The sequence below is a fragment of the Pangasianodon hypophthalmus genome, chromosome 7, assembly GCF_027358585.1.
Source record: "Pangasianodon hypophthalmus isolate fPanHyp1 chromosome 7, fPanHyp1.pri, whole genome shotgun sequence".
In the NCBI taxonomy this organism is placed as follows: domain Eukaryota; kingdom Metazoa; phylum Chordata; class Actinopteri; order Siluriformes; family Pangasiidae; genus Pangasianodon; species Pangasianodon hypophthalmus.
In genome coordinates, this window is record NC_069716.1 from 8995677 (window position 1) to 9264008 (window position 268332).

The 268332-nt window shown below is 38.3% G+C and overlaps 3 protein-coding genes and 1 long non-coding RNA gene across 14 annotated transcripts; 2 read left to right on the top strand and 2 right to left on the bottom strand.

The window, feature by feature from the left end:
• Positions 1–20189: 20189 nt before the first annotated feature.
• On the bottom strand, positions 20190–54377 carry LOC113542737 (uncharacterized). 2 transcript variants are annotated; one of them, XR_003404339.3, is made up of 4 exons: positions 47492–54377; positions 41920–42032; positions 22775–22947; positions 20190–20719 (listed from the first exon to the last, which is right to left on the bottom strand). It is a non-coding gene; the product is annotated as an uncharacterized LOC113542737 (long non-coding RNA). The 2 variants fall into 2 exon arrangements; XR_003404340.3 differs by lacking the exon at positions 41920–42032 and having other exon boundaries at positions 47492–54355.
• On the top strand, positions 28094–156916 carry gria3b (glutamate receptor, ionotropic, AMPA 3b). Of its 6 annotated transcripts, none has more exons than XR_004578416.2 (16): positions 28095–28777; positions 29425–29583; positions 66634–66873; positions 103760–103947; positions 114781–114834; positions 115533–115694; positions 116953–117120; positions 117309–117413; positions 119030–119137; positions 121357–121563; positions 125174–125547; positions 132544–132742; positions 145562–145809; positions 146654–146768; positions 150492–150606; positions 152052–152190. XR_004578416.2 is itself a non-coding variant. In XM_026940428.3 (16 exons), exons 1-15 carry the CDS (start codon positions 28696–28698, stop codon positions 152295–152297), a joined length of 2655 nt encoding a protein of 884 aa, XP_026796229.1. In that variant the 5' UTR covers positions 28095–28695; the 3' UTR covers positions 152298–152299; positions 155196–156916. The 6 variants fall into 6 exon arrangements, 5 of the variants coding, with proteins under 5 accessions (XP_026796232.1, XP_026796229.1, XP_034161771.1 ...); XM_026940428.3 differs by lacking the exon at positions 150492–150606 and adding an exon at positions 155196–156916 and having other exon boundaries at positions 152052–152299; XM_026940429.3 differs by lacking the exon at positions 146654–146768 and adding an exon at positions 155196–156916 and having other exon boundaries at positions 28096–28777; positions 152052–152299.
• Positions 156917–163411: 6495 nt separating this feature from the next.
• Positions 163412–243514, bottom strand: thoc2 (THO complex 2). Of its 5 annotated transcripts, none has more exons than XM_026940342.3 (39): positions 243379–243513; positions 240622–240677; positions 237254–237345; positions 233202–233253; positions 231468–231538; positions 230675–230796; positions 222728–222861; positions 222133–222293; positions 218509–218601; positions 217386–217541; positions 215970–216142; positions 214930–215125; positions 212288–212326; positions 211529–211659; positions 209909–210010; positions 204066–204150; positions 202277–202370; positions 201732–201812; positions 200103–200199; positions 199660–199777; positions 198413–198592; positions 193516–193680; positions 192702–192977; positions 191560–191701; positions 190215–190372; positions 189753–189881; positions 189266–189397; positions 186273–186457; positions 184702–184892; positions 182772–182874; positions 181474–181829; positions 179696–179754; positions 178286–178321; positions 170803–170922; positions 170430–170496; positions 170148–170287; positions 167635–167705; positions 167336–167383; positions 163412–164179 (listed from the first exon to the last, which is right to left on the bottom strand). In XM_026940342.3, the coding sequence occupies exons 1-38, from the start codon at positions 243441–243443 to the stop codon at positions 167356–167358; spliced, it is 4656 nt and encodes a 1551-aa protein (XP_026796143.3). In that variant the 5' UTR covers positions 243444–243513; the 3' UTR covers positions 163412–164179; positions 167336–167355. The 5 variants fall into 5 exon arrangements, with proteins under 5 accessions (XP_026796143.3, XP_026796141.3, XP_026796140.3 ...); XM_026940340.3 differs by having other exon boundaries at positions 170803–170925; XM_026940339.3 differs by having other exon boundaries at positions 178286–178351.
• Positions 243515–244577: 1063 nt separating this feature from the next.
• On the top strand, positions 244578–254886 carry magt1 (magnesium transporter 1). Its single transcript, XM_026940789.3, has 11 exons — positions 244578–244692; positions 245795–245961; positions 247361–247530; positions 248843–248960; positions 249290–249430; positions 250496–250636; positions 251002–251091; positions 251198–251261; positions 252117–252191; positions 252354–252444; positions 253810–254886. Exons 1-11 carry the CDS (start codon positions 244593–244595, stop codon positions 253823–253825), a joined length of 1173 nt encoding a protein of 390 aa, XP_026796590.2. The 5' UTR covers positions 244578–244592; the 3' UTR covers positions 253826–254886.
• The last annotated feature ends 13446 nt before the right edge of the window (positions 254887–268332 follow it).

Here is a 268332-nt window from a genome sequence, read left to right on the forward strand (position 1 = left end):
GATGTGTGTGCTGTGCTGAAGCAGCACTGGCAGCTCTATTACATGAGCACATTTATAATCAGTGCTGTTGGCTGCCCAATTCTGCCATGGTAAAGCAAACCTTTGGATTAGTGTGAGCTCAAACCAGACTGCTTTCTATTTACTGCAATTGAAATTGCTTTGCATCACATGCTTGAGCTGTGATCTTTCTGGAGGATACTGAAATCTTCATAGGTGTTTCCTGTTATATGTACGATTACAGTAGATAATGAAATTCATCCAGTCAATCATCAGGTCATCTAAAGAGCAAATTTATTTACATGACTGCATGGTGGGCAAATTCTGTAGTGAATTACATCTGACATAACATCTTATGAAAATACTGTTTTATGGATGTCAGGTGAATCCACAAATACCACATTTACAGTTTCAGTTCAAAATGCTAATTCGTTTCATTTGATACAGAAAATCTTTTTTCCCCTGAATGCAGGTGTGACCGATATGGGGTTGTCAGCATTGCGAACATTCAAGTATTCCTGTGACAATTTAGCTTTTATTCAAGTGCCATCACTGTCATGACAGTGATCAAGCGGTGACTTGGTACATATTAGTAAACATATCTTTTTGCGAGACATATTGCCGGCCTGGTACAAATGTTACATGGATCAGGCCATGTAGTCAGGCCACTGAGCCATTGAGCACTAGTGAATTCTTTCTGTTATAAAAAAAAAACACTTCTCAGCAGCTAGATGTGACTTTCTTTGTCCTCTGTGTCAACATACGGTATATGCTGTTAACAGCATAAAGTTACCTGCCATGTGCTGGTCAATACTTAGAAACACAGTTGACCTAAACCATCTCCTTTTATTTTATTGATAAAATTTTACAGTTTATTTTAGAAGAACCATCTATATCCAACAGTGCCTTGTAATGATACAAACTGGAAATGAAATGGACTTAATTGTGATTTTTTCCATTTGATTTACACAATGTCTAACATTTAAAGGTGCAAATTATTTTTTTTTTTGTGACAGAATGGTTAATTAAACAAAAAAAGCAGACATTTGTTGCTTGCATAAGGATTCACCCTCCTGGGTCAATACTTGGTAGAACCACCTTTGGCTGCAATTACAGCTGCAAGGCTTCTGGGATGTATCTCTATCAGTTTTGACCATCATAATCCTGATCTATTTTTCCAATTCCTCAGGCTCTGTCAGATTGGATGGAAACTATTAGTGAACAGCAATTTTCAAGTCTTGTCACAGATTCTCAATCAGATTGAGATCTGGGCTTCCCCACATCATGATTCTACGACTATTGTACTTCACTTTGAGGATGGTTTTCAGAGTGATGAGCAGTGTTGTCCTATGTGCCAAGGGCAATTTGTAGCAAGGCCAATTTTAGTCTCATAAGATAAGACAACCTTTTCCACAATTGTTGCACCACCACCAATATGACTTTAAGCAAAATAATATGGCTTTTTTCCTCTTCTTCCCACTCAGCCCAGCTTTATGGAATGATATGGTTGCCCTGTATACAGCATCCTTCAACTGAGCTGTGGCTCTCTCCAGCTCCTTCAAAGTTACCATTGATTGCTTCTCTGAATAATGCTCTCATTACCTGCTTAGTGCCAAGGGCAGCCTCCTTTAGGCAGAGTCACCGTTGTGCCATATTCTTTCCATTTTTTAAATAATGGAGTTAATGTTGCTCCATGGGATGTTCAGTATTTGTTTTTTTAATAACCAAACCAAACTGAATTGCACACTGGTTACGTGACTTATCTTATGTGATTCAGATGGCACCTGACTGCACCAGAAATATTTATAGTTATAATTTATATCAATATAATTATATTTTTTTCTTATTTTTTATAACTATAAATTACATTTTTACAAAATTATTTTTATGTAAAAAATGTAATTTTAATTTTGCAATCTATATTGATTAGCCCCCCTCCCCCATCCAACCCCCATGCTTTATTTCACCATGCTTCTCCCAGGTAAACATGACCTGAATGTATATTAATATGCATAATTAATAATAATGTATATTAAAAATGTATATTAATATTATTTTAAAAAATATTATCTGTCCATCTGTGCAACTTAAGCTACCATGGACTGACACTTCAAATTCACAAGAAGTTTTAAAGTGACCAAAGGTTAAAGTTAGTTGCAGGATTGTCTTTGTATCTTTTGTTATGATTTCTTTTGTATAAAATCTAAATTAATTGAACCACATTGCCCTTGTTCATTAGAATTTGCACAAATACATTTTTAACAATTAATCTGATATACTATGTACTGTGTAAGTATTGATCCACATTTAATTAATTAATTGATTGATTCATACATTAATGGATCGTTTTAACTTGAGTGTTTAGTGTTGTGTTTCGCCGCCTCCCTTTTATAATTTTCCTTTTCGCATCTAGGCAGGCTACTTAGCTCAGAGAAAATTAATCTTGCCATATGGCCAAGGGCTTGTTTGTGTAATTTTATTAGCCGCAGACCCAGTTCAGAGGTTATGGCTTGATAGATGCGCATGCTAAATGCAGTTACCATTCTTTTTTTATTACACATTTGTTTAGGAAGAAGGCAGAATGTAGCACTGTAGAATGTCGAAAATGATGTAATGACTTAAGGCAGCAGGGAAATGCTAATGCTACAGTGCCCATCACAATGGGTCTTATTTTTATATTGTAGAAATTTAAGACTTTGAATTTGAATCTAGTAAATAGAGCTTATTTAGCAGAGCTTTTAAAAGACCTGGAATACCTGTGTATCACAGGCTTTTATTATTACATACTAGCATTTATCCACTATTATTCATCTACTTGTGGCTACAATACTATTTGGGTATTTTTTTAATACCTTGTGTATGTGTATGTGCTGTTTGTGTGACTGAGATAGCAACTGGAAGCCGAAGTGAAATTCCTTGTGTTAAGGCATACTTGGCAAATAAAACTGATTCTGATTCTAACTGACGTTTATCTGTTCCTAAAGGCAGTTAGGAGTTTCCTAGAATTCAGGGTGCACAGTGCTCCTCTTGAACCCGGTAACAGCATTTTTTTTTCTTCAGCAGCTCCCATTAGGGGTCGCCATGGTGGATCATTGTTCCGCATATTTGATTTGGCAACCCTCCCCATTTTTTTTTTTAATCCGGGCTTGGGACCGGCTCTGGGATTGCACTGACTTGTGCAACCCCAGTGGCTGTGGTTGGTTCCCTGGCCATGAATCAAACCCAGGCCACAGTGTTGACTGCACTGAGGCCTAACCACTAGTCCTCCAAGGTCCCAACAACATTATCTTCCTCATATCCATATGGCCAATAATAGGGTGCACTTCAACGTCAAAATTTACACTCAAACATGTCAGCGAAAAAAGCCTAAGTGTGTGAGTGTGTGTTTATTTATTCCTTTATTTGTAGCAAATGTCCCCATAAATTTTTAAGCACACTTGGCTTGTGCCCATAATAAAGTTTTTAAAGCTAGATATAAAGCTTCTGTATTTAAGATTGAATTTTGCCGTCTTTGCTAGAAAATGCTAATACAAGTTTTTCACAGAGGGGAATTTCCTAAAGTGGGTTGTGCTTTGCCCTTCTCTTGTGAGTGGCAAATCTTCTTCTTTCCTAGCTTTTTTCCCATGAAGGTGCAGGGTCCACTGTCTTGCATGCCTTCCTCTACTTTGTTTGAGCCACACTGCCATTTTCCAAGCACTTTCCAGATTTCAGCTGGGACATTATTCAAGCCAGTCATTTTCCCATTCTTTATCTTTCTGATAGCTGCTTTGATCTCTTTGGTGGTAATTGGCAGGGTAGGCCCAGGAATGGGTGGCAGTTTTGGTATTGAGTAATGTGGGAATGTGAATGGCAAGTAATACACATAAATGTAGGACTGCATTCCAGACTGCAGTCTTCACAATAAATAGGATGCCACTGGTGTATGACATTCTGTTTGGTATGGTAGTATGCAGTTTGAGACTCTGAGGATATAATTAGCTGCCGCCATTGTTGTTGTGATCTCAGTGTTACAGAAGCATGAGAATAATTTTATTGTGCACATTAGTGTAACTGTCAGTTACTGAGTGCTTTGCTACCATTGGTTGGTTGTGCTTTATTTTGATGCCGCAAAATTCTGTGTTTGTACAGTAAATCGCCGACCTGATTGCCAGTATCTTGAGTGAACTGAACACAGCACAAAGCTGATACAACAGTTAGCCTGCTAATACTAGTTAGATAGCTAAAATAGTCCAGGCCTTGTTGAAAGGAAAGACATCTCTATAGGCCAGTAGAGTGAGTTTACGTTCTCTCTGTGGGCCTCTGTGTGTCTCTCCATGTGGCCAGTGGTAGTGAGCTACAAAGTTTACAAGAGCTGGCTCAAAGGAATACACTCATTACAGTCTTTGTTCTTTATACTATATGATAGCTAGCTATTGTTAGAAGCCTATCTGCATCTAACAGTCCTGGAAATTACCAAAACCTGCAGCCCATGGTCTAGTGCTTACAGTGCACCAATTTCTTTTCAAACAGAACTTATATTTTAGCTGGCTAGCCAACATTAGGTGACTAATTTATTCTGCAGGATACCTGTTCCTATTCACCAGACTTCTAATCCCACACACACACACAGTACCTGATATACAAGCACCCATCATATGCTCTGGACTGTTTAGTTACTCTTTGTTACTCTAAGTTTCACACCAGCTTTATTGCCTGTGATGTCATTAAGCCATGTATTATTGTGTTTGCTTCTCTGGCTCTGACTTTTGCCAAATTTACAAGTCTTGTAACTTTTTTAGTTCATATCAGTTTGGACATCATTTGTCCCTTTGCCTGTTTTCTGATTTTTGATTGCTTTGACAGTCCTTCAGTTTTGTATGGATGCAGCAGGCTATAGTGAGTTTCCACTCAAGCAGTTTCCCATCAGGGGCAGGTTGTAGCTTGCCGACATCCACAACACTTTAGCCGAATTATTTAATCAATTGCTGCTGCTAGGTCCACCTCCAGCAACTTTGCCTACATCAATTATCCAAAAGCCATCCTGTCATCGCTCAGCCTGATAAGTATGAATGAGCCCCAGCAAAGTGCCAAGTTTTTCTATTGCAATGCAATGCAATGCGACATTGGACAATACCTTGCCTATTTGATTTCACTGCTCACAGGGAAGGCTTTAGCCTGGACTGCTGCCATATGGTCTTATGGGGGTGAGGTCACACAGTCTTATGACTATTTCTTAATGCTTTTCCGCAATGTGTTCAATCACCCTTCTAAGGACAAAGAATCCGATAAGTTCCTACTCAAAAAGGGCAAAAGATTGTATGCCATAGAGTTCAGAATGTTGGTGGGAGTGAATGGGGCAAACCAGCCCTCACTGCCAATTTTTGTTAGGGACATTGAAAAGATGTCCTCACAAAGCTGAGGGACAGCCATTCCTCATTGCATTACCTCTATTGGAGACCCAACAACCTGCTCTCACTTCAAGTAAGGAGGATAGTCAAGCCTATGATTGGGCACAATTTGGACAGTCTAACCATGTAATAATGGCAAAAACACGGGGGGGGGATGCTTTTACACTGATCAGTGTCCCAGGGTTATACCACTAATGTGAAATGTGAATTTGAAAATGCTACAGTCTTTCCTACCAAACCATTTTTATTACCAGTAATCTTGCATTGTTCAAACACCAAGTCCACTGTTGTAGTGCTTATCAATACTAGATCTGTAAGAAACTTTAAACTATTATCTGGTTCTGCACTTTCAGCTTAAAACTCAACCACTGGTATCACCCATGCATGTTCAAGCCACTGAAGACAGAAATATAAGAGATGAAAAACTCTCCCATTGCACTCTGCATTTCTGCCTTGATATAAGCATGTTCCACAGTTCAGACCATGGAAGAATACATATCTTATTAACAAGCCACTAAAGGCTATATAAGACCCTCCATGACACCAGCATTCACTGGTTTCTTAACTGTTCAAAAGAAAGGGTGTAGATTTTCATTAAGCATTCACTACAGACAGCTGAACCAAATTATAGTTAAATGTTAATATTTGCCACTGCTCTTGTCAGATCTAGGACAACTGAAATCAGCTCACATATTTACTAAAGTCGACCTCAGAAGTGCCTATATTCTAATTCAAATTAGAGAATGTAATGAAGACTTCAATATCATTTTTTGGACACTATAAATTGTAGGTCATGCTGTATTTGATCAATGTCTTCTCCATGTTCCAAGAATTTATTAATCATATTTTCAGGAATTTGGTTGTAAAATTTGTTATAGGTTTTACTGATGATATTTGGATGGACGCCATGGCTCTAAAAGTGGGGTTTGGGGAGTCCCAGGGGCCATGAAGCAAAGCCAGGGGGTCTGTGATTTTTTTTTTTTTTTTTTTTTAAGTTTTGTTATAGTAGTGGAAAACACAAACCACCTTTATCCAAAGTTACATTTATTATTGCTTTGACTGAGTAATTTTTTTTTTTATTGAGGACTATTTGACCTCAATAACTCAGTATCTGCCAGGTCCATTAATAACGTCAACTTGAACCTAATGCCAAGTTAACATTATTTAATAAAATGTAATAAAACCAGTTTAATAAAAACAAAATTGAATAAAAATGTTTTTCATCAGAGGAAAGGAAGAAAAAGCTCTATGGCTCGAATAAATAGCCAAAATATTATTGTACACATTTAAACAATGTGCTTAATATTTGAAATGTTGGATTGTGTTTGTAAAATAGATCTGTCCTGAGGGGTCCGCAGATTTTACTTTATGGCTGCAAAAAGATTGAGAACCTCTGCTTTAGAGGAATTTTTGGGGTGGAACTAAATTCTTTGGAAAAGGTGTCTGAAAGAGGGATGCTCCACAAACTACTGGACATCATGAACAATGACTCTCGCCCATTACACCGGACATTGGAACAGTACAGAAGCACCTTCAGTGGGAGGCTGAGACCACCAATTTGCTCCACAGAACACCACAGGAAGTCATTCCTCAAAGTTGCTATTCAACTCTACAACATCTCTCATTTCTGTCAGAGTGAGCTGGAGTACTGAATCTGGGCATGGGTGGTTTTGGCTGCAACAGGCATACTGTAATTTGGAGGTTCACTTGTCACTTTTGGACTCAGATACATAACTTTATAACTTTGGAACTAGGATAATAACACTTTTTATTGTATTGTATTGTGTTTTATTCTTTTTTTTTTCTTTTTTTTTTATTTTCTTATATTTATTTACTTTATTATTGACATTTTTATACTTTTATAGTGTAATAAAGTAATGTATAGATCCTGCATAGACTTTATGGATTATACACATGCTGCTGTTTGTAGTTTTTTTTCTGTTTCTGAAAAAAAGCACCATTCTAAAGCATCCTGACCCCTCACTCCGCAAGGTAGTACAAATAGATGCATCAGAGCCAGGCCTGGGAGTTGTGCTTTCCAAACATCTGGGAAGTCCATCTTTATTTTATTCCATAGTCTCTTTTTCACTCTCATCCATTGAAAGAATCGACAACATGAGTAACAGTGAGTTATTAGAACCTGCATACTTATTGACTGTGTCTTATATTCACCTAGTTCACATGTGTTTGCACATTGCTTGACCCTTTGCCCACATTCTCATTTTAATGATTGCCTAGTCTTTCAGGTTTGTTTGGCTGTGTATCACACTATAAACCTGATTTTGCATCCTAACCTGAAGATGTCATGACAATAGCCTAGGATGTGTGGTATTCTTGGTTTGGCAGCTTGGCCGTTATAGAGACAACAACAAATGACAATATCAAGAACACCATCATGACTCCATCTTGAGTAAACAGAGATGTGAGGGTGTGACACAGTGGTCAAGTGAATAAACTAAAGTATCTCTAATACTTTAGAGATTTGGGCAAATGTAACTAATTAAAAATAACATTTTTGTTGTTAAGAATCTACATGGGTACTTTTCACCATGAGTTTAATATTCATCTTCTGCTAGTAGAGCTGTAGAGCAACATAAAGCCTGAGGCCATTTAAGCTAACCCTAGCTAAATATACATTAAATGGCTAATGCGCCTTTGTTTAAATGACTACGCTATGACAGTTTGCCGGCATGGAATTAAATCTATAATTCGCTGTATCAGAAATGAAAAATACATTTTATTATCTGCTCCTTGATCACAAAGAGATGTGATTTTGATTCCCAAGCTATACTCAAATAAATTTGTCAGTGCCAGCCTCTGTTCTAACTATGCCAGTGATTAAAGGGCAAAACTGCTGAATATGCAGATAGAAGCTGCTAGCATGAATTTGCTGACTGAAGAGCTCAATGTGTGCACAGGATTCATAAGTTCCTGAGCAACAGAACTTTCAGTACCACTTTTTCAGAGATGTTTTAAACAATGACATATCAAAAATGCTAGAGTTTGAAAGATGGGTTCTTATTTAAATGTATTTCTACAGTCATAGACGATAGGGACAATGCCACTTGGATGCAGAGTTGCATCACAGTAGCCTAAATACAATGAAAACAACCTGAGATGATTATTAGGAAATCCTAGTCATTAAATGGACCAAAAACTACACCATTTTAATTAGTTCAAAGTTGTAATAACCACTAACAAAACTTGTACTGTTATGTAGGATGTAAAAAAGTAGTATAACTCAAGAATGAGTCAATGCTAATAATGGTGCTGACCAGCCATTTTTATTATCTCTATTATTTATTAATCCACATCAAATCCACAACCTACTATGGCTGTCCTCCATCAGTACTTGCAGTTCTTAATGGATTTAATTTCTGATTTAATGACCCCACAATAACATGACTAGCTAGCTTGTTTACATACTTATTGAGTTTCACAGCTTGCACTCTTAACAAAGATAAGACGATTAACAAATCTTTGGTTGGTTCCACTGTCACTTCCAAATTATGTTGGTGGTTAATTGGATGCCTACAGCTTTCTGGCTGTCTCCTGAAGTCCTAACCAATGGATAAGCTAGCTTGATTGTATCTACTCAGACATCATGGAGAAAAAACTAATGGGCTAATTTTCTTTAGTGCATTTCAATATGTTAACCCTTTAGTGTAAAAAGAAAAGAAAAGAAATATATATTATATAAATAAACAAAATATTTAATATAATAACTAAAGATATAATAACTAAAATATTTCATATTAATTATAAATAAAGTAAATAATTTTATTCATTTATATTTATCCATAACAAAGGAGATTTCATTAAAAAAAAATTGTTTCATGTGTTCTACTTGGTTTACTCAGAACACAGATCTATCCTGGTGCCATGAAGGACTGGAGTGAATATTACAAAAATATTGAAAAAGAACAATGTGTAATGCTAGTTATGTTCTGTAACTGTATTTTATGAACCCTGTATGACCAGCATTTATAACACCTGAATAACACAGTTTGAGCATGCGTGCACACATTCTAAAATATTCCAAGAATGGCATAAATATCATATTCCATAAATACCATATTCCAAATAATCTTGTGGTACAACAATCATTCAAAAGTACCTTCTGGCATAGTACTGGCATAGGTTCTAAAAGTCAAGTTATATGGGGTTCAGTTACATACATTATATGTAACTAGTATTACACCCCTTGTAATTGGCAGTGTATAATCTGCTAATAATGTCATGAAGAATAGAACTGTCCCTAGAACTGCCCTGACAGGTGCTCAGAGATGTCTGCCACACTTCCACCCATGGGGGGGAAGGTAATGATAACCTTGTAAAATCTGTACAAGATGCATGGTGTTGCACCAGCAGCAGCAGTACAGAATTGCTGGAGTGGTACACCTCAGAATAATGCCAATGAGGGAGGAGACTCTTCTTTTTGTCACAGTAGGCACCAGGCATCCAGCCCATTGACAGGCAAAGGTGATGGCATCCACCACACAGTGGGCTAACCTTTGCTTAGATAAAGGAGAATCCTGTGTTTTATCCCTATAACAAATACACGACTGATTTGAGGATAACCAGGATGACGACTGTTGTCCAGTCCAAATGACACAGCAAGACATGCACTGGCCACAGCAAGGAAAATTCTTCAGACTCGTCCTTGCTGAAGATTGCAGGGTATTGATTCCAAAAAATTAGATGACATGATTTTCCAAGCTCACTTAGCTGAGGGGATTGTTAGCAGGAAGGCAATTTTGAAAGACATCTACTTCAATTAAACTTCACACATAGGTAATAATAGGGAGCTTTTAGAGATAACACAAAAGGGAGTTCCCACAATGCCCCCCTAGGGGATGGAGGCAGATGAAGGCACTGCCCCCATTTATTAAAGTCAGCAATAAGCAGGAGGGACATTTACGGCATTTGGCAGACACCCTTATCCAGAGGAACTTATATTTTATTTCATTTATACAACTGCTCAGTTAAGGGTTAAGGGCCATGCTCAAGGGCCCAGCAGTGGCAGCAGCAGGATTTGAACTCATGACCTTCCAATCAGTAGTCCTACATCTTAACCACTGAGCTACCACTGGGGACTCTAGCATGTTGTGGCGTGCTGCAATAGCTGCCACATACACCTTCAAGCTAGAAGACGACTTTTCACCATTCACCACTTCCTGAAGAAAGGTGAAAATCCTGTTCTGGTCCTAGGGACTGTTCGGTTCTGAATGGCCTGCTCCTTGGTGAGAGCTCACAGGAGGCAGTTGTCCAGATACAGCAGTATCTTCATGCCAGTGGCCATCAGAGGTGACAACATAAGCTGGTCTGCACCTTCTGAAAGTCACATTTTTGAATTGGAATGTCTAGATTTTAAAGGCAAACCTTAGCAAAATCTGTGCTCTGAAGCAATGTTAATATTAAAGTAAGCATTGCACTGGTCCACAGATGTAAACCAGTGTGGCTGCATGGCTTGGAAGACCACTGATATCAGATGAAACAATAGGTTCTTCAGGAACCAGTTCATAGCTCTCACATCCAAAATTGGATGGAAACTCAGTGGTTAAAACATTGGACTTCCGATCAGAAGGTCGTGAGTTCAAATCCCAAGCTGCCATTGCTGGGCCCTTGAGAAAGGCCCTTAACTGCTCAGTTGTATAAAATGAGATAAATGTAAGTCGCTCTGGATAAGAGTGTCTGTCAAATGCCATAAATGTAAATGTAACTTTGTTCCAGTCTGAAATGGACATGGCCTTGAACTGCAAAACTCTGGGGCCCAGCACTGGAATTGCAGTTTGTACTCCAGCAATAATGTTATTAACTGATGTAATGTAATGTAATGCCATCCAATCAGCAATGTTCTCAGCTGTAATATGCCCCAAGCTAGCAACGGGGCATATCTGTTTGAGTGAATTAGGCTCCACCTCGATAGAATTGATGTGATGTGGCACGTGGCAGCCAAAATGTTTGTAAATCTCAACATATTTTGCTCATTAAGAGGTTCACATTCAGCTAAGTATCTAACCATCTAACCATCACACCCATGGATACCTATTTCAGAACCATAGGCATTAACACAGAGTTGCTCCCCTCTTAGCTGCTATAACAGCCTCAATTCTGGTATGTGGCCTGTTGGAATTTGTGTCCATTCAGCCAGAAGAGCATTAGTCAGGTCAGACACTGATGTCAAGTCAGAAGGCCCAGTGCGCAGTTAGCATTCCAATTCATCCCAAAGGTGTTCAGTGGGGTTGAGGTCAGGTCTCAGGCTACTCGAGTTCTTCCATACCAGCCTTGGCAAACCATGTCTTTATGGACCTTGCTTTGTGTACAGGGGCATTGTCATGCTGGAACACGGTTGGGCCCTTTAGTTCCAGTGTAGGGAAATCTTAATGCTTAAGTACCCATTGCTTGCCTCAGCAGCAAGAGGGAGTACTGATTATTGTCCACTTTTCACATCTCTATGACTTACGGTTTGGTCTACACAATTTCTTTTAGGGGAGAAAAATAATAAAAAAGGAAAAACGCAAGGAAAAACCTTCAGTGCTTGAATTAAGGAATAGTTAGTTACCAAAAGCTACACTACAAGCTTTGTGTATATGTTGCAAATGCTGCATTAAACAGCACTATGTGACATAGTTGTAATATCTCAGTATTCAGGGTTACTCAGGTGTTCACATACTCCCACTTTTGCATTTGCATACATTTACATACACCATCCCTGGTGGACAGTAGGGGTGAAATAGGACAAACTTATCTACCTGTATAACAAAAGGAGAAAAATGCAATCATCTGCAAATAAATTGCACTCACCCAGGGTGTCCAGCCTGTAACATTTACTATAGGTATCTACAAGAGTTTGCAAGTTGGATCTGATAGTTACAAATTATAAAAACTGGCAAAGTGGTAGAGTATACAAAGTATAAGCTGGCATAGAAGTGCATATACTGTACGGTAGTGTATACTGTATATGAAGTGTAAGGCTAGCATAGAGCTGGACTCAATGGCATCCTTGATCTTTCTTTTTTGGAAGTACTTAGCCATGTTGCCTTGTTTTCTTGTTTCCAGGATCAGTGTACTGTCTCGGTTTGGCCTTAAACTCTCTGTTTATAGAATGTTATTATAGATTTCCATACTGCTGAAACCTGTAAAACCTGTAACCCCTGGTAATGACGCTACACATGAAGGCCCAAATACTCACAGCCAGCCACCTCTGGCTTCCCATTGTTAGAAAGTCAGAGCCTTGTGGCTATGCTGTTTATAGAGGGGCTATTTAAAGATAATTCAGGCATACCTACATATAGTTGTTGACACCAGGCCAACTTGGATCTTAGATCTTAACAGTCTTGGTGCAATGGAGAACTCAAGCCAATTGATCCTAATTGCAGGGGAATCATGTAAAATGCTGCCAGAGTCATAAAAATAAACTTGGCCTATTTATACACAAAGTCTCCATCCATGTGCTTTGAATTGACTTAGAAGAAAATGTTAAATGATTCTGACCTTTCCAGCAAACTATCCATTGAAATGCTATTGAGAGTTCTTGGCATCAGTGCTATTACACTTCTTTCTGAAATTTTAATATTTTACCATCTCATCATGGCCTATACCAGCTGTGTCTTTAAAGCCTAGCCAAAAACAACCCTCACAATAATTAGACCAGAGACCAAAATGACTAAGTGTTCTTATTATAGTGTGCAAAATCTTGCTGTTGGCAGTGATTACATTCAGTCCTGTGAGGGCACTGACCTAGCATTTGTCCCAGCTCCCAACACACCTAAACCAAACGATCAAGAACACTGAATACCTGGTTTGCAGGGAGCTGTAGGCCCACTGTCCTTTAAAGTTTAAAGTTTCCTGCCATCTTCCCTGACTAAAAAAAGGCTCACTGGCTTAATAAAGAATTACTAAAAGCTAGTGGGAGTATGTTAGCATAATCTTTTGCATAATCACCCCCTCTGACTTTCATGTATAATTTCAAATGTGACCAATTTGGCTAAAATGCACCTTCAAGCACAGTCTTACAGTGAAAATGATTTTCAGCATACAATCATCTGACATTTTAATTTAGTGCTAGTCTTGGTATAATCTGCGTCCAGGAAAACTCCATCTCGTTTTCTTGTACAAATCATTTTGATAAAGCAGAAGATAAACTGCTCACCAGAGATACAATAACCTCTCTAATAACATCCCTGATAGTCTCAAATTCAATAAAAGACTTTATAAATGATGTCAATCAGACTTTGTTTTGTGCAGCCTCCTATATTCTCCTGTCGTCTCCACTGCTCCTCCGCGTAGCTGGAAACTGGTCTCATCTGGTCTGCTGTGCTTACTGATTTGCAGTGTTGTTGTTAGTTTTGCACAAGATGGCCTAAATCATGTTTTTTTTTTTCTTTGAGGGCAGAAGGCTTTTTTCACACACACACCATATGTATATGTATATATATATATATATATATATATATATATATATATATATATATATATATATATATATATATATATATATATATATATATATATATATATATATATATAGGGAGAGCAGTAATTTCCTCTGTCAGGTTGAATTAAATCAAACAGATAATATTCAAAGTATTTTTCTTTTAGAGGACACTCTGAAAGATTTAAAAGTCCAAAAGAAAGACTTCCAGTCAGAGGAAACTGGGGGGAAAATCTCAAAAGCTTCCTTCTTAGAAGTGTGTCAATCTCCATGTGATATATTCCTGCATTGAATGGAATTACAATAAATGGTTTAGATTGTTTGTTTTTTGAGGTCTATTTATGAGGTCGATCTTTTGACGCAATCAACAATTTTCTATTTGTGAGGTGGAAAACTCCTCAGACGTCTCTGTGGCTAAATTCTAGAGAACAGACAAAGAAAACACAAATATATTTTACCAAATGATGTGGATTTTTTTTTTTTTTTTTTTTAATTTAGTCTACTTCTGCTTAAGGCTGCCTAAAAACTTACTAGCTTGCTAGCTAAGTGTGATTTCCTATGCAATGAATCTTACTCTTTGATCAAGTTGTTGAATAGCTATATGCCATAGCAAAACACCCATAGTTTGTAATCTGACAGTGATGTCTGATACCATGATGTCTGTGTATCTCCAGAACAGACACAGTCTGTACAGATGGCAGCAGACAAAGTTTTAAATTGTTCAAATGACCTAATAAAAATACAAAGGAAATCTAGACAACAGAACAGAACTCAGTGAATTAATCAGTGATTAGTTCCCCAAAGAGACCAGATAGTTATCAGTGGAGTGAAGAGGCGACAAATGCGGCTCGTGTTTAAATGCTATGAGTGACTTATCTCATGTGATGAAACAGAGACTAATGTGGGTGATGCAGACAATCAGCATGAGAACTTATTATTCTTTAAAAATTGGCAGTAATATTGCTTTTTCATATGTAGATTAGGTTCTAAATTGAGAGGTAGGAGGAGTGTATTTCATTGGGACTTTCATCCCTTTTCACTGTTGTGTTTACCCAGAATTTAAAAAGAATTTAAAACTTTATACTCAATTTTACTGGTGGAGATACACTATATGGCCAAAGGTTTGTGGACACCTGACCATCACACCCATATGTCCTTTGTAATGCTACAGCATACAAAGACTTTCTATACAAGCATACTTCAGTTCATGAAAGCTTAATTTTCAGGACTATGTACAGTAGAAAAAGTCCAAATTTGAACACATGAAGTTATAGTATAATAAAGTTGCTTTGCTAACAATAAAGCAAACTGATCATGAACAGCAAATGAAATGATCTTTCACATAATACTTGGACAGCATGACACATGGGAAGATGGGGAATCAGTAAATTATACTGCAGCATAACATTAGCTATAGGCTACACTGTGCCTTTTATTAAACATGCAGCCTGCCTCGTTCAGCTAAACTACCATTAACGCCACATTAGTAAGTTCAGCATGACCACATTATTTTCTGACATTCTTAATAATTAATGTGCTTTTGATGAACTATGAAAGTTATAGACACTTCAATAGCTCATTCATAATTCAACCAGGAAGTCTTTGTATAGGACATAATGGCTACATGTCTTCTATGCCTGGTAGATTTTCCTGAACGTGGTTCAACTTTACATTGTGTACAGATCAAACTAAATTAAATAGCACAAAATAGACTCTTGTATAATAATAATAAAAATAAAAAAAAAAGAAACCATAGCAAGCAAAATGTGAAGGCTCAAGATAAGACATATACTGGGGCCTATATGGGCATCACCAAAATCCAGTGCATTATTTTTTGATATTTTTCATATTTAATATCTTATATCTTGTTATTATGATTTATAATTCATTATTTCACTGTTATGTCATTATTTTGGTTTTATATCTTGTTATTTTAAAATTAGTTATTCATATAAATTCAATTGAATATCTTGTTATTTTGCAGTTTTTAATCTCGACACATTTATTTTAATTTTAACATATCTGATTATTTAACACCCCACAATCTATCAGTAAAACAATTTTTGAATATTAGCTTATATTATTATTAGTAGTAGTAGTAGTAGTAGTAGTAGTAGTAGTGGTAGTAGTAGTGTTCTAAGCATGGCTTATAATAATAATTCTTATTCCATGATTTCCCTCATAGTGAGTAAGCCAGACATTGCTTTAGTAAGGGTACTATATGATAGTAAATAAAACCTTTTCCCCATAGAGCCTATCTTTCTGTATCTAATTCATCATTTCTATATAAATGTGAACATTATGTGTGATGTGTTTAAAAACTCCATATCACTAGCGCTGGGGTGGTGAAGGGACCTATTTATCTACCCTGGGCTATGCATTAGCTTAATGCGGCACTGTCCATGAGTCAATACATTTATATACAGCAGCACGGCATATATAATAGCATATATAATGTTAGAAAATTATAACATATGAAGATAAGACTATGGAGGATCAATAGTTACTCAACAGACTATCAGTAACTATACAACAGATTCTCAACAAGGTCTCAGAAAAAGATGCAAATGTAATGTCTTGTAAACATACCTAAAGTAGGCTTTTAGGAATATACACATAGATTAGTTAGGGTCTCCTCATTTTTAGTAGTTTTCTACTAAAATAGCTTGTACAGGTAAGCAAGGGCTTTCCATAACACATCTATACGAGACAGTCGTTCCTTCCAAAAATGCAAAATAAATAAATTCACAAAAAACTTCACCCTATTAACAATTATACATGCTTTTGCAAATCTGTTGATGTGGAACATCGACCATGCAGGACCCTGTATAAGTTGTTACTATAAAAAATAGCATATTAATATAAACGTTGCTGTTATTGAAAATTAATCAACACCTTTTGACCAATCATAGTCACACATTCAACAGTGCTGTGGTTTAAAGAAGTATTAAAGAATGCCCAAAGTATAATTTACATACAGTAAGTCAGCCTACTGAAAGCAAGCGACCATGTTGGTGTACTAATAAAAAACAGGATATGCAGTATACAGAGGAACATCAAAATAATGTGATACCCATTCAATAAATTTCACTGCAGCATTTTATTAGTTCAAGGCAGCCTTGCATTAAATATGTAGTTTAAGTCTATTCAATTGAATTACCACCAATATAAGATTAGAGTTCAGCATGACCACATAATTGTCTGACACTCTTAATAATGCATGTGCTTACAATGAAAAATTCATGAGAGTTTGAGATAGACAGTTCTATATTTCATTCATAAATCAACCAAAAAGGTGTAAATATAAGATCTGCATGCTACATATATTTATCTTGACAAACAGGACAATCATCTGTAAATCTGTATAATATTAAGAAAGATAGCAGGCAGATTGTAAAGGATTAAGATGAGACTATGGGAAGCTGTGGGAGGATGGGGGACCTATAAACACTGCAATCTGTACATTGCACAACAGCATATTATTAGTTAGAGGATACACTCAAGAATCATGCTATTAAATGTGCAGTTTGGCCCATGCTCATTCAATCTAACTACCGCTAGTGCAAGATTAGTTCTATATGCAAACACTATCATTTACATGTGCATCAAGGTTGGTGTTAGCTCTTCAATATGTTCATATGGAAGCCTTGAACTGTATGTCATTAGAAAGACAGGATGAATATATTAAGAATTATGATCTAGAAAACAATAGCAACAGAAAATGCTAAATGGCAAAGAAAAAAAAAAAAATACAGTTATTGATGTGAAACTCTACTGAAACATGTAGGCTACATTCATGAGATCCTGCTGGTGTGGGTTTGTACCAGTTTATTTATTTTAAGTGATGCATACTGCCTACATGACACACAGCTTGGCCCAAACATAATCTTTTATACTGTATGCATTTTGTTTAGAATATAGGCATACTAAAGTATATTTTGGATTTTGCATTATATATATTTTTTTATGAATACGTGTAAAACAGTTTATATAAATATAGTATATCTAATTTCCTGTGATTTATATGTTTTAGCGTAAAATTTAATTAACAGTCAGATGATGCTGACAGGGATACTTTACTAATAATACAGGGGCATTTATTGTGCTTGGTTATTGTGGTGTTGTATGAATAGGAATGTCAAATTCAAATAGTCAAAATGACACTGTGATCATTATGGAATTCTGACAATTTAAGTGTTTAACTGAATTAATGCATAATTAGGTGTATATCTATCAGGTGAATTCCACTAAAGCATATCTGGCTTACTTACTATCTGAGAAACTGCACACAGAATATAAATTTTTATTATTATTATTATTAGAAATAAGATAATGTGTCAAAATAAGATAATAACTAGCAATAAGTCAACGTAACAACATTATATCTTGAAATAATGAGTTACTAAGTAAATCAATGATACAATATCTTGAAATAGCAAGATCTTACAGCAAAATACTGACATAATATCTTAAAATAACAAGTTAGTAAGTTGAAATAATGAGATATTAATTCAAAATAATGACATCGCACTTCACAGTTTGCAGTGCAAGCACTTCCGTATGTTCCAGTTACAAACACTGAACTCCCAAAGAAAAAGGTTTATGTTTAGGAAGATCGTAGGATTGACGCATTGCGCTCTAGGAGCTGTTTACTACTCTCTGATGTAATGGCAGCCTCTCAAACATGACATAAGAACTATTGCCTTCAGCTCCAACATTCTGCGCATGGGTTTCCCAAATTGTCCAAATCAAACATGACTCCATAGTAATGATTCTTGCCTGACATCTTTATTTGCAAGCAGCAATTTATTCATGGGTTTGTTTATTCACTCCAAGGCCACTTTGCCAGAAGTCTTTACCATTGAGCTTTCTGGCTAATTGAACAGGACAGCGCTCTCTTATTGGTGTGGTGTCACCCTGGTTGCCATTCTGAGACACCAGAAAGAAACACTTTCAGTACATCATGAAAATCGAAGTAGCTGTTCTGCGATATTAGAGTAAACCTCACTTAATTGTGTTGTTTTTATAAGAGTGACATATTATCACTGAAAATAACTTGACGTGATGATGTAGCTAAATCGGAAATATTGAAAATGATTATAGCTGTACCTTGTGTACTTCATTCTGCTTCGTGAGGGTCTTGGAGGGTAAATATTTTTGTTTCTTATGCATGCAAGAGCCCACTTGACTTGTGCACACTTAATCAACTCCCTGATTTCTTTACTATTTCAAGCAGTCCTCTGTATTATGTATTCAATGTGTGTGTATACATACATTATGTATAGTTCCATTCAAGTTTACATAAAAATCAACAATTTCATTGATTGGCATAGCAGTATGTGCAAAGTTAGTTTATTAGTGACACAAGATTATTCTGTGTGACCATTAAGTCTGGAGGAATGGTGTTTTGTTCAGATTAATCATGCAGGCTTTTGTCTTTGAAAATCAAATTGAAGGTGCAGAGAATATAATTTCCAATTTGCTAAGCAAGGCATTAAGCAGCATGCGGTGGAGTAATGAACAGCAGGAGCCCTTTGGAAGTACACATTTGTTTCCTGGGAGAAAATTCAAGAGTTTTGAGGAATATTCATATCACAGATTTATTGCAGCTGTTGATGGATGCTATACTGTTGTACCTACAGTGGGGTCCAAAAGTCTGAGACCAATACTGAAAATGTATCTATTTTGCATTCTTTTCTAATTTAATACAACAATTTTCATTACAAATTATATTGCTGATGGCAACTTAAGTGAAAAGTAGAATCTTTGAAATATTTACATGAATTTTAGAGTATTTGGTATATCCCCTTTTTTGCTTTAATGGCAGGGTGCATTCGAGCTGGCAAGGACTCCACAGGTTTGTGCAAATCTTATGATCCATTTTAGATCAAATCCATTGGAGTGTCATCTGAACACATGCTTCAATAGAAGAGATTAGGCATGAGGAAAATCTGACCTTAACATAGTCAATATCACAAATTTACTTACATTTAAATAGGGACCTAGAAATAGTACAGAATCTTGAATATTAAACATTCAAGATATTGAAATTTTACTTTGTTTTAAATATTTCAAAAATCTAAAACCTTCTGTTTTTCCAGTTATAAAAGAAAAAGAAAAAAAATCCCAGATTTTCAATGTCATCTCAGACTTTTGGAGCCCACCGTTTTCTGCAATTGCAAGAAGCATTTTTAACTTTTTTTTTTTTCTTTGTTTATTGTTTTTTTGTTTGTTTGTTTTTGTTATTTGCTATTTTGTATTGTTATTTTTAATATGAGCAAAATCAAATAGACAGCTGGGCTGATTATTAATGAGTTTCATAATAGTCCTTGCTTCAAAGGTCCAGATAAGCAATTAACATATCTGAATTGTGACAACAGTTACCTTTTAATGATGAACCATTAAAGAATAGTACATAGCTATAAATAATGCTTTACCACCTTTGACTTGTGCCATCAACTTTGAACAGATGATATACAACAGTTTTGAGTCGAGAATAGTATTTCTTTGTCTAATCATCATTAAACATTGTTTTTGTTGTCAACTTTTCTTTAAACAATGTCATCAGTTCTCTAATCATACTGCAGGCATTAAGTCTGTGAACACTATTGCCTTTCTGACTTAATGCCTTTAGCCTTGTAGCTAGTCTCCAGTCCAATAAGCTGGCTTCAACTAAATAATTTACATAAATGTATGCTATTGGATAAGCCACAAGAGAGGTTTTGCTACAAGAGCAGCACTGCTTCATGCTTAGAAAACTAAAATTAAGCCCTAATCACATTCAGTTCAGTCGTGGTGTGCTCTCAGTGTCGGTCCCAAGCACGGATAAATCTGGGGAAAGTTGCATCAGGAGGGGCATAAAAAGTGTGCCGAGTCAAAAACGCAGACCAACGATCAGCTGAAAGAGGAACAACAACAACATTCAGTTCAGTTGTGGAACTACGACCATATTCTTTCATACAGTAATTAACTATGGGCCATCAGTTAATGCCTTCTGCAATAGATGCTATGATGACACTACGTTTAAGGAAACACATAATAACAGGAACCACACATTGTTTTATTATTTTTTTTTTATATATGTTGCCAAATTCTTAGAAATCAGAAGTTAATGAATAATGCGTTGTATGTATGCTATAGTAAGAACACTAAGAGGTAATTAAAAAATAAACAGGAAAATCATTGGGTAAACAAATGGTCAGGTGCTTTTCTACCATGTGTATCTAGTAAATAAAGATCCGATTTCTGAGCTATTTTCAACTGCAATATGCATTATCTAACAGTAGGACAACACATGGCCTATCAAAATAACATGATAACTCAAAATAGTAACTAGATATTGAGTTATTAATTCAAAATAATGAGATGTTAAACTGAAAGAGAAACTAGTTTTCGTGTTGAAATACCATCTTAAGTTGAAATATACATAATATCTTGAAAGAAATAGGAGAAATTGGAGGTTGAAGAGGAGGAGCTTCTTCCCACAGGCTATTCAGGCCCTCAACCAGTTCAATACCTAGGATTAGAGCTTGGACTTGCTTGCACAACACCCACGGCCCCTACATTCCTGTTAATATACCTGTATTACCCCATATTCATAAATATTTATTATATATGTTGCCAATTTCACTACAACTACCTCAGCATGATGTTGCACAGCATTATATTTCACAAACAACTACACATATCTGCACTTTATTCCAAATATAGTCATACTGTTGCTGCCACCTATCTTTTATATCCCTTATATTGTACTGTATATTTATTCATTTTTCCTTTTCTACTTGTATAAATTCTGGTTTATGTAAATTCTATTTTTATGTCACTGACAGTCGATAAAAGCATTTCACTGCACATTGTACTGTGTATGGTTGTGTGTGTGACCAATAAAATTTGAATTTGCAGTTGACATTGGTATATTATTACTACCTTTTTGCCAGTCTTTTAGATTGTATTGAATCTATACTCCTATTTAGTTACTAAACATCTGATTTCTGAAATATCTTCAGTTACAATACACATTGTATAACACCTGGACCACACAGGACCTGTAGTAACTCTACCTTCTACATTGTCCATTCTTGTAGGTGATAACACAGAACAACAAGCCTGTTGGTATCAGTGATGATTGAAAACGAGAACTCCTTAAATGACATGCTGCCTCAGCTCTCTCATTAGTCATGGCAACCTCTTTTTTTTTTTTTCACCTCAGGAACAATATCCTCCTCAGCAACATCGCATCAGCAGCTGCCTAAAATACATCAATGCAAGTCATGGATGCAGGGGCCTAATCCAAACACACAAGTGGGATCCATGGTGATTGGGCAGACGTGTAATGAAGCTGATCCCATTCGCCCTCGTTTCTGAAAGGCTTCTTCTGCTGCATAATTGATTGCAAAAAGGTGTGAGAAACAGAGTGGCAAGGTGGCAGGCGCTGCTAACTCTTCAGAGACAGTTCCATTAGAAGGACAAATTTGCTGCACATGTGAGCTATGTGATGAATCCAATTGATTTAATTAGGAGGCAAAGTGACTGGACCAACTGTTGCGAAGGAGAAATCTACCTTTGGTGAGAGAAAAAAAGGGAAAACACCATTGTTTTTGCTCAGGGTGCGTGGTGGCACAGGGTTTTACGTAATTATTCTATACGTATGATCAAAACATTTCAAAAAATGAAATATATCATGTTAAGAATTAAAGTTGTTCAAAATGAGAGTTATTGGATCTCAAATCCCACTGCTTCACACACTCTACCCTGCCTCACAATGAGCCTGAGCCTCCATTTTACAATCTTGATAAATCCATTTGCTTTTTATCATTAGCAGTGTGTTGGAGTTAATCTCCTCCAGCGGGAGTTTTTGCTAATCCGGTCATTTGAGGGCAAATGCCTACAGCAATGCTGACCAAAAGAGTTATTCCTGATGGCCCACAGTTGGCAGTGATAAGTTGATTACCCAGAGCTCCTCTCACACCAAAGAGGACTCTTCTGCTCCTCTCTCTCTAGGCCCTGTGTGCAGAAGATATACAAGGACATCTGTGTCAGCCCCTTGGGGCCTAGGGAGAGGTTTGTCAGCCTGTGTGGATGATAACACAGCAGCCACCGTCACACTTCTTCCAAAGAGGTTTTCTGTTCAGAAACCAGATCACATGAGAGGGTTTGTTATGTGGCTGTCAGTGTAGCATGTCAATGCTGCATTTCCCCAACTTTGTCATGAAGCTAGGATGCATTTTATAGCCTATAATCTCACACCAAACTTTCTGTGACTGCAGCTTTCGGCTTCCCAGAAGGAGAATTCAGATGGTTTGAAGGGACAGGTCTTATATGTCATGTTGGAAATATTTCAGTGAATGAATTTAGAGTAGCCATCCTCATTCAAATACTGCGAGTCCTTTCTCTCCTTGGCCAAAACATGGACTTTCAGATTTGAAATGCAGTTCGTGTCGCTATATAATGAGGAATCTCTCGTAATCTTTACCCTTCAGGCTGTTCTGACACTGACGGTCTTTGGCTTGTGGTTCTATCATTAAAAATGAATTTTACATTTCCTGCTATTACATGTGTGAAAGTTTTCATCCTGTCTCAGTATAAAAAGAAACATTCATCTATCAGTAATGCTTTACCATTAATAATAATATTGACTTCATTAGTCAGCATTACCAAACCATGCAATTAATCATTAATGGACTGATCTGACTATGGCACCTTGCCAGGCTGCTAATATTGCACTATTTCATTTGTAGTATTTTACCCTGATGTCCTTGCCCTTGCACAAAATATATGTGCACACTATTTTCATAATAGTATTTTAGCCCTTTCTATATGTAGACATTCTTTTTTAAATGTACTCAACCTAGCTTGATGGGAGACTACACACTGAATCAGGTCATACTTGTAAAATAACAGTAAATATATACATATTTGTATTCATATAATTCATGTAATGTTAACAAAATACACCTGCATTAACTAATGTTTGTTTAATCCATGGCTAAAAATAAATCCACATAAATGAACAAAATGTAATGACAGTGTGTTCCAGAATGCTGATAACTTCCTGAACTCTGATCTCCAGGTATAAATATTGGAACTTGCTTCAGCCTCAATTCTTAATTTTGACAGTTAAAAACCACAAACATTAATTATGGTGTTCATATTGATAATTGTGAGCTGAATTTTACGAAGCGATGGTATGGATGTTGGTTAATACATACATTCATCCATACATTCATCTATTTTCTGTACCACTTATCCTACAGACGGTCACGGGGAGCCTGGAGCCTATCCCAGGGGTCTCAGGGCACAAGGCAGGGGATACCCTGGACGGGTTGCCAACCCATTGTAGGGTACAGTCACACACACTCACACACCCATTCACACACTACGGTCAATTTGGAAATGCCAGTCAGTCTACAACCCATGTCTTTGGACTGGGGCAGGAAACCGGAGTACCTGGAGGAAACCCCCAAAGCACAGGGAGAACATGCAAACTCCGCACACACAGGGCAGAGGTGAGATTCAAATTCCCGACCCTGTAGATGTGAGTCAAACGTGCTAACCACTAAGCCACCATGCCCCTGGTTAATACATACATTTGGTTTATATGGTTTATTATTATTTTTTTTTATCAATTAATACAATGGTTAGTTTGTTAATGTTACTTACTGCATGTTAAGGCTGAAGTAGGTACATGGTTTGTTCCTTAATGTAAAGTATTACTATCAACTGTCTTACAGTTTATAAAAAAAAAAAAAAAAGAATTCCTAGATGTTATAAATGAAATATGAACATATCCTGCAACCAGACAGTAATACAAAACAAATACAAGTAATACAAGTCAAAATTCAAATGGTTTTTCCTGGGCTTCCCAAATGGCAAAATAGAAAAGCATTTGCCATGGTGCTGGGAAATTGGGAGAAAGGGCAGATAGCACTATCCCCTCCATGTGTGTTACACTGCCCTGTGAAGCACCAGAAGCAGCAGTTCTAAGAGATGCGGTTGGCTAGCTTCACATGTCTCAGAGGAAGCATGGGTTAGCTTTCAAACTCCCTGGTTGGTAGCTGTCATATGATATCGGTGGGAATTGGCAGGGGACCAAATTGGGGAGAAAATGGGGGAAAAAATAAAATGGTCACCAGACTATGTTAAGTTGAAAGGGAAAAGATCTGTCAACCTTAGTACAGTACAGTTACATCAGGAAGGTTTAGGAGCCAAATACACAGATCCTCTGAACGTCTTCTGGATCTCTCAAATAATGGAGAAAACCCAAAAGCAGATCAGAGGATACATAAGATGTAAGATAGAAACTGTATGAAACATTTAAAAGGGGAGATGCAAACATTGCTTTCTACTATTAATATTTTAATATACACTATCTGAACATTTTGTTACTTGTAATAATGTCATATTGCTATAAAATGCTTTAAGGTTTGGTTCTAAAAGGTATGCACACGTTTGCACTCAACTGTACATACTTCGATGTTAGAATAAAAGCTGCACAATTTGCAAAATTTGACCAAACATTTGAGATAACGAAGGATGACACTGACACATCTGGGTCATGAGTCATGGGTCTGAGGAGCTTCACCTTTTAATGCAGTCAGGTAAAACATAAATGGCTCCTGTGTAATGCAAAATTGACAATTTTTCAATCATAATCAAATTAAGACATTTTTTAATATCATAAAGCAAATACCATTCTATTTGTTTCCAACAACCGCATTGATTTATGCCTCATCATATACTGGTGTGAACATGCTGTGTGTATAAATGTGGTGGCAAGGCATCAAAAATGAAATTAATATAAGGAACAGTCATGATATTCAAGGCAAGACCGTTTTAATGTTACATGCTTTTATTATTTATACGCTGCATATTGTATCATGGTTGATTTTAAACATTAATCTGGCTAACATTAAATGAATTATAGTGGAGGTATGACTCCATTTTTAAATGTTAGCTGATTCTAAGTTTAAATTCATTAGTAACATTAGTTTTTTAAGAATGTATTCATGTAATGTCTTCACATTGTGGTTTACAATAACTAATATAATGGCATATTTTTATTAGTTAAAATATTAGATAAAACTAAAATATTCATTTGCTGTGCTTTTCTACACATGCTGTCTTCTTACGGATATGCATGCACATCATTCAGACAGCTGTTTTAGCCTTTTGACATTTGACTTCTGATCAATTTCTATAATTAGCACATGATTGGTTGAATTTGTAATAGGATCTTCACCACCATTCCATCATTTAAATCACAATATGTCTTATATAGACCTTCTTTAAGGAGATGTTTATGTAATGTTTATGAAAGAAGACTTCAGTCAGTGTTTGAAGCAAAGCTGTTAAGTATTCTGCCATGGGGAAAGTCTTCAGGGCACAGGACTTTGAGCTTTGTGGTTTCAAAGCTTTGTGACAAACAATTATTTTGTCATTGATGTGAAAAGAGAGAGAAAGGAAAAAAAAAAAGAGAGGCTGTTAAGGGAATGACTGTTTATAGCTACTATAAAGTAAGTGGTAACAGGAACACACTTGTTTTTCAGATGTTCCACTACATTAAATGTCAGTATAATAACTGAATAAAAAGTATGATGTGTCAATCATTAATAAATGCATCCATTTTGTGCATCACTTATCCTACACACAGTTGTAGGGGTGCCAACCTATTGCAGGCACAATCGCACACACATGCTGGAAATGCCAATCAGCCCATAATGCATGTCTTTGGACTGGAGGAGGAGGAAACCAGAGTACCCAGAGCAAACCCCTGAAGCACTGGGAGAACATGCAAACTCCACGCACGCAGGGTGAAGGCAGGATTCGAACCCCCAACCCTGGAGGTGTGAGCCAAACATGCTAACCACTAAATTACTGGGATATAACAGAAATAAAATAGATCATTAGTGGAAACACACCTAGGTATTAAAGGCTTTTTATACATCTCCCCATTGATTATTTTCCTATAACCTCACACCCCATCATTCCTTACTTAATGCATTTGGTCTCGTCACATACAAACCAATTAACACACATGATTGAGTTTAAAAATAGTCAGGGGATGAACACAGAAATCAAATGAAGCTATATACTGCACGCATCACAGGCTTTCTGTAGCTGCTGTATGCTTTTAGTTGTAGTTGTTAAGTTGTAATTGTTTTCCTTGTGTTACTGGAACCCTAATTATATTAATGATCATTTCTTTTATGCAAGCCTATCTGTATCTGCAGTATTATTACTGATCAAAACTCTTTATATATACAGCATTTAACTGCATTGTACAAAATAAATCATAATTAGTCTAGGTATTTATAATGAATTCTAATATCAGTGTGTACTGATCAAATTCCCTGCATTGGGAATTTTAGCCAACAAACCCTGAATAAGAAGAGTGATCCTCGATTGACTACTGCTTTGAGGATTTAGGAACACAAGGTCCTAGCAGGGCACTTACGAATAGATTAAAATTATACATCAGCCATGGTAGCTCATTATTAAGAGCACATTTACTCCTGATCTTTGAACTGCACTCGAGAAGAACCAGCAATGAAAGCTTCTTCTCTCCACAACCTGCACTGGAGCAGAGGTTATTTTATTATCAGTAGCTACAGTCTTCGCTGTAAAGCAATGCAATTAAAAACACAAAAGACACAGGAGTAGTCCTTGATTTGCTCTGGTACAGGTAGTGGTTGGGCTTGAGGTAGATGTTGAGGGAAAAAAAATAATAAATAAGAAATAATATTTAAGATTATTGGTGGGTGAGTGGAGGGAGGGGGGTGTTGTTTTGTGAATGCAGTGAATAAAATGATCTGACGCAAAATTAGAAACAGCAGAATAAACTACCATTGCTGCTAAGCCTCCCCATGTCCTAACTTTAATCGTTCATAACTTTTTATACGAGTTTGCTAGGAATTAGAGTGCGTGAGAACATGGTGCAACTGTGGCTTCTTTCCTCAGCACCATGGACAGCGCCACTGGCATGAAAACCCATTCAAATCACGCATTCACACAGACTTTTAGATTGGGGGCAAAAAAAAAAAAAAAAGGCATCTCAGGGTCATTACAGCACGCAGCTGTGGATGCTTTTGACGCATCACTGTCGCCTTTAACATCACCCTCTTTTTGCTATAGTGATTATTTATTTATGACATATTGTTTGTCCAAAAGCGCACCAATATGGTCCATCTGAACCTGCGTTCCATGGTGGTCAATAAAAGGGGCTTCTTGTTACTGCAGCCACACACACACACACACACACACACACACACACACACACACACACGTTCTGCACAACGCAAGCCACTGATGCAGCTTATACCCCAGGCTGTAATTAACCTGGGTAGGTGTGTTCTCTGAGCATTGTGCTGAAAGCACGTCTTCGTGTTTCCTCGAGGTCGCCATAACGCCGGCTTTTGTGTCATTTTTGTGTGTCATTGATCGGCGGTTCGAGCTTTGCGCGATCCTGTTCATCCGCCTTGCAGTGTGTGAGGCTGCTGTAGACACACAGACACGCACAGAGACGCACAGAGAAGCTCGTCTTCTCCTTTTCTTCTCTCCTTCGTCATTTAATCCACTTCAACCTGAGTGCGTCCGGAGGAGCCCTAGATCCGCAGTAGATCCGCCATCATCTTTACGGAATAAGTCTCCTCATTTGCTCAGTCTCTCTCTCCCCCTCTCTCTGTCTCTCTCTCTTTCACGTACAGACACGGTTATTTCGTTCAGCTTCTCTATGAAGCTATTGCGCGCACTGCAAGCGCGCACTGCTCTGCATTCGCCTGGACGCTTTGGTTGGTTGTGCATGTGATTTCTCTATTTTTGATACTCGGGACTGTTCGTTTTGTTTTTGTTTTTGTTTTAAAAAAAAGGAGAAAAATGGCACGATTGAGTGCGGTTCCTCTTTTCTTCTGGCTTTTGGGCAGATCTCTTGCTGGATTTCCAAACCAGATAAACATAGGTGAGTCCCATAGCTTTGGTTAGATCGTGCGTTGAGCGCTATATCTCAACCATATCGACCGGTTTCTTTCCCACCTAAAAACCATTTCTTAGAGGGAATGCATGGTCTTGTATAGCCCATTTATAATAGATCTTTGTGCGATGCACTTATGAAACTGACCTAAATGTTGCACGACTGATGAAACTCTTGAAAATTGGTTTTTATCTTGGAATAATACCTAAATGCCCTTTAATTATGTGGTCAAGAAATCCAGTCTATACTTATGTCAGATTAAAATTGGGTTTAAATGCTAATAAAGAAATGGCAACAGCACAGAGCACAAATTCTCAGTGATAAATAAACACTATATGTTGCAATTCAACACTTAGATTACTGGATTTAGTGCCTGCATAATAACATTTATACAAGTCCAGTTGAATAGAAATAGGCATTTGCAGAAGGGCAAATTATGAATAAAAGTCTTTGACAGGGCATATGAAAGCTAACATTTTAAACGCTGATCTACTGATGCAAAGCCTTTTGACATGCATTACATGCAGCACTACTGTAGGCAGCTTTAAAGAGTCCATATATCATGTCACTACCCTGTTTTGGTAATGTATTATAGGCATTGCATTGACGTTTACATTTCCGCACCATTCTTTAAGGTGGGCTCTTCATGCGCTCAACGGTGCAAGAACACAGCGCTTTCAGATTTGCTGTGCAGCTCTACAACACCAACCAGAACATGAGCGAGAAGCCCTTCCATCTGAATTACAACGTGGATAACCTGGAGTCCTCCAACAGCTTCTCTGTCACTCATGCCTGTAAGTACTCTGCAGTTTCACAAGGCACAAACAGCAAGGAAATTCTGGTACAAACCACACAACTACAGCTTGATCCCATACAACATTTATAGCTCGTCAGCTCATAGGAGTAATCTTGTAAACAACTTACAAATGAGGTCATATGACATGCTACAACTACTAACTATCTAACCATCTGTAAATCACCATACAGGTTATATCACTTAATCACTGTCATCTATAATAATAAATGACCATAATTTTGATTGGTAACTTATAAATCTCTCACTTGACTTTACTCATAAACAGAATGAAATTGCAACCTGTCAACAGAACAGTGTTCATGTCTATCTGACTGTACCTTTATGAACACTTTATACATATTATTCCACCCTGTTTGGTTATGATGTTTTCATTCACTCTTAGACTGTAGGCAGGCTGAACTGATTTCACATTAGAAAAAGAACAAGAACTGTCCATCAGTGTAAATTTCTTCTGAGGAGCTCTTTTTTCATAAGTAACTGTCCATCTTGAGCAGTAATTACCCTATCGGTCGCTTATTTCCAACTTTTCAGCTTAATACGCTCACCTAACACACTGAACACCTGGGAGGAGAACGCTATTTTGCAACTCAGAGTTGCCTTACTGTGTAATCCCATAAGCCTTGTATAAGCAATCCAATTTCTGGTTGTTGGTAGATTAATGCAAAGCCTACTCACATTCCTATATGCAATTTTTTTTTTGCCTCAGTAGATTTTAGTCTGATATTTATTGGTATGGGAGATTCTTTATTTTGAAGCCAGATATTTGCAGTTAACACTGACCTCCTCTTTCACTTTCATTTGCTTCATCAGTACATACAGTACAAAAGTATAATAATTGCATTAACTAATATTTCCATTTTCTTCTACCTCAAAAATTTTCTCTTGTATTATATGTGTAATACATGACCAGATTTATCATACTCTTCTGATGGTATGGTGATGATATCCCTTTATAACAGTGCTTTTCATTTTCCATACTTGTCCATTCCGATTTGCAAGTGAAAGTATTTTGCAGTAAGAGGATGAATAGTCGTCTGTGGAAGTGTTTTGTGGGCACAGCATTGGTATTTCTGACACAAAATCTCTTTGAATTCAAAACAAGTTCCCTTGGCAACACGGAATAACTGAATCAGTGCCGAGGTTCCTGATAGTTGCTGAAAAGATTACATGCCTGATTATGCAAGCGAGGTTTACAAGGTCTGTTTAGGAGATAATATCAAAATAATTCTCTCGTTTTTAAAAAAATGTCTCTAGTAAAGTAGGATGAAGGATAATCAGTTCCACCATGCAAAACACATTAGATATGCAGTCAAAAATTATTGTATTGTAGTGCTCTTATTAAATAATTATTATGTAAGGGTTAAAACACAATAAGGTGTGCTGTTATTTGGAATATATTCCACAATGGGGTGATGTGATGCTATATGGAACATTCATTAGGGTTAGCACTTATGTTATTGCAGCTATAAAATATAATTCCCTCACTAGCCTCTGTTTTATTCTTTTATTTCTCTCTTGAAGTTATTAAGACAAAAAAACACAGCTTGTGATGTTGATAAAAAAAAAAGGAAAGCACAAACTCCTCTGTCCAGAAAGCTTGACCATATCAAGGAGCATACAATTTCTTTGTAAAATAACACATTTTTAAAAATCTGTTTATTATTAGCCTTAGATTATATGGAGCATCCACCGTACAAGTCCCTGTGAATAAGGTGTTGCTACAGAAATGATAATGCCTTATAACGTGCAGGTTAAATCATTTGAATTACAGCCGAAATGACTGTCAGAGCTGTGGTGTTACAGAAATGAATCAACACCTTCTGATCAATCAGATTCAAGAATTCAACAATGCTATACATTCCCCTCTGAAAGTACTGGAATGGCAAGACCAATTCTTTTGTTTTTGCTATACACTGAAGACATTTGAGTTTGAGATCAAAAGATGAATATAAGACGATAGATCAGAATTTCAGCTTTCATTTCCTGATATGGAAATATCATCTAGATATGTTATATCTAGATGTGTAAAACAACTTAGAATATGGCAGCTTTTGTTTAAACCTAACCATTTGTCAAGTGATAAAAAAAAAATATTGGAACATGTGACTGACCGTTGTTTCTTGTTGTCCAGGTGTTCCCTGCTATATTGATTGTTTAAATAATTAATAGCTCTGAATGTCTATTCTTGGTTTGAGCCCAGGATTTCACCTGTGAAGACTGTATTTCTTGTTAAAAAGGATAAACCAACATGAAGACCAGAGAGCTGTATATGGGAGAAAAGCAAGCCATTTTGAAGCTGACAAAAGAGGGAAAATCAGTCGTCTGAGCCATTGCACATGCTCTGGGAATAGCCAAAACAACAATTTGTAACGTCCTGAAAATGAAAGAAACCACTGGTGTACTAACAACCAGACATCGAACAAGTCAGCCAAGGAAAACAACAGCAGTTGATGACAAACATTGTGAGAGCTGTGAAGAAAAAACCAAAAACAACAGCCAGTAACATCAACAACCTCCACAGGGCAGGGGTGAAGGAACCACAATCCACCTTTTGAAGTGAAATATAGAGGCCACAACACAAGATGCAAAACACTCATCAGCAGTAACAATCAGAAGGCCAGACTGGAATTCACCAAGAAATACAGAAAAAGGCACAAATGTTCTGGAACCAAGATTAACCTCTACCAATGTGATGGAAAGGCCAAAGTGTGGAGAAAAAAAGGATCTCCTCATGATCCAAAACATACAAACTCATCAGTCAAGCATGGTGGAGGTAGTGTCATGGCTTGGGCTTTCATGGCTGCTTCTGGAACGGACTCACTAATCTTTATCGATGATGTAACTCATGATGATGGCAGCGGACACACTGCCAACACAACAAAGGACTTCATCAGGGGGAAAAAGTGGAAGGTGTTAGACTGGCCATGTCGGTCACCAGACCTTAAACCCAATTGAGCATGCATTTTACCTCCTGAAGAGGAAACTAATAGGAGAAACCCTCGAAACAAACAACTGAATGAAGCTGCAGTACAAGCCTGGAAAACCATTACAAAAGAAGAATGCAACAGTTTGTTGATGTCAGTGGGTCCCCGGCTTGATGCAGTTTTTGCAAGTGAGGGATATGCTACCAAATATTAAGTGTTATTTACTTACTGTTCCTATACTTTTGCTCACCTAAAAAATTGGGTGGTCTCGTGTTCATCTTTTGATCTCAAACCCAAATGTCTTCAGTGTATAACAAAAACAAAAGAATTTGCCTTGCTATTCCAACACTTTCGGAGGGGACTGTATATATCTGATGTCCACATACTGGTATAATATAGCAAAAGTACCATGTAGACTTAAATCAACATGATCTTTAAATTATGTTAACTGGCTTCTCCTGGCTTTCTTCTACTTTGAACAAACTTAAGATTTCTGAGATAAGCAGAGCATTAATGAGAACCCCAATGCTTTCTTGTCCAGAGATGTTAATCTGCATTGAAGCACATTCACACACCTCCCTGCAGGTTTATGGGGATCTCTCACTCACTCTGCAGTGTGAGCTCATTACCACATGTATCTCATCTGTGTTTCCTCACTGACAAACTCAGAAAAGAAAAAAAAAAAAAAACATTTTTCTGTCTGTTTCATCTGATAAATGCACAAGGGCTGATGTTGGAGAAGTAGGATCAAAGCAAACATGCCAAAAAGCTCCCAGTGAGCACCGCTTAATGTGGTACTCAGCCTGATAATATTACATATGATAAGGGCCTGAGTAAATAAATAATTTATCATGGTGTGAGATTTCACATGGGCTGAGGAAGCACAGGATTATTGGTTGGAAAGAAGGCTAGATTTTTAGGCTTCTAATTAAATCTTTCAGCAAACTGTCCATGCAGTCTTGTGGGAGAGCTTGCCCCATTTTTTATTCTCTCACTGTTTTGCCTTTTTACAGCTCCATCAAGAACATGTTTTAAAAACTGTCTTCAACATATGAGGCATTTTACAGGCTCTCTGATGACAGCTGAATCTGTCGTTTTTTTGTGTTTTGTATCGTGATAGTACTGGAAGTTGTCAGCAGCATTCATGGTCCTCCTTTGAAATGCATATCAACAGATGTGTCGCTGTCAAAAATGCATCTTCCATCTTTCACTTATTATTTAGCCAAATCACTTTCATGTTTAAGTGCCTAAGTAAAGATCTGAAAAGCAGCTTTGGTGTTGCATGAGTTTGCTGAAGTGCCCCAGCTGTTGGAGCTTTTTTTCAGCTTTTTTAATTTTAAAAAACATGCATTAACTGCCATCATTAGTAGTCTGGAGTATTGCAGCCTATTATACTCCGTAATGACATATACTTTGTGATCTAGATTTTGATGCTGCATTATGTTTTTTTTTTTTATCCAAACTTATTGACTATGACAAGCCTAGCTTGAACCATCATGTATATATACTCAGTTTAAATTTTTCTAAGATGATCATGAACAAAACTCATGTTTTCAAGGTAACCTGGAGTGTCACAATTCACAATTCAGTGAATAATGTGGCATAAATACAGTATGATAGTACATTATAAAAACTTTGGTTTAATAGTACTTGCCTTCAAACACCCAAATGTCTTTGAATCAACACATTACATGACTTACGTTTATGAATAAGAAATAATGTAAATTAAACTTACCATATTTTTTTTCCTCAACATAAAACCCTATTATGTAAAAGTTTGCATTAGACAGATAACCAAACCTCTTTGTGATTGCACTCCATTCTTGAGAATGAGACAAAAAAAAATTAGCTAGCTAACCCAGACTAGCAATAGCAATTAGCTTGCTAGTATGTCTATGAATATTTAAATGGGGAACTTACTAACTCTGTTGACAATGTGTAACACTGCAGTGGCCTCATTTTGATATCAACCTAATGATAACAACAATGATAACAACAACAGCATACATTATTCTGGGGTATTTTAGACCAGCCATGCTTTACATTAAGGTTAGCTTAACTGAGATTATTTAACAAGTGTTAACCTGAACAAACCATGTACTTCAGCATTAATACGCCATAAATAACATTAATAAAGTAACTAGCAGTTGTATTAACTGTTTTTCCAAGTACTAAACCAAAATCCAAATATTCCACACCTGTATTAACAAATGGTCACACCATAAATAAGTAAAATAAGCCCACAATGACCGACATGAACAACAATATAATTAAAAAAAGCAAGTTTCAATATTTACATCTGGAGACGACAATTCATTAGGTTATCAACATGTAGAAACAACGACCATTTAACTTTTGATAATTTATGTGAACTTATTGTAATCATGGACTGAACATTAGTTAATGCTGGTGGACTTTGTTTAAATACCAAAAAACTGTTTATCAAACATCAATTAATACATTACTTTATTATATACATACATACAGTACTTTATTACTATTACTCATAGTTTATCATTGTTGAAATCCATGGTTTGTTCATGTTCTCCAAATGAAGTGTGAAGAAGGAAAAATGTCAAAGATTGGATTGTGCCCAATATGTAACTTGCTATCTAAACATATGGTTAGCTACATGTCATATGTTATGTACATATGGTACAGAAAACAGCTGTAGATATCACTATATTGTACGTATGCTGCTTTGCTCACTCCTGAGAGAGCTATCAAGAAGCTCTCAAACCTAGAACAAGTAATACTCTAAAGTACATTCTCAGTTGCTCTTTAACAGTGACTGTCATTTCCAATTTTCAACCTGATCAGGACAATGTAGCATTTAAGACTTCGCACTGTGTATAACCAACAGCAGGCACAAATCGGACTTGACAAAAGCTTGTCAGAATCTTTACAAAGCCCTGCTCAATTTCAAATTGCTCTTATCCAGGTAGCACAGCTTCACTGTAACTTGGAGATCAGTTCACAAACCAACATGTCGTCTGGGGATTTCAGTGTAAAACCATGCCAGAGAATCAAGCCTCCACTTCATGGAAGTGCTATTTGATGATACTTGAGTGGGGTATCAATGCAGACTTATTTGTTCTTCTAATTTCCCCATTTGTTTTGGGAGCTGTGCCAAATTTCTGCAAATATATGTTTTGAAAATGTAAAGCTAGACTGTGTCAAATTGGTACAGTCTATTTAATTTGAATTTAAAAAATCTGTAATGGCCCTATGCTGTTTTGGAGAGATGTAATGGAATACTGAGCTTTTCTCTGTGTGCACAAGAAATCATGGAGAATTTCTACTGTATGCCATAGTATAAAGAAAACTTTATACTGATAACTTTTACCGAGCGGTGTATTCTCTCCGACGACAGCGCAATTCTCTCACCACATATTCATTTCTCTTTTTTATTTCACATGGGAGGCCAAGTCTTGTTAGGTGAATCTATTTAAAGGATATGATGTTCCACGCTGCGCTTGAGACAGGTCATATGTCTGTCTGGAAGCTTTCATTTATAACAGCACAGAATGGCCCATATTTGCACAGCAGGACATATAAAACAAACCTTCAGTATGAAATTGTTTGTTCCTTCCTTGTCACTGGCTTGTTTGGGGCAACAAGTCATATCACTCTTTTCATGAGTCACAGCCAAAGATATAAGTGATAAAATGATCAAATATTTTCTCAGAGAGCATCCCTGAACCCTGAAATCGATATACTTGGACAAATGAGCAAAGAAGAAACCTGCTTCAGGGACATGACCGCTTCTTGAGAGTGGCATTTTATGATTGTCCGAGATATTGGCTTGTATACTTGAAACGCAAGAGTATTCACGCAAAAGCACCTGGATAAGATAGAAGGTTATTTTTTGCAATTATTTTTGTATGACTAAACTATAGATCTCAATTGTTTGTCAAAATGCTCCTCTAGACTCTGAGCTCATTCATTCTGCTCAATTAATTTCTATAATAAAGTAATACGCCAACTACACTTGATCCATGTTAGGTCCATATAAACTATCAGTATTTGTATCTGTTTATTGCTCAAATACTCATTTCTGTATTTGTATTTGGAGCCTGTAAACCTGAAGTGGGCGTGGCCTCTGAAACAGAGAAGTGTGAGAGACTTTTTTTTTTTTTTTTTTTTTTTTTTTAAATTGTGCTTGCACAATTATTATTTTTGCTTGTACCTGCCTATGAAATTTTCTAACAAGTTTTGTTAGTTCTATTTCCAAAAATATAACAAAAACCAGTAGCCTAATTTAAACCATGTCCCTGACCAGGCAGTTACTAAGGATGAATTGAATGAATGCTGTAAATGCGTCACTGGAAATACACTGCTCACATTCACGTTAATGAATGTGGTCTTTCTTTGTCCTGTTAGATTCATATCTAACCACTCTCCCCACATGAAAACAAAAACCTCCCACTCGTGTGACTTTTTCATTGCTTCCCACAGGATCCTAGCACCAGTGCACACCTTTAGTCTAAACCAGATGCCTTGTGAAAAAACAACAAAAAACAAATAGTGTACCTCCTATTTGTATCTGTTCAGAGCACATTATCTGTTAATTCCCAATAATGCACTTGTATTTGTTCATTATTTTTTTAAACTATGGTGTTTAGCAGATCCATTTTATTGGTCTACAAGTTAGTTTTTGTCACTTGCATATTTGTTGCAAATAGCCCAGTGTTTGATGGATACATTTGGAGAGGTTTTTCGGCAATAGATGCTATTTTGAATGAGCAGTTTTGAGTAATGGCATGCCATGACATCCAACTCAATGTGACAGGAAGAGAGGCACGTGCCTAATGCGGTAGTCATTTTGGCAAGCAAAACAGCTCTGGCTGAAGTTGCTCTCTCTTTTTTAACACTGGCAAAGCAAAACTGCTCAAATCAAAAAGCTGTCTGAGAATATCAGACCGGGCCGGTGAGTTACAGTAATGGAGGAGTGCTTGTATTCCTAAGGTAGCACTATCAGAACTGCCTGGAACAAACTGTGAAATGCCCCTGGGACACAAGGACATCAGCTCCGGCAGAAAGGACTAAAATAAATACTAGATTAAAAACAAAGTCGGCTCACTAAGACTGCCTTTTGTCACAGTACAGTACACAGGCTTATTGTGGCTTTAGTTGAGGCAGTATACCAACATAAAACATCAACTGTGATTCAAGCTGTGAGGCTAATATGTGCAATATGGCACTATCTGAAAGCCAAATCAACACATTAGTGTATGCTTTGTTTAGATTAATTTGCTGCAGAAGTGTGCTTTACAGGCTGAAGTTATGCATGTACATTTCATATTTTTATAAATTCTAATACCTTTGGAAATGCTGTTGGAATGGTCTGCTTTTTTTGCACAACTTGCTCAAAAATGCAGGCTTTTTTATTCTCTGCCAAGTTGTGTACTTTTGCAACCATTTGTTCAGTGGTCCTCGCACTAAACACATCCCTGCATAATTTCTCATTAGTAGTTAGCTAGTCTAGTCTGAAATTCTTCACTAGCCTGTTATTCTATTTAGTCTGATAACACATACCGGGTTTATTTGCTTCCTCACTTTGGGACGTGTTCCTTTGAAGATGATGTAGACACAAAAATGAGACAATGTTGTGGCGTCGCTGTATGTAGGTGTGGCACATACTGTATATTCTCTGTATACTCTGTATGTCTAACCTGGTGAAGAGCAGTGTTTCTGTAGAAAGGGCTGGTGTTAGATTGAATACATTTCCCAGAAGATTACGTGATATCCAATCAAATCAGCAACTCTCATTCCCTTTAAGAACCGAGGGCCTTTATTCAGAGTCGGCAACTGAAGTTCAAAAGTTATGTTAGTGGAAAGTTACGTGTTAGATTACTGCCTTGAAACACAAGCGCTTGCATTTAAACCTGAAAAAATTGGAATAAAGAAGGACTAAAGGAGCATAGCATTTTAATTTTCTTCGCTGTTAAATGTAATATGATGTAACTTGAAAAGTAAATTAAAAAAGACTAATGCTATAATATGTGAATGAAAAGATCTCATGCATAAATAAACATCTAATACAAGCCTACTATGTTGCCAGTATATTGCTGTGTGAATAGTCCTAGCTGTAATTATCACACTAATCACTGGAAATGTAGTTTAACAAATTTGATTTAACAAATTGCAAATTAACAATATGACTTTCTCCCTCTTTATTCAGCAGCTTATAAAACAGCACTTCATCCAGCACACCCTAGCATTTTGGCATGTTTTATATATATATATATATATTACATACATACACACACACATTTTAGAATATTGTATTAATTCACTATTTAGGATTGTCAAATTATTAAAAAAATGTGGTTACTTTGATGTGCTTTCCTGTAAAGAAAATGTGTCCACACTTCCAACTACCTTTATTTCATAACTTTATCTACCAAAAAAAAAAAAAAAATTACAGATAAGCAGGTTCATCGATTAACACTGGAATGAAACTATTAAGTAATTAAGTGTCATATTTATATATTTAATATTGCTCTTGAATGGAATTCCATAGTCTGTGTATATATTTAGAGCCCAAAACATACACTTCAGTGTGATGTATTGTTTTTACATCACACTCTCAGACAGTGATGCTGGACTGTCTAACTGGCCAGAACAATGCACTTAAGTCCTAAGTCAGAATCTGCTAGAGACATGCCTCTGATTCACTTATACTCCACCCTACATAGGTAACTTCTGAATGGTGCTATCCTGTGAGCAGAGGGTCTGCAGTCTGAAACATCTTGTTGATGAGATAGATTAGAGGAGAAGCACCAGACTGGTTTGAGCTGACAGGAAGTCAATAACTCAAATAAGCCCTCTTTACAACCATGGTGAGCAGAAAAGCATCTCAGAATGCACATCATATCTTGATGGATAGGTTACAACAGCAGAAGTCCACATCAGGTTCCACTCATATTAGCCAAGAACAAGATTCTGATGCCATCATGGGCACAGGCTCAGTCAAACTGGACAGCGGAAAACTGGAAAAAGACCAGGTGATTTTTTTTTTCCTAATCTTCACCTGTCCAGTTTGGGTGACTCTGTGCTCGTGATGGCCTCAGATTCCGGTTCATGGCTGACAGGAGTGGAACTTGATGTGATCTACTGCTGTTGTAGCCCATCTACCTCTAGATGTTGATGTTTTGTGCATGCTGAGATGCATTTCTGCTCACTACAGTTGTAGCGAGTGATTATGCGACTTACTATATCCTTCCTGGGAACTTGAACCAATCTGGCCATTTTCCTCTGACCTCCCTTATCAACAAGGCATTTCCACCAACTGTCACTCACTCAATGTTTTTTTGTTTTTCGCACCATTCTGTGTAAACTCTCAAGACTGTTGTGTGAGAAATTCCGAGGAGATCAGCAGTTTCTGAAATACTAAAAACCAGCCCATCTGGTACCAACACCCATGCCATGGTTAAAGTGACAGATCACATTTCTTCTTCACTCTGATGTTTGATGTGAACATTAACTGAAACTCTTGACCTGTATCTTCATGATTTTTTGCATTGTGCTGCTACCACATGATTGCCTGATTAGATAACTGCATAAATGTGCAGGTATATGGGTGTTCCTAATAAAGTGGACAGTGAGTGAATGTTCTCATTTTATAAGTAAAATAATTTAGCCATTTGTATTTAGCTGTAATCTAGTATTTGGGTAAAGTATCTTATTTATGTTGCTGGGATGAGATGACGTTAATAATGAACATCCACAGAACTAGGTTTTACTGAGTCAGAATTTCTTCACTTCACTTGAAGCCACGAAAATTGCATTTGATTGTAGTGTCTTGACAAAGAGAAGGTCTTGAGATGCAGTAATATAAATGCAAGTTTAGATCAAGGTGTATATGAAAATGCCACAGATTTCCCAACATCAGCACAGCAGCATTTATTCTTTTCCATGAATATAGCAAGTAAATTAGTTATGTGCTAGCATTATAACACTAACTTATGAATGCACCTGCATGAAAAAAAAATCTCTTAAAATTTTTTCCCATTATTATCAAAATGTCAAATTTAACACCTTTTCATGAATAGGCAGTGGGTTTGAACTTGCTGAGAAAGCTTTGAAATGGACCTTGAAAATGTTGTTGACTTCAGCAGTTTTCTCCCTTCAGGCAATTTCCAGGCATCTAACGTTATTTCAATTGACATCCTCTCACTGTGTCAAAAAAAAAATCTCTCAAGTATGAAACTGGATAGATATTTGAGATTAACTGTGGGCAACTCTTTCATCTTATAATTACATGTGAATTCAATGCATGAAGATTTATCTACTAGATTGGATCTTGTGCAAAATTTTCCTTCCACTGCTTGTAAAATTGCTTGCTCTCAAATTAAATCAATATACTGAATCACTACATATCAAATTACTCTGCAAAGCTATGCTAGATCCCCTTAGCTAGAAATTTGCTATAAGCTTATATTTTACATTAATCACTTAGTCATAGAAACTGTGATATTGGAAAAGAGGTGGTTCTCCGCCTAAGAGAGCACACGTCTATTCAAGCATAACTGACCACTTTTCTATGTAAGGCTGATTGATTTTCACACTCTATGCCTACTTCTAGTAGTCATCATTTTGAAACAACAACTGTCATATCAATGCATACTGTTCCACATGCTGGTATTTGTGCTGTCCGTTCAGTACAGTCCTTAGCAATGCGGTCAATGTGTGCATTGCTTTATATAGCAGTAAATCAAGGTATCCAATAACATTCACTATTTAGCATTCTAATGCATCACTTATGTATCTAGGATCAAACAGTATTTCAGGTAATGATACTACAGTCCCAGACCTGCCAACATCTATGGTTTAGCTAGAGTATTTATGATTTTTTGACCCCTTGTTACAATGATATGGGAGACCAAACATGAATAAAATTAACCTAGCATAAAAAGACAGACAGGACATGAAAGCCATATGTTTGCTTCTATTATTTTCACTTTGCAATGACTTTAATTCAAGGCTTCCTTCGTTTAAGCCAACAGAAGATAAAAAGGTGGGAACAAACTGTCACGTCATCGCCAGAATCGGCTTCAAACTACAACACCCAACACACGTTCACAGTCACCGTCATTCTAATCACACACTCCTGTAAACAATAACAGTCACAGTATTGAAGGATTTCCATAACCACCATCTCACTGCAAAGTAAATGCTCTGTGTCTTTGTTGCCAGTTGTTACCAAGACTTTGTATTTTGTTATTCTGACACCCTGGTTTTGATCTTGTTTCTGGTTCTCTCGGTTTTTGATTCTTGTTTTGCCTTGTCTGTGCTGATCACCTGACCATTGCCTGGTTTTTGTTACTGAGTTTGTCTTACAATTTGTATTTGTCTGCTAGCTTTTTAAATAAAGCGTTGTTTACCTGCACTTGTGTCCATCCCTGCCGCCTGACACTCACACACTGTACTAATATATATGTTAGTACAGTAGCATGTGATCAGTTAGTCTACATGCTGCCAAGAAGTCTGTCTGGATCTGAGTGGGGGGAAAAATGAAAATCAGTTAACTGTATGCAAAATGGCACACAGAGAGGCAAAAAAAAAAAAAAAAAAAATCATTTGCAATGCACAGGGTGACTGTGCTGTGCACTGGCATTTAATATCTCTCTGTATATATGTATAATCTTTGATTTGTTAAAAGTATTCAATTTGTGTTCCTATTTGGGACAAGTTAGTCGATTTCTTTGCTGTTTTCCTTTACTACCAGTAACAAAAGTGTGAATACCATCTGACATGGTCTAGACTTTTTTAAAGTAAGCTTATACACTGAGCTGGTTATTCATGAATCCAAAACTATCAGTTCAACCAATATGTTTTATGCTGTTATCATTGAACCGTTCCAGCCACCGGCATACGCTGGGGTTTTTTCTGCCTGCTAGGTTCTTCTTATTCTCAAGTCCCAAAACGCTAAACTAATTTAGCATGATGTTAAATACAGTAAATACTAAAACATGCAACATTGTTAATACAAGATACTGTAAAGATGTAAAGACACATTGACTTGTGTGAAATGATTATATTTTTATATTAGAGTTTTGAACATGGCAAAGGCATCCAGAAACTCAGTGTTTGTCAGATGAATAGTTCGTTTTGTTTTTTTCAAATGTCATGCCATGAACTAATCAATAATACTTAGTGCAACTATTACTTGCCTTTCACTCTTCACACATTTACTCGCTTGGATATTTAAACTCAAATCACAGTTCAGCTTTTATTTATTGCTATTTTATAACCCAAAATCCACTCTATTATTCATCATACAGATGTCTTTCGGCCACTGTAAATCAAGAAATTAAGTTCCAGCACTACTTTTGTGCACCTTACCCAATTTAGCAAGTCATATCTCTTTCCACAGCAAACTGAAAATTATACTTTTGAGTCATTTTTCTAAGCCATACAATTAATGGAATTAGTGACCGGCAGCCAGTGTATTTATGTAAATCCCACAGGCAGGATTTCTGCATTTGAAATGATTTTTTTTTTCTCTGTAAGACCAAAAGACTTTGCTACTTTGAAGTGGGTTCTAGTAATAAGGAGGAGAAAAAACAACTCTAATTACTTCTGTTTGGCCCATTATGCCATTCGAGGCCTGAAGTTGCAGGTACATTTAACACAGTAGTTCAAAGCAGCTGAAACATGAAAAGCTCATAGGGACGGCGTTACATTCTTTTTTGATAGCCAAAAGTGAATTAAAAGGCACAAGTGTCCTTCCTCGTTCCTCCGTCTCCCTCCAGCCTGAAGCAACAAAACAGAGCTCCATGCTTCCTTTATTTTTTTTTAATTCTTTTTTTTCTTTGCTATTTATTATTCTGTTAAAAGCAAACTTGCAGTCCTAGGTTCTTTAATCTCACTGCTCTGTCTGCACAAAGTCTCCCATCCTTCATTCTGTCATTAAGCTAATGGCGTGTGTCCCTTCTGCCAAGATTTTACATGTGCCTTCCCCTTTTTTTATTGGCTCCTCCAGGTTCTTAAACACCCAGCCAGCAGATGGTTATTTGGCTGCAGCCGGTTCTGCAGACTGCTGTTTTTACACGGGGAGCAAAAGAACAAAAGACTACAACAAAGATTCTTTTAACTGCCTTGCCTGGACCTTTATATAGGCTTATAACAAGAGACTGTTCATAAGGGAAGCCTGCTGAATGTGCAAAAGTCTGAAGTGAATAGATAGAAACAATGGCCGGATAGGATGGTTAGGTTGCAGAGTATTCTCTTATTCCACTGTGTACTTGAATATGTCCACTCAGCAAATTTATTGACCCTGATTTACACCATGATACTTATTTTACTGGGCTACATAGGATGGTAGATTTGCCTGTAATATTAAAAAAAAAAAAAAAAAAAAAAAAACACATACGTAGCACTCTGAAATCTAGCAAAAAAACGAATAGTTGTTTTTACATACTATGAAAAGAAGACATTTTATAGTAGGGATGTAACCGTATCCAAATTACATTATGCAAAATGAGTACAGATATGAACAGAAGACTCACTGTTTTCTTTCTTTTGGAAAGCTTATCAGAAAGGTTCATAGGGCATATGGTTGAGACTAGAGGAGTGCATCGCAAATAGGAACCCGTGGGACGCAACAAAAAAGTTAATGTGCGGGAGATTTTTACTTGGGCATGAATAAGTGGTCAGACATGAAGCTCATAGGACAAAGAAAGACATATGCATTTACAGCGTTTTTCAGCCTGCTAGGTTTTACTTATTAGTAAGTCTCAAAGCACTAAACTAATTTAGCATACACCGTACTGTCAAGATGTTACATTGACTTGTGTGAAATGATTATATTTAAACAGGATTTCTGCATTTGAAGGTTTTTTCCTGTAAGACCAAAAGACTTTGCTACTTTGAAGTGGGTTCTAGATATAAGGAGAAGAGAAAACAACTCTGTATTTCTGTTTGACCGATTTTGTCATTCGAGGCCTGAAGTTGCAGGTACATTTAATAAAGTAGTTCGAAGCAGCTGAGCCAACATGAAAAGACCACGGGGATGGCGTTACATTCTTTTTTGATAGCCACAAGTGAATTAAAAGACATGCATTTACAGATGCATGTACAGTGTTCAATCATTCATCCTTAGTAACTGCCTGGGCAGGGTTGTAGTAGTTTAAATTAGGCTACTAGTTTGTTTATATTCAGGGAATATTTAGAAAATATTTAGGGTAGGTACAAGCAAAAATAATATAAAAAAAAATCCTGCAAAATGCATTTGCAGGATTTTTAAAAAAAATAAATAAATAAAAAAAAAAGGCCCATTCATATCTCTAGTTGAGATCATTTATGAACTTCAGGAAAGCAGAGGTTCATGAACCTTGGAATTTACAGCCCATGCTGACAGTGCTGGCATTTCTACCTCTGTGTTTCTTCAGTGTTTTCCAGGGTTTCTAGGGACATAGTGGTAGGGTTCATATTTAATTTAAAAAAAAAAAAAAAAAAAAAAAAAAAAAAAAACTTCCATGGACCCTGCAGGTTTAAATCCAAACCCATCTAGAGATACAGATATTTGGAGGACTGAACATTTATGAACATTTTTGATTTAAAAATGGCATCAACAAATCTTTACAGGCCAAAGGTATGAAAGTATAATGAAACAATTACATTCATTTTAAGTATGATAATCTTATGCGATAATTGTATCTATTTTAAATAAAACAAAAACAGGCATCACTAGTGTAACATTAGATTCTACTCTGTGCTTTACAATAGGGTTTCCAGACTCTATTGTAATTCAGTAACCTGGAGAATATCAATCTCCCAATCTCTGGTTTATTGGAAGGCAAGCATATTATTTAAGTGTAAAGGAATGCAATTTAAACCACATTTTTATGTTCTAGTATTAACATACTATTAAATGGACATGTAGAGAAGCCATTGTGTGTGTTTTTGAAATTCCAGGCATGGTAATAAGCTATAATGCCAAGAACCAACTAATAAAAGTTGTTTTTTTTTTCATTTTTTGAATTACCATGTCATAAAACATATGGTTATGATAAAAGTGTGCAGTGAGAAAAATAAAAAATTACTGATAATGCATTAAAACAATAGCACAAAATGTTGTATGGCTGGTATAAAGCCAAGCTTTTTACTTTCCTTTAATTATTTTGCCATCTGTTAAATCCGCTATCATAAGCTACTGCACAGTGTAAATGTTGTTCCTTTGACTGAGGCTTGCGCTCTTCAATAACAATCATTGTAGGAAACTATTGAAGAGAAAAGGATTTGTCAGCTTTGTACCCCTCTCAGTTGTCCACTTATAACACTGGACATGTGGTTTGTGTTACTGTGCTACAAATAGCAAAATAGTTTCGACTGCAAAGTTGATGAGATTAGAGTGGAGAAGTAAAGAGACATTTCTGCCCACAGCTTTCTTAATGCAGTTACAGAATATGTATAAAGGTTTTTTTTTGTTTTTTTGAATGTGCTTGACTGTTCATAGCCCAGAGGGAATATGTTTATCTTGTGTATAGACTGAGTGTTTACTGAATCCTTTCTGGTGGTTGTGATTCATTTACCTGTGGGATGTGTTTTGGAAATGCATCTCAGTCTAACCCTTAGTTTTGCACTGAAGTTAGAACTTCTGTCCACCTCCACTCTATAAGTTAAGCCTTGGGGAAGAGGGAAGATGTTTGAAAAGCCAAAATGAAGCTCTGTCTAAAAAAGGGCATGGATAATAAGAGGCTTTCTTTTTTCATGAATGTTTAATGCAGGAAATGCAAAAGTGATCAGTAACCTAAAAATGTTCTAATAAGTAAAAGAGATTTCATTGGATTTCATGTAAATTACATCATGAGAAACATTGCAAAGTTACCATCATTCCTCATCCTAATCTTAAATGTTCAAACTGGATCTCATGAGAAATTTAAATGCACTGAAACAAATGATGTTGGATTTCATTTTGATTTCATTTGAATTAAGTTTAAAAAAAAAAAAAAAAAAAAGAATGACCTTTTCATAATACTTCATACAAACTTGCAAGTCTGATATGAAGTTGAAATGTTTAACTATTCATACAAATTTTATTTGTATTTTATTCTACACTGCATGTCAATAAAAGAACAAAATATAGGCTATAAACTGAAAAATAGTACTAATTGTACCTTTCCTTGTCACTGGGGTAGTACCACCAAGAGTCTTCAAGAATCTTTTCTACTATAATATGTATCTTTCATCTGGAAATGTAGATACTGTGTTCCTTTAAAAAATGATTTAACAGTAAGATACATAAATGTATGAATTCATTTCTAGATTAAAGCTTTAAAAAGGTACACAATAGGGCTGTAACCAAATACAAATATTATTCAGACAGAACAGATAATGTGTTCTAGGATATAGGAATTTTTTCCCCCCCTCCCTTTTCAAAAAAGCTTGGAAAAGCATGCATGAGGACTAGGATCATGTGCCTAGGAAGGTTTTACATTCATGCAGGCCAGAATGAGCAGTCAGATATTAAGCTTATGGAGCATAGAAAGGCCACATTCATGTGATACCTTCCTTCATCCTTAGTAACTGCCTGGTCATTACAGTTGTTTAAATTAACTAGTTAGTTTATATTTTGGGAAACAGACCCAAGAAAATACTCCTGATTGGTGCAAACAAAACATCTTTGGCTGATGGCCAGGATATCACATGTTCACAACACACTTTGCAGTGTTTAAAGAATATTTTAGGCACCAATTAAAAAAAAACTGGTTTATGCTATGCCCACTTCAGATTTAAATCTGAATACAGATACAGATATGGATATTTGTGTCAGGTGGCAGAGATGGCTGAAGTTGCAGGAAATGCATTATTTTCAAAAAGACAGGCAAACAAATCCACAACTTGAGACAATAGCAAAGTCAAAAACAGACACAAGCTCAGGCAGTCAGAGTTAGAAGGGCAAAAAACCAGAACTTAAATAAATAAATAATATATGAAATCAGACAAACTCACATGAGATACAAGTCTTGATACTTCATGTCGCGTGTGTGTGCATGTATGCGTGTGTGCTTTGTTTGGAGTCTGTATTTACATGTGAGTGATTGAAAACAGGTGAGTGTTATCAGTAGTCAGGAGACCGTGACCGTGATAGTGAGTGTGTGGGTTGGGAAGTGTAGTCCTTGGCGGCCATGTTTGTAGGCTATGATGCTGCTTGGTAAATGGAGTTAACAGATACAGCTAGTGGAATTGTGCTACACCTCTAGTACACTAAATGCACCTATCTAGGTAAAAGATCCATAATAAAGGTGCAAAAGATGTAGCCTTGAAGGTACCACTACACTGAGAAGGAAAGGTACAGTTTAGTACCCCGAGAGTATAGAAGAGCTTACCAGCAAAGCTGTTTCCTAAAAATACCTTAAATAAATACAAGTCCAAGTACATAGTGTATGATTGAGGTTATTATTTTGATCGACAGCCACATTGGTATTTTGAGCATGGCTTGACTCAAAGGCAGAATATCAGACCACTGCAAGATTTTGGCTTAGGCAGTACCATATTGTGTATCTAAATAACAGGCTTTTCACCTTTAGGTTAGTGAAGGCAGGATGGAAGGTATAACAGAAGTAATCAGAATGCATTGATTTTATTGATTTGCCTTGTGAAAAAATGGTAGTATTTTGATTTTGGTAGCTTGATGGTTCTCACAGTGACTGGGAGAGGAAGCAGAAATGTCTTCAGGGCAAACATGTGTGGTTATTGGGTCACGCCATGGCTCAGCTGCTCCAAGGCTACAGATGCAGAGAAGATGAACACCACAATATTCCCACCCCCATCCCCTTCCCCTGCCCACACACACACACACACACACACACTACCACACTGATGTAACACTCCTGCTGCTACACTCCTACAGTATGTGGCCTTGATGCACTGGCTGCTTTGAAACACAGTTTGAAGGTTATTTTATATATATTTAATTTTTTGCATTCTTCATGTTAATGTCTCCAGTGAGAGCAATTTTAAGTGTTGAGCCAAGATGCAGAAAATATACTTTGACTTGGTTTGCTATATAAAAGCAAGTGAAACCAGTGATTTTATACTGTACACAACAGAAACTGTTAATAATACATTTGCACTATTTGATAGCAACTCAGAAGGAGGACATGCTACCCTAAAAATGAGGGCAGGCCAATTTTGCTGCAAATAAATACTATATATGTGAAAAATACAAGGAACTACACAATGTGAAAAGTAACCACCTTTTTTTTAGGATAGCAGCATGTCAAATGACCAAATACTAATCATTTAAACAGTACAGCTACCTCTTTTTAATGCCTAAGCAATGCTAAAAGCATACATTTATGACAATGGATAGTTTCCTAATACTAATGCAATCATTTAGTCCGGTCTAACAAAATGTTTGCATGCATCACGTTAAATAAATAAAATTTTCATTTAACCACTGGTGTAAATTCCTGTGAGGTCTCCACATGGGGTCCACAGAGGGTGTCTGTGAATTGCTAATTATTTAATTTCTCTTGAAACTATATACGGTGAAAAATAAAATGCGATATTAGTCACTAACTGGCTGATATGAATCTGTCACATCCCATTACCCTAAATAAAAAGGTTATTGGTAAGTATTACTAAGCGTTCTACCTTGTTAGCATTTAATAGTAATCAGCTGTAATCTGTTTGTGTGGTGGTTTTATTAAGTCATACATATTCCTGATTAAATCAGAGCCATTTGAAAATGAGCAAAAGGACCTCTAGCTAACCTTCTCTAAGTGGTGGCCATGAAGGAGGGGCTTGAATGGTACAGACACAAGTACATTTAATATGCACATGTTTTTCCAAAGCAAGAGCGTTCAAGGGTAGAGGTAATAGGCTTATACATAAAAGCGAAGAGCAGTGTGACACTTTGAAAAACCTGGAAGAAGAAAAAGAAAACACATAAGAGGAAGCAACAGCATGATTTTTAATTCAGCAACTCTTTCAGCAACAACTTCTTTTATATTCCATATTGAGTGTGCATATTTAGACGTAAAATGAAGCAAAAACAGGAAAATTGTCACAAAACATGAAGCATTAAATGATCAAACAGCAGCATCAGGAAAAGTAATAAAATTCTAATCATCTGGTCTGCTAATAGTGTTATGCCATGTAATACCGTTTGTAATAAACGCCCTGAAGGGTACAGTATAAAAAAATAAATACATTTAAAAAAGTAATATTCTGGTCCAGTAGTGCAGCGGGTTGTGTTGCAGGGTCTCTGGTTCAATCCTAAGCCCAGTTTATTGAGTCTGTGGAGTTTCGCAGGTTTGTGTAGGTTTCCTCTGGGTTCTCTGGCTTCCTCCCACCTCCAAAAAACATGCAGGTGGGTGGATTTTCTACACCAAATTGCCGCTCGGTGTGAATGATTATTGTGTATTGTGCAACTGGTGTTTCCCTGGGACAATTTATTCTAGCCAATCCACCTAATGGCATATTTTGAGAGTTGGGAGAAAACCAGAGAACCTGTAGCAAACCCACAAAGACATGAGGAGAGCATGGGAAACTCCGGACAGACAGTAAGTTGAGCTCAAGATCAAATCCTGAACCCGTGGGGCAACATCGCTACCCACTGCGCCACCATGCTGGCCAAAATCAGTACTGCAGTACTACTATTATTCACTTCCAAGAATGCAAAATCTGCCACTTGTGGTCAAAGTATGCTAATTGTTAGCTGGCTGAAATTGTAATTTTGTCCAAATTAAAATGACTGTACATTTGACTCAAGAACAGGCTTTGATTTTTTTCTTTTTTAATTTTTTCCCACTATTTTTCTCCCTAATTTAGTTTTGGCCAATTCCCACAAATCCCAGCTCACCCCTTTCATACAACACATGCTTCCTTCAAGACATGTGAAACTGCCAACCGCATCTTTTCGGACTGCTGCTCATGCTATGTCACTCGGCCAGCATAACACACTTGGAGGAAGTTGCTCTCTACCCCCTTCTGCATGCATGAGCTCACGGATGCCCACGATTGGCTAGTGTCTCTGGACTGAAAGGGGAGAGAACGTATGCCATCCTTCCCACCCAGCCTTTTTCATTTTTAGAGAAAATGTGTCCTGTTAGTTCTCCTCATTGGACTTTTTGGAATCTATCCCTGTACTCCAAGCCAAAAAAATCTGGATTGTACTGAAGATCTGTTGAGAAATGGAATAGGTTGTAGAACAAACAACTCACTCCTTCAGAAACTGATATAAAATTAATTATTAAACAGAATTTCAGGGTTCTTTAAGAAATGAGAAAACAGTCTGCTGTCAAAGGCCCTATTTGCTTTGCGACGACAGTTCCACAGATGTTGTTTGATAAAACAACAGCTTTCAAAACTGTCTCCAATGCAGTGTTTTTAAGAGCAGCCTTTTCCTCCTCATCCAGCTCAAGTGACGGCACTGGGCATTTTGAGACAAGACAGGATGCTTTGACAGCCTTTTAATGATGCATATTTTCTGTCTGTTCCTTTTTTTCTGCAACAATGTGTTCTAGCATGTTCCCTTTAAATCACAGGCAACAATCTCTAAGTCATAAAATGACTGGAGTCTTTGCTCTTATTGAAGATGCTATCAGTCTGATGATATGAAGAGACAAATAATCCCTGAACATAAATAGAACTCACCCCAAGCACCTCTACAAACCCATATAAACTCATTTAGCCTTGCAACACGCACCTCAGTTCAAAGCAGCAGCTGCTTTATTTCAGATTTAGTGGTGCATGCACGGGGTGTGCTATCGAACAAATGAAAGTGACTCATTATTGACATCTATTCATCAGTAAAGCAGAGCACCTTGGGAAGAGGTAATCTGCTTGCTTTTATTTACGCTTGAACAGTGGCCAAAGAAATCTATTATAAAACTGCTTGGAGAGGAAGTATATGTGTACAGACTACTCATTTTAAGAGGTCCTCTATCACTTCTTTTCCTCTTCTTTTTTCCCTTCGAAGTCATATCCACAAAGCCTTCACAATTTCCTTGATTGGTCTCAATCAACCCCAGTGCCAGACAAGCTGTGATCTTTCCATTTCAAATTGTGGTATACATCTTGATTCAAACATTTTCTGGAACACACCGTGTTTTATTTCTGCTATGATTCCACTAGCGTGTTATTGGCTCTGTCTATTGCCTTCATTGTCCTTCGCAAGGTCAGAACAGTGTCTCGCGGTGCATTTAACAGGCTGGTATTGTTTTCACTACCCTAATCTACTGCAGAACGACCACTCCATTGTTCATGGTCAAGCTTTCTGAGAAGTGTTGTTGATGGGATGTAAAATACCACAAAGGCCTACCAAAGAGCCATAGTGCCCTGGCGTTAACACCTTCCTTTAAATACATTCCTAGTCCTTGTATAGATTCATGTCCATGCTGTAAGTCTGATTGTGAGAACAGCACAAGAGATTTTAATTGTGGCTCCACAGAAATTATTTGAAAGCAAGTGAACATTCCCTCTGCTTAAAACTCCAAAGTATGGATGTTGTTTAAAAACTGTAGACTAGAGTGGAAACGTTTACAATTTATTTGATTAGAATCTCATGAGAATGGAAAGGAAAGGAGAAGACTGGAAAAAGACCAAGTATTGTTTTCCAGTCTTCAACTGTCCAGTCTACGTTTGTTGTAGCCCATCCACATCAAGTGTTTCTGGTTGTAAAGGCAAGTTATTTGAGTTACTGTATACTTCCTGTCAGATTCAATCAGTCTGGCTATTCTTCTCTGATATCTCTCATCAAAAAGGTCTTTCTTCCAGGAGAACTGCTTCTCACTGGGTGTTGTTGTTGTTGTTGTTGTTGTTTTTCACACCATTTTGTGTAAACTCTAGAGACTGTTGCGCATGAAAATCCCAGGAGATCATCCAGTTTTGAAATACTCAAACCAGCCTGACTTTCACCAACAACCATGCCATGGTCAATATCACTGAGATCACATTTTTTTCTCCATTCTGATGTTTGACGTGAACATTAACTGAAGCTCTTGACATGTATCTGCATGATTTTATGCACTGTGCTGAAGTTAGACAATTGTCTGATTTGATAATTGCATGAACAAACAAGCTAGTCATGCAGTGTATTTTTAATTTATTTGGAGCTTTCAGCTCCCCTATACAGCAAGCCAGTGTACCTTTACCTCAGATGCACTGTAATTATAAATGTGTTAGCAGTTTCTTTTGCCTAAAAACAGTTTTGGCCCACAAAAACTCAATATGCTTAGAAGCCTAGCAATAAGGAGCAATCCTGCCATTTTCATGTGTGTACACAGGGGTTGACAAATTCATTATATAGCCCACTGAGCAAGTAAAATGCCAATATACTACCCAGTCCTATGTATTGGTTGCCCGGAAACCTAATTGACAAGGCTAAAATGTTAGGTAACATAACGTATGGTGAGATACTTTGCTAGTTAAGTGCATTAATAGAGACTAAGGGAAACAAATGACTATTTGATAATTATCATCTTTAATTAAATAAAATATTTCTAATGTAGCACTTTTCATTTGTATCCTCAACAATAAGTCAACAAGTTGTTAGTGAACATTTCAGCTATGAGTTGTGGTGTTCTGTCTTCATGTTGCACATAGGTAATGGTCTACTGATTTGTCCACACATGGTTTGTAAGTTTTTGAGTGCGAGAGAAAAAAAAACTTGTCTAACCAAACTGCAAAGTGAAACAAAATTGTAACTGATTTAAGTGGTTTGAAATTAAAGTTAACCACAATGCTGCAAGCTGAAATAACTGGAGGTAGTACAGCACAGTGTGTTAAAGTTGTATTGTCCAAGTAGAGATCATAATTTGCCATTGATCACTGACTGAGTTTCAGATAGACCAGAACAAATGATCAAAATCCACTGCCTAAACATGATACACAAGGAAACAAAAATGTATTTTTTATGAGCTCACAGTGAAATTCAGCATTTTCAGTCTTGCTGCTTATTATCGACTGTCTTTTTTGTATAGCCTATATATCAGCTCTGCCTTTTGTTTCCCTCAACATCCAATTGATTTTCTCCACACCGTTGAATGAATGGATTTGTGAAGCAGTCTAGCTGCTCCAGTCCTTAAGACTTCTGTGAATGTTGCGTATTGTTGAACACGTCTGTCACTGGACATGTGGTTATGAACGCTTGTACAGGTAGCATGCTGTCTGCTCTCTCTCATGTGTGTTCTCGTGCAGTTCCTCTGGAAGTGCTTTGAGCAGTCATCTGTGACAGCTCACACATGGGCATGTACAGCTGCGGGTGGATCCTCTGGGGAGATCCAAGTGGGTGTAGACACGTGACAGTTCACGTGTCTCAAAATATTCTAAAATGTTCTCATCAGGTGACTTTCTCTCTTATATTTTTCTTTTTCATCACTCTAGTTCCTCTGCCATATTGGATTGTTAAACAGCTTGCAAAAAAATAATGGCCAGAGATTTTTGGCTTAATGCCTTAAGGATGCCTGCTTTGCACTGCTTGATTTTTGGATGTGTAATATAAAAATACAACACCAAATAAATAAATTAAAAAAAACAATAGGGATCTGCTGGAAATGTTCTGCTTATGTAAGAATCTGTGGTGTATTTTTTTTAGCTTAGTGGCTTATCTTTGTGCCCTGGCACTGACTTCTGTGGCGTACGAGCTTCAGATTGAAATTATATTTCTCTAATGTCTGGATGGGAACCTAATGTTCCATATAGATTCAAATGTTTATGGTTTAGCTGCAGACATGCTAGTGCCTTTTATTGCATGTGTATTCCCACTGGTAGCCACAAGTGGATTAACCAGAAAGCATCCCTTGGGGACCTTGTGTCTCCTTCCATTACGTACATGACCTAGGTTTTTTTTTTTACTCACATTGTCTATTCTCGCTTTACCTACAGTTCTCTCTCTCTTTTTCTTACTGTGTCAGCTTTTTGCCCACCCCCACCCTCTGTCTTTCCCAATAGCCCACTGGTATTGTTTCTCTGTAGATGTCTACTGTCTCTCTATTGCAAGTTCATGAGAATTTGCTTGGGTTTAGTGGGTATAACTTTTCTTATGACTTCATTCTTACAAAATCTCTCTTGCTTGTTGGATTTCTTATGATTTTTTAATGAGATCAAGTTGCCACAGCAGACCTAGCAGGCTCCATGTTGAGAAATCTGCATTGAGGCATTTACACACATGCAGCTCTGGCAGAGGATGATGCATGGCAGTGACCAAATAAGACAGGAACAGCCCCCCTTGGCTCTGACCAGATGCCCACTGACAACCGTCTAGCTTCACAATTGTGACACATTCAGTTGCGTTTTGGCTCCAAGGGCCATTCCCAGAAGTAGTATCTCCAGTCCAACAGCAGTATGAGACCTAAGAAATGCCAAGCTGCCTTCAGATATACAGGCATCGTGATGAAGAGCTGGCATGCCTTAGTCTGTGATAAAGTAGGCTAGCACTCCCCCGCTCTCCTCCCACATTATACATTCTCGGTGAGGGCTCCTGGAAGATGAAATAGGAAAGTGGATTTCTTGTGATTTAAAAAAAGAGAGAGTGCATGTGTGATAGTGAGAATGTGTGAGAGAGAGAAGCTGAGAGGAGGAGTGTGTTCTTTAAAAAAAAAAAAAAAACTGGCTTCAGGGTTAAAGCACCCACTCTCTCCCACCCATACCCTATTTGGTTGTTCTGAGCAGAAAATATGAGAAACAACCCTCAATACGTTTGAAATTTCACGCCTATAATCAAACAATGCACTTTTTTTCTGACCAGGTATATCTTTTGCTACCAGTTATGAATTCTGGCATATCATTTGATCAGAGCTGCTGTGAATACCTCCATGTACCATCAGCTATCTTAAAATATCTTCCAAAGAGCATATCAGAATCTGGACATATCATTATTATGGAATACACATTTACTCATGGAAATGTAATATTTTCAAGAGGTAATAAAGATGTCGCAATATAACCTTCCTTGGTTCAACACAGACAGCAGCAATTCACTGAAGGCTCACAAGCTTTTCATTTAGGCCAGCTGAAACCCATCCACTCACAAATAGGTTAGCTGAGGTGCTGTGGAGGAGGGTGCAATGGATGGGTACGTGGGTGCTGTGAGCGATCCGGCTCTCCGAATGCAGAATGAGTGAGGGAGGGCGAGAGCATGAGAGAGCGGGGGAAGACTGAGTGGTGTTATTTCTGAGCTTGCCATTGTTTCATTCTACATAGTGCTGAACCCAGCCGAAAAACACACCACCCACGGCTCGCAGCTCTCCCTTTAAAAATGGCCTCTCTCAGACTGCAGCTTGGCTACTCAGAGGAGAATAGACTATTTGAAAATGCCCTCCTTAAATATTCCCTCAAGGTCTTGCTCTGCTAAGGTTCTCTTTTCTCTCCAGCTCATGCTCCGGGGAGTCTGTTGTGATATGCAGAAGTTCACATGCTGGAGTGAAGCCTGCTGCTTTCTGTACATGCCAAAATGTGTATGTTCAAGACTGTGCATGTCCAAGTTATCAAAAAAAGGCCTACTTATGACTGAGTGCTGCCTCTAGATTAATCACTGCAGTATACTTTAAGAAAAATGATATCTCTCTTAAGCATTTTGGTATGCAGCATGCATGACACTGCAGTCAATATTTAATACTTCACAAGATTCAGTAAGAGTGATTTACAGCCAGGGCAGGTATGCAAAAATTTCTTACTTATACAATTACAGTTAAAGGAATAGAATTCAAACATTAATTCAGAGGTGGTGACTAAAGTCTAAAAGTTATTATATGTCATTAGTTATACAAGTAAATCTGCATGCATTTCTACTTTGTCTATTCATCTGCTTAAATTTTTTTGTGCTTCCCTTTTAGATTATGCAAATCACATGTGCGTAGTTCATGCCGCCAAGGTTGCCACGTTTTTCTGAGTAGAAAGCGTCAGAGCCAGGGTTTTTCAATAAGGCCTAGACCACTGCTTTTTCAACACAAGAAAAAGCACAAACAAATCAGGGGAATGCAAGGAGAAAAGAAGGAAATAACTCTTTCTTCTTTGCTGTCAGTGTAACATAAAAGCAAGAGACAATTTAAAAGTGAAAAATAAAATAAGACTAATAGGATGATATATGAATGAGAGGATGGAAAGCATTAAAATAAAATCGAGTAGGCTCCAGTAGGCTATATTACCAATATCTTACTATATGAACAGTCCTAATTGCAATTTTCCCCATTAAACGCTGCAAATTTGGCTTAATTTAATAATATGCCTGCCTTCCACCATCATTATTCATCAGATTATAAAATAGCATTTGATCCAGCACATCCAGCACATCCATTGTTTTTGCATTTAATTTTTTTCTTATATTGCGCACTAACATTTAATTCATGCACATAACCTAATGAAGTCTCAAGATAACAAATCACAATTTCTGGACTACAAGAATCAAGCTGCTTAAAAAATAGATTTAATATTTTTTATAGTAATCTTAAGTAAACTAAACATGTATGCTCCACAAGGTGATGGTTGATGGTTGCTATGGCCACCTATGAAATCTAGGTATAGCTGTATCAGATATAGATAGCTTTCTCCACAGGTGGACTCCTGCTAAGACTTGCAGCGAAGTGGCTGAAATTGCTTATTCCCTGGTTGTTCTAGCGTCAGCACCACAAGAGTAGATGGTGAATGGTGTGTGCTTTGCGCGTAAACACAGGGTGGTTGAAAGCACTGTGGAGCTGGAATATCTACTGAATTAGTTATTTACTATGTCTACATTTCTTTCAACCGTTATTATTCATTATCCACCATTAGTCATGATACTAGTGTTATTTCATCTGTGATTAATTCTGTGATAGAATAGATCCCCTATTTGGATCCTACCTCTTTCACCCGTATAATTGTCGTATTTACTGTATATCTATATACTGACTATGAAAATGCATTGCTGTCACTTGGTTTGAGACACCATTCTTAAATACTTTGGGAATTAACAGAAGTATTACAGCTAAAGACTATAAATACATTGCATATTATTATAATACCTAAGCATAGAAGTACAATTTTACCAAAATTTTACTCTAAGTGGCTTACTAGGATAGACAAGGTCTATACAGTGCTTTAGCTGTTATTGTCGGGGTCGTGAAGGACAACATTTGCTTCAGGATCAGGCTTTTTAATGAGAAAATTTTCACTTAATGTGATAAACATGGGCTTATGTCTTGCCATTTTCTGATGGCTGCCACCTCTTACTTGTTTAGGTTGCTTTCTATTCAGCTCCAGGAACATGCTCAAGCTCTGCACTGCTGATTGGGGATTAGGTGCTCATAGGAGACTTTGTCAACAGCTGTCTGGAAATCCAATTACAGAATTTCATAAGCCGTACATGTATCAAACCCTTTCATAAACCTCAGTGGGGAAAAGAGGTATGAATGTCCTTCAGACATGTTCTTCTGCTGAGAGTATGAAGGAATGTCAGAAATATTTACATGCTCATAGTGCCTCAACTGGATGAATGGTTTCACCCCAAAAGCCTGCCTTGAATTCAGGATAGACCACTGATCCCAGATACTTGTGTTTCCAGTTAGGGAGAATTCCTATTAGAGTCAGTTAAACCAACTGCAGCCACCAAGAACACATGTTTTTCGTGACATACTGAGTGACAAAAAGAGTAGCTAGACAAGAAAATGTTGTAACTTTGCACTCTTGTAGCCAAGAGTGCTCCATGTATTAGATCAAATGCACCACCCTCTAGCTAGTTCTCCCCTATCACACAACAGCTAACAACCTGGGAGGACTAATGCATGCCTTTTCTGAAACACAGGAAGCCAGCTACAACATCTTTTCAGACTGCTGTAAATTTTTTCAATACATTACTTAACAGACGTCTGTGATTGGCTAGTGTTTGTTTGATGGAGAAAGATGAATGCTATCTTTCCAATTAGACAGTATTGCTAATGATGTGCTCTTGGACTCTCAGCCATGGATGGTTATGCGGTCTTTGGGATTCAAATCTCCAGATAACAGGGAGAACACTTGTACCATTAAACCTCTTAGGAGCCTGTGACTTTTCCTAAAATTAAAAAAAAAAAAATTAATTTTACAAAACATCACTGCTTCAATAACATGAAATAGTTTAAGTGAAACAAGTTAAAACAGGGGTAAAGCTATGCAGGAGACCCGTTAGCACCTAATTAGTCTAAATAGACAATCCATATAGATGGCAGCATCCTCTTAAAAATTAAAAATAAATAAATAAATAAACACAAACTATAATCTTATGGTCTAACCATAAGATTCTTGATACATACTGCAACTAGACTGTAATCAAAAATAAACAGCTACAAGGTGACATCATGTTAGCTAGGCCCTGCTGACAACTTCACTAGCACAGATAACTGCCTAGCTACTCAGGAAAAGCTACAGAAATTATTATTTTAATAAACGTATTTTACTCTATTTTAATTAATTTTTTTGAGGTGTGTATTTGGCAAAATCACTGCTGCAGAAAAACTGCAGCAGTGATTTTGCGTGTATTATATTGTTACCAATATTCCTATAAAAATACAGTACAATCTGCCATAACTGTAAAAACGTTACAGGACGAATGCAGTAAATATTAATTACGGTAACTGCCTGGCAGCGCTGCTGTAAATTATTAGTGTAAAATTGCCATTCAATTAAAAACACTGCAGTACATACACACCATAATGTAACTAAAAATATACAGTGCACTGCAATATTCAAGCATCAGTTCACCAGCCCCTTGCCTATTCCACTTTCCACCAACACATTATTATTTAAATCTTCCTCTGTTAGAATACAGCACTTTCTTTCTCCTCTGGCAGGGTGAAGACAGCAGTTAATTGCTTGCCTTTCCTTTTTTTTGTCACAGCGTAAAAACTGCGACACTACCTGTCCTGTTCTGTATCAATTAACTCCATTTTCCTACTGTACCAAACTGAAAGCAGCTTTATCTTCCATTTCCCTGTGAGAAAGCCTTATTCTGCAGAGGCATTAAATTCAAAATTTATCACTAGTGCTGCTCCTTAGACCGTGGCTGAGACTTGAGGTAGTAATTGTTTTGGTAATCATGGAAACCATCTATCAGATAGACTGCTTTTAAATAGAAATGTGTCTCTGCTTTTTTCTTTCATTATCTTTCCCTTTTTAAGATTGTTCAGGTGGCTTATTCAGTGAAAGTCAGCATATTTACCATATATACCTCAGTGAAGTTAGAAGCACTGAGAACATAAAAGATACACTTTAACATCTAATTCACTTTACTTCTAAAATTATTATTGCAATTATTCCTGGTGTTGTCAACAGCAAGCTACAAAGTTGTCACGATAACTGTTGTTTATTGTTTTTAAATTGGCATCCTATCATTTACTGGGTGCCACAGTGGTGCAGCAGATGGCATTGATGCCTAACAGTTCCAGGTTGCCCAGTTCGATCCTGAGCTCAGGTTACTGTCTGTGTAGAGTTTCATATGTTCTCCCCATGTGGGTTCTTGGGTTTCCTCTCACCTCCCAAAAATCTATCAATTGGATTGGTGACTCTAAATTGCCCCTAAATGTGAATAATTGTGTGAATGTGTGTGCATAGTACCCCAAAATGCACTGGAATCCCATCCAGGATGTATTCCTTCCTTGTGTTCCTGGGACTGGATTCAGATGTACCACGACCCTTACCAGAATAAAATGCTTACTGGAGATGAATGAATCATTTTTATCTATGAAAGTCAGTATTTTTAGCTTAAACAAAATAATAACCACATGTCTTATTGTACCTATGTACCTTCCCCTTGTTCAATGCCTGGAAGAGAATCCTGAATTTACCATGCAGCTATGCAGATGCTCAGTTGACTGGCTGCATAGCAAATGACAAAAAGAGGATCTCTGGCACCCTTTTCTCCCACTTAGAATGCAAACCACACGTGACAAAACTTACAGCACAATCCAAATCATAACCAGAGGACAAACCTTTGAACTGCTAAACTGTGCTTTAGCCAGACACTTGACAGCTATGCAACAGGTATGATTAGCCTTGCATTCTGATAAGAACTGAAAGTTCTGCTTGGTGCTGTTTACTGCCTGTAGGCCGCATGATCATGTCACTAGTAAATGCATTATGAGTTCTGGCATTAGTCACCTTTTAGTACTTATAAGTGCCAGTGAAATGTGATGTTTGCTGTAACATTTTGTCCATAGTCCGACAAAGTGTTTCCACAGTTCATCATTTCAACCCCTGTTATTCACCCACACACTTCAGCAAACACAGTGTCCTTATTTTAGCTCCTTAAACTATCCCAGACATAGGCTATATTGAGAAGGCATGCTGCCAATGGAGACAGGTACAGCATGTCTCTAAGAAGATTGAGTGAGAGGCTGTGAGAAATCTGACAGCTGGTTCATTGGTTCACTGACTGCTGTGAGTGCCGGCGTCATGGAGGTGGCATGTCCTTCTAGCAGGGGCTAGGGCGGGGGTCACAGAGGAGATCTGCACAAGAGCTGAGATGTGTGTATCTGTGCTTGGGAGTTCATCTGTAGACTGCTGGACTGGTGTAGTGAGTCAGAACCTATGGGTCAGAGACATGGAATACATTGAACCCCCCCCCCCCGAGCTATCCATTACACAAAGATGTCAGAAAGAGAGTAGTGGATTAATAACAGCTTGGACTGCACTGGGCAAATCATGTGTTTGGCATACGGGACACAGAGAAAAGGATTTGCATTGTAATACAGTAAAACATCAGTTTTCCCCTCTTCTTCCCAATTTGGTCACCTGCCAATTCCCACTATCATATGACAGTTACCATCTGGACAGCATGAAGGCTAACACATGCTTCCTCTGAGATATGTGAAGCCAAAAAACCACATCTTTTCAAACTGCTGCTCATGTTGCATCACAGGGTAGCATAACACATTTGGAACAAAGTGCTGTCTACCGTCTTCCACATACATGAGCTCAAAGATGTCCAAGATTGGCTAGCATCAATGTGATTGACAGAAAGAGACTAATGTTATCACTCCCACCTGGACAACATGGCCAATTTTGCTCCCTTGGCTCCCAGCCACAGACGGCTGTGACATTGTCGAGATTCGAACACTCACATATACTTTTATGTAATAGAAAACAATTCAGAATGGTATTTTAAATAACATTTAATTTGAAATACTATTCAGGTTTGTTTTCCATGTCCTTAACTTCTCACAGGTAAGCATGAAATACGCTAGGAGTTATTTTCCAGTTAGTTATTTCTAGATAGATAGATAGATAGACAGATACAATGAAAACTAGATTTCACTGAAAACTAGATAGATAGATAGATACTAGATTGAATTATGAAGAGTGAGTGCAATCAATACCCATAGTATTAACTTAAACCAATTACATTATGAAATCTCGCCAGGATGTTGGCACTGAAGAAAACTATAACTATAGTATTAAATTAACACAACTGCAACGTGAAACGTGGCTGTTGCAGAATGCTAGCAATCTGGGTTTGATCCTCTTTTCAGGTGAGAGCACAGAGTTCAGTTTTATTCAGGGTTTTGAGATAAATGATCAAATCATGTTGGATGTATGAAAATAAATTGTGTTAATTTAACTCAATTCTATCACACATTTTAATTAAGTAAATTCAGTGAGGTTTTTTTTGCAGTGTAGATAGATAGATAGATAGTTTTATTTTATACTCTAGATATTTATAAACATTTTATTTTCATAGTCATCCAAGTAATATAGCTAAAAGGTTTGAAAATCTTTTAAGCTGGATGACCTGACATTTCAGTTGGACATTATTGAATGAAAGCAATAAAAACACAATATAAATATTTGTTAAATTACATTTCTATGTGACATCTTTTTTTTTTTATTTTGACCTATACAGCATATGTATCTCCACCCAGAGCCACTCAGTGTCATATAATGAGTTTAGTTCAACCCACTGTGTAAAAGAAAATCTATAAACAGGGACAGCTAACTTTCCGCAGAATGTTCTCAGAACATGCCTTGGATGACTTTCAAAGGGTCATATCCGCTGTGTTGAATGGGGGATTGTCAGATTCGTTGCTGACATTTGGAGTAAATGGTTTGAAGCATTTTACATCTTTACATGAGGAGAGCAAATGCCATACTCCAGCCAGCTGCTCTCTTCCTCTACAGACGCACTTATGACTTTGCTCAGACATTGTTTCAGTGCTCCAGAGAAAAAAAATAAATTATTAGTGATGGAATTCAAGAGCGACAGGACATAGGAGATAAACTGAGAGACATGAAGAAGGAGGGCAAGAAAGGAGGGAGATAAGAGACAGGAAAAGCCAGGTAATCAGCCCTGACATTTCCAGCTGCGTGCTCCCTTTGTGGCAGGCCATGTATGATTGTGCAGGCAAGAGACGTCTGCAGTGTATGGACCTGTGATTACGTTCTATCAGGCTGAAAGTCTGTCTATGGGACATGGCTACATCTAATGACCTATCATTTCAACACCATTTGGTTATGCCTTCATTGTAGCTGGTACGCAGGACAAGTGAAAATCATCACAAAAGGAAAAATGTATCAGATCCACTAATTGTTCTTCTTTCTGAAGGAGAAAATTTCTGGACGTATGTTTGTTAAATAGCATCTGTAGTAATTACAATTGATTCACAATTAATAAGCAATCTTTATATTAAAAAAAACAGAGATGGGAGTATCTTCATGATGTATGCATGGTTGTCGCATACAAAAAAAAGGGTGCATGGCCATGCACGTTGTGCTTGATCATTAGTAGGCCACATAACCATAACATGTATGTAGGCTAGACCTGTGCTAGGACCTTACATAAAACCCCTGGAAGCATCATTTCTGCAAGTCTGCAAGTCTCTTTAAACGTCTTCTATATTTTATTCTTCTGCATTAAATACTCAGGCAATACTCGGTTTCATTTTGGTTTTGGCAAGAGATGATATATAAGAGCACTTGCTGGAGTGTCTTTATACTGAATACTTTATACAGTATATTACCTAGGGTTATTTCTACTGGTCATTTTATAGATGGTAAAATATGGTATAATCTTTCCAGACACTTAAAATTCCAGACTCTAAAAATTACTGACATGACAGAATTAGACAGGACTAAAATCCCAGAGATACTCCAGTAATAATTACATTACCCCACCTCCACATGTAAAACACCTCCACAGATAGTCCAGTCCAAAAGATATTTCTGAGATCGACTTTTTCATAAAAACGCTTACACCGTGCCTCATTTATCTTTCAGGAAAGTTGTGTGTAAGTGTAAGCCCAATCTAAAAGTCAAAAAGTTTTTCTGCCAGATTTACAAAAGCAAAAAGAAACTCTTCATACTCATATGCATGTGTTGATTAATGCCAATCATCTGTATATTACCAGGTGCATGCACAGCACAGCACAGCACAGCTGATTTGCATTTAGTGACACACACAAAACTCCATAAAAGGCTAATTTCAAACAGCTGAAATGACGAGCGAAAGGCAAAAACAGACTTCCTCAGAAGTAGAAGTCATTTGACCAATAAAACTATATTTAACAGCATAAAAGTACCTGAAAGGCCAAAATCTGGAGCCAAATTACAGAAAAGGTGAATTAGAATTAAATGAAGTGAAAAGTCTGACATGAAAACAGAGGAAAAAATATGTATCTTCTGTACCCAAGTGATCATGGACACCAAGCACATCACACAGAGAAACCTCTATATTTAATTGTTTTTGGGTTTTGTTTTATTCATAGCAAACTGTCTCGGTAACTCTCGGGCAGAAATCCCTCATGCCCTCTGCGATGCCATGTTAGAAAAGCAGGAAATGAATGTGGCATGTGTCACAGAAAGTGAATGGTCCACAGCACAGTAGGGAGTATAAAACCCATCCTCCTTTTATATAGCAGGAATCTTAATTAAATGACTAGTCTTGTTTGTTTTAAATCATTTATAGATTTATGTTGGCTTGCATTCTTGATTTTTTCATATATAATGCTTCTTATTTCTTTCTAGTTAATGCCATTAGTATGAAACATCGTATTAAGAAAAGTCTCATGAAATTTGTGTATGTTACAAAAATCCACAAGTTATTTAAACAGCAGTGTTAAATGGCTATGCGCAGACAGACTGGCACAAGTGCTTTTATAAGGCACCATTTCTTTTGTTATAACTGAATGATTTGTTTTATTTGTCTTAATTCATGGGTCTGTGTTGCCTTGTGTTCTTTATTTTTTGCTATTCTTTAATTAATGGCAATAATATAAAACAACTAGTTTTAACAAAATGTTCTTGAAGGTATTCCCTGAGTTCCTGACCTGGTGAACTAGCATGAGGTTGTGTTTTTGATCAAAACTCCAAAGCAGTTCCATAAGTCGCTCTGAATAAGGGCATCTGCTAAATGCTGTAAATATAATAAAATAGGCAGTTTAAATTTGACAGTATATTCCATATAAAAAAGTGCAGTAATCCATGCAAATTATATGATTTGAAGTCAGTCAAGTTTTCCTCCTACTCAGGAGCAGGAGTAGAATACAAACTTTTTTCAGAATTTACAGGATTTTTATGAATAGCAAATTACTCATGTAAACGCTTCTACGAACGCTTCATGCATAAATCTGTTAATATCCAGCTTGATAAATAAGGCCCATTGTCATTAAAACCTGAAAGAGTGATTGGTGAAAAGGAAATTGGTGTAAAATAACCCCCTGATCATACACTGTAACTATCTGTGAAACCATGACACCATATCAACAGAATAAACACACATTATTAAAATGTGACTTATTATATCTTATGCAAAATGATGAGCCAAGGGCTTGGACTTTGTAACAAGCCTCTGACTGTTTCTTTTCCCCAATTGACATTTATATCAATCTTCTCCTAATTACACAGAAGAATGGCAGGAAGAGCAAAGAAATTGTTTGGCATGGCCCCCCTCTCAATGGTGACAGCAAACATCCGTGTCTAGTCAGTCTCCAGAGTGGCAATCAAGCAGTATTCCCAGATACAATCTGAACAGGGAGGCATTCGAAAACGAGAAGTGCTAAACCCTGAAGAGCATGTAAGCTTAAGGAAGTGTCCAGATGGTCAGTGGGAAAGGCAGGCTAGTACAAAAAAGGGCTTTCAATCAGAACAGCAAGGCAGCAGGCAAGCAGAGACATATTTATCGGAGTAGCATGCACTTGTTCAAAGGCTAGTCTAATAAGTCCAGAACAGCTGAAGGGAAGGAGTCAGTCGACAATGCTCCTCTTGGGAGAGAGGCTATGCCAGTGCTGGCCCCAATTACGAGTAAACTGAGGTAAAAGCACTGAGGCACTGTCAGAAACGCCTCAAGGAGTGAGCCGCTGCGTGCACACACACAGACACACACACGCGTGTACCCACTGCTCTCAGCCTGTCACTAATGTAGGACTGTTAGCACACACACACAAAGCCAAGTGATATATCAGCATGTATGTGTACACCTCACACTAGGGGTGCAGCAGTCTGTCAGAGGCAGAGCTTCAAAGCTGGAAGTAACAGTGTAGTGGACCTAAGCAAGTCATCACCAACACAGCAGAGCTAACAACATGGCCTCAGAATTGTAGATTCATTAAGATTCACATAAGCTAACGAAGGGTGCATGGTCAAGGTCAGAGTGGGCGTCCTGCTCATCGCTTTTCTTCTCTTTCTTTGACCAGATTGTGTCAGGTCTCTGAAGTTGGCTCAATTTTTGTTAATGGGTTAAGATGTACGGATGAATACATTTCTGAAGTTTAAAATAAATTAGTCAACAAATCATTAAAAATTGGAGTGTCAAATTGGATACCATTTCACAGAGATGTGCATAATTGCATTCATTTGCTTCAAGTGTTTTGGGATGATTAGATACAGTTGATCAGGCAATCATCCAATTCTTGCTATAGGGCAAAAGTCTACCGATGAGTTTTTAGTGCCAGAATTAGTTCTTCCCTCATATCCATGTAATGAGTGAAATTTACAGTGCAGATTAATTCACATGATTTTTAGACCAATGTCATTTGATTCCTATTCCTATGCCATTTGCTCACTTACATTTTATTGTGAGTCTTTCAGATTGCCGAAAGAACTTCTGTGTAAATAGTTTCGGAAATGGTTTTGTCCTTGTTTTTATAACTAGCTAACGCTCTCTGTCTCTTTCTCTCTCTCTCCCTCTCCTCTTGCCCTGATTGCAGTCTGCTCTCAGTTCTCCAGAGGAGTCTACGCCATCTTCGGCTTCTATGACAAGAAGTCCATGAACACGCTGACCTCCTTCTGTGGTGCCCTCCACACCTCCTTCATCACGCCCAGTTATCCAATCGACTCTGATGTCCAGTTCGTCATCCAGATGCGCCCGCCCCTAAAGGGGGCCGTCCTAAGTCTCCTGACCTATTATAGGTGGGAGAAGTTCGTGTACCTCTACGATACAGATAGAGGTAAGTGTTTCTTCTTAAGATCTCTAAGATAATAAGTACAACCACAAAACAGGATGGCATCGTTTGCCTTTTCTGTCACAAACAATACTACTGTGGAACACATTGGAAGGTAGGAGACCAGCTTAACCTAATTGTAGCTGATAATGTAATTACAGAATAATTTAAACCAACACCAAATATTTAGTATTTTGAAATATCAACAAACCATTTTTAGCAAATCCTTTGATGTCCAAAGATGGTTATGTTAGTTGTAATACAGTGGTTTCATTGTGTTTTGCTGCACTGTCACAAGCAATCCAAACACAATTATATGTGCCTATTTACTGTATAATCCCAAAGGTACACTTCATCCTCATTTCCTTAACAAAAAATGTAGGTTCCAACTGAGCCATAAGCCTGAAATTTAGGCACAGAGGCAGTCTAACATGCTACAGTGACTGTTGGAAAGCAATAGCTAGTGACATGAGCTGACATGCACAGCCAAAAACCAGTGATTTTTTTTTTTTTCAACAATAACCTCCTCCACATGTTTCCAGTAGCTGCTCTTAACACTTGCACCACTGTAAGGAGAATTGTTTTACTTGCTACAACACTATTTCAGTTCAATTTTTATCAATTCAATATTTCTAGTATTTCTTGCATGAACAGCTCTTTTGAGCTCATGCTGTAGAATCTCAAACTCTGGCTTGCTCATTAGATATGTCCTTTTTTAAACCATTCCATTGTGTCTTGTTGCATCTCCCAACTTTCATTATTCTTCAGATAATGGATTGTTACCTTAACATTCTCCTGTAAATATTCATAAAACAGTTTTGAATTTGTTGTTCCCTCAATGATTGAGTTGTCCAGGCAGCAAAGCAGCCCCAAACCAACTACAATGTGCTCTGAAATGTGTTATGATTGGGACATGGTTCATAAGAAAATATATTTCTTAAGAAGAGCAGAGTGTCAGTGCCTAGACTTTGTGTGCCTTTTTATAGCACAGTGCCTGACTCCAATTAGCCTTCCGACAAGTTGTTATACTTTTTAAACCTAGACTCTGAATGTATAAATGGTGTATTCGGTATTGAAAAGAATAAGTACTGTTTGTGTGATCAGTTCAGACAATGTGTTTGAGTATGAGTAATGCAATATTATATGCAATTCTGAAGGGTTCACAAACTTTTTCTTACAAGTTAGTGTATGTGGGGCGAGTAAGGAGGCGGTGAGAGTAGGGATAGGCAAGGAAGGGCCTGGGAGAGTCTGGGTAGAGGAAGAAATTCTGGCAAAACCACATAATTTGTACATAAACTTATAAACTCATCATCACTGGACAAAATATACTGTATATATGTGTGTTACCACACATTCATTCATATTCAGGTCAGGGTTGTGATGTAATCTGAGGCTTATCCGAGGAATACTGGGTGAGAGAATTCACCCCAAATGGGATGCAGGTCCATTGCTGGGCACCATGCACACATACACATTCACACATTTATTCACATGTAGGGCCAATCTAGCATAGCCAATCTGCTAATCTGCATTTTTTTGGACAGTGAGAGGAAACCGGAGAACCTGGAGGAAACCCACATGACCACAGGGAGAATATGCAAAATTCCCCACAACTCCGCTCAAAGCTGTGAGGTGGCTCCAGCATCATTTTATAATTTGGATTATAGAAAGGACTTATCCACCATATCTACCTTATTCATGATGGCATATAAAACAGCATCTGTGTAACACATGAAAGCTTTGTATCAGTGAAAACTGAGCGTTGCAAGTGTGTTAGTATATGAACATATTTGGGACTATTAATCCTCTATAGCTATGACTGAACCATAGTTGATCAGAGGAATGTGCTCCTAAAAACATATAAATATGTGCTAAAAAATGTCCATTTGAATGTTTGAATAGAATGACTTTTCACATGGGAGGCAACAAATTGCTCATCACCATTCATTTTAAACCAGCCAGCTGAAGCATCATGTGGAGCGGCAGGCTATATGGCAAGCTAGCTTGACCCCGATAATGCATTGCATGTGTGCATGAGACACCACCATTGAAAAGTTCCACTTTTCTGGTCACAACACATGAATCAACTTGTCACTGGCTATTGCTTCCACTTTAGCTAGCGAACCAAGCTGACACAGGAGTATAAAATGAGCATATGAGATACTGTAGCTAGTTCGCTTACAATGTTTGACTAGTGGCCTTACTACCAATATATATGGCCAAAAGTATGTGGACACCTGACCAATCACAACCATGTGCTTGTTGAACATCCCATTCCAGATTTAGTCCCCTCCATTGACTTTATAGCTCTTCTGGGAAAACTTTTCCCTAGATTTTGGAGTGTGGTTGTGGGAATTTGTTCTCATTCAGCCACACAAGCATTAGTGATGTGAGGCAGACTGAAATGATGACAACCAGGCAGCACTAAAACAAAAGAAAATGAGACACCAGAAAATATGGTCAATACGGTTTGAGCTGGTTATTTGCTCTCAGTGGCAGCCCAGTTTCCTTTGAATTCAAACTCATTAACATTCTTATGATAGCTTGAACCAGTTACCTGCACAGCCGTCTTTAAATGAATATGGTTTCTGACCAACAATACCATGCTGCAGATAAAAATAAATCACCCAGAAGTTTAACTGATGGTGCTATTCCAGACTGTTTTCACATGCAAATGCAGCTGTAGGCTACACAAACCTTATATACATTTTGGATTGTGTCACTGCTCACATTTCAGGATGTCCATTTAATTTTCTGTCAAAAGTGGAGGGAATATTTTCCGTGATCCTCCTCTGAGCTCTCCAACTCCTTATCCTCAGAGCAGAGCATTTCTCTCAGGACGGCATCAGCAAAATGTCAGTATTATTGCAAGCAATTGATTCAACGCAGGTTTTCATTATATTAAATAATGAAAAAGTACATTCCTGCTCAGGTCTGGAACAAAACACTGATTTCAAAGAAATTGTCTGCTTCTATTGACCTGCAAAATGCATCTTCTTCTTAAACAGCAATAAAAAAAAAACCTTTAAAAAAATATTTACTTTTCTCTCATTTTCTTTACTATCCTCACTGGTCACATTTTGTAACCAACCCATCACGTAATGAATATTAATGAACACCGTGCGTCTGCTTATGAATATTCAGGACTAGTCGGCAGTTTCAGTTAAAACAAGCAGGAAGCTGTCCTCTAGAACAGTTTATTAAAAATACACAAACATGATTTTCAGAATAGCATGAGAGATAATGAGACATACTACCTTTAGTATAAGGAACTGTTATCAACAAAGATAACAGCTTGTAATATATTATACATTAAACTATGAAGAAATCGCTGAAATATTTTAATATATAGATTTTTTTGTTAAACACAATACAATAATGAATAAATATGACATTATTGCTTCCATGCTTTTCAATTCATTTCGATTCCGTTCAATTTTATATAGAGCTTTTAACAATAGATATTGTCACAAAGCAGCTTTACAGAGTGAGTTAACAAAAGAGCAAGCCCCAGGTAGCAGTGGCAAGGAAAAACTCCCTGAGAAAACATGAGGAAGGAGGAACCTCCAGCTTAACTAGATTCGAAAGGAACTCTTCCTCTTCTAGGTGACAGTGAGGTTATAAATCTTTACTCTTCTACAATGCTATCAAGTCAAACGTTACTAAGTGTGTTAAAAGAATGTTCAGTGTGTGTATATTGAGAATAGGAGTCCCGGGATAATCAGAGAAAAGTCTTTTTGATTATAGCAGCAGTTATTACAGTAGGTACAAACCTCTAGCCTATATTGTACTGATTTTAGTTTAAGTAAATCCAACCAGAGACTATTAACATATCAATACATAATGCAATGCTTCAAATGTTTACACGACTACATGTGTATTATATAGAAGGAAGCACCTTCCATTAGCATTCAGGGGAACAAAACTCTCTGTAATGCCTTCTGTCTGGAAGCACCTGCCAATACAGCATGATGTTTGTTTTCCTCATCACTCAGAGGTCTTGAACTCTTCCTAGCCCTTGAGAGACCTGGCCAGCACTTCTCCTGTCTCACTGGACAGCAGAGAGAGCAGTACAGACAACTCAGACTTCATAACATCTGCGCTGTCTTGCTGTGTCAACATTGCAGTCTGTGTAGTAGCTCAACCATGGCACGCTGTTTAACCAGTCCTTCGCCCATGAAGGAAAACACCATCATTCTTCCTTCAAATTAAGCAATTGATTAAACTCGAGTGCTTTGGGTTGAAAAACATGGCCTTTGTGTCACTGTTCTCCCTCATAGAGAGTGAGTTTAAATCAAAGGCGCACATGTGGCAGGTCCCATAACCGTTTGGAATGCACTAGCACAACTGTGGGAAGCTGTTCACATTAGCATTAAAGCACGCTGGCACAATAGTACCATTTGGCACAGTTGTGTCAGGGAATTATAATCGATTGGATTAAAACACATCCAGTCCAAGCTTACTACAAGTGATTTGTGATTTGTGTTTAACCCCTTAAACTCCCAGGATTTAACATTCCTCACTCCTGTAACCATGTACTATTCCTTAGAGTTTTATTGTAGCTCCTGAATAATTCATAGCAGTTACACAGTACCACAGATAAAACACAAACGTCAGCATGAAATGCACAATTTTTGTCTCAGCAATGTAACATGCGGCTACTTGGCAAGATGCCACCACAACATATTTTCTTCTTCTATCCATCTTTGACTATAAAGTGGGATGTGATCCCATCATGCTTGAAAGGCATCACTTCCTCCTGGTGATCTTTGGGCAATTTATTTAATCTTCAAACTCTTGCAGATCTTTTTCCTGGTCCTTTATGCAGTTTCCCTTCAGTGATTAACTGACATAACCTACTTTTCTGGGGTGTCATTTAGTCATACAACTTCCTGCAGTGAGCAGCCAAATAAATATTTCTTGTCTATGTGAGGAAAAGCAGAATATAAAGAACATCCATTTGAAATGTATGCAACCCTATTTTCTGCATGAGCCCAAGTCACGCTTATTGATGACATAAGCAGAATGAAGTCCTTCTTTAATTGCATCTGACATGGAGAGCACATGTTATCACACATTCTGTTACAGAATTTGGGATTTGGATTATCTTGTACAGTGTGGCAAATAGTAATCTTTAGATGCACAGAAATCGCACAGTGTAAAACTGGCTTAACACAGTATGTATGATATTTGAAGGTGCAAAATATTTTTTATGACATAACTTAATTTAACCATTAAATTAAATTAAACAAAAAAGAAGACATTTGTTGGTTGTATTAGTCCCTCCATAACTGATTACTTATGCAATCACAACATTTTTACACTTTTGATTTGTAAAAATAAAAAAATATGAATATTATTGTGCAGATTCATAATATAATCCCAAGTAACTACATTTCAGTTCAGGTTGTAATATTAGGGCCTTTCACACCGCTTTAGTTCCAGAACTAAATTTACAGTACTAAAGTACTGGGCGATTTTGTGCGAACGATTTCCCAGTAAAGTTTAAAGTGTTGCATTCGCACCGACAGTGGGCACTAGGAAGTGACGTAAGCCGGTCGACAGCGACGTCATTTGTGCTCGGCGTTCAACAACGGAAACAAAGAAGAACAACGGAAACAACCGGAGAATGGAGGACGCTGTGATCGGAGCTGTGTTTTTGTTGTGTCTTGCGTCCATCTATCGCTGTTCTCCATACTTGCGAAATAAGTTGACACTACAGTATGTTTACACTGCGTTTTAAATCATGGCAGATGAGGGCGTTTTCGTACGCGTTTGGCCAATCAACGTCTACTTACGTCACGGATAGTACCAGTTGTGCTGGTTAGACCCTGCTCCGGAGTAGGAGCTAATTTGGTTCTCAAAAAAGGTAGTTAGTTCAGGTACTATGAGAAGGTTCCCACGGTGCGAAAGGCCCTATGAAATGTTAAAAAAATTCAAATAGGGTATGCAAGGCACTGTATTACACTATGTTTTCAGATTTGGACATTTAGCACTCTTCTCCAAGTGTTTTGTAAGTGATGCGACCACCTTTATGTGCCGTGTAGGATGTGTTGTGTCTGATTTGACATTGCTTTGCCATGGGTTTGTGGGTTAAGATTAGGTTTAGTACCAGTGGCAAATGCACCACTGCTGCTGAGAAATATCTGTCAGGACGGGTGGGAAGGGTACAGATGACTCACGCAGCTTTAACTGCAAAACTTGAAAACACCTTCAAGCATCACTTTGATATGATTACTGCATATCTCTTCTTTTTTCACCAGCACTCTATCTTGCAACAACAGATGGAAATGCTGTTGTGAATATTTGTGCAGGAATGTCACAGCTCACTGTCTTCTGAAATAACACATTTGCATCATATGATGACTAAGAATGTTTAAGGACTTTTTTAATGATAATACAAGTCTGGAAATATATTTGATTATAACATAGAAAGGAGTTTCTTAAGTCAAACTTTTCCCAGCCAGGGACCTCATCCAGTTAAAATAAACACGGACCTCCTAATGAAACATGGACACTCTATAGGCTATCAACCATTTTTTTTTCTTTCAATTGGGTCGCCCAGAATGTGGTTGCTGATGCTTAATAGATCAACTATAGACATCCAGAGTCAGCCAGTCATCCTGTCACAATTTCAAATTCAGTTCATGTGGACTCATTGATACATTTGATGACACTCATGAAAAGTAGCTGAACATCGACATAAAGTGTTCTCCAAAAATCATATGTGTAGTACCAGATAAAGATAAGTCCTTTCATAACATAGATGTGAATTCTGCCATTGGACTGTTGGCCATATAAATTCTCATAAACACATTAGACTAATCATCTCAATGGGCATTTATTGGTACAATTTCACACATGCTTAGCCAAGTAGGGGTCTAAAATTGTTTGCGTATACTTGAATATCCACTTTCAACATGAAATGCCAGCATTAAACTGTATAATTTAGCAAGGCAGACTTGTCTACTGCATTAATAAAAGTTTCGGCACAGACTATGTGACTGAATAAACATAATGATCTGCTATATCTCTGTCAACTCTCAGTGCAGTTCACAGAGAAGAAAGTGAGCTAAAATGAGGTTTCATTAAAAAGCAAGAGTCATATGAACTGTGTCTCATTCTTATTTTGCTCCACAGCTCATATTCCTAAATAAGTAACATAGAAAATAATGATTTGTTGAGGAATGAACAGCATAGTCTCATAGAAAAAGGGTCACACTCTTGTCTTTAAAGTCCTGAAATGGCTTGAGAGTTCAACTCAATTCAATTTTATCTGCATTGCGCTTTTAACAGTGGACACTGTTATAAAGCAGCTTTACAGAGTTGTGATTTGATATATAGCTATACAGTATGTTGACATTTGTTTTCCTTGAAACAGGAAGTCAGAGTGACGGCATGTTGAAGTGCATGACTGTTTTACACACCAGCCAATAGCTTTTAAGATATGCCACAACCCTGCCGAAACGTTACAACAGCTTAGTGAATTAGCCAACTATGGAGAACAACGAACAGTTTAATTTCCAAAATTTTATTCTCAACCAAGTCGGACAATAGAACAGTGCACAGACACACACAGCTAAAAACACACCAAAGAACCATGTTTGCTGTTAACAAACTGCTACTATAGAGCAAGACACTAGTCTTCAACACAAGATTAGTACAGGATGGCCCATAAAAATCTAAATTTTAACCATTTTCTTATACATCCCCAAAAAAATCTATTTATTTCAAGATATACACTTGTATTGGTGTCCAAAACACTAAGATAAATACAAAAAGTGCTGAAACCCAAATTTTGATTTCAGCAACACTTTAAATACCACCAAAAAGATGAAACTAAGCTCACTGTATATGAAAAAGTAAATGTATTTCTTACATATCAGTGTTCAAATAACGTAGTGGAGATGTGGATGTGGTTAAATTGCGCTGGTGTAGAAGGTGACCTACAACACAACGTAGTGAAAGTTTCATACATTGAAGTTTGAGACACACTGTGTGCTTGTGATAGAATATTGTCACTGTGTAGACAGTGTTGCAAATAAATTGTATATAAATGTTTTTTCTATGAGATTTGTTTGGGTATTGAACAAAAATGTAAATGCAAATTTGCCCTTTTGACTACTCTGTATTGCAGCTTTACAGACCCTTAGTTCTTCTGCATTCAGTCCAGGTGTTGATAATGCAGTATATTACTAAGTATTCTGAAGGGGTTTCAGAACATCAGGAGCTCAGGTGGAAAAGAGAGGCTATTAATGTTGTGAAGAACCTGTGTTCAGTTGGCTCAGAGCTCCGCTGTGACCTCTCTTTCAGCTCACGAGGGTTCTTTGAGATAATGTGTGGCTCATTAGATTAGACAAAGGTGGGAGACTGTACCATCACTGCATGTAATTTAGAGCTGCGTTGGCTGGGTTTCATGTAGAGCCTTCACTCAAAGGTCACCTCTGTCAGCACAGCCTCTTTTAAAAACCCTTGAAAAAAATGCATTTATTATCATATAATATGCATGGAATTACATTTCAATTACATACAGGCATTGTGATGTGTAATGTGTTGTGATTAATTTTGATGAAAGGGATGTACAGTGTGTAAGCAATGACAATTGTAATGACAACTGAATGATGTATTCATGCAGTAGTAAGAAGACTATAGCTTAGCATAGCAACAGTGCAGGAGCTCACACATAAGGAATAAATCATGACAAGGTGTGATGTTATGGGAAAATAATCCACCCCAGTGGTGTGATGTGGCATAATGCAATGATATAGGGGATTATTCTCCTTTTTGTAACAATGTCTCAAAGTGTTTTATTCCTCTTATACCACAGCAACTTGCCAATGATTGCAATTTTTTCTATGGTGCACATGCCACATAATTTAAATGCAATAATGAGAAAATGTGCTGTTATGTAACTAAGAAAATGATAAAAGTTTTCAAGTAGGAGATGTTTATTTAAGATTTATGGAATGGTAAATTATGTTTTTTAACCATTTATAGTTACCATTTTATGTTATGGAATGTCCACAAGACATGTTGTCACTTACATTAAGGCAGCTAGAATGACACCTAAGACTTGCATAAATCTTAAATAAACATCTCCTACTTAAAAACCTTTAGCATTTTCTTAGTTAAATATCAACACATTTTCTTATTATTACATTTAGATTATGTGGCATGTGCACCATAGAAGTCCCTGAGAATGAACTGTTACTAAAGAAATGCTAAGTGCATTAATATAAACCTGTGATTTAAGTTACAGCCAGAACGACTTTCAGAGCCTTGCTGTTACAGAAAATGAATCCACATCTTCTGATTTGAGAACAGCACTGTGGTATAAATTTTCATAATACATCCTTTACTAAGCACCATACCCATCCAGTACTATTTCCCCCATAGCCAAAAATGCAAGGTAATTCCTATTAGAGCCAGAGCTGTGGCCTTGGGAGAGGATTAAAAGCAGTCATTGATGCACTCCAGTTGACATCTTGTCACTCTGGAAAGTCAAATCATCACCTGTTTCAAAGTGATTACTCTGTCGTGGGACTGGGACCAACGTAACTGGACCAGGCCTCTGAAGGCTTACAACAGTTTGAAGTCTATAAAGTAGCACTATCACTTTAGATAAAAAGAGTTGTTAAATGTCACTGTCTCATCGGCTGGTATTAACTACGTGTCCCTGTGTACCTGTATGTGGAAAGGGTTTTAGGCAGAGGTGCACTTTTAAAAGCAGCTTACTCATTGTAAAGTTTTTCCATAAATTTCCATAAACATATATTTATAGATGGTTCGGGTTGGTACTAGGTATGTAAGGAATAATCAGTTTATAGATACCGTTAACACTGTGGAATGTCTGTGAAGCTTGCTTACATTATAACAGTTATAAACAGTTGTTCTCTCACCAGCCTATTTTATTTCTCTTGAAACTAATAAAAAAATGGAGTATGTTATGTTATAGAAAAAAAAACGTAACACAAGAAGTCCTCTGCCCTGAAGACTTTGCCTCTGTGAGAAAACTGACGGACCATTACCATTAGAAAGCGCTGACACTGGAGGCTCCTTCCATAAATGTTAAATAAATGTCTCCTTACAGAGAATTTTATCATGGCAAATATGCATTTTTCTTTCTTAAATAGCAAGATTTTTCATCAGGTTATTATTATTATTATTATTATTATTATTATTATTATTATTATTATTATTATTATTACAGTATATTCTTACATGGAGCATGGCACTATTGTCTGAGCTCCTGTTATAGAAAATTAGTCACCAATCTTTTGACCAATCAGATTCAAGAATTTGACAGCCCTGTGGTACAAATCGTTATACCAGGAAATCTAGCATCTCACTTGTAACCATTGTTATACTTTTGAGAGGAGGCCAGTGTGAATAATAGAAATAGAGTCAGGTTTTTGAATATTCCAGCATCTTAGCAACTTTTAACATACTGAAGAGAGCTCAGTATTCAAGCTGCAAGTGTGAAAACTGCAAAAAAAAACTCTTTTTAAAAAGATTTCTCAGTAAGAACCCATTGGCCATCTGCATTAATTTGGTCCCTTGCAATGTTTGAAACTAAATTACATCACTGCAGTCCATACTGATGAACCAGGTGTGCCGTTTACTGACGACTGAGTCCTTGGGAGAAATGTTCCAGTCACATTCAGCTTTTACTTACAAAACACTTTTAACAACACTATTGTAAATATTAAATGTAAATGTATATACACTTAAAAATATTCTTATGCTTTCCCACATAAAGACAATGCAGAATGGATTTTCAAAATAAGGAGTTGAAGGAGTTACATTCTTTATGTTCTTCATGCCAAATAATAATAATAATAATAATAATAATAATAATAAATACAATTTGCATTTACAAATGCTAAAAAATAAATTATGAAGTACATGTATACAAATCCAACACATTGTTTTAAAAGTTCTGTTACAGTAGTCAAGGCACTTTCTACAGTGGTCACCTTCCTTTCATATATAGTGACGAGGGTTTTTGTTTGTTTGTTTGTTTGTTTAACCACATCTTAATTAGGCTATTCATTACTCATGCAAAGCAAAGAGGTTTTTTATTAAGTAACAACTTTCTATCCAGAAAAGTTCTGGATTGTTAGTTAGTATGTAATGTATAAAGGGTAGAATATTATTACATAATATCAGCATTAGCTTCATTTTTTACTAATATAAGCAAACAACTAAATGCCAGGAATACACTTACTTTAATTGCATTATAAAAAAAAAAGGTTTTACGAGCAAACACATCTCTTTTGAAGAGTGCTCCAATCCCGATTTTACTTACGTGTCTCACTAAGAGACAAAACAGCATTATTTTATTTGAATATCTAATTGGTCTCTATGGAAACTTAATGCTTTATCACCGGCGTCATTTTTCACAGCTGTTACCTCTTTCTTTCGACTCTTCCCTTTGCTCTAAATCATAGATTTTGCACTCATTCCTCATGCTTTCCTCTATCAGGAGGCCAAAGTAATACATCTGTTTCCTGTTTCTGCTTGGAACTCGTTTAAAAGGAATCACAAAGAAATGTAATATTTATGAATCACAGAGAAATGTAACATTTACATAAACATGATTTATGTAATACCCTCTGCTTTGCATTAGGAAGTAAGCTTGTAAGTAAGGACAAAAACTAGAACAATTACCGGCACCCATCACCAGGAAATATAGCAGCAAAGCCGTTGCCGAATATGTGCGCTGCAGTATACTATACCTGTGTATCACAATATGTCAGAAAAACAGTGACTTTGCATGTCACACAGGTTGTGAGTTGACAGGATTCATCTGCATTTGCTGCATTTGTACTGATACAGGAGCCTGTGCATGATATCAACCCATGTCCTCACACACACACACACACACATACATGCCATTCAATAATATAAAAAAAAATAGAAATCTTGGTCAGGGTCAAGGAGAAGTGGACAGTAACCTGAGCTCAGGATCGAACCCACTGCACCACTGTAAGAAATTAATTAACTAAAAAATAAAGAAAATAAATAAATAAATAAATGTTCCATTGAAAAAAAGCAGCTGCAATGAAGTGAATTCAGGAACAGTTATGCGTAAATCCCAATTCTGCTCCAATAGTGGATATAATCAGGCAATGAGACACATCTGGCTTCTGTGAGCGGCAGCAATATTAGTAAAATGAAAAATTCTGTGTATCTGTTATTTGTGAAATACAAATTATATGTAATGTAATGTAATAAAAGCATGTATTTGCTATTGCAAACTCTAACAAACTTTCTTTGTGCAGGTCCATATTCCATATTCAGTACAAATAGTACAAGTCCTTGGCTCAGTTTTGCTTCATGGGTCAGTTTAGCAAATTGTTCCCCACAACCCAAAACACACAGCATGTTTGTGTCACTTCCTGCATGTGGGTCGATTCTAGGTGGAATTGTTTTCTCACTGCAAACGAATAACGCTACAGCTCGACTGGAAGTAAACCAACACCACCTCATTTAGACACCCTTGGCCTGGTTGTATTGGTCCACAACCAATGTGATTGCTGTGTAATCACCTGCCAAAACGAGACTTGCCAAAGAAGAAACACACCAGCGTATGTGAAAGTACCCTAAAACTGTAAGTGCAAAACAGAAGCTCCTACATATGATGTTATAGTTGTTTGACTGTAAAACCAAGCGTGAGCTAGTTCCTAAAAGTGTTCTCTGTTTCTATGGACCAGCACTTGCTAAGACATTGCATCAACCTGATCTGATGAGAAATTTGTATTCCTACAAGTTAGACTGATGTGGTTGGTTTTAGTTCAACTTCATTTGTATGAAATGAAGTGAAGTGAAGTGACTTGTGGCCAAGTATGGTGACCCATATTCAGAATTTGTGCTCTGCATTTAACCCATCCAAGTGCACACACACAGTAGTGAACACACACACCGTGAACACACACCCGGAGCAGTGGGCAGCGTTTTTTTTGCTGCGACGCCCGGGGACCAGTTGGGGGTATGATAAAACAATGAAAAAACAAGTGCTGGCCCCGCCCCACTCCTAATCTGTTCATACTATTTAATTTATGGAAATTGGTCTGAATTGGTAGGTGCGTGTTGGTGTATACAGTATGTATGCTTAGTTGAACTTGTCAGTTCAGACATTAAACATACACTATATGGCCAAAAGTTTGTGCACTCCTGACCATCACACCCATATGTCCTTGCTGAACATCCTTTTCCAGATTTAGTTCTCCTCTGCTATAATAATAAGCTCCACTCTTCTGGGAAGGCTTTCCAGTAGATTTTAGAGCATGGCTGTGGGATTTGTGTTCATTCAGCTACAAGAGCATTAGTGACGTCAGGCACTGATGTGTGGTGAGGAGGTCTGGGATGCAGTCAGCATTCCAGTTCATCCCAAAGGTGTTCAGGCACTCGAGTTCTTCCACTCCAAACTTAAGACACCATGTCTTCATGGATGTCGCTTTGTGCACAGGGGCATTGTAGTGGCGGAACATGTTCGGACTCCTTAGTTCCAGTGAAGGGAGATTGTAATGTTACAGCATACAAAGACAACTGTGTGCTTAAAACTTTGAGGCAACAGTTTGGGGAAGACCCATATATGGGTGTGATGGTCAGGTGTCCACATACTTTTGCCCATATAGTGTATAAACTCATGAGAAGTTGAAGACAGATAAGATTATAAGTTAGGTACAAGTTTTATTTTAGCTTTTAACTTTACTTTAACTTAGCTTCTAACTTTAACTTTATTTCGATGATATTAAATCATCTCATTTGAAACAACTCTTATAAGATTAGGTTGATGTGAGTGACAGAGATAGGATCAAGCTGCTCAAATATTCAGTGTATCTTCAGTATATTCAGAAGGACTTAGAACTCAAACTGTGTGCAATTAGAACTGCAGGGAATAGTTTTATAACTTTATGAGATTTCTCAGGAAGAACCCACATACCACCTGCACTAATTTGGTCTCCTGTAACGTTCCACACTAAATTACAGCACTGCAGACTTTACCGATGAAGCAGGTGTGCTGTTTACTGAAGCTCCATCACATGCCTTTGCATCAATGATACCTCCAGTAGCACTAGTTCATTTTAATAATTATTATACTTTAAAAATTCTGATAATTCATTCAGTGGCAAAAAAATGTGAGGGGCAAAGGAGACATACTTCTGCACAATTTGTGTAGAATTCTATTTAATTGGTAACAATGTGTCCTAATTACACCTAAGACTGATGCAAGTAATAATCTTTACAATTTTTACTACACTTCCTACTGGAAAAGTTACAACCTGATCTTATTAGAAATTTGTCCAGATTGGATAATGCAACATGATGTGAATGGATTTTGTTTTAATATCATACTGTAAAACACACACATACATATTAGACACACAGGTAGAATGCTAAGACAAAAGGTTTAATGAAACGCAGAGTCATAAATAAAAGATAAAGCTAGACTAGAAGGGCAAAAGACAAGCTTATAGTAAGGATGCAATGAATTTAGTGATTAGAAAGTTTAAATAATCCATTGTTAAGGCAGTTCAGGAGATGGAGCTTTCTGGCAAGCTGCCTGAGGCAAATCTGTGACTAATGCAAATAAAGTTGTAAGGAGAAGCTTGAACACTAACCTTGCTCATAACCGTAACCTTCACACCTTTTTATACATCTTGAATGAAACTGAGAATTGCTCCAAATTGGCAATTGAGACCGTGAGACTAAAAAAGTACGTACATGCTATGAGATCACTAGGCAATGCTATGAAGACTAATATTACACTTAGTATGCAACTGTTGAACTGTAAAGTAGAAGTCAATTTATAAATTCCACCGAGGGGGTTTAAATGACTCGCCTTTGCCAAAATATGCTCATTACAATGCTTACCAAGAGGGTTTTGCTCTTTATACAATTATGATGTCTGACCTTTTGTTATATTTTTGACCTCGTAGAATATGAAGAATCTATTTAAGATAGCAAAAAAATCTCTCCAAGTCAAACAAAGGCAAAAAGAATATTTTAATTATAGGGGCAACATGGCTGATCCTTCTGCTGTCCTTTATTTCATTATCTTCTAGGGATGTAACAAAATACAAATACATTATTTGTATTGAACAGATAAAGTGTTCTAAAGGGATACAAATACAGATATGAAGTGCACATTTTATTTTTAAGAAAGCTTGCCAGGAAGCTCTTAGGTGTGTATTGGGGCTGGGATCACGCTACAAAAAAAAAATGCAGTCAGATATTAGCAAAAAAAAAGTTAATTAATGTGAACTGCCTGGTAAGGGATGCAAAATTTGGTTTAAATTAGGCTAATAGTTAGTTTACATTTTGGGAAATTGAACCAACTAACTTCATTAGAAAATATTGTGAGAAGTTACAAAAATAAGAACCCCATGTGAAGGATTAAAAAAATAGTGCTGAGCACATCTATCATATAACATGAGGCTGAGGAAGTGTAAGAGCCAGATTTCACAGACCACGCTGACAGGGTTAAGGCCACGCCCACTTCAGGCTTAAATCAAAATATATATATACCGATACAGATAAGAATATTTGGAGTACTAAAGAAATACAGATACATGTAGTGGCATTGTGTTACACCCCTAGTACCTTCAATTGAAACCTGTCTCCCTTTATTTAAAATAATAATAATAATAATAATAATAATAATAATAATAATAATAATTCTCCCTGTCTATTTTATTCACAAGAACTTCTTTGAACCCATTACAAAGATTAAGCTTGGAAAACATCTGTAGTTTAGAAAAGAATTGTGTCCTTTTATATTCCCTACCTTATCTTTCGACATAAATTGACCATTTATCTGGAATTGGAGTGGCAGAAAAAGTCTGTTTCTTGTCCATTTGCCTTTTCCACTCAGTCAATGGAGTTGATTAATTATCACGCCATCACTTTGGTTATGTTCTTGCACTGGGTTCATATAAATAGCTTTTAAGCCAGCACTTTCCTGCCCACTTGAAAAAGCAGCCGCTTGCTCAGGATGGATCTGCATGATAAAAGACTGCATATTGGTACATTTGTGTTTTTATACCTACATCACAGAAAGTCTCGGAGTATTTATAAGAGTAAATTCCAGTCAGGGTCGAGGGCTCATACAGGAAATCTCCATCTGACAGACATTAAAGGCAGATGCCATCTTGTTTTAACAGCTAATATAGCATGAAGAGGACAGTGGAGAGAGGAGATTGTAGGAGGAGTACTTAAGATTAAGCCTTATCTTAATCAGAACCAGAACTTCTACAATGGTGTCCTTTAAGGTCAGTGATTACACTATCAGGGGCAATCTAATCATTTAGACATTAGATGCTCTCAGAAAACATTTTGCTTCAAGATCCTTAGGGTCCAATGTCTGTACATGAGGAGCACAAAGCTGATTCGATACGGCTGCAATATTCCTTACCTTAATGCAGGATTTATTAAAGCTGCAACTAATCAAGCTGCCTACTAAATGCGCTCTGCATATTGCACGATGGAAATAACCATAGAGCCGTCATAAAACTCAGGGCTAAAGAGGAAATGCAAGTTCAGTAACGATGAGATAAATGCGTTCTTATTAAATAAAGACTCTCATGTCAGAACAAGTAAACATTATGGAGACCATTAATATGCCAAGTATGCAAACAGATTCCAAATTGGTTTTATCCTAAAGGTAAAATCGCTGTATACAGAGTAAGTGACTTCATATAACAGTGAAATTAAACTGTATTTAATTTGAAGTCAGCTATGGCTCCTGTAACATTTAGAAAATTGGCAATGTCACAAATATCAAATATCTATGTATTTGTTCAATGTGAGGAAATGTGCTATGATCAAGGTTCCCATAATTGCATGGGCAAACTCTATTAAAAACAGTTTTCCCAAATAATTATTTTACCAAGGTGGTAAAATGGTCTTGTATTAATACATATTTTGTCATAAATGAGAAATATCTATAAGAATTAAAAAGAATTAAACACACCTGGCAACACTGGCTACATTGCTTTAAGAAACACATATAGCACTATTTTACACCTGGCTTTGGGAGGTGCACAAATCACACGCAAAACTGGCCACTGCTAATTAACTAAGTTTAATCCATTAAACCTTGTACGTCCAATTTCTCCCATTTTCCTTTTAACTTAACTTTATGTGATCCTCCTTCAAATGTATATGGATGTGTGTTGCCTTGCTCACCGTTTTTAAATAACAGGCAGGGTTTCTCATGCAGAATGCAGCTTAATTGTGCTGAAAATTTGCAAACAGCTTACTGCATCAGGTCCTTTGTCTTTGTTTTTACGATGGTTAGCTTGTCCACAGCTTAGATTTAGCCTGGTGATGAATATATTTTTCATGTTTATGCAGACAAATAAAAAGAGAGAAGTAGTGGGAGAAAGAAGTGAGATAGATTCTGCCCTTTGCAAGGCGCTGGTCAGCTTTGGGCAGATAATTGCCAGGCTTGTGCAGCAGAGACGGATGATTACGGGGTTTATTGTCTCTCCCAGGCACAATCAACCTTACCTCTTGTCCCTGATTCAGCATTTGCACCACCACATGATTTATGGGGATCTTTCCCTCTCTTTCTCTTCCTCTCTCTCTCTTTCTCTCTCTCTCTCTGTCTCTTTCTTTCTTGCTTGCTTTTGCTGTCACTCCATTGCCTGCAATCTTTCTCTCATTCACTCCCTTTCTATCTCCCTCTTGCAGACCCAGACTCTATCAAGCGCCAACTATTTTGCACCATTCTTTCTCTCTCGCTCACGCTTTACACCCCCCCCGCCACAAAAAAGCACAGCAGCACACCCACAGTTAAGTAGAAAAAGAGTGAGTGAGAGAGAGAGAGAGAGAGAGAGAGAGATTAAAGAACAAATATAAAAAAGCAGCAGTGCGGTCTACCCATCTTGATGGACCTGAAAGCACTTTTGTCTTCAATTGACATTTCTGACCAGCAATTTGAGGAAGGCATTGCAAGTGCCATTCTCAGGGTGAATCCCCAGAACCTCTGTCCTTTTAGGTCCATGATGGCATTTTAAGTCCAAGAGAAATTCGGGCTATCTCATCAGTAAGTGCACTCAGGAACAAGAAGGGGGTGATAGCAAATTAAGACTGCTCTTTGTTCCCAATTGGCCTCCTTCTCCCACCATCACTGCTCTGAGTACAATGCGAGCATGAACAGTGATCCATAAATAAACCATCCTGCGCTCTCCACTGAAAACACTTTCAATCCAAATCTCTAAGGAAGCAGATCATTCAGATCATTCTGCAACAGTCCGAGCTGTGAAGACAGCCCATCTGCAATTCTACTTAGCTACACATTTTCATATTGCTTGTAAATCTGCAGTTCATCTTCACCATCACAGATCCAGCCAAATGAAAAATTCAGTAATGCAGCACCAGGGCTCCGCGGCTGCTCAAGTACTTGCGAGATCTGCAGCCCGCAACAGTGCTCTTCCACCGTAATGACAACAATCCATTACTAAATGCGGGGGATGATGTGCAATGCTGCACGCTAATCTCCATAATGCACGCACGCAGACCCGATGAGTGCCGCCTCCGCTGTTGATAACAGACCCATTGGATGAAAAAACAAATTCATCTTTTTCGATTCACGGCGACTGAGGGGAAAATAATAATATTTCATTGGCTCATACAAAATGGAGTATTCTGCCCAATTAGCCGTTAAACAAATGGCCTACATGTGTGGGGACATCAACAGAGAGACATCTCGATAAACAGATTCGCCCTCTGATATCCTCTGAACTGTTATCAATGTTAGTGCAGCTGTAATATTTGCATAAGAGAATCTATTCTACTCTCCCTTGCATGGTGAATGGACATAATGTGTTTTTTTTTTTTTATTGAGTTCATTCAGGCTGAAATATTGCTACTCAAATTGACAGTGCCTTTATTTCTTACTTTTTATTCCAGATTCCTAGAACCTATCTGCTATGATGTGTACTCAGTTAAGGCCAAAAAAATTCTGTGTGTTTGCACAGCAAAGATATTGCTCTGTTTGTGATGTGTGCCATCTTAAATCCTGCAAAATCCTTCCTTTATCAACTAAAAGCTTTCCATTAGAGTAGATAAAACAGCCAAGACTTTTCCTTCTGATGTAGAAGTTTCTTTTCTGCTGTGGTGTATGGATGATTAAAAATTATGTCTTCCAAGCAATAATATTGCCTGGAAGACAATGGATTTTTCTGAAAAGGTCCTGGAAAGCATAGACACAACAGTATTCCAAGCTCTCCACATGATACAGTAATGTTGAAGCCGTCACATAGGTCACATAGACCTAATAGACAATATTGTAGGTATGATATCCACAGTACAATGAAGAATTGCATTTCAGTGTTGCTGCTATGGGAGCACTGGAGAAGTCAACTGAGTATCTCCTGTTTGTTAAGGTTCATAATATGCATCCAACCCCATAACAAACATTTTGTTCAGAACACTGGATCTTACAAAAATACATGACATAACACAAATATAACACCATAAATAGTCAGTGAAAAAAGACTTTCCTAGCTTGCTACTTATCGAGCACATGGTCACTTAACTTACAGTCTCCTCCCAATTTTCTCTGCTTATCTATGGCAGCACGGGGTTGAATTCTGTAAGTGAAAGGCCAACAAGTTTCAGAAACAGGAACAAGTCCTCCCTTGATTTTTCAACCCTATCACTTTTTCTTACTTCTTTGAAAAATGACAACAAAGTCACCTGCCTTTTTTCGTCACACCCATGATGCGTGAGCAAGTGTGACTGATAATGCTTATATACTATGATTTCTAGCTATCGAATGATCATCATGGAAATGAGCCGAGTGCACTTTTGGAAGAAAGGTGACACGTAGAGAATAATCGTTCATTGAAATGATTTTTTTTATTATTATTACTTTACCTAATTTATTTTTATTAAATGAAAAAAGGTGACAGATCCAGGTAAATAAATCAGAGGGGAGTTGAATCCTGTTCCGGCATGATCCGGTACAAATTAAGTACTGACTAGTGCTATCACAACTACTGCAAACTGATGCACAAGAGATGCACTATGCAATTTCCCCACTGCGGGACAAATAAAGGAATATCTTACTCTTACTCTTACTCTTAAAAAGGCATCTGAGTGAAGTTTTTTTTTTTTTTTAACACAGCAGGATACTTGCCCTTGATGCTGTCTTTTCCCCCTGCCTCCACATGGCCTAACAGGTGCAACGGTCTATACCATACTTCATATCTGCACTGTATATGAATAATTATTACACACTTCTTTAAGTGTCCTTCACACGCCTTGGCCACCTGTGTACATTTCCAACAAAGTAAAATCAATGATAGGACATATTATCATGATAAGATGGCTGAGCATTCTTCTTTCCCTTCCCATAGGGGAAAACATCAGTAAAAGCTGCTAATCTCCCCACTATAAGCCCTGTGCTCGCTTCTTAACTTGCTTATCTTAATGTAAAGATGTCAAGTAACTGTCAGGTCCATTGGGTATGTCTTACATTCTCTTTTATGGATTGATTTAAAAAAAAACTGTCGTAGGCTAGATATTACACTTATAGATTTTCTTCTTCAGTTAGCGTGCATATCCTTGTCATTTAATGCTTGATTTGCCACTAAGGTGCTAGGATTAGCATTATCAAACATCAAATGTGTTCACAGCAAGCAGAACTGCATTCTCCGTTTGCATGTACTTTGACAGCTCTTCATGCATGTAAGATGAATTATTCCTGAAATGTTCTAATGCTCCATTTGAATGAACTCGGAAGTGGGAACTCAGAATTACATCATTTTTGACCTCTGTGCATTTGAGCTATAAAGTGTGGGGGGAAAAAAAACACGGAAGCCTTCATGTTCGCCTTTTGTTAGCAACAAGAAAGCCACTGTAAACTGTGTGCTGGATATTTTCCTTCTCAAAACAGTGAACTGTACACTCAGTGTTACGCTTTTAACAAATGAATATGTCTGTATGATGACTGATCTATACCAAATACTACTATATAGAGCATAACTCATTTAACATCAGTTGCTGAACTTGTGGTTGAGGAGACCAAGATTCTGAGTTGAGTGGGCATTTTCTTGGGGGTCCCAATGCCACCCTAGCATGAAGCATGGCCACCACTCTGGCCACCCCACTAAGACATCCATCCATCCATTTTCCATACTGCTTATCCTACACAAGGTCTTGGGGAGCCTGAAGCCTATCCCAGTGAACTCTGGGCACAAGGAGGGGGACACCCTGGATGTGGTGCCAACCCATCACAGGACACCATCATACACACACTCACTATGGACAATTTGGAAATGCCAGTCAGCCTAAAACACATGTCTTAGGATGGGGAGAGGAGACCAGAGTACTCAGAGGAAACCCCCCAAAGCACATGGAGGACATGCAAGCTCCACGCACACAGGGCAAAGGCGAGATTCAACCCCCCAACCCCGGAGGGGCGAGGCAACAGTCCTAACCTCTAAGCTACCATGCTTATTATTATCGGTTGTAATAGTAATAGTATTAGTAGTCAATTTGCTTCCCAGTGAGACAGACAGAGGAGCCACATTATGTCATTTTCCATGGATAAGGATTAGTATTTTGCCCCACCCTAGATAAATTACACTCACTTTATATAACCTGGTCACCCCTTTGTAAAAGGTCTGGCTAAGTCCCTGCCTACAACAGCGTAGAGTTCGGTGTAGCGTCCACAACCACAAACACCTCTACATGAACCTCATAGAAAAATGGATATTTCACGACATTCACTGAGGTAAGCCAGGCCATTTTGAAGCCTTTTAAATGTAATTTCATGTTCTGCACAGTGCAGTCAAACAAAATTAATTAAAGGACACAATGCCATAGTGACAAGCATTTGCACTTCAAATGGAAACCTCAGCAGTTAAGGGAGGCTCTGTCAAGGCTGTATTGCCTGCCCTCCCATTTGCTGATGAATCTGAAAGGGTTGCTCTAATGATAGGGCACTGGCTCTGTATTAATCCCTGATAATTCACAATAACGAGCACATTTTGCAGCCGGCTGGTTAACAAGGCGGGGGACTGTAGCCTGGCACAGTTGGCAGGGCCTGATGGCATGTGCGCCAAGTCTCCTGTGAATGAGGCAATTAGATGACCACACTTGCTTAGATCATGTCTTTGGTCATAAGACAACCTTTGTACTCATGACATCTATAAAACTGATTGTTGTAAAATTGGTTTTCGGGAGAGACATCCTGATTCACGTAATTGGCACATTTACATTTCTGCATTCTACATTATGGGTGTAGGTTAGTCTTGAAAGTTGGTAGGGACAAATGAAAACGGAGGCTAAGATTTCCAACACGTAATTTTTCATATCTGCTCACAAAAACAGGCAGGTGAGATAGCTAGTCAGTTAGTTATGCTAGCTAGAAAGAATAATGCTAATTTACATTAGTTAATGCTAGCCATATGCCATAGCTATATTATTTGAACTTAATTTGAGTCACACATTTCAAGTCAATGCATAACATTATGCATCATCACTTCTTCATCATCATTATGCACTCTAGTCAATTACTTGATTTATTTAATGGTTAAGAGCAAGAGACATACTTAATTGGAGATTGTAACAAATCGCATTATGACAACAAAGAACAAGTTTGCCTAGAATGCTTGGGAATATGATATCATGGCACAGTGTCTAATAGGTAATATGCTATTATAGTAGGGTTGGTCAGTCATCTAGGCAGATAGTAGACGTGTTTTCATACAAACTGAGTTTGAGTACTAAGTGTTCGAGTCATTATTGTTGTGTTATAAACTGCCACAGCAGCACCCATGAATGCAATGGTTTAAAAAAAGTACGATAGAGTGTAAAAATTAGAAAAGCAAAGATTTAAAATATACACTATTTTGGTATTTTCCACCTTTCAGTGGATAGTACTGGATAATACAGAGGTCTGTCACTCTTCTCAAAAAAAAAAAAATAAATAACAATAAATTTAAGATATGACCAGAAATTGTCTTTTTTTATTATTATTTTACTGTTTTATTAACAGGAAATGTCACGTGTACAGTTCTGAAGTGTAATGAACATTTATATGCTTATTTAACACTTAAATATATGCTATATTTTTAAAGATATCTGCTTATTATGATTGTGGATAACACAGGTAAAACTTTATTAAACTTTAATAAAGTCATTCTGGAGAACATTGGGGACATTGTAACTTTAGCTGCATAATTTGGGTGAAATGAGTGTGTTATCACATTTGGTTTCTGGTAGATCTGTAGGTCCTGTAATCCTTCATTTCCAAACTGTATATGGGCTTAGACTGAATTTTGAAATTGTTCAGAAGAATAGGCACTCAAGCCAGACACCAGATATGAAAAGATGTCTGGAAATGTAAGCGGAGTAAGCATATGCAGAGCATTACTCAACTCTGTTTGGGAGTTCGTATGAATCCGCTTTGTAAATATGACTAATTTTATCCATATGTCGTTGCTTGGCATCCCTCTGGAGTTCGTCACAATACAATCCCTTCTCATTTGATTTCACTTTTAAGCATGGCAAGTCCTACAAACCACAATAAACAGCAATCATATTCATCTCCTTCAGCATGAAGAACTAACTCAACCAAAATGGCAGAACAAGCCCTTGATCCCATTGATCCCCAGACCTAATGGGAGTCAGTTCACATCCAGTTAACATTACAGTTAGCTAACGTAAAAGTAGGTGCATAGACATAATACCAATAGCTAGAAATTATCCTTACTAATAACTAGCTAGGATAATGTCTTCTGATGAGGGAAACACAAGACAAAGCATAAAAATGATGCTCTGTTTGATAGCAATAATTTTTATTGCATATTATAGGACTACATGACTAATATAAATGGTTTACTATATAACATCAGCACATTTAAGTGTTGGTAATTGGCTTAATTTAGAGATTCACCAAACTCTCAGGTTTAGTAGGCTATTAAACCTACTTACAAGATTAAACCTTTTTATAAGATACGCTGTTATTCAGATAGAGCTACACCCTGTTTTAACTATTTAATACCACATCTTAAGAAAATGATGAATGAATTCTAGTTTTGTTGGTGCCTGCTTGGTGAAGAAACATCTTTCTTCTGAGAGGAACTCATGAAAATATTTTTGGAACATTTGGAAGATCCCCATGAGAAAATATGTACTACAGTACTATTACAGTACATTTAGTAACAGATTGAAAAACCCTTATAAAGATAGTAATACTTAAGTGTGTGAGTGTGCGTGCTTAGGGTCTTCCCTGCAGTATGATTCCTGGATTTGTCTGTGTTCCAACGCAAAACTAGCCAATACCTCAGTACATGCATCTGTCAAGTGTTTGCAGGTTATGTGAGTGTGCCAGCATGGTTAATGCTCCATTTCACTGGCCTTCTGCACTACTTCCTCTCAGCTTGCAGCCCACTGTGGAGACACTGAGTCCCCTCAGTAAAACTATAAATATTGCCCTCATTCATCCTGGCTGTGACTATGCATGAAGAAACTGCAACCAAATTCATCTCCGATGTATTCCTGATTTCTGCAGTACGTCTTAGTCGAAATGAATTTCAAGCAAACAGCCACAATGTCCTTGTCCATAGCGCTTGTTCCACGTCTGAACATGCTTTATCAGCTGTGGATGTCTGCCACCTCAAAAAAAACATCAATGGTCTATCAATGGAATATCAATGGTCATCTGTAGACTTTTTACACAAATGTCTCCAGTGCTCAAGCTTCCAGTTCCATGATCGCTAAAATATGCATGAAGTGAAAAAATTCAGAGCACATGAGAAAAAACACAGACAGGCCAACAACATAGGGAAGGCTTTTAAAACTCCAGCAGTGGTACCCTATAAACAGATTATCAAATGCTTGCAGTTTGGAGGTACTGCGTTCATTTGATACACTCAGCCCTAAATCCCCTTTGAGTTACACTGAAGTACCTATGTATTTTTCCTCTCCACATTTGCAGAGGTGTAAAAATGCACTAGGAGCTTACTGGAGTGTATGCATGTGCCTTTTGTCAAAAGCATGTCGAGATTCATCTAGCAGTAACCACACAATGAAAACAAGAATCGCCTCTTAGCCTCTCCTGCTAAGTGAACCCGGAAAAAGGCCATTTTACTCACCTACTCGCTGTAGGCTCTGGCAACCATGAAATTGTAGCTGAGAGCATTATTCTTCTTCATCCACAGCAAACCCCCCCCCCCACCCCCCCCACTGGAAACAAGACAAAATACCTAGCCTTATTTCGAGCAGCTAGCAAAGGAAACTGGCATTTAATATTGTACAGCTTGTACACTATATACACAAACAGATGTTAGAAATAGTTCCAGGAATGATTCCAGTTTACCTATCCATCAAATGCCTTATTAGTGTCTTATTAGTATCAAACATGCAACAAACTAATGCCTTATTAGTATCAAACATGCAACAAACATATGTGCATTTAAGCAGTTTAAATATTCATCTGAATTAGTATTTGTCATTGCTACAGCTTACTACTTACCACAGTGTCATTTTACTCGCCTTGGATACCTTTAATATATTGCAGTTTCAGTTAACCCTTTCATGCATATTGAAAACATATCCATAGATATCTTTTAAACATATCCACATATCCTTTCGTGTTTATTTAAAACATATCCATAAATGGTTTTTCTTACTTAAAATTGCATACCATATGAATTTAGACTTTTTCTAAATATCACTTGGATTAAAAAGTAAATGAATAAAAAGAAAAAAAGTTAAAAAAAAAAAAAAAAAAGGATAAAATATTTCCAAATATTTACAAACAAAATTGTTAAAATTGTTCTTTTTCTCCCCAATTCCACCCCACTTACTCTTGTCTATTAGCTACCAATCAGGGAGGGCGAAGGCTAGCACGTGCTTCCTGCAAGACACGTGAAGCTAACCTCCATTTGTTTTCAAACTGCTGCTCATGCTGCATCACAGGGCAGCGTAACGCACTCAGAGGAAAGTGCTATCTACCCTCTTCCGCATACATGAGCTCACAGACGCCTACAATTGGCTAGTTTCAGTGTGAAGAACATTGGAGAGAGAGTAAAGGCATCCCTCACACCCAGAGAGCACGGCCAGTGTTGGTCTCTTGACTCCCAGCCACGGAGGGCTGTGGTGTTGTCGGGATTCAAACTTGTGGTATAGAAAGTTTTGTAAAGATATACAGCAGAGACATGCTGCATTGAGATGACAAATACTCTAGAGAGCAACAGCAATCAGTATAATGATTTATGTTAAATTACACAAATTATCTCAAGTCATTTGTCTGTAAAAGTGGATGCTAAGTATAAAAAGCTGAGAGCAGATGGTCCTGGTTTGTTCAGGACGTGGTCAAAAATGAGTAAATGAGTAAAATGAGTAAATGAGTAAAAGTATTTTTAGCTAACATGCAACATTTCTGTCTCCAACTCCTTTATGTATCAACTCAGTATCTGGCCCAACTAATGAGTCTGTATGAGAATATTAGACTAACACAACTGCAGAAAAACAAATCTTAATCAGAATGAGATAGCTGTTCCTGTTGGTTTGTGATGCCAGGTGTTCTTCGGCATATAATATTCAGTATATAATTGGTAAACATATGTAGCAAATGACATGAACACTACAGCAGTGTCATTCTTGTTAAATTGCCTGTACTGTGGTAACCATGATAAATTTGTTCAGTTCAGAATGAATGTTAATCTTTTATCTTTAATTTCTACCCCGAGATTCCTTTGCTATTCACCTTGTGAGAATTATAGCTATCACAAAATAAAACTCTTAGACTATTCGCATTCAGATTTCCTTTGTCATAGTTTTATGTTTGATTCTGCGAAGGTTTCGAACAAATTCTGAGGTAGATAAGATATTCAGAGGAAAGGTATGTAAGATATCCAATATCCTTTTTTACCACAGTGAGAAGAAAATCTATATTTTCAGTTCAGTTTATGACTCACTTGGCTGATGTAACGGATAATTGCATCGTGTCCACGAGTGTAGGCTGTGTTTCTGCGGAGGTGTGCTTTACACCGAACATCCATGCAGGTGCTTGCGTGTGTGTTTGTGTGTATATGTGTGTGTGTGTGTGTGTAGCCACAGGCCGCAGCAGTGTGGGCCGTTGAAATGAAAGGCAGCAGCGAGGGACCCTCCATCCTGATGGATACATGCGTTTTTAAAGATATGCTTTATGCACTGCTCCGCTTTCCCAGCTTCATGCGTCAGCTGTCTGAGTGATTAGGACTGTGCTTGGCTTGAGATCATTTTAATTAGTGGGAAAATGCTACATCAAAGGCTCAGAACTGTTTTTTTTTTCCCCCACCGCCCTCTCTGCAATTCAGAGAACACACTCAGCAAAGTTCCAACATGATTGCTTTCTCATTTTTTTTCTTTATAGAGGCAACAATGGACAGGAGGAGAGACAGGTGAAATCTGAAATTAGTGATTCAGATACCTAGCCCTTGACAACACCAACCTCTCTTCCTGGTTTAGAAGCTTTAGTATGTTGAGCTTCTAGACACACAGCATCAGTGATGTACTCAGCAAGTACAAGCAGCACGGAGACAAATATTCATCAGATATTAAGCAGGTGTATCTTTTGCCTTTGCTGGAAGACAATGAAGATAAATTATCAAAGAAGATCTACTCATTACGTTCATTCTAATAAAAAAAGCACTTTTTTAATCACTCTTTTTTTGGGATATTAAACGATGAAGAATTTAGCACTAGCTTAAAGGCAGTGGTGGCCTGTTTTCCTATTTCTCCCGTTTGAGCTTGATTATGGGCTGTGACTCTGTGGCACTTTTATTTGGATGCGTGCGGTCAGAAATTGTGTGTGCTCTTATCTACCTTATCAAGTCGAAAAGGATCTCAGGCGGATTTTCAGGAACTTTCTATTTCGTGGTAACCCAGGGCTCTGAGAAAGTCCTGTGCCATAATCTCCTGTGCCGGGCGCCGGATCCTTATCTCGATGGACTCTATTCAGTTTCAGTACAGATTCATGAACAGGCTGTTGATTTCACACAGTGGCTCCCTCATTCGAACATTAAGCAGAGAGAGGAAAGGCAATTACAAAGGACCCACTTTCATCTTTCTTCGTTTCCACTCTATCTTTCAATAATTTCTTTCTAAACTCATTGTTTAGATCTAGACACTACATTTTGTACAGTGAAATTTAAAAGAATTAATTTGATAAATAGCAAACTACTCAATTTACTAAAAAATACTTTTACACAACAATACATTTACAGAAATTTAGATGCACTTTCTCTTGGAGCTGGGATTTATTCTTCCATTATCTTCTCTTGTATATTTAGCCAGTTGCAGAATAAGACAGTGGATAAGGAGGCTAATTAAGTGAGTGTTAGAGCTGCTTCAGTGGTGGTGAAGTTGTCAAGGCATAGATCAGAGTGTATGTACCGACCTGAGGAAAACGGACAATTTACTCCCCTTGACTGGTGTGTTTAAATAAAGCCAGCCTCACAGAGACAGGAATAGGGCAGAGAAGAGCCATGACAAGCCATACCAGCTCAGGTCTTTTAATGAGCAGCCTGAGAGAAGCATCAGCAGAAGGAAAGGAGATTAGATACAAGTAAATTCAATTATGGCTGAGCCGCCATGGGTGACACTTCAAACTTCATCCTGTTAAGATCCGGTTCAGAGCGACGAGGCTAGAGCTAATACTGTGTGCTTCCAGCAGCCTGCACCATTTACACGGTGGGATCGTTGACTGTTCCGTAAAAAGGAATGTTCTTTAGAATAATCTAGATTTTTGCATTAGGAAATAGCATTTACTGGGGTAATGAGGCAATACCAGCATTTTTTTTTTCTAACACCATATTGGAATATTCATATTGCAGCATTGGCAAGGAGGACGTTTTACCAGGAGAACAACTCATATTTACGACACATGCACAGGCTTAGTGGTTAGCCACAGAATTAAAATAGCCAGCGAAAGTGGCGGGGGTACAAAAATGCACCATCATTAAACAGCACTTTCACGGGCAGCCACGGGAGCTCATGGGTATGCAAATGAGCACCCGCTTTACCACAGCACAGCAAAACTACAATATTTTCAAATAGCTTAGGTTTGGCATTACTTCTGCCAGGGATGTAACTGAATATGAATACATTCAGAATGGACAGAAAATGTGTTCTAAACAGATACATATATAGAATAGAATAGAATAGAATAGAATTCCTTTTATTGTCATTTGTGCACAGTACAATGAAATTCCGGTGTGGCAATTCAGTAGTTCTTGTTGTGCAGAAAAAAGATAAATACAGTAGAATAGTTTCATAAAAAATAATTGTCATTATTGTATTGTAATTATAATAATAAGAAAATATAAGAAGGGAAAAAATCACACACGCACACACACACACACACACACACACACACACATATACGTATATACATATGCATGCACACAGTCACATACACACTTATTGCACAGTTATTGCACTGTGTTAATTTATTGCACATGAAGTTATTGCACTGGTAAAGTATACTGCACATGTAATTTCATACTGGTTGATGTATTGCACATGTAGTTGTCCTGGACAGTGATTAAAAATGGCAGTAGAAGGTTGACTATTTGTTAGTAAATGTATCTGTAGTAACTGCTTGGTCAAGGTCACAGTGGTTTAAATTAGGCTAGTATTTTTTTTATATATTTTGGGAAATAGAACCAACTCAAGTTGCTAGAAAATATCACAGTGCAAACAAAAATAATAACTGTGTGATTAAAAAACTGACCTGTGCACAAATATGAACTCAAGTGATGTAGCTGAGGTTGAGGAACTGTCAGAGCCAGAATTCACAGAACACGCTTACAATGCTAGCATTTCTAGTTCTAGTTTGTTTGTTTTTTTTCAGCATTTTCCAATGTTTCTGTGGGCATAGTCGTAGATTTCATATTTAATTAAAAAAAAGTTTTTAAAAACCTTTCGATTTAGGCCATTCTTACTTAAAAAAAAGCCAAATGCAGATATAGATATTTGGACCAATAGATAGATAAACATACAACCCTAATTTCTACTAAACAAAGATATGAGAAATCTAATTGTGTCTTTTCTTCACTCAAATTTAAGCTGTACATATATGTGTATGCTTTTATCTTTTTATCTGCCTTGATAAAAAAATAGATTGTACAGCTCAACTAAATTAATGCAGTTCACCTAAAGGCTGTTCTTCTAATATACTGTATACTATGGGTATTACCGTAAATTTAGTTTGGTGAATGAACATTTTTGCTGTCTTGCTTTGTCTTGTCTGTTCATATTGATGTGGAAAGGTGAGCTTATGAATCGACAGCACTGGCCTGTGGGAAGCCAGCACATCCACATCATACAGAGAGACATGATGCCAAGTACACTGCTGGCACACTCCAAACTATATTTACAACATTACAGCCGAGAAAGCTTGGATTGGCACGTCATGAGCAATGTAAACAACAAACAAATGAATAGCGCTCTGTGTTTAGATAGCCTCCTAGCTGACCTACAGATGAAAGGAAGAGGACAGTAGCTCTGCTACACTTCTTTATCTCCAAAGCTGTCAACACAGCTGCTGGAGCATCAAAGATGATAATGCAGTCTCCCATCAACTCTTGGGGTAAGGGGGGGGAAGGGATTGCATAGTGTGTGGATATGTGTGTGTGGGGATTAAGTAATGTTGACCCACTCATGCAGGCATGTGCCAGCCAGTAAGGTGGAGGGAGGGTGGGTGGATGGGGGTTTAAGAACGACAGAGTTCAGGCCGTGACTGCATTAACAAGCAGCCAACTCCAGTGACTCCGCCACACTCGGCAGCTTTACGGCATTTTAAAAAGTGCCTGACTCAAAGGAATGATGAGCTCTCAGGAGTGTAATCAGAAACAGCCTCCATCGTCTCGCAGCATCGCCCCAGCATGGGGAATTTATAGATCCCGATAAGGAAATCTTGTCGTCGTCTCCTGAATTTATGTGGCCCAACGCATTACATTCACCGCACTGTCGCACAGCTCAAGCTTGCATACTTAAAGTGGTGATTGCAGATGGCAGGGTTTGAGAGAGAGGTCTTCCAGCAATGTTAGACCTAGTATGGAGTAACTAAGTACATAGATACACTCAGTAACCACTTTATTAGGAACACTTGCTCATTCATGCAATTATTCTATTAGCCAATCATGTGGCAGAAGTGCAATGCATAAACTCAGATACTGCTGCTGTAGCCCATCTGCCTTAATTCTCCTAATAAAGTGGCCAATGAGTGTATATTTTGATCATACCTTGGTTGGTCTCTGGCTCAAGAGCAGAAGTCTTTAATAAATCACTATTCACAAGGACTTAATAGTTTGGGAAATTTACAGTAACAAATTATAGTTGTAGTTCAAGCTTCAAAATTAATTAGTTTTCTCATTTCTTAGTGAGCACAAAAAAATAGACCGTTATGTATTTCAGCACATCTGCTCAGTCCTGCCCAGGTTGAAGCAAAAGAGCATGTCTGAGTTTCCTTTATAGATGTTTAATGTCAGGGTTTTATATCTGGGTGAAAACTTTTCTGCTGACTTGGGAGAAGTGAGCACAAAGCCCATCCATTCCACTGTATATTTACTTCAAGCCAGATTTCATCTCTTAATTTCCATAAAAATGTGTATTCAGAAGGGGACTGAATCTTTTTAAGAATCTTAAATGAATTCCGTTGTTCCCATTCATATTGGCCTTGTAGCGCTGTGCTGAGATTGTGCTGGTATTAATCGACTGTTTCAAAATGAAAAGCCTGATTTGATGATAATCACAAGAATGTGGGTTGCGTCCCAAACACGTGGCCTTCTCACATACAGCTCAGGCCTAGCTGAAGATGAGATGTGCAGAGAAATGAAGGCATGTTTTATATGCTGATTCACTGCTTAGCTTTTAGCTAAAATTGAGGTGAATGCTGCCTCACTGCCACCAGAAACATTTGAATGTCACCCTGATTCATTTAATGGTGCATCAGAGCATATTAGCCTATGTGCCTAATTTGTTCCGAGAGACGAATTCGTTCTGACAAGCATGTCTGCTCTTGTCTGTGAGGCATGGTTCAAGTTCAAGGGCTGAAGATTCAGTTGCTGATAGAGGATATATACAATATCATTGACTGGGGCAATAGCCATATGAGCACATATCCATATTTCAGCATATTTCTTGCCATGGTTCATTAAACCAAATTCAAATCTAAATTCAAATCTTGCTAAAAGTCTTCATAGTCAAATACATCTTCAGAATTTTTTTATTTTTTTTTTAATTGCAAAATACACTCACCTTCCACTTTATTAGGAACACCTGTACATCCACACATTCATGCAGTTGTCTGTCTAATCAGCCAATCATGTGGCAGCAGCGCAATTCAAAAAAAAAAAAAAATCATGCAGATACAGGTCAAAAGCATAGGTTAATGTTCATATCAAACATCAGAATGAAGAAGAAATGTGATCTCTGTGACTTTAACCATGGCATGGGTGTTGGTACCAGCTGATCTCCTGGGATTTTCGCATACAACAGTCTCTAGAGTTTCCACAGAATGGTGCAAAAAACAAAAAGCACTGATTGAGTGACAGTTTTTTGGGTGGAAACACCTTGCTGGTAAGATGAAAATGGCCAGATTGGTTCAAGCTGCCAGGAAGGACATAGTAACTCAAATAATCAACCTGAGCAGAGGAGCATCTCAGAATGCACAACACATCAAACCTTGAGGTGGATGAGCTACAACAGCAAAAAACCACATTGGGTTCCACTGCTGCCAGCCAAGAACAGAAATCTGAGTCTATCATGGGCACAGACTCACCCAAACTGGACAGTTGAAGATTAGAAAAAAAATCGCCTGGTTTTTCCCATGATAGCCTCAGATTCTTGTTCTTGGCTGACAAGAGTGGAACCTTATGTGACCTTTTGCTGTTGTAGCCCATACAACTCAAGGTTTGATGTGTTGTGCATTCTGAGATGCTTTTTCTGCTCACCATGGTTGTAAAGGGTGATTATTGGATTTACTACAGATTTCCTGTCAGCTCAAACCAGTCTGGTCATTCTTCTCTGATCTCTCATCAACAAGGCGTTTCAGGCTACAGACCCTCCGATCACAGGATGTTTTTTGTTCTTCATACCATTCTGTGTAAACTCTACTGTTGTGTGTTGTGTGTGAAATTCCAAGGAGATCAGCAGTATATGACATACTCAAACCACCCCATCTGGTACCAACACCTATGCCACGGTTAAAGTCACAGAGATCATACTTTTTCCCCATTCTCATGCTTAGAGTGAACAAAAACTGAAGCTCTTGACCTGCGTCTGCATGATTTTTTGCATTGTGCTGCTGCCATGTGATTGGCTGATTAGATAACTGCATAAATGTGCAGGTGTTCCTAATAAAGTGGATGGTGATTGTATATCTCTTTGTAGCATTCAGTAAATTTTCTTCAAAAGTAGACTCTTCAGGACAGAGGTCTTTGTGCTTTCTGGTCTTTCGGTAACATGACAAGCTGCATGTATTTGTCTTATTAACTTTAAGAGACAGAAAAAAAGAGAGGCTGGTGAGGAAACAACTGTATACAGCTGCTTTAACCTAAAAAGTAACTGTAAATGGTTAAAAGGTATGATGTGGCATTCATTAATAAATTAAAAATTTTAATTATTGGAAAATGTATGTGTTATGCAAGGAAAAAGACATTCTGGAACGTGCTCATATAGGAAACTAATACACACATATGCATGGTGTGATATGGCCTGAGTCGAGTTTTATTCCTTATATGAGATATTTGAGTGAAAATTTGGAAAAGATATACCTAATACCTAACCATTATACTTGCGGCTCAATAGTCATTAGATTTTCTAATTTAGATATGAAAGAATTAAGATATTAGCAAATTAGCAAATGGTATGTGATATTGATGGAAAAGGAAATGGTGTGAGAAGATTCCATTTATATTGGTTTTCTCTTGTGACTGTTTTTTAGCTCAACTGCAGTACCGAATTATGATCAAGTCATGATATTATGCAAGTGAATGTATGATTCTTGCGATCTTTCACACATTTGGTTTTCATGTTTCCCGATGAGCTGGGAGTGCATGACGCACCCTTTCTTTCAGTCCCATTTTGCTTCAGTTTTGTGGATGGCTGGCATATGGGGCATTTGTTCTGTCTGGTTGGCGAGCTTTTCTTTCGAAAGGTCATTTCGCAGAGTGTGAAGCTATGTTGTGATAGCTCCACGCTGCGCTTCAGACAGCAAGGACTGAGCTGCAAGGGACTAAGCAGAAACCCAGAGGAAAGAGAAGTCCATGCTTTCAGAATAAAGAACTTGCAGACAAGACACTTTGCTTTGTCATTGACATGTCCTTTCAGCCTGGTTGCCATTCAGACTGCATTGAATTATTTTGCATAATCCCTTATTGACCGGTGCGGGATGTGTACTTGTAGTAATCATCAACAAAAATCAGCACTCCAATTCCATCTGTATTTGGGAGGCATGGACAGCAAAGCTTGATCTTTTTGATGTGAAAAATAGCCCAGTTGTACTGTATGTAAGGCACATGCACAGATAAACCCCAAGAAAGTTTTGAGTTCCCTACATTTCGCTCTTGGACTGTGTAAGTGCCCTCTTTCACTACGTGTATTATCACTGATTTTGTATGGCCTCAGGATGACTCATAGAGCAAAACCTAAAATCCTGCAATTTTGTTCTTGCCTTCATGTGCCCCCTCATCCATTTATCATCCAATTATCTCAGCGTTACCCTGGAAAAATTAATCCAATTAAATTAATAAATCCAAATTGACAAGTAGCTGTTAACAGTGGGCTGGTTAACATTACCCCCTTTGTCATACTGGATAATTTAGCCAGTAAAGACCTTTATGCAATGTCTGAAGCATTGTAGTTAAAGTTATAGTTGTAGCTAGATTTTTTTCTGCAGATTCTGGTTGGTTACAGGATCTTAATCCAGTAGCCAGGGCAGTGTCATATTGATCATTTTATTTAGACACTAATTGAGGTGTGAAAGATAGAAGACTGATATTGTAGTATTATTCTGTGCATTGGGAAATAAGATGCAAATAAGGACACTTTTGTTATAATAACATAATATACCTCAGTGATAGGCTAAATGAATAGCCAAATGGGCTATGTCTCATCTTATCGGATCAGTTTTTTCAGCCTAATGTACAGATGCAAAATTGTAATTTTGAAGGTCTATGTAAATTGATGCTAAAGTGAAGGAGATACAGTTTGCATGGACATGAACAGATCTGTATGCCTTGAAATATGTCACAAATCCCCACTCTCATTCAGCGAGACCTAGTGTTGTGAGCACTGCTTTTACTTGTTTAGTTCTCAATGTGCTTTTTTGTTTTGGTCCCGACTCCGCCCCCTGCTGCCATTGGTCTTTTTTACTGATTGTATACACCCATTCTTTTTGCAACTAATTTGCATTATTATAATCCTCTGTGTGTCTGTCCTACGCGAAGTCTTGTCGATTGTATCTTGCATTTCTGAGACTTGTTTCCCATGTTCCAGGTTCCTAGTTGATATTTCCGTCTTCCATGTTTAGACCCTTGTCTGTATTACTGTTTATGATTATGGATAATTTTATAATGACCCTGGCTGCCTGTGATTTGACTCACGCTATGCACTATGACTGTGATTGTTGGAATACCTTTCATAAAAAAATATGCTGAGTTTCTGCACTTACATCCTGCCTTCACTAACCACATCTTTTGTAATACCTAATCTAGTATGACTGACTTGGACTGAAAGAAAAAAAAGAAAGCTCACTGTACAGCCAAACCCATGATTTTATTATTACAATAATATGTTTCAGTTGACAGACCCATGTTATGGACAAATTGTCTAATTTGGAATTGTGGTGTGGTAAAATAGGGGCAGTGGAAGTTGTGCAGGGACTGGGGACATGTGGTGTGGGTTGGGGGTGATTCCAGGGCACAATCGCACACACACTCGTTCACTCACTACAAATTATTTAGAGATGCCAATCAGCCTACAACACATGTCTTTGGACTGGGGGGAGGAACCCGGAGTACTTAGAGGAAACCCCCAAAGCACGGGGACAACAAGCAAACTCCACACACACACAGGGCTGGAGTCAAACCCCCAACCCTGGAGGTGTGAGGCAAATTTGCTAACCACTAAGTCACCATATCCCCATGACGGGACCATTATATGTTGATGGAAAACAAGCTCATAGCATGTATATGTTCTAGCAATCTATTAGATACAGTCTATTGCTTTAAGAAAAATCCAGTCTATGGTTAATTAGCATTACTGCCGCTCACACTGATTCTTCCTGTCGTTCGGCTTGCACATTGGAAAAGTGTAAATCCTTTACAAGTAGCTGACACCAAACTAGGCTATTTATTCGTGCCAATTTATCACCCCACTATTCATTGTGGAATAAATCAGTTGAAAGGATGTAATTTTGGTACCCTGGAGCAAGTAGCTCAGTTAAACCAGTACCTTTATCATCTGGGTTATGTATGAAAATGTTCTCAATATTCCTATAATGTATTTTTTTTTCCCTGACATGAAAGGATGCTTTTGTCTTTGCCCATCTTTGATCTGACCCTATGTCCTATGACAGGAGATGCCACCGGAATCAAAATGAATTTAGTGTAAAAGTCTTTGTGCTCTACACCTAAGTCACAATTTATACAGACTTTCTCATTTAGCTCCAGTACATGTCACAACCTTTCAAATATCTCCATTTGCCATTCTTTTTGATATGTACTTTATGTCAAAGAGCAACCTTCCACATTGCGATGTGTCTAATATCCAGGCATTCTGTTTTTAATAAACAAAATGTCAATGTTGCATTTTACATGGTTCCACAGTTACACTGTAAAGGGCACAGGCTCTAACACAATACTGCTTTCATCCCAAGGATTCTCCATACTCCAAGCCATAATGGAGGCAGCAGTGGCAAACAACTGGCAGGTGACAGCTCGATCAGTGGGGAGTGTGACAGACCCACAGGAGTACAGGCGCATCCTCGAGGAAATGGACAGAAGGCAGGAGAAGCGCTATCTCATTGACTGTGAAGTGGACAGGATCAACGTCATCTTAGAGCAGGTAAAATCTCTCATTCATTTTTCCAATAATCTGAATGAATTGGCGGGTTAATAGCACCAAGCCCCTCTTCCAGCCTACATTCTTTAATGCTGAAGGTGGCTGCAAAAGTCATTCCCATCCCAGCATGTTAATCTCCAAGTAATCTCCAAATCCATCCTGCCACCACTTCAACCATGTCAATTTCACTGGAAAAGAAAGTGAGGAGTGGAGATCAGCTCGCCAGGAACACAATTAAGATGAGTAGATTTGGGGGACATTTTGTGCAGATCCCAATTCCACAATGTACTTTCTTTTTATATCTGGTTGTAGGAAGCAATCGACTTCTGAATTTGTTTCTGTTCACTAGATCATTGTTTTACGTCCATTAGCTGCTTATGTTACTTAATAATAGTCACATTGTTTTTATACACATCCTATGAACCTCCTATGAATGAATATCTGACAGCTTTAAGTACTTATTAAATAAGTGTCATTGATAGGGATGTAACTAAATATGTAAATGTTATTCTGAATGAACAGACAGGTGGTGCACTATATGTTTTTTTTTTGTAATTCTTTTATTAAAGCTTGGCAGAAAGGTTCACATGGAACTTGCTTGACACTAAAGGTGTGTATCAGGACTGGGATCCCGAGCAAGTGGTCAGATTGTGTCAGATCAAGCAAGCGGTCAACTTGTGGGACAAACAAAGACCATCATTATTTACAGCATTCATTCTTTCATCCTGAGGATCTACCTAGTCAGGGTTGTGATGGTTTAAATTAAGGATACTAGTTTGTTTATATTTTGAGTGGAAAAAAACAACTATAATCATTATAAAATAGTGCGGGCAGGTCCAAACAAAAAGTATTTTAAAGGTTTTTAAAAACAGTCATATGCATATCTTTAGTTGAGTCCAATTATGAACTCGAGAGATGTAGCTGAAGCTGAAGAACTGAACAGAGCCAGAATTCACAGGCCATGCTAACAGTGCTAGCATTTGTCGCATTTTCTTTTTCTTTTTTTCCCAGTGTTTCTGGGTGCAGAGAGTGGTAGGTTTCATATTTTAGGCCACGCCCACTTCAGGTTTAAATCCAAGTAGAGATACACGTACGGATATTTGGAGCAGTAAACAGATACAGACACAGATACAGACTGTGGCATTGCTTTACACCCTAGTGTGTAATGATTGTTTTGTAAATCTCTACAAACCAGAATGGAAATTTTCAAAAGTGGCTTCTTTTTAGTTTTACTAGAAAGAGGGATCTCATAAGCTTAAAGTGAGGAAAACAGAAAATCGTCTGTTTGAAAATATTTCATTTGTCACAGTAGCTGGTATCTTTTTTTTAAAAAAAAAAAATTGGGTTCAACTTTAAATGTGCTATCATTCAGCATTAATATATTCAAGTGCTTTAAAATTCCAAAGTTTTTCCATGATTATAACAAAAGACAGTTTTACACTCAGTCCCTTCCTAAGATTGCATTTCTAAAATATTTCAGCAGATTAATTCAAGAGATAGACTGGAGGAAGGAGAGAAGAATTAGGGGAAATTAGAGCAGGAAGTCCCAGTTATTGGCCTGCAGGGCAGACAGTACTCTTTATTCCTCCCACTTCAGCATACTTTAACTAAATTGAATGTAATAGGACTAATCTCCTCACACTGCAGAGCTCAGAGAAGCTTCCGGACTTTGGTTCAGTGAATGACAGTAGGATGGAACTGCAGAGTCAGGATCAGAAATGGGCAGCCACAGACTCCATCAGCGTATGACGCCCTGCTGCTGTGAGTGAGAGTAGAGATAAGCCACATTGAAAGGAGGAGAGTCACTTTTTATTGCCAGCCAGTGAAGTATGCCCGCTCTCTTTTATGGTTTTTAAGCAAAGCTACCGAGGTGGAGGTGCCTGGGGTCTCCAGAGGCTCATGTTTGCTCAAGAGGACAGCTAGGTCCGGGGCCTATCTGTCTCAATCAGGTTGTGTGGGAAAGCATAGCCAATGTGCGGATGATATGGCTGCTTGTAGGGTGTTCTATTTAGATGGTGTGATATGATGTGATATGGAGCAGGCTATATTATGTTGTCTGTGGAAACAACATTTGCCTTTTGATATTGCCCCAGCATGTAAAATTGAAAGATCCCTAAGACCTCAATCTGGAAAAATGCCCTGTTGCCAAAATGATGTACTACTCCCTATTCCCTACAAAAGGTAACACATATTACAGATATTCTGTACACTCTAGGGCAGGGGTTCTCAGACTTGTTACAGTCAGGGAGCCCTTTTCCCCCCATTTTTTCCCCTAATTTGGTCACTTGCCAATTCACACCCACCAGCCAGCTCTCACCTATCATACAACAGCTACCAACTAGGGAGGGTGAGGGCTAACACATTCTTCTTCCAAGACATGTGAAGCCAGCCAACAGTACCTTTTTTTGAACTGCTGCTAATGCTGTGTCACACAGCAGCATAACACACACAGAGGAAAATGCTATCTACCCCCTTCCACATACATGAGCTCACAGACACCAACAATTAGTTAGGTTAGTTTCCTGTGATCCTGTAAGTACAGGGGAGAGAGCGTATACCATTCCTCCCAAATCACAGAAATCCTTTTACAAGCAAACTATTCAAAAGGCACATTATTTAGATGTCTACGCATTTATTTTTTTTTTGGCTGTTCATTGCCTTATCCTACCCATAAAACCCACTTTTATTAAAATTCTAGTTGACGTTATAACATAATTTCTTTGATAGTGGTGTGATTTCCATGACTGTAAAATAAATAAATAAATTTTACTTAAATAAATAAGTAAAATAATTTTTTTTTTTTTAATTAAATCATGACTATGTTTTACAGACCAGACCACATTTTAAGAATCATGGCTCTAGTGTACTTCTTTAGGCCACTAACCCACTAAGCCATTGCATTTTCTACAGTATGCCCTGAGGCATGGCTATACAGAATAGAATGCCAATTCTGATATACAGATGGTCTCTCAATTACAAATCTATAAATATTCACATTCATATAGGATCAGGGTCAATAGTTGTTTTTTTTTCCATTCATATAAATTGCTCTTTACTACTATTATTTGTTCCAATTTCATACATTTTGAGTGATCTCACTGGCATGGCTATGTGTCACATACAGTATCCTGAGGGTGCATGTGTCTTGAATCTATCACTTGCCTAGGCTGGGATGGTGGGCCCTCACTGGTTTTGATGCAGAAGTCCGCTTACAGGCAACAGCCTGCTCAGCTCCTCTCTGAAAAATGAATCCCTGTGAATGAATGGCATCTGGGTCAGGCCCAAGGCTTGCAAGCTGTTCAAAGTCTGCAATGGAGTTTGTAGTGCCAGACAGATAGATTGAGTACACCAGACAATAGACCAAAGCAAGAAAACAGCAGTGAAACCTGCTCCAGGAAATCCTCCCAACATTCGCCACACACAGCGGAGTACAAGGGGGTCGTTTTGACTTAGTTTCTCTGAGAAGAAGGCGCTCTAGATGGGCGAGATGGATGCTTTTGATTTTCTGCTGCCACAACAACGGTGAAATTCATGATATGCATCCTCAGTTGTGGATTAGAGGGCCCTCATTTCCACACTTACAGCTGCTTGTCATTTGTCGTATGGACAAGGACTCAGAGAGGAAGAGCAGATAAGAGACTGTCAAACAGACCCTGCCTACAGACTCTACTTTGAGTGTTCTCCCTCTGAGATTTCTTTCAGCAGTAGTGATTTAGTCTCAGGTGTTGTGAGGTTGACTTTTAAGTATTTTTGGCAATAATATCTCAAAGATTAAAAAAAAAACTTTATATTATACTATATATTGAGTACCATCTAATAAACATTGAGAAAGGACCAAATGGTGGTCTGCAGTCTAAAAATGCCATATCCAGGAATAGCTTCTCTGTTTTATGCATGAATCTGTCATACTACATATACTGTATTCAGTTTGTGTCTAGAAATTTCTGCGGTTTCTTGCAGTAATAGGTAAAATGGCTGCATTGAGCAATCTTTTTCTTTCTCTGTAGTTGGTGTTGCAGCAGAACAAGATTAAAACGTGAAACCTTTAGGACAGAATTTATCAAATAAGAAGTTAGTACACTGAAGGAGTATCTTGAAGTTAGAAGTGGGAAACAAGAAAAATGACTAAATTTACTCAATCCATAAATTAAAGAACGTTTCATGAATTATTTGCTACTAGTTATCCAGTGGCTTTTTGTTTGTTTCTTTCTTTCTTTCTTTTTTCATTTAAATGTCACCTATAAAATTAATCTCATTACAAATTCATTTTAGTTATATCAATAATCTTGCTGCTGTGGCTTTTTAACCATTCAGATGAGCTTTTTTTTCATAAATGATTTTGTATTCATTTAGTCTTATGTTGGTTGCAGGATTATTGTACCACTTCGGAATGAATTAGCGAATTCATTTAGCAGAAACACTGATTAGATTTGAGAAAAGGTTTTCTGAACTCATACCTTCTGGTATTTGATTGCAGAGAAAAAAAAAACTCCACCAGACCCGGCTTCAGAAATGTCTTTGAATTATCATAAAATCTAAGCTCTCACTTTTTTCATTGTGTTTAAAGTTGTCAGTCAAGATTAATTTCAGCCAAAGCTCAATGAATGTAACCCCTTGAAAAAAGGCATTTAATAAAAGAGTCCCAGCCGTGCACAAAGGAATGTGTTGAACATTCAAAGCTCCAGATTACTTTGATTTGACTTCTAACATGCACATTAATTGATTGCTGTCTTCCCCTGCTACATTTTTTGTCTGCAAAGACAGCAAAGTCTTTCTTGCAGTGAAATCAAAGGAGCAACTGATCCCACCTCAGCACATTGACACTAGCATGCAAAACTGGGCCAACCCAAAGAGGCCAGGAATAGTAGTGGGCTGGTTCCCTTTGATTTGAAGCAAGCCCAAGAAGGCTGAGGTCTTAAAAGCTTTGCTACAGTCTGTAGCTCAAGGGACCATTTAATGTCTCAGCTCAAAGGACTTAGTAGTATGAAAGGGTTAAGCTATGGACATCCAAAACACTCCCATTGCTTCCATTCAGTTTCAAAGAGTATGTGTTCTATCTAGTCTGCTTAGCATTTTAGCACTGGGTCTTGAGTTGAATACCAAAATGAACGAATGATGGACCAAAAAGGTTTGACACAGCCATCACCAGTGGGAATGAATGAAATGCCACATCGCTTTAATGTCTCAGAGAGGTGATGTTTAGAACCTAACGCCCTTTCTTGCAGAGCCATAGTTGGGGAATTGTGGGTGAACAAACAGCGCAGGATTATTATATCCCTTCGTTTTTAATCAGATTTTTACACTCTGATCACACTCTGAGCATAGGGATATTGAGGTGACAGCTTGTACAGTACAGGAGGTTTTACTGCAGGAGAAGAAAAACAAGGATATGTCTGCTTTCATGAGAGGTCATTTTTCCTCTATTATTATCATCTTTTTTCATTTTCAGTGGAACCTTCAAGCTATTTTATGGCAGCATATAACAAGATTGCCATCACTGGTTCTACTACTGTCTGGCAACTACTGAAAATGCATAAGCATGTCTCAATTATTATCAGTTATCAATATAACTATACAGATCATGCATTGATTTTATTTATTATATTTCCTCATCACCCCTGGAATTGTATTCCTGGCTATGCCACTGCTTTCTTGGTTTTAATGAGCCCAAAGTGTGCCAAGAAAGCATTCCCCACACCATTACACCAACTTCATCAGCCTGGACTGTTGACACAAGGAAGGTTGGGTCCATGGATTCATGCTGTTGGCACCAAATTCTGACCCTACCATCTGTGTTACTTAGCAGAAATCGAGATTCATCAGACCAGACTACGTTTTTCCAGTCTTCAACTGTCCACTTTTAGTAAGACTGTGCCCACTCCGGCTTCAGCTTTCTGTTCTTGAGTGACAGAAGTGGAACCCAACATGGTCTTTTGCCGTTGTAACCTATTCACCTCAAGGTTCGATGTGTTGTCGACATGTTTATTGCACCATTCTGAGTAAACTATAGAGACTGTTATGCATTAAAACTCCAGGAGATCAGCAGTTATAGAAATACTAAACCAGCCAGTCTGGCACCAACAATCATGCCATGGTCAAAGTTACTGAGATCACATTTTTTCACCATTCTGATGGTTGATATCAACATTACCTGAAGCTTTTGACCCGTATCTGCATGATTTTTGTATTGCACTCCTGCCCCACGATAGGCTGATTATATGATTGCATGAATGAGTAGGTATATAGGTGTTCCTAATAAAGTTCTCTGTGAGTATATATATATATATATAAACGTCATTGTGTATACAACCATCAGAATGAGTGATCTCTGTGACTTTGATCATGGCTTGATTGTTGGTGCAAGAACGGCTGGTTTGAATATTTCATAATCTGCTGATCTCCTGGGAGCAGAGGCAGCAGAAGACCACACTGGGTTGCACTCCTGTCAGCCAAGAACAGGAATCTGAGGCTATCATTGTCACAGACTCACCGAAACTGGACAGTTAAAGATCAGGGGAAAAAATCAACCAGTCTTTTTCCAGTCTTCAGCTGTCCTGTTTCAGTGAATCTGTGCTCATGATGGACTCAGATTCTTGTTCTTGTCTGATAGGCGTGGAACTGATGTGGTCTTCTACTGTTGTAGCCCATCCACCTCAAGGTTTGATGTGTTGTGCATGGTGAGATGCTTTTCTGCTTACCACGGTTGTAAAGAGTGCTTATTTGTATTACTGTAGACTTCCTGTTAGCTTAAACCAGTCTGGTCATTCTCTCTGATCTCTCTCTCATCAACAAGGTGTTTCAGCTTGCAGACCCTCTGCTCATAGGATGTTTTTTGTTTTTCACACCATTCTGTGTAAACTCTAGAGACTGTTGTGTGCAAAAATCCCAGGAGATCAGTAGTTTCTGAAGTACTCAAAGCTGCGTATTTGCTACCAACAACCATGCCACGGTTTTCTATATAGGATATATATATATATATATATATATATATATATATATATATATATATGTATATATATATATATATATATATATATATATATACATATATATATATATATATATATAGGATAGGTATAGCTCTTCATCCAAGTTAATTACAAAGCATCCTCCAGAAAACACTCATCCTATTTGTCTCTTGGCATAGAAGCATGCTTTATTGTGGAGAAAATAAATTAGTCTTCTAGCAGAGTTTTGTAGATAGTAATTTTGTCCCCCCCCAAAGTGATTTATGGAAAAGGTTTATTGATTAGTTACGCCCCGCAGCAACTGTTACATCAGGAAGAACTGATGATGCATAAGATGTCGGACATATGAGATCAGATTGAAAAAGTAATCCAGAGACTTGTACGGAAATGGTGGGAGTAGACTCATTTTGGGATTCCTCAGTTTGCCTCCTAGGGCTGTATGGTGTTCAGGTTGTACCTGACATTTTCCCTAACCAAGAAAATCAAATGACATCTCTTCATCTCAGCTATGAACCCATTTTTGCCCATGGGTCTGGGACAACAGAATACATCAGATGGACGTTTCATGCAGAAGGATGTTTCATGCAGAAACACCACAAGCCCAGCAATACCCTTTAAATAGTGTACTTTAAAAAGGATGCCTATTTGCGTTTTGGATTTTCTCTCTCACTGAAAGGTTGATTTTCTGTGTTAAACTGCAAACATCCAGTCTCTCAGTATAAAAGGGCAATCACATAAGCCACAGTAGTGTGGTCATGCATACTGATTATCATTCGCCCATGCCTAATTTTGAGTCTAATTTTGTCTCAACCAATCTATGGCCTTTGCAGACAACTTCAGATATCTAATGCAGGTCTAGCATTTATGCTGAGCAGCATTTTAGTTAAAGGTCAGGCACAAGCTGACATGACCAAGCAGTTCTGAGCCTTGACTTTTATTGAATGTCCACAGTAAATGTATTGCTTTGCCTTTTATTCCACAACCCCTTGCATTATTCTCTCTTTTTGGGCCTTGAGAGTAGACTTGAGCTTTGGGAGAGCACAAGGTCATACAAGCCCGTCTTTGCCCATCACAGGGTAGTGAAACTTCTTTCAAGGACAAAAAAGCCCACTTCCTGCCTCAGGGGAACAAAAGAGAGATGGAGCAGGAGGTGGGATCAATGTGTGGCACGGAGGCAGTGAAAAAGAAGATTATAGTCACAGTGAAAGTGGCATTTACTGCATTTTAACTGTAACCACTCCTCTAATCCAGTCTCCTAAATGCCTCTCAAGGGTGCTCCTACTGGAATAATCCCACCTCAAACCATCATTTTTATTTATTAGCAGGATTCCAGTACCACTATGAAATATTACCCAGGCTTGCGCCTCTAAGCTCTTTGAGATTCCGAAGACACCTAAAGGGGTGGTGCTGGAGACCAGAAAGACAAAAGACCTCTCAAGGTTAGTGGATAGACTAAAGCACAGATTGGAATGCAGAGGCTACAGCTCAGCTTGATATGGCTTCCAGCCTTGCATTTGGAAAGGCAAATTAATTAGCTTGTATGTGCACTGCTTTTTTTTTTGCAGAAGTGCTGCAATCGGCAAGAGGTGAGGCCAGGTTCAGGCCTCTGGAAGGAGCAATGTCATTAAGCTCTTGCTGTGTCTGAACTAAAGTTGTAGAGTGTTCCTGCTGGTTCACAGGTTGTGAGGCGGTGTTCTGCAGCCAGCTCCTACTCAGGTGCATGAGGACCCGCAGCATGATCAGTGTGTGGGAGAGGCCTGATACAGTCACTGGCTCCAGCCACCTTTCCCGGAGCCAAAAGTAAAGGCCATCATGTTGAACAATGTTTATCGCTCTCACTCAGTGGCACAGTGACTTGAGATCTTCATCTGAGATACTGCAGCTGTAACTTTGGCCATCTATGATTACGGCAGCAAAAGGATGAGTTGTCTGAGAGTCTGAGATGTGTAATTGGATCCATTGCACTTTTTTAATGTACTTTTCCTCTGCACAGCCCTGATACAACTAATGAAGCATTACGTAATTATTTCATGAGCTGATGCTTCGTGTGTTAGATTAGGGAAAACACAAACGTACAGTGCAGAAACTACTTGTCTAATTTATTTTTGATCTCACCCAATTTTCTGCACATGTTATGAACAAGGGATAGTTGTTAGATATCTGTAATGTCTTCTGAGTGTGACAGGATTCATATGTGATCACGAAGTCCCGTTTTTCTACTCTGCATTATGCCATTATCAATGACTCCTTTTTTCAACACGCTGTCATCTTTCTCTTGTCTCACCCGGTCCTTGTACCATCACTCTCTGCACTATTTCCCCTCCAGACTTTCTGTGCCTCTCTTTCTCTCCCCTGGCACGACTTGAACTTGCTGTCACAGTCAGAATGGACTGACCTACTTGAGCAACCAGATAAGATCAGATTAGTGGAAGCAAAGCTCTGCTATCTCATGTGCCATTCCCTTCAGGCAGTGAACAGTCCACTGCATCAGCAAAGGAGCCAGGCAAATGTGTTGATTTGTACTTATTTCAAGCAAAATCATGCAATATGATGATCAAGAAGTATTTAGCATTTCACAAAGTTTCTAATTCGTATTAAACAGGGTTACACTGACAATTAGTAAAGAAATACATTATAGTATATACTTCTGTATTTTTATTCCATTCAGTTTTGTATATTTATTACAGATTACAACATTTTAGTTTATTGCATTTTATTTAAGGAATATTCCAATGTTTTTAACAAGCTAGTCTCCATTTATCACATTATAATTGTCACATATATTTATTTAGCACAGTCAAGAATTTCAGCAAATAATGAAAAATCCATTTATTTGAAACTTACTCATAATGGAAGGTTAATGGCAGTTCTTTCACTGTTTAATGAATTCTGTTAATAAGAAATTAATAAGATAGAAAAGGCAGATTGTTATGATACAAAAAAAAGCAAAAAGAATTTCCTCTATCAGAAAAAATTAACAGTTTTATCTCTGACTGTTATAAAGCACTGACACTGGAGACTGCTGTTATAGAAAATTAATCTACACCATCCGACCAATCTGAATTGCCCATTCAACATATAATATAAATCTAAAATATGTAAATATAAAAAAATATAAAATATGTATACAATTTATCCTTATGGAGATGGGGCAACCTTTCAGAAGATACTGTATTTGTGGTTACTGTGCTAAAAGGAGACGTGTAAACGTAGACTTTTTGCCTGATTGTGCACGAATACTGCAGACTCTTAGAGAAAGCATAAGTAGTACGAATAATTTTTCATTAACTGCAGCAAAGCATTAAAAACTACATAGAAAAACAGCTTTGGTAAGACATTCTTTTATCTAGTCTCCTAAAAGCTGTTACTTGCAATTTTGAATTTGCATTATATGGTGGCATATATTAAACATTATTGACTTCCATATAAGTGAGTTTTGAGTAAATGAGTTTTCTGTTCTTTTCCCAGTACAGAGAAATTGTTGGAATTTTTGTCTGTGGTAATTACACATAGAGGCATTAGACAGACAATAGGTTTCACTGATGTTCTTCATGCATTGAAGCATAAATTGAAGGTTACACCTAAATGCAGGACATAACCATTCCTGGCTATATTTCGTACACAGAAAAGCACACACTGAAGATAAAACTAGTCTTTTTATTCGCAGCGTGACAACACCTCAGGCAGCCCTCCCAGAGTGAAGAGACATCCATCAGCATTTAGCTCCTTTGTCACCTCGCAGGAGGCCGCCACTGTGTTTAAGACGGTCTGCTATGCAAACGGCACTGAGAGAGCTTAACACAGCGCCTTGTATCTGCCTGATGGCTCTTACATGGATGGCTAACCATTATTGATTCTCCTCCCTCAGGTCGTGACCCTGGGCAAGAACAGCCGAGGCTACCATTACATCCTGGCCAATCTGGTGAGTCTCTCCCACAAGCTTTTCCCCCCCGGGAACGTAAAAAAGCATACGTCAGTCAGGAAGAGATATGTAGGAAGAACAGTAACATAGCCTGCACTGGGTAGGTGTAACTCTATAACTCTGGAATAAATTTATGGCTATGTGCACGATATGTACCCTTCAGTGTAGTGCCTTTGTAGCTGTTATCTTACCACACTTTGAATAAAGACACTGTGTCATTCACACCCATGAGCCATGAATCCACTGTTCTACTGAGAACTGGCTTTCCATGACAAGAAGTCCCTATGTGATTAGCCTGTTGTCAACAACGTGACATTTGATGAAGTAAGAAACAGCACAGTTGTCAAAAACATCACAGCATTTTAGCTCTGGGCAAGGCTGTGGAGCGCAAAAAAATCTCCCAGTGGTAAGTAGATAGATAGATAGATAGATAGATAGATAGAGAAATAAATGTTTGTTTAACTCTATATAATATAGTTATTTATTTGATTGTTATATAGTATATATATTTTTCTATATTATGTATTTGTTTGGTTGGTTATTTTTGTTTATATATTACATATTTAGAATAGTGCCAATGGTAGGTATTTGCATGCAAATTGTTTAATTGCTTAGTTTTACATACTTTAGCCACACAATTTTAAATTAAGTTCTCTCTCAGTTTCTCTCGTTCTTCATCACTTTCTTCCTCTTTTCAGGGATTCTCCAATGTGAGCCTGGACAAGGTGTATGTCGGCGGCGCAAACATAAGTGGCTTTCAAATAATCAATCCTGAAAACCCTGTCGTGCAGCAGTTCCTTCAGCGCTGGGATCGGTTAGATGAAAGAGAATTCCCAGAGGCGAGAAACACACCTCTGAAGGTAAGCCTTTCATGTCGTACACTAGAAAAAGCATCATTATGTCTTATCGGCAGCCTTCTGTTTTCTCATTTCTGTCTCTGTTCCCTTCTTCCTTTCGCTTCTCTCTTCTTCAGTAGCCATCGCTACTGCTGACTTCTCTTTCCTCCTGCCTTCTCCTCTTTCTTGTATCCTTTTCCTCATCTGCTTTCCCACCCCCTCACAGCAGTCAATTTATTGATGTCCAGTCCAAAGCTGGGTTAGGACCGGAGGTTCAATTTACATCTAATTAAACAAAAATCAGCAAAGAGATAGCTTTAAAGTGGTACTTCAGTGAGTCATGCAGGTGTGGGCTGAAATCAAATAGCCAAACAGGTCAGAGAAAGTTCTAGAGCAGGATTTTGCATGAAATGCTTAAAAGTAATAATCTATTATTTATGTATAATAGCAGATGTATAGTAATATTTATGTATAATAAATGTGGACCTCATCTGTGGGTCTCAACTCTGCAATGCAACTCACGTTGACACTTTCTTAAATTACTTCCAAGAATCTCTATGTAAGCTTTCTGGATGTAATAGAAAACAAAAACTATTGCTCACTGCAAATTAGTAGATGTCAGTGTGTTCCAAGCTTGTTCGGTGAGATGCAGCGTAATTACAGGTGTCACCTCACAACAACAATAGGACTGAAATACTGTTCCACACAATGCTAAACATTTTACACTTCACTGTAATTAGAACCCAATTTAGAGCCGATTCCACAAGGAGAAACAATGCACTTTTGTAAATATGAATAGAACAGCATGACATGAATCTTCTTTCTGTTTAATGTCAGACCAAGTTATGATTATATGTGGTGATGCATTGCAATTATCCTCTATAGAACAGTGTAAGCTAGACGCATGTACGTACATAGGAGTTGCTGGTTTTATCCTTGAACATACTGTTGTTCTTGCTTAATATGAAAGGTTTGTGGAGTGTTAACTGAGCTCAGTTCCAGCCCTAGAGGGTTCATTTTACAGCTACATAGTTTTCTGCACACAGTGCTAATATGGCTAAATGAATACACCTGATTTAACTCACAAAGGGCTTGATAATGAGTCCTTGAGTTGCACCAGGTGCTTAAGAACAAAGAAAGCATTAATTTGTGCAGTGTACAAGTTCCCAGAGAACATGACAAAAGGGAGGATGTAGTCCAGGTTGTCCCAAGGAGTCAGCATGGGGACTAGTGGACAGAGATGAAGGTAGTGCAGTACTCATCTCATGGTCTCTCTGTGCAGTACACCTCTGCATTGTCCTACGATGCCATCCTGGTGATAGCCGAGGCGTTCCGGTACCTGCGGCGCCAGCGCGTGGATGTCTCAAGGCGGGGCAGCGCTGGAGATTGCCTGGCCAATCCAGCAGTTCCCTGGAGTCAAGGCATCGACATCGAGAGGGCTCTCAAAATGGTAGGAAAATTCACCCTGCAGCTCAGCTCTGACTTTCTTGAACTCAAAATGAACCGTTCAAGCATTCCTACTCACCGTGCTGCTGTAAATGACTCTATTGCAATGCACTGCCACCTTCCATTTGGCCTTAGAGGCTTGGAGTGCTGCCCATTATTTCATCAGGTTTCATCCTTACTTTTCCTTGGCAGGTCCAAGTGCAAGGGATGACTGGCAATATCCAGTTTGACAGTTTCGGCCGCAGATCAAACTACACTATCGACGTTTATGAGATGAAAGCAGGCGGGCCAAGAAGGGTATGCAAACAAATTGAATTCTTTCTAGATATCATAAAAGCAGAGTGGAGAAAGTTTGCAAATATGTGTTCTTTAAATATGTCTCTCTCCTTTTTTGAAGTAGACTGTAGATATCACTCAGATAGAATGCAATCTTAAAGGCCAGGTTATAAAGTGATCATAAAGTGATGGCTCTCTTTGATTATATATTTGAAATGGGTTTGGATGTAGCTTGTTTAATACATTGAAAGTAAGAATGTATCAAAATTAAAGAAAACGTAAAAAAAAATTTCTCAGCGAATGACAACGTGTCATAAATGTTTGATTAAAATCTCAGTGTGGCTGCTGCTATAAGGCTCCTCTATAAGACAGAGAAAAAACATCTTTATTACGTCAAGCTCACCTTTAAATACGTTTCTGTTTATGTGATCCCATTTTCTGCACAAGCCCAGATCACACTGACTTATGATGTAAGCAAAATGTAGTAATCGTCTTACTCACAGATCTATCGTTAGCAGCTCTTCATTGTAGTTTGTGACAGAATTCAGCCACTACAGTTTTACTGGAATCATTTCGTACTGTACAGTATGATCTTAAATTTAAGTATTAATAGTAATATTAATATTAATAATCTTAAAATTAAATAATAATCTTAAAAGCGTATGGTAATCACACAGTGTAAAACCACTTAAACACAGAATGTCTCAGAATGGATGTCTATAAAAAAGAACTTTATGCTTTATATATCAACTTACATGCATCATGTATCTAGTAGTAGTTTATCTCTTTAGAAATATGAAATATCAGTTTGATACTGACAGTTGCAAAATGAGAAATGAGGAAAGATCACTAAAGCTGACTAAAGCTTTGCTTCAGTTAGCATAGCAATTGAAGTCTAAATGTGAGCATGCTGCGAGTATCTGAATGGTAGGAACAATCTAGTGGTTTATGGGACACTGTATGTCCTTGCACTTTATATAATAGGGCTCAATTTCTCCCATTTCAGTGGCTCTTCCTCTTCCTCATTACAGCCTGATGCAATGCTAACACTAGTGCTCCTTTACTAAGCAGCTAACACTATTGATAGCAGTCGAGGTCTTGTGCTACAGTTCAGCATTTAGAAACGCTTGTTTAGCATGGCTTAAAAACTCTGGATTGCTAAGGGAAGCAAACCAATGCTTTATTTGAGTGACTTCATCTATTAATCTGAGGTTAAACAAGGTGCACTTCATGCCACCGAAATAACATTTAAGCAGCACCCTCCTCATATTTGCTTGTTCTCTTTTTCTGACTGCTCAGCTGATTTGTGTATGTGCAATTCTGAGAGCGGCCCAATGCATGTATAGTAAGCATTCACCATATTTAAAAGCTGTCTGCCAAACCCACTCCTACTTCCACTTCCATTTAACAGGAGGGAATAGCAGCTCAGGCACCTAATGCCATTTTAATGAACACAGTCTTATGAGAGAACGTCTTTATAGCTTTATACATCTCCAGCAGCCTCTTTAGCTTCTTGTCTGTATATGAAATAATTATTTTAAAGGAAGGGGAAAAAAAGACCGTGGGCTGAGGAAAGCATTAATGTTCTTAAAATGGCTGTCGTTTTGATAATAACAAAAATGTTTTCCCTTTTGCAGATCGGGTACTGGAACGAGTTTGAGCGCTTTGTAAATATAATGGATCAGCCATACAGCAACGATTCGTCCTCAGTGGAAAACCGAACAATTGTGGTCACTACTATTATGGTACACGTTCCACAATGTTTTAAATGTGTCACATATTCTGCCACTCAGGGTCATGGTGTAGACTCACAGATTGATACATTCTGTCCTGGGCGGCTAGAAGTATATTTCTTTTGCGTTGCTTTCCATCCACTCACTACACGTTGAAACAGTCGAGGGGCGAAAAAACACAATGAGTGTTTCAACTGTATCCGTGTGGGTGACAAAGCATTTTGATTTTCCATATTCCAGTGGCCTGTCATAGCAGTGACATCACAATAACGGCATTTGGTACAATGGTAATGTTTTTTTTTTTGTTTACGTTTCCATCATCAAACTTGACATACAGTGCATACGTAAGTAAGACCTGTCTCCACTCATCAAGTAAATGGTCATGACACACAGAATCACCAGCCAGCGAAATGACAGCAATGATTCAAAGGGTTCAATGGTTTGTCTGAGACAAAGTAAAATAAACAGGGAGGACAGGGCTAATCGTCAGGCTAGCCTTTCGTTTTCCATTTTACACGGACCGTGAGATTGCACTGCTACTGAAAATTCATTTCACCTTCTCCTATCGTCAAGACTCCTTGATTACCAAGTTGAATCTGATTAATGCTTCTAAAGCAAGCACAGAACCACTCTCTAGAACAAAACATTAGGTGTAATCATGTTGTCTCTCAACTACAATCGTGTATAATGACTTTTGCATGAAACAATAAACAGCCTGACTTGTTCTGATCGTCACCAGATCCATACTGACTAGCTTGGAATGGGGAGTGTCCCGGAAAAGACGAGGTGAAAGGATGTATTCAGCATAAAGCAAACAAACCATTGCTACCCCACTGGCAACCAAATTGTCTCTGACTCTAATAGGGAAGCTCTCTGTGTGTGTGAAGCCCTATGGTTTGGTAATGATGTGCTAAAAAAAAAAAAAAAAAAAAGCAAGCTGCTGCTGCTGTGCCTTTAATGGAAAGACAAGAGAGACAAGAAGAAATGCTTGTGCGGTTTTTAGTATTGGTGTGGCCAGGTATTTGAATTTTTTTAATCCTAACGATGTATTTATCTACTAGTATGTATGCTCGTGTTCTTCACTGTTTATTGCTGGGATGATATGTCTTTGCCACACAATGGTGCAACATGCTTGAAGCAGATTTGTCTGTCTCCAGTCACTGCCATTTACTTTATGAAAAGGAAATCACCTCTCAAGACCCTGACCACCAACCCTATCTCTCACCACTTACCTTACGTTCACACTAGCAATCAAGCTAACTGTATTAGCTACATACACTCACCAGAGGCACAAACAATCCCTGCTACTTCCATCCAAGCTTTATTTTTTTGGGGGGGGTTGTCTCACATTTATTGAGAGGTTATATATGACAGAAAAAAAGATGATATAAGAGAATGATTATAAGAGTTCTTCCATTTTTGCATTTTCAAACAGTAAATGGGAACTAATTGCAGGTAGGAACTAAACGTTGTGAGTGGGGAACTGAAAAAATGTGGGACAAGACACACCATAGAATTGGTCAAGGATTCATTTGTGCTAATGGGTCTTACCTAATTAGCATAAAATTGAGAAAATCTCAATCCAAATGTTTTTTGTTGCACTGTTGATGAAATCGTGGTTATCTGTCACACATGTACATATAGAATGAACATGTCGTACATGTACACAGAAAATGAACATGTCACCTGTCACCTGTTGCTTTGTTGCTTGTTAGTGTGAACATGGGGTTAGATAATGCAACTCAGCCCCCACTCTATAGTTCAAACTCCATCACAGAGGGAGTGTGTGGGTCAGTGTATGTTTGTGCCATCGTTCACCATCCATCTTCACGACCATATTGTTAGTAGGGGCTGGGTGCATTAGCAAAGGGGTCTTCGTCAAGATCACATGACTCCATATTTGCTCTCTCTGTCTCATCCATCCTGTTCTTGATGTCATGCTGTTTGAATTTTGTACAGGTGTTTGTGTGTGTGTGTGTCTGAGGTAAAGCGTGATCTAGAAAGAGAATGGAGATCTAGAAAGTGAAAATGAGTGTATGACAGTGTATGTGTGTGTGTGTGAGAGAGCGAGAGAGAGAGAGAGAGAGAGAGGAAGAGAGAGAAGGAGAGTGAGCAGGTCTGTATATGATTACCTTGCACGCCCTTGCATGCTCTTGACTGTTCAGCTGTCATTCGGCTCTGGTGACTCCCGCGCACAGGTGACAATAAACCAGCGTGTGTTTGATTAACAGGAAGCGCCATATGTGATGTACAAGAAAAACCATATGCATCTGGAAGGCAATGACAAGTATGAAGGCTACTGTGTCGATTTAGCTTCCGAGATAGCCAAACACGTTGGGATTAAGTACAGACTATCTATAGTCATGGACGGCAAGTATGGCGCCCGCGACCCAGAGACCAAAACATGGAACGGGATGGTGGGTGAACTAGTATATGGGGTGAGTACCAGTTCATTCTTACCACCTCACCTCTGTCCACTAATTCATTCTTCTTCCTTAGCATATCAGAAGTGATTGTGTATGTACAAGTTTTGAAGACTTCAGTGGGAACTGGGAAAGGAGGTGTGCACAGCCATTGGCAAGGGAAGGGGCTGAGAGATTTCAAAACAGCACTGTGGAAGAGAGGTGGTCTCATTAATCTTTATAGAAATATAGTTACTCTAATAACATTATGGTATTTGATCTGAAAAATCATTTATATTCAAGAAGTATCAAGATTTGACCTTATAAAATATACTTCTTCTTATTTCTCCACTCTCTGTTGTTGTTGTTGTTATTATTATTATTATTATTATTATTATTATTATTTTCTAGCTTTTTTTAACTAGCTGGGTTTTGCAGCCAGATTATTAATAGGATGCTATATTTAACTATTTCTAATCAAACCTAGGCAAACCCTAACATCGTCCTAGCTGCATCATTGCTAAATTTATTATGACCACTCTTATGACAACAAACAGTTTCACACATTGTACAATATTACACTACATGGCTAAAAGTTTGTGGACACCCGACCATCACTCCCATATGTGCTTGTTGAACAACGCATTCCAGATTTAGTCCCCCTTCGCTGTTATAATAACCTCCACTCTTCTGGGAAGGCTTTTCACTTGACTTCTTCCACACCAACCTTGGCACATTGTGCGCAGGAGCATTGTCATGCTGGAGCAGGCTCGGGTCCCTTAGTTCCAGTGAAGGATAATTGTAAGGCTACAGCATACAAAGACATTCTACACAATTGTGTGCTTCCAACTTTGAAGCCACAATTTGGGGAGGAACCTCATATGGGTGTGATGGTCAATTGTCCCCAAACGTTTGGCCATATAGTGTGTGTAGCTTGTGTTTTATAGTCACGGTTATTCATAACCATGTGCTGTAAACTTTTCTAGCCCATATAAATTTACTGTTGCAGCCAAGCTGTGCCTGACCTCCAGTCAGTTTACACAAGTTTTATACAGTTTCACGTGTTTTGTGCAGCTGAATATAAACATTTACACCATCGTAAAGGAGCTTGATTCATTTTGAGGGGTTGTGCCAATGAAGCTAGAGAATGAATTCCTCTAGTGATTTTTTTTCCAGTGTGTAGTTAACAAAAATTAAAAACAGGTCATTATCACTCAGAAAGTTGGATTTTTCTGATTTCTTGAGTTGCAGTTCTGCAACATCAATATGACTATAATTATAGGGAAGAGTGACAACAGCTTTTTAAGCAGACTTTCAGGAGTTCCTAAGAAAAGAAATGATTCTTTCAAAACAACATTCATTTGTTCTTTATAAGTTGTAATGTATTAATATTGTCTAATATGCAATACATAAACTACAATGGCATATAATCAAATAATAAAAATTGTGCTGCAAAAGTTAAGTTAAGACTCACCATGAAAAAAATTAGTTCCAATCATAGTTTTCACAATGACCATTAAAAAATGTTTCAATAAAAACAGAAGAAGATACAGGTACTGTTGCCAGTTAGTATGTTGTCATTACACACCACAATAGCATCCATTTATCTCTCTAAGGGGCGGATAAAGCCGGTTCAAAACCGGCAGTGAAATTGTGTTTCGTGGTCTGCTGCCTCACAGCGTGCTGCCCACTGATTCATCTCAGCATCACTACATCAGAAAGCCACTTTCACTGCTTGTACCAGGGCAAGCATCCACTTTTGCATTTGTCAAAGTGCTCCCGTGCTGTAAATGCAGGCAAAGCCAGTGAAATCATACCCAATTCTTCTAGCCTACACTGAACACGGAGGGGCCGTATATAAAATGCATGAGGGTTGGGTTACCTCATCTGTTCAATTTCCTAACTATCAGCCAAAGAAATTGCCTGGTTTTGATGTGCTGTGGGTTGAAATTACACTCAAAATGAGAAAAAAGTCCACTCTTGGTAGGAGAAGAAGAAAAATATTCCCTTTTAGTCTGGTCTAGAATACCTGTTGTGCTACATCAGCCTGGACAGTTAGGACTAATACTGGCATGACTTTTTGACCAGCATATTTATTTTATTCTCCTTGAATTTTAAAGGTCACCCTCATACGTTGGTCTGTACAGTTTTTTTTGTTGTTGTTGTTGCTGTTGCTCAGTATTGATTGTCATGCTGAGATCTGCATCAGTCTGAATTGGTTATTACATGGCATAATGATGTGTGGCTTTAATGACAGGGTGTTTTTTACTTTCTATTTGCTCAGGTTTGTATTTTCTTTATCTTCAGTTCAATTGTATTATGAACAATGAAGTGTAATACAATAATAATGTCATCCACAAATCGATAGTTTGTACCAGAAGCTGTTATTTGATGAGTTAAACACTCTGGCTTATTTCCTACTTTTACAGAGCTGCCAGGTAAATCTAGCATGATTAAGCATTATTATTAGTAGTAGTAGTAGTATTTAAATAATAAATAAAGAATAAATAAATAAATAAATAACAGAAACTGTCAACAGAAAACTGTCATTAATCATCTGATATCTTTCATTTCACTCTTCATCACTTTCCACTCCAACTTCCACTCAGATCTTACAAAACCTGCAATTTATATGATCACCATTTCGATAACACACATGTGTTCGGTGCATATTTCACCCTGGATTTAGAAAAGACGATCATGTCTAATTATTTATCCATAGTGCAGGAGGAAGAGATCCAAGGCGTGTTTCTGCCTTACCGATAAATCACTTCTGGTAGACACTTAATTAGCTATTTATATGCAAATTATTCTATGATTTATTGAGACAGTACGCCAGTGTTCCACTCACTACTGACTGCGAGATAAAAGGAAATGAATATTTGCAGGGAGCTTTTATACTCACCAGTCACCTGCAAAGTTTCCATGACCTTATCCTGCCTTATTGCATAACTAATAGCTTCCTGGCGGGGGAGAGATCTGAGATCTGGGATCTCTTGCTGACCTTACATTCGAATGCCCTCGAGAGACAAAGCTGAAGCTGCTACAGATTCTGCTTGTCACATCTCAAGCCCACAGTTCCCAGAGCAGCAGTTGGTGACGCATGAGGAGGACGGAAAGTGTTAGGCAAAAGATTTGCACTCTCCTTTAGGCCTGATGGAGTGGAGGTCAGCATAAGGCTTAAGCCATTGAATTGCTTGTGAATGCTCAGCTGACTTTTCTGCACTGTGCAGTCAAAACCGTTATGCTTTGCATATCATTTTTAGATGCTCTGAGGCAGTAGATGTCCTCTTTTTTTTTGAGAAGCAGCTCTTTTTTTTAACAGGAGCCTTATTATAAGTTCTGCAGTGTTAGGGAACTGTACCCAAGGGCAAAGGCAAAGCATTTATTTAAAATCTATTTCTTACTTTTTTTTTTTTTTTCAATTTGCCCACATACAAGAGGATGTGACAATACCCATCGTTAAGCAACACTCATTTGGGTGATGAGCTTACCGAAGGGGCAAAGACTACCAAATACTAAACCAGTGACTGATTTATAGCATCTTATTTAAGTAGGCCATTTGTTAACTTCAGGATGTTGCAAATCTATTGACCAGAAAAGCAGGACACTAACAAGTCCACCGCATGTCCCTTTTTTTTCCCAGAGAGCCGACATAGCCGTCGCACCACTGACTATAACACTGGTTCGAGAAGAAGTGATTGATTTTTCTAAGCCCTTCATGAGCTTGGGCATTTCTATTATGATCAAGAAACCTCAGAAGTCCAAGCCAGGCGTGTTCTCCTTCCTGGACCCACTGGCGTACGAGATCTGGATGTGCATTGTGTTCGCCTACATCGGCGTGAGTGTGGTGCTGTTCCTCGTGAGCCGCTTCAGTCCGTACGAGTGGCATCTGGACGAGACAGATGAAGCCAAAGACCCCCAGACTCCTCCCGACCCGCCTAATGACTTTGGGATTTTTAACAGCCTGTGGTTCTCTCTGGGGGCATTCATGCAGCAGGGCTGTGATATCTCACCAAGGTTGGTGGCCTCATCACTATTCCACTCTCATCGTTTTAGCAATGTACAGTCATAAAAAAAAAGCCATCCTTCATCCCACTGTGGGTCTGAATGTTCAGTTTAAGGGTCTGTGCATTCGATGTTTGTAAAAGCTGTTTGGAATAGTTTAGGAAATGGGAGCGTTGAGTAATTGCAATCCAGTTTTAGAAGTTTTGCAATGATTTCTTAAATGATTGCGGTATCTGTGATAATGAGATCCATGCTCAAAGGATATACTGAAAGCACAAGCTTTGTTTGTTTCCTATTAAACATTTTTGTTTACTCTGATGTAAATATCAAGTGCTTTTTAAAGATTAAAGAACTCATCAGAAGCATAGGCTGTAGATAGGCTGTAGATAGTCTGTAGATAGTCAATAGATAGATCAATCCAGCCTTCCACTGATCCAGACATTTATCATGTTAGCGTCTTGTTCAAGAGGACAATGGATTAACAAAAGCAAATTGCAATAATCTCAGAAGATGAAAACAGTTCTTCAAGCATGTTCATATTCGCTTTTGGTGTGTTCCTACTGTTATACTGCAAATAATATTGTATTTTACAGCAGTGGGGCAAATTTGATTAGTAAAATGCCAAAGCAGCCCACCTTCAAATACATACGGTAACACTTTAAGGTTTGGTAGTAAACTATATATATACATACATATATATACATATGTGTGTGTGTGTGTGTGTAAAACAATTGTTACATATATATTATATTAAGAGGCTTATATTAAGAGGCTGGTGAGGGAACAACTGTTTATAGATATTATAATATAAGTGATGACTAACTTGTTTCTTAGATATTTCACAACACTAAAATTATGACGTGTTATTCTTTAATAAATAAATAAATGTAACTTTTGACATATTGCAGTGATACAAGAGGAATAAATAAATAAAGACGTGCTGTTATTGTCATTGATTACTGTCCTATAACAGCACACGTCACGCTTTATTCTGTACTTATTAAACATTAAACAAAGTTCCTTTATTGATAAATTATAAATAAAAATATTTTTGTATTAGGAAATGTTTTCATCTGATACCTAAATATAAATATATTATAAAAAAATACTATCTAGTGATATCAATAAATTATACTGTATAAGTAGATATATAAAATGCATTTTAAACATTTATAGAATAACTATTTAATTATCTATCATTTATTTATTTATCGTTTGACTATGTAAATGACATAATTTGCTTTTAAATAGTTTATTACTGAACCTTAAATTTAAATATTACCATGCATACATCATTTGTGAATTGGTTTATAGCATATTGATAAAAGTTTTCATACATAACAATATTTTACATCATAGACATCACAATAATATTTTGACATTCTTGATAGACTTGACATTAGCTTTTGTTTCAGTCTTGTTTATAATCAGTTTTTTTTTAGTTAATCTCATCTTTATCCTTTTTTCAGCAATGTTAATGTTGGTCTCTGCAGTACTTTGCAAGCACCTGAAATGGTTTCAAGCTGTTCCTAAATACAGCAGCAGGAAGCTGATTAATTAGGACTCCATCATGCTGCAGTCTGTCACAGATCATTTTGCACATCTCCAAATATTTCTCCTGTGGAGCTTGTCAAAGCTTTAGTCAAATAACAGAACGGAGTGCAAACAAATGGGTTTAGAACAAAAATGCAAAAACAAATCTAATCCTATTAAAACAACGTTAACATCGTTTAATGAGGAGGAAAACACTTTTAATGAAGAGATTTTAATAGTTGGAATCAGCTAGACTCTTTTTGGCTCGTAGGGGTTGCTGTAGTCATGAGATGCTTTGTAGTTTTCATGACAGATCATTTTTCGTCACGGCTAAGCGGATTATTCTGGGTGATTTAATACATTATTCATCAATTGATTGCCATGGACAATTTTTCATGGCTTAAACTTAGTTTATATTGACTGAAAAGTACTGGTGAGTTTAAATGTAATTTAGTGTAAAGTGATTACATTTGTATTTTCAATACCTTGCGTGTTCATTGTAATGCTTCCTCTCTAGTTGCAGACAATCTGCCACCAAATCCAATACCATAAAAGAATCAAATCAGCATTAAGATACATTAAATATTGACATCACATATCAAATAGCATATTAGGAGATTAAGATAATAATGAACATATTTCTGCTAAGCATCTGAGTTCACGTTATTTCCTCTAGTCTGAAGGAACTAAAGTGTTATTTTTTTGCCGCTGATGCATACATGTTGAGGATAATCCGGTACATTGATGACGCAGCAACACTATTCTCTTCTCTACTCTATTGTCAATACCACCGAAGACCAAGTAATTACATTGCATCAGTCCATAAACTCCTGCAGTGCTGTGTGACATTTATGTGTTTCACAAGAGTACAAGACTGACGGGAAACTGCAATCAAGGCTAGCAAACAGCCATCAAGTGTATCTAAATTTCAACATAAACAGGTCCTGTTTGCCTAGGGTGGGAGAGAGAAAAGAAATTGCACCTCATATATTTTGCTGCAATAAACTGCAGATTTAGTTGCTACGCTTACTGGAAATGCTTAATCAGTATGAGCTGTTTAATAAATTACTTTGGGGATCCCTCAAGCAATAGAAGCCCAGATTAAAACTACACTTTGACCCTTGGGCATAATGCTGAAATTTAGATGCTCTAAGCTGAGCAAAGCCTCTTATTTCTTCCAAATGAATAAAATTCACCAGAAACACCACCATTAGAAGTATGAAATGTGTGAAATCATTTACAGTCCCCTCCAAAAGTATTGGAACAGCAAGGCCAATTCTTTTGTTTTTGCTATACACTGAAGACATTTGGGTTCAAGATGAAAAGAAGAATATGAGAAGACAGAACAGAATTTAAGCTTTCCTGAAATTTACATCTAGATGTGTTAAACAGCTTAGAGGTTGACATCTTTTGTTTGAACGCACACATTTTTCAAGTGATCAAAAATATTGGAACAAATATTGGACTGACGGCTGTTCCTTGTTGCCCCGGTGTGCCCTGTTATATTGATTGTTTAAACAATTAATAGCTCTGAATGTCTATTCTTGGTTTGGACCCTGGTTTTTCACCTGTGAGAACTGAATTTGTTGTTAAAAAGGATAAACCAACATGAAGACCAGAAAGCTGCCTATGGGAAAAAAGCAAGCCATTATGAAGCTGAGAAAACTAACAACCAGACATGGAACAGGTAGGCCAAGGAAAACAACAGCAGTTGATGACAAACATTGTGAGAGCTGTGAAGAAAACCCAAAAACAACAGTGACATCACCAACAACCTCCACAGGGCAAGGGTGAAGGTATCACAATCCACCATTCGAATTAGACTTAGATATAGAGGCCATACCACAAGATGCAAACAACTCATCAGCAGTAAGAATCGGAAGGCCAGATTGGAATTGATAAATAAATACAGAGATGAGCCACAAATGTTTTGGAACCAACAGTAACCTCTAGGGCAGGACAAAGTGTGGAGAAAGAATCTGCTCATGACCCAAAACATACGAGCTCATCAGTCAAGCACAGTGGAGTTAGTGTCAAGGCTTGGGCTTGCATGGCTGCTTCTGGAACAGACTCACTAATTTTTATTGATGATGTAACTCATGATGGTAGCAGCAGAATGAATTCAGAAACATTCTGTCTGCCAATTTACAGAGAAATGCATCTAGTCTAATTGGGATGAACATCATGCAGCAAGACAATGACCCATATTTTATTGTTATTTACTTTATTTCACTTTAAGACTATCTGTTCCTATATTTTTGCTCACCTAAAAATTGGGTGGTCATGTCTAAGTTCTTTAACACATCTAGATGTAAATATCAGGAAATGAAAGCTGAAAGCTGAAACAAAAGAACTGACCTTGCCATTCCCATACTTGGATAAGTGGATATTTTCACATACTGCAGCCTATTCAGGGAATATATGACACAGTCAGTGAAACCCTTATTCTTTTTCTACAATGTAAAAAGCAATGCTTTGGTTTTCACTGTGTTATCATTAAGGAAAAAGTATTTATTACAATTACTTGTTGATGTTTGACCATTTTTGGTGAGGATGATTTCTCTTGAATAATCATATCTGCATTTTAGCTCAGTGAATAGATCACTTTATTATACAAGCTGATGTAATTATAGAGCAATCATAACATCTAGCTGGTTATCAAACTGGCACAAAGGTAAAAATCTATATAATTGTTTGTCATATTAAGAAAGTATCCTGTAGCTTTATTGCTATAGAAATTTTACTAAAATCAGTTGTTACTGGCATCATTTCCCAGAGTAAGACTAAATTGGTTACCTTCTTTTTTAGAAGCCAATGTTGCTAGTAAACACAAATTGGTATTAATAGTTATGTAGATTTAGAAAAATTTCCTTTAGATGCTGCATCTCCTTTAAATATTTCCAGTAACTCAACCAGAGCAATTTAAAAGTTCAGTGGCAGCTCATCCATAGGTACAGGTAGAGCAGAGTCTCACCACATATATAAGCTGTTCATCAAATATTATTCTTTATAAAGTCCTCATTCATAAATCCATACAATTTATTTTCCATTTTGAGTGACCAACAATTATTATTTTATTTTATTTTTTTAATTTGCTATTTTACAGGCATAAACCAATGTTCCATTCATTTGCTCACCTGTCTAGATGTTGCACAATCTTGGAGCAGCATGTTCACTGTCCCATTTAGCTCCATAGAGCTATTATTTCACCTAGAGGTCAAAAAATGGGAACTGCAACAAGCACAGGAAGATGCCCACTGGGACAGGAATCACACTGCCCCATGCTCGCTCTAGAACATTTTCAGTGAAGGAGGAGCAGCAGACAGGATGATTAATGACAAGGTTGCCAAATTGGGCTAGTTAAAAAATAAAATAAAATCTTGCAGTTGACAAGATCTTAGATTAATAAACTAAATTTAATCTAATACATTTCTGCAAACAAATGTAAAATGTAACTGCAGACAGTGAGTCTATGATATACAGGACCGTTTCTATTGTAAAATTTATTGCAAAGACTGGGAGAGGAAAAGGAGGTTATGGAGGGGAAAGTGTCTGTATATCAGAAATGCATGTGCACCATGGTGACCTTTTTTCCCACACAAAGGCTGTGAAAAAGAAGAAAAATATGTCTCTCTTTTCCAATGCCTGAATTTTTTGGGTTAGTTTCAAGTCTTGTGTGGTTTTTGAGATGTAGTTGGGGTGCATTTTTTTGTGAAACCTAGCAAGCACACCTGCTGTTTCAAACACAATTCAACAAACTAACATCTAAAACTGTCAAAATAAGCTGCTAGACTGTATGCTGTAGGAATTTATGTTGTTGAATCTCAACTGACTACTATATTAAAATATTTCACTGTACAGTAGTCTATAGTATTGTGTGATAGCCTCTTGACTTTGAGACTTTGTTATTATTAATGTCATCCTGCCATACCAATCTATGGTCATGAGCCACTGCTGAGCAAGCTTATCAAAAATGTCCCAATACACTCTGTTTAATGCCTTTGACATGATCCAGTGGCTTTTACACTCAGTGTAGTACACTATATATCACATACAAAGAAACCTACAGTATATGATGATATAATCAGAAAATTTTGTGATGATATAATCAGAAAATTTTAAAGAGCATGTAAATATAAAAACACCTAAATGGAATTAGTGGCAAGTAAATTGACTATATTTCTAAAGTTCATTTGCTTATATCATTTTTAAAAATATAAAAATTGTACATGAACAAATAAGGTATGTTGCTTTTATATTATATTTTGCTTTTAATTTGTTCTACACTGTTGCAAATGGCAACAAATACCAAACGAGTTGAACTGGAATGAAGAAATCTGTCTCACACTAGCTCCAATTAGCTCCATAGAGCTATTATTTCACCTAGAGGTCAAAAAATGGGAACTGCAACAAGCACAGGAAGATGCCCACTGGGACAGGAATCACACTGCCCCATGCTCGCTCTAGAACATTTTCAGTGAAGGAGGAGCAGCAGACAGGATGATTAATGACAAGGTTGCCAAATTGGGCTAGTTAAAAAATAAAATAAAATCTTGCAGTTGACAAGATCTGACAAGTTGACAAGATCAAGATCAAGATCTTTGCAAATGGCAACAAATACCAAACGAGTTGAACTGGAATGAAGAAATCTGTCTCACACTAGCTCCAATTAGCTCCATAGAGCTATTATTTCACCTAGAGGTCAAAAAATAAATATAAAATGTGATGTGATGATATAATCATAAATAAATAAAATGTGATGTGATGATATAATCAGAAAATTTTAAAGAGCATGTAAATATAAAAACACCTACATGGAATTAGTGGCAAGTAAATTGACTATATTTCTAAAGTTCATTTGCTTATATAGTTTTTAAAAATATAAAAAATTTTACATGAACAAATAAGGTATGTTGCTAATTTTTGCTTTTAATTTGTTCTACATTGTTGCAAATGGCAACAAATACCAAATGAGTTGAACTGGAATGCAGAAATCTGTCTCACACTGCTACATTACATACACTGTAGCATAAAGGGTCATTTCAGGCATTCTGAGGATTGTGAGTGATCAGCTATTATCATTACTGATTGAGTAGAATATTTTAAAATCTGACACAGCTGTCAGCCATGCATCACCCTGACACCAAAATGTCTTCTCCCACAATAATCTGTCATGAGCATTCCATTTAACTTTCTGGTACATTTCTCAATTTAAATTGTTTTGCCTTTTTAGGCTTACCTCACACCCCACACAATGTCATGGTTATGATGATTGTTATTTTTGGTCTACATGGATTGGTAAAGAAGTACTTTATCAACAATTACTGGCGCTATATACTGCGCGGATATCTGTTTTGGGATCAGACACAGAAGTATAAAATTAAAATCTCAAAATCACCATAGATTATTAACTTGATTTGTACTATTTCATTATGTCATGTTTTAAATAGTACATTTTGTATGCATGTTCTCCAGGTCCTTATCGGGCAGAATAGTGGGAGGCGTCTGGTGGTTCTTCACCCTCATCATCATCTCGTCCTATACTGCTAACCTGGCTGCCTTCCTCACAGTTGAGAGAATGGTCTCGCCCATTGAGAGCGCGGAAGATCTAGCCAAACAAACCGAGATTGCCTATGGAACGCTGGACTCAGGTTCTACCAAAGAGTTCTTTAGGGTGAGTTTGCCTTCATTTTGTGCTTGAACCTTCCTCAAAAAAACAATAAAGTATTAGACCTGACAGGAAATATAATTGTCTAATTGGTTTAATCAGAAAAGTGTGTATTCAAATAATTTGTTGAGTTTGGTACCAATTATTCATCCAAGTAATTGGATGATCACCGATTAAACTTAGCTTATTTAGCATTTCAGGCTAAAGAAATGACCAAGCTCTAAGGTACTCTAATGTTTACTCCAATTTACTTTACGGGGTCATTGAAGTTTCACATTATTCCAGCCATACAACACAGTACGAGATGGATTTCCCTCTTTCTTAATTATGTAATCTAATCAGGTAACATGGTATTGTGTAAGTGTTGGGACAAACAAGTACTCTATCTAGTACAGTTACAACAACAACTTCCCCTATATGTATGATTTTTGAAATTGCTGGCTGTTAAAGGAGGTTGAAGTTGTACAGCCAGTACTGTGTACAGTAGGTTCATCAGAGTCAGGAGGGTAATGGGGCTCAGAGGTGATAAAGCAGACTAATCAAAGCCCGTAGCTCATCCTTCCATCCAAAGAAGTCAAATCCCCAAATATAATTAGTTGCTTTTCCTGGGCAAGCAAATTGGACATGATGAAAAAAGGCCCTGGGGGTCAAACAGTACACTTGAAAGACAGGGGGAGATGAAGTAAGCAATATGGCCACAGGCACAGAGGGACTGGTGCTGCAATTAAGGCTGAAATTAACTATCAGTGATGTTTAGACGAGAGGCAAAACTGATTTTGGATCTATTTTACAGCATTAATCATCATGTCTTGTCTTTAAAGGTACAGTATATTGCAATGTACTGTTTATTAGAACAACTGCACCATGATTGCATTTGCAAGGTCAGGTAAATCAGTAACCTGGGCACCTGGGACAAGCAGACTACATGCCCAGGCTTTTAATTTTTTATTCATAGTTGCCTTGCAGACAAGTAGGTTCAGTGGGCTTCTGATAAAGTTCATGAGAATTTTTTTCTTTTCTCATCCAGCAGCCAGAAAAATATAGAAAAAAACTACTTCCTATTGGAATGTTATGCACCTTTTAACTAGGGATGATTATTCAGAATGAACAGATCATTTGTTCTAAATAGATACAAATATACTATAGATATGAATAGGAACAGTTTGTTTGTTTGGTGTACACTGACAAATCTAGCAAAATAAAGTGTAGCGCAAAGTCGTAAAATAACTCCTGCTTATTACAGGTAGTCACCTAGCAGTTATTATATCAAGAGAAAATAAAAACATAAGACTCAAATAATCAAATAATAATCAAATAATACATTTAATACTCAAATAATACATTTAATTTGCCATTTCAAGAGATCACAGTAAACAAGCACACATTACCAAAGTATGAGGTTATACAAGCTGTGTACAATACAAAAGGACATAAAGTCAGCATTTTATAGTGAGTATGTATTTTTTAACACTGAGGGGCTAAAATGGATGTGTACATGCTGAGAAGTAAATGGAAATGGAATGCAAAAATACAGACCATACTGTACTGAACTTAACCAACTCCATTAGTTGGAGGATGCGCTTATTTGCTGGATGCCGCTTACTGAGTACCTCAGCCAAGTTCCGTCAGTTACAGGTTTGTTTGGTGGCAGATTTTTGATGTTATTAAAGGTTTACAGTGAGACAACCAGATGCCCATTAGGGACTTGCACATCTCCCACATTCTATATAATGAGTGTCCTACTTACATGGTGAGGCTTTCAAATCTGAGATGACATGTGTGAACCACTGTTCCAGGGGGCTTTTAATTAAAACTATCAGAGGGCTGACAGGGAAAAAAAAATACTGATTAATGGGGTTCGACTTCTATTTCAGATCTGGTTTTCAGGAACCACATTCTGGTTTAATTAGACCCAGACGGCAGAAAGCAGCTGGATGTTTCAGATCAGCCACAACATTCTGAGCGAGACATATGTCATCTTTTGACACAGTCCCTGCCGTTTACTTATTTATATTTTTTTCCCCGTAATCATCTCTTATGGATTTGCAAAAAACTCATTGATGTGGGTATTTAGGGCGAGTGCCAAGATTCTGGAGCAAGCAGAGCAATACGATATGCATGCTGATATTTCTACCTGTGCCGCCTTGCTGGGATATGTATTATTTAGTTCCTGCCTGGATCTTTTATGGATAGGTGTGGGATGCACTGCAAATACTCTGGGGAAAAAAACACCATAATTATCTAAGTACAATAAATAGTAATAGTAACATAGTAGCACCAGCAATTGTTGATAAAGTATTTCTTTACTGATCCATTTAGACCAAAAATAACAATCTGCATCATAACCATGACAGTGTGTGGGGTGTGAGGTAAGCCTAAAGAGGCAAAACGATTTAAACTGAGCATAGTATATAGTAATTTAAATCAGAATTAGTGATGTTAAAACACTCACAATGGAGCTTTATAGAAATTCAGCTTATTAAAATAAATGTCCCATAGGCTAGAATGCATAGAATGTATAAATATTTTACACCACTAGCCGTTGATGAAACATTTATGTTCACGTTTATTTTTGTGGTTCCAGATTAATATTTTATGCTACTTGCATTAAAAATATTTTTTACATAGCTTTATACTTTACATGGCTTTATAAGTTTAAATAAATAATTTGCAGCTGGATTAAAAGAGTGCAATTCATGCAATGGTGCAAAAAAAGTCCTTTCATTCCAAATTGCTAATTTCTCTCTATGTTTGAAATTACACCAAATAGCTAAGCCATGTGAGTTTTTTCTTATGACATGCATTGGCATACATACATCTATCCATAAGATAACAATGAGAAAACACACCTAATGAAAAATACTTAAATGATGGAATTAATTTTCAAGGAGACATGTGGTATGAAATCTTTAACGTCTTTAAGATAATGCCTGTGCATACAGCATGGAGATTTAAGTTCCTGAGTATTCAGCTGGATAACAGTTTTTACTGTAAAGATGCAATTTTTTAGTACTTTATATTAGCAATTTTTGGTTTATGAACAGCATGAATCACATAACTGCCCAATGTTTGTCCTGCTTATCATAGAAATGCTGCTACGGCATAAATTGATCTCATTTTCTCCTGCCAAAGACAATGCACACTGAAAGAACCACAAAACAAATAAGAGGATGATATGCTGCAAGGATGAAAAAAAAAACACTTGATCTTTGATCAATTGCTCCGTAAGGTGCCTACATCTGTCTCTTCAGTAATGTGCACCAGCTGAAACAGGAAACTCCCATGGTGCATCCTGCAGAACACCACACGTGTGCCTTCCCACTGAGTGAACACTTGCTACAGGCACATTGCAACTGTCTCATCATACCCACAAATCACAGCTACAACAGTGCTAACTAGTCACTGCTGAAATTTAAATGCAAGACTATAATGAACGTGAAATAGAAATACCATTTATATTTCAACAATATAGCACAATGCTGGTTCTGTGTTTATATTAAAGTTATCATTTCAACAGTACCAACTTACAAAGGGACTTGTATGGTGGACGCTTCACATGAACGGATTTTAAAAATGTGTGTAATGGTTGCTGTGGTTTTCTGTCGGTTTTCTGTGAGGAAACATTTATTTAGCATTATTTATGGAAGGAGTCTCCAGTGTTTGTGCTTTGTAACAGTCATAGCTGCAGACTATGCTCAGAGTGCTGCAGACTATGCTCAGAGTGTGATTAGCTGGCTTTCACACAGGAAACAGGAAAATTGCAAAATTCTCTTCATTCTGTTTCTCACCATAGCAGCTGGTAGGCAATAATATGTGATTAAACCAATTAAAGGATGCACTCATTTGACATTTGGGGCAGTTCGTTATGGAATCATAATAATGACTTCTTCGAACTTTTATGGAAATCATTATAGCGCAATTTCTGCCAGTGTTATTTGATACATATAGTATACACTCTATGGTCAAAAGTATGTGGACACTTGACCATCACACACATATTCCAGATTTAGTTCCCCTTTGTTGTTATAATAATCTCCACTCTTCTGGGAAGGCTTTCCACTAGATTTTGGAGTGTGGCTGTGGGGATTTGTGCTCATTCAGCCACAAGAGCATTAGTGAAGTCAGGCCCTGATGTTGGTGAGGAGGCCTGGTGCGCAGTCAGCATTCCAGTTCATCCCAAAGGTGTTCGGTGGGGTTGAGGCCAGGGCTCTGTGCAGGCCACTAGATTTCTTCCACTCCAGCTGTAGCAAACCATGTCTTCATGGACCTCGCTTTGTTCACAGGGGCATTGTCATGCTGGAAAATGTTTGGGCCTCTTAGTTCAAGTGAAGGGAAATCTTAGCGCTACAGCATACAAAGACATTCTACACATGGTGTGTTCTAACTTTGTGGCAAAAGTTAAGGGAAGAACCACATATGGGTGTGATGGTCAGGTGTCCACAAACCTTTGGACATATAATGTATAATCAGCTATGCTGTATGTATGTTATGTTAACCAACCACAAATAAGCATTAGGAACTGTCATAAAATCTTTCAGGGGTGGGGTTCAAACCTGAAATTAACCCCCTAGCTACACCTCTGAGTATATGTAATGTATAAGTTGAAATCGACAAATTAACTATACTGGAACACAAAAAGGTAGAATCAGTATGGACTTTACTGCATTCAAAGCACGAAAATCAATTTTACATCTGAGCAATTATGGCACAAAAACTCCAGAGCTCATATAATAGGTCTCTATAAATGTATAAACTAAGCTTTCTCTCTACAACCAGAATTTCTCTCAGCCCAGGCTTTGTGGGTGGAAAATGTGTGAGGGTAGAATGAGGGATACCAACAACAAGCTGCTATATCCTTCAACAGGAATTCTGTCTCCACAGATAATCATGTCTAACTCCAACTGAAACATAAGCACTGGAGCACCAAGACTCAAATTGTTTGGTATTCCAGGTATTAGGCACACAGATGCCACAGTAAGCCTCCTTCACTCCTTCCTGTACCAAGATAGTTTAACTAAATTTCACTGAAATCCCTGAGTTTCTAGGTGCTAAGAAGAAAAATATGTATTATGATATACTTTATAAATGCATAAGCCCTTGGCATAACAAGCAGAAACTAGAATCCCACTTACAAAAAAAAGCACTGTAGATAATATATGAGAAAGTTTTAAGTAATATTGTCATAATGTCTTGGTGCCATTATTTTGGGCTGAATAACTTTCCTGTGTTTTGTAGTATTTACAATGTACTTTCCTGCTTAAACATGTAGCATCATTACCGTTTCTACTCAAAACTGCGTTTCTCCGAAAAATCATCAAATCCTTTTCTGCTTAATCCCTTGGTGTCTCGGTACTTGCCATATTTACACCATGACCTAGTACTGTGCAGTTTTTAGCACACTCTTACCTCATTGATACCTAAATCTACAGCTAAGTGCTGTAAACGCAGATGTAAAACTTGGGAGACTATGAAAAGAAGCATTACCACAAAAAGCAGATGTTGAACAGGGAGCAGGAACAATGCCATGTACTAGAAGATGGCAGTAAACTGCATAGTGCTTGGAGGAGAAAGGATGGAGGGAGCAAAGGAAAGAAAGGAAGGATAGAGGGGTAGGGTAAAAGAAAGCTGCAATGCAGGGAAAGAACTTGTCATGGTTTTTCAGAGGCCATGTGGACTGCACTTATAGAAATGCCGCCTAACCCCAAAATCAATACAGATTATGTGGGTGTTAGTATTAAGGAAGCAGCTTTATTCAGACTTTGCAGCATTACCTGGCTCAAAGGCTCCTGGTCTGATGCAAACTAAAATAGAATATAACTGTTTTAATCAGTTAATATTTTAATGCTGTGCTTTCGGGTTGACAATAGAGGGATTTATATTGCTCTTGGAAGCAGTGACTATGATACAGAAAGGTTCCCAGGGGTGGAACATACTTGAGTAAATGTACTTGGTTACTATACTTAAGTATTAATTTGGGGTATTTACTGTATACTTCAATTGAGTGTTATTGAACTCAAATACGCTTACTTAATTACATTTGCAAGACTCATTTTGCTCTTTACATTTTTATTCAGACCTTCAGTGTACTCCTTTACAGATCTCTTCTTCTCTCATCCAGCCAACGACTGTACACTATTGTTTCAGTGGGCTCAGTTTAGCATCCAGTCATTTCAGTTTAGCAAACAATCCAGTTCATCAAAGTACAAAAAAGATTTTTAAAAAATCATGCCAATTCATCATCTGCAGTGACCTTCATATGCTACACAATGTAGCTAATGCTATAGCTATCTATGTGCGTCTGAATATAGATAAGCCACAACATGGCACTTGAGAATGAGTGCCCCTGGCCCTACCATAGTAAAATTTTTCAATATGGTGGAGTAACCAAAGACTCGTATACTCAAAATCTCCTTCGCCTCCCTAGGAGGCATGAACACCATCTCATTTGAAAAAGCATGTTGAGGTAAGTTTCACTAACATTCATTAGCTATATTTAAGTTAGCCTGTTTTCTTTGGTAAAGCCAGGTAATATTAGTATCAATTCTGGTAGCTAATGTAACTGATCAGATTATAGCTAAAGTTAAACATTGTTATTTATTTTACTTTGGATTAATTTATTAGCAAACTATATAATATCAATCATGCATATGCCCAGGAAACCTACAGATACCTAAGTACAATTTTGGCCAGATACTTCCACTTTAATTGAGTACGATTCTGACACATTAGCTATACTTTAACTTCAGTAGAATTTCTCAGGACTTTTTCTACCCCTGGAAGTTCACAACTTTTAACAATTTTACAGTTAGAATGCATTGGATGCCTTCCCTGTATTAGCACCAGAGGTTGAAAACCACTGGCGTGAACAGTTATGTTATGATAAAGTGAAAGCAATCTGAAACATCTGGTACATTTTAAGATCCCGATTTTTGTGACGATGGCACAAGTTTAAAAGTAAAACATAAACTCACAACATCACATATCCTCAGTATTTTTGCAGGTGGTAATGTGGCACAAAAAGGCACAACTGGAAAATGTCTTTGGTTTGAATGAACACATTAGAAATATCCAGTCAAATCAGTTTTTCTCATTCCCTTTAAAACCCAAGTGTGTGCAGTGCAGTTTTAGGAATGAAATTGATTAGATTTCATAATTATTTTATAGATTTATTGGATTAATAGATTTCTCATTAATATTTTATAGCTAGCTAGAAACATTCAGCTGGCTGATGTAAAAAAAAAAAAAAATTTAATGTGTTTTCTGTCCTCTCAGTGTCAGATTTCATTCTGTATTTTAGTGGTAGACTTCAGCATTATTTTGAAAGCCACAGTCCTTCAGAGTGAAAAAAAAAGAAACAGGCAAGGGTCAAAGATACTGATGTCAGATTAACTAGAGATCCACACTAAATTATAAACAAGGAAAACAGGGCAAAAGGTCGATGACAGATATAGACAGAATGACAGAAAGGCAGACTGGGAAGTGCAACACAGTAGGTACAAATAACCAGGCTGACACTTACACCAAATATTTTCTGGGAGTTCACTCACTTTTATATTTGAAAGTTTGGTGTTGAAGTCTTTTTTTTTGTTGTTAAATATTTTATTAATTCTGTTCAATTTATTGTGCATAATAATGTCGACTCTCTGATTTACATTCTGAAGCTGTGTTGTTTGTTCTTATTTATTACAAATACAGTGATTCTGTCAGTTGGGTTTAGTTTTAGTAAGTGGGTCGAGTGACCTATATCCACAAAACCAGGTTGTAAGAACTTTCAAAGTGCACTTGAAGTTAAGAAAATGCAATTTTGGCCTTGCCTCTGTGTTGTGAGGCAGTCTCAGCAGGGAGTAACATGAGCACAAGTGCGCTGATTTCTGATTAAGAAAAAAAAAAGTATATTCCAAATGGAAAATTTTTGCTATTTTCTTGATGCTAGTCTAACTTGCCATAATTATATTGAACTGAATAAAAAAAAACAAACAAATAAATACATTAAAATAAATGAACTGACTTTTCTTACCCTAGATAATTATTTTTACAGTGTAAACGCTTAAGTTATGCCTCCTTCCAAATAGGCTTCCAAGGCATTCCAGGCTTTCCAGAAACATGGGTCATAGTAAACCGAATCATTTAACTACATTTCCCATACCAAAAATCAAGCTACTTGTTTATTAAATCATGTTGGTCTATTGGAGACAGTTTTCTCGTTCACGTCACTGCAACTGAGCTGTTTCTAATCTCACCAGTGTTTAGGGATTTTTTTTGTAGTTTAACTTTTTTTTAAATCATTTTTAAAGTAGCTCAACCCTCTTAAATCGTAATTGGGATTATAAGCCAAGCTGGACAAGCAGAATCATAAAAATATTCTATGAGTAAAATAAAATTAGTAAATTCTTGAATCGTAGTATTTTTTGATCATATTTTTGATCAAAACTGTAACACGTGTCAGCCATTTATTTAAAACATTCTTTTTAATAAATTCCCTTTATACATACTTCCTCAGATAAACCAGCAAAAGGAAATGCTGCAAAAGGAAATGTTCTAATATTCAAGTCCCTTGTGTGAGAGACTATTGACAGATTCTCTGGCTGTTCTGACACACCATGAGGGCTTTTAGTCACACTTCTAATTAAACATAAATTAGACATAAGAGCTCCAAAATAAGGCCTCTTTATACATGTACTTTAAACAGTATCACCAATTATAATGGTTTTGTTTCTCCTCCTTTATTTATTTCCCATTTCTTCTTAGTTCTTAACGTATTTATTAACCAGGAGAGGTTGTTTTTTTGATGGTATGTTGTTTATATCTCCTGCTCATGAGCTGGGAAATAGCCTTTAGCTTATTAGTGTGTGGCGTGTGACTGGACAGCATGTGACTGGACAGTGAGGAGCCATTTGCTTTCATGAGTCTCTCCTGTTATGCCAGACACTGTGCCATCTAAAAGTTGTTGAGTATGAGCAGAAGGTATATTTGTGACATAGATGTCAAAAGTTTCTAGGGAAAGTTTCAGTACACTTAAAAAAAATAACTAGAAATTGTAAAAGATGTGAAAAAGAAAGCTAATTTGTTCCCTTGTATATGAATGTATATGACCTCTAGTGAGTAAGCTCAGTTCTGTTAGATTTAAAATAACTGAAGATGTATGAAAGGTCAGAAACCCACTTCTGACCTTAATCAGAACCATTAGCAACTTATCTTATGAGTTAATTCATTTTAATTCTTATGAAATTGCAGTTGTGAGATGTCTTAGCAATGTTGTATCAGTCACTTTTGCTATGTGTATTATTAATGTTGAATGTAGATGATGCTGTAGACGTTGTAGTGATGTTAGTGGTTAGAATTTTTGACACTACATCTGTTGGCTTTGCCCCAACCAGTTACACCTTCAGCCCGGATCTGATTTAGTCAGTAGCACCATTTCTCATCTCCACTGGCCTGTCCCTCTCTCCTCTCCTCTCCTCTCCTGTCCTGAACCTTGTTATAAGGACATCCATAGCAGTGGAAGTGACATATTGCAGCTCAGGGTAGAAATGGAGACTGAAAAAAGCATCTGCCTTCTTTGTCAGCCAAATAAATTGGCAGCACTGACAAGGTTGTTGCCTCGAAAGAACACTTAAAGATGCATTATTCTTCTCATTACATTTGAGAGGCGCAATACAGACAGAGTGAAGAGGGCTGATGCATGTAAGTGTGGGGTGACATAATCAGCCAGCAAAATGTCTGTTTAATTAGCAGTGACAAACCTTTTGATTCATGCACTTTAATTGGATTTTAAATGACCACTGTGTTGTGGTGGGTGAATGACTTGCTCTAAATGGAGACCTGAGACATGATGGAAGTGTGATCATGTAGAGTTCTCCTATTATGCCATCACTCATTACCTTTCTCTCTCTTTCTCTCTCTCTCTCTCTCTCTCTCTCTCGCTTACTCACTTCCTCTTTGACAATCAAGCCTATAGTGGCCAATTTGGGTTATCAAGGCATTTCATCCCTGGCCCAGTATTGATGAATTAACTTCATAAAGCAGTGAGACAGCTCACATTTCTTCTGCAGCAATCAATGCCAAAATCCATTGTTTCAGCCTCATTTGGACACACCAAGTCCAGCGACACATTTCTTGAGCACAAGGCAGGTGTCAACAGGAAATTGTCTTGAAAAACACATATCTGCTGCTTCATACCTCAGACACAGTGATGTGAAGGTTTTGTCTTTAGTCAGTCAGATAAGCCACAATCAGAGCATGCTGTCGTATTTACGAAAGTATTGGAACGTCAAGGCCAATCGTTTTGTTTATGCTATATTCTGAAGACATTTGGGTGTGAGATCCAAAGATGAATATGAGGCAACAGATCTGATATTTACATCTAGATGTGTTAAAGAAGTCAGAACATGGCACCTTTTGTTTGAACCCACCCGTTTTTCAAGTGATCAAAAATATGGAACATGTAACTGACAGGCGCTTCTTGTTATATTTAATGTTGTGGTGTTCCTCTTTATTATGCAGCCTGTTGAATGTATTATTTGATACACAGACATATTAAATCAAGAGCCTCATATTGAATGAAACAATACACCTCTATAATTTACTATTATTCACGTATTATGTGCAATTATGAGAAATTAAAGAAAAAAACAACAAGTGTCTTCCTAGCTGTTGAGCTACCATGAGCCACCATATTTTACAAGTTTCTGGAACTATACTGGAGTGATGAATTCCGTTCTTCCAAAAATTTCAAAGGTTTGGATGATAGTGGTGGAGACCACTTCAGAGAACACATCAGACAGTAAAACTATCACACTGTAAAGGCTACTGTAAAGGCCACAGCATATGATTTACATTATTGTTATACTGATTAAACCATTAATTGAGCCCTCATGCCTTGTGGATGAGGGCATGGTCATCCTAGGTAAAGCTGATCAGTCAGAATAACTTTGTTTTTCAGTGACTCTTCCCTTTAAGGGAACAGGTGGACCCATACCATGCCAGGAAAATGCCCCCAGAGATTAACAGAGCCATTGGGTTTTCCTTTAATTTGTCAACAGTCTGTTTATATAATATATTATACAGACTTAATATCCTGCTGCTATTGTGCTGATTATTGTAACAATAAGTCAAGCTGTTTATCAGCCCTTTTCACTTATATTTACTACAGTGTAAACACTGTACCGTAAATCTTTGTGGGCTTCTAGATTGTATTTTGTTGTCAGACTACGTTGTTATACATGTCCTACTGATACAGGAAAACAAGAATTGGCACTCTCCTGGAGCATTAATCCACAAGCACTGGCTTCCCCTACCCAAGCCGATGTGTCATTATGTCCTGACCTTGCTGGATTTGCTTCTAATTGATACTGCAACCTCGACAGCTTGTCCAAAGCCCAGCCATTTTGGCAAGCTCCCCATTACTGCAAACACAGAATGCATTTCATCCGCCTACACGTCCACTGTGCCTCAAAATGCGAAATGACACTGAACTGCAGTGTGCCTGGGGCAGAGACCTGGCAGCATGGCCCATAATATACGTCAGATGTGCTGAAAATGCCACAAAATTTAATGAATAAAGAAGTCCACTCCCACTGAATAATTCAGAGCATGCTCATTACCCATTGTGCCTCCCATGCTCAGACAGCACCAAGATCTTCATCTGACCTGAGCCTGTGTGCAGCATTCACAGCTGTGAGTGTTGCTGGTTTTCTCAGCAGTGCAGAGATTTTTCTGTTGGAGAACAACTTCGAGCATCTTATTTAAGGATGATAGATGGCATATGGTATAAAATAACGGGTTATGTGAGCTGCAGGTCTGTAGGAGTCAGTTCATGGGAGTAAATTGAACTCAATAGGAGTTCATTTCATGTTGCTGATTTTACTGTGTATATTTTTCAATGGCTTAAATAGAGACATCAAAGGCACATAATGTTACATTCAATACAGACAGATTCTTACTTTCCTATGTATAACTACAGGATGAATGAAAGAATGAAGTCAGCTGTCTTACAAGCAGCTTTGGTTCTAGTGTCATAAATAAGAAGTAAGCAAAGAGAAACACTTGGTAGACTATAACTTTCTTTTTTTTTCCACTTTTACTAATCCCTACAAAGTATGCATTTTGATTTCTCATTACAAATGCTCAATATGTAAGGAAGAACCTGACAGGGTATGCTGATACATGAATGAGACAATGGACGACACACTCATTTTTTCTCTTCCATAAACTTAATAGGACAGAAACAATACAGACCTTGTTACAGAGAAACCGTAAAACCCAAAGTCCTCTATTGTAAAGACTTTCACAGTTAAAGGAACAGCTTTAGCTGCTGGCTCCAAAGCGCTGAAAATGGAGACTCCTTCCAAAAGTGATAAATTAATGTTTCTGATCTTCACTATATCAATTTTAATTTGTTAAATAACAACATTTTTAATCTGTTTATTATTAGGCTTAGATTATGTATCCTCCGTACAAGTCCATGTGAATGAGGTGTTACTATAGAAATGAATTAGAACAAGCATATTAATATAAACGTTGGAACCTGTGATTTGAATTACAGCCAGCACTACTGTCAGAGCTGATGTTATAAAAAATTAATCAATACCTTCTGAATAATCAGATCGAAGAATTCAACAACACTGTGGAATAAATATAGAAAAATACCAATTGAAATTGTACTTTAGCAACATTCTCATGTGAGGAATTATGCAAAACTACAGCACCTTCCTAGCTGATATGAACTGTGAATTACAATATCTGTGTTCAATATCTATGATTTGAATTATGACAATGTCTAAATGTGTTTCTCTCTCTCCCTTTATCTCTCCCATCGTCTTGCAGCGCTCGAAAATAGCAGTGTATGAAAAAATGTGGTCATACATGAAATCTGCCGAGCCATCTGTTTTTGCCAAGACCACGCCGGATGGGGTGGCCCGGGTGCGAAAGTCGAAGGGCAAGTTTGCCTTTCTGCTGGAGTCCACCATGAATGAGTACATCGAGCAGAGGAAGCCGTGCGACACCATGAAAGTCGGAGGAAATCTCGACTCTAAAGGCTATGGTGTGGCGACCCCCAAGGGCTCAGCATTAAGGTGGGTGGAATAATATAACAATATTCTCCATGTTGTTATAGTATTCCACCTACCCTGATGTCTTGTGTTGTCATTTCTCTGCCCCTCCTTCCCTTCCCCTCTTTATTTCTTTGCCCCCTTTTCCCATTTTTCTTCCCTCAATGAACACTGATGAGGTATTGGTATAATGTTTTTTCTTTAATGTTCTTTGACTGAAGAAGATAATGATGATTATCTGTGTTTTTTCTCCTTTGTGTGCTTGTGTTCTTTCTTAATAGAATCAGAAATCCAATTTAGATTGTTTGGGGCTAAGTTTAACGACCATTTCACCTTTTATGTCTTTCTTACTGTCTCTCGCTTTCCTTTTCTTCATGCTTTGATCTCTCTCTTTTCTTCCTCTATCTTGTGTGCCGTCCTTCCTGACTGTTGTGTTGTCAGTTTTAATTTAACAGTCCAATGGTTTTTCAATTTAGCTTGTAAAAGCTGCGCTGTCACTTGTGACGAATGTTAATTGCATGGTGTTTGTTGTTGTTACTTTTCTTCTCAATGACGAGTGTCCCCATCCCGCACACTTCAGTTCTGAACAGTGTAACCCTCCATGCCACCTTTTGATATTTAACACTTTCTTTGCTCTAAGCGTCTCTTACCTTCACCTCCGTGAAATTCTTAACCAAATTGTCCTTTCGTGCTCTTTCAATGCCCATTCTAAATACTTGATACTATATAATGGCACTGAAGTCTAAGTAGTAGTCGATCAGCATATTCAATAGCACTACTATTCTACCGTTACTACTACTATGCTATTGCCTTAGATTTCTCAAAGAACCTGTGCATTTACTTACAAGTTATGTTTTATTGTTTCAAGAAACGCTGTTAACCTGGCAGTTTTAAAACTGAATGAGCAAGGCCTCTTGGACAAATTGAAAAACAAATGGTGGTACGACAAGGGAGAGTGCGGCAGCGGGGGAGGTGACTCCAAGGTCAGCCTCAATGTCACCAAAATCGGGTACCATAGTGCAGAGTAATCGGCAAGGCTGTTATTCCTGAACGGATGCCCTTTAGACATGGCACAAGCCACGTGATATTCATTTGTTTTCTTTCCTTTTCCTGAAACACAGCCCTGATTCTGATTGTTCCAAACAAGATTAAACTTAGAACCCTGATTTGGCTAATGGAGGAGGAAAAGGACCAGTACGATTTTGTGCTACTGAGGAGAGCTTTTTGTAAGCAGGGACTGAACCGCGCACTGTATATTGGAATATGCAATTAGTCTGTTGTTAAAACTATATTTAACTCTATAAGTTAGGGCTCATTTGTTTATCATCCAACACTATAAGTGTTAAGTGTGTCCATTTATATATGTGTGTTTGAGGAACCACGCAGGTGAATAAACCTGCCCAGCAGTTGGTAAAGGGAGATGGAGGATTTTTGGTCTTCTTTTTCCCTCTGCTGGGCAGCATTCAAAGCAGCCCCTTGATGAAACCTGATTATATTTGCACTTCGTATTTGATATTATGCACCAGTCATAGCTTTTTAAGACTACTCAACAAAATTATAAAGCACTACAAAGTAAGCATGAAGGTTCATAAAGGTTCAATGTAGCAGCATCCCAAGTGTTTTCCAGACCCCAGGCCTGAGATAAGTTAGGCAGTAAAGATATTGTGCAAGAATTTGAATGGCAAAATCAGTCACATGCCCTGAGTGCATTAAAAAGACCCTCCTTCCACATCTGTAACCATCAGGCATAACTGCTGCTCCACCCTCTCTATTAGTATAAATGGGAAGGGTGCTGACATTTCCAACCTTATAAAGTAACAGAAAAAATCATTCACAGATTAACTGAGATCTTAAAAATTCTTTCTTCACTTTTCGTAATGGGAAAGCTTATGTTGCCTCCTAATGAATATTTACACATTTTAATCAATATGGCTTTCTCTTCATTCAGACCAGCAAAGAACTTCTTTTATCAAGATTACTTGTATATTTGCCTCCTTTTTAGGATGATTAGCCCAATCAAAGGACACACACAACAATTTTAGTTAAGGAATAGAGTCTTAAGAAGCAACTTTATTCTTATTAAATATTTACATATTTTATTCCTCACCCTGACAGTTCTATGTCTGTTTTTCAAACATTATAGTCTGCAATGAGAAATCTGTCCACAAGTCAGCAAAGATTTTCTCTTCTGTTAGTCAGTTAGTGTGGTAGTCAGTCAGTCAGTCAGTGAGATAGTCAGTCAATCAGTCAGTCATTGAGATAGTCAGTCAGTGATTCATTGAAACAGTCAGTGAGTCAGTCAGTCAGTCAGTCAATCAGTCAGTCAGTGAGAAAGTCAGTCAGTCAGTGAGATAGTCAGTCAGTGAGACAGTCAGTCAGTCAATCAGTCAGTCAGTGAGACAGTCAGTCAGTCAATCAGTGAGACAGTCAGTCAGTCGGTGAGATAGTCAGTCAGTGAGTCAGTGAGACAGTCAGTCAGTCAGTGAGACAGTCAGTGAAACAGTCAGTCAGTCAGTGAGACAGTCAGTCAGTCAGTGAGATAGTCAGTCAGTCAGTTAGTCAGTGAGAAAGTCACTCAGTCAGTCAGTCATTCAGTGAAACAGTCAGTCAGTCAGTGAGATAGTCAGTCAGTGATTCAGTGAAACAGTCAGTCAGTCAGTTACTGAAAGAATCAGTCAGTCAGTGAGACAGTTAGTCACTGAGGCAGTCAGTCAGTCATTCAGTGAGACAGTCAGTCAGTCAGTCAGTCAGCCAGTCAGTGAGATAGTCAGTCAGTCATTCAGTGAAACAGTCAGTCAGTGAAATAGTCAGTCGGTCAGTCAGTCAGTTACTGAAAGAATCAGTCAGTCAGTGAGACAGTCAGTCAGTCACTGAGGCAGTCGGTCAGTGAAACAGTCAGTCAGTCAGTCAGTGAGACAGTCAGTTAGACAGTCAGTCACTGAGGCAGTCAGTCAGTGAGACAGTCAGTCAGTCAGTCAGACAGTCAGTGAGACAGACAGTCAGTCAGTCAGTCAGACAGTCAGTCAGTCAGTCAGCCATTCATTCTTTCGTTTAGTTAGGTAGTCAGTCAGTAAGTTAGGAGGGTAGGTAGTCGGCCAGTCAGTGAGTCAGTCAGTAAGTCTATCTTTGAGACAGTGAGTGTGTTAGTTAGTTAGTTAGGTGGGTAAATAGGTAGACTGCCAGTCAGTGAGTCAGTGAGTGAGTGCAGTAGTTAGTTAGTTAGTTAGTTAGTTAGTCTAAAGTTACCCAGAATTAGGTATGTATTCTTTTTATATCTTTTTTTTTTTCATTTTGTCCATGCATTTAATAGTCCACGGCTGTGCCTGTCATTGCTTGGGCTTTTCAGAAATTGTAGCTTTCCTGAAAATGGGGCCTACACTCTTAAAGAATCTCTCAGTCCCTGGAAATATTTTTCTTTTTTGCTTATAGCAAAAGAACATGGGTTACACACAGCAACACATCTCAACTTTTTTACAACCAGAGAAGCCCCAGGCTGTGGAAGAAGTGACAGTTTGCATGCACTTTTCCTAATCACCTCCTCTGTTCCAGATTTTGTTGCTCTTTTTTCCAGTCTGCAGCGATTTTGAAGCCCACATCGGCCAACACACAGTCGGTGAGCCAGCTCTAATGAGCTTGTGTTGGGAGACGACAGTGGCTCTCCTGGACCAGGCCCCAAAAGCCAGCTGTGAAAAAGGCAAAAAGAAAAGAACTAGAAAAAAAGTTTTTTAAGTACAAGAGAGAAAAAAGTAGAAAAAAAAGCTTGTTAAGTCACCTGTAACAAAGCAACATCATGAATCCAACAGCCCCTTCTCCTCCATGCCCCTGGCACACACTTGCCATCACTTCCTTCTGATTGGTTTTCTCACTCCAGTCACACCAAACACTTAGAGGATAATTACTCTGTTAATCAATGTCTCTCCTCAAGCCAAAAAGAAATGCGTGGGCTGGGAGCTCGCTTATCTGTGAGCTGCCACTGCAAAGGCAATGAATTTTTAAGCCCCTCTCGATACCTAGAGTATGCAGGACTGTTTTTTTTTTCACCTCTTAAAATACAAATTTGGATTTAGCCCAAAAATCCCAATCTGAGACCTAATGTCAGTCTAAGCAGTAATTATATCCGTACAGGTCAACAGTAATATAAATTTAAACCAAACTATTATTGAATACTAAAATAATTTTCAGGTTAGGCCTTCTTGTTTTCATAGCTACATATTGAGCCACTTTTTTCTGCTCTTTAACTGCAGTGTGTTTCTATGTCTTATGCCCTGTTTTCATAATACTACTAGGTTCTCTCATTTTTTTTAATGACTCTCCTCAGCTTGAACAAAATATTACTGGTAATTTTTGTTTGTCTGTCAGTCAGTAAAGGGTTCCTAGCTGATCAGACTTCTCAGACTGTCTGTATCATAAGTGAACAAATGCATTCTCCTCTGCTTCTATAGCTCAGCAGGTCATATCTTCCGCAACCTGCGTGTTCTTCTCTTAACAGTGTATGCCGATTACTCAAAGCGATATGGGTAGGTCCTGGCACCTTAGCGTAGCTTCTGCTGGATAGAAGGTAACAGTCAGAAATGCCTGCCAGTGTGTGTTGTGGAGAAATGGCCAGGAGTCCTGCTTTATCGCTTTGTAAAGTATGAAAGTAGATAAGACTTGAATAACATAAAATAACATAATATAATGTTATTTATGTTATTTCCCACGTGAAGAACTCCTGTAAACCTTGCAGTATTGAAACTCAGTGAACAAGGCATCTTAGCCAAGCTGAAAAACAAATGGTGGTACGATAAGGGTGAATGTGGGACCAAGGACTCTGGAAGTAAGGTCAGTCGCTGCAGGTCTTTTGTACTGATTCCAAATTGCATTTTGACGTATTTGTTCATATGCAAAGAAAAGAAAACTTTTTCTTCATTTTCATTTGATATGTAAGGATATATTGAATGACTTTTGGCCATATTTATTAAATTAATCCAAGTGGCCTCTAGTTTTGCACAATTCCCCACATGAATATTTTGCCAAAGTACATAGATCATTTTCTATTACTGTATTTTTTTCACTTGGAGCACTTGTAATGATAAATCAGGTAGTGTTATATGTGGGGGATTAGTAAAAGTGCAATAGATATAATATATATTTTTTTAGTCTACCAAGTGTTATTCTTTGCTTACTTCTAACATTTGACATTCATGACACTACAACCATTATGCTGCTGTTTTTTATTTACCAAACTTTTAATTAAAATTTTGATTTACAGTATTAGCGTTGTTACTTATTTGCATGAAATGCGTCTATTAAATTGTTTATCTTCTTGTGCTGTGAAGTAGAAAGAAATTATTTATTGTGTCAAACTGTTTCAATCTAACTTACTTAGCCCTCGATGAGAGCCGAGGGCCTTAGTAAATTTCGCTTGAAACAATGTCACAATGAACATTTTGTTTCCGCACCACAAGAAGTTAAAGAATATAATAAACCTCTTTGTTAACCCTCTGAGATTAACTTAGCTAGGTGACCTCTTAATGAATATTTAAAGCTATGATCATCACTCTATCTATTTAAAAAAAAATCAACTGTAGATGTTTTTCAGCTCATAGGGTTAAATTGCAAATGGTAAAACTCTTGTGAACAAATTTTTAATGAACAAGTTTGGGAGGTAAGCAGCAGCAGAATGGTTCAAGCCAATTCTTAAGATCAGTATTTTGTAGAAAATATGTCAAAATATGAATTTGATTGTTAAATAATAAAGAACAGGAAGCTTTTAAAGGGAAATTAGTAGTCATTTTTAAGAGAGGGTTTGAAGCCAGAGGTCGGACCTGTATGTAACTGACCAGCTTCCTCAAACACATGAAGAAGCCAGTGATAGGATTAGGTTAGAACTTTCCAGAACTTGAATTTTCAGAATTGATCAGCTATGCTTTCTAATGTTGCATTGACTGAATTGCTTCCTTCTGGAGAGCTACTGGACCTACAACCATCCTAGAGGCTCTCAATCCTTCTGGTTGTTGTAGGGAAACTACATGAAGTCAATTTAAATTCTTAGCCAGTCTTTAGCCTCCATTTATGGATGTGCTCAATCTCTTGGGAGAAGCACCAATGGAGATTTTTATCACTTCAGAATGTCTCCTTATAAATACCAGTAGTCCTGGTCGATATTTCTACTAGAAATAATTCCAAGATTAGGTTATTTAGCTATAAGGTTAAGAGTGTTGAATATTTTGTATCAAATGTTCACCAGTGCAAATGATACTAACTGGCTTCCTCACTTCTCATAGGACAAGACAAGTGCTCTGAGTCTGAGCAATGTAGCTGGAGTCTTCTATATTCTGGTTGGTGGTCTGGGGCTGGCCATGATGGTGGCTTTAATAGAATTCTGTTACAAGTCACGTGCTGAAGCTAAAAGGCTGAAACTTGAAAAAAACGCCCAAAACTTTAAGCCTGCCCCGCCAACCAACACTCAGAACTTTGCTACATACCGAGAAGGCTACAATGTGTATGGGACAGAGAGTGTTAAGATCTAGAGGTATGTAAAAGAAGCTTTTTTTTTTTTCTTTAGTTTTAGTGTTGGCCAACGCACTACACATCTCATCTCTTAAATTTCAGCTGATCTTATAGTCCCCAAGCCAGTCATATTTTTCAACCACTGGATTACAAAAGACACCATAAAATGGATATGCATAGCTTAGCTTAGCTTGTATTTGCTTTCTGAAAATTTATAAAAGTCCAGTTGGTCAAGACTTGCAAAGATGTAAGCTGGACTTACAGTATACTATTATACAGAGAATATAAAAAAATGAATTGGAGAGCAATTTGAGAGAAACAGCTACATTAATGCTAATATATTTGTTAAGGTGAGTATTACAGTGCCTTTCATAAGTATTCCCTTTCCCCTTGAGGTTTTTATATTTTATAGGATTACAAACTGGAATTAAAGTGGGCTTAACTGCGATTTTTCCCGTTTGAATTACACAATATCTCTAACATTTGAAGATTCAAAAAATACTTTTTATTATGACACAATGGTTAATTAAACAAAAAAGCAGAAATCTGTTGGTTGCATAAGCATTCCCCCCGGGTCAATACTTGGTAGAACCACCTTTGGCTGCAAGTCTGCTGGGATGTGTCTCTATCAGCTTTGCACAAATGCATCGTGACATGTTTGCCTTCTTCTTGGCAAAATTCTTCAAGTTCTGTCAGATTGGATGGAGAATATTGGTGAACAGCAAGCCGTTTTCAAGTCTTGCCACAGATTCTCAATCAGATTGTGATCTGGGTTTAGACTGAACCATTCTAATACATTCAGATTCTTGGTTCTGAACCACTCTAGAGTAGTATGCTTAGGGTTGTTATCCTGTTGGAAGGTGAACTTAAAGTGTCTTGCATACTAGAAGACTATTTTTCTTCTAGGGCTGCCCTGCATTTGGCCGCATCCCTCTTGCTCTCAACTCTGACCAGTTTCCTAGTCCATGCGGATGAAAAGCATCCCCTGACCATGATGCTACCACCACCATGCTTCATTGTGTGGATGGTGAATGCAGGGTGATGAGTAGTGTTGGGTTTCAACCATATGTAGTGCTTTGTGCCAAGGCCAAAAAGTTCAGTTTTGGTATCACCAGACCAGAGAAACTTTTCTTTGTTTGCTGAGTCTCCAACATGTGGTTTCATATGACCTTGTTCGATAATGGCTTTCCTATCAATATTCTTTCATAAAGCCCAGCTTTGTGCATTGTCAAATCTATGGAATAACTGTGAGTAGCTTCTCCTATCTGAGCTGTGGATCTCTCCAGACCATTTGGCTTCTTAGTTGCTTGTCTAACTGATGCCCTACTTATCCAATCACTCTGTGGGTTGTTTTGGATATTTTTTCAAAACCAAACTCTGATTGATAATTTTCTAGAATTTGTCATGGACCTGTTCTGATAGCTCATTGGTCTTCATGATGCTGTTTCCAGATGTATTTATATTGAGATCATGAGACACAGGTGGACTCCATTAATTCAGAGATACACACTCAACTAATTACTTGACTCCTGATCCCAACCAGTTGCATCAGAACTAATTTTGGGGGTTCATCGCAATCAGTTATGCAATCACAACTCTTACATTTTTTTTTTATTTGAAAATAATTTTGCAAATTACATTGAGTTTTCTCTCCACTTCAATATTATAGGTTGTTTGTGTAGATTCATGACATATAATCCCAATTAAGTCTATTTCAGCAGAACTACAAAATGTAGAAATGTTAAAGGGGTGAATACTTATGCAAGGCACTGTATTGTGAGGTTCCCCCCAACAGTAAGCATGCTTTAGCTGGATGACCATTGAATTAATGAAACAGTTCTGGCAGTAGCATCCACAAAACTGCATCTATAAAACCATTTTTTTCAGATTGGTTTCACTGACGAGTTTTTACACAGGGAATATTAGTGGTTGGGTCTTTTATATGTGTTTGCTATTCAAATCTGTCTTATGCTGTACAGAGCACCAGTGCTTATGCCAAAGAGGAACCTAAGACAAAGTATAGAGAAATATAACAGATACAGTATAGTGATATAGATACGCTATATGGCCAAAAGTATGTGAACACCTGACCATCACACTCATATGTGAGTCTTCCCCAAACTGTTGCCACACAGTTGGAAGCACACAGTTGTAAAGAATGTCCTTCTATGCTGTAGAAATAAGATTTGCCTGTACTGGAACTAAGGGGCTCAAACATGTTCACACATGACAATGCCCATGTGCACAAAGCGAGCTCCATGTTTTGCCAAGGTTGGAGTGGAAGAACTCAAGTGGCCTACACAGAGCCCTGACCTCAACCCCACTGAACACCTTTGGGATGAACTGGAATGCCGACTGAATCCCAGACCTCCTCCCCCCACATCAGTGCCTGACCTCACTAATGCTCTTGTGGCTGAATAGTTCAAATCCCAACAGCCATGTTCCAAAGTCTAGTGGAAAGCTTTCCCAGAAGAGTGGAGGTTATTATAACAGCAAAGGGGGATGGAATCTGGACTGGGATGTTCAACAAGCACATATGGGTATGATGGTCAAGTGTCCACATACTTTTGGTCATATAGTGTAGATTATAAAGCCAAAGGATAATAAGTGTCACCCTTTAAGGAAATAAAAAAAAACCTACTGAAATAGTTTGAATAATAAATTATAATAGGCTCCCTTTAGACCCACAGATAATTATTAACAGTAAACACAGATATTAACAGAGGTATTTATTAATAATAAAGAACAGGCATTTTATATATATAACTACCCATTATTAACTAACCATTTAGACATTTAGACTAATAAATAATAAATAAAACTCATTAGAGCAACGCACAGACCAATACCTGTTGTTATTATTAAGAAGAGTTTTGCGTAAATATTTTATATATCCTCTGTATCTGTTTCCATCGCAGATGCAGGCCCTGCGAACTTTCGTGTCAGCCTTGATGATTGTGACAAGAAAACCTTAAAAAGCGATGGCTGGATCTTTAAGAGGTCTCACCCTCTTTCCCCTTCCTACTCCATCCACATTCATCATCTGAAAGAAAGACAGGAGTAGACTTTATCTTTGGAAAGAACCTGGACGTTTCCTTCAGTGCCTTATGGAACATTCTGAGAATCACTCGAATGTAAGCTCATCATGGTGACATCCCATTGCTCCGATAACACGTGAAACACATGAAGGAATGCCATTGCCATCTGTGAATGAACTCTTGAACTGCATAACTCCATGGAAATCGAGAAACAAAGCCATCACTTGTGATCTGAGCACATTCAGAAGAGCCAGACTGAAAACTGTGTTGGAGACAGCGAGTCTCGTGGTATTGGTACACTGCTGGACTTGGTTATCGATGGAAACTTAACAAAAAAAAAAAAAAAAAAAAAAAAACAACAAACAAACAAAAAATGCTTGTATTTCATCAACTGTAAATTTGCTTTCACAATCACAGTAACTGATAAAAGCATTAATTTATCAAATTTTCAATTCTTTCTAATAGAAATCACTTAATGTGAGAGACTGAGATTATATGCTGTTACTTGAGTAGTGTCATTGTTTATTAGTTTTTTTTTTATTATTTGATGCTGCTGATTTGTCAAATATTTAGGAAACTCTTATGTATCAGACCCCAGAGAAGCAAGTTACATAAAACACCTGGCTATCAGGAACTGACAATAAATGCACATTGTGTAAAATTAATATGACCAAAAATATACAATGAAAAAAAAAACAAAAGGTGAGGACATGTGCAATCACTTGCATTATACACAACCTGACACTCACTTCACATACACTTTAGTTAAAACCTTCCAAAAAACCGTGTCTTCAGTATTTGAATTAATTTACATGGATTTCTTTTTATAAATGTCTATTGTACGAGAAACTGAAGCTCCAGTACAGAAAAGGGATCATCTACATGTAGATAAATTGCAATCCATGAAAAAGGACATGGCTTTTAAAATGTAGTATTTGAGTACCTTGCAATTTTCTCAATATACTAAACATTTAAATAAAGCTTTGGGTTTTAGTTTCATTTTACACTCATTTTAGTGTTGGATGACCTACTTAGTAAAATAGCGTTAATGACATTTAAACTAGATTTATAAATGGTGTTAACAGGGGAAATCTTAAAAGCTTAGCACATTTACATTATGCTGTTACACTTTCTGTTTACTATAAGAAAAAAACTGTGACTCCATAGGATTTAGGAATGCTAACAATCCTGAATCCATGGAAAGATAAGTTTTATATAGAAAAGAAGCTTTCAAAGAATTTAAAAAGGAACTAAACTACTATGAAGAAATGTACATTTGTTAAAACAAACTTTCTAGCCGCCTGCAGGATTGAGTTGAATTCCCTTTTTTTTCAATCTGCATGTGAAAAATTTGTGATTGCCTATTAAGCCCTGAAACCTACATCTTAGAAAGGTCAAGAGGAGTAAGACAATTTTCTATTTGACATTTTACCCTTTCTTCCTTTCCTGTTTTTGCACCTCAGCCCAGAGAACCTTAGCAGGCATCCTAGTGACGAAAAAAGACAGAAATGCATGCATGGGTCTAATTTACTGAAACCTCTTTAGTGAGGCCTTGTACAAAGTATTTTAATATATTTTGTAAATAAAACCCATATAAAACACTCTTTTGGTTTTTTTGACTCGTTGCATGATTAGCATGTGAGTTAAAATGTCAGATCCACTACCTTTTTATATTCTAGCAAACGTACATTTCATTTGCTGACAACTGCTAATTATTGAAATCATGTAGAGCGCTTTTGTAAATGGATGACAAAAAAAATGTTAAAAGCTATGCTCAAGCTGTTCCTGATCTGAGCTGCCCTGTCAGCAGACATTCTCCAATAGCGGGTATCATAACTACAATATTTCCATTTTTAATCAAATATTAGTCGTTTTTTTTATTTCTGAAATGAATCATGGCATCAGTAATAAGAATTTTCTTTAAATGTAGTCAAATAAGTCTATCCTTTGCCTCATACATTCGTTTTTTTTTTTTGTTTGTTTGTTTTTTAAGAGAACTGCTGTTGAATAGACTGCTGCAGCTTTGTGTGCTTCTTCTTTCATGACTTACTGGCTAAACTGATACTATCAAACCACATGACTGTGACATACCTATTAACACTTCCTGAACACTTTCTGTTAAGGCTTCCTAGAAGATACATTGTCATTTGGTCTCGGATTGCCTGTGATATCGTTGATCTGGTTTCATCGTGGATAAACGGAAACACACAGTACTGAATTTGAACAGTAATTCTTTAGGATTCTCCCCACACTGAAATAGTGTAACACAATCATTATTAACTTTTTTTAATCTTCACAGCCACTCTCTGTCCAAGGTAATGTTCAAGGGCTCCACCACTAGATGATTTTGACTAGATGACTAGATGTATTTACTTAAACCTGGTGTATTGGTAAAGTTATTGATATAACAAATCAAAGGTGTAAAACCATTGCTAAAGCATTATATGTTCCTAGGGGCACAGTGGGCTCCATCCTTGTCAAATGAAAGAAGTTTGGAACCACCAGGACTCTTCCTAGCACTTCCAAACTCAGTAACCAGGCTAGAACTTATCCTGGTGGACAAATATAGAAACATTCCATTAATCAGGCCTTTATGGTGGAGTGGCTAGACAGAAGCCACACCTGAGTAAGAGGCATATGGCAGGCACTTAAAGAACTCTGAGTGCATGATAAAGATTGATTGATTGATTGATTGATTGATTGATGAGACAAAAATAAAAGACAAAAAAAAAAACAGGTACTGCTCATCAACTTGCTAATAGCATCCCTACAGTGAAACATGGTGGTGGCAGTATCATGCTCTGGATGCACTTCTCAGCAGCATGGGACAGGAGACTGGTGACTATTGAGGGAAGGATGAATGAAGCCAAATGCAGAAAGGTCCTTGAAGAAAACCTGTTCCAGAGTGCACATGAACTCCCAGTGGATCGAAGGCTCACCTTTCAGCACAACAACCCAAAGCATACAGCCAAGAGTCAGCCAGCGCCTGTATTTATTTTTGATGGCTGCAAGGGCTGAAAATTTGGTGTTTTACAGCTACAGGTCATAGTATCCTAATACACAGCAGTCTCAGTGTATGAGGTTTAATAAAGAAGCTGCTTGAGAGATGCACGGTTGATCTTTGATTATCTTTGATAGTGCTGAAATCCAGCTTTCTTTCAGCTATGAAGGCATGTGTTTGCTTAAACATCACAGATTACTGAGGAGCTTTGGTTTTCTTTTAAAGGCTTTGACTCATTCATGCTGCATGAGACAATATGCCATTGCATCCGGCATTTGCTTTAAGCAAGATAGTTGAATAGATTGAGTCATTTCTCATCTCCCAAGATCAGGGTTCTTGCCTGCAAGAAAATCACACAGCTTGTTCTTCAGGCTAAAGAGTCACCATCAGCATCTGTGCCTGGGATAACCATGTCACTAAAATTGATTGCATCATCATCAGATAATGACTGATACCAAATGTTTGCTTTAACAAATTGCTAATTTGTAATTGTAATATATGTGGCAGTCTGGAAAAACCCCATCAGATGTTACTGTGGTCAAATTCTGACAAACAGCCAAAAAATTATAGTTTTGCTCAAAATAGGTTTTTCTGTTTATAACAAACTTTGACCCCTCAGCTAATGTATAAAGCCATAAATACAGTTCAGCAAAATGACAAAGAAACGCCTAGGCTCTCTTCCTACAAAGATCATGTTAGGTATGGAGCCTGTTTAACTAGTCTTCCTAAAGATATCTAAAACCTTGCTAGCTATTTGTGCTTGTATCACACAGTGAATGTCACACTGGTCATAGCTACATGCTGTAGCGAAATGGACAAAAGCCTATTCAGTTCGGCTTGTAATCAGATACCAGCTGTCAAAATGTCCACAAGTTGGAATGGAAACTTTTTTTTTATTTGTTCCCCCAATTTTTCCCCCCAATTTATTCACCTGCCAATTCCCACTCACCACCCAGCATTCCCCTAGCACATGACGGCTCCCAGTTGGGAAGGGTGAAGGCTAACATGGTTCCTTCAAGACACGTGAAGCCAGCCAACTGCATCTTTTTGAACTGCTGCTCACGTTGCGTCACAGGCAGCATAACACACTCTGAGGAACGTGCCATCCCTCCCACCCAGAGAACACAACCAATTTTGCTCTCTTGGCTCCCGGCCTTGGGTGGCTGTGGCAATAGAGGGACAATAGGGGGAACGCTTTTCTGTTGTGCCACTCAGGAGAGCCTAGTTTAAAAAAAATTTTAAAAAAGAAAAGAAAAAAAGAAACCAGATTTTAAAATGCACCAACTTTACTTGTGATATGTACAAAGAGAATCATGCCTGTAGTTTTCAGTAATATACCAGATCATTTTGTGAAAAGTTTTCCCAGGCCACCACACATAATTAATGAAATTATAAAAATAACTGTAGTACTGAAACTACTTTTACCCTTTACTTCCACTCCTCATACGCACACAGATACACAAGCACAGTTTGGAGTTATTTCATGCCAAGAAAGGAAAATGTGATAACAAATTTGCACAAACCTCCAGTTTTAGGTTTCACCAAAAAAATCACCAATATTTTCCATTTTTATACTTTTTATAGCTTCCTTTTAAAAGTATCAGTCCTGGTATTCATATCATGATATTATTACACAGTATTGGATTGAACATAAAAAGAGTTATCACCCATGCCTACATCTCACCTCTTCTCACATGAACAGGAAGTGTTTGTTAGCACACACCTCCCAGCTGAATGCCTAACCTGGAGTGTGTGGAGCTGGCTTCCACAACGTGCAAAATTGTACATAAATACCAATAAATACCAGGTTCCGTGCAGAAGATGCATCTGTTCAGTAAAGTGTGTGTTGAAACAGTAAGAGGAGGAACAGATTTTGCTGATTGGCCTTCTCCAGGCTGGTCTTTGGCACCCTCACCATCCTCCAGACTTTTGAATTTTTTTTCTTACGGACCCGACGTGCTCCTTTTCTTTCCTTCATTTTTTTTAACTGCTTATCTATCTTTAAATACAAAATGAGATTAGAGCAGGTCAACAAGAATAGAGTTGTTCAAAGACAATAACGGATTTTAGATACTGAGTGCAATTAAAAGTATTTTGGAGGGTGACAAGCTGTTTGCTTTTATTTTAAATGTTCTTAAGAAATGTCAATTATGCCAGAAGAGAAAATACTATTGTTTTAAAGAAGAATAGTTTTTTTAATAAGACTGATTTTTATGTGAAGTGAAGCAGGGAGCTTTAAGTGAAGATGAGCAGTTTCTTCACTTTCGTGCATGGAAAATATGAATTCTAGTGCATAGTATTTATTTTACAATAATGTTTGCCCATTCTTTTGAATTCATCATTCATTCATCTTCAGTAACTGCATTATCATTGTCAGGGTCATGGTGTATCCAAAGCCCATCTAGGGGACATTGCACATTAGGCAAGAATCAAAAACCTAGGTGCAATTTAAAGTTGCCAATCCACATATCGGCATGTTTTTGAGAGAGGGAGAACACGCAAAATGCCTTTTAGTGGCTTCATTTAAAAAAAAGAAGCCTAGCAAATTTAGCAACTGTCCTGCACTTGATACGGCTCTCAGGCTCACATCACAGCTCCTGGTTATACACGCTGAAAAAGCAAGTTCAGGTGACTCGTCAGCAGTGCGTAAAGTCTGACTGAGTTGTGCATGCATGAGCCTAATGTCCCAACAACCAATCACGATTCACCATTGTTTCCCAATGCCCAATGAGTGCTCACTATTTTGCTTATTTTTTCATCTTACTCACTACCACTGCTGTTACATAAATAGTCGCTTCAACTCTCTTGGAAATATGTAAAAGAAAATGTAAATGTGGTACCATGACAAAAGATGACCTTCTATAAGAAATTAATCTATAATTATAATTCTATTCTGATAAAACTCTATTCTATTCTAAATATCTTCAGAAAAACTTCCTTCTTCATGTAAAATGCCTGGATATACAAATGATCATGATGATTCAATGAACATGCAAGTTAGTCTAGGACATTTTCTTAAGCCTTATAGCAATTTGCTACTGAAGAGAGTTGGAAACACTGGTAATGAAAATAGCTGCTTGAAACAGAGAAAAATGAAATGCTAAAACTGTCTTTGACTATAGAGAAAGAAAACTAGAAAAACACAACCACAGCTTTGTTTGTGACTATATGGATTTATGCTGTTTACATTTCAGTACAGGACCGAGGAGATAAGCGCAGTGCGACTGTCATCATGTCACTTACACGTCAGACTTTGTAACTGGAGATGGATGAACTGCGTTGATCTCTACGACTATTTATTTTATAAATTTTTCCTTAAACGGAGCAAGAGTCATCACCACAAACTGGCAATAAATGATGAGGTATTTTGTCATTGTAGCACTGACTGGTGTGTTTTTCCTATCAGGCATGAAGAGAACGAACAAAGGATAAATCTAATGTGACACATTTCCTCCAAATATAACCCTTTTTCTAGAATCACTTGCAGCACTTTATATGAAACGTCAGGGGCAAGCATATTGCATCATAACTGATGATAAACTGCTGTCCATTATCAGATTAAAGGACCAGGGTTAATGGATGTAACACTAGGAGGAAGCAGAAACCTTCATACAACCTGGATTTCAGCGTTTGCCATGTCTAAGTGGCAGCAGTTAAGTTCTCTTGTAGTATCTAAGTTGAAGTTAAGCTGAAATGTGGTACTCAGGTTATATAGAGTTTTATGCTCAACACTGAATGGCTGGGTGCTGCCACTTTCTTGGCTGTTACCGTAAAACCCTGTATAGGTGCACACTCCATTTTCTACCTCAGTGGTCTTGACTGTGCTGTTTGAACGCAGCAGCTCTGTCTGGTGCAGGACAGAAAATAGTGGTGTTAATTATATCTATACATTTCTACCATAAGTCAAGTCATACATACATTGATAGATTTTACTTCACACTGATGAACTCAAAACATTCTCCATTTACCTTGACAGAAAGCGAGGGTTCAAGTGGGAAAACCAAGGAAATGAGAGATTACTTAGCAAGTGAGAACAGGAGGAAGGGGGCGGAGCTCCAGGCGCGTCAGTTAATATCAGAGAGTTCAAAACACCTCTGCAAATGTTAATTAATATACAATCGCATTTCAATTGGCTTATCTGCCATTTTTATTAGGGCAGAAAAAGACAACTTTTGCATATTTTTGAGTAATAAACCATAGCAGTGCACTCTGATGTTAAAATGCAAAGCTACTGTGTAACAGTTGGCAGATAAAGGAGTTAATAAACCTTATCGATTATACCAATTCTCAATTCTGATTGGTCAGAAGGTGTTGATTCATTTTCTATTACAGCAGCTGATAGTTTTGGCTGCAAGGCAAATTGCAGGTTCTGAATGAATGAACTTCATTCTAATAAAGTTCTCATTTCTATAGAAACAGCTGTATAGTGGACACTCCACATACATGGATTACTGTGTACTGTTGATGTGGTTGATGAAAGGAGTCTCCAGTGTCAGAGCTTTATAACAACCAGAGTTAAACCTGTAACTTTAAATAAAAAGAGGCTAGTGACGGAACAAATATTTATTGCTGCTATAACAAGTGATGGGATAGCAGGAACTAATTTGTTTTGTGGATGTTCCACAACATTAGACATTAAACTGTAAATGGATAAAAAGTACGTCATTGTTTAATAATTATAAATTTGTAACCATTGGTAAATTGCTGTGTTATGAGAAGAATAAAACACTACGTGACATACTGTTATTGGAAAACAGTCAACTTCAAGGTGGTAACAGTAAATCCACTTCTCACTGATTATTTATCATTGATTATTTTCTTAAATAACAGCACACCCTGTCATGTTTTATTCCTCACATATCCTCCTATTGGTTAAAAAAGTTTAAAATGGGCAAACCCTGAAATGAGTTTTTGAGCAAAACATTTCTTTAAATAAAAATCTACCCCTTTCACAGCACATAAAGAAACAGCAATGAAAGTAATGAACAGCTTTATGAGCAGAGTATACAAAACCTCACAGCTTTAACTTCCTACAGAAAAACACATTCTGAACACATTTTATAGTACAAAAGAGAACAGAATATGACACACTGGGAAAAAAAAAAACTATCTTTATTTAGAAAAAGGCATACACTGGTCGACGTGAGGGCATTTTAAAAACTCCAAAAGTAGTTCTCAAAGAGATTAACACTTTTTTTTTATGTAGTCCATTTATTCAGGAAGAAATCGAGCTTGCAATTCTTTCTATAGAAATCCTTTTTTTAAAAATGTAAGCAAACACAACGAGGAGTTTAGACGACTTACTCTTGAAATAAAAGTTGAGGAAATTATGTATTACAAGTATCCATTTTATTTAATGTATACATAATATACAAATAGACTGTTCATACTGCTTTAAACACCTATGCCTAAATATCGCATACGGATTAAAAGGAAGAGAAAAATAAATAAACTGGAAATCAAACTGAGGCTGTGATGAATTTTGTTTGCTCAAAAAAAAAAAAAAAAAAAAAAGGAAACAAACCAAAAACCAAAAAAAAAAAGTGTTGACTGTTTATAAAAATGCAATCCAATTCAGGAGCAACACAATTCTGACCCCGATTCCATTTGTGAAATACAGCAGCACATTGTGCTAAAATTTTACAGAAACGAACTTTCAGCATGGTACTGAAAATGTTACAATAAAAAATGGCAGGTTAAAATACAAGCTACGACATTTCTAGGAAATTATCTAGGCAAGCCAAAATACAAGGGTGCAAACAAATCCTCAGCTCAGACAGTGAGAGGAAAAAGAGAATGCAGATGCTGACATGGCTGAAAGGTGGATGGGGCTCTGACTCATCAAAGCGCACAACAGGGAATTCTGAAGAAGAAGAAAAAGAATAACATCATTGATTTTTTCTTGGGGATGTGCTACATTATTGTAGTAAGACAATGGAGCAGCTGCAGTGATTGTACTGGAAAGCAAAAGTAGATACGGTGCATCTGAAATCCTAAAGTGTAATACAGTAATGGTCAGAATGCCCAAGACAGTGACTGACAGTGAAAGAAGAGCTGCTTTAAACAAAAAAAAAAAAAAAAAAGAAAAGAAAAAGGAGATGCATGATCAGATTTTTACTAAGTAGCTATAAGTAGCTTTGAGTACTGTCTGATACCTGATCTTGGTGTGATGGTCTAATATGTTCGCAAAATTTGTTAATATGATGAAGCTTTCTGTAAAGAGATGTTTATTATTTATGGAAGGAGTCTCCAGTGTCAGCGCTTTGTATCAGTCAGGGGTAAAGCTGTTCCTTGAAATTTTTTACTACTGCAAAGTCTCGAGGACAGAGAACTTTGTGCTTTCTGGTTTCTTTGTTGCATGACAAGCTTCATGGCTTTGTTTTTTTTTTTTTTAAATCAACTTCAAGACAGAATAAAGAAAAGTTTGTGATAAAATGACTGCTTTATAGATGCTATAACCTAAGTGATAATAGGAACTAATTTGGTTCACAGATGTTCCTCAACATTACATGTACCTACAAACATAAGAAGTATGATTTCTCTTTCTTTAATTGAAAGGAAAAAAATGTAATCGTAGTAATCGGTCTAAAAACACATTCGAATGGCAAATGATGTTACTTATTACAGCGGTAATCTAAATATCAGTAGAAAATGTAAAGACAAAACCAGTGTTGCTGGGTTGTTGTTCACCAAGTGTAACTGCTAATGCTAACCGGTAAAGCTAATGTAGCAACATGGAATAAAAATATATACCTGACCATCACACCATGAGCTTGTTGGATATCCCATTCCAAAACCACTGGCATTAATATGGAGTTGTTGCTATAAGTTACAATAAGAGTGTCCCAGTTGTCCACTCTTCTGGGAAGGATTTCTACAAGATTTTCGAGTGTGTCTCTGGGAATTTGTGCCCATTCATTCAAAACAGCATTTGTGAGGTCAGGCACTGATGCTGGACGAGAGGGCCTGAATCGCCATTGAAGTTCCAGTTCATCCCAAAGGTGTTCAGTGGGGTTGAGGTCAGAGCTCTGTGCAGGCCACTCGAGTTCCTCTACTCCAAACTTGTTAAACCATGTCTTTATGAACCTCGCTTGGTGCACAGGGGCATCGTCATACTGGAACAGGAATGGGCCTTCTCAAAACTGTTACCAGAAAGTTGGATGTATACAATTGTCTAAAAAGTCTTTGTATGCTGTAGCATTAACATCATCCTTCACTGGAACTAAGGAGCATCAAACAAATCCTGAAAAATAGCCCCAGACGATTATCCCTCCTCCATCAAACTTTACTGTTGCCACTATGCATTCCAGTAGGAAGCATTCTCCTGGCATCCTCCAAAACCAGATTTGTCCATCAGGCTAGAGAGTAAAGCTTGAAACGTTCCAGAGAACATGTTTCCACTGCTCTATAGTCCAGTGTGTGCTTTACACCACTCCAGCCAACGCTTGGCATTGCGCATGGTGGCCTTGGGCTTGTGTGCAGCTGCTCGGCCACGGAAACCCATTTCATGAAGCTCCTGACACACAGTGTTTGTGCTGATGTTGCTTCCAGAGGCAGTTTGGAACTCTGTAGTGAGCGATGCAACAGTGGATAGGCGATTTTTACATGCTAGTCAGCACTCGGCAGCCCTGCTCTGTGAGTTTGAGTAGTCTAAGGTGTTGTGGCTGAGCTGTTGCTCCTAGATGCTTCCATTTCACAATAACAGCACTTACAGTTGACCGGGGCAGACCTAGAAGGGTAGGCATTTCACAAACTGACTTGTGGCAAAGGTAGCATCCTATGGCATTGCCATGTTTAAAGTCACTGAGCTCTTCATTCTGAGCCATTCTACTGTGAGTGTTTGTCTACAGAGATTGCATGCTATGTGCTTGATTTTAGGCACCTATTAGCAACTCAATAATTAGGAAGGGTGTCCACAACACCCTGACCATCAGACCCATATGTGCTTTTTGAACATCTCATTCCAGATTATAACCTCCACTCTTCTGGGAGGTCTTTCCACTAGATTGTGGAGCGTGGCTATGGGGATTTGCCCACTCAGCCACAAAAGCATTAGTGAGGTCAGGAACTGATGTCAAGCGAGAAGGCCTGGGGTGCAGTCAGCACTCCGATTCATCCCAAAGGTGTTCTCTGTGCAGGCCACCTGAGATCTTCCACTCCAACCCTGCTCTTTGTGTACAAGAGCACTGTCATGTTGGAACAGGTTTGGGCCCCTTAGTTCCAGTGAAGGAAATAATGCTACAGCATACAGAGACATCCTATACAATTGTGTGCTTCCAACTCTGTGGCAACAGTTTGGGAGAAGATCCACATATGAGTGTGATGGTCAGGTGTCCACGAACGTTTGATGTATTTGTTATTGACTAGTTTTGCAGCTGCAAACTGCATGTGGAATTTTATAGAATTAACAAGAAATGTGCTTAAAACGATCTCTTCTAGAACGTACAGTAAGTCTCTTGGTTATTACCATCAACAGCCACCCCTCAAAATCTTACTTCTACAGCAATTATTCAGACTTTCTTTTCTCTGTGAGCCTGTTAATCTGTTTACAGCTATTACGTGCAATATTATTTTAAGTGAATGCCACTTAATTGCGTATTACCTACGTATGCTTGTCTTCAGCTAAATAAAAATAGATTCATCTCATATATACTGAGCTATATGTATAAATATGAACCCATTTATGAAAGTAACAAGATTAGACTGAAATGATTACTGGCTGTCAGATAATTACAGCAGAACAGAAAGGTGAAAATACTGATATAAGCGAGTCTGTGGATTGGAAACAATTGATGTGTTGCTTGGCAACACTTTCGTCCTCTAGTGAAGTCAAAACTGAACTTGTTGCTTGTGGAGCTTAAACATATTCACAGCTTTGCTGATATCCAGCAAATACAGTTATGCAGTGTTTTTAAATGACATTTTAGGACAGAGCTCAAACATGGCTTCACTGTCCTTAAATCAATATGAACACTAGAAAATATTTGAGCATTTTAGGTCACATGAGCTCATGTCTTACCTTGTCCATGTCAGGTTACATTATCTGTGCTTTTCAGATGATTTATGGGTGAAAAATGTTAAGGACAATGTCGGGATGAGAGACGCAAAAGCAATGCGTCAGCAGTAACACAAAACAGCAGTACAATGCAAACATCATCAAAAAGACTACAGCACAATCTAGAGAGACAAGCTCTCATGCAGGGGTTGGGCTGAGAAGGATTCAGGAATCGGTGAAAAGTGGATATTTGTTTACAGAAAAACAGCAAAAGCAATGAACATCCAGCAATACCTCTCACTAATGTCTACATCAAAGGATATTGTTTCTTGTCTTCTTTTGCACCGGTACTGTCTCGCTTTTTTTCAGATTTCTCTTTGTCGTGCCTGGATTCCTTTAATAAAACACAAACAGCGAACAAATGAGCTAACAAGAGAGTGCTTTCAAAGATGTGCAAGTTCTTTTGCAAATGAATAGAATGCAACAAATGCATCTCCATCGTGTACCTGAATGGAGCATTCAACATTTACTGCCTTACAATGTTGACTAGCAGTTTAAGGAAAAAGCAATGAGGAAAACTGGCGCTTAAAGTGAATCAGCCTGAACTAGACTGTGTTTAAACATTACAGGTATGTGTGTAAATCATTAAAGACTGAAATAGACTGCAAGAACGCGTTTAAATCATTAAGGAGTTTCCTAATACAAGAAACTGTGTTTAGCTAGATCTAGGCTTGTGCAATATAACGATATGATCATCTGTACGTGATATTAATGTTGCCGCAATATCTAGGGAGTTTTATCTCTGATTACATTATGTTAACAGACCTGATAACGAACTATTACACATTTTGCGTAGGAGCGCCGTAAAAACAACGGAGTATGCTTGGACAAGTTATAATTCAAAAATACACAAATGCAGTCTTCCTCTCCCCAATAAAAAGAGAGATGAGTCAATCAACATTGAAATCCAGAATGAACTGCGTTGGTGTATTAAATGTTTAGAATACTAACAAACATTTCCTGGAAGCCCCTCCCCTTTCCTCCATCTCATGCGCGCTCCCGTTCCGTCAGGGTAAAAGGAGAATATTTTGAGTACATTTATGTGAAATAAAATTTATCAGTGTATGTTCGACTTGGATAACATATACAAGTATATCTTGTCGCTGGTTAAAATGGCTCTTACAACTGACAGGAGGAAAAAAAAATTTTTAATTTTGAGCCAAAAAGATTAAGTAAACCTACAACCAAGTATCAATATAACACTTTACAAATAATTTTAGTGGTGATGACAATTAGAAAGTAATTAACCATGTCTTTTTTTTTTTTTTTTAACTGCCGCTGTCCTGTTCAACACTGTCGGCCATGAGAACATTAGACAACCGATTTCCAAAAAGATCCATCAAAAGGTGATATTCGTTTTTCTACTGTTTACTGTGTATTAATGCAGAAACACTTTATAAAAAAAATCCATCATTCAGCTCAGTTTTCATAATTGTTACACCTCCCATACTCTCATTAAATGCTTGTTTTCCTGTCTTTAAGGCAATTAAATCATTTATTGTGAAATTTTTAAATGAAAAATTGCACAAGCCTAACCAGGGCATATATACTATTTTTGACTACAGCGATACAGAAGACACATGAAAAGCACACTCTTCTACTTTTTTGTGACCAGTCACTAGCAAATTCACCGAAGGCGAAAGGACATAGGACGTAAACCTCAGTCTTGTAAGCCAATAGAAAACAAAAGGCTGAGGATTTTGCATTTCTGTGTTAAACAGGTGGATCGAATAATAAAAGCGGGTAAAAATATTCTGTTTGTTGCCTTTAATATTTTCTTTCCATATGTATACTGGGCTAAGTTCATATTATTTATGCTTTTTTAATGCACAAGTGATTACTTTGTGTTCCTGTTGGGACAGACTGCATTTCATGTCTGTAATAAAAGTGTAAAACCCAGGAATTTCTTTGTGCACAGAGCTACCATGTTTGTGGAATAATTCTAGGCTTTTTTTTTTTCCATTCTGCTTGCTAGGATTCTTGTTAGCAACATTGGCAAATCTGATAAAGACTTCACTATAACAATAATTCAAACTTGATTTGGCCAATGGTGAAACTGCGACAGAAATTCATCGCATGAATAAAATAAATAACTAGCATTTTCTATTACTGATACAGGTCAAATTCTAGCTCAGGCTGAAACACTCCAACATGAGCTTAACCCAAATATACTAAAGTATCTACAGTATGAGAAATTATATGGATAAGTGCAACGTTTATTTAAACAGTTACATCTGCATGTTACTCTGCACTCCTGCTTAAAGAGCAATAAATCCTGTTTGTTTAATTTTAAGAAACTTAAAGAAATGGAGCCGCTCTTATCAGCTCAAGTGAAATTTGTTAGACGAGCCTTGAAGGCCCAAGGGATTGAGTCACCGTGACTGCATACTAAAAGGACAAAACCAGAAGAGATTTTGGTCTGATGCAATATCCTTTTCAAAACAGCAAAAAAGGAGAAAGCTGGTTGTAACTACAAGCAGAAGCAATACAATGCTTATTTCAAAATACAACATTTGTTTAGCTGCAAATTGGGTTTATGCTTCTAACTGCTCCATTAAACATGACAGCTTACGTTTAAACACGACTAAATATCAGCGACATTATTCTTGCTGCTAAAGGCAGAAACATCCGTTCGCCCTGCACTCGCTTCCCATTCTGCTGCAAGTGCCCCATATGTAGGTGGACTTATCAGAACCATAAGTAGATATCGAGGAAGGTGTGGTGAAACCAGTATCGCTTCCCAGGATCCCTTTCAATCAAGTGCAAATGAAATTACCTTTTTGCCTCCAGAGGTCTTGTCGGTTTTGGCTAGGTCGCTCTTGTCTTTGCTGGTGGATTTGGAGCGTTTGCTGTTGTCCTTGTCATTGGAGCGGGGCGAATCAGGCGGACTGGCGCTCTTACTGTGCTTTGAGGAGCCTGTGAGGAACAGGCAACAGCCGGTGAAGAAGATAACACACACACACACGCACATGTACACACACACACAAAGTGCTCTGATTGCCTCTGCCTCAGAAAGAGTCTTCTGGCTCGAAAACAAATGAAAGCAGTTTCGACTCACTTGTTCCGTTCTCGTCTTTGCGGCGCTTGGCTTCCTGGCTCATCTCGCGGTCGCTGTTGGAGTAGTCCTAGGGAAAAGGAAAAAAAAAAGGAAAAAAAAAACCAGAAAGAGAAAAGAATGAGACAGAGGAAAAAAACAAAACAAAAATGAAGTCAGAACTGCAAATAACACTCTGGGGGCCCCCTCCTAGCCACTCACGCTCTCTCACACACACACCAGGAGCTCAGTATCTGCTGTTTACACCAAGCAAACTTCACATTATAGAGTGAGGCACATACACTTTTACTGCATGCTGAGCACATGCTCGGCCCCACTTCTCCCCCATCCACTGGTGTAATTTTATAAACCCAGCCAAGGGCAGAGGCGTACTCACTCGCTTGCGGTCCTTCCTCTCCTCCTTCTTGTCCCTCTCTTTGGAGCGGTCCCTGGACTTGTCGGACTCTTTCTTCTCGGCTTCACTCTTGGTCAGGCCGGTGCTGTTGTTGGCGTGATGCTGCTGAAGGATTGTGGGATACAGTAAAGCGGAAAATTAGTGTGATGACTTGAAGCTGTGCTTGGCTCTCTGCACGACTTGACACCTGAACATCACACCTCAGATTGATGCTTGCTCTCTGCATATCTAACATGCATGATAGGAACAACTAACAAACAGTATGACAGTATGACCCAAGCTTTACTCTGAAAACGACATTCATATGTACTATTTAAAATGAGAGTGAAGAAGCAAATATAGATAAATAAGCATTAGTCATGTACATCAACTGACTAAATGACTAGTTGTTACATGGGCACATTATAGAGCAATATATTTGAGAGCAAAATTTTTTCAGACAAGGTACAAGAAGCCTGATAAAAGGGTTATTAGAAGTCCTTGAGACATAATTTAGAGTTTTGCCCAATGCCCTTTGTTTCAAAAGAGGTGCTGTAGTTAGCTAAGCGCAGTATAAGTGTTCATGTAAATAAAAAAACATAATGGTTGAGATAAATATGGCCAGTATATAGCTACAAATGCATTCAAACCACACTACCCCCTCAGACCAATTAATTAAACACAAGTTATTTGTTACAATAATATTCAACACACCCTTATGAAATGACACAACTTTACCTACGTCTACTCTCAGTGACTATCAGTAAATAAAGAGGAAGTCAGCTACTTGCAAACAATCTCAGCAGATACAATCATTCAGATAGATAGATAGATAACTGCAGAGGCAAGTTATTGGCTTCAATAATATTTGAAGCAAGGATACACACCAGAAGCAGATGAACCTATATGACAGAATGCATGTATATGTCCCCGGTATCGCTCACTGCTTGCTAGCTGAGGGAAGCTAGATTGAAATTTGGCTAGCTAGACTCCTCACGCACACGCTTTTCAGCAATGGAACTCAGTCAATGAGTCAGCGAGCAAAAATGCCTTTTCTAGGCTGTCCTGCTAGGTGGTTCAGCAAAAAGAAGAAAAAGAAGCAGTGTGTTCCAAGGAGACTGGCTTGGTTATTTAATTTATTCAGTAGGTGTTTCTACTTAACCTAAGTAGGATAATGTTTCTGTTATTAAATTGGTGCAGTCGACACGAGCACAAGGTTTCACTTTACTTTACTGCTTCTGGAGAATTAATGTATGGAATACATTACTTGAACAGAATAAGATATACGGCACAAACAGCCATCTATAGAACGAAACGCACGCCCTCACGTCCCTGATCGAGACTATGTAATGACCTTCTGTTTCATAAAACTAAAGAACATAAAGAACAGTCTAACAGCCATGATGATCAGTTTCCACACACAATCACATCAAGGCTCTGAAAGGATGCTCACGATGTCTAACAATTTCCAAATAAATCTGGGCAGGGAAAATCTCATTAGCACATCACATGAACCATGACAGCAAAAGCTGCTTGCAGAACTATTCCTTTTGACTACAAAAGTGGATCCATTATATGAATAATGCCTTTCTAACTGGGCCTTCCTCTAGTGTTAATTCACAGTGGGGTTTATTAGCAAAATCCAGGCATAAAAAAAAAAAATCACCTGAAGAAACCCTACATACAAGAATAATCAAAGAACTTCCTTTTCTACAACTCAAACTTTAGGAACTCACCACAGAATACCCTGATCACTACAAACAAGACAAATAGTAAAAATGATCCACGATGATTCTGTTAGACTATAAAGGCAGGTTAGCTACTGCAAAACGGGCATGAAAACAAAGATGACACATTGGTAAGAAAGTGATCGTAAGAGCTCAGGCTTTCTCTGGTAATTGACAACAATCTGTCAGTGTAAGCTACTAACAATAAATCACCTGCTGAAACCTCGCTGCTTCTCAACAGGTAAAAACAAAAAATGCAATAAAGACAATCAAGTGAGAAAGAAAGAGAGAACAAGCTTGTTAGCGCTGAAGAAGTCGACTGTACCACGGGACTTTGAAAGAGCCTTTCGAGCTGTGAAGCCATTTTTCTGGCACCTAATTAGGACTGTTACAAAAGCCTCTCACTGCCAAGGTGCATAAAATCTTCATGCTTTCAAACTCAGCAGGTTGCTTGTATGAGGGAACTAAAAGCTCAGTGTGGACTTTAAATGATAAGAGGAAGTCACTTGTTTCACCTCATTTAGGCAACAGAATTAGCTTTTTCCAAACATCAGAACTATAATTAGCTTTGCTTCCACTAACAAATAGGTAGACATTTGGTGCATTTTCTTCTACTTCCCAAAAGAGTTACATTTGTACAACCCAGAAATTAAACAATATTTTCTAGAAACAACAAAACCTTCCCGTATTATATTACTGAACTAAACTCCACTAGCAAGCTAACTTGATCAAGCTGGCCAGCTGTATGCGAGCAACTACCTGTAATTATAAGACTAGGAAGTGAAATACTAGGTTTAATTGTTATTCTGTATTATTTATTTATTTGTATCATTATTGGTAAGATGTCAATTCATGTTTTATAACAGCAGCTTTGACGGTAGTTCAACTGCAAGACAAATCACAGGTTTATATGTGCCTGTGTGCTTGTTCTAACTCATTACGCGTTCTAAAGTAGCGACTTGCACAGGGACTTGTATGATCGACGCTCCAATAAATGGATTAAAAACGCGTGTAACAGTGAAGTTTTCTGCGAGGAGATGTTTATTTATGATTTTTAAAAGGAGTCTCCAGTGTGAGTGCTTTGTAACAGTCAGAGGCCTTAGTATTGTGACAAGCTGCCCTTTTTTTTTTTTTCTCTGTGTTGCTTATTAACTTAGAGAGAAAAGAGAGGCTGGTGTAGGAATAAGTGTGTATGGCTGTTATAACATGATAAGAGGAACTAACTTTCCTTCCGCAGAAGTTCTTCAACAGTAAGCATAACTATAAACTAATAGAAAGTACAAGCTGGCGAACTGCTATGGTGTAAGTGGAATAACACACTTTGGGACATGCTGTTATAAGGAAAACAAACAACTCTGGGCTGGTGACCCTGTCACATGATTATTTTCAATATTTATTCCTAACTTATCTAATTAAACTAATCTTATTAAAACTAGTAAATCTAAGAGAATGAGTAGAATGTTAAACAAAAATAGTTAATGTAGATATTACACTAAAACTTGTTATTATTATACAATATAATTCTATCGCTCCATTGTATGACTGTTTAATTTGTGTTAAAAATTAAAAAAAAAATAATAATAATAATAACAATAATAATAAACACGGTGTGTGAAAATGCTGGAAATGGTGCTCAGAAACTGGTAAAAGCGAGACTGGAGAAAAGGTTTCTAAAGGTCACGGTCTAAAACAGGATCTCCCAGAGTGCTGAAAATGAGAATAAGAAAGGGCATTTGGGGAAAATGGCTGACGAGGCTGTTGTTCTTCAAAAAGTTATGTATAATCCACTGGCAGGTTACATTATTCATTTAAGATTTCTCTCTACTACTGATTCCATCTGGTAGATTAAGTTCTTTGTCATGATTTTCTTGAGCTTAAATGTTTTTGCTCTCCAGTGAAAGAGTAGCACAATAAAGCAGATACATTGCTGGTTTACAAGATGTCAAAAAGATACATAAAGAATGTTCACATTCCCTGTAACTGATTTTTATTGCTTGCCCTGTGTCTGATGTATGGTGTTCAAATTTTATATTGCTCTGACAGCTTGGATATTATCTTCTATACTGAGGAAAAATGGTCTCTTATGCTGTGAAGGCTTTTTGCTGGCATGATCTGGGTTCACCTGTCCCCTTAGACAGAAGTGTCACTGCAAATCAATACAAATACTTCTGACTGATCACCTTTATCCTATGATGAAACATTTCTATCCTGATGAGAGTGGTCTCTTTCAGGATGACCCTGCACCCAGGCTCAGGGCACGAGTGCCCACTGAATGGTTTAACGAGTATGAAAATGTTGCAGATCGTATGCTACGGCCTTTTACAATCGCCAGATCACAAACCAGTTGGGAGATTCTGCAGTGACGGGTTATGGACAACGCTCTCAAACATGATCAAAACACCAAGTGAGGGAATATCTTTAGGAAGAATGGCTCCATTACAGTTCCAGAGACTTGTAGTGTCTATGGCAAGCTGCACTGAAGCTGTTCTGATGGCTTATGGTGCCCCAAACCTTACTAAGACACACGATATTGTTTTTTTCCTTTAATTTTTTACCCATCTGTATTATATATTGTACATATACTAAACCTGATATCATCAAATAAATACGAATACTAAATACCACTATAATTCCAAATAATAAATGACTATTTAAAAGAATGTCTTCTTTAGAGTAAAGAGTCAAAATTTAAAATGTAAATCCTCTCTCCCAACCATCTGGCCTCATAAGCAAAGTTTCTTTAATAAAATATCACAGATTATTTAAGAAACTATTAAAGGCTGCCTAAGGAAATGGCAGCCTGCAAAAGGAAAAAAGAAAAAAAAAAAAATCTGCTGGATCCTGCTTTTGAGAGAGGCACCATCAGCATATTTTCAAATATCCTGCCATTGCTTTCCGTGTCCATAATGGAAGAAAAACTCTTATCAGCCGACCAGCTGAAGAGAGCTGAGGAATATCAGAGCAAGCAAGGAGTCCAATGAGATGCTAAGAAGACTAAGTGAGGCTCAGGAGAGCAGGGGCAAGCAGAGAAAATAGAGGATATTGTGGAAAAGAAATTACATTAGCAGATTGTGAAGCGTTTGTGTGCAGGTGTGTGTGTGTGTGCGCGCGTGTGTGTGATGGGGAGCTGCAAGGAAAATGTACTTTATGAGATATAAGATATGATTTCTTTCCACAGAAGCACAAATTTTGAGCTAATGAAGGGCTTTGCAGTTCTACAGCGTGCAGGTTGAGCAGAATCTTGTTAAAGAGATTTTATTGCACTGACTTTATAAAGTCCTAAAACTGCTCCAAGCACCTAATACCTTAGGTAAATTTAAAGGTAAATCAGCTTAATGTGTTGGTTCGTCACATAAAAAAGGCAAAAAGGAAGCAACATTTAGCAACATGCTTTTAAATTATACGCCTATGGAGTAAGCTTGCAATACTACTTGTCACCTGTCTGCTCTACGCAATCTTTTCCTGATTCAACTCTAACTCTCCGTTCACACTGGCAAGTGTAGAAGTGGTAAGCAACTGTTCATGTGAGACACAGAGCCACGATTTCATTGACAGCTGCAACTAGAGACTAGATTTTAAACCAAGATTTTCTCAGTTGTATGCAGATTAGGTACGACATGGTAAAGTGAAAACCACCAGATTAATTCCCACATACTGTTTGATGCACAGAAACGGAAGAAATACTTGGTTAATTACAGAGGTTTCATCTTCTCCTGTCATCTTATTCGGTCATATACAATCTCCCAATAAACAAATCAATACATTTGTACACTGTACAAATAGTTACAGTGAACAGATACATTGCTAATCTGCCAACAAAGCTAGTACCAAGCCTAGCATGTAATATGGAAATCAAACAACCAATTTTCACACTGAATAGTACAGTTTAGCTAGTTAGCATCTAGAGGTGTGTGTATATATAGCTACCATTTTACAAATGGGGAAATAAATGCGATAACAGTAGCAGCCCACACGAGTGAATTGGCGCTTCCTAGCGACTTGGAACTTGCTAGCGACTTGCCCACATGAGCGACTTGGCACTTGCTAGCGACTTGCTCACATGAGCGACCTGGCACTTGCTAGCGACTTGCCCACATGAGCGACCTGGCACTTGCTAGCGACTTGCCCACATGAGCGACCTGGCACTTGCTAGCGACTTGCTCACATGAGCGACCTGGCACTTGCTAGCGACTTGCTCACATGAGCGACTTGGCACTTGCTAGCGACTTGCCCACATGAGCGACCTGGCACTTGCTAGCGACTTGCCCACATGAGCGACCTGGCACTTGCTAGCGACTTGCTCACATGAGCGACTTGGCACTTGCTAGCAACTTGCCCACATGAGCGACTTGGCACTTGCTAGCGTGGATGTAGGGTTAAAAAAAAAAAATTAAGTGGAAAAAAAGAAATCTCAGTAAACTGAAAAATAGTGAGCAAAATTTGGATATTAACTACAATCTACATTAAGAACTGATGAAAAAATAGACTGTGTGACAAAGTAAGTTACAACATACGACAGACAATGCGGTTATACAAAAATAATCCATGACAGGGTGGTGTGATGCGGCCTGACGCCAGCAGTTGTTCGTTTTATTTTTGCATTTACAGCCTGGCCTGAAGTGTGCTCTTCCGCTTACACCACAGCCAACTATACAATTCATTAATAAATGATTCATTGCATTTTTTTAGACTGTTTATAGTTAACAGTTAATGTTGTGGAACATTCGTAAGACAATATAGTTCTTCTTGTTGTTTGTGTTATAGCCACTATAAACAGTCGCTCCCTCACCAGCTCTTTTTTCCCTCTCTCTTCAGCTTGTCATGTGACTGAGAAACTGGAACGTTCAAACATATACATCTACTAACAGAAACCTTCTCTGTATCAACAATTATAGTTTTCTTTGTTCCACAACATGTTTCCCCCCCCCCCCAATCCATTTATTATTAGGCTTAGACCATGTGGAGTTTATGCCATGCACATCCGTGTGTATGTGCTGTTACCATGGAAACAATAATGTATTAGAAGTAGTGTGTCAATATAAATGTATCGTTAATGTTACAACTGGAACTACTGCTGTTTAAATAATCCACACTGTCTGACCAATCAGATTCGAGAATTCAACCACGGTGTGGTATTAATAATATTTCACAACAGTTAATTCAGGTCCACTAATCTGACTCAACGCTGACATTCTGTGTAACAGCACTAGGACATTTCACTGTGTGAATCACAGCGTTCACTACATAAAACTCCACATTCAAGCAACAGATTGTTACATTGAAACCGTTACTACATTTACTACGGGCTATCATTCAGTCTACGTGTTGCATGGCAACATGCGGCGCTCTATCCAGCTGTGGCTTCTCTGGGAACTATTTTCGTTTACAGAACAAAAATAAAACAAATATTTGGCCATATTGTGTTTGAAAGTGTGTCAGGTACTCGATATTAATTTCTTGTTTATTCTTGTGATGTTGCATAAAAGCAATATCACAAGAATAACAATCGTGCCGTTATACTGAATGTCAGCATGGCTGTGATTACCTGCGGCACTCGTGTCAACAGCCATGCTGATGTTCAGTACACCAGCGTTCCTGCTTGTGTGATATTGCTTAATTAAACTATGATACAAGAAATCACCCCAACATACCCAGAAGGTTTTAAAATACCATGCTATCAAATACAACGCATCAATCCGTATTCTAAAATCATCATGTATGAAAAGGAAATGGTGAATATTAGGTAAAATGATATGCACCTTGGTGGCTGAGTCCTTGAAGTCATTGAGATTGTCCTGTAGGAATGAACGGAGATGACAGATGAGCTGAAGAAGTTGGCACACAGCAGGAGAAAGAGGTTGAAGGGGGGGAAGGTTGGCCGGCATTCAACACATCCCCATAGAGACCTTCAAAGACTAGAACTTTGACATGGTTAGTGGAGGAAACAACTGGAGGCTAAATTGTGGCCTATGCAGGAGCAATCTGAAACTAGATGTGCTTGGAGAACCTGTGCTGTGCGTTACTGGGTTTATTTGGTCTAAATAAATAATACATTCGACTAAGTCAGTGTGGTGTGTGTGCTGGAGGAGATAATTAACTTCGGTTAGCGTTCTGACATGGAGGAGTGCTCCAGTGCTACATTACGTGCCCTGCTATGTAAGATATAAGTGAATTTTGTTGGTTTGTATAAGGTCTTGGTGGTTGGGTGCATATGGAATTAGGGTGCATATAGAATTACAACAAGCTCCCTGGTTGCAGATAAGCAGCTCCTTCTGGAAAGGCTTTGCCCATGCTTTTTTCCCCCTGGTAGCCTTTCCTCCCTCTCACTATGCAGCTGCTGCTGGTGATGCATCATGGGGTTTTCCCTGGATGGCTGGAAGGCATGTGTGCCTTTTGCAGAAGATGTGAAGATCTGGGGGAGCAGGGGGAAAAAAAACACTTTCCGCAGCTTTGGCACCTCAGCGCCACTTTACACCGCCAAAAAGGGGGGGAAAAAACAAAAACAACACAAAAAAAAAAAAACAAACAAACAGCACGAGAGCCAAAGGACGGGAGAAAAAAAGGTAGCTCGTTCTCGTCAGGAGGATCCAGGATGGATGTCGCAGATAAGGAAGCAGGAGAACACGCATATTCCGACCGCTCTGGGATGCCAGGGCACTCTGACCCGATGCTCTATTCAAAATATCTTCCAGCAAAAACACATTCTCTCGTCTCGGTGTTTAAAAAGTGGTGGCCTCGTTTATTTACTTTTACTCTTTCTTGGTGCATTTAATGCTATAGCCGAAGAAAGCCGCTCACAAAATTTTAAAAATTCAAAAAAGCTGAAGGGTGAATTAAAAAAATATAATATCTATATTTACAAAAAAAATGCTTTATGTGACAAAAATATTTTCCAAGGCACTTGAGAGCTGTTTTTTCAGCACAGAATATACAAAATGGGAAGCAAAAAATCTGAAGCGACGGCTTAAATTTTTGGCAAGTCCATTGAATTCTATCATAAAAAAATTCTATGCATTAAAAATAGATTCTCCAAAAAATAGTCCATGTGATGTATAACTTCTCCCCCCTACTGCTCTCCTATGAAGGCTGGGTTCCAGAGGCCTCCCCTGAACTCTGGCATGTGGAGGGAGGGGACAAGAGGAAAACGGCCCTCCTCAGGCCATACTAACCTTAACTGCAGAGGAGTGTGAGGGCGAAGAGTGTGTGTCGAGCTTTCGTCTTTTTTGTTCTAGTGGAGAAAGAAAAACACAGAAAATACAAGACTTTTAGTTCAAAGCTTTTTTTTTAATCCCAGGCATTGACACTATTTACTAGATTGATGATATGGCTTCTAAATGTTTCTAGTTAAAAGTACTTTAGCCCATGGTGTGCACTCAGGATATCCACTACTATATGCTGAGAAAAAAAAAAATATTATGATTGACCTTTAAACTTTTGTTCAATATCTCATTATGGGAAATACCTCAGGTAGGACCATCAACAGAAGCACCAATGATCTATCTAAATGAGAGACCAATCACAGCCATGACACAATAGCCTGTTGTAACACTAGTTACAACACTTGTGTACATCATTCTCACATTGTTCTCCATACAGACCACTAGCTTTTCCACAGTGTGGTCCACTGACAAGCAAACTATAAAGAATTCTCAACGGCAAAAGTGGAATTACAGTTTTTCTACTCCATACAAGTGCTAAGTTCTCTCCACATTCCATGGTACAGCTCATGCCCCAGCTGCCTGTGAAAGAATTCCAACACAGATTTGAGATGGCCAAGTGCCACACTACAGAGCAAGTAGGCCAACCCCAGCCTAAAGCTCCTAGCCTGTGGCAATCATTTGCCAAAGCCATCGTAAAGGACAAGCCAGCCAATGATCCCTAGAAACAGAGTGCCCTTGTGGCCACCTGTGCCATGTTGGAATACTTCACGGCTTACCATTGAAGGAACAGTACACTGATCCATCTGGCTGTTGATTGGAAGCTTATAGCTTATAAAACCAACACTACATTAAGAGCAGTGAAGAGCATCAGGATATAAAGTCTCATCAATGCTTTTTTCTAAAACACTTTCTCCATGGTTGTCCTGCCCTGGTCAGGACTAAGAATACAACTGTAGTACCATACTACAGGCTTACCTCCATTTACACATCGAGTAGGTTACAAGCTGACCCAGTTTTCACTTCAAGTTGCATCGCACATCTCAAACGAAGGCCTAATGAAGGTATAGTCTCCTCTCCAGGATAACCCTTTGTCAAGAGTCTGGAGAGTTGCTACCGAGTCTGGTACCTTTTGCCACAGAAAGTAGCCAAGAACCAACTTCTTGCAGACAATCAACCACAGACTTTTTCTAAAGCCCTTCTGCAAATCTCATTTAAGTGAAGAGTAACTTCTTCAAACAAAAAGCAAGAGTCACAAGATGCTCTTTTTATAACCAAAATCTATATCTTGCTCCAAAAGGTTTATTCTGTCACAGAACTGTGACAGTTGTTCTAAAATTGTTTCCTGCATAGAAGTGTGTATACAGGCAAGTGTGATTCTGAAGCTTGTGGCTCACCCAAGGGTATATAAGGTACAAGATGCTGAGACTGAGATTTTGAAGGCACACTATGTGCCCACTGCTTTTGCTGCCCGTCCTGAAAAGGGACTTGGGTCAAATAACTCTAGGTCAGTTTTTAGCAAGGACTTTAGCAAGGACGTTAGCAAGGGCTTTGCAGACCAAGCACCCTAACAGTACATAAAAATCTTGCTGCACTCTCTTGCACAGACTTAGTGAGTGACCTGCACATCAAAATCTGCTAGTTTTCTAGTTAGATAGCAGTTTTCGAGAGAGAGAGAAATGTAACTCTACAGCCTCTATGTACTCAGACTGTGGTAAAGCAAACACCTACAATATAGTGATGAAATGATTAGCCCAAATCACTCCTTTATACTAGAAAATTTGTCTTACCCCGATCAGACTCGATTCCTTCTGATCTGGGAACGGGGGACTTGAGGGACCCAGCATTTTTCTCGCCCTTGCTGCTTTCCTTTAGCTTGCCCTCCTTGGCCACATCTCGCTCCTTGGATGACTCTTTGTCTGCAGCCTTGGCGTCACTCTTGCTCTTCTCATCCTTCTTGTCATCCTTCCTCTTGTCCTTCTCAGCCTTGGGCACCTTGTCCTTGGCATCACCCGCTTTCTCCTCCTTCTGCTTCTCCTTCCCTCCTGCCTTGGCCTCTGGAGTGCTGGCAGCAGTCTTCTCCTTCTTTTCCTTTTTCTCCTTCACACTCTTTTCCTTGTCCTCCTTCTCTTTGCTCCCTTTGATGCTGTAAGAATGACAATATACAAACTTTGAGTTTAGTTTTGACAAGTCCCTTCATTTGAAATCCCTAAAACGTCAACTTATAGATGCCCATACTAGATAGAATACAAGAAATAATTTAAAACCTCTACAAAATTTAAACTCCATCCTGAGATTTAGGTACATCAGCTAGCTTGTTGCACTGCGTCAACAAATAAATCATTACATTCATTAGAAATGTTACAGACTTGCAGGTGGATAGTTTACACTTCCTTCAATCCCCAAACAATGTCTTGATGAATGTTTTCTGAACTATGGATATTAACTATAAATCCCAGAGTAGGATCCTGACCTCTTGCTCCTTTGCACTGAGGTGAATAACACTCCAATCTAGTATCTGACAATGGCACTGTCTCTGACCTTAGCAAAGTACACTGGAGCCTGTAGGAACCAACAAAATCATTACATTCCCACTGGTCCTGAATGGGCCTTAATGGAGACCTTTCTTTCCAGCTCTCCGTGCAACTCCCTTTGATGTCTTCTTTCAAAATGATGCTTTAGACATCCAATTTAATAGGCCTTTTCGCAATTGTCTGGATGTCGTAACAACCATATCGCTCCAAGATGGCTCCTTTCAAAAGGGTTCTTTGAGCAATAGCTCAATTTAATAGAACAGTAAGCAGATTCTAGCCTGGAACACTGTTCAAATTTGATTATGCAGTTCATAAGAAAGGTAGACTTTGATAAAAGATTGATTTATTTGCCGAGTAGTTTGAAATAATAAGCTGGTGCTAAACTTTCTTGCCTCGGGGACTAACCTTTTTAATAACATTATCCAAGAGATGAGAGCAGTACATCATTCTGCAGTGCTCTTAGCTGGGGTTGCGCTGCAGGTGGATGCGTATGCGTGTGCGTGTGTGTGTACGTGCGCGCGCACGTGTGTGTGGGGAGCAAGCTTCAGGTGTACCTGTTAGGTGTGCTGCTGCCGTTGCTGCTGCTCGCTTTATTCGCCGTGGTTGGGTTTTTGCAGGCCGTTTTCTGAGCCACCTGAGATTTGTCCTTAGATTTGTCTGAAAATATCAAATGCACAATGCATTCTTTAGGATTAAACCAAACGATATCTTTCATTATCTGACTCATGCTTCAAGTAAGTAGCCAAATGCTTTAGAAAGTGTAAAAAGCTAATAAAGCCTTTGTTGGAGGTTTAAATAATTCATGATCAGATAGAACAGTTTTAGGAATAATACAGAAAGAAATTAATCAAAGATTAATCAAAGGTCAAATAGCACAAGCAAAGTGCATTTTAAAAGCGAAAGAACTATAGAAAAATGTGAGATTCTGTCAGAATCTACTCAAAAATGATAACGTTCTTCAAAATGTGTGAATTATTTAAATCTCCTTGAAGATGCACTAATGAGGTTATTGGCATAAGGGTCAACATTTGGAGCAAGTGAATCTAGGAGAAGGAGGGAATGAATTAAAGAAAAGCATATTAGAATAGAAAAATTAAACCTTAGAGAAATAAGACTCTATGCCATCTTTACTAACCACTAGGAATAACTGGATGATAGTAATTACTGGCCATTTTCACACAGCACAGTAAGATAAAAGAGTAAAAATCCACTACAATAATGTGCATCACAGTTACATTTTAACGTTTTAACACCTGCACTATAGAAACTGCTGCACTAAAGCCTTTATTCCATTTTCACTCTTTAATTACTGTTTGATCACAAACTATTTCCTTCAGCTTTTAATAAAGTGTATATGCTCCTAATTACTGGGCAGTAAAGCTGTAGATATGATATAATGCTATATTCGTATGGACGCCTTTCACATGAGTACACAATGTTTAATCCACACATACTGCGATGCAACAGAGAGAAAGACTGAACGCAGAGAAAAATAACACAGTGAGAACATGAAATCATTCACGCTGTCTCATTGGTCAGTCGATCAGTAATTAAATTGTACTGTCAGACTGCTGCTGCCACCATCCATATATCCATATATATTCTTATACACTTTTTTTAATCCCTCCATATATTTTTGATGTATACATTTTTCTTTATATTTAATATTTTTCTATATTTTCTTATTTTATGTCGGAACAGTTGTATAAAGCAGTTCACTGCAAGTCGTACTGTGTATGGTTACGCATGTGACAAATAAAATTTGAATTTGAATAAATTCAGGTGATGAATTGTTATAGAGGATAATATATTGTTAAAAAAGTATTCATATTGATAGCAAAGCTAATGACCGGGGAGTCCGTGGTGTATAGCTGAACTGAAGGCTGCTGGTAAGATCGCCATCTTAAATAATCTTAACAATGCTCAGGCAAATTATTCGAACATACTGATACCTATATCCACAAAATTTATTAAAAAAAAAATGCATTTATTAAAAAAATTGAATGTTGGTCTTTCCCAATAATAAATAAATAAGGAACAGACTCTGCTCTCTTACAGCATCCGTGCAGTTGTTAGTGACCATCAAAAAGCAAAAGATGATTTTTGTTTTTATTTATTAACCAATAAATTATTAACCAATAAACATTGTCCTTGTCGTCACATTACATCACTATACTGTATATACATAACATGATCATTTTAAATGATGCTCTATACCTTTTTGGCCATTCCACCCGCTACTATTCCTTCAGCAGTGTTAACTGCAGTCATCATTAAACTAAACCTAACATTAATAAATGAATTAGTAATGAATTATTTATGGTCCCTATTTCCATTGTTTTTGACTTTGGGTTTGAAATGAAATAAATAACTTGTAATGAAATAAAATGTAACCTGTTTGGAAACTATAATACGATCAAACCGCTGTTTAACATTTTCGGACCCTACTGTAGCGCTCTTTCCACATTTTGACATGGAACTCACCCGTGTCGTCGGCAGCTCCCTCCTCATTTTTTCCAGTGTTGGCAGAGGCAGGGGTGGCAGTACCAGGCTTGCCGGAGCTGCCCGGGCCATTCTGCAGGGCGCCAGGGTTGGGGGTGCTCGCAGGCTCCTTGTAGTGGAACTCGTTCTCAGGCACCATGTGAGCTTTCCTGCTTTTCAACTGGCCAGAGTAGCTGCAAGTCACATACACGGTTAAAAATCACAGAGCAAACAATAGTGCAGTCAAACATTATCTACAGCACTATCTGATGTGACACTATCAACAAGAATAACTGCAGGAATAGCCTGATTTAGAATTCAGCAAAATATTATATGCCAGATGCTTGAAAATGATTTTTTTTTTTTTTTTTTGTGGGTTGAGTGTATTCGCCTAGAGCTTATAATGTTGATCCCCACTTTCTTGTTGATTGTTTACAACTACACGAGTGCAAAAGATCAATACTGCCCTCCACCTGGTTAGATGAGAAGTCATGCTGGAGGCATAAACAAGTTGAATATCATTTGTCACTTCAATTAACCCACAGGGAAGGCCTGAGCATTTAAAACCCTCAGGGGTGAAAATTCCCAAACTCAGTTAGCGGAAATCACTTCCACATTAACCTTACTGGCACGAACCGATCAACAAATGTCAAATTCAACTCCTCTTATAAAACACCCTTGGTCATATGACAAATATTAAGTCACAAACCAAAAAGTAAAGGTGTAAATTAGCAGAGCTGGTAATGCCAGTGGCCTGTAGAACATGGAAAATATTTAAACTTGAATGGTCCTATATCAAATCGTTGTATTAAATCCTCTCTAACAGGGTTTTAGCTTGATAGTATTCTTAAAACCTGACTTATTAGTGCTAGCACGAGGATATGTTTTTGAGACTGGATAAGAGCGCCTACCAAATGCTGAAAATGTAATCAAAAGACAAACCTAGAGTAGACTGGGGAAAAGAAAAACCTTGTTCTGACTGAGAAGATCATATTTATCGTGACAGGAAAGGCTGAGGTGAATTAATGGACTTCATTATGCTCCAATGTGGAAGGCTCTTAAAGCAAAGCTGACCTCATCATTCTTGCCCATTGCCTGGATTAAAGGAGCTAAAATATAAGCTTTTGGAAAGAAGGAAGAGTAAAAGCAAGAGTGTTATGCCTCGCTCCACTTAGTGAGCTGCTCACTAAGCAGAGAAGATTACCCTTCACTCCAGACTCCAGATTTCATCAATAAGACAATACAGTACCATACGAAGTTTACAAGGATCGAGCCCTGCCTTAAAAAGAAGCTAAGCTGCAGTGTGGGAACAGAAAAGGAACGTGAAACAGCTGGCAAACACGGCAAATTACTGCTCAATTCCTCTGCACCCCGTACCGACCCTTTCTACAGAAAATCATACACACGGACAAATCACATAGTAAAACAATGTCACATCAACTTAATACAAATATACCAAAATCACCCCTGTTTTTCAGCCTTATTTTTTTGGCACCAGTTAAACCTTTTAAAAAAAAAAATAAAAAAATAAAACTACTCCAGAAATGGTACAGGCCGGTCAGAATGCAAGGTACCCCATAGCTAAAGCATAGAGGTCAGGCCTCTTCTCCTTCTCCTCCTGGCAGATCTTGTGCACTCGGCACTCGAGTGCCTGGCCCAGGTTCAGCACTTTTGGGTAGAAGGGCAGGATCTTGGTCAGCACAATGAGGATGTTGCGAATGTGGGTGTACTCGCCCGTCTCCAGACAGTGCACTGAAGCCTAGAAAACAAGACACAAACACAACTCTCATTAAAGGTTAGATTAAATACACTCACCGAGCACTTTTTTTCGGAACACTGTACTAATACTGGGTAGGGCCTTCCTTTGCTCTCAAAACAGCCTCAATTCTTTGAGGCATGGATACCACAAGAGGTTGGAAACATTCCTTTGAGATTGTACCATGCGATTCGTGCATTTTTCAGGTGCATTTTAATGCTGATCTAACGGATCACCCGTTCTACCACATCCCAAAGGTGTTCTACTGGATTCAGATCCAGTGAATGGGAAGGCCACTGAAGAACACTGAACTCATTGTCATGTTCGTGAAACCAGTTTGAGACGATTTTTGCTTTGTGATTTTTTTTACATTCAAGTGATGACTGATTTGTATTAACAGGCCCAACGTGTGCCAAGAAAGCATTCCCCACACCATTACACCACCTCCACCAGTCTAGACTGTTGACACAAGGCAGGTTGGGTCCATGGATTAACACTGTTGGTGCCAAATTCTACCCTGCCATCTGTGTTGCTTAGCAGAAATCGAGATTCATCAGACCAGGCTACCTTTTTCCAGTCTTCAACTGTCAAGTTTTGGTGAACCTGTGCCCACTGCAGCCTCAGCTTCCTGTTCTTGGCTCACAGCCGTGAAACCTGACGTGGTCTTCTGCTGTTGTAGCCCATCTGCCTCAAGGTTCGAGTTGTTGTGCATTCTGAGATGCTTATCTGCTCACCACAATTGTACAGAATGGTTAAGTTACTGTAGCCTTTCTGTCAACTCAAACCAGTCTGGCCATTCTCCATTGACTGATCGATAAGGCATTTCGGTCTGCAGAACTGCCACTCACTGGATGTTTTTTTCTTTGTTGCACCATTCTGAGTAAACTCTAGAGACTGCTGTGCGTGAAATTCCCAGGAGTTCAGCAGTTACAGAAATTCTCAAACCATCCCGCCTGGCACCAACAATCATGTCACAGTCAAAATGACTGAGATCACATTTTTTCCGCATTCTGATGGATGATGTGAACATTACCCGAAGCTGCTGGCCTGTATCTGCATGATTTTATGCATGGCACTGCTGCCACACGATTGACTGATTAGATAATTGCATGAATGTGTGGGTGTACAGGTGTCCCTAATAAAGTGCTCGGTGAGTGTAAATGTTGCACTGCATAACAAATACTCAGAATGCTTTGCTCTTCATCTCTTAAGACCAGCGGTATCAGTTTGCATCAAAAATGAGAATCATATTAGTAGATCCTGAATTTAATTATAGAACACTACATGTTCCATGATCCTGTGGCATACACGGGCTTTATGTCTGTAGGCGGCATTATAATAGCCCATTTAATCAGCCGGCAATATAAAGTTCTTTTGGATCAACTGATTTTCTTTTTCCCCTCTAATGGGCTCCCAGTGAGGACAGTACAAAGACGAAATTAAAAGACCCATATCGACAACATCTTTGAAACAGAAGCAGTCATTATTTTGTTACTCTATGGATACACACACAACGATAACTAAACACGGTGTGTAGCGATGGGTCTAGAAGCCTTCTTCAACGCAAGAGGCAACATTATTTTTTAAATTACAGGTTGGCAAATATCCAAGTACTATGCAATTTAATTTAATGGCATTAAGACTACAAATCGTAGTTCTGTACATGAAAGCAAACCCTAGCAGTACTTGGTGCATCAAGTGAAAGAAGGGGAGAAAAAGAAAAAAAAAAAAAGACAACAGCATAGTTAGCAATTGGAGTACACGGAGTAAATCTGATTACTCAGATTCCAATAAGAACTTGTAGTTTTAGCTACCACTTTTTTCAGCTGCCTTCGACATCTGTGTAACATCTGCCTAAAATAAAAGGAAAGCAAATCAAACCCGACATCTAAAAAGAAGGGGGGGGGGGGGGCAAAGCTCATGTTGTTAATTATATCAGAGAGCTGCTGAATTCTCGATTCTGATAGGTCAGATGGTGCTAATTAATTGTCTATAACAGAAGCTCGGAGAGAGTTTTATTCATGCACTTGTTATTGTCTCTGTACTAACAGCTTTCAGAGGGACAGCATATGCATTAAAAATGTGTAATTGTTAATATGGTGATGTTTTCTGTAAGAAGGAGTCTCCAGTGTCAGTGTTTTATAACAGTCAAAGGTAAAAAGCAGAGCAAAGGGCCTCACAATTTCTCAGTAAAATGACTGCTTATTTTTTTTTATCTTATTAACGTCAAGAGAGAAAAAAAGAGGCTGGTGAGGGCACAATGGTTTATAGCTGTTAAGTGTTAAGAGGAACTAACATTAAATCCACAACATTAAACATAACTATGAAGTCTATGTTGTCTCATTATTTAGCAAATTAAAAATTGTAATGGTTGGCAAATCAGAATGAAACACTTCAGGTTGAGTAACAGCTGGTAACACCAAGTCTACTTTACATCAGGCTTTATCTCTAATCATTCATTATTTTCCTAAAACAATACACCCTGTCATTTCTTTTATTCCTTAACTATTTATTATTATTAAAGAAAGGTACAGGCATAGTGCCTCTTTGAATAGCACCAGATTTAACCACATGGAATGAAGACAGTTATCCTGAAAATATTTTAAAAATCCATAGTGACTCAGCTAATTACATTCACTACACAAATTGCACACTACTGTACTTTCAATCCATTCCAAGACTGGAAAGCCTGTACATCACCTAAAATTGAACAAATGAAGATACATGCCTTAAGAGCAGAAGCACAGCTTTTCTAGTGGTGGTTATTTTATTAATAAAAAAAAAGAAAAAGAAGAAGCAAAAACCACTAACTTTAGTCAGCTTGTAATGCCATTTGTGAACGACGTGTCTGAAGTTCTCATAGTCGAGTTGGTCCGCCTTATTTCCTCCGTCAAAGCCACTGGCTCGGAAAATGGTTAGGAACCCTGGGTAATTGCCGCACTCCTGGCAAAGAAAGCACAGCGACGAGCACACGTCGTTTGAATTTGCAGTTCTAAAAACAGAAGGTCACTCATGCCTGAGCTGGCGTGTACACAGACAACACCAGGAATAAATGTTCATGCAAGACTAAAATAAGGCATTGTTTTATAGTATTTTTCATTTTAGCACTGAATGATGGAAGTGGAATGAATTCTATCAACTTAGTTTAGAAATAAATGAGGGAAATTGTTAATAGTTATACTTTTTACATTATTACACAACTGTCGTATGACATGGCCACCTGAATTGTGAGTTAAATTGACTGAAAATATCAGTTGTGTGGCTCTGCGTGCTCTTCATAAAAAATTAGGTTCTGCACCTTCTCGTAGATGGCTTTATCGCTGTGCCATCGTGTCACTGTCTCCAGCATGCAGCACAGGAAACGGCCATAACGCCGGGACTCGTTCTCGGTACAGCTTGCTACTGTGTAGATGATATCAGAGAACACCTGAAGAAAGGATGACAGAAAGAGCGGTAGGGACGGGGAGAGAGAAAGCGAGACAAGAGGCTGTGAACACGCTGCAAGACACATATCTCCAGCATCACCATAAACAAGCTTTTTACACGCCGCTGCTTTAATGCACATTATCAAACACTTGGCACAATTAGGCTCAGCAGGAGATTGCCATTTACGCAAACACAAACCAGTGTGAGACTGCTGGCTTTGGCTGTTGTCCTTCCCAACACTACCCAAACAGCTATTCAATACACACGTGCTCGCTTATTTCTAAAGAAGCAATAGCTGCTTGAATGAGCTCTGAAAAGGTTTAAAAAGACTCACGCGATCATAACAAAGTAGTGTGCAGAAGTTCTGTGTTTTTTGTTGGTGCACAAGCTCGACAAAACGAGCGCAGTAGACGGCGTCAATGGCGGAAAAGACGCAGCGTGGGAACAGACACAGCTGAAGGAATTTAGTGATGGTCTCGTTCTTGGTTGATTCTGGAAAAAGGTGAAAGAGAAAAACAGCTCAAATACAGCAATGTGCTGATAACAGATTAATAGTTGATATAGCCACAACATTTCAGATCTGCCAAACCTGAAGAGGAATAGTAATGTGGGGGGTACGTTTTCAACGTAACAATCATTTGTCTCTGTTAGAAACTGAAGTGTGCATATACACTGTGCTTTACGGTAACCACCAGGGCCTGGGTCGGGGGGGAATGCACTTCAAGGCAAAGCAGTAGCACCCCATTTTCACCTCTAGCCCCTTCCACAACTACCCTATTATATACACTATTTTACAGCAGTTACTTCCAGGCCACTAATTTGATTGGTCGAGCAGCGTTCTAAGAGTGCGCATATTTCCTATATACCGCACTGGGACGTTTCACTGTGTGGATCACTCCGCTCGTCTGTGTTTGCCAAATAAAATTCCACTCCTAGTTTAGACACGTTACTATGGTAACATTAGCGACATCACCAGTGGACAAGGCAAATGATACTGTTCAGGAATATAACTTTTGACTCAATTATGAAAGCTCGTCAGAGGAAGATGAATGAGAATGTACAAATCAATGTGAGCTAGCTAGTCAGCTATCTATAAAGTGGGTGTGGCTTCTTCGGGATCCATTTCCGCTAAGAGAGCAAAAATAAACATCACGTTTGGCCATACTGTGCTTGAAATGTCACATTTTCAATATTATAGAACTGTTGTGTAAAAGCATCACTCGCCCGATTGTGCGGTTAGACTGAATATCGGGATGGCTGTGATTAGCTAACCACACTCTTGCTTCTGCGATACTGCTTAAATATACCACAACTACAGTTTTGTAGCACAATCATAATGATCCTGACCCAAATATCAACCTATATAAGCCGAATAAACCATTAATAGGGAGAACAATTGTAAAAGTCACTTGTTGGATGCAGGACAATGATAGCTTGTTACTAGGCTATACCTTTCACAAGAAGGTAGCCAAGAGTAGGCAGCAATTTTAGGAAATTTTTGTGCTTCTGAGATAATTGGTGTCTTTTTTTAATGTCATAAATATCTTAGACCACAAGAAAAGACTAGGCAATTAGCAGGGGAAAAGAATTTCGTATTTGGGCATGCCTAGTTTGTTGGCGGAGCCATATGACATGAGACAGTATGACACAGCGAGAGAAAGGAGGAGTGGAAGACTCACTGGCGAGTAACCAGTTGTCCTTCTCCAGCTTGAGGCGGTGCAGGACCCTCTGCACATGCTCCAGCTGCTTCTTCTCCTCCTCCAGCAGCTTGTCCTGCAGCGCAGTACATCTTTCCTTCTCCTTCTTCCTTTTGTTCAGCGGCTTTGTCCGAGAAAAACAACACATTTTCAGTGACTATGCTTCATGGAACTTTGAATACGTAAAATGTAAAACTCTTAATTCTGTGAAGATCACTAACCAATATCCTGATGTTTGTCACACAAGTTCAACATTTTTGGTATAACCTAGAAATTTTATATTAGCTCTCATTATCGCTTGACTATTCAGTAAGGAATGTTTCATTGACTCTGGCCTTATCACATTTTCTAAGAAACATAATTATGAAGATGGTCAAGCAAATCCTCTTCACATGCTAGGAATCCCTCCTGAGGACAGGTCTGTCAACCAGCTTTTTTATTTCATATTAACATACCATTATATATTTTATATTTATTTATATTTATTTATAGTTTTCATATATTCTCCCATGACCAGGCTCCCGTGGCTCCGCCCCTTCAATGATGTACAGCAGGACACAAGCGCTTAGCGCAAAAAATCTCAACGGTCCACTCTTCATTTTTCAGCAACTGTATTACTCTTCCTATTAGGCAAGGTGCACTACATCTCAGGGAGTTTCCAGCAGAGCTAGAGTGATAACTCAATTTCTTCAAAAGAAAAGCAACTAAATAAATGTTTAAAAAATACCAAACCATTCACTAATCCAACAATAATTAGTGTCTGTATAATCTACAACGGGTGAGAACAATAGTTATGAAACAACAAAGTGATTAAACTGCCTTTTGTATTGTTATATTTCGCTTGACATTAAAATAATCTGTAATAAATGTTATCATTTGTAAAAGGTTATAATCGTATGTAATTATAGCTTGCCATATAACCGTTTGATGCGCTTCTGACAGCCTCAGTGATGATTTTAATCTGAGAAGTGATCTGTTGCATATTATTCCTCCTCTCTGTAATAGTATACAGCTATAATATTTAATTTTTTTATGAAACATTTATATTTTGGCATTTAAGGCAAAGTTTATAACAGATGTTATGGTGTTTTAGTCATGCAGCCCTTATAAAAGTTGTCTCCTACCATCTCAGTGTTCTCGTCGATGGCCTTGATCTGCATCTTGAGCTTGTTGACCTCGCGGTCGTAGGCGCTATGGGGAACAGACAGGTCGTACATGGTGAGTGACCAGAAGGTGGCGTAGAACTGCGGACGCAGGTCGTCCCACACTCGAGGTAGGTGGAGCGAGATGACGGCTTCGTGCACAGGCGCCATCACCTGCTCGCACGCCGCTATGTACTTGTGAACCTTCTGCTGCTGCCGGTTTCCCTTCTCGGCCTTCTTCAGCTCGTCGTACTTGGCCTGGGAGGGAAAGCGTAATGATTAGCCCATTCAGGAGCAAAACAAGAAACGGATGGAACGATGGCCGTGTCAGTGAAATAAAACCGGAGTGGGCATGGCTCCCGGACCGAGGCCAGAGACTGAGCTCTGCTTGGCAATGAGCCGGAATAAATCAGTGGCACTAAGCAGCTCTGTGCTACACAGCTGGAGCCAGGGATTTAAATCTGTGGCACATTTACGAAAACGCATGCATCAGGAATGATGGTAAAATGCAGTGTTGACAATGTGCTGCAAAGTAGATACGGAGAAAGTTGCATAGGGAGTGCAGGCAGACAAATCTTGTTAGGCAAGGGGAGGGGTTGCAGGGGGAGTGGGGACACATTTCAGCATTTTTCTACTTTTCAGTCCGCTGCTGCAGCTTTAGAACACACAATAATACATGTAATTTTTTTTTTTTTTTTTTTTTTTTTTTTTTAAAACACAGAACACATACAATGTGTAATGTAATCTAGCCTATATGTTGGAAAGATTGTTAAATGAACAATTTTACATGACTCACCATAATCTGATGGGCGTACATTGGGCGGGACAAGAAGAAAGCAGCATCATGGGGAGTGTGGAACTGGTTACAAAGCACGTCTATGGAAGGAACTCTCTTGATGTAATCCTCCGTGCTCAGGTTGGACGCTAAAAAGCCGCCAAATTGCACCAGCGTGTCATGACACTAGAGGAAAGAGGACAAAAAAAAAAGTGGACCGTTCATCATTAGATGAGGCTCTCCCAACGGTTCATGGGCAAATTCGCTTCTTAAATCCTCAGGTTGCTTATTTATTTGTGGAATTGCACCTTGCTTTATTAAAGCCATTCATCACCAGGAGCCCACCCCCCCAGGAAATCAATGTAATGGCCAGTAAAGCAATTTAATGGGGCAAAGAGGAGCTGGAAAGAGATTCCTAAGTTCTAAGTAGCAAAGAAAAGAATAAAAGTACCAGCCAAACCCTGGGTCAGGCATTGCTTAAAACTTGTAGAGCTTATTATTTAAAATTATTTAAAGCTTATATATATATATATAAACGTGTCAGTACTGATTTCTAATTTGGATGTCTGAAGAGTTTTCGTGAAATATGATGTGTACACATTTAAGTTGACTGCAGAATACTTTTTTTTTTTTTTTTTTTTTTTTTTTATAAAACTATGCTGCAGTATTTCCATTTCAGCAAGTGAACTTGACGCATACGAAACAATAGTGTGAAGACTTGGAACATGCTCAGCATGCTGGAAACACTGAGCATTAAAAAGAAAAAAAAAAAAAAGCTCTTGACTGCAATTCCTGCTAAGGTTCTTTGTAGGTGAAATGGCTGCCTAAGAACAACAGGCATAGTCAACGTACTATTTTGTTCACAAACCGAGCCAACTGTAATAATTTTAATAGCTGCATATGTCCTGTGAACATTTTAGTTATGCGGTAAACGCAAACACTGTTGAGAATGAATCACCACAGGTGTGGATAAATGACCAGCACGGGAGCACAGGAAAAGCAGATTGTTTCCAGGCTATTTGTTTTTAGTGGACAAGTTCAGATGGTTCAGAATGCTGCTGAGATTGTGGTCACCAGTATTTGTTTTCCCATACAACAAACATACTCCCCACTGCCCTTCGCAAAATTATTTGCAAACGCACAAACATGTGCTTCATGGTGCTTCACACTCAATATGCTACATTACAGCCTTTATCAGAAGAGGATAAGGACTATGTCTACAAAGATGTAGTCCTCTCCCTGGGTATTCCATTATGCACTCATTTTCCTACTGCTGTATTAATGCACTTAGCTAGCTCAACACGATATTAACTATGAATTCTTAAATTTAATTTACTAGGCTTCCAGTAAATTACAAGTCAAGAGCTTAAGTTAATGTTCAATGGGGAAAAAGGTTTGAGTATTTCATAAACTGCTGATTGCCTGGGATTTTCACACACAACAGTCTCTAGAGTTTACACAGAATGGTGTGAAAACCAAAAAACACTGAGTGAGTGACAGTTCAGTGGGTGGAAATGCCTCATTGATGAGAAAGAGAATCAGAGAAGAATGATCAGACTGGTTTGAGCTGACAGGAAGTCTATAGTAAATCAAATAATCACTCTTTACAACCGTGGTGAGCAGAAAAGCATCTCAGCATGCACAAAACATCAAACCTTGAGGTGGATGAGCTACAACAGCAGATCACCACGTTGAAAAACTGGACAGTTGAAGATTAGGGAGAAGAAAAAAAAAAATCACCTGGTCTTTTTCCAGTCTTCAACTGTCCTGTTTGGGTGAGTCTGTGCCCATGATAGCCTCAGATTCCTGTTCTTGGCTGTTCTTGGATGTTTTGTGCATGCTGAGATGCTTTTCTGCTCACCACGTTTGTAAAGATTAAAAATTCTAATTCAAAACAGTTCTGAGCTCATGCTCAAGCACAAAGTGGTAAAACAATCAGGTAAGAAGCCACTTTAGTCAATTTCTAAAAGGGCTAAAAGGGTAGCTGGCATCAACATGATGACTAATACTGATTGGTACTTTGGTAGCCTTGACATCTCCTAGAGCAAAAGTAGTGCCAGCCTACTCAAACTAACCAGAAGAAAACGAAATTCAGAAATGTTTTAACTGACTTTTGTAGTTGATAAGAAGACATTTATGAAAATAATTTAACAGCAGTTAAAGTACTTAACATTTGTAACCTTGCTAAATAGCTCGGTCAGTTTTTTTTTTTTTTTTTACTGAACACTAAACATCTGCACACCAAAAGATAATTGCTGAAAATTGCAACTGAAGTACAATAAATTCACCGACTGTATTTTATTCTCTGCATAAATGAGGTACCTAAAGTGCTTCAACATGTCAGAACTCTAATTAGCCCTTTGAACATGTGAACTGATATTTCAGCCAGTCAAATTTCAGCAAGTAAAAACTCGGGAAGGGATCCAGAACCTAACAGATGGGAAAAGTAGCCTCAGTCAGAGAGCAGCCACAGAACAAACATCAAAGGAGTCTGGTGATTGGTCTGGTCTCGCTTTTTACAACTCTAATCATGTCGGAGTGACATGGCTCCTCTTGGGAATCTGGAGCTGCAACTTTTCAGTGTCCTTTCTTGCTTCACTTGTAGGTTTTATTTCACGTCTCTGTCTTTGGGAAGTTGGAGGTGCGACGTTGCAGCGATAAGTGGTGAATGCAAAGAGCAAGAAGAAAGGCCAATGCTGTCGTTCAAAAAAAAAAAAAAAAAAAAAAAAGGGCTGGTTCCGCAGAGGTAAAGGCATTGTACACTTGATTTATACTTCTGCCCATAATGTGTGTCTTTCTGACCTCCAATGGACAGAAATTGTAGACGGCTGAATGCTCATGAGGATTACTTTGACAATATTACCCTAAAAAGTGGCTTGCATTGCCAATGAAAACGCTTCAAGTGAAAAACATTCAGTGCATGCAATTATTAGACAGGACATCAGGAAATGTAGATCACAGGAAAGGGATGGCTCTATCATTTTCATTAACTCGTGTTTCTGAGGTTTATCAATCTGCACCAACATTCGCCTGAAATAACCTTTTATTTTTCCAACACCACGCCTTCTTCAGACAAATATTACGCATGTTCAGTTGATGTGTTCCTAGCTACGAAGACATTCTAGACAGCTGTGTGCCTCCAACTTTGTGGCAACTGTTTGGGGAAGACCCACATATGGGTGTGATAGTCAGGCGTCCACATACTTATGGCCATATAGTGTAGAATTAATGGAATTTGACTAAGTGAGCTCAATAGAAAATACTGTGAGCAGGAAGAAAAAGGATTAACTTCTGCATTCGATTAAAACTCCTAACTCTGAATTTCTGACCTCTGACTAGTAAAAAACAAAGAAAACTCCCCCTTATCTCGGAATTTTGGCAAGTGATGTCAAATCAACATGGCTGCTCGCAGCACGAACAGTAAACAAAGTAGCACTTCTTATTTTTAAATGAGTTATGCTGTATCTGCAAGTATTTGCGCTAGATCAATTAACATACAGACATAATAGCTTGTTCGCAATCTATAACATCGACTACACAGTTTGCTGTTTTGAGGAGGTAAATATCCATCACAACTAACTGGATAGTTTGCTGCTAACAAAAGACAAACACTGAGACAAACGGTTTTACCCACTTTCAAAAGTGACAAAATTCTGACTTCCCACTTCTGAGGTAAAGCACAGCACACACTTCCCTGCTCAACCAAACATAACCTGCCTTCCACAATAAGATATGCACATGTGTATAAATCAGACCTTATTTAGAGTGGTGTAATATTTTTGGGGTCAAAATCTGGAAGATGTTGTCCCTTAAATTCCACTGCAGCAAGCATACAGCATTCTCATCTGTGAGATGAGCCCTCAGCAAACGTTGATCAAAGTCTGATCAGGAAGTTCAGTGGGAAAAACTCAACTGCTTTACTGATTCATACAATCAATGAGTGAATATTTACGACTGCACCATATTAAGGAAAACCCAGAGAACTTCTTTATAGCGTCTTAAACATCACCGTACATCTAATTAAACTGTAAAGTATACATAAGCACCGGTAATTCACATAAATATGTATATACGTCCTTATTTGGAAAATAAATTTAATACCCATGGCTTCATTTGCTCATTGAGAGGAACTGATTCATAAACACCATTCACCAAGATCACAACTTGTAGTGTCTACTGAGTTAAAGTATGTAAAATAAGACTAAGCCTCACAAACTACTAATTCCGCGCTTTTTTTGATAACAGCGCAAGCAGGTTTTTTCGATGTGTCGAAGGGGGCTTTATGCATAAATCATGCAATCACTTTTCAAAGTGCATTCAATGGCTGAGATGAGTCGATCAATCTCGGCGGGGCATCGCGGGGAGGCCTGACGCGTTTCGGCTGATTGTAATGAGGCACACGCAACTTCCTGCGCAGAGAGAGAAAAACAAGTCCAAATTATTAATTAAACCGCTTCCCTGCCGAGGTCATGGGAAAAAGCGTGTTGCACATTCACACCGCGGGCAATTATTCCCACAATTCTATGATGTGAGGGTGCATTTGCTAAAAGCTCTAATTTGTGACATTCAGAGAGGGGAGCAAAGAAAAAAAAAAAAAAACGAGATATACGCTCAACAGACAGGATCATTCTGTATGCCTGCGCAAAATGGAGTTGATGATGTTGAGTTTTTAGCACCATCTGCTGTGAATTGTGGCGGGTCTTGAAAACGTGGAGGAAATGAACAGTGCGTTGGCTTACCCAGCAAGTAATTGAGCTGTGCAGCTGGGTAACAAGAGAGGCAAACTGTGGGTTTGAACGTGTGTGTGTTCATGTGAAATGCTTTCACAAAGTCCCTGAGAAAACCTCAGGATTAGAAAAATACTTCAGTTAGAGAGTCGGGAACATTTCAGCAAGATCTAATTTGGCTGATTGCGTACCTGATCATAGAGTTTTCCCACTAGTTTGAGGTGTTTTTCCCCTCCCTCGGAGAAAACCACGCCGTTCCTCTGCTGAGCCATCAGCAGGCAAAGAGGAAGAGCCAACTCGTGATCCAGCAGAGCGTCCTTCAGGCGCTGAGATGACTTCTTTGTGTTCCTGATCTGGCCAAAGTATCCTCCCTACACACACAAACACAAAGACAAACACACAAATCACAAACGAGCAAATCGACTTAACCCAAGGTTATGCCTCCCCCAATAAACAAATGAAAATAAATAAATGCTATTATTATTAATTTGTCCATCACTTGGCATCTATAACTTTCAGGATTTAAACACATACTCATTTTGTATAAGGTATTCAAGTAAAAACCTCAGCATAAGAGATTAATTTTTCTTTACAAGAACATACTGTAAGTACAGATTTTCTTGTTGTATATCTAATTTGCAATAAAAATCTCACAGCACGTTTGTGAGGTATTTTAGTGAAACCTTAATGGAATAACATTGCAGAGGACAGGACACAAGTACAGCCTGTCCTGTTAACCTACGATAATGTAGAGCAGGCCCAACCTTTGCTTTATATAAAGCACTCCTTCTTTTTTGGGGGATTATTCACTTTTTTTCTCCCTTGTGGCCAATTCCCACCAAACAGTGGTTTTGAATATGATGATGACAAAGATAACAAAGAATGAATACAAGAGGGTTCCAGCACTTAATGCTTGCATGTTTGTTTCATACCATCCTAAAAATAAGCCACTTCAGTGTTAAAAATATTTGAACATTTCAGCGATAAACATTTTCCATGTTCAGTCTGATGGTTCCTGCCTTGTTATAATCTAATTGAGAAGCAAATGCAAGTGAAATCAGTTGGACTGTTTCTTGGGTTGGTTAATAAAAAACTGCCATAAATGCTCAAATTGTTTATATTTATGATAAATGGACTGACTGAAAGCAGTTTTGCACACAGCGCTATATGGTGCAAAGAACCAACAGAAGCAGTGCTGCCGCTGCCACCAATGGCTTCAGTGGAATATTGAATTTTTTCCAAAATCGAGGCATACTCACTCTTACCTCATGACATTTTTTTGTTTTAGGTCAAGTAAATGTTGGCACGTAGACTAAAATTTTTTCGTCATTGATGTAGTTGGTTTCATTGACTTATGATTGCAGCTCTATAAAACCTTTTTTTTCACCCGCTGAGAAGCAGTTAATTAAGACCACACTGAGGCTCAGGACTACTGCACCTCTGCTTTAAGCTGCTCTCCTCCGGTCATGGCCTCCAGCTGCTCCGCTGTCATTTCGTCTGTGATCTCGATCCCGGCCATCTTCTGCACCACTTCCTTCAGGATCAACAGGTCAAAGCTGGGGAGAAGAAAACAAACAAACGCAGAGGTCGGATAACTGAAAGCACTGCTTGAAAGGTGGAAGCTTTTTTAAAGTCCATGCAATAAGAGGATAAACAAAGGACAAATTAGTCAGAAATGGAGGACACAAATGCTGACCCAGGTCATTTAGATCAGGGGGTAAGAACTGCAATTAGCTCAGTGTAGGAGTGGATTGGCATGAAAACAAAAACAAGAATAATAAACAAACCTGCTTCTCAGCATATCATGGTAAACTAATATAATACTGTTTAATAGAGTTAAGAGGGTTTCTTTTAACTTTCAGCAGCTTATAAAAACAATACCTCTTTCCTGCCTTCAGCTGATTGGTCACATACTGCAGCAAACCTCCCAACTCGATAGGGTACTTCCGGAAAACTGCTCCACAAAGGCTGGCGAGACCTATAAAGAGCAGAGTTCAATAGGGTCAGATTACTGAAAGAAACAGTGTCTTTACCTAGAGCAAAAGGGTTTAGCATTAAATATGCAATAAACCCATGTCTTAGAATTAAGTAGTTTGTCTTATAATTAATGTAAAATTCACTGCAAGTGCATAAATAACCAGGAGCATCAGATATATGTTAGGAATAACAAATAACAGCAGATGTGCAGGGGGGTGTGCAATTTTATTTCGTATAACCTGGCTGTCTGGAGCTTGTTATTCCGTTTAAACCAGAGTGATTTCCCAACAATTACAATGTTTTATTTTTAATGAACGACACGTCCCGATTTTTAATGGTTTATAGTTAGATTTAATGTTGCGGAACGTCTGAGAGACAAGTTAGTTCATGTTATCGCTTATATTATAGCCGCAATAAGTTCCTTCACCAGTCTGCCTCTCACTTGGTCGGAGATATCTCTCTCTCTCTCTCTCTCTCTCTCTCAAACCACAGCCTGTCATTTTACAGAGAAACCGGACAGCATAAACTCCTCTGACCTGAAGATTTTCCCGTGCTGGGAAAATTTATGAATCTCTGCGACGGCTACCAACCTTGAACACTCAAGATTCCTTCCATAAATGTTAAATAAATGTCTAACAAAAAAAACCCCCCCAAAAAAAAAAATCACCACATCAACTACTATAGGTTTTACTGTGTTAAACATGTTACTTAAATCTGTTTATTATTAGTCTTCGATTATGTGGAGCGTCGGCCGTGTCTTTGTGAATGAGCTGTATTTAGAGAAAGAATAACGTATTAGAATGAGCACATTAATATTAACCTCTTAAATATTTTACAGCCAGAATAACTGTTCGAGCTGAGCTGTTACACAAAAATAAGCACACCTTCTGACCAATCAGATTCGAGCATTCAACCTCACTATAGTATAAGTAAGGAATAAAACACAACGGGGCATACTGATAAGTTCTTATACCACCGTGATTTGCCAATGATTACAATTTTTCATTAATTAATGAACAACGAGGTGTTTTCCCAACCATTTATTGTTCTATTTTACATTATGGAATGTCTGTAAGACAAGTTAGTTCCTGTTATCAGTTAACATATAGCAGCTATTAACAGTCATTCCCTCACCAGGTATTCTTTTTCCTTTCTTGAAGTTAATAAACAAAAATGCAGCTTATCATGTTACTTACAAACCACAAAGCCCTCTATCTTGGTAAACATACTGACAGAGCACTGACACTGGAGATTCCTTTCACAAATGTTAAATATACATTTTATATTTAGATATACAGTTTTAATTTGTTGAATAACAGGGTTTTAAAATCCATTTATTATTAGCCTTAGATCATGTGGAACATCCTCTGTACAAATGCCTGTGAATTAACTGTTACTATAGAGACATATTAGAAAAAGCACACACACACACACACACACACACATACATATATACCTATACATACACACATATATGTAGTTTTAATTTAAAAGTACTGTGGTATCATCAAATTAAAGCATGTTGAAACTTACTTTGAAGCCAAGATGAAATAGTAGTGTCGTCATGCTTCATCTTCTCTTTCTCCGGGTTAGCTAAAGCTTCAATAATGCAATCTATAAAAAGAATCAAGGCCTACAACATCTCTTTTCAGATAACACAGCAGTCTCGAATCTCAATGAGTCATTTACATATTTTAAATGTGTTCAAAATATATTCAAAGGACTGCCATCAACATAATAACCACATTGAAGCAAAATCAGTCACGAGCATCTGTATTTTTAGCAAAACAATTATAAAAACAAGAATCGAAGCATTCAGGCTTTCTTTCTTTCTTTTTTTCTTTTTAATAGAGCGGAAACATCAGTTGGGTGTAACTCGGAGAAGGTGAGCTATTGCACGTCACTGTGAACGGAGACAAATAACAGGGTTGGAGTTTTGAGAGCATCAGCAAGTTCCTGGGAGAGTGTTCATTTGTGTGTGTGTGTGTGTGTGTGTGTGGGCTGAGCAGGATTATTATTTGGCACAGAAGTGGGTGGTGGGCTGTACTTCCCAGCAGGGTGCGTGGAGAAAAGGATACAAGCCAGTACATCATAGTTGAGAGAGGTGAGGTATTTCAGAGAGTCCACCACAGGGGTGATGAGGTTGTCATACCACTGGATCTGGGAGAGAATCTAAACACACATGACAACGCTGTTTTTATTTAATATCTTACACTGTTGCAGGTTTATGAGACTTTCGCTTGACATTTCAAGTCTTTCAAAAGCAACACAGTCATTTCCTTTTTGTGAAATAGTGTTTTAAGAGTAAACAGTTTTTACGTAACGCGGCAGAAAACTCACTGACCGGTCTCAAAACCATTATTTCCAGGAAGAATTTCCTCAACAGTAAGCTCTGTGATTGGTGCAGTACAGAATAAAGGTCCCTACACCGGGTTATTCCTTTAGGTTGTTATATGCCTTATTGATGTATAAAACAAGGCTTTCACAGGCATGTACAACTGTAATTAGCTCACCATTGAGATGCATCGCAAAAACAGCTTGACCTGCATGGCTAAAAATCTTTTTATACGAGATCGGCTCCTCGTTTGCTGGTATGCCTGCATGAAGTATTTAATGGCATGAAAGTGCCATTCTCTACCTCTTGAGTGGAAAAAAGTGCCTCTCATTTGACATAGTCTTGATTGCAGAATGAAATGAGGTAGAACTGATCCAACTTTTCCTATAAGCCTAACCCTTTACACTAACTTTAACCACCAAGATGCTGTACAACACAGGAAAAAAAACACTTATCCAGCCTGAAACACACTGAGCTGGATCCACCTCCTGGACTTTTGGTTTGACTCCACCCAGGTAGGAGGAGCTGTAGCAAGCCTGCAGTTTGTTCTGCAGCAAGAAGTACAATTTTCCAAACCTGCATGCACAAAAGTGACATATGGAACTGTGCAAACAAGCCCAGAATCTGTCCTCGGTACAGACTCAAGTATTCAGGCCAAATATGAAAACACCATGTGTGTGAAAATATTGTCAATCCTTAATGCTCTACAAGCAAATCTCAACACGACCAACAGGAGAGCAGGAGGCGTGTCTGTCGCTTACAAAGGAAAAGGATCGACGCCTCAGAAACAGTATGTCTGTCCACATTGTTCTGCTGTGTGTTGTCACAGTGTAGTACTGAGACTTATTATTCAGTTTCCTAAGAAACAGGACACTTTGGTCAACATTTTTTTTTTTTTGTTCCGGCATGCATGCAAAGTGTTTCTGAATCTGTAAGAGATAAAACCCAAATTTTGTCCTTTTTCTCCTATAACTTTGTGCACTTCACTGCAATATTTACAACTTCCACATTTATTATTGAAGTACGTTGCCGTTATTGCTGGGGTTCTTCTTAAATATTGATAGATGGATGGTTGGATGGATTTGGAATAAATATACTATATAGCTGTTTTTTTTTAACAATGAATATACTTCTTGACATTTCTGTGGAACACCCGGAGAATGCAAACTGTCCCAGGCAGAATTCCTGTGTCGGAGCAACTGCGTAACTGCACCAACAGTTTCTAAGCTTTAATTCAACAGTGACTGAATCGAGCAGTTGAGAATCTTTGGTCAACAGTGTCAAAATTTTCTAAGCTTACCGGATGTCATGAATCACTGCCTATAACCACTGTCTGTGGAGGAGCTAAATTTAGAGGAGCCATATTTAAATTTGCTTTTGTCACTTCGTTCAGACAGTGGATTGGTATTTAAATGCACCTCGTAATCTCGGGAGCAATGAAAAGTGATGGCTAGATAATAAAAGGGTCTGAGTAAAAGCCTGCTGTTAGACAGGCCAGCCGTTATGGCCGTCACGAGTGATAAAACACTCACGTAATCAAAGAGAATGGTGGGGTTACTGTGGCTCAGCTTGCCAATCTGCCTCCCCGATGGCTTCACGTTTTCCTTGGTCAATCGCCTGAAAGGAGAGAGAAAGAGAGAGAAAATCGTCAAAATTATATTACAACACCAGTCACTTTTACTAACATGAGACATTTCAAATGACCTAGATGAGTATCTTCACTAATGCTTTACAATTGATGCCTGTTCTCCTTTTCCCATAAAGTCAGCCATCTTAGCACCGATGGTTCCTCAAAGTCACATAACGATGCAGTGACTGGAATATGGAAGAAGCACTGGGAGGCTATAGTCCCTTGCGAGAACGAGACGGCTTTAATGAATGCGTACTGTGAAAGAAGACGGCTCTAGCACATTTGATGAGCTGCTCTAGCACGTCTGATGAGGCGCTCCTGCTCACTGCAGCACACACCCACGCTGCAGGTTTGAAGGAAATTTAATTGGGATGAGCGTGACGCTAGGCAAGCTCCTCTTTAAGGCCCGCAAGTTTGCTGGGAATCGAGTGTCAGTGGAATTAATGAGGAAACCTGGTGCTGTGGTCAAAAACAGAAATATATGAGGAAAAAAAAAAGATGGACGGTATAAAGGACATGGTCAGTAGAGAGGAAAGGAAGGGGGGGGGGGAGAGACAGAAGCACACAAGAAGTGGTCGTTCATTCTTTAACTGCACCAGGGAGCCTAAGTGAGTGGTTTGCTCAGGCTTCAGAGCACAATAAGCAACCTGTAATGAGGCATCCTGGTTTATGGGGAGAAGATGGATAAAGCCACTTCATCAGAAATGGGCAAAAGGGGAAGAATGCTTTGTGAACACACATTTGGAGAAGTCTTTTATACGAGTGCAGCATGCTGAAAATTATGGTGGAACAAACCCAAAAATTTTAAGAGAAGAGAATATCGAGATAGACTGGATTCTATCATTAAAATCTAATGGCTACTGAGTGTGAGTGTGTGTGCGTGTGTGTAGTCCCTGGCTTTCATTAATCCGAAAGAATCAACAGCAGTGCTTCATTTCTGCTTCAGTGCATACAGTGATCCTCTGCGGCACTGTCATAGTCTCACACACTCCACTGCTCCATCTAGCTCCCTCTTTCTTTCTCTCTCACACACACACTTAGTTGATGGCCCTGTCTTATCATATCTTTCTCCACACCCATTACTTGTACATTACTGATATTACCTCTAGCTCGCTGAATAAAGAATCTCTCTATACACTCCTCAGAAGTTCTAGTGGCATTAACTGTCATTCAGCTGTAACGGGAAATGCAGCAGTAGCTATCGTCTTCCATGCCTAATGGACCGAGGCTGCATTAAATACACAAAATATGCATACAGCCTTCCTTGTTGTGAGCGTAAAGGTGTACTGGTGAGATACCTGAATACTGGCAAAGACCTCCGAGTAGAAACCTCCAACAAATTTGCTTTGCGCAGAAACAATGAAGCTCATGAAGGCAAGAATTTTTGCCATCTTTCTGGTGAATTGTGCACTTGGTATCCAAGTGCTCACATGGCATTTTGCATTAACACACACATTGCTTTGTGGTGGGCTAAACCAGTCTAACGCAGTGATACAGTCAGGTCCATGTATTTGAACATGTATTTGGAAAGTGACACAATTTACGGAATTTTGTCTCTGTAAACCACCACAATGGATGTGAAATGAACATTCTATTTCTTTGCCTTAAGAAGTTCTTGGCTTGCTTTCGCAGTACGTTTTGGGTCATTATCCATCTGTACTGTGAAGCGCCGTCCTAATGGTTTTGCAGCATTTGACTGAATCTGAGCAGAAGGTACAGCTCTATACACTTCAGAACTCATCTAAAACTCTACTTCTATCAGCAGCCACATCATTACACACCAGCAACCAAGTTCCATTGGCAGCCATACATGCCCATGCCGTAACACTTCCTCCACCATGTTTGGCAGATGATGCGGTATGCTTTGGATCAAGAGCCCTGCCTTTCCTTCTCCATACTCTTCTCTTCTCATCATTCTGGTAAAAGATAATCTTGGTTACATCTTCATCCAAAGAATCATGTTCCAGAACTGGCCAGGCTTTTTTTTTTTTTTTTTAAGTAAAGTCTAATCTGGCCTTTCTGTTCTAGAGTGTTAGCAGTAGTTTGAGTCTTGACGTAAACATTCATGAAGGAGTCTCTTGATGGTAGACTTTGACAGTGATATGCCTACCTCCTTGAGTGTGTTCTTGACTTGGCTAGATGTTGTGAAGTGGTTTTTCTTCACCAAGGAAAGAATTCTGCGATCATTCACTTTAGTTGTCTTCCGTAGTCTTCCGGGCCTTTTGGTGTTGCTGAGTTCACCAATGCATTTCTTCTTTTTTAAGACTGTACCAAATTCTTGATTTGGCCACTCCTAAAGTTTCTGCTCACTCTCTGATTGGTATGTTTTGTTTTTTCACCCTAATGATGGCTTCCTTCACTTGCATCGACACCTCGTTGGACCGCATTTTGATTCTCAGGAATCAACTTGGTCTCCTGCTTTTGTAACCCATCGGTCCCATGTTCAACATGTGTTCCGAGATGCTTTTACTGCCACAAAATAACTGCATGAACAAGCAGGGGAACAAACAATGTTTATGTTGTAGTGCTAAGGGGAGGTGGTATTTGTTGGGTGGAGGTGGTTAAAGCCACTGAATTAAGATATCAAATACTTAAGCAGATTCCTAAAAGTAATGATTATGTCAATGTGGACACAGAATCATTGCTTCACAGGAAAAAAATGCTAGCAAACTGAAGCATTGGGAAATGCAAATTACTGGTGGATAAGCAACTAAACACAGAGATTAGTCTTAAAGGAACAACCCAAAGAAAATTATTTAAATCCTTCTTAAGGTGAACTGATCAAACATTATGTAGACTTTCAAAACATTTAGCACCAGCTGCCTATTTTCCATAACAGAGGTTCTCAGCTCCAATCTTGGGGACCCCCTGCCCAGCACACTTTGATGTTTTCCTTACTCTCAACACATCTGGCCCACCTCATTAAAGGCTTAATAACTAGCTGATCAGTTGGATCAGGTGTGTTGGGAAAACATCAAGCTGTGCAAGGCAGGGGGTCCCCAGGACTGGAGTCAAGAACCCTTGGCTCTGTATTAATGTATACGCTAATGATTTAAAATCTCATTATCTGGTGTCACTTTCTCGTTCCCTTCCGAGTCTGGTTCCACTCAAGGTTTCTTCATTGCCACTCTCGCCTTGGGCTTGCTAATTAGGGAGCTACATTTACATTTGGATTTCTGTAAAGCTGCTTCGTAACAATGTCTAAAGTTAAAACGATATAGAAACAAATCAAATTTGAGTTGAATTAAATAATTAATTTTCAGAACAAAAAGAATGGAAAAACACAGTATCTATTTGTGACGAAGCAGATAATTCTGCAATCCATCAGCCAGGGTAATTGGCACAGAGTTGACCATTTTAGTGTAGTCCAACTCTCTGGCATGTGTGTTTCAATGACCTGTTAACAGCCACTCTGAATTCTGAGAAGAAATAAATGACAGTATATGCTACTGGAGGGAACTGTTGTGAATTGGCCTTGATCATGTTAGCCCACAGAACCACTTTCATCAAGAGAATCAATATTCATTTTTCTGCTTAAACAGAAAGATGGAGTTGTTTTATTCAGCGGGTAGTTGGCTAGGTATAAAAGCTGCCCAGTGTAACAGATGTGACAATGGCAGGACACACAGGAGCAGAGCAATCTCTGTTAGCCAGCGTTTCTCCAGCCACGGCAGAGCTGTCAGTATAACTGATGGACGCTCCTTTCATATTTCTCGGCCAGGGAGTGAGAGCCATCAGGTCCAGCGGGGATGATGCATGAAAAGGGCACAAGAGGTGCATCTTGGAAAGAGTGACAGAAACAAGTCTTGATCCCCATCATTGGGCAGGCTTTATGAGCATCGCTGCAGTCCACAAAACTTGCAGAATCTCTCCATCACATTTGTCCTGACTGTCATCACTTCGTAGCCCGAGGCCAGTAGCCCTTGGAGGGGCACAGTTACACCTCCATGGGGGTTACAAGGCTTTGGTTATGTTTTGTTTCAATTGATTCTGCAGCTTTCAAAACATAGCTAACAACGAGGCCTTGCTTGATTAGCACTGTTTATCACGTTCCTAATATTAGCATGTAAAAACTATCCCTTCTGTGGAAAAATGACCAACATCCCTCTTCAAAATGCGCAGAATGCCTCTCACTCTCAGAATCACACAAGGTAACGGAGTGAGAAGCAACAGCATTTGGAACATTCTGTCTTTTTGCCTGCACACCATGGAGTCTCATGGGAAAAAAACACAGTCTGCCAACTCCGATTAAACCTAACGGCAAACCATAGACAAGGACAAATAAGCAAAATAAAGAAACAGTACAGCAGAACAAGTGATTCCTCTATATATTACAGTGTGCACATATGCACTGTGTGAGATCTGTGTAAAAATCTACAATTAACTAGCCTGTAAAGCTACTACTAATAATAAATAAATAAACTAACACTTTAAATGCCACCTACAAAAAGAGGAGGAATAAATAAGAAAAGATAAAGAATGACAATAGAATAATATGAGGATAGAAGAAGAAGACAAGAGGGAAAGAATAACAAGAGAAATAAGTAAGGTGATGAAAAATGAAGAAACATAAGACAAGCTTACATTAATTCCTGCTCTAGGTAAAAGATGATTTGTACATCATTTACATACTCAGATGAAGTCGAACATACACTGATATTTTATTTCACATCGATGCATCGATTCAAAACATTCCCCATTGACACTGACAGAAAGCGAGGGCACTGCATCTTTCAAGTGGGGAAAAATTACGATGAGATTACTGAGGAAGAAGGGGTCGGGGCTTCCAGGAGGGGGGAACCGACAATCATTCCAGACAGATATGCTACACATTATGCTACACTTAATGTTAGTTACAAGGGGTACGGAAGGCAAATAATTTAGGCTGAAGGGGTTGAGCTGACCAAAAAAAAAAAAAAGTTTGGGAAGCCCTGACATAATGGTTCAGGTCTCTGGAAACACAGACCTTTTCTTTTACGTTTGCTGGCTCCAGTACTTTTTACACTGAATACCGCTCAGAGCAAGTAAACATACTGCTTTTTTCTGTGGTATTATTTTTATTTTACTGTTTTATTTTAAGGTGCCTGATGAAAACTATGAAAACACGACTTTGCTGGTCACAAACATCCAGCATTAATACAAATGATAGTGCTGAGACAAGCTGCTCAAGTGTTTAAATGTCAGGTACACACAAGGCTTCCCACAAACACACATCTTCCTCCGGCTGTTTTGACAACTTCCTTTAATCCTCACTTTGCGTTTTCTTAACTCTTTTCCCAAATCTGTTCTGACACTAACGTCTGCCCTTGTTTACCTTGACCATGTTTCACATCTTCCTGCCTTCAATTACCCAACCAAACATCATTTATTCCAGCCATTTGAAGAGGGGAAGAGGGACCTGATGCAGCAATTCCACGAAGCTGCTGCTTCATTAAAAAAGCTCATCAAATATGCACAGGGGACAGGAGTAATAACTCTCTCCCACATTCACACATACACACACACTTGCGCACACACACACACAAAGAGCAAAGTAAACACTTTTGAAGCAAGTGCGGCATTAAGATGGCACTAAGTGGCATGCATTCAGGGTTGCCTTCCAACAGCGGAGCTGAGAAGCGAGGTGTCGTCATGTATTCCCACCCTGCAGCCACTTACTGCTCATTACGCTCAGGGCTGTTTGATTAGGATGATTAATGGTGCTTTTTAAGAGGTGCAAAAGTGCATTACGGGAATTCAGCTTACTTCATGATGTACTTGGCTCTGTCCACTGTCTGGGCCTTCACCTTCACCAGCAGCGGGTGGCTGCTGTACGTCTCATTTTTCCACTGCCCGTAAAGCCGATACCTAAAAAGTACATATTAGTATTTTAACCTGCTCTAGGGATCATAATGTTCGTATATACACTCGCCGGTCACTTTAACAGGAACACCTGCACATCTGCTCATTTATGCTGTTAACTCTAGAGTTTACACTTTACATGATTTTTTTTCAGGCACGTTCACGATCGACGATCTTATCACGATTTTTTTTCACGTTGGTTTTTAAGAGTATTTTGCAAATTACTGAGCAGTACAACCAAACTAATTTCCCTATTTAAAAAAATATACTCCTACAAGGTAACAAAACCTTTTCAAAGAGGTTTTTAATCAAGTGTGCAATTCTGCAAAGTAAGAACACTCAACAAGAATTTTGACATGGTTTATATATATTTGACATGGTTTATGGACATACTACCGATGTCTAAGGGACCGATTCTTTTCAGGGACCAACTCCTCCTTGTTTTCATACATGCCGCTATGTTGCTAAATAGAGTGCCGCAGAAATGAGTCCCAAAACCTGGAAATGAGTTAGCAACATCCTGTGCACGGAGGGTCTGCAGGCTGAAATACCTTGTTGATGAGAGAGAACAAGAATGTGAGGCTATCATGGGCACAGACTCACTGAAATTGGACAGTTGAAGACTGGAAAAAGACCAGGTGATTTTTTTTCTAATATTCGACTGTCCAATTTGGGTGAGTCTGTGCCCATAATAGCCTCAGATTCCTGGTATTGGGTGACAGGAGTGGAACCCAGTATGGTTTTCTGCTGTTGTAGCCTATCCACCTCAAGGTTTGACGTTTTGTGCAGGCTGAGATGCTTTTCTGCTTACCACGGATGTAAAGAGTGATTATTTGAGTTACTTCCTTCTTAGCAGCTTGAACCAATCTGGCCATTTTCCTCTGACCTCTCTTATCAACAAGGCGTTTCCACCCACCGAACTGTCAATCCCTCAGCGTTTTTTGTTTTTCGCACCATTCTGTGTAAACTCTAGAGACAGTTGTGTGAGAAATTCCCAAGAGTTTCAGCAGTTTCTGAAATTCTTAAACCAGCCCTACTGGCACCAACACCCATGCTTGGATTTATAAACATCCAGCTGTTTTTAAGTGTGTTTAAGCTTACTTTATACAACTGACACAAGTGCATGTCCAGTCTGCAATCCAGTCCATTTCAGATGTTACACCTAATAATAAATTATATTTTAAGCCATGTTCAGACCAAAGAAGATTTATAAATGGTGTTTTATATTCAGGTGCAGATTCTGAAATGTGTGGGAGACGAGATTGAGAGCAGGGCAGAAAAAAAACAAAAAAAAGGAAATCAATGCGAAACAGGTTACCCTGACAACCCTGCTTGTGAACAGTCTTACATAAAGAGGCTGGGATGCAGGTTATTTTGTGGTGGGGGGTGATGTGATCAGGTAGAGATATTTTCTTATATATGGTTATAATTCGGCCAGCCCTAGCTCTGACAAAATCGATAGGACTTGTTCTAGCTTTAGTAAAAGAACCAAATGTTACTGCAGGTACATCCAGACTCCAGTACCTGTGCTGGTAAGGGAAGAGCTTAAAGAAGCCCCAGAGCTCCTCTGACATGCAGGCGTTGCAGTCCATGAGCGTGAGCGAAGGCAGCAGCACCTGGTCAGCAATGCTGAGGAAACAGCTGAGCAGTGTGTCCTGAGAGCCAAAGACAAAGAGAGATTAGAGAAGGAGGAAAAAGTACGGGTTACGTTACGTATCGTCTGTCCCATGTGTACGGTTTCTGTGTGTATCTGCTTATTTTGCCTTCGTGCTCCACATCTGTGAGCAGAGTTCACACACAGCTGTGAGACAGAGCCTTTTCAAATAGACTACTGAGCTTTTATTTGGAGCTTGCTTTAAGGGAGAAAGTTGAGTCGCATCAGGATCACGGTTGGATAACACAGCCATATGTCATTTTCTCAAGCAGCCTATATGCAGTGTGTATTTTAATGATCAGCACAATACGCACAGCTTAAGCAATCCTGGCAGAATCAGAACACAAATGTGAAAATGGGCTTTCCTTGTACTTAATGTAGCTGTGCGCTAGGAAAAAAGACAAATCAGATGGAAAAAAAAAAATACACATAATAATAAAGCGTGATCACAGCATGTTAAACATGATCTAGTTTATTCTGCTGTAAGTTTTGTTCAAAAACACTACTTTCTCCCCTCAGAAACTCGCAGCTCGAGTTGCTCAATTCTGCTTGATTTAATCTAAACGACCATGGTGCTTTTGTTCCCCCACAACATGCTTCATAACTTCCCTTTATGTCCCATGACTCACCATTTTCTCCTTGGCATCTTGCTTGCTTTCACTTTGGTACTATCAGGCAGAGAGGAAGGGATGAGGGGAGGGAGGAAGGGACGGAGAGAGAGACAAAGAAGGAGAGAGATCATTCAGATGCAGATCAATACAGGCTTACAGCACTACATCCCTACTGATTCTGCCGAGTTACACAAGAGCACACTTTGCGCTACACTGAAACGAGCCTAATTATACAGAGGCGAACAGATTCTCACACTGGAATGCCGATGCCTTTATTGACCACTGACCGAAGTAGTGCTTCTGCACTGATTTCTAACACACCTTATAAACGATTTTTACTATTTTTATAACAGTGCTGTTGAATTCTCGATTGTTCAGAAGGTGTTGTTGAATTTTACAGCAGCTTTAAAACACATCGTAGGTTAATATTAATGCACTCGTTCTAATAAGTTACTGTTTCTATAGTAACAGTTAATTCCCAGGGACATCTACGGCAGCTGCGCCACATAACCTGAGGCTAATAATAAATGGATTAAAAACCATAAAGACATTCCAAGAGTCAGCGTTTTGTACAAACCGGTAAGCATAGCACCGTGAGAAAATCGAAAATGAGAGAGGAAAAAAGAGAGACGGGTGTGAGGACGACTGCTTATACCTGTCGTAACTGATGTTACAACAGGAACTAACTTATTCTGTGAAAGGTTTACAACATAAAACACAACTATAAATGGATAAAAAGTACCATGTATCACTCAATAATAAATAAAAAAAATGTAACTGTTGGGAAAAGTGCTATAAGAGCTTAGGAGTGTTAACACACCACCATGTTGTTGATTGTTTTCCTATCCTGAAGTGATCCTGACGCATACGATTAGGCCTCAACATCTGGATGTAAAATCAGGATGAAAAGGCTCCGGAAGTGAACGTATGGAGCCTAACTCCTCCTGCTCTACTGTTGGTCTGGGCAATAGCAATATGCTCAACAGAAGCAGTTATGTAGGCACGTAAACAATTAATAGGGCCATTAGCGTGCCGGAGCTTTGCGATTAGCAATAGGGCACGGTGACAATGAGGGGGAATGCTGGTAAACAAACGTGCCTGTCATAACACGAGCCACTGCAATAAATTAATAGTGCTGCTAGTACCAAAAACAAATTAACCCCTCATTACACACTGCTAAATGGTGAATATAATGCAGGTAAATAAAGCATTTTAGGAGCTTTTAGAACAGAACAAATGTGCAGCTAATTTGCAGGCAGAAGAGTGAGCTTACATATGGCTTAGCTAAACTTAAGCACAAATTAATCCATTATTTACCAAAAAAAATTGTGTTTCCTGGATTTTAAATAAGTGAAAAGCTGATCTTTTTCAGAAACAAAAACCAGCGAATATTTCATATCCGATATCAGTCAACAGTTTGCACACACTGACTCACGGCGAGGTTTTTTTTTTTTTTTATATGGAATAATAGTAAAAGTAAAACTGAATAAAACTAAAACTCATTTTAGATTCTCTGCAGCAGCTTTGATGAAAGCACCATCATAGGATGCTTTCCAACAGACTTTACGTAACCTCCGACAAACAGCGAGGACTCGCGGCTTCTTCTAAAATCTAAACTGTTGTTGGGGTTATGGTGGAAAAACAAAATTAACTACATTTTGTGTTTAAAAAAATATTCAAAGAAAGGTCTCAACTCTAATATTTAGCTTAGGAAAAAAATATTAAGCACACACAGTGCTTAGTTACACATAATAATAATAATAATAATAATAATAATAAAAACAGTTTAAAGGGTACAGTAGATCAGACGTTAGGGGTGTAATTAAACCATGAGAGCCCGATTCCTGTGTTTTAACTGTTGAACTGATTGCTGTGGTGGTACAGTTACATCATAGCAAGTGAACAGATCTTGAATAAAGGACATATTATCTAAAATATCTCATGACAAGATTATTATACAACAAATATAAGACCACTAAGCCTATTTCTAGACATATTTACTCATCAGATATAAACGCTTGAAATAAGCAAAATTATAACAGAACGAGACAATTTCAAGCTTGAACAAAACCAAGAAATATGCTTAATGGCATTATATTTGGCTTAAAAAAAAGAATAAAGAGAAATATTAGTTGAATTTGCCTGCATTCAAGATATTTTTACTTGCCACAATTCTGTTTTTGCAGTGTTTAAAATAGAAATTCGCATAGTCCCTTTTGGTGTAAAATACTTTTTTCCCCCCCTGAACATAATCTAGCTATTCAAATATTAGGCTCATTATTTATATTTTATATCCTGATTATTTACTGAACACATTGTACATTATGTATAATGTGCTATGTCGAGGGGAAAAAAACTTTTTGGTTCATTTAAGATAAGGGCAACAAAAATTGTTTAAACTATTAATTCAATTTACTAATTATGATGGTCGTTTTAGCTTTATCATTGAGTGTTGTTAATTTACACACTGTGCATGCACACATTCTTGCATGATATTACTTTTTAAAAAGGAAAAAAAAATTTTTATTTATTTTTTAAAAAACTGTTTCATATCACCACTCTACTCTAACATTCTTCAGTCACTCGCCCCATTAAGCCATTTTATTTCTGCTTTGTGCCCGTCCCTGCTAATTCAATAACGTTCTTCAACTCTATTTTACCTCTTTCATGAAGCTTTTGCCAAGACGCACGATCTTGGCGAAAAGGATGGGATCGTGGGAGAGGTGCGGGCCCAGGTAACCCAGCATGGTGAACACGTCCTTAGAGAGATCCTCAAAACTCTCGACAGGAAGAGGAGCTTGCCTGTTCCTCAGCAGCTTCAACACACAGCCTTTAGCACCTTTAGGGACCCCAGCCCTGCAAAAATAACTCTATTAGGTGTGCATTTTCAAGCCCAAAATCAATCAGCAAGTTGCTTTTCAGCCTTAAAACAGTCTACATTTACAATATAACAACCTTTGGTTTATTTACATCTAAAACAGGTGACTAAGTTAGTGTACAGCCTGTTCACATTATTTTAACCCAGATGAAACATTAATAAATAGAAAATCCAAGTTAAAAGATGGGTCTCGTAATCAGTGGCTATGTTTACATGCACATCAAATTCCGTCTAAGGTCTGTATTCGGGTTGCGACTATATTCTGAATACGATGTTTATATGCATACAGGCATCGGAATGTTCCTGTATACATGGTTGTTCTAAGTATGCCCGAGTTGCCATTCCTAAATACCTAGCCTACGGCTAAGCATCTGTTAGCACCCACAATTCCTTGCGGACTGAGCATGCGCGTATCTCCTTTCAGAGGATTTTCTAAATAAGGTGTTTACATGCAACAAATTTACGATTAAAATCGGCATATTCCAGAAATGGGAATCAGAATATTGTCTTAATCTGAATCTGGCAATCTGACTGCGGTGTTTACGTGGCTCAATACTAATTAGATTATTGCCAATTTCTATTTAATATTGATACTGAATATTGATGTGCATGGAAACGTAGCCAGTGATTCAAGCAGCATGTACAGAGCACATTAAATTTAGCACAGAAAAAGTGATTAAAGAATATTTCATATTTTACAGGAAGTAGTTTCGTTTATATAATTAAATCCATACCTTTATAAATTGTTGTTTTGTATTTATATTTATCCAGTTTAAACTGAAGGCTGGATTTAGTTATTACTCTGTGTGCGAGTGTGTGTACCTGCGGTACAGAGGCTCCAAGATGAGGTGCAGCAGTTGGCATAGTGCTACAGCAATGGATTTATGCGAGGTGGCGTAGAAGGGTGGCATCTGCTCCATGATGCTCTGTGCATGCTGCCAGTCTCCGATCTGCAGCAGAGCCTCGAGCAGGCCCAGTTTCTGGTTATTGGGAGGCTGGAAAGAGAAATGAAAGAACAAAAGAGGTGAAAAGGGGAGCTACTCCTTCACATAAGTCCTGTGAGCATATGGAGGTGCTGAGGATTTATTTACACATTAGAGTTTCTTTAGATTTGGTCTAAAAAGAGAACTGGAGGCTGTGAGAAGTACACAACTCACACCATGCTCACACGACGTGCATACAGTGCAATAAGCAGTAGTCTACCTGGGCTCTAGGGACTCTGGGCTAAATAAACACGATCGAACCCGTTACTCGTCAATCGCTGTGAGCCAAGGAGCCAATCTATTCTAAACACGCACCGCTGAAACAAGAACGGCAACGACCTACTGCAGAACGATTAGCTTCAGCAAAGAGCCGGCAGAACAACACTGCAGGCATTGATTAGCCCAGCCCCATTCAGTAAAGCTTACACCTGATGCTTAAATCTGGTGCTCACACTACCACACTGCGGGCATGCACACAAAGCTGGGAGCACAAGTGAGCACGTGTGTGTGTGTCAGTGTTTGTGCAGATGTGGATTTGATCGCATGCTGGTCCAGTCTCGGGTGTTTAATGAGGTACTGTTCTGCACTGATGAGGCCGCTCAAAAATCAGCACGCTCCGTCCCTGCGGTCGCTCAGTGCAGCACGGCCCTGACTGATGAAGGGCAAAAGAAGTCGCTGACTATAAATCCTTTAATTAAGGAAGTCAGGGATTAAACGGGTATTACAGTAAGGTATTATGTGTTAGTTGTGCATTATGTGTTCTCAGTATGATCCTCGGGAGGAGGATTGCAGGGCATAGCTTCAGTCTGTATTAATAACAAGGAAAAATAAATAAATAACATTTCTGTACTCTTTCTCCATTAACAAGACCTCAGAGACACAGTGAATCTGTTTTCAGTTCCTGAGATGACCTCAGGGATGCATCGATACCGATACCATGAACATTTCATCATATTTGTACTTATTTAAAAAATAAATAAATAAATAAAAAACTCCCATACAACGTGATACCATGTGACATGAGCCTAGTGCATGTTTTTTCACTAATACTACCAAATATATACTCATACTCCGTGTGGAAAAACGCATCCCTAGTTCATAGTTACTAACAATGACGTCATTAACATTACAGGAGAACTACCAAAACACAGAATACTCTCAGAAGTGTATCATGACAGATTATCATGATACGAAAAACACACTGGCCCGCAGCATGGAGCAGAATGAAGCAGTCTTAAGATAAGTGAATCGAAACCTTTTCATTCTTTTCCTCTTCTTTGTCCTTCTCCTTTTCTTTATCGTCGCTCTTCTCTGAGGGAACCACCACCATGGTGAGCTTGCGGGCGATCTGCTTGGCCTCCAGGATCTCCCTTTTGTGCTCTTCCACGATGGAGGAGTCCAGCGGGAGAAGCTAGTACAACAGAAATAAGGAAGTAAGCTTGATGCCTGTACATAATCCCCATATCCATAATCATAAAGCCACCATGAAGTACAGGAAAGTTCATTTCAAGTTTGCCATTATCTATACTTCATTAGAAAATCAAAAGGACACTAGACTGAATGCTAACTGTGCCCTCCATAATTATTGGCACCTTTTATTAAAAAAAATATATATATATATATATATATATATACATATATACATACATACACACACACACACACACACACTGTAATTGGTTTATTCCACTCAAAGAATAGTAGATGCTCATTTAAAAATAATTCATTAGAACAAGGTTCAGAATTGGCCATAGATCGAGCTTTCAAGTCAACACAGAAATGCACATTTGAGCTCGCTCATTGTCTGTATTATTCTTTTAAGGGTGCCAATAATTCAGTACATATGCTAGAATGACTTCTGAAGCATAGCCATATAAATACAGGACTAGTAGGAATGATATTAAAATAAAAAATACATTCAAAACAAAAACAATCAACATTTGTATTTGGTTGATTCTTGGTATAATTGTTCATTAGGGCTGCACAACATAACAAAATTATCTAAATATCGCAAAAGTAAATATCACGATATGTATATACGTTTATTTAAACATTATAAGTTACGAAAAGTCAAAGTTTTAGGGTTACACGGATAGCAGAGAATGCTTTCTTTTCCTCAAAAGAACATGAAACATATGGTTATGCCATTTTCAGTTTTTAAATATATAAACATATATAAACAATTTAAATTGATTTTACACACTTATAGCGTTATCGCGACACATATCGCATTATATTTATAGCTTATCACATTTTTCTTCAATATTGTGCAGCCCTATTGCTCATTTTGCAAGAATCATCGTCTAACACTGAAGAATGACTACTTCTGCATCTTTGTTGGGAAAAAGTTCTTCAACAGATAGAAAACAGTCACGCACATGTACATAGAGATCCTCCAGTGCGATGAGATTGTGCTGGAGAAGGGCAGCGGCGACATGGTACAAAGACGAAGGCGTTTCTCCGTTCGGTTCCTGAAGAGAAAACAAAGCATGTTGATGCACATCGCACTGTCTTTAAAACCTAAAAGCAAACAGCAAACACTACAAGCTGTACACAATATTAAATCTACCATATTTAATACACAATAAGTCGCTTCAGGATATTAAAAAAAAAAAAAAATTCTGTCCTCTTAGATAAAAAGATGTTTTGTAATGTTTGTACTGCCTCAGAAAACCCTCCTGGTATAGTTTTGTTTTTGTCCTGTTCTGGTTACTGCTGCTGAGCTGAAGCCTTTGCTCTAGTCCCCATTTTAATCCTTCGATCAGGTCTCAAAAATATCTTCATGTACTTCCTAATTAAGTCATTAAATAGCCATTTTAATGGTAAAACCTTGTAATTCCTTGTAATTTCATAAGCGGCTTTTGCTGTCTGATCATTGCTGCTACATTAAAACTAATGCAGGGATGAAGATTTCGGTGTTTCATTAGAAGACATTTCCATTACCTTCCTGTAAATGCAAAACTGTACCAAACAAGCACACTAGAGTTACACTAACACAGACATTATAAATGTCTCGGTATGTACAAGATACTAGATGCTCTCTCTCCACCCCCCCGGCCAAAAAAAAAAAAAAAAACATAATATAATAGTGAGTTTACTTCCTCAAGTTGAATTTGGCTTATCCAGGGTTTTCATCTCAGTACAGCTCATATGTTGTTCCTTTACACTTGATGTTAGCGCTGACTAAAACATTTTGAGTAATGTGGCTTGTGCGTATATAAATCAAAAGAATGTACAACTCAGCTGGATGACGTTATCCTTGTATGCTCAATAAATGAGGCGCAAAAACTTGTACAGTTAGAAAATATGGACCAAAATGCATCGGCTCTGTTCAGTGTAGGGAGAATGCTGACACCCATACTAAAAGCACACACACTGATGAAAATGTGGCGATGTATGTTTGTTCGTTTACACAATTCTACTGCACAATGCATTGCTTGTGCTTGTACAAGCAATGGAACGATGGAGTGCCAGTAGCTCCTTAAAGCTCTCATGAAATCAAAATTGAAGTTTTGTGGATTTGAGTATGAATATGTTAGCCTTAAGGTTATCTGTAAGCTAGTGTGCTCCAAAACAATGACAAAATTCACATTTAGAAGATATAGGCATTCAAAATTTACACCTATACTTGCCTCACCTATATCTCTACCACCAAAACGGAGCAACAATTTTGATGTCATCATTCTGCACTACAGCTGCTCATCAGATTTTCTGTCCAATCAAATGCTCTCTAGAATCTGTAGTGTCCTGCCCCCAACATTCTAAAAATCACCTTGCCGACATTGCGAGAGAATTGTATCAGCAAGCATGGGTCGTAAATGTGTCTTTTGCTGTTCAAACGTGCGCGTTTTATTCAGTTTTCCAACTCCAAGTTGGTTAAGAAGGAAATGGCTTGAAGTCATTCACTCTGAAAGAGGTATTTGTGTATGGTAAGCTAAACGCTGTTGGTTATTTAAAAGGGGGAGGAGCCACTTGATATGTTAAGCCCTGACTTCCTGTTTCAGTGGAAATCACGTCAACATATCGAATAAAGTGGCGAGTTTCAAGGCACTTCACAGGAAGCAAGTACCAGCCAAAAACCAGACCAGAAACCTTTGGTACTGGATCCAGTGTCGACTGAACAAAAGAACAATTAATTTTTTGGGACTTTATTCAAAAAAAAAAAAAAAAAACCTTAAAGAGAGTCCCTTAAGCTGTTGCAAATACACCCAGGAGTATCTCTGGGATTTTTTGCTGTACTCAACTAAAGTTTGTAACTCAAACTTTCCAGCCTCCGAGTAGGTAAAAACAAAAGATGAACATCCCCTCAAATTGGAATTCCTACTCGGAAAGTTAAGGAAGGTGTCCTCAACCCAGAGTTACTTTAAGAAATGAAGGTCAGTCAATCTGAAAAATCTCAAGAACTTTGAATGTATCCCCAAGTGCAGTCGCCAAAACCATCAAACGCTATGATGAAACTGGCTCTCAAGAGGACCGTCCCAGGAAAGGAAGACCAAGAGCTACCTCTGCTGCAGAGGATAAGTTTATTAGAATCACCAGCCTCAGAAACCGCCGATTACAGATTTGGGCCTTCAGATTACAGCCCACATAAATGCTTCTCGGAGTTCAAGTGGCAGGCATATTTCAATATCCGCTGTTCAGAGGAGACTGCGTGAGTCAGGCCTTCATGGTCAAATTGCGGCAAAGAAACCATTACTTCGGAAGAACAACAAGCAGAAGAGACTTGCTTGGGCCAAGAAACACAAGGAATAGACATTACATCAGTGGAAAACTGTCCTTTGGTCTAATGACTTGAGATTTTTGGTTCTAACCGCCGTGTCTTTGTTAGACGTAGAGAGGGTGACGGATTCCTGAATTTGTGGTTCCCACTGTGAAGCATGGAGGAGGAGGTGTGATGATGTGTGTGTGCTTTGCAGGTGACATTGAGGGCACATTTAACCAGCATGGATACCACAGCATTTTCCAGAGACATGCCATCCCATCTGGTTTGCACTTTAGTGGGGCCATCATTTGTCTTCCAACAGGACAATGACCCCAAACACACCTCTAGGTTATATAAGAGCTATTTGTCCAAGAAGGAGAGTGATGGAGTGCTGCATCAGATGACCTGGCCTCCACAATCACTCGATCTAAATCCAACTGAGATGGTTTGGGATGAGGTGGACCGGAGAGTGAAGGAAAAGCAGCCAACAAGTACTCAACACCTCTGGGAACTCCTTCAAGATTGTTGGAAAACCATTTCAGGTGACTATCTCATGAGGCTGACAGAGAATGCCAAGAGTGTGCAAAGCAAAACCTTGAAGAATCGAAAATATAAAAGATATTCTGGGTTATTTAACACGTTTTTGTTTACTACATAGTTCCATATGTGTTCTTTCATAGTTTGGACGTCTTCAGTATTAATATACAATGCTGAAAACAATAAAAATAAAGAAAAACCACTGAATAAGAAGGTGTGTCCAAACTTTTGACTGGTTCTGTATGTCTGTGTGTTGGTACGTGTGCTTGTTCGTAAATATTCCACTACATCCTGTGGGAAAAGAAGTTTTGCACTTTTCCTTTTAAGTAGGAAGACACTCCATAAATTGTTGACTCGAAACCAAAATGGAAACAAGTACTAGCAGAGTGTAGAACAATAAAATATAGATGACGTTGGTAAGGACTTGTAAGAGAAGCGATACTTCCTCCCAGCACATACATGTTAAAGTCATGTGACCTACTAATGATCAAGTAGAAACTGCATGGCCACAAGCTCTACAACAAGAGCTTATAACAAAACAATGAGTTCGTATTCAAATGATGTGTATGTAGTACGCATGGAATTTCTAGTGTGACCAACGTGTGTATTCTCATCTTTGTGATTTCCACAGAGATTCCTTATCCCTTCCAAATCGATCATAATTACTACAGATGTCAGAAATAAGTCCGGAAATCATATCTCACTTATGAGTGCAGCCTTCCGCTGTGTAAATGTCTTCCACTCCTGAAAAAGGCAGCCTCACCTGATGGAATTTGAATTTGAAGCCGAGGATATGGCACAGGGTCTGGTGCTCGCACATGTACGACTTGATCAGAGGGATGAAAAACTCGTCTTGGTCCGAACGGCACTCGTACACTTCCAAAATGATGTCCAACACGCGGTTTGGGTCCAAGTTGAAACATCCTGTACAGAAAAAAAAAAAAGATAAAAGATAGATTTAATTAAAAATGCTAGAGTGGATTAGCATAATAGACTGCATCAGCATGCAATTTGTGCAAAATAATCCTTCAACAAATATGTCCCGACAAATGAAGAAAACACCAGCAGCTCTAATCTTAAGTTCTGTCAAGTAACCAACAATTCATCAGAATGGAAGTAACATGATACAAAGTTGCAGCAACACACTGAATTAGTGACTGCAACAGTGAGTGTTTCTCAACAGATTACTTCTGCTTATGATTTTGTAATTACTGCAGGTCAGGACCTCAATTACAGTCAAGGGAGAAATTTATTAGCAATCGATGGAACTGAAGATATATGAGGTTGGAGATAATACAAGGCAATGAAAACCAAGTGGAGCACACGGGTCGAGAGGAATATAATAAAGAGCTCAGTACCTATTAAAGACTTGATGCTCTCCAGAACAAGATGGCTGGTGACGTTTCCTGAGAGATCCTGGCCCAGCTCCGTCACTAGCTTGGCGTAGCCTTCGTTCTCCTCACGCAACAAGTTGAACTTCTGCTGTTTATAACTGGAAGAGAGGTGTAGAGGGATTATGAGGATGACAGCAGTGCTATAAATGACTAGCTCAAAATTAAACAAAGTCAGTTCTGAGTTTTTAGACAACTGATGAAGAGTCCATTAACGTGTCTCAGGGTAACAACAGCTAACAGTTTACACAATAAGCCAGGTTGGTTTGTTCACTATCTAAGAAAAAAAAAAAAAAGAAAACACGATAGGGCATGCTACTACAAAAAAATAATCAATCAACAACAAAGTTGTATGATGCCAATCATTATTTTCCTATAACAGTATATCCCGTAGTGCTTTATTCCTCTTATACGACAGCACTTTTCCAACGAGTACAATTCTTTACATTTCTGTTCATTTACAGTTACATTTAATGTTGTGTACAGTCTATGAAATAAGCTGGTTCCTGTCATCACTTCCATTACAGTAGCGTTACACAGCCTCTCCTTCACCTTTCTTGAAGTTAATAAGACAAAAAGCCCTCAACCCTGAAGACTTTCCCATATCAGAAAACGTAAAGCAACAGCTTTACCTCTGCCTGTTACAAAATTCTTAACACTGGAGTCTCCTTCTAAAAATGCCAAACAAATGTCTCCTCACAGAAAATAATTTTAATTGTTTTTTTTAAATTACAGTCGGCCCTCCACATGTGGAAAAACCGCAAATGTCTCTAGGCCCTATATATAACACACACACAAAAAAAAGTGTGTTAAAATACTTTAAAGCACTACACTTCATCATGGACGCATGATTACAGTCGATACGTTATTGCACTTTGAAGATGCAAAAAGTCGAGAGAAACGCAAGATAGACCGGACACCGAGAGATAAAACAGGTGAGTGAGGCTGGCTAGGACTGAGACAGACAAAGAGTGCAGCGTCCCCAAAAACAGTGTATAGTCCACAGTTCTTTAGTGCACTGAAACTTTTTACAAAATGTAACTTTTATAACAAATTTGTGTATATATTTATGCTACTAAATAATATATATATATATATATATATATATACACACACACACATACACACAATTATTATATATATATATATATATATATATATATATATATATATATGTATATATATATATATATATATAAATAAAATACATATATATATATATGTGTGTGTGTGTGCGTATATATATATATATATATATATATATATATATATATATATATATATATATATATATATATATATATATATATTATACATTTATGACTTACTAAATTTTGCAAAACTCCAAAAAAAAAAATTCCCATTTAATTATTGATGGCAAACTCAAAATCTGCGAACGTTAAACCCGCGAACGTGGAGGGCCAACTGTAGTGGTTTGTCAAATTATTGAAAATTAATCAACACCTTCTGACCAATCAGATTTCAGAATTCTACAGTGCTGCGGTACAAAAGATTTCTTTCTTTTTTATTCCCGTTCCAATGTGACAGGTTAATTTTATAAAAGCTACAATAACTTGTTCCATTTAAAACAGAAGATTTTTTCAATTATGCTTGCCCAGTCTGATTTTGTTGGATAATTTACTACAATGGACCAGACATTTTTATTCCACATGTTTGTCCTGCCTCTGAAACAGCGCTTTAGTGAGCTTGAGTGCCTCTTTACTCTTGTCTACTTTCAGACTGCACAATAAATCATATATTAATTAAAAAAAACATCAAATATTAAACATTTTGACTGCCATATTGGTGAAGTTCATTTCCCAGTAGTGAGGTGGTAACATGGTTCCTTTTCAGTCCAATAGCTTGTATTGAAAGTTCATACACACTATTTATATGATTAATTCATGTTGTGTATGTCTTGTAGAATATTTAACTCTTGTGGGCACAAAATCTTAGTTAACTCAATTGAAATATCTTGCCCAACTCTGTGCTGTGCTGTGTTAGACATCACTTTCATTGACGTTTTACTGTGTTTGGTTGCGAACTATAAAGGCAAAGAAATAACCTGAAAAATCTGAGTAGAATTGTGTTTCTATTTAGCATTTAATGAGTCTAATGAGTCGCTGTTATGCATTTGTGCAAGAAGTGCATAATAAAGGCTTATTTATTATTCAGAACTACAGGGTATCCCAAAAGTCTCCATACATACAGTAGGGGATATTAACACTTTTTTTAGCAAAATCTAACTTTATACACAAAACATGCTCTAAATGATTGCCATTTCTTTGTCAACACACTCGGCTCTCCCACTCATAATGAACTCGTGTTCATAATGAACATGTCCATCGCAACCTTGCGACAGCTTCCCGATCCAGCCATGAGTATTATTTCAGTACGTTCTTCTTTTGTCAAAGGCATTCTTAAAGCCTATCTGAAAAATTATATAATAAAAACTAAGCATGAAAAAATTTGGAAGACATTTTGCTTAAAAAAAAGTGGAGACTTTTGGGACACGCTGTATATTCAGTAGTCAGATTTGGATCACAATACCCATAAAACTGTGTATACAGTGACATACAAAATCCAAAATTCTGAAAATGTCATCAGTAAACTCAGACAATATCACCCTTCTAAACAGCTAGGTAAGTTTGCTAGGAAACAAAACCTGATCAGCTTGAATTAAATCAAGTCATTGTGACTCCTTACATGGATCAACACCATAAAGGATCCATCACTATCTCTGACTAGCAGACTTTAATGGCACGTATAAGGATCTGATCCTAGCAGAACTGAAAAAGACTTACCAGTCAAACATATAATTCAACTTGAACAACCTGCCTATTAATCTTTATAATTGTTATCTTCAAAGGTGTCCAAGACTCATTTTGTAATGAAATTCAACTACCTGCTAATAGAGGTGAGAATCGAAATAGCCCTCGCTTCATCTCCACCTAAAGAGAATGACGCAGCAGCGCTTTAGTGCTTTAGTCTGTCCATCTCTCTCACCTCCTCACCTGTACACTCTGTTCCAACAGGTCAGCTTCCAAAGCTTCAACCTTCACGCTAACACCGACAATGACGTCATCGCTTTTGGATGTAACTAGCCGAACTGAGAGCTGCTTTGTATTCTGGATTATTCATTAGTACATTGTTGAACATCACTGGAAAATCATGAATGGAAAAAAGAAACTCTTGCTCGTGTGTTTGTTGGAGCCAATAGCAAAACCTGACAGCGATCCCTTCTGTTTGAGATCACTGAATTTTTTTTCACCCATTAAACACCACTGTAACTGCGCAAGGAGCGACTGCGCTCTGAGATGATCAGATTCAGTGGGCAGTGAAAGTAATTGGCTCAAATAAAACTAAATCAGCACTTTTTAGATGAGCCTGTTCTGTGTAGTAGCTGTGAATCACTCGGAGTAAATGTGCTTTACAAATTTCTTGCCTTTGGGGCAAAAAAAACTAACAGACACGACTTGCAAACAGAGCTGAACCACAGATGATGTGAAAAATTAATTTCTCCACCAATTTCTGCACATTTAACAGTTAGTGAGTGTGCTCGTGCGTTGGATAGGGAGGTAAATGACAACCGGAGCCCCATTCAGAGAGGTAAGCGAGCCTTCCAGTGCAGAAAGCTCTCGAAAATTGATAAGAACTCTAAGAGACAGACCGACACAAAGGCGTGAAATTAATCATTGTCAGTGGAAGCCCTGTGGAGTGCGTTGCGTATAAAAGAAAATGAGGTGGCGGGCAAATTACAGAGTTGCAGCGCTTTCCTGACATTCACGCACAAGGCGGCGGCTCGGAAAAAGGAAACAAGACAAACGCGACAGAGGAAGACAATACAATAAATGAAAAAAGTTAAGAGGCCTTGCAGGCGTCAAATCAAAGTGGTAACACGTGGCAAGACAAGAGATTACAAGAAACATTTCTATTTTATAACACTTTCCATGTCTGACAACTCGGTGTGAAGCTGAAAGTGGAGCAATAACGTCTGGCTCTAGCAACCATGCACCAAACTACCAGACTCTTAGCACCAGCAAACAAGATTCTCAGAGTCCAACCCTAGAGTGCAGGAGCAGTGTTCGGCGATGCCTTCTCTTTTATTTGGAAAAGGAAAAAAAAATGAACTGGAGGTCTTCACCCAACCATAGAGTACTTGAAAACCCCTGCTATAAAATGTTCTCATTGAGCAAATTTATTTTTAACCTACTGCACTAGACAACTAATAAATTCAGCTCCAATATGCTCTACCAGGCCCAGCTTTTAATTAATGAAAATTAAGCTTAAGAAAAAATAAATAAATAAATAAAATAAAATGCTCTCAGCCTAACACGAGCACTACTATAGTACAAACAATAGTGAATAAACAAATGAGCAAACTTTCACTTAATGGTCAATTGTTCCAAAAAATACAGTGCAAATCTTTCTTTTAGAAAGAGGGGAAGAGAAAAAAGAAAAAAGAAAAAAAAAAAACCACAGCAGGCTGTATATCCGTGCCTGAATCTCAAATGTCTCCACACTATGCACTATGTAGGGTGCGAGAGTCTCATGTCACGGTTTTGAACCTGCACAGCCAGAAAGCAGCACAAAAGGGGGAGGAAGGAGATTTTTGAGTTTCCTCATCTCCCTAGCATGAGATGGAGAAGTGAATTGCACATTTGGGGGTCACAGAGGGAGCAAGAAGTACAGGAGGTTAACCAGACAATGGATAATGGAAGTACACTCTGGATGTTCATCAGACTGACTGGAAAATACGGCATGTTTCTACATGTAACTGCTTACTGAGTTACCAAATTTCCTTATCCTGCTCTGTTCTTATGCTGTTTAAAAGCACCAAAAGGGAGGAGCTGGGCTGTGAGGGGTCTAAGACAGTCTCATCTTATGTGTGTGTGTGTGTGTGTGTGTACACACATTATATATATATATATACACACACACACATATATACATATATATACATATATATATATATATATAAAATACACATACATACATACACACAGTATATAGACAGAGAGAGAGAGGGAGAGAGAGAGATGCAGCTGATCTGATTTTGTTCTGATTCCTGTAGTTTGTACCTGCTATTGCTTTGCATTAAAGACAACTTCAGCGTACATCGTTTGTGATGTTCTTTGTTGCAGAAAAGTTCTCGCTTTCAGGTAGAAGATGATTCTTTTCCCTTTCGGGGGGTTATTCTATAATATGCTATGTAGGAAGCTAACAAAGTGCACAGGAAGCCATTTGAGATTTGCCTCAACTTGAAGATGAAGGATTTTACTCGGGCTACAGGGGACGAAATTTAAGAGTAAGCTACGATAAAAAAAATTGCTGTGGGTAAACAAATAAAAACAAATCTGAATCATCTGAAATCTGAAAAATTGTGATGTTGCCACTTAAATACACCAAAAAAAAGGTACTACTACTGTAGCTATTTTTCGCTTCACACAAATGTCCTGGCTTGGCTCCCATGGTACCTGCGCAAGAAGGGTAACCAAACCCATCACGGGTACTTAGGTAAGGCTTGTGTGGTGGTGGAAATAGAGACAACATGAAGGATTATGGGTAATTTGCCAAACTGTGCCTTACAGCCTGGTGGAAAAGTCCTATACTTCCGTGGCTGATGTCTGTAGTGCAGAAAAACCCTGACATGCTACAGTGACAGAAGTTTCTGTGACGCAGTGACACAAGCTTCATTACAAACAGCTTAACAAAAAGCTTACAGTTGTCTCATTCCACCAAAAACATTTAGCACATATTATGATTGGCTAAGCTCAAATTAAATTCTAGTTTAGCAAATCCTGGTGACACCAGATCAGTAGTCGTGAGTGACTTGTCCAGGCAGCAATTACTGATGTCTTTCCTGACATCTTTTTAGTTACAGTTCCTATTGAAACACAGCCAGATGAAGTCTTAGTGACTGAAGCTGCTCCTAGTCTGCCAATTATAAACCCTCTTTCACAGTCACTTAGAGCTTTCCCTTTGGCCACTTTGATCCAAAATCAAGGTCAACTAGTCGGCATGATAGCATGTTAACTCCGTCACATAGTACTCCCACCTGGAAGCATGTACACTCGCTCTCTTACCATTCTCCAATCATTCCTTTCATTTGTCACCTGTCATCTGTATGGGCCAATTTTTATTCATTTAAAAGGCCACATTTTCTAATTTTAGCCTAATTGCCCTCCTGATGCTGGTATAAATTCATTCTGCTAATTAGGGCAATGTATCAAAACTTTTCATACCTTTAGTCCGATTCTACTTCTGCCAAAACAGACGAACATTCACCACTTTATTAGGAACACCTGTGCATTCCGGCAATTATCCAATCAGCAGAAGAGCAATGCATAAAATCATGCAGATACAGTTCAGGAGCTTCAGTTCATATTCACATCAAACATCACAACGGGAAAAGACTCTGATCATAGTGACTTTGACAACGGCATGGTTGTTCGTGCCAGACGGGCTGGTTTGAGCATTTCAAAAACTCCTGATCATCTGGAATCTTCACACATCAACAGCGTCTAGGGTTTACATGGAAACAACTTCCTTTTTTGTTTAAGAGCGAGGTCAGAGTAGGTTCAAACAGACAGGAAGGCTAGGGTACCTCAAATAAGCACTCTTTACAACCGTGGTGAGCAGAAAAGCATCTCAGAATGCACAACACGTCAAACCTTGAGGTGGATAGGCTACAACAGCAGAAGACCCCATCGGGTCCTGTACTGTCCTGTCAACCAAGAATAGGAATCTCAGGGGTGGGCACAGGCTCTCAGAAAATGGACAGCTTACGATTGAGAAAACTTCTCCTGATCTGATGAATCTCAGTTTCTGCTGTGACATGCAGATGGTAGGGTCAGAATTTGGCATAAACAGTATGAATCCTTGGACCTGACCTGCCTTGTGTCTGCAGGGCAGGCTGGCGGTGGTGGTGGCGGTGGACAAAGGAATGTGGTGATGGTCCATATTGCAAAGACCCGAGGCGGTTCTGAGAGCAAATGGGGTACTACCCAGTCTGAGCGTGGTGTTCCTAGGTTTATTTGCTTAGACACAGACAGAATGGGCAACAAGGTTACAGGGGAACTACACATCTTCACACCTAAACACTTGGTGTTGTGTATAAGGTAAACACTTACCAGTTAAGCAGGGAGCTACGCTATATGGCCAAAAACATGTGGACTCCTGACCTTCACACCCATATGTGAGCCTTCCCCAAACTGTTGCCACAAAGTTGGAAGCACACAACTGTCTAAAATATCTTTGTATGCTGAAACTAAGATTTCCCTTCACTGGAACTAAGGGGTCTATACCTGTTCAAGCATGACAATGCCCTTGTGCACAAAGTGAGCTCCATGAAGACATGATTTGCCAAGGCTGGGGTGGAAGAACTCGAGTGGCCTGCACAAAGACCTGAACTGAACCCCACTGAACACCTTTAAGATGAACTGGAACGCTGACCACACCCAAGACCTCCTCACCCCACATCAGTGCCTGACCTCACTAATGCTCTTGTGGCCGAATGAACAAATCCCCACAGCCACGCTCCAAAATCTAGTGGAAAGCCTTCCCAGAAGAGTGGAGGCTGACACAGATGGATTCTGGCTTAGATTTCATAGCATTAATACTGCTATTAGGAATTCTCAAATACAGCATTAATAATTAAATTCATTATTGTATTTCCAGCATTTTATTTCTTCTATCCATTGCTGGTTTCTTCTCAGTTTTTTTTGTACAGTCTGGTTTGTTTAAGCCGTCACTGCCCCCTAATGCATGCGTTATTGTGTGCACGTTCACAAATGCAGAAACATAATTGGATCTTTAAACCCACACACATCACAAAAACATCACACTGGATATGGCAGTGAAGACAGCTTGATAACGAGTACAGCGAGAATGTATTGCATTTAAATTACTTACAACAGCTTGGTCTTGATTTTGACAATCTTCTGGTTGAACTGCTGTGCCTGTTTGATCAAGCCGAGGGACTCGAGCGTGTCGGGGTCGAGCCTCTCTTTCAGGACAGCTTCCGAAACACAACACTTTGGGGGGAGGAACACAGAACAAAACATATAACTCACTGACTCGCTTATGGTAACAAATAAAGCTTCTGAATTGTAACATTCAATATATCTGCAAGAAAAATACAACTGAAGAAGCAATAAAATTAGATGTTAGGTATCGGTACTCTACTTTCAGTAATTTGCAACCACTTAAGAAGAGTGACTGTCTTATGACTCATTCACCTGAGAGAAGAAATTAGCCGGTTATGTTAGAAATCAGTTCTGGCTCCAGACTTTGTTCAAAAAATCTCCTCTAAATGGCTGATTCTCTTTCGCTCAACCATTTCATGTGTAATTAGGATGTAATTGTATTGGCTCCAGGGGAAAAAAAAAAAAACAGAGATACTCAAGGCTTCGAGAGATACATTTTACTGGACAGAATTTAGGTCAAACTATATCCCAAACATGGCTAATCCAAGAGTTCTGTATGCACCGCAGGGAAAATTATTTATCGCAAGGGGGCAGCTGCAAGCTTCTGGGTGTTTTGCAGCACTTGGGAAAGGCAGAAGCATACAGAAAAGGCGGATTTTGTATCTTGGACAGGGCAACACTGCCACACAGTGGTGATCACTAGCATATGAACATGGATTCAGTGCTGCACTGCAGTCATGACAGTGGCAGTGACAGAGGAAGGCGGAAACAGCGCTTACCAAACACGCTCCCACCAGCTGGGTAAAATGGTCACGCTTGTGTTTCTCCTCCAAACATCCAGTCTCAATATCTGCACATATAAAAGGAGACAAAATGGTAAGGTCACCAGGACATGAGCAGTACTGTTAAGATTTTCAGTAAAGGTTAATAGTCATAGTATTATCAGAGTCGAAGTACTCCTTGCTGCAGAACCCAAAGCCCAGTGGGTGGAGTCAGACCTGACACAGCTCCGCCTAATTTAAGACATCCACAGGCTGGATAAGTGTGTTATTCTGTGTTGCAAAGTGCATCAAGGGTTAGGATTAGGAGTTAGGGGTTAGGGTTAGGGTTAGAGAAGGTATTTGATCAGGTCCAGCTCCACCCCCTGGACTTTTGCTTCAGCAAGGACAATGGTGAGTGTTTATTGTGATTAAGTCAATCACACCCACTGTAAACTAACTGAAATGTAGAAATGCTCCTGAAACAGTCCTATTCAAAGCAGAGTGTAAAGCATTCATTGAAATTTTGGTGGAAAATGCCAACAGGGGTGTAAGCTACAACCGAGCATATTAAGGTTAAGAGTCTTGCTCAGGGAAACAACAGGGACAGCTTGGCAGTGCTGGTCTTTAGACTCACAACCCTCTGACGTGTTGAGCAAAAGCCTTAACCAGAGAGACACCAACCGGCCTTAAAGGCGCTCTGATATTAAAGATAATTAAGTGGTGATCCTGCCTTAAGAACAAAGTGCAGTGTTCACCTTCTGTAGTTTATGTGCTACAACCACAGGATGTAGCACTACTGCTAAGGTTCTCTCTGTGCCAGTATAACATTATAACCACTTTCAAATTCAAACCCAACTTTAAAGGATTCCCACAGGCCTGATACACGTTAGTGATTTACATAAATATGACATCAGGCCATTTTTACTGTACTCTGCTATCAACTGTGCTTACAGGCAGGAAAAATACACATTAATGTAGAAATGCTGTAAAGTATAAAACCGTCATTTAAAACAACATTCCAGTTAAAATTATATTAGGAAGAAGGATAGTCGCGCTCAAATGACATAGATACGTCCTCAGGTGAGTGATAAGAAAGCGTTCAAAATCCAAAGCAGAGGCAGTCCGTACACTGAATGAAAATCAGACCACAAAGGTCTATTAAAATATATTTATTATTATTTTAGACTCGCATAGTGAAAAAAGAGAAATGTGTCTGTAAGAGGGATAAACTGTTTGTTAGGCGAGCACTGAAGAAAGCTACAGGCTGAAACGTCTGCTCACTGGTCCGTTTTAACTCACTGATCTTTACACTAACTATGCAAGTCTAAAATAATAAATATATATTTTGACAGACCTTTGTGGTCTGCTTTACATTCAGTAATTAAAATTACATTAAAATACTAAACCTAATTTAGAATTATAATTTTAGAATTACTTAAAATCGAAAAAATTAAAATATTAAGATAACATTAAACCATTAAAAGTACAAAATTATTATTTTTCAACAAATAAGCAATGAATAAAAAGGTCACAATATAGACAAAAAAAGTATTAAGTTTTTTTTTTTATTTGTTTTTTAAATTTATTGATTTGTTTTCTTTTATTTTTTTTAAAGCTTTGTTTATTTTTTTTTATTATTTTCAAAAACCTTTGTCCTCAACCCAGGTTGTATATATTGTATAATAATTAAGAAGAAAAAGAAGAAGAAAAAGAATGCTTAACAATAAAATAAAATGTGATAACCAGACTTACCTAATACACAGAAAACATCAGCTAAAATAGAAGGCATTTCTTCCTTCAGTTCCTGAAACAGATGCAAAATCAGTATTAGGCCAGTAAATAAAATTCAGTGCTCAGTGCATTCTCATCACAGTCATCACAAAGCAGCAGTTCCTCTTTTTCGCTCTCTAAGCTGCCGGTCCTGATACAAAGCTACGGCTCTGACATCAGCGACAAGCAACAAACTGAGCTGAGATTTCATCTGAATTAGTTATGACACAGTGAAACAACAACTCATCTGATTATCTCCAGTAAATTCCTTCAAGTAATTATATGACTCGGGCAGACAGGTGCACTACGCTGTCTGTAGTACTGGATTAAAGAGGGGAGAAAAAAAACAAAAAAAAAACAAGACAAACTAAATGTAAACATGGCTCGTGTTTACAGCGATAACTCAGAGTAATGATGAATATTCTCTATGGTTTAAAGTGGCATAAACTCAAGGCCACATCAGTCACTTGTTGGATTCTGATGTGCATGTGGAGTGGAAAGACTTGTAATAAAAGTTGAACTTGGGCTCTACGCTGACTGACGCACATGAAGCTAATCCAAAAGAAAAGCACAGAAGTGCACCGGCAGGAAGCAAATCCAAGCGAGTAATCCATCAGTAGCACATTTCAGCTTTGCTTAGCACGGTAGTTTCATCATCTCTGATAAACTGTCACAGCAGCTGCGAAAGCAATCTGTGACGTGCTTGTGCTTCTCCGCACCGCAGATGAAAGAAGAAACTGCAACAATCACACACTCCAGATCTGATCTCTAAGTTTAAACGAGTGTGTGACACCTCGACGACAACCCATTTCACATCTTGTGGCGGTGTGTGAGGAACACGGAGCTGATGCGGAACCTAATTTACTTCTACAGGATGATTTTACTGGGTGAAGGATGTCCCTTGCTCCCTGAAGTCGACTTTATTTCTTTGCACTTTTGCATCACTGGAAATGGAACGTATTGTTGGCCTGGGTGTGGAAATTGCTTGTGTGTTTATTACACATGATTAGAGCAAAGCGCTTTTGAATTCTCAAATCTGATTGGTCAGAAAGTGTTGATTAATTTCCTCTAATAGCAGCTCCGACAGTAGCTCAGGCTGTATCTCAGTTCACAGGTTCAGATTAATGGACACGGTCTACTATCTACATAATCTGAGGCTAATAAACAAAACGAAAATTTTTTTTTATCTAGTTATGGTGACGTTTTATGTAAGGACACATTTACGCAACATTTGTAGAAGTCATCTCAGTATCAGCGCTTTGAAATGGTCAGTAAGTTTTCCACTTCCCACAACATTCGTATTGTTCTATAACACTGATAATCTTCGAGAGAGAAAAAACAAGAGAGTGAGTGTTAACAGATGCTTTAACGTAAGTGAGAACTTGTTTCGCAGAAATGTCTAATCAATAAAGGTGTACCCATAAATGGCTGAAAAGTGTGTCTTAATTAATTAAAAAACTGTAATCTTTGGAAAATGGTATAAAACACTTCAGGGTGGTAACTGCAAGACACCACTGTGATGTTGATCTTTTTCCTAGAACAGCACACCCTGTCCTGTTTTATTTCTTACTTGTCAGCCAGAATTATTATATTTATTAGACAGTGTATCCACATCCCTCCCACCCAAAAAAAAAAAAAAAACAAGGTAGAATATGATCGAATCAGAGGCAAGGTATGGGATCTGACCATTATCTAAGTTCCCGTCAGCCGCCCAAATTGAGAAAAGGTCAGAGTACAGGAACTGCTGGCCCTGAAAACTGGTAGCGCCAATCACCGATGATCCAATAGTACCGGTTCCAACTGTGCGGTTTTTGGCACCGGGACAAACTTGATTCCAACAGGAACGGCACTTCATTGCTAATTCATTTATACGCTAGCACACCAAGCAAGGCAAAGTTCAGATATGTGTGTGTGTGTGTGTGCACGCCGGAGGTGCTTAATCCATCTAGTAAAAATAGCTCCTGCCAACATCCACGTCACGTCACCGGCTCATGTGTGCAGTTTATCAAACGTTGGGATTCATGAGTAGTGCATGAAGGTGCGCCACACCATAAATAAACACCCTGAACCGTCTAAAGCGTGTTGTGTTTAAACAAACATATTACATTAAAAACTTGGGGTTTGGAACAGACAACAGGGAGCAGGGTTTCACTCCTCTGGCTGTTGAATGGAAGAAAAACAACACGGGTGAACACCACCAGGCTTCTCAACCTATTTGTCCGCCCAGACCCATAATTAGCTTGTCCCAGCTGTCCGGGCTAGTCATCTCCCACCCCTGTGCACTGACGGCAAGTTATACAATATACTGCAATATTCAACCGGCACAATATAGTTATTATGGCCATTTCTGAAATCCCTTCACCCCCACATTCCTGTGTAGATGAGGCTGCCGAGGCAGGCAGCATTTTTAGCCGTCTGCACCTGAAATAATGTGTGACATAATCAAGTAGCCGATTATCAAGATTATCAAGAACATTTCTACACCACTGCACACCAACTGCCCATGTTAGTAAGACAAACACATCATGTTGTTATAAATGATCATGTGGCAGTATGGGAAAGCCAGTTGCATCTCACTGCGGCAAACAGCCCAAAAAAAAAAAAAAAAAAAAAAAAAGGTTTGACCTTTGGCAACTCATTCAAACGTTAAGACAATTCACCAAAAATGATGTGGAAGGGTTCTTATTTACTCTTTAATCTTGCCATAGCTGCCTTCCTGCAAAGAATGCTGGGTAAGGAGCCAGTTCAACACATGCAGTGGTAAAATCAGTCAGTCTGACTAAAGATGTCAAACCCTGCTAGCTAAGTGCAATTACCTCACACAGTGCATCACATTTTGCTCACTTTGTTGGAGGATAGCTGTGTCTTACAAGGAAACAGACATAAACTTAATCAGTTCTGTTTATATCCAGGATCATAAATCCAGTTTATCATCCAGCTATTTGGGTGGGAGCACGTGGGCAAAGTAATATTGCTTCTCTAAGAAATGATGCAGCATGTCATATCCAAAAGGTTGTCAGAGACCCCCCAAAAAAAAAAAAAAAAAAAAAAAAAACATGATTTCTGCTGATATACAGTATAAAACTAGCTACTTTCTGCACTACATTCAATTCAACTCTATTTTATTTACATAGCACTTTTAACAAGACACTGGCACAAGGCAGCGTTATAGAAATCTGGATATGGATGTAAATTTAGCTCCCTAATGAGCAAGCAGGAGATGACACCAGCAAGTTACCTCCTGTTCTCTTTGCAGAACAGACCGTCTTCACTGCCCCTGTCTCCACATGCCATCCTTCCTCCACATTTTTCTATTATTTTTCTTTTGACTTGTTTCTGTACAAACAACTCTCATGTTTATTTACAGGAAAAAGCAGGATTTGGGGGATCAGGTTTGCTTTGTCGGGGATTTCTAGAGTGCGAGTGCTCGTGTACTGTGCACAAAGCGATTAAAGTCATCTAGTGTGAGCGGATCAGCAAGATTTTGAAAGTCGTGCAGTGTGCACACGTTTTAACTGTCTGAAGACTTCCACGGTTTACTTTAGCACGAGGACGCCTGTGACTGTAAAAACAATCCTGCGGGTAACAACCTGGAAACACTGTGGTGTACTGCAGCTCAGCAGAGACCAAGAAATGCTGTGCAACACAAAAGACCATAAATATTTCAATTTTGTTTGAACCATATTTTGTTAAAAAAAATAATCAGTGCTCTAAAGCGCATGTACACCTTCATAGAGGTAGTTTTTGACAATTAAATAGAAAGAAAATTCCCATAATGAAGGACTGAAGAAGCATTCTGCACTCAGGTAAATCAGTACCACCCTGTTGGTACTCACACTTTCACATTTTTTTCTTATCTGAGCAAATCTTGCTCTTAACAAAATAAATAAAAATCCCCAAGTTTGGCTGCAGTCTCCCGTATCTCAGTGAATGTCAGGAGATTTCCCCACACTAGAGACCGCTAAGTCCTAACAGATGGTCTTAACTTTAATAACGCAATCCTGAGTTTGCTCTAACGAGGTGTTGAAACTCACCATAACATCAGCCAGAAGGCTGGCGGCCACGTCAACCTTGAGTCCTCCGTGGACGACGTGCCAGCAGAGCTCGTACAGGGCCATCTGGAGATCTACAGAGTGAAAACATAGTTAACGAAAAAACCTCGGCTTAACTCCTAAATACTGATGAGGAAATGAAAGGTGGCTCCGATGTGCTTTTAAACACTATTTTAAGCCTGTAATGTTCTTCTATGAATCTAGGTTACGTGTCCTCCTAACCCTGGGGACGAGCTGCACCGTGATGGTCCTCACAATTCTGTGCCATACAATAACTAGAGTAAATAACTCTTATAACGACAATAAGAAAATACATAAAGAGCTAAATAGAGGAGAATAAAAATTTGATTAGGAAATATTTTTTTTAATAAGTCAACAGTACACTGGTTAAATGTCAAATCTGTCACGTGTAATAAAAACCTCTCAACCATAAGACGTGTTCGTGTTCTACAGTCGTAGAGTTTGGTCTTCAGTTAATTACAGAGCTGCACAATACGAAAAAAAACTCCACATGCATTAAAAGTTGTGAAACATGACGCTGCTAATTAGGATTGATTAATCTACTACCGCTATCTGTTTTTAATTTTTTAAAAAAATAATAAATCACCATAATGCCAACATTTCAATGTATTTCTTCGAGCAAAATAAAATCATCATCATTCAGACGCCATCAACAACAGTCTTCACTGAGGAATATTTTTATTAAGCTCTGTCTGCACACAGTTCAGCCGAATCCCAAATGACTCCCTGTTTACCACTTATGCGCTCTACCAAGGGGAAAAGCAATTCCTTCCTTAAAATTAAAAAATAATATACTGTAAGATTTCATCAGACGATGAGCAGCGTAGTTATAAACACCAGAAACACACTTGTTTTCTTTTCTCGAATGTACACTACTTTTTAAATCGAGCAAATCCTATATTTCTTGTCGGATGACTGATTTTTATCCACAGACTTTCTTTTCCCTCTCTGTTGTATTGCAGAAAATATTGAAATATTTTATTAAATAAATATTAATGACACTAAAAAAGTCCAGTTCTGATATTCCGTAGTCCCCTGGCTACCTGATCAGTTGAATGACATGATAACTGCTGAAATCTGATTATTAGCGCACGTGTAAACGCACAACACCCTTCACTGAGGCGTCCCTGAAATCAGAATTAGTGTTTGAGAGCTTTTTGGACCCGTCATTTAATGTTACTGACACCAATACAATGTTATATCTGAGAAAGAAAATCGTTGTGGAGATATTTTCACCTTAATATTACTGTTTATGGAAAATTAATGAAATTTTTGATGATTCATATCTAGACAAAATTTTGTGATCGTGTAATTAAATGCTCTCTAGAACGTCCATGTCCCTGGCCCTGAGACACGGCCTGCTCTGCACTAACAGCTCTTTAGCAGTAAGCGCGGCTCGTCTGTGAGTTTTTGCCTCTGGGTCTTGCCGCGTTGCATTATTCCCATTCCGACCAGAGCATGGTTGAGGAAAGAAAATGGAGTTTATTCATTTAGAAGAGAGAGGAATTTGTGACAGGCACTTCACAGTGGAGCGTTTTACTAACTTGGGGCTCTTCAATCCTGGAACATATCGCTCCTTCATACTGAGCGAGAACACAATTCCATCTTTATACACCGTCAGAGCTTCACAATCAGTAAGAGAACGTACAAGGCTCTCGTTAAACTCTTCACAGGTCTCCATATTTAGCTAGCTCCCTAAGCTACTGACAGGTTTTGTTTAGATTCGGTGAAAGCGTATGGCGAGTGATGTATCGCACACACTGGCTGTTACGCAAACCAGTCAAGCACTTCAGCATGATGTCACAACATTGACTTCCTGTTTCAGAAGGAAATACATCATCAAACAGAGTCAAATCCCAGCTAAGAAGCCAAATCATGGGGACTTGCTGCTGGATTATTTTATTAGCAAATGTAAATATTTGTGAAAATTTAACATATAGCTGACAAAGCATGTGGGCTTTTTGGTTAAATATGGAAAAAAGAAAAAAAAAAACTTTACTAAACTATATTATTATTGAAACAAGGGACAAAAACACTTCACAGTTGGCGCTGTAACACTTGCACACTCAGTGTCTTTACTATTTATGCGTACTACAGTTCGGGACGCAGCCCTGAATTCTCGCTGAAGGTGTACTGACATCCTCAGGCATGAGATTAATCTGCATGATGGAGAAAGACGCGACAAAACCCGTATTATGAAAGATTCTTCAATAAGTAGCTCATAATTCCTTTTTTTCTTAGAGAGAGGGTGGAATTCCATCATACAGCAGTTAGTTCCAGGCCACTAATTTGATTGGTCGAGCGGCGTCCTAAGAGTGCCAATATTTCCTAAAAATCACACGAGACGTTTCACTGTGTGGATCACTCCGCTCGTCTGTGTTCGCCACCTAAAATTCCACTTCCTAGTTCCAAATGGTTACTACGGTAATGTTAGCGATATCACCAGTGGACATGGCAAACGATACTTTTCAGAAATATAACTTTTGGCTTAAAATATGAACGCTCGTCAGATGAAGATGAAAAGGAAGAAGGGAAGCCAGTTTCTCAGGAAGCACCTTTAGCCAACGTTCTATGAAGTGATGTGGCTTCTTCAGGATCTATTTGTCTATGTCACTCACTCGATATTAAATTCGTGTTTATAGAACTGTTGTATAAAAGCAATATCGCACGAGCAAGAGTGCGGTTATACTGAATATCGGCACGGCTGTGGTTAAACGTGAGTGATACGGCACTCAGAGTGAAGGCTCAAGCGAATCACGGCCGTGCCGATATTCAGTATAAACACACTTTTGCTTGTGCAATATTGCAAAATACTTACACTCACTAGCTTTTAAAGTGATAACAGCTAATATGTACGTACTTCCATTTCACATACACTGATTCTGTTTATAGTGTAAACTGAGAGAAATGTTTACCTATACAGATACTGGGACAGAGTACATAGAGATATGAACCAAGAAGCTGAACTATTCAATCAACCAGCCGTCAGAGATGTAAGCTAAAGTCTACGGCTGATTAGTGACACAGAAAGTGTCGTTTTTGAAAAATGCGTCTCTGTATACACACTTTATTCCATCATAACGCGATCATGAAAGTTACAAGCATCACGTAAACAGTGATATCAGCGATAACAGTTTCTTGAAGCTTCCACTTGTAATTACGACTTGAAAGAACGTTCACATGCAACTTTTATGTACAAAACCTGGAATAACGATCGTTTTAAAAGCGCATGAAGACAGCACAGGGCTGCGTTCTCGAACAATCAGGCAAAAAAAAAATGTCAAACTCAAAACTCAATTCTTTATACCCCCAAAGACATTTTGACTCACCTTTAAGGAACACTTCGTCTTCGGCTTTGCCTGCCAAGTCCCGACACAGCTGCAGGCTACAAGACAGGAAGTGAGAAATAATGGAATATGTTACATTGCTGTATGCTTGATACATACACAGGGGTGGATATAGCCTGAGCATACAGGACAAGCAGGTTTCATGTACGGGCTAATAGTTTTTCATTCAAAGCTGCTCAGTGGATAAGCAGACTGGGATGTAGGATGTTTAAACGTAATGTGCTTCACCTTCATGCTGGAACTACAGAAAGTGCGTCGGCAATTCATGTTTGAAGAAGGTGCAAACACGACATATGAAATGATCACATACTCATTTATTTCCTTCAGTCTGGATTAATGTGCTTAACTAGATAACTAGCTCACCATACTTTATTACACTAAATAAACCAAATCATGGGACTGTGGTGGCACCCTGGAGCTTTTACTTGCCTGGTGGGCTAGATGATAAACGTATGATTTGTCCGCAGCTGATATTTAGTGTTTTAACACTTGTAACATTTTCTCCACCCTGCTGCTACTGGGACAGCATCTCGAGCTTCTGCATGCCTGTGCAGAGACAGTGCACTTTCCAGACAGCTAATGCTGTGTTCAAGTCATGTTGGAAAGATCATGTTTACGAGTAGAACGCACAGGAACACCACCACAAAGTCGTAATTACGAGTGAGAAACTCTGGATTTTCTTCAAGTTGGGTGTTTTGTCAGTAAGAAAACAGAAAATTAGTTAAAATTGAATGGGTATTTATCAGTGTCTTTGTCAGGCTTTTTTATTTACAATAACACGAGCTAATTGCCTGCACAAAATACGGCAGCATTGTACAACTACAATATGTGACGATAAAGTTTACATTAACAGTGGCTTCATAAATTGATTAAAAACATAAAAAAGCAAAACACACCCGATGCCCATTCTTTGTTCTTCATTTGCTAGAAACAGAGTTAAAAACCTTGCTGTATTGAAGTTTGTAGTTAATTAAGAGAAGATACACCGCCATCTTGCTCCGACCAGTGACTTGAAGCACCTGATGTCGTGATTACGACTTCCAAAACTCGTAAATATTAACTTCTCAGGAGCACTTGAACGTACACTAAAGACCCATTCAATTTTAACTAATTTACCGTCAACTCCAGAAGCTGCATCCACCATGTTTTCTTACTGACACACCCCCAACTCGAAGAAAATCCCGAGTTTCCCCACTCTTAATTACGACTTTGCAGTGGCGTTCATGAGCCTTCAACTCGTAAACACTATATTTCCGAGGTAACGTGAACGCACCGTTTCCCTGCCGTGTATTTACACTTACATGTGTGAGTCCTGTCCTGTTTCATTCCAGTGCAGCTGAACATGGAGGAAGGACAGAATGACAGTTAAAGCGACCTGACTTGTTTTTGGCGCACCAAAATGGAGTCCCAACGAATAACACCCATGTGTACACTGATAATGAAGTTTAGCAAAATACTTCTAGTGTATGTGTGTGTGTGTATGTGTGTGTGTGTAAAGGTGTGAAAAAAGTCAACTCAGCAGGCTGTTTAAACCGCCAAAACGTGTGGCGTTCTCAGTTAGCATTAGAGCTAACTCTGCAACTATACAACTCTAGCTACGAGTAAACTTTAAAATATGCTTTAAAACCCCTCACAATTCACAATGTTTAACCAAACAGATGCTTATATAATGTAGCAAATATCACATTTATCATTTTATACATGGTGCCGTGTGTGTGTGTTTATGGCAAACACCACAAGTGAGCATCCTGTTTGACATCACGCGCTCTTCTACAACAAAATAAACCGTTAAATTTCGTAATATTTTATTAACTAAGAACTCCCAGTCTTCTGGGCAAGGCTTTTTAATAACCTGATGTACATGCAATTGGGAAAACTATAGCTTTTACTCAATAACAAACCCACTAACTCTGAAAAGTTTGCTTATACTGTATATCAGCTAATGTTGAACAGCTAGCCAACTGTCCCTCTAGTATTCAGCAGCTAACAGCAGCTAGCTAGCCCTTAACACAAGCTGCACTGCACATGAGCATTATGTATATTACAGTACATATAAAGTCCTAAAAACATTTACGGTTTAACACTGGTGTTTGGTTTAAAGTTAATTTTTTAGAGGCTTTAGTTTTTGAGGTTTTTTTCAAGATACAGAGTGTGAGATAACTGTTCTTAGCAGCGCCATACTGGGCATCGACAGCCATTTACTGTTTCTGGGTTCACAGCACTTCAGCGACGTTTTTAAATGTTAACTATTTTAAATATCCATATTTTCTAACTCGCAAAAAATTGCCTATGGGGATAGAAAGGTTTCTTTTAGTGTTTCTACCTCTAAAAAGAGCAGAGCAGCATGTTAGCCTGAAACTAGCTCATGATTAGACGTGATGATTAGCTGCTAGTTAGCAATGTTAGCTCCGTGTGGAGAGAACTGTACGTTATGGTGTTTAGTTGAAAGTAAATATAATATAACGCACTTATCACAACCTGAACGTTCAGACATGCTAATAAGTTAGCTTCCGAGGCTGCTACACTGCCTGATGCCCATGCACTGACCGCATTGCATCCTGCTAGCGATGCTAAAGCGGCTAACTAGCGCGAGTGGATGCAATGAAATGACAATGAAGGAAGAATAAGAGTGATGTATTAAACATTTAACTCGCGCCGCCATCTTTAACTATTAAATCACACACATAACAGAAACCGTTTCTCTCTCGCTACATGTCTCAAGAGTAAAAATTGACTCACAACTCATTTTTTCCGGATTTTTCCCAGTTTTTGATCCAATCAGTAGGGAGGATCAGCGCCGCCATCTTCCCCACTACACCACCACACTGTTGCCCGGATGTTCAGCGCAACGCTACGGGTCAAGGGGCGTAATTTTCCGCCCCACCCGTTTTCCGACGCAGCTCATCTCCCGCGCTATGATTGGTTCACGATTCATACGCGCAAAGAAGTACACCGTTTCTGATTGGCTAGCAGCTGTGCAGGCTTGAAGGAACAGCCAATCCGAGTGCAGAAGGCTTGATCTGTCAGGTTACAGGTGTGGGGAGAAAAAGGCGTCAAATGACGTGTGTTCTGGAGATGCCAGAGTTCCAGACATGTCGAAGGTGTTGTGTACTTCGGACTGATTGGACTTCGGAGAAACTTTATTTTAACACTTTCTTTTAATAATCGTAGCTAACACTTTTTGTATTTCTGCTGTTCTCAACATCTGTGCAACATCTGCCTTCAAATGAAAGCTATAACAAAGTACAAATCATGCCTGGCATCTTTCACAGACAGGTTTTTGGGAAGGAGTCTCCAGTGTCAGTGCTTTAGAACAGTCAGAGGTGAAGCTGTTGCTTTAAGTTTCCCACCAAGTAAAATCTTCTGAGTAAGGACTTTGCACTTTGTGTTATCTTAGTAACATGAGAAGCTGCATTTTTTTACCTTCAAGAGAGAAAAAAGAGCTTCCCGAAGAAACGACTGTTTATAGCTGCTGTAATATACACTCATCAGCCACTTTATTAGGAACACCTGCTCATTCATGCAGTTATGTAATCAGCCGGTCATGTGGCAGCAGCACAATTCATAAAATCATGCAGATACAGGTCAAGAGCTTCAGGCAATGTTCACGTCTAACATCAGAATGAAGAAAAGTGTGATCTCTGTGACTTTGATTGTGATATGGTTGTTAGTGCCAGAAGTGCTGGTTTATTTCAGAAACTGCTGATCTCTTGTGAATTTCACACACAACAGTCCCTGGAGTTTACACAGAATGGTGTGAAAAACAAAAAACATACTGTGAGTGGAGGGTCTGCAGCCTGAAACACCTTGTTGATGAGTGAGAGAATCAGAGGAGAATGATCAGACTGGTTTGAGCTGACAGGAAGTCTATAGTAAATCCAATAATCACTCTTTACAACCGTGGTGAGCAGAAAAGCATCTCAGCATGCACAGCACATTAAACCTTGAGGTGGATGAGCTACAACAGCAGAAAACCACATCAGGTTCCACTCCTGTCAGCCAAGAACAGGAATCTGAGGCTATCATGGGCACAGACTCACCCAAAATGGGCAGGTGAAGACTGGTCTGGTCCTTGACAAACATCCATTAATAAGTTAATAAATGAATGTAAAAAAAAAAATATATATATATATATATATAATTTAAAAAAAAAGATAGGCTAAGGACTATTAAATTCAAAAGTATGTAATTGAGAAAATGTCATTTTGAATAAATAAATATAGATAGATAAATAAAAAAGATGATGAAATAAGCATTAATCGTTTATACCTCAGGAGCCTATTTCAGGCCTTTTTCTAAGTTTACAATTTATAATATATATATATATATATATATATATATATATATATATATATATATATATATATATATATATATATATATATAGTGTGTGTATGTAAATTATAAATAAACATATAAAGTTTAAATATATAGCAGTTTAAATATATAAACACTAATAAAATATATGATTGAAATAATAGATAAATGTAATAATAAAAACTGAGATTAATAAATTAAGATGCTTTACAAAAACAAGGATAAAGAAACAATAAATAAATTATTAAATAGGTTTAAATAACCATAGGTCCATGTACACAAATTAATGGGCATTTTTAATAAATAAATAAACAAACAAATAAATAATTTAAAAATTAATGTTTAAAAATAAATAAGTGGGCAAATAAAGATTTTTTAAATTAAAAAAATATATACGCATTAAATATATTTAAAAAATGGACGGTTTAAACAGCCTACTAAAGACTAATAAATTCAGAAGTATGTAAATTAGTAAATATACTTTTAAAATGTAAAAACAAGCAAATAAAGGATTATTAAATCATATAACCTTAAAAACAGTAAATACACAAATGAGTCAAGAAATGAACATACATTCAGAAATATAAAATATGGGCATTAAATAAATAAATAAATTTTAAATAGCCTATTAAGAACAAATAAAAAAACGCGTGAATGTATTTTTATATAATAATAATAATAAAATAATATAATTTAATTATATATATATATATATATATATATATATATATATATATATATATATATATACACACACACACACACACACACATACACACATATAGTTTATGTAACATGAAATGAGACGAGAGGTAAATGTGGTCTTTTATTTTGAAAGGTCGTGGCACGCGCGCAGGCTGTCCAATAGAAAAGTTACAGGAGTGTAGGGGAGTGCGCTCGTGCTTCGCCGTGGCGGCTGCGGAAATGTCGCCTAAACTTTTGCTCGCGCTGTTTCTGGTCTTGTGTTTCTCCGGCACTCCGTCAAATGGACAGAAGAAGAAAGAGGTCAGTGAATATGTGTGTGTGTGTGTGTGTGTGTGTGTGTGTGTGTTGTTTAACGTCTCCGTGCTGTGAGTTAATCCACTGAGCTGCAGCTCTGGAGCTCTGGAGCTGTGTATGCTAGCCGAGCTAAAGCCCAAACGCCTCTCTTACATTCTCTCTAATGTACCAGATCCACAGCGCAGGGGCTGATGAGTGCACACTATCTAGTGCACTAGGAACCGGTTAGGGGGGTATTTGGGGGTGAGCTGTAGACTGCAGTGATGTGTTAGCTAGTATGCAAAAAAAAAAAAAAAGCAGGAAGTTAAGCTATATAGGCGAGTGGCTCGAGTCACCTATTTACCAGCTGTTTATAGACTATGAATGTACATATATATAGAGAGATAGATAGATAGATATACACATACATACATATTTTTTGTTCATATTCTATAAACAGCATATATAACCGCATATACGTGTGTGTGTGTGTGTGTGTGTGTGTGTGTGTGTGTGTATATATACACACACGATACTTCTCACAAAATACAACTAATACATTTAGTTACTATATATATAATGTATATGTGTGTGTGTGTATGTATATAAAATAATTAAATCGATCAGTTGTATTTTGTGAGAAGTATCACTGATTCACTAAACTACATTACATTACATTACATGGTTTATTCTCTTGATTTTTACTTGAAGGTATACATCCAGTGTGCAGCAGGTGTAGTACATTATCCTTTTTGTTATTAATGTAAACTGACGTACTTGGCGCCACTATTCTACATGTATTCCCTTAAAATAAAAGAGTTTAAAAAAAAAAAAAACGTAAATCCAAGTGTAACGCTCAAATGCACCCTTAGTTACACTACATAAGATGAAGAAGCCTTTATTTCCTACCTAGCCTTTGTACTTAAACAAATCAAGGTGAGCAAATAAGTCAGGAAGTGAAGCTAAACAAATGAGCTGTTTTGTTCATGGGAGGTAAAATTGCAAGCTTCTTGCAGATGAGTAAAGAGTTAAAAAACTGAATATAAATATGTAGAATTGAAATAAGATATGACAATACAGAGCTGATTATATATCACAATTTGGAAGCAAGTGAAAAGATTTTAAAAGACAATTGGATTGAACTTGACATTATTGATGCTAGACTGTAAGTTCTTGTGCTGTAGTGATGACAGGTGATGTTGATGCCCATTTTTAGAGGCATGTAGTGGAGAAATTAACGGCAAGCCGCAGATCAGGAAGTGATGCTAAACAAATGAGCAGTTTTCCTCCTCTGATCTGTAAATGCAGGCTTTTTGACGATCACATAGCTCTTTATTCTCACACGTATACTACGTAACATATGGAATAATAAGAAGAAGAAGAAGAATGTGTTGGTTCATGCGAGTTGTGCTGAATTTGTCCCCAGACGCTGCTCTCTGAAAAAGTCGGACAGATGATGGACTGGGCTGCGAAGAGAGCCGTGATTCGAATGAACGGAGACAAGTTCAGGCGATTTGTCCGAGCGCCCCCACGCAACTACTCCGTCATCATCATGTTCACGGCCCTGCAGCCTCAGAGGCAGTGTGGAGTGTGCAGGTGAGGAGACACACAGGACACACACGTCCCTTAGGTTATAGCTGTGCTCAAAGCACTTGAAACAAAATGAGAAAATGTATACGATATGCCACATAACCGGCTGATCTACTTATCACTCGGTGGTTAGACTAGTATAAACATCAGCTTGGCACCAGACTAAGATAATGTCAGGAATCATGAACTTTTTTTTTCCTTCTTTCCAGGCTTAATTTACACTATAGTAACAAATTATACTATAGTAACAGGAAAAACAGATAGTGTCTGCATCCATGTGCGAGCTCGCTGTTGTGTAAAGCCAGTCTAAATAAAAATATACTTATTTATTGCAAGACAATGATATTGTCACATGTGAAAATAACTGGTGTTTTAAACATGTTGGGAGCAGATATCATGCCTAACCTATACAAACAGCATGCTATGGGCTTAAGTAGCCTAACTTGTATTAACTAAAATAAATTAAAAATGACTGCACATCTTTGTCCATTCTTAGAGCTCAGGAAATGGCTTTTAAACAGTATCTGGAATAGAGTGTGAGGATGGTCAACCTCATAGTGGTTAGCACTTTGCCTGGCACCTCCGGGGTTGGGGGTTCAAATTCTGCCTCCGCCCTGTGTGTATGGAGTTTGCATGTTCTCCTTGCGCTTTGGGGGTTTCCTCCGGGTATTCCGGTTTCCTCCCCCAGTCCAAAGACATCTGTGGTAGGCTGATTGGCATTTCCAAATTGTCCGTAGTGTGTGAATGAGTGTGAGTGTGTGTGCGGTTGTGCCCTGAGCATTTAGAGTGGTCTCAGTGAGTGTGTTCATTAAAAATTCAATTGTGTACACACAAAGCTATTCACAAGCATACAGAGAAACTGTTGGGATCGTGACGAGAAACTCACAAAGCATTCTGAGAAATTGTTGAGTGTGCATAGAAACTGCTATTATTATTATTATTATTATTATTATTATTATTGCAATGTGTGTAAACACTTTACTGAAAAAAAATTAGTAGAATTAGACTCCACTGGCATCAACAGGGAGTATCAAGTCTAGTCTATGCCTCGAATACCCTTATAATATACCCTTCAAACAGGGTGACCATGTTGTGACCTTGACCCTGTTTGGATCAATTCCAAAATCGAATTAGGTCATGTCCTGGTTACAACGATAACTCCATATAAATCCTCCAAACATTGACTCGTTCTTGAGATATATACCACCTAGTGTATGTAACCTGTAGCAGTGTGCTGTTTTGACGTATGAATAAGTATGATAGTTTGCTATTTTTAAAGATTGTTTCATGGGTTGCTCTTCTTTCATTGTGTATATAGGCAGGCAGATGAGGAATACCAAATCCTTGCAAATTCCTGGCGGTACTCCAGCGCATTTACCAACAAGATTTTCTTTGCGATGGTGGATTTTGATGAAGGCGCAGATGTGTTTCAAATGGTAAGTCATGTTCTTTTTTTTTTTTTTTTTTTTTTTTTTTTTTTTTTTAAACTACACTCTTGCTCAACTCTCAGGCTATGTATAATGGTAAAATCTGTACATTTTTAGTTGTTTTATGGTGTGAAGTGTGCTTTATTAATGAAAAGGGAAGCCACATGAGTCCACAGAGCATGGAGTAGAAGTTTCTTTCCAGTAAGTAGGTAGATTTGCGTGGAAAGACCATCGTAGGCACACATTTAAATTGAGATTAATATTTAGTGAGCAGTTTGTAAACAGTGTAAGGTAAAGTGTAAAGTAGAACTACACTAATTCACTAACTCCTTCTCCAGCTTAACATGAACTCGGCCCCAACGTTCATCAACTTCCCACCCAAGGGGAAGCCCAAGCGCGCAGACACCTACGAGCTGCAGGTTCGAGGCTTTGCGGCTGAACAGCTTGCTCGATGGGTTGCCGACAGAACCGAGGTTCATGTAAGTTAAACATCGACACATAGTCATTCTGATTCCTGAAAACATGCATATGCCACATTTTATGTAGAGACCTTTATCATTCATTTAAACAGAGCCTCCAGTGATGGCCAAACAGCATTTGCTAGATATGTTTTGTTTTTTGTTTTTTTTTTTCCTTCTTCTTTTTCTTCACCAGTGTGAAGAAGTGTTTTGGTTTCTTTCTTTATCCGTTTCTTTTTCTTTATCCATTTCTTTCTTTATCTGTTTCATGTATAATGAAGTGTTTGAGGTGAACCAGCAGAGGTTTGTGGTTTAAACTAATTTGTAATGTTTCCAACAATATAAGTATCGAGTAAAGGTGCGTGGATCTGCTTTCAAGACAAAACAATGCACTTCTGGATAGTTAACGTATGTAAGCTACATTAAAACTATTTGTTTTCAGAGCAATTAAGTATTGTGCAAGCGTCTCAGTTTTAATGTAAAAAGTGTTAGATGGCAGGTCTCCTTCAGTAAAACTGACAGGAACAGAAGCCACACCCACTTCACTGGGACTGACACACAGAAGCCACAAATGCTTTACTGGGACTGACAGGCACAGAAGCCACGCCTCCTCCACTGGGACTGACAGGCAAAGAAGCCACACCTCCTTCACTAGGACTGACACACACAGGCCACACCCACTTTACTGGGACTGAAAGGCACAGTGGCTGCACTGCTGTCATTCTGTGAATCCATGCCCATTTCACTGTGACTGACAGGCATGTAGCCCACACCTCCACTGGGCATGAGAGGCACAGAAGCCACACCCACTTGAGTGGGACTGACAGGCACAGAGGCCTAATACAAGTTTTTCAAGAATGACAGTTTGTTTGCATGGCACATATTTTGAAAGAAAATACTATTATTTAAAAATTATTTTTTTTTGCTAGAACAAAAATAGCTTCTGTTGTTTGAGTGGAAAATGTGAATTATTGTGTGTAACGTTTATACAGTTATTTTTGGCTATTGTTATGGGTGCCAATAATTCTGGAAGGCCCTGTATTTATGGTTGACCGTATTCTTGTTTGTGCTTGTTTGTCCTGACAGGTCAGGGTGATTAGACCACCAAACTACGCTGGGCCGCTGATGCTGGGCTTGCTCCTGGCCCTCATTGGGAGTTTGGCATATGTGCGGCGCAATAATCTCGAGTTCCTCTACAACAAAAACGTCTGGGCTTTCTCAGCACTGGTCAGTACTCGTAGTTTTTGTTTTTTTTATATAAACGGCATAACACCTCTTTACAATCTACTGACACTAGAGACTCTTTCCACAAATGCAAAAAGGTTCACCATATCAACGATTCTACATTTTATATCTGTTCATCTGAAGCATCCATCTTACACGCCCCTGTGAATGAGTTATAAAAAAATATAGAACCTATAATATATCGTTCAGCACATTATTATAAACCTTATAGCCAGAATGAATAATTTATTGCATTTCACAACAATTGTTAAACAGCAACAGCATAATGACAAGTCTGCTGACTTTACTGACTTTCCACAGTTTTTAATATTAAATTAGTCAAATAAATATCCTCTTTTTGTCCTCAGTGTTTTGTTTTGATCATGACATCTGGCCAGATGTGGAACCACATTCGAGGGCCTCCATACGCTCACAAAAATCCCAGCACTGGTCAAGTGGTGAGTTCAACATTCAAGCACCACAATGTTAGCATACTGGCATTAAGCCTCTTTTTTTTGTAATTCTGAATGGGATTATTTTTTTGTTTCCCTTTTTCTATTTCAGAGTTACATCCACGGCAGCAGCCAAGCTCAGTTTGTGGCCGAGACACACATCGTTCTTCTGTTCAGTATCCATTATATTAAGACTACAATTTTCCAATAGCTCCAGTCACACATGCTGCAAACTCAGAGCTGCTTGTTAAGTAGGAAATAAAACACGATGGGGATTGCTATTATAGAAAGCTAATCAATGGGTAGTGTGCAGCCTGATGCAGGGTTACCTCTCCAAAGTTGTTTTTTTTTTCTTCCCTATTATATCATGTCCGGAAGTGCTTTATTCCTCTTATACCACAGCAATTTGCCAACGATTGCTGGTTTTTAACCATTTATAGTTACATGTACTGAACGTCCATGAGACAAGTTAGTTCCTGTTATCACTTAGAGCAGTGATAAACAGATGTTCCCTCACCAGCCTCACATCTGTTCTCCTTGTTGAAGTTAATTAGACAAACAAACACAGCTTTTCATGTTACTAAGAACCGGAAAGCGGAAACTCTTCTGTTCTGAAGACTCTCCCATGGAGGAAAGACGTCCTGACCGTTAAAAAGCGCTGACATTAAATGTTAAATAACCTTCTTCTTAGAGAAACCTTCCCTCTATCAACAATTATATGTTGATCTTTGTTAAATTATAACATACATTTTCTTAATTTGTTAATCATTAGGCTTAGATTCTGTGGAGCGTTCACCATTCATTTTTTTGTGAATGTGTTGTTATTATAGAAATGATAACCTTAGAACAAGTGCATTAATTTAAACCTTTGACTTGGTTTACAGCCATAACTATTGTCTCCACAACTTGTTACTACAACAACAAGTTATTCTACAACTTGAGATTTGAGAATTTGATAGCACTATGGAATAAATGTATGGAGAATATAATTACAACAACTTTCTTAGACACACCTTAACCATCTGGTTCAGACGCAGCCATTACTTTTGGAATGGTGCTTCTACACGAGGCAGCGACTTCTGATATGGACATTGGAAAGAGGAAAAGTATGTGTCTTTATTGTGCTTTTATTCAGGATGTAAAGAGTTTCAGAAGTGATTAATCCCAAGCGATATACATTACTTTGTAGGTAGAATTATACAAAATGATGTTTTCGTGCCACAGTCTGGCCACATTAGCACTAATATTTTCACATTTCTCATATCTAGTCATGTGTGTGGCTGGAATTGGGCTTGTGATACTCTTCTTCAGCTGGCTGTTGTCCATCTTCAAGGCCAAATACCACGGATATCCTTACAGGTAAATTCTTCACATCCACTATAGTCCTGTTTACAATGAAAGCACATGTTCACCACCTTATTTCTTATTTCTCTGTTCCTGAACGGTGAAACATTGCATCATCTCGATTTGAAGTGCATCACATGTTGTCCCCTTACTACATTGTGTTTATGTAGAATTAGATTACTGGCTTGGATATAAACACAGCCAGGCTTTTTAAATAGGATTAGCTGTTGTATCAAAGCATGAGCTCAAAAGTGTAGCTAACTAACGGTCAGGTCGTGTTACAGTTTTACTATAGGAAAGGTCAAAATACAAATATTCAGTAAAGAAATGTCAGGAACACCTGTACATTCATGCAGTTATCCAGGATGCCAATCACTTGGCAGTGGCACAGTGCATAAAATCATGCAGATACAGGCTGAGGATTTCAGAACCTGCTGATCTCAACAGTCTATTTAGTTTAAAACAGAATGTTTAGAACATCTTGCAGTTCTTGTAGAAACTTGGCAGTTGAAGATTGGAAGAACATTTCCTGGTCTTTTTCAATTCCTCAACTGGTCAGTCTTGTTGCGCTTGAGCCCACTGTAGCCTCGAGTTCCTGTTCTTGGCTGACAGTAAAGGAACCCAGTGTGATCTTCTGCTGTGCTAGCTCAGCCACATCAAGGTGTAGCATGTTTTGTGTTCTGAGATGCTTTTCTGCTCAGCACTGTTGTAAAGAGTGGTTATTTGAATTACCGAAGCCTTCCTGTCAGCTCGAACAAGTCTAACCATTCTCTTCTAACCTCTGTCATCAACAAGGAGATTCTACCCACAGAACTGTTTTTATTGGATTTTTTTTTTTCCGCACCATTCTGTGTAAACTCTAGAGACTGTTCGGCGTGAAAATCCCAGGAGATCAGCAGTTTCTGAAATACTCAAACAAGCCCATATGGCACTAACAACCACGGTCAGAGTCACTGAAATGACACTTTTTCACCATTCTGATGTTTGATGTGAACATTAAATGAAGCTGATAAATTGCAGCCTCACACAGCACAGCATCTCACAGAGCAGTGTTTCTTATGTTGCCATAAGAAAACTGTTTCCACAGCTTTGGCTTATTTTAAGTAAATTGCTGAGAATATAACGTGCGAATCCAGACTGAAAAACGCTGTTTATCGGTGACACATGCACTGTATAAGAGTCTGGACTTTGCAGGAGGACGTGGAAATTCATAGATCCTGGTAAAGTTGATTTGATATTTTAGGGGGATTTTTAGTAGTTCTTGGTTGTTTAGAAACATTTCAGAATTTCTATTTCATACACATTGGGTTTAAATGGTTAAACATTAGCAGTGAATTATTCTTGAACTAACATGGACGGCTTTTTCTATGTCTTTTACAGTTTCTTGATGAGTTAAGCACAGACCTGGAGAATATTCCTGTTCCTCAGTGGAAGGTTGACGTTTCAAGAACCCTTTTTTCAGCAGAACCTTCTACAGTTCAACATGCCTTACTGGTTCACAATAATGAGTAGTGTAATTTCTGTCTGGTTTTTTTCTGTTTCTTTTTTAAAAATTTTATTTAAAGTCCAACTGAATTTTTGATTTGTGATTTTTAGCAAAAGCAACTGAAGACGTGTTACTCTGATAGCTCTGGACTATAGATCAAAAGTTTGTGATTATTGTGATGTTTGCTGGTGAATGCATTATTACCCTCCACAGGCTATGCAGTCCTTCATTTACCTGTTCTAACGTTAAAGGTGAAAACTCCAGGTTAGAAGATGCATGAGGACGAGCACAATGTTTTCCACGCTACCTCTTGACTCATGTACATTTTAAGTGTTCCAAAGCCAAAACGAAGCAGTCTGTTAGTTAGTGTAGTTGCTTTTCTCTGGAGTAGAGGCTGAGTGTGTGAATGTACCACTCTGTGTTCAGTTTCCTTAAAGCGTTGGGATGTTTCAAGTATGATGATCTTTGTGATTATGATGTCCTGCCTTCCATTAATGTTTTAATACGCCCTTGTCAACTTTCCCTCACAACCCAAAAGTGCCTAGTATCTGTCATCTGTGGCCTGGGAAGAGGATATAACAAGGAGTGGATATTTCAACCTTGCCCACCTGCAAACATAGCGCCATTTCCATGATGATTTGTACTGACTATTACCTTTGAACCATGCACAGAGTCATATCAGCTTGCTAACTACTTAGCATAGTAATTATGGAGTAGCAGTGCCTCGTGGACTGATTCTACCCCTAAAGTCTGCAGCACTGTTAGCTCAATCCGATTAAGTATTTAAGCTGACAGCAGGTGTTCCTCCAAGTGGAAGTGGACAAGAGTGTTTAACACAGTAATGGAACACAGCCCCGGTCAGCTTGTTAAGGAAACGACTCGTACACCTATGCTAAAAATCAAGGTGCTGCTCTGTGTAATGCCTCAGGTGATGCCACGTGCCATTAAAAGTGCCTTAATTACCAGTTTAATCGTGTGGTTGTGTTTTGTGTGCTCAATCTCAATTTTTGTGAATAATAAGCGCAAGTTGTTATAAGGCGAGTTTGAAAAGGAAGACGCTGGGTCTGATAGTTTACTGTATGAAAGGAATGAATAGGAAAACTGATGATGGCAGATGTATGCAGAGTAGAAGTGTAGCACAAAATACTTTGTGTAACCGTTTAGCGCTCCAAATATTCATATTTATATCTGTATTCAGATTTAAACCTGAAGTGGGTGTAGCCTAAAACAGAAGGGGTTTACCCTCCCGCTATGCCTTTGGAAACACTTAAAAGTACATAACTGGCATCAATTAGAGACGTACGTATTGATGTATGTATTGTTGTAGCAAACCCGCTCAAATAGTTGTTATTTTTGTCTGGAAATGCCTGTGTTAGTTTCTAACAAATTTAGATGGTTCTGTTTCCCAAAATATAAACAAAACAGCATGATTTTAACCACGGCGATCCCAACCGGGATGATATTAAGGATGAATGAATGAATGCTTCATGCATTGACTTAAGTCATGATGTTTCTTTGTCCCACAAGCTTCTTATCTGCTCACTCAAACCTGTATAAAGGTAAAAACCTCCTGCTTGTGTTGCGCCATGCAGGAATTCTATTCCCGACGCACCCCTCTCACTAGTCTCCATAATATACATATACAGACACCGATCAGCCATAACATTAAAACCACTGACAGGTGAAGTAAATAACATTGATTATCTCATTACAATGGCATATGTCAAGGGGTGGGATGTTAGGCAGCAAGTGACCAGTCGGGTCTTGAAGTTAATGTGTCAGAAGCAGGAAAAATGGGCAAGCTTAAGGATCTGAGTGACTTTGACAAGAACCAAATTGTAATGTCTAGACAACTGGGTCAGAGCATCTCCAAAACAGCAGGTCTTATGGGGTGTTCCCGGTATGCAGAGGTTAATATCAACCAAAAGTGGCCCAAGGAAGGGCAACTGGTGAACCGGCAACAGGGTCATGGACGCCCATGGCTCATTGATGTTTGCGGGGAGTGAAGGCTAGCCCGTCTGGTCTGATCCCACAGAAGAGCTACAGTAGCACAAACTGCTGAAAAAGTAAATGCTGGCTATGATAGAAAGGTGTCAGAACACACAGTGCATCGCAGCTTGCGGCGTATGGGGCTGTGTAGCCGTAGGATAATGCCCTGCCACACTGCAAAAATTGTTCAGGAATGGTTTGAGGAACATGACAAAGAGTTCAAGGTGTTGACTTGGCCTCCAAATTCTCCAGATCTCAATCCGATCGAGCATCTGTGGGATACGATCCAACTTAGACCTCGCAACTTAAAGGACTTCAAGTATCTGCTGCTAACATCTTGGAGCCTGATAGTACAGCACACCTTCAGAGGTCTTGTAGAGTCCATGCCTTGATGGGTCATTGCTGTTTTGGCAGCACAAGGGGGACCTAAACAATATTAGGCAGGTGGTTTTAATGTTATGACTTATTTGTATCTTCTATTTGTTTCAAACACATTATGTGTCCATTGCAAATAATGTCATATTATTCAGTTACATCCCTAATGCAGAGTTCCTCTTGGAACTCCCAACTTTACTTTGAGTGGCATTTTCTCTGCATTTCTCTCTTTAAAGGAGCAGTTTGTTATTTTTGAGCCGTCTGCATAAATATTTAACAAGAGTTTCCTTTTCCCCAAATCGGTCCCATTCCCTGTGCTGAAACTGTGTTTGTGCCTTATGAGTTACCTTAAGCAGCAGAAGTGAGCTGGGAGCAAGCAGAGATGACAGAGCTGATTTCTGGGCCTGAAAAATGTCTTCAGAAAGCTGAAATGGAACTAATCGGCTCTGCTGAATCGCAAAAATGCAAATCACAGTTCTTCTAAGATGATTAGACATTTAAGTCAAGTCAAGTCAAGTCAAGTGGGTTTTTAATTGTCATTCTTCTGCATAGCTTGTATACATTGGAATGAAATGTGTTCTCCAGGACCATGGTGCAACATAAAACAGTACACAAGACAACAAAAGTACAATACACAACAGTGTGAGACGAGTGTAGGACGGTAAATACCCAGAAAATGGGCTGTAAACTGTAAACTATTTTGTAGCATAGCAGCAATAATTATAGCAGAGACATTGCCAGCAAAAACAAGTTCCCTAATAAAGCGTGACTAATACAGCTTTGTAAGGTGTAGGTGTGCAATGTTTTTGAGTGATACTGGGTTAGGTGTTTGACTAGCCCAGGTGAGCGTTGGGAGGTAGCAGGGTGTTGACTGCCTCAGGGAAGAAACTGTTGCAGAGTCTGCTGGTGGTGGCACGAATGCTCCTGTACCTTCTGCCAGATGGCAGTTGGGTCAAGAGTCCATTAGAGGGGTGAAATGGGTCATCTGCAATCCTGGTGGCTTTGCGGATGCAGTGGTTGTTGTATGAGGTATCATTGATACTTAGAGAGACTCCAATGATCTTTTCAGCTGTTCTCCCAATTCGCTGTATGGTCTTACTGTCGGAAACTGTGCAGTTCCCATACCACACGGTGAGACAGCTGGTCAGGACGCTCTCTATCGTCCCTCTGTAGAAGGTGGTGAGGATGAGAGGGGGGGAGTTTGGCTCTCTTCAGCTTCCGTAGGAAGTGGAGGTGCTGCTGGGTCTTCTTGGCTAGGCAGGTGGTGTTGAGAGTCCAGGACAGGTCCTCTGTCATGTGCACACCAAGAAACTTGGGGTTTTTGACTCTCTCCACAGTTGTTCTGTTGACATGCAGTGGTGAGCGGTTTACTCGGGTCCTCCTGAAGTCAACAATCATCACTTTAGTCTTATCAACATCAAGAGATAGATTGTTGTCTCTACACCATCCTGCGAGCTGGTTCATCTCCTCCTCATTGTTGCTGATGAGGCCCACGACTGTAGTGTCACCGGCAAACTTGATGTGATTTGAGTTGTACTTTGCAGCAGGGAAAACAGCAGTGGAGTTCAAAAGTCACAAAGTTTAATGAAATTGTAGTGATTTATAGTGCAGTTATCTGGAAACTACTCCCACAGAGCCATTCTCACAGCAGGACCATACGCCATACATTTCCTTTCACACTAGGGCTGGTCAGAAAGGGCGATGCTAATTCTGCACACTAGGTGGCACAGATCGCTTTGTAAACTTCCATATGTCTCACAAATTACTGCATCTGAACTGTTCTTAGCAATTTTTACTCTATCCCATTTGAACGCATTTGTACATGTAGGTATCTTGACTGATAACAGTTCATGATAATGCATATCCCTTTCAGCCATCAAGCAGGTCAGAAGGCTCACAAAACATCTTCCCCTTTATCTTAAAGGATTATAAATAGTATTTATAGTAGAGTTTGGAACATATACATCATAGCCTGGGCTTTCTTATCGAGGGATCTTGTAAAAAATAAAGACAGTGCACATATTTTGTATAATGACACAGGTTCTCGTTTCACCGCTCTGAAGTTTTTTCTACACTACTTCTCACCTCCAGGGTGTTGCCACACCCACCATACCATAAAAATATCGTAAAAAAAGCCTTGAATGTAAGAAAGGCACATTATTAAATGAGCATGTGCCTTTCTTACATTGAGCATGTGGTTTGAGACTTATTATTTCTTATTATTTCTTGTTGTTTATTCTTCTTCTAGGTAACTTTCTCTAAATCTAATCTCTAATCTAATTATAATTAAATGAGCATTTGCCTATATAAGACTTAAGTATAATAAATAAATAAATTTATTTAATATAAAGTTATTATTTCGTCCATTATTTCTGGTGTCTTCTTCCTGTAGAGACTTTTAAATTTAAAATTTACAACATTCCATCCCTATTTCTTTCCTTTCTTTTCTTTACTGATTATTATTATTATTATTATTATTATTATTATTACCTTTTTCCCTGCTTTGTTTTCCCTTTACCCTTTTTGTAAATTAGAATTGTAAAGAAGTTATGAAATGAGAATTTTGCTTTAAAAGATATTGTATATATTTTAAATTTTAAATATTTTAAATATTTATTGCTATTTATTTTGTGTAATCAATAAATAAATGTACTTATTTCATATAAACTTATTATATCATCCAGTATTTCTGGTTATATTAAGACTATTTATTTAAAATAGTCTTAATATAAAAATATAAATATGAAAATTTAACATTAAAATAAATATAAAATTATATATATATATATATGTGTGTGTGTGTGTAAAATTATTATATTTATGTAGTGACTTTCACTTTTACTGTGAGATAAAAATACTGCAAATGCAAAAATGATGTCTTATTGGTAGTTTGTTTATTATTTTTCTCCTCTTAATACAATTCTACTAGATCATCTGAAAATTATTCCCAAGTCTGGGATTATGTAAGCAGTGGATCAGCTCTGCCTACATCCCGCCTTCATTTACATGCCGGAACAGGTGAGGTTATTTGCTACTGCGAATCCGAACGTCCCATGCTGGGACGTCAGCGGGCCAATCACACCAGAAGCTGCCTTCGCTACCATATAAGGCAACAGGCCGAGCGCTCACAGTAGCACGCAGTGTGTGTGTGTGTGTGTGTGTGTGTGTGTGTGTGTTTCCCTGCAGAAGGCCTGCATTGTTCCTCACTCAGCCAAAGGGGATACAGATGCCAACCACATGTCTAAATTTAGAGCCCAATTTCACAATAAAATATGGTGGTTTCATCAAACAGAGAGTGACTCCATACTAATGTAATGTCTTGGGGTGGACCAGTGATGGCTATGGTTGCATTCTTTTTTTTTTTTTTTTTTTTTTTTTTTTTTTAATCATGAGCTGAAGTAACTATATTTTTATAGTTTAGCAGAACTGTAATGGACAGGGAATAAAACACTGATTTTAGCAATGTTCTCTAAAAGGAATTTTCATGTATTAAGTCAGCCCAGCCCTGAAACCATTTATCTGATCTTCTGATACCTGTGAAGAAGTTTGGTTTTAAATATCTCCCTCAGGACAGTAGGGGATTTTTAAACCCTTCTGTGGAGATTTATAGCTCTTTTTATGGTAACGTTCTCAGCCAGCTAGTTTCCTGCATGACATAATCTCTCGCTTGACTTTACGTATCTGCTGATTAGAGCTTGTTTTCATGCCTGCCAGTCATTTTAAAGAGGAAGGACAATACAGCACAAGGGGCCCTACTGGCAAGGGGCAAACCTGTGGCTAGTGTGTGGAGCGCTCCTGAGCATTAGCACTTGCTTTAAACGTTTATGTTTATCCATGGTTCCTTCTGTTCCTCTTACAAGTATTTCACATTTGTTTTTGTCAGTTACTGGATCACTCTCAACTTCTTTAACAGCTATTACGTGGGTTTGCATGCTCTTCTACATTACTTGTACGTTGCTTTAAATAAATGTGGCTGCCGAAGAAATAGACAAGGGTAATTTCATTACTTATTTATACTTTACTTGAGTGTTATTTAAACTGACTACTTGTCTGCTTACGTAATTACGTTTCCAAGAAAATAGCATACTTTACCCTCCTTACATTTTTATTTAGACCTTCAAAGTACTCTTTAGGATTCTCGAAGGTCTCTTCTTCTCTCTCTTCTTCTTCTCATCCAGCCCATCACTGTACACTATACGTCAATCAAATGGGCTCAGTTTAGCATCCAATTATCTCAATTTACTATCCAGTCAAGTTCATCAGTGTAGAAAAAAATCTATCAACAATCATGACGATTTGTCATCTGTGGTGACCTTCTCATGCTACACAATACACTGACTGAGCACTTTATTAGGAACACTGGGTAGGGCCTCCCTTAGCTCTCAAAACAGCCTCAATTCTTCATGGATTCCGCAAGATGTTGGAAATATTCCTTTGAGATTCTGGTCCATGTTGATGTGATTTTATCATGAAGTTCCTGCAGATTTTTCAGGTGCACCTTAATGCTGCGAATCTCCCTACACATCCTACCACATCCCAAAGGTGTTCTATTGGATTCAGATCCAGTGAATGGGAAGGCCGCTGAAGAACATTGAACTCATTGTCATGTTCATGAAACCAGTTTGAGATGACTTTTGCTTTGAGACATGGTGCATTATCATGCTGGAAGTAGCCATTAGAAGATGGGTAAATCGTGACCATGAAGGGATGCGCATGGTCAGTAACAATACTCAGATAGTCTGTGGTATTCAAGTGATGATTGATTTGTATTAACAGGCCCAAAGTCTGCCAAGAAAACATTCCCCACACCATTACACCACCTCCACCAGTCTGGACTGTTGACACAAGGAAGGTTGGGTCCATGGATTAAAACTGTTGGTACCAAATTCTGACCCTACCATCTGTGTTTCTCAGCAGAAATTGAGATTCATCAGATCAGCCTACGTTTTCCCAGTCTGCAGCGGTCCAGTTTTGGTGAACCTGTGCCCACTGCAGCCTCAGCTTTCTGTTCTTGGCTCACAGCAGTGAAACCCAATGTAGCCTTCTGCTGTTGTAGCCCATCTGCCTCAAGGTTTGTGCATTCTAAGATGCTTTTCTGCTCACCAGAATTGTACAGAATGGTTATCTGAGTTACTGTAGCCTTTCTGTCAGCTCGAACCAGTCTGGCCATTCTCTGTTTACCTCTCTCATCAACAAGGCATTTCAGTCTGCAGAACTGCCACTCACTGGATGTTTTTTCTTTATTGCACCATTCTGAGTAAACTCTAGAGACTGCTGTGCGTGAAATTCCCAGGAGTTCAGCAGTTGAGAAATTCTCAAACCATTCCGCCTGTCACCAACAATCATGTCACAGTCAAAATGACTGAGATCACATTTTTTCCACATTCTGATGGATGATGTGAACATTACCCAAAGCTGCTGGCCTGTATCTGCATGATTTTATGCATTGCACTACTGCCACATGATTGACTGATTAGATAATTGCATGAAAGAGTAAATGTACAGGTGTCCCTAATAAAGTGTTCAGTGAGTGTATATGTAGCACTATATCCATCCATGTGCATAATGATATAGATAACTAGTGTTGAACCTGAGGATGAGCACCCCTGGCATTACCTCTGTAAACTATTTCAAAGACTCATAAACAATGAGGTGTCTCCTTTGCTTCCCTAGAAGTCATGAACTACTAAACTTGAAAATTTGAAAAAAGTATTTCGTGGTAAGTTTCGCTAATTAGCTAATGTTAACTGACTATATTTAATTAAGTTTGCCTGTTTTCTTTGCTAATTCCAGGTTAGCCTAGCACTGATTCCAGTAAGCTAAAATAATTTATGCAACAAGTCAAATTCTAGCTAACAGCAAATTTTGCTTATTAACATGATATTTTACTTCTGATTGCTAATTCATTAGCAAACTACTGTATGTAGCATTAGTCATTCACATGAGCAGCAAACTAACAGAGACTGAATGATGTTTTTTCAGGCAAAACAGCATAGATGCATGTAACAGTTTAGTAGTTTGCGTTAGTAGTTTCACATAAAAACATGACATTTAATTTCAGTAGTTAAAACATTTGCTTTTCAAGTTTTAATACTTGAGTACATTTAAAAGTATCACGTTTTTCACTTTCTGTTTTAGCTGAGGAAGATTGACATATTATCTACACTTTCACTGAAGTGTAAATGTAAAGATACACACTGTGGCCTAAGTACCCCAACATGGACATGGTCAATACTCCATTTGTTTTGGAAATCTGTCTTTAATTTTTTTTTTTTCTAAGAGGTTCAACAGAGATTCTTCTCCAGGTAGTAGCTATAGTAGAATGAAAATACCTTAATACCAAAATGAATAAACATCAGAAACAAGCCATTCCTATTGGTGTACTCTTGACTAAAAGATCTGAAGCTATACCTATGTTTAAATTGTAGTTTCGAGATCTATTCACTTTGCTCCACTTGAAGCAGTTACGAGGTAGGCTGTTTTTTAAGCTTTATTAAGCTCTCAGATTGATGGTTGGAGAGAATAATACTAGCTAATAGAAACATAGTAGCACTAGCAACTAGTTAGGCAGAACTACTACTACTACTACTACTACTACTAATAATAATAATAATAATAATAGCTCCTATATATTAGCCTACTATTCTAATATACACTCACTGACAATGGGATGGGCTAGAACAGCAGAAGGCCACATCGGGTTCCACTCCTATCAGCCAAGAACAGGAATATGAAGCTACAGTGTGCACAAGCTCACAGAAACTGGATAGTTGAAGATAGGAAAAACGTTGCTTGGTCTTTTTCCAATCTTCAACTGGCATCAACAACCATGTGACAGTCAAAGTCACTGAGATCACATTTTCCCCAATTCGGATGTCTGATGTGAACATTAACTAACGCTCTTGGCCTGTATTTGCATGATTTCTTGAATTGCACTGGTGTTACATGATGGGCTGTTTGGACAATTGTATGGATGCGCTGGTATACAGGTGTTTCTAATAAAGGAGTGTATGTAGTTGCATGTATTTTGTCTTTGCCAACTACTTTGATGAGAGTCACAGGTTGGTCCATGGCATGAAACACAAACTGATTTTGATGGTTCTGCAACAAATTTCCCTTCTCATTACTTCCTTTTTTCCAGATGCATCTGGTATTTCACTTCAGTTCTGTTTTTGCACTCTCCAGAGTATTTTTCATCCACTGCCAGATGGGAGCATCATGTAAAATAACCATTTTAAAAGATATTATCCATAATCCAGTGGGGGTATGAGAGTTAGAGAGCTCTTCAGTGGTAAAATGTCCAGAAAGAGAAGTGAGTCCCATTTTGAGTCCACTTGTACTGCATAGTGCATACCAAAATCACCAAAATGAGGTTATTTACTGAATAGTTTCCTTTCAGGTCCACTTTAATAGGACTGAGTATGGTTCAGTTTGAAAGAAACACTCATAGTCTAGAAGAAGAGAATATGGAAATGGATATTGTGTCATATAGAAAAAAAGGCAGACATTGCTCACTAGCCCACTATGCTGCTCACACGGAATATTTTCACAATTGTGTAATTGTAAGTTCTCTACTTAACTTCTGAATGTTATCTTTCAGTTATAGATTACTGGAAGTTTCTTTTGGCCTTTTCCCCCCTCTTTATTTCTTAGGCTAACCAGTCCCTGGTTTGATCCTGTTTTACATGTTCTCCCTGCATCCATGTGAGATTCTTCTTGGTTCCCAAGTTTCCTCCCACCTCCCAAAAACATGCAGGTAGGCCAACTGGCTTCTCTAAATTGCTCTAGGTGTGAAAGAGTGCATGAATGTGTCACAGTGGATCCAGGGGAAATTTATCTTAGCCAATTCACCTACTGGCATGTTTTTGGGAGGTGGGACGAAACCAGAAACCAGACAGTAACTTGAGCTCAGGAATGAACCATGGACCCTAGAGCTTTGAGGTGGAAACTACCCCATTATTTGTACCCAGAGAAACAAAAGTGTATTCATACAGCACTCGTTTGCAAACCTAGGGTGCAAATATGGCTGCCAATGCCCTTAGCCCTCAACCACTCACCTATATGGCTGAATTGGATTGTACATGCTTGTCATTTTGACTAAAAGTGAATGAATGTAATCCACTATTTCAGCAACATCCATCTATAATGTGCACATTCAAATCAGACACCTGTGCTTGTATACTTAAGTTAGCACTTTCACAAAATAAAAAAATAATTAAAAAAAAAAACCTCCCCAAAAGAGTTTTGGACTGATGGTATTCCTAGTTTGTGAGCTAGTGAGCCAATATCAGAATGTATTTTTGATAGACTTCAAAGCACTATTGTAAGTCGCTCTGGATAAGGGCGTCTGCCAAATGCCATAAATGTAAATGCCATAAATGTATTTTGCAAACTCTATGACTGTGTAGTTGTTTTTATTTTGGACAGTGAAAGCTACGTGGCTACAGCACCTGTTCTTGATTTTGGGAATATGTGTGATGTGCGGATTTCAGGTTGGTGAAGTGTAGTCACTCCTCGAGGCTTGACACACACCCAAATGTGCCTCTTGAGCCTCCTCCAAAGCACACGCCTCACTCTCAAGTCATCCGTAATAAGAGGGTGGGGACAAGCGAGGCCCTACATATAAGAGTGGGAGGATAAAAATAAAACCAGGTCCTCCTACTTTGGATTACTCTCAGCCTCACACTCACTCTTCGACTTGATTCAATCTTTTTCAAACCTGATTCAAGACAATTCTCACTGTAAGGCAGAACAGTACAAAAACATACACACCTCATGTGACTTAACCCAAACCTGAAAAGCAGACAGACAGCCTGATGACTCAGAGATAATTATATTCTCAAATCTATGTTCCTAAGTTCCTTTTTTCCTCTCTAAATAGATTGGTTAAAAGAGCACCACCCCAAATAAGAATGTCAGTGCTATAGTGAAGTTGTCCTTCAAGTTTGCTTCTTCTATATGGAAAGATAACATTGCATCCTTGCAGACCTTCACAGAAAATCATTTGGTGAGAAAACCAGCTGGTCATGTGTGCTTGAGATCTTACACTGAACTATTTGAAATACATTAGGAATACAAAATGTTGTTTTATACTATGTGTACTAAATAGACATTTGTGAGTGCATAATGGGTGTGATACAGCTGGTGTACAGAATTAGGATTATCAAAGTTGCATTCTGTTTCAGTGACATGATAGATCAGTATTACTGTTTGATTCTTATATAATGTGCTTAAATGTCTGTTTCGTTGTCTGAAGTCCTACTTAAGTAATATCTCTTTCTATATTGTTTGCGCATATTGTTTCTATGGTCCTTTGTAAAGTATCCACTGTGGAAAAAACTTTGTAAAGTTACTATTATTATTATTATTAACAATAATAATTATTATTAGTAGTAGTAGTAGAAATCTTAGTAGTAGTAATAGAGATAGTAATATTAGTAGGAGTAGGAATCAGAGGAGGAGGTAGTAATAGTGATAGTAGGAATAGTAGTATGAACAATAGTAGGAGTAGTACTAATAGTAGTAGGAAGAGGAGAAGGATAAGTTCAAGCAATAATAGTAGTAGTAGTAGTAGTAGTAGTAGTATGCGGAGGAGGAGGAGGAGGAAGAGTATTAGTGAGAGTTAAATTATTATTATTATTATTATTAGTAGTAGTAGTAGTAGTAGTAGAAGGAGGAGGAGTATGACTAGTAGGAGTCATAGAAGTAATAGTAGTAGGAGAAGTCTTAGTAGTAGTAATTGCAGTAGGAATGTTAGTAGGAGTAATAGGAGCAATAGTCGGAGGAGGAGGTAGGAGTAGTGATAGTAGTAGGAATAGTAGTATGAACAATAGTAGTAGTCAGGGGAGTAATAGGGATAGTAGGAGTAGTACTAATAGCAGGAGGAGGAGGAGAAGGAGAAGTTCGAGCAATAACAGTAGTAGTATGAGGAGAAGGAGGAGGATAAGTATTGCTGAGAGTTCAGTTAATGTTTTGTGACCAGACAGTTCTGAGGTCAAATCCCTGGAATGCTAGGCCTATAGTTTTAACTATTCACATTATGCTTGGGTTGTGTTTCTGCCAACACTCTGACAAGAAAAAAAAATTTAACCATTAATAATTTTCTTGTAAACATACCTAATATTGCAGTGGACGCAGCTGCTTCCTGAATGACATTTCCTAGTTCAAACACTGGGAAGTCCCCTTCTTGATGGCACATCTTGGAGGTGGAAGTCATTTTTTTAAGTATGGGTGTGAATATTTGTGGACAGGCTGTCTGAATTGCTGTCGGCATCACTAGCTATCAGGAGATTAATGGCACAGGAACCTACTGTGAGAAAGGATTCCCTGGTGTTTGCATGACGTACTATTTCCAGGTTGCATTCCTGGATATTAGAGTGAACCAAAGATTGATGGACTTCAGCATGACAACTCTACAAAACTGTGAACTGAGCCAAAATGCAATGGTTGAGAGATACCATACTGAGCTGAAGAATACTACAAAACATGTCAAACCACATATTTGTCAGTGCAGACCACGCCCTCAACTAAATGATATAAAGACTCAAGAGTGACTGTGGAACTGTAAAAAAAAAAATTGCTTCCTCATTAAAGACTCTTGGGTAGGTGTTGTTGAATAGTAGGGAGGAGATGGGGTGGAGGTGGGTGCAGAAACTTTGTCACTAGTGTAGAAAAAAAGATAGGAATTTATAGGAAGTTAACTAGGAAGAAGGGTGAGGCATGGTCTTTCTCCCAAACTGCAAATATATCATTACTTTATTTAAATCCACTAATAAATGTACTTTAATTATTTCTTTAATTATCAGCTATAAATTTATAAAATTATACTGGGATGTTCTGTACAAACTACACTACATGGCCAAAAGTTTGTGGACACCTGACCATCACACCTATATGTGTTTTTTCTGTCTGGTGAGGAGACCTGGGGCGCAGTCAGCATTCCAGGTCATTCCAAAGGTATTCAGTGGGGTTGAGGTCAGGGCTCTGTGCAGGCCACTCGAGTTCTTCCACTCCAACCTTGGGAAACCATGTCTTCATGGAGCTCGCTTTGTGCGCAGGAGCATTGTCATGCTGGAACATGTTTTGGCCTCTTAGTTCCAGTGAAGGGAAACTGTAATGCTACAGCATGCACAGACATTCTATACAACTGTGTGCTTCCAACTTTGTGGCAACAGTTTGGGGAAGACCCACATACAGTATGAGTGTGATGGTCAGGTGTCCACATACTTTTGACCATATAGTGTATTTACATTGTTCTATCCCAAAATGATAATACTAGTAAGGCATTAACTGAATGCAATTGGTTATATGGTGTTATACCACAGCACTGTGGAATGCTCAATTCTGATTGGTCAGAAGGTATTGATTCAAGGTTTATATTATATGTACTACATCTATATCTAATATGTTATCATTTCTATACTAACAGCAGGGACTTGGTGGAGGGACTTGGTATGAGGCTCCAGGTAAACAGGTTTATAAAAAAAAAAAAAAAGCGTGTAATTATTGATATGGTGAATTTTTTTTTCATGAGATATTTTTTTGGAAGGTGTCAGCACTTTGTAACAGTCAGGGGTAAAGTTGTTCTTTTCAGTTTTCAGACATGGAAAGGGCACTTTGCAGTTCCTTGGTCACATGTTCAGGTACATTTTTTTCTTATATTAACTTCAAAAGAGAGAGGTAAAAAGATTCTGATGAAGAGAAAGACCTTACAGCTGATATAACGTAAATGATAACGGAAACTAACTTGTCTTGCGGTCATTCCACGACATTAAACTATAAACTAATAAAAGTATGATGTGTTATTCTTTGATTAATAACAATTTTAATTGTTGGCAGATTGCTGTGGGTATAAGAGGAATTTCAGGAAACTTCAGGCTGTGCTGTCATTGCAAAATAATCAACTTTGGGGTGTTAGTTGTGTCGGGCTGCATCACACCACCCTGTATTCCTTACATATTAGACATGTTATTCTCCAGTACTGAATTTTATTGGCTTTACAAATATAAAGAGCATTCAAGCATCTCAGTGAATCATTTGGAAAAAATCCTCAG

Coding starts and splice junctions, on each gene's coding strand:
- thoc2 (XM_026940338.3), bottom strand. CDS start 243,443: ATGGCGGCGCTGATCCTCCCTACTGATTGGATCAAAAACTGGGAAAAA. Junction 222,862..230,674: donor AAAATCAAGACCAAGCTGTT/GTAAGTAATTTA, acceptor CCTCTCTTCCAG/TTATAAACAGCAGAAGTTCA. Junction 179,755..181,473: donor AGGAATCGAGTCTGATCGGG/GTAAGACAAATT, acceptor TTTCTCCACTAG/AACAAAAAAGACGAAAGCTC.
- magt1 (XM_026940789.3), top strand. CDS start 244,593: ATGAGCTACAACAGCAGAAAACCACATCAGGTTCCACTCCTGTCAGCC. Junction 244,693..245,794: donor GACTCACCCAAAATGGGCAG/GTGAAGACTGGT, acceptor TTATTTTGAAAG/GTCGTGGCACGCGCGCAGGC. Junction 251,092..251,197: donor ATCCCAGCACTGGTCAAGTG/GTGAGTTCAACA, acceptor TTTCTATTTCAG/AGTTACATCCACGGCAGCAG.
- gria3b (XM_026940428.3), top strand. CDS start 28,696: ATGGCACGATTGAGTGCGGTTCCTCTTTTCTTCTGGCTTTTGGGCAGA. Junction 121,564..125,173: donor TGGGTGAACTAGTATATGGG/GTGAGTACCAGT, acceptor TTTTTTTCCCAG/AGAGCCGACATAGCCGTCGC. Junction 125,548..132,543: donor GGCTGTGATATCTCACCAAG/GTTGGTGGCCTC, acceptor CATGTTCTCCAG/GTCCTTATCGGGCAGAATAG.